Raw genomic sequence first — 285,351 nt, 5'->3', positions numbered from 1 at the left:
GCTGAGCTGGGAGGGGTCTGTGATGGGTGGGGACCCAGGGAGTCTGTGTTATAGACCCCAGCTGGGGGGTTTACATGTTTACACTCTGTGCTAGGATATCCTTTGGCCCCCAACCTTATGAGCTGGAGATGGAGGGTGGGGGGCTTCCGTGGTGCCACCTGGACGGGCCCTGAGGGCGAGGGTGTCACCTGGTGAGAGGGGAGCCGGGCGCCAGAGGAGGGACTGACACCAGACGGGTCAGCAGGGCGTCCTTTTGCACCAGCATGTGAACCAACCATGATCTGAGACGTCCACGGAACATAACGGCACCCACCACGTGGCTCTCACGTGAGCCCTTCGTGGGGAGCTAACACGTGGCTGAGGAGCGCCAGCATCCAGGCTGGGTGAGAGCCCGCGCCCCTCTGACATGCTCGTGACAACGAAACTCAACTTGGGTCCGTGCCCCTGACGGTGGATGCTCTTTATTTAACCCCGACTGATGTGTGGCTTACACCTACGTGAAAAGGTTTCCGAACTCTTTTTTCCAGAATCAGGAGATTCACGTACAAATCAGAGGGACTGGCTTTCCCAAATGCCTCTTCCCACGGGCTCCACCTGGCGGGCTGGGGAGTGGGGCGCCCCCTGCAGGCGGGGCAGGGCTGCTTCCCTCATTCCTGCCCCTCTACCCGCCCCCAGCCTGGCCCCCAGCACGGGGTCTGGGACCTGCCTGCAGCCCCCATAGCACATTCCTTCTGGTCCTTCACAAAAACTCAGCAACTTCCCTGCTCAGGAAAGGATGGAGGCAGCCTGCCACGAGCGAGGGAGCCTTATCCTGGGTCTGCAGGTGACAAATGACATATTTCTTGAAGGGACACCCAGACTGGACGTGCAGAGCCTGTCATGGTGGCAAATGGTGTCCCGACCACCTGCTCCTGAGCCGCCGGCGAATCCTCTGGGCCTGGCCATCATGCTCTGAGGGTCAGGCCAGGTGGTCCCCGGGCTGTGGAGCCCATGGTGGTTGCCATGGGAACAGCGCCGGGCTGGGCCGGGGAAGGCCGGCTCTGCCCATCACAGGTTCCATCTCCTTTCTCCTTTTCCAGTTCTCGTTCATGGGATGGTTGCAGAGCACCGGGAACGTGCCAGGCCCTGCCCGAGATGTGAGAAGGAGACTAAGACTCAGGCCCCTGCCTTAAGGAACCCCTGGTTCAAGGAGGCGACAGGAACAGACCCCACGTGACCTCACATCCCCGCTGGCTTTGCAGTTCAAGGTCAGAGAGAGGCCCAGTCCAATGCTGAGAGCTGAGAAAAGCCTTTCAGCTGAGGCGACATCAGAAAAGTTTCATGGGGACCGTGGCTTTCAAGCTGGGCCTTGAAAGTTTCCAATAGGGTGAGGGGATCAGAGAGGGCGTTCGGGGGTGGGGGGAGGGCGGGCAGGAGTCAGAGGCTGGAGGTGGGGGAGCACAGGGAGGGAGGGGGCCTGGGGCTGCAGGGGCATCTTCGAAGTGGCTGCTCTGCAGGACGTTAACGTGGCTGCTAGTTCCTCTATGGTCAAATGAAAATGGGAGGACTGGGTTAATTTCCAAGAAAGCGTAGAGAATACGGACTTTTCCAAGTTTGTTTGTTCGCAGGCCCTCCCTCTGCCCCCTCCCTTTTCATTTGCAGCTGAGGGAGCACCCGTTGCGCTGGGGTGGGGGGTGGGGTGGCAGAGGAGGTGATGGGCGAAAGCCTGGATGGGGAGCAAAGCCAGGTCGTGCAGGGCCTCAGATGCCAGGGGCAGCTGTTCTCTGCAGGTGACAGGAACAGGAAAGGTTTCCAGGCAGAAGGTGACATGATCAGCTTTGCTAACATTTGAGAAAGATCGGGGGCTGCTCGAGGAAGAGGAAGACGGCTTCGGCCCTGGACCAGTAAGAGGACGGGAGAGCGATGAGGCAGGGGGCAGGGAGAGAGCCGGAGGGGAGGCGCATCTGATGGCCTCTCGGTGGGGCCGCCGGGCACTGCCGGTGTGCAGGAAAAGTTATTCCCATGATGCCCGGGCGAGCAGCCTCCTAAGAACCTCGGGGGTCAGGCTCCACGAGCTGGGCTCAAACCCCAGCTTTGCTCTGGACTCCCCATGTGGCCTCAGTCAGGTTACCTGACCTCTCTAGATCTCAGCCTCCTTGTCTGAAAACGGGGCTCATAAATAATATTCACCCGGGGCGGTAAGGATTGAGTGAGTGCTCAATAAATATTAGCTATTATTAATTTTAATATGAAGGAGGTTTTATACTATTTGTACAAAAGTCCAATTTGGGTTTATATTCCTGAACTCTGAAATGCTGTTTTATTCTTCCAGGTACGTACAGTAACCCCGCTGGGCTAGGACAGTATCGGCAGGAAGAGGCGGTGGGGGCTGTCCGTGCCTCCCGGCTGCTGTGACAGAACAGCGCAGAATGGGGGCTTACAGACCGCGGTTCACGTCTCACGGCTCCGGAAGCTGGGAGGCCTGAGCCTGGGGCGCTGGCGAGTTCCGGCGTCTGGGGCGGCTCTTTTCCTGGTTTGCATCGAAGCTTCTAGCTTTAACCACACGTGGGGAGGGGCCCAGGGAGCTCTCGTGGGCCTTATTTAGATGGGCGCTAATCCCATTCACAGGAGCCCTGCCTCCTCCTGAAGGGCCCCCCCTCCTCACACCGTCACAGCGCTGTTAGGATTCAACACAGGAATTTTGGGGAACACGAACATTCAGCCCGTAGCAGGGGCCTCTGTTAACCTGCGGATAATAGTGATTTGTAATTAATGACTCATTCCCGTGTCTCCAGCACTTTGAGCAGTTTCTCCAGTCACATCGTCCCTCAGCGCCATTGGAACCTGGAGCCTGATGCTCACTTGCTGACCGAGGTTTCCACTGAGCAGCAGGACCGAGGACCAGGTCTGGCTGGGAGTCATCACAGCCAGGAATTGAAGACAGGAGACGGGCTGAGGAGAGGCCCGACCACCGAGAGCATCGTTCAGAGAAAGGGGCGGGCTGAGGTCAGGGGACCCCCACAGCCTCTCCCTGGCAGCTGGGGGCAGAGGCAGAGCTCACGGCTCTACTCCCTGGGTGAGGAAAGCCCGAGGGACCTGGAGTCACCCACCAGCCAGCCTCCAGCCATCTGTCTCCTGGGGAACAGGAGCCTGCGGCAGCAGCTGCCTTGGCTCGTTGTCCACCAGATCCATTCTAGCTCCCTCGCGAGCTGTAGAATTGAAGGTGGGCGCCTAGCGGCTCAGCCAGACTATACTTCCCGGCCTTCTTTGCGGTTAAGTCACGTTCTCGCCAGCGGGATGGCAGCAGAAGTGAAGTGTGGTCCATCTGACACCGAGCCTTTCAGACCACGCCTCACCTCCTCCTTGACCTCTTTTCCCTCCCCGCTGTCTACACCCAGCACAGGGCTGAAACCCAGCTTCGTCCAGGAAGGTGTTTACAACGCCCCAGGACTGGTGGAGAAACATGACAGAGGGGATCGGTCTGAGTCTCCAAGCGACCGAGTGAGGAGATCCATGCACCCAAAGCGACTACAAAACAGACACGGAAATTTCTTTGTCCTTTATGGTACGGGATGTTGGGGGGAGATGGATGGCAGAGAGTCTCTTTGTTACAGCAGCTTAGCTTCCCCCAGCTACCACAAAGACCCGCCAATAGATACGACAGAAGAGAATAAGATGCCAGGAGGTCGCTTTTGAATCCAGGACCACTGGTTTCCCTTCTAGAAACAGTTAACATCTCCTGTTGTCAGTTCACATTCAGTACTTTTCACCGAACCTCCACCATACGTCCCGCATGAGAGAAGGGCTAGGGATACAAAGAAATGGAAAACAACAGAAATCTTCAGACTCCGTGACCCATCGCAGTGGGCCCTCCGTGAGGGCCTTGTCCCGTCTCACCTGTCACCTGCGTTCCAGCTTCACTGGGTCCACACCCTTTGCCCAAATGGGACATGAACTTTAACGTCTCTGCCTTTGCCTGTGCTGTGCCCTCTGCCTGGTGTCCCCGTCCCTCCTTCCCCAGGGGAAGGGCCCCTCATCCTTCTGGATGTCCTCCTGGGTATCGTTAGCTTGTCTTGGTGGGGTCATATTACCAGGAAGGTGCACATCCCTCTGGTTTCTATTTGGGCTCTTCAGTGGGTCCCGTTCCACTTTGAATGTCCAATACTGGACACAAGGCCGGCAAGGAGCAAGCGCTCAGAAGCTTCCATCCATTCGACAGGCACTGATGAGGCCCCCAAGGATGGGAGCCAGCGCAGAGAATAAGACACACCGTTGTCCTCAGGTGGCTTCTGTTCTAGTGGGGAAAACAGACACTAAACAAATGTTCACTCTAGCAAATATAAATTACACAAAGTGATGAACAATGTAAGAAAATGAGCCAGGCCTGGTGCCAGAGCACCTTGGATGGATGACTGCTTCCCGATGGGAGGTCAGGGCAGGCCTCCCTGAGGGAGTGCCGTAAGCTGGGACTTCAAGGGAGTGGACGTTAGGGAGGTGAAGGGGGGTTGTCTGGGGTGGGGATGGTGCTTGAGGAAGAAGGCCCCGTGTGTGCAAATGCCCAGAGACAGGGAAGATCTCGGAGTGTGCTTATAGGATAATGAGCGAGGAGAATGGCAGGAGATGGGGCCCGGCTGTGTGAGGATTTGGGGTTGTATCTCCTGGGCACCCGGCAGCTATGGAAGGGCTTTGTGTAGAGGAGTGACCTATGTGGTTTCCATCAGCAAGAGAGGAGTCTACTGCAACGGTCCAAGCCCAACCCGGTGGAGCCTCGGACTCAGGAGGTGGCAGTGAGGGAGGAGACAGGTGGGCAGGGATGTGTTAGAAGTCAGACTGAGGTACGGGATGCGGGAGCTCAGGGAGATGGAGTCAGAGTGGACTCCTGAAGGTTTCTGGGAGAGGGGAAGGAAGGGTACAAGAGAAGAACGAGGAAGGAGGAGGGCCGTGTCTTCAAGAAACGTACCCAGAAATCAGTCAGAGCCGTAACAGATGGTGTGTAAGGCAAATTGAATGACCGGGCAGAGCTTGCGAGGGAAGGACACCATTTGCCCGTTGAAACCAGTGCTGTCAACAGCAGAGTGAGGGAGAAGAGAATTTGTTAAAGACTCACGCCTACCGAGAACGGAGGCAGCCCACGTGTGCGTCCCTAGGGGACTGGTTCAATAAATTAGGGGCCTCTCTTAACAGACTCCCGCGCAGCCATGGAAAAGAACAAAGAAACTCGATGTGGCTGGCTAAGGAACTGTCTCTGAGACAGACCGTGAAAAGGTGAGGTGCGGACAGTGCTATTGTACGCGACCATTTGTGTTAAAGTGGGAGAAACCTATGGATATAAATATATAAATATAGAACATACATTTTTTTCCTGAATATAAATAAACTCTCTCAGAAGCTACAAGAGACTGAGAACATCGGTTGTCCCAGGGAGGAGAGCCAGAGTTAAGGAAGATGTTTCCCTCTGTCCTGTGCCTCTTGGACTTGCAACCATGAGAATGAATTAACTATTACACAATTAATCATTATCATTGAAGAAAGAATATATTCCGGCTTAAAGATTAACCAGCTGTCTCACGCAATGTGTAGATCTGACGAGCTACTGTCCGGGGGACTTCCGTCCACTCTGATGAGCTCCCCCCGACAACCCCCTCCCCCTCCTGCCCTCTATCTCCCCCACCCCACCCCCCATGCTGGGGACGTAGCTGTGAGCTGGGGACCTCTGGCTCTGTGCCATCCTGCGCTATAAACCCAGGTGCAAAGTAGGACCCTGGTACCCGCTGCAGGCTTCTACAGTTCCAACTGTTGCTGTTAACATTGATTTTTTTTTTCTTGAAATCACCTAATATACAGAAAATGTACGGTCAGTTCCACAGCAGCAAATAGCCGAAATCAACTCACTCCGAGGTCAGAATTCCAAGCCCAAAAGTTTCCACTGAAAACAGCTCCATGTGACCCCATGGGGGCAATCCCCCTTGTGTCCTTGAGGGCCCAGAGTGTGGGGAACTGAGGGAGGCTCCAGCCACTGCTGGAGAGGGAGGGCTGGAAGGAGCCCCCTGTGTTCTGTACGTGAGTGGCCCCTCAGGGACCAGTGCTGGCCCCTGGGCTCAACTCTGCATGGGGTGAGGCGCAAGATGGGAGAGAAGCACGCATGTGATTTGCAGGACCTGGTGCCAAATGAAAAGGGGAGGTTCCTGCTCAGAAAGCATCAGAGATTTCAAGGTGGCAACAGCAGGGCCCTGTGTGACCACACAGGCCACACCCCCACCCAGGAAGCAGGTCCTGCCACCCTGCAGGGTAGGCAGCCCAGATGAGGCTCGACGAGGCAAAGAGCAACACGTCCGGTCACAGGGCAGCTTAGTGGAGGGAGCAGTATTTGAACCCAGGTGAAGCCCGTGCTTCTCGCACCACACTGCCTTCTAACAGGATTGCCAACGTGGGGCACTCCGTCCGAGCAGGGCCCTGTCCTAAGCGTCATCCACATATTCATAGAACGCACACAACCTCCTGGTAAGTGCTGTTATTGTCTCTGTTTACAGAGAAGAACGTAAGCACAGAGAAGTTCAGTAACTTTCCCAAAGACACACAGCTACTGAGTGGCAGAACTAGGGTGCAAACCCAGGTGGTCTGACCCCCAAGGCACACTCTCCCACCCCACTCTCCTGGGAAGAGGCGGGCTCTGCAGAGAAGGTTCAGGGGCCTGAAATCAGCCCAGCCGACCAGGGTGGGCGGGTCAGCCTTGGGAGCAGAGGGGAAAAGGCCAGAAAGGGCTCGCTGTGACCTGTTTCTAGATTTGTCCGGGACACCTCGGATGTCCTGCGTCATTGCCATAGGCCGGTTGTGCAGGTCCTACACACTCCGACTGCTTGTAGGAACGTGGGCGGCCCGTCTTCAGGGATGGCCTTGGGCTGATGAGACAGCAAAGAGGAGGAAAAAATAACGGAAAATACGGAGAGAAACCTCCGCCTCGCCAGCTTTTCTCCAGTGTGGGCAGGCGGTGTCTAACACCAGGGCAGCGAGTCCCCACCCCAGGGCCTCCAGCAGTGGCATCTCCATCCACAGAGACACGAGCGCCCAGCCCCCAGCCGCCTGCACGTCCTTACCAGGGCACCGAGACTCTGACCCAGGGTGAGGAGGGGGTTGGCCCCTGGCAGGTTAGGGAAGAAACTGGCATTTTGTGCCTGTGGCTAATAGGGAAAGACAGTGCCTTAGTGGGAGGCACGGGGACTCCAGAGAAGCAGGAATCAGACTGACTTTAAACCCTGGCTCCTTCTCATCTGGGTTCCGTGGGAGCCCGGGGCTAAAGGTCCTACCACGTGGCTCGTTGAGTCCTTCCATGAACCCTAAGAGACGGAAGGTTATGATTCCCATCTTATCAGTGGGGAAGCTGAAGCTCCGAGACAGGAAGTCATCTGTCCGAGAACTCCACGATGACAATGGCCAGCCTGGACCCAAAGACAGGTCTGTCTGACCCCAGCGCCTGAGCGGGCCACTGCCAGGCTATTCTGTTCCGCGAGGTGACCTGGGGGGGGCTTCCATTTCCACATCTGGAAATGAGGCCTGAGCTGCTCCGCCCCTGGAATCTGTTCCCGCTAAAAGGCAACGCTGTGCGACCAGCTCCTCGCTCTGTGGCCAGTGCGGAGTCAGGTACTCGAGAGATGAGCGGCGTTGAAGAGCCTGTGGAACCTCCCACAGCGGGTGTGAGGCCTGTTGCACAGTTTGTATGGTTTTATTTTATCTCAGATACCCCGCGTTTGGACCTTCCAGATTCAGCACACTCATGGATGTAAATGAGATGCAAATCAAGCGGTCCCCAATAAACAGAAAACCAAACATCTCTGACTGTAGCTCTCGTCTCCTCCTTCTGGAGATCAGGGGGATGGGCTCTCTGCTCACGTCTGTCTGATTTACTGGTCACCACCGGTCCTCCCAAACAAAGGACGGCATCTCCAAGCACCCGCCATGGCAGAGGTGCTTCCAGGGGCCCGGTTCTGGGGCCCTCCCTCCGTCTCTGTGCGTCTTCCAGAGTCAGGCCCTCACAGGCCTTGATGGAACCCACTCAGAAGATAAGGTGAAATTCCCCTCTGCTCAGGACTCAGTGACCGGGATGAGCTCTAAGTGGCGGCCGGACCAGAAGCCTCCACGTGACAACAGAAATTATGACACACACAGGAATAGCTAGAGCTCTGCAGAGTACGACGAGGTACAGACGGCCGGCGTGGTGACAGCATGTGAACACCCACAAGCAACACAGCCAGCTGAACCAGGTGGGTGGACAGAAAGCCCCAGGCCAGCCCAAGGGTGATAGTGGCAGTGGACCCTGGGCATCTGGGAAGCAGTGGATACTACGGCCAAGGAGAGCACCCGCCCTCTCTCTGGCTGGCAGCCCCCCGACCCCGTGCAGGAGCTACAGGCCCGGAGAGGCTGGTATCTCAAAAGAAGCTGCAGACCTTGATTTCTGATGTGACATTCTTGATTTCCGGTTCAATTTGCTGTCATACCATTGAGCTCAACCAAAGCTTGGGGTCTTCTGGCTCACAGACCTCCTGGTTCTAAACCTCTAAGGTAGGTGCTTCTTAACCTTTCCTGGGATCATCAGACGCTTTGAAAACATGATACGTGCAAGTGCAAAGAAAAGCCAGGGTGTGAGAAGATATTTGCAACTCATTTAACTGCAAACAATTGATGCCTAGAATATATTACAACAAACACAACCCAAAAATCCTTTAGGGCACTATTGATAAAAAACCATACAACTCAACAGAAAAATGGCTAATGGGCTTGAACTGTACTTTACAGAAAGGAAACCCGAATGGCTAATAAACAAATAAAAAGTGCTCAGTCTTGCTAATCATCAAAGAAATGCAAATTGAGTAACATTACCAAGCCACACACTCCCCAGATTGGCAAAAATGAAACGTCTGACAATATCGACATGGGGGACACGTGGAGGAACGGGAACTCCCATCCGCTGCTGACGGGAATGTCAACTGGTGGCAACACTCTGGAAAACGGTTGGGCACTGTCTGGGAAAGCTGAATGTGCATGCCCGCCATGACCCAGCAGCCCCCCTCGCAGTTGTTTTCCTTAGAGAAACTCTGGTGCGTGTACAAGAGAACGTGCCCAGAACACTGTTCATACAAGTCAAATCCTGGAACCATCCCGAATGTCCAGAACCCACTGAGCTACAGTTACGTGGGGCAAGACTGCAGAGCAGACCTCAGGCTCACGCTCGACGGGGGTGGATCCCAACGACGGTGTGGTGTGGCGTGCGAGAAACAAGTCGGAATATTTACAGTATAAATCCATTAAAAGTTCACCAACAGGCACCACTAAGCCCGGTGCTGTTGAGCAATACGTTCATAGGTGGGAAAACGATAAAGAAAGCAAGGGAATGATAACTTTAAAAAAAATGAGGATAGTAGTTACCTCTCGGGGAAGGAGGGAGACACAATCAGGGAGGGCCCCCCGGGGGCGTCTAAGATATTGACAGTGTCCTATTTCTCAGTTGGGGGGATTGGTACACGAGCATCCATTTCATTAGTCTTTACGTTAATCACGTAGATTTTAGGTACTTTACGTATTTATTCATAATAGAATAAATAAATCTTTTTTCTTTCTGCCATTTAAAAAAAAATCTGACGAAACCTATGGATCCCACTTCCAGAACAATTCAAAAGCATCCAAACGCTCCATTTAAAGGCAGACGGCTCACAGACCCCTCAGAGATCCTCCACGGGAGGAGCTCACGTACGTTGCTATGGTCGATCCACACATCCGTCGTCCCCAGGGCGGGGTGGCCGTGTTTATTTCACTGGTGCAGTGGTGCAGTCAGGGAGCAATGTGGATTAGAATGTTCCAGCACTTCAGAACCAACCCAGCCCCCCCAAAGAGGACTCTGCTCATTGGCTCCCTCCCCTCCCTTCCTGGAGTGTTTCCGCCTCATTGCCCCTCCAGGGCCACAGCTCTGACCGGCACCCCTAATTGCTGGGCCCTCTGCTCTCCCCCAAATCTCGGTCCCTTGGCGAAGAGGAAAGTAAGAAAACACCAGAAGGTAGTTAATTGCTTGTGTTACAAATAGTACCCTTGCTTTTTAAACCTTAAGAAGATAATGATCTGTTTTTGGTGTATTAAAGCTTAGTTGTTTAACTGGGGGAATAAAAATCAATGTCAAAACAGGGGAGCCCAGAAGCAGAGTAAACATTCTCGAGAAGCAACGTTGCGAGGTGGACTCAGAAGCTTCACCATGTGGCTTGGGGAAGCCACTTCTTCCCTCGGCCGTGGTTGCCCATCTGTTCAGGAGGAGTTGGGCTTCTGGAAGATGTCTAAGTAATCTCCAGGGCTGCCATCCCAGGGTTCTCACCGCCAGCTTCATCCACTCCATTCTGGAAGCCACGAGACGAGAGCAGTCTGCCTCAACAGAGCCCAGTGCCTGGTGCGTGGCAGGGGCCCAACTAAGAAAGTTATTGACTGCCTCTCTTCTTGTTCCTGTTCCTCCAGGACCTTCCACAGACTGAGCCCTTGGCTGGCCCTCAATGTTGCTTTCCTCATCCGTAAAATGGGGAGAACCACGTAGGGCCAGTGTGAGAATTAGACGAAATATGTAAATGCCCCTTGCCCAGTGCCCAGCACACACTAGGTCCCATCCAGTTGGTTCCCATTGTGCCTTCTCCATCGGTCACCTGAAATAGTGCCGGGGTTCCGGCTGGGTTCCCCCTCCCCCAGCACACACAGAGCAGCTGCTCCAACGCCAGGACTGACCACCATCCCCCCGGATGGCGCAGAGTGTCAGGCAGGCTGGCACGGATGCTGGCCAATCACTCCGGGTGGCCAGGAACTCCGGGTGCCAATGAAATGCTAAGCCCTCCACCCCGGGGAGCCCTGACAGCCTGTTTGTTAGACAGCGTCCCCAGGGGCCCTGGGGCCCCGACACTCAAGGAGATCCCTCCACACCTCCCTCCCGCGGGCCAAAGCCGCAAAGCTTGAGTCCAAACGGAGGGCGCTTCTGCCTGGGGAGTGGTTAGGGAAGGTCAAAAGTGGGAGACTAGGAGAGAAGGACAGAGAGAGAAGGGAGGAGGAAAGAGGAGGAAGAAGAGAAAGGGGGAAAAAGAGGTTGAGAGAAGGAGGCCAGAAAAGAGGTAGTCGAGAAATTGGGGAGTAGAAAGAGCCAGAGATGGTTTCAGGGCCTGGTGGTGGGAGCCTCGGATAAATATGACTTTGTATCAGCAGCTTGCCTTATCGTCTGCATCTAATTTGGCCTGGGTCAAGGAGGCTCGGTCAAGAGGGCTACCCACTGCTTCTCTTGCCTCGAGGGAGACACACGCTTAACCTCCTGGGGCACAGACTGCCGGAGACCAGGGGACCAGGGCTCGGCGTCAGAACCCGGAAGGGAGGCTGCTGCATGCCTAGACTGACGGTCACGGCTCCTACCGGGTGGCCCTCCCTGCACAGGCCTCGGGTGGTAACAGGACCGCTGTCACCTGGGGCACTGTACTGCGCCCTGAGGTTTCCCCACGTCCCACCCAGATCTCTAAAATCCTCTCCTGTATTCAACTCTCCTCAAGGTACCCAACTTGCGGGAGCCATCTCTTTCCTGCCAGGACCACCTGAAACAAACACATCGTTTGTAACCCTCAAGCGAGCCCTGCCTCTGGGTTATCCCATTTCCACATAAGGGAACTGGAGCCCAGAAGCTCAGAGAGGGGAAGCAAGCAACTTGGCTGAGGGTGCACAGCTGGTGACGAAGGAGCTGGGATCAGAACCCACATCAGCTGGACTCCCAAACCTGGCGTTTTTATGTTGCTCACAGAGAGAGAGAGAGAGAGAGAGATGTTCCACAGCAGGGATGGAGGTCAGGGAGCTCAGAAGTTAACACTGCCACCGCCTGCCTGGGATCTCCCTTAGCTGGAGTCTCAGAGGCGGCCCGGAAACCTTCCTCCCTTGCCCGGAAAGCCGTGTCGACCCTTTCCACCGACGTGTCCGCATGACATCATCCCTCCATCCTTGGTCCCCCTGCCAGCACCCTGGGTCAGACCTCTCTAACTCCCTCCCGCCTGGGCCATTGCCTGGCTGGGCCTCCTGCCTCCATCAGCCCACCACTGTGGGAGGGATCTTTCTAGAACACCCCCTCGCATCGACACTTCTCCTTCCTAGCATCTGTCTCTGCGTCGTCACTGCCTACAGGATAAAGTCCATCCTCTTTGGCATCAAAACCCTCTGCAGCCCGGCCTCCGCTGACCTGCCCCACTGGCCTCGTCACCGCTCCTGCCTGGCAGCCACCAGAACATCCGCAGCTGGACACGGGCCCGCTCCGCCCCCTTCCTGGGTCTTTGATGGACTTTCTTGTCCATCTGGAGCACCCCTCTGAGTCCTCTGTTCTGGGTAAGCTCCTATTTATCTTTCAAGATCAAGCGGATGCCGGATCGGGGAGGGTCCTTGGCTCTCCCTCCATCACCACTTCTCCTGCCCCCTCCCCCCCTCCCAGAGACCCTCTCTCCACTGTTGCCCCCACACTGTTAGCTCCTGCCTTTGGTGAAGCGTTTTTTCTGCTGCCTCAAATCCCGCGGGCAATGAACCGAGGCAATAAATCAAAGATAAACCATGACTGTCTTTACCCGGCATCTTACCTGCCCTGTGCTGCTCTCTCTTGCTGTCCCCTGGACTCTTGAGGGCAGGAGTGTCTCCTCACCCTCCACGTCCCCAGGCCCGAGGTCGGCAGTGCTCAATACATCTTGCCAATCCAGCCACTAGGATGAACGGTCCCCCGCCTGCAGGAATGAGAAGCCTTTGGATCTGGGCTGCTGTGCGGCCTGAGGCAAGCCCCTGAACCTCTCTGTGCTCATTTCCTCTCCCTTATGCCTGAGTTTTAAGATCTGCCACTTGCTCGTAAACATTTGACTGTCCCTTTCCTCCCCGTCCTCAGAGCCCAAACCTTCTCCCAAGTCTCGAGCACTTTATATTTTATGTTTATTTACAGCTTTCTTTTCAGTTTTCCCCTTTGAGTTTCCCGCAGTCTTTCTGTTGTTGATTTATTTGCGCTCAGAGGAGAGCTGGCTGGATCACAGAGGCGCCGCTGGAAGAGCCTGGGAGCCCCGTGCGTGCCCATGTGAGTTCTCTCATCCGTAAAGGATTCTGCCTCCTAGCAAGCGTGATGGGTCATGGGAACACACAGGCCGGTGGCGGCAGCCCGGACAAGGACTCCGAACCCCCTGGAAGCCCAGCTGGGGGGATCCTGGACCGCCCTCCCCCTCTTCAGAGAATCATCAGGCAGGATTTGGGGCAACCCACATCCCTCTCTCGTGATTCACTTTTCCCTGGGGGGCCTCCCCCATGTCCCCTGGCCTCCCCATAAACGCACAGCCTCTCCCAGAGGCAGGAGTCATCCAGACGCACTGTGTGAAATATCGGGCTGGTGGAGGATACCCCCCGGCAGACCTGGCCTCCCCCGTTGCCTCATTATAGCAAGCTTTCCCACACACGGCCTCCCATTCGGACACCCTGGGAAGCTGGGAAGCCATCTGCTTATAGTAACGTGACTTATGACTTATGGTTATGATTATGATTCCTTTTTTTTTTTTGCAAAACATCTGCTTTAACGGGGAAAATGCTATCCGGAGGAGTGGTGGGCTCTAAAAATGCAACAGCAGGAAAAACTGCCGCTAATGGTCACTACATGGAACAGAGCCTCAGAGATCAGCAGGGCTGTCACGGAGGCCGCTCAGGAAGTGGCCTGTGACGTCCCTGCCAGGGCCTCAAAGAGACCCAGGCTCAGCCCCTGCTGGGGGAGGCAGCCCTGGGAGACCGGCCTCCTAGCAGAGGGCAGTCCCCTCCCCCAAGCCCTCCGTCACCTCTCAGCCCGCTCTGGTCCACGCTGTCAGTGGTGGGAGGGGGCAGGGACCCTAGACTCTGGGGCCAACAGCCCCTTGTCCGGCTGCTGGCTGAAGGAGGATGCCAGCGCTTTCAAACCTCCCTCTTTCCTCCAATTACAAGATTAACAACCCAACACAGACGTTTTCACCCACTTTAACTCCTTCCAGCAGCCTGGGATAACCAGAGCCCTGCCTGGGGAGCCCCTGGGCCGCCTGAGTTCAGGGACTTGCTGTGTGACCCCGGGAAAGTCCGTTCCCCTCGAGGTTTCCTTCTCTGTGAAATGAGGGCTTAGGGCTTCTAGGTCAGCAGGGCCAGCGGTATCATGCCTGTTTTCTCTTCACTGGAATGTAAGTTCCAAGAGAGCAGGACTCTGTTACCCACTGTGTGCCCAAGACCTAAGAAAGTCCCTGTCACCAGGAAGTCACCCCAAAGATCTTTGATGTATGAATTCTGCAGAGTAGCAGACGGATGCCCTGAAGGTTCAGGGGCAGAGGTTTGAGAAGGAGCTCAGAGCCACTCTGAGCCCCCAGCTCAGGAGAATGCTTTCCCACGGCTCCCGGCTCCCGCCCATCCCCCCTCACCCCCCACCCCTCCTCCACCCCCACCCCCCTCCCCCGTAAGTAAGCCCCTTCTTTCTCAAAGGAGAGGCACGTTCCTGGGGCTGATGCTCCTCTGGCCAGGTCAGCCAGCGGGGTTAAGAGTCCCCAAGACTCTTTCCTCCACATCCTCTCAGGAGAAGCAGGCCTGGCCCGTGGGTCTGGGGCTCCTGCCCCTGGAGCTGCTGCCCCGCTCCTGAGGGGCTCAGTCCTGCCTTTGGGAGTCGATTCTCTAAGCCCACCTCTGGAGGGGCCTCGTGAAGCTCTGGCGGCTGCCGGAAGCGGAAATGCAAATGGGCAGTTTCTAAAAACCAAGCCTTTGGCCTGTGATGGGCTGCTGGTCAGGATGGGGAGACAGGCTAAGCAGGTCTCTGGCCAGAGGAGGTTATGAGGTGAGGGGCCTTGACTGGACAGTCAGCGTCCTGCTGCCCCACCTGTGCCACCCGAGGGGGCGCAGTGACGTGACGGGGCTAAGGGAGAGAACAGGGGACCCAATAGCATTCTCCAGACCCAGCTGGCCTTCTCCTCCTCACTCCCCACCAACCTCCCTGCTCCCGGGCTTCCAGCATCACTGGGCAGAGAGGCTCAGGCACTCCCTCCAGTCCAGGCCTCTCTCCTGAGCTCTGGGATTAGATACTGTCCCTTCTGGTCCTCCCTGCAATGTGTCAGGAATCAAACTCAACATCTCTACCAAGACCTGGTCCTCCATGGGCTCAAGACCGAGCTTCAGGGGTCCCCAGAGGCTCCTCCCTCACCCTCATGCCCTGCCTGCAATCCGCTTGAAGCCCCATGGATTCTGTCTCTTAACCACCCTGAATCTGCCCCCTCCTCTCCATCACACGCCATCTCCCGTCTCCTGGCTCCATCACCCTCTCCTGGCTCCATGATCCCTTCCCTGGCTCCATCACCCTCTCCTGGCTCCATCCCCCCTTCCCTGGCTCCATCACCCCTTCCCTGGCTCCATCACCCTCTCCTGGCTCAATCACCCCTTCCCTGGCCCCATCACCCCTTCCCTGGCTCCATCACCCTTTCCCTGGCTCCATCACCCCTTCCCTGGCTCCATCACCCTCTCCTGGCTCCATCACCCCTTCCCTGGCTCCATCATCCCTTCCCTGGCTCCCTCACTCTCTCCCGGCAGGAAGGTGGGCTTGTTCTTCGGAGCTGTGGGGGGACTGGGCTGGAGAGGGAGGGAGGGAAGTCGAGGGTGCGGGAGGAACCCTTAAAGGCCCGCCCTGATAGCCACCCAGGTGGGCCCACCTCAGACAGCACGTGGGAGGGGACGAAGGGTTGGAATCTACGGAGCACGCGCAGGACACGGGAGCTCAGAGAGGGTGCAAACTCGCGGAGGTCGGCCGGTGGTTGCGAGAGGCTGCCTTCAGAAGCAGGTTTCCCTGATTCTCACTGCCTCGGTCCTATTCGAAGTGGCTCCTTAACCTGTGCCTCAGTTTCTTCAACTTCACAAACAAGGAGGATGATGATGATGACGATGACGATAATGCCACCGTCCCAAGGCTGCTATGGGGCTCAGATGAGATGACGTCTGTCTAAACAAGGTCAAGAGCACAAAAGCTAGCTGGCCAGTGAGGGGCCTGGGTCCTAACCCCCCGTCAGAGGGACTGGAAGTGCTCATCTAACCCTGCTTCCTCCTGCTCCATCATCACGTCGCTGTCCGCATCTTTGATGCAAAGCATACTAGGGGTGGAAAATGGCAGAGTCCTGGGAACTGAGGCTCCTGCCTCCAGGCCCCTGGGGTCCAGGGACAGCTGGGAGAGAAAGACTGGCAGTGGCAGAGTAGCAGCGACCCCAACCTCAGCGCGGGGCAGGGCCGGGCACAGGCCCTCCTTGGGTCTGCAGTTGGACACACGCCCGTGGCTAAGCCTCCAGACCACCCGGCCCAGCCCAGGTCAGGACGTTCTGTACCTTCCTCTGTGAGGCCTGGGGGCCTGTCTGCAGTTTTTATAAACCACAGAATGAGAGAGGGAACTGCTTTATCCTTCATTCCGAGAAAGGATCTGGTCTTTGTAAGAATCACCTTTTCACGACTGTCTAAACTTCTGCTGGTGGAAACCCCGTAATTGAATATGCTGCAAGGAGGAAAATGCTGTGATAGGACAATGAGGGCTGGAGCAGACGGCAAAATGGAACACTCGTCTGGCTCCACCTATTTCAGTCAACCCGCCGGTGGAGGGGAATTGGCCAACAGAAAGCTGGTTCGTGGGGCGGTTCCTTCCCGGTGTTTTGTAATGTTGTTGCTGCACGGTGTTTTCATTTTTAAATTGTGTTTCAGAACTTCCTGAAGCCATAACAGCCTTCCCGCCTCCTTTGCAAACTCTGAAAGCAACATTTTTTTTTTTTTTTGGAGGAAGATTAGCCCTGAGCTAACTACCGCCAATCCTCCTCTTTTTTTGCTAAGGAAGACTGGCCCTGAGCTAACATCCATGCCCATCTTCCTCCACTTTATATGTGGGATGCCTACCACAGCATGGCGTGCCAAGTGGTGCCATGTCCACACCCGGGATCTGAACCTGCTAACCCTGGGCTGCCGAAGCGGAACGTGTGAACTTAACCGCTGCACCACCGGGTCGGCCCCCCAAAACTAACTTTTTGAGAAGAAGAGGCAAAAAGCGGGCAGAGCTGGGTTTTGGGGTGAATAAATACACAAATTGGCGAGAACTCCTCCGCCTCCCTTTCGCCCCAGGTGAGCTGAGAGGAGGTCAGGGGGCTGCTGGCACATCCCTCACCAGGTTCTGTGGGTGTCACAGTGCCCGGCCGGAGGGCAGGGACCTCTGGGGGTCAGCCTTGTTACTGCTGGCTCACCGACGTAGGGGGACAGCTGGTGAGAAGGGAGGACCCTGCCTAAGTGCTTTTCATTTAAAAATCCTGATTTTGTTCAATACTAAAGGAACCCCCCACCATAATTCCCAAACTATTCTAATAGCTCGGGGAGAGGAAGAGACACCTCTCCTCGGGGAATAAAATCATATTCCCGCAGGGGTACCTTCAGGATTCCTCATGGGGAGGTGCAGCCCCTACCCTGGGACCCCACCACTTGGGCCAGCCATTCTGAGGCTGAGGCTTGCCCCGGGGGAGAGGCTGAGGGGGCCAGGACAGGAGGCAAGTCTCTTCTGTGATCAGACAACCTGGCAAATCCTAGCTCCCACCACTCTGGGGACCTCCCTGAGCCTCAGTGTCTTCTTCTGTAAAATGGGGCTGCTAGTCCCTGACCTGGCTGCCTCGCGGAATCCTTGCTAAGCCATCAGATACGAGCACGGATGTGAGAGTGCTTTGGTGGTGGTTACAATTTGTGTGTTGTTAGGACTTGTTCCTCTGCAGCTGGCAGACTCTGCTCGCCCAAATCGCAGTGTTTGTGGCATCTGTGCCAGCCAAGGGCACGTGGCCACCGATTCCAGCTTGTCTCCCTCCAGCCGGGAGGTGTTCTGGCAAAGCTGCAGGCATCTGGGCTGAGGGAGAGAAACAGAGGCTTTGTGCAGAAAGATTGAACATTAACCACCCCAAATAAACAACAACAAGAAATGCCATTTCCAGTACTTCTGTGCCATGCACTTTAGATCCAATATTTTTTCTAATCCTCGCTGCAACCCTGTGGCAGAGAAACTATGATTTTGCAGATGGGGACATTGGGGCACAGAGTGGTTAAGCAACCAATTGCAGGTCACACAGCAGGGATGGGAACCCAGGACTGTCTGACTCTGGCAGTCACACCCTCCACCACCAGGCAAATTGCCTTTCTGTTTGGGCAGTGGCCCTGGTGGCCTGCAGGAATAGAGGACACCAGGCTTTTCAAGGGGGGTACAAAGATGGAAGAGACAGTGATTACATATGCAACCACTGTATCAGTTAGCTATTGCTGTGTAACCATCCCCAACATCAGTGGCTTGTTGAAACAGCAGCCATTTGTTACTGTTCACAGTCTGCAGTTTGGCTGGTCCATCCTTCTGCTCTCTGTGGTGAGGTGCAGGCTGGGAGATGGCTCTGCTGCTCTTGGCGGTGGGCTGGTCTGGGACCCTTCTCCACAGGCCTCTCTGATCCTTCCAGCGAGCTGGCCGGGACACATTCTCGTGACAAAGGCAGAGGAGCAAGAGGGACGTGGAAATGCACAGATGCTTTTTCAAGCTCTACTCGCATCAAGTTGGCTGCTGTTTCATAGGCCAAAGCGAGTCACAGGGCCAAGCAGAGTCAGTGTGGGAGGTCACGACCCAAGGGCAAGGATACAGGGAGGCAAGAAAAACTGGGGCCATTGTCACTATCAGCCCATCATGGCCCCACTGGATAGCCTGTGTCTGCTGACTCTGTGAGACCCTCCCCAGGAGCTGGCCTAGCTTTCCGGATGGTATCCTTACAAGCAGGGGAAATCTTTCTGCTTCATAAAGAGCCAGCTTCTTCGTTCATCCTCAGGACAACCCTGAGAGGCTGGGACCACGAGCCTCTGCTCCAGCGGAGAGACAGAAGCTGGCAGATGTGAACAGCTAGTCACAAAGCCGGGAGGTGGCCAAGGCTGGTCACGCATTCATTCCACAAACATTTAATCAGTGCTCACTCGGTGCCAAGCACGGTGAACGGTGCTGGGGCCACAGGGCTGACTGACACCCCCTCCTGGTACCTGAGAGTTCAGAGCCTGTCGTCTGCTTCTGGAGCCACAGCCCGTTTGCATTGGACCTTCCTGCAGGCAGCTCTGAACGCTTTGCAGAGCCTTTCCCGTGTGCTCTGCCATTTCATTCCCATCACGGCCGTGGGAGGTGGACAGAATGGGGGCGTTTCTTCCCTTTTACAAATGGTGACCCTGAGCCCCAGAGAGGCCAAGCGACTCGCTTGCCTGGGGTCAGCCAGCAAGTGCCCAGCAGGGTCTGAACTGAAATCTGGCTCTTCCGAAACCCACATGGGCCCTTTCCAGAACACCAGCCTCCTGCTTGGTCTAATTCTACAGATTCTTTTTCTTTTAAGACCTTCAGAGAAGTCCCGCCCACTCCCCCACACCCACGCCTGGGCTTTCTGGGCCCACAGCCGGCCCTCACTGCAGGAGTCTGCCCACCTCTCCCCACCCCACCCCCCACCGCCCACTCTTGCTGCCCAGGCCAGGAGCCCTGCCAGAGACTGCCACCGAGGGGGTTAAAATTCCCAAAGTCTCTTATAAATATTTCATGAAAAATATCTGCCTAGATAACCCCAGACTGTTGATGTCGACATTATTGCACCTGCACATTTTAATTGGTCCAAGAGAGCCTGCCCAGAACTGGCGCCTGGAAATTGGCACAGACCTGACTTGGTTGCAAAGCGGAGAATTTGCCACTTTAACTCCCACGTGGCCGAGGGATGGAGAAGGGGGAGTGAGAGTCAGATGGGGAGGGAGGGAGAGTGGCACCCCCACCCAACGTGCGCCCCGACTAGTCCCAGCTTATTATTCTGTGTCTCTGGGTGCCGGTGGCGGGTGCCCACCGGCTGAGCACCTGGGAGGCAGGAGAGTCGGCCCGGAGGCCGGGCATCCTCATCTTTTCTGTGCCATGATCCCTGCGAACCTTGGGTGAAGACGTGGACCGTTTTGTAGAACTATGTTTTTAAATGCATAAAATATGCATGAATACAAAATAAGCCAATTATATTTTTTAAAAGTTATCAAAACACTTTAAATTGGGCTCTAGCAATGTATACGTCTCCTTATTAATGCATTAAATTACAAGATCTAATGTCAGGTCTAACGACCCCTGTCACCGTGAAGTGGTGATGAGCACAAATGATATTTCAGGATACCCGCCGCAAATGTAGTGTGACAGGAAATATCTGTGGTTTTGATTGGTGACAAAGTCACCAGTGTTGCTGATAAAACTGGTGCATTGCTTGCGTTCCCACTTGAAGGAAATGCTAGATTTCAGTTCGAGGTGAGTTCTTTCCCGCTCGAGTTCACAGCCCGCGTGCAGCATCCTGGCCTCACAGCCTGGTTGCTCCCATATCTACTAGCTGGGTGGCCTCGGCCTCCCCTGGCCTCAGTTTCTTCATCTGCAAAATGGGGTATGGAAGCAGGCAGGGCTGGCTTCAAAGACTGCTGCGCCACTTGGGTGTGCCCTTCCAAGGGACCTGACCTCACTCGGCCTCAGTTTGCTGGCTGGAGAATGGGGCTCCTGACAGAGCCTTCCTCCTGGGCTCTGGGGCTTGGACGAAGGGGTGCGGGCAGAGCGCCCAGCGGGGTGCCAGGCAGAGGAGCTCAAGGTGGGGTAACCTGCGACAGCGCCAAGGACCAACCTGGTGCTCTGGCCTCCAGCCCAGGCTGCCCCGTGTGACAGACAGATGCGAAGCCGCGTCTCCCCAACCAGACCTGAAATGCTTCATTTGCTCAGTCTTCTGTCCCATGTGCATCTCCTGCCTGTCCCGTGTGCACCTCCTGTCTGTCCCGTGTGCACCTCCTGTCTGTCCCGTGTGCGTCTCCTGTCTGTCCCGTGTGCATCTCCTGTCTGTCCCGTGTGCATCTCCTGCCTGTCCCGTGTGCATCTCCTGTCTGTCCCGTGTGCGTCTCCTGTCTGTCCCGTGTGCATCTCCTGCCTGTCCCGTGTGCATCTCCTGCCTGTCCCGTGTGCATCTTCTGTCCTGCCTCAGTGGCTTCCTGCCGTCGCCTGGACTGAGCGGGCTCTGGAACTCTGGAACACATCATCTCCACGTGGGGGTGCTCCAGGACACTTTCAAGTCAGCGCCCCCCAAGCAGCTGTGACAGGAAAGCCAGACACAGGCCCGTGTGCCGACTGACAGGGCTCTGCCTTGGTGGAAGCGCCACCTTAGGACTGTGAAGAAGTCTCCAACCCTCACAGCGTGTGCAGTGGCATCGCCTCCTTCCCACTGGCCCTGTCGGCTGAGGGGCCTCACGTGCTGGCATCGGGGCTGCCCTGCCTCTCTGCTAGCGATAGTAGGGGAAATGGGGAGCCCTCCGTTTCCCAGGAGACCCCTCTCCCTCTGGCCCCCGCTGTGGGCCCTGGGGGAGCCACCATCTCATTTCGAGGCAGGTAAGGCCCCTTAGTGCCACAACGAGCGGAGAGATGGTGGCTCAGGGGAGCCGAGGCCACGGCGGCTGACAGGCAGGAGGGAACATCCTCGGGTGCACGTCCTGCAGGCCCGGGCTGGGGACGTGGGGGCCAGGAGGGCATGGATGGCGATGCCCTCCCGCCTGGGGGAGCACCCGGCCCGGCCCCAGGCCTCCGGAAGGAGGGAAAGGAGGAAGCAGTAGGCCACACGCCTGCTCTGTGCCAGGCACTGTGCCTTGCTCTGTGGACACACCTCACACCGCGTCACAGTGACTCTCTGGGGGGGGGCTGCTCTTTGAGCCCCACTTTACAAACAGGAAACTGAGGCTCAGAGAGGTTAAGTGATTTGCTTAAGGTCACAGAGCTAGGAAGTAGCGGTGCCAGAATTCTAACCCAGGCCTGCCTGACGCTTGAATGAACCATAGCATTCCCACTCCTGACCAGACCTGACCCTCGGAAGCCTGTCTGCCAGTTATTGAGATATATCTTTGTGCCGGGCACCATGCTGGGCTCCACAGGCATCACACCTCCTTAGAGCCCCACGGATGCTCTGCTTTACAGAAGCCGAGGGTGAGGCTCAGAGAGGTTATGTCACCAGCCCGACGTCACACAGCTGGTAAGGAGTGGGAATTTAACCTGATTTGTCCATGTGCAAAAACAGTGATCTGAGATCAAGTCAATTCAACAAATACAAATTGAGTACCTACCCTGTGCCCTGCCTTGACCTGGTGGGGCTGCAGCAGTAAACAAACCAAGACCCTCCCCCCCACTAGCATTATGGAGCTTACCTTCTAGTTGGGGGAACAGATGAGAACAATAGACAAAAGGTGAGTCACCTGGTGTACTGGAGGAGGTGAGCGCCAGGGGGAAAGCCGAGCAGACTAAGGGAGGGTGGGCGAGCCCAGAGGGGGCTGCAGGGGCCGGGGGTTAAACAGGGCGCAGAGGGGAGGCCCCAGGGACGTTCTGGCAAAGACTCGAACTGAGGAAGCAGCCAGGCGAGTGCGGTACCGGGCACATCATAGGTGTTTAGTCACCTGATTCTGGGACCCAGCTGGTGGGAGGTAATTGATTGCACGCTGTCCCTAGACAGTGACAGTTACCGCGTATGAGCACCAGGACCCACCGTGCTCCGCGTGGCAACTTGTGGACCTTACGCACGTTGCAGACTCCTTCACAGGGTGTGCGGACACACATTCCGTGCTCAGTCGCTGTTGGTGGCCTTCAAGCTGACGGGCCTGCTGGCGCGGAGGGCAGGCCTGGGGCGGTGTCTGGCCCCGAGGTGGCTCTGGGCATTAGCGCCTCTCCCTGGTGGCTCAGTTCCCTTCTCTCAGGGCCTCCTGGCTTTTCTGTGAGGGAGGGAACTGCCAGCCACAGCGATGCGTGCTGGGCAGGCCAGACAGCATGGGGCTTGTGGCTTTGTGGCTTGAGCTTCTGGCTCTGAAAGGAAAACCTGGGAACCCAGGACCCAGGTCCCTGCAGCCACTGGGGCACTTCAGCACAGCCTGGCTACCTGTCACCCGGACAGCGGCTGAGATGGGATTTGGGTTCACACCCAGTGAGTCTTGGGTGGGAGGCGGGGGACACTGGCTGGGACGTTATCTGCAGACTCGGCTGGCAGGGAAAATCCTGACCGGGCTGCAGGAGTCAACTGTGCTCCCTATAATTAGATACATATTTATTTTAAAAGGTTATAATTTCCTACTGGTTTGCTGCTTGATAAATATAGAGTTTATTATTTCTTCTTCTTAATAGCAGCTCAGGAAAAACAAATCTGGGTGTGGACGCGGATTGGGACATCGTGATGATCCAGGCAGCAGAATTTCTCCAGACACCACCCAACCGGAGAGCAAGATGGGATGCAGCCCAAGTGAGTTGGGGCTGCTCAAGAGGTGGGGGGCGGGCAGAAGGGGAGAGAGCGGACTTTCCGAGCACCCCTTATAACTAGAGGGACATCACTGTGGCCCTCTGGTTCCCTCCTCTGGGCTGTCACTCGTTCACCCCGTTCTGCCTGGAATGCCTTTCCTTCTCCATAGCTGCAGGTCTAAACCCTACTTATCGATGTGCAGCTGAAAGACCACCTCCTCCAGGAAGTCCCCTGGATTGCCCTGCTTGACAAGAGCTCTCTTGCGTCTGAGTTCCCACGGCCCGTCCTCGCCTCTTTTGAGCCACTTGCCACGGTGCACTCTGGTTACTTGGTGTTGTGTGTTGACTCGCGTCCCCCTCTTGAAAAGATGTGTTGAAATCCTAAGACCTGGTTCCTGTGAATGTGACCTTATTTGGGGTCTTCACGGATGTGACTAGGTCAGAGGAGGTCACAGTCAGTTACCGTGGGTCCCGAACCCATAGGCCCAGTGTCTTTACAGAGACACAGAGATAGACACACAGGGTGAACGCCGTGTGACAAGAGAGGCCGAGACTGGAGTGATGCAGCTGGAAGCCGAGGGATGCTCAGGATGGAGGCCACCCCCAGAGGCCAGGAGGAGGCAGGGAAGGCTCCACCCAGCATCTCGGAGGAGGCCGGCTGACCCGGGATCTCAGCCTTCTGGCCTCCAGACGGCGCGAGGACAGACTTCCGTGGTTTTAACCCACTCGGCTCGTGGTACCTTCTTCTAGCCGTCCTACGACATCCATCCATCGGGGTTCAGCCTCCCTTCCTCCTGGAGAAGGTTCCCCACTCCACACCACGTCTGGCTCAGTATCGATGCTCAGGAAATACTTCCTGAGGCGTGAACAGCTGCATGAGGACTATCCACATCTGGCTGGTTTTCGGTCCCCAAATTGCACAGCAGGGACCGAGGCACCGTCCCACCTCACGTCCCTGTGGCCTCCAGTCTGGATCCCCGCGGCAGACCCCGCCCTGGTCTCCTCACCTCCCCTCTGGTCTTCCGGCCGCTTCCTCCAGCTCTGCTGAACTCTTGAGCCTTTCTGCGCTGGTTGGGCTTGCCAGCCTCTGGGCCTTTGCCCGTGCTGTGCCCTTGACCTGAGCCCTCGGCCCCCTTGTCCTTCACGCCTGGACTCCAGCGGCTCCAGCGGGCTGCCTGGACACCGCCCAGCCTCTTCCCGGAGCTCTGGTTCCTCCCCTGCTCGTGCTCTCCTGGCACCTCTGCGTATTCTGTCCCCGGGACAGAGCCTGTCAACCTGGATTACAGTCATTTGTGTCCCCTCTGTCCGCCCTGTGGCCTCTCAGTATCTTGGGCTGAAAGGCCCTTTATTTCTCATCTCGTGTCGCGGTGCCTCCAGCAGGGGAGGCGCCTGGATGCCTGTGACACAAGCGAGGGGATGAATCGGACTGAGCGCGAGGAGCAGCGAGTGGTCCGCCCTACCTTAGGGGGCGGGCAGTGGTTTTCGCATCTGCTGGCTCCCTTCCAGGACGCGGGGGCCCGAAGAACGAGGAGGCTGGAGGGACACTGACGAGCAGAGCCTGAGGGGGCTGTCCAGTGGCTTCCTGGTCTGCCCTTTGCAGGTCTGAGCCGAAGGACCCAAGAGAGGAGGAAGGAAGAAGCTTGTCCAGGTCACACAGTACGTGGGGGCGCCTCCCCCCGCAGCCCCAAGATCTGGCTAGTGTCCCCGGTCCGTTTGCTCAATGAGGCTCTGGAGCCTGGGAGGCCAGAACTGGGGGTGTGGTGGGGAAAGGAGGCGGGAGAGGAGACCGCGCCCCCGGGGAGAAGATGACAACCTCCACTTCCAGCACAGCCCTGTGCGCCAGGCCCTGGCCCGCTGCTCTGACCCACCACCCCGAATGCCCAGCACAGCCCCGGGGGGCAGGTGCCGTTGACAGATGAAGGAGCTGAGGTCCAGCAGCCCCAGGTCCCACAGCCGGTAGAGCTGCCATTTGACCCCAAGCCCTCCCAGCCCAAAGGCTGTGAGCTTTCTACTACATCAGGATGCCTCTTTCATGAAACGCAGCAGCATCTGGGTCCGGTCTTGGCCTCAGCGGTGGCCAGTCCAAAAGGGCAGCAAACCTGATGTTTTCTCAGGTACCCAGAGAACATCTTGTAGTTTGTGTTTTTCAACGTGGACGGGAAACCTCTGGGTCCCCAGGCCCTTGAAGAAGTTCCTTTTCCCAGTGGAGCAGTTACGGCAAGAGGAAGGAGCACAGAGACCAGGCAGGGGGCTCAGACGCAGAGGATTCCATCCACCTTGTGATGGCGCTAACACAAGAGGCCAAAGGCCACATTAATAGAGGTGGAGTGTCGAGGAGGAGAGAGGTGATTACTCTGTCAGGTGTTGCAGGGGTCAAACAACAGTCTGAGCAGAGTCCACTCCTGGGACCTCACATGGAGAGAGATGTGGCCTGGTGAGGGGGCTGGGAAGTTTTAGCCCAGAGAAGACACAGCAGGAAACGAGGACTGTCATCAATACCTCAAGAGCTATCCAGTGGATGAGCAATTAGACAGACTCCTTCTGGTTCTAAGAGCTGGGCAAGGACCAGCAGCTGGAGGGCACAGGAAGACAGATTTCACAACTCTCCTCTCAACGCACCAGGGGGCCCTCGGGGAGTAAGGCCTCCGTCCCAGAAGTCATTCAACTGAGATGATAAAAAGGTGAGTCAGCATGAAATGCCGAGTTGCACCAGGTGCCTCACCTCTTGGAGATAACGAGAATATCTGGCCTCAGGAGATGCTCACAGCTCCACTCTCATTCTGAAATTTTCTGTGGCAATACGTGAATTACTGGCTAAAATCTTAGATGCCCAAATCTTTGGAATCAGGAATTTCCCTTGGTCGTGGGGTCTGGGAATCTGCATTTTAAGGTGAGTCTGATAAGCAACCAGGTTTGAAAAGCACCGTCTATGAGGCCATGGGGAGAGCAGCAGCCATCTCCCAGCCCCTATTACAGAAGATGCTCAGCCCCGCCCCCAGCCCCAGGCCAGGGCCCAGAGGCCTGGACCGGCCGAGGCAGGCCATACGCCTGGTGGCTGGTTCCTGTCCATCATAATCCTCTGGGGAAGCAGGAAGTGAGTCTCGATATTTTCTGGCCTGGAATAGTGGCTAGGGAGACGCACCCCTGAGGCCTGGGATATTTCTCTGGTGTGTTTGCCACTAACAGGTTGTGAGAGTTCATTTTATGTGTCAGTTTGGTGGGGACAGTGCCCAGATATGAGGTCACACATCATTCTGGATGCTTCTGTGAAGATGTTTTCAGAGGAGATGAACATTTAAATCAGTGGACTCTGAGTAAAGCAGATGGCTCTTCATCATGTGGGTGGGCCTCGTCCAATCAGTTGAAGGCCTGAATAGAACAAAAGGCTGACCTCCTCTGCACAAGAGAGAATTCTGCAGCAGACTGGCCTTTGGACTTGGGCCGCAACGCTGGGTCTCTCCCGGGTCTTCAGCCTGCTGGCTCACCTTGTAGATTTTGGACTTACCAGCTTCCGTAATTGTGTGAGCCAATTCCTTTAAATAAACACACACACACACACACACATCCCATTGGTTCTATTTCTCTGGAGAACCATGACTGACACACAGGGAGTGCAACCAAGGAGATCAATAGAGAAATCACGCGAAGCCAAGCTCTCTGGGCACCAGGAACGGCCAGGCGTAAAGGAGACACAGAGAATGTGGAAGCTCTTTCTGCCGAGGCCGTTTCTGACGTCGGCTTCCGTGACGCAGAGCGCTGGCAGGAGGGGAGAGGTACGTGAAGTCCCTCGGAACATTCTCGGGGAAGCGCAGAACGAAGTGGAGCCAGAAACCCAGTAACTGGGGGCCAGTGGGTGGGCGGTGACAGCTGAGAACGGCACACGCCTTAACCCGTCTGAACGCAGGAGGGTGTGCAGAGAGTGGGGTGGAGGGAGGCAGCCCCCAGAGAATCGGAAAAACTAAAGAGAGACAGAGACCCACTGAGGCCAGCTCCCAATTCACCAGGAGAACCCAGGGGAGGGACGTTCACCGAGAATGTTCCCAAGCCTCTGAGATCCCAGACTCCGGACCAGAGACACCTAGGGGTCACCAGGCCAGCCCTCTGCCTCCAGACCGGACAGCCGGCAGCCCAGCACAGAGATCCCTGTACTGGGAGTGTTTGCAAAGAATGTTGGGGGGAGGGAAAGAGAGTGGGGGAGGGGCGCCTGATGACACAATGATCCGACCTCAGTGGCTTCTGAGCACCTACTGGGTGCCAGCACCGAGCTAAGAGCAATCCACACATCACCGCATTGACTACGGACAGTAGTAACGCCCACTTTACAGACGGGGAGCCTAGGGCACTGGTGATGTGACAGACAGAGGGAAAGTGGCAGGGCTGAAACTCACACCCACATCAGCCTGACCCCAAAGCCCCTGTTCTTAGCCCCCGAGGAAGGAGGAGGAAAAGGCGTGCAGGGGAGGGGAAGAGCGTCATCCTGCCATTTACGAACAAGGAAGCAGGCCCAGGAGGGACGAAGCACTTCCGCCGGGTCTGGCAGCTGGCAGCGTGGACTCGGCATGGAGGTGGACGGTGGTGAGACGGGGTGCAGGTTGAAGGCTGCAGAGCTGGCCCGGAGCAAACATGGAAGGATAGCAGAGGAAGGGCCCCAGGCCTCCTGGGCCAGCGACCCCAGTGAGGGTGTCCCCAGGCCCCGGAGAAGGGCGCTTGCCAAGTCTGTCTCCTGACAACCCTGCTATTCCACCTCCACGTCCCCCTTCTCTTGGATTTCTCCGTCAAGTACAGACTCCTCAGGGAGGCACGGCCTGTGGGGTCCAGCTCCAGCACCTTCACCAGGCAGGCATCTACCTGGTGACGTTTTTCAAATGTCTCTGGCAGCTGGGGGTGACGGATAAATCAGCGGAACCTCAGGCCCCCCCTTGGCCGGTGGCGGTGGCAGGTCCCAGGGAGACCCACAGAGAGGGCAGCCTGGGGAGCGGGGATCAGGACGAGGAGCTGCGAGCTGTGCCTGGAGGTGTCCCCCAGGCTCCTCGGCTCGGCGTTTCCCAAACCAAATGCCACTTTCCTCCCCAGACCACGTCCTCTGCCTCGGCCGACGGCGCTGCAGGTGTGGGAATGATCCCTGGCTCGCCTTCTCCCGTCCTGTCAACAGCCGTGTCCTGCCAATTCTGCCTCCTAGACAGATCTCGAACCTCTCCTTCTTGTCTCCCTACTGCTACCCCCTGGTCCAGGCCAACGTCCCTCCCCTGGGCTGATGCTGCCGCCGCCACGCCTCTCCTCTCACCTCCCAACCATCTGTGTTTCACTCAGCAGCCCAAGTCGTCTTTTTAAAACACAGACCCGCCCAGCTCCCTCGCCTCCTAAACAATGTCCGCTGGCTCTCCCTTGCCTGCAGGAGGGAGCCCAGACTGCTAGGCAGGATGGGAGGCCTCTGCCAACTGACTCTAGCCGCTGGCTCCACCCCACCTCCCGCCACTGTCCCCGAGGACACCCGCCGCTCCAGCCAGCTGAGCTCCTCGGGGCTCCCTGCCTGCGAACGGCTCTCCCACAGCTGCCTGGGTCCGCACGGGCTGTTCAGCCCTCCAAGCTGCTCCCTCTTCCCATCCCCTTGTCCTCTGTGCAACTCATCCGTGAAGGTGTGAGCCAGGCATGCCCTCCTCTGGGACGTCCTCTTGGATGCCCCCCCGGCCCTGCAGGCAGGTGCCCAGCCGCTAGGCATTCCAGTAGGTCTGCACATTCCTGCACACTTGGATTTTTTTTCTTGTTGAGGAAGATTAGTCCTGAGCTAACATCTGTGGCCAATCCTCCTCTTTTTTGCTGAGGAAGACTGGCCCTGAGCTCACATCAATGCCCATCTTCCTCTACTTTATATGTGGGACGCTTATCACAGCATGGAGTGCCAAGAGGGGCCATGTCCGCACCCGGGATCTGAACCGGCGAACCCCAGGCTGCCGAAGCAAATGTGTGAACTTAACGGCTTCGCCCCCGGGCCAGCCCCTACCCTCTGTTTTAACGACATGTTCACTGTCCGTCTCTGCTGGACTGTGCATGTGGCTCTTTGAGCAGGAGCATGGATTGTATCTTTCTCATGGTCAGTGACCAGCTCTGGGCCTGCCACGTGCTTGGAGCTCCCTGAGTAAGTTCTGGAACAGAGGCAGATGCATAAGCAGCCTCGTGCCGGTAGAAGGTGGTAGAGATGAGATTACAGTGAGAGGTACGAGGGCGAGAGCAGGGACTGGTTCTGAGTTTCTGGAAGTGGTGGCATCGGAGGGGCCAAAAGCACGGGTAGAGCTTCAACAAGCGGAGATGGGGACAGGAGGCACCTCGGGATGCTGCCAACCACGCGTGTGAACACACTGTAGACCCCAGGCCTGCAGGCTCCGGGGCAAGCCTGAGCCCCACCCTTGGCATCCAGCCCACCGGGGGCTCTGGCCTTCCCCTTCCATCCACGATCGTAGGGGATCCGGATCCCCAGGACAGTCTGCCATTCCTTTCAGCCACTAGAAGAAGAAATCAGTGTGGACGTTTAAACAGCTTGGCGCGCTTCTCTGCTATTCTGACTCGGCTCTGTTTGCGGTGCAGCTTGATCCCACTCCAACAGGCACCGCCTCCGTTCCCTCATTTCTTTCTCCGTGGGCCCAAGGGCTGCAAGCGGCCGGCAGGGAGCAGAGCCCCGGGGCGTCGGGGCGTCCTGCAGCTTCCTGAGACCCTATGTTCCTGGGGGCTCTGTGGAGACACGTTCTGTGCTAAGAAGAATATTTGGATGTGTTGACAAGGAACTTGAACGAGAAACTCACCAGAAACTCACAAACTGGAAGGCCTATTTCCTCCCTAATTGGTCAGTGGCTCGCAGGAAGCTGGCCCGTGGCTGGGGAGTTAGCCCACAGGTGTGCAAGAGAAGCCAGGCCATCGTGCTCCATGGCCGGCTGGCCCTGGGAGTTCAGCTGAGCGCAGGGGCCCACCTGGTGCCCAGGGGCACGGGATCAAGAGATTTGCCTTGCTGGCAATTGTCATGCTTTTCATTAAGGAATGAAAATAAAAAACAAAACGGAGAAGAAAAATGGTTCAAGGTGGAATGGTCAGGTTGGGTGGACTTCCGGTGTCTGAGAAACCACAGCACGTGGTTTCTGGAACCCACTCTTGGGGGCAGGAAGGGGGTGGGTGAGGGAGGCAGGGAGAGGGGGCTGGGAGGGCATTTCCAGAGATCCATGTGCTAAGCACTGGGTTCCCCTAAACTGAGACGCCACAGGGCAGAGCGGTGGAGAGTAAGACGCCAGAGCCAGTTGACCTGGGTTCAAAATCTGGCCCTGTCCTCTCCAATTTTGTGTCCTTGGGCTCTGCTTAACCACTCTGTGTCCATTTCCTCAGCAGTAAAACACAAGTTGTTATGAAGATTAAATAAGCAAATACATCTAAAAAGTTTAGAACCCAACCTGGCGCACAGTATGTGTCCATTAAGTGTTGGCTATTCTTCTTATGATATGACCTTATTTTTTTTTTCCTGAGGAAGATTAGCCCTGAGCTAACATCTGCTGCCAATCCTCCTCTTTTTTGCTGAGGAAGACTGGCCCTGAGCTAACATCCATGCCCATCTTCCTCCACTTTATATGTGGGACGTCTACCACAGTGTGGCTTACCAAGTGGCGCCATGTCCGCACCCGGGATCCGAACTGGTGAACTCCGGGCCACCGAAGTGGAATGTGTACACTTAACCACTGCACCCCTGAGCTGGCTCCGATATGACCTTATTTAATCTTCACAACAACCTATGAGGTGCATACTTCTATTCTCCTTGGTTCAGATGAGGAAACAGGCTCAGAGAGAGTAATTCCCTGCCCAGATCACACAGGCCAGGCATGGGATCCACTCCAAGCTGGACCATCTCCTTATACCCTGATGCCTGGGTAGGATGCTGCTCCGCCACTGACCCTGACTGATGACGAGGCTGGTCCTGGCTCCCGAGCTCTCAGACCTATAATGGAGACCCATTCATCCCCCAAACATGACCCCCCATGATGGGGTTCGTGGAGCAGAGTGGGCCTGCCTCAGTGAGCCCCTCACTCTGTCGTCTTCTAGTGTAGGAATCATGGGCCAGAACAGATCAAGACAGCAACCCGTGATCCTTCCTCCTCAGGGCCTCCGCAGCGCCTTCTCACCTGGGATGACAAAGCAGGGGGCTGGGAGGCAGCAAACATGGGCTCCAGCCCCAGCTCTGCCAATGGCCCACAGGGTGACCTTGGGCAAGTCACTTTCCCCATCTCTGAAATGAAGGCGTTGGGTTCAACCATCCTGAACTCTCCGAGGCTGTAACTTTACAGTTCTGAGGAGCAGAGCACCAAATCTCACAGATGAAGATGAGAAAACGAGCGTTTCAGCCAGCTGACCACAAGAAGGGCTAACTCAGCCGTTAAGTGCCCCTTGGGAGCAAATCCATTTAGCACATGCCATAAATTCAGCTGGCTCTGGGAAAAGTTGAGCGAGCAGGGGGAGGACCACCGTTTGCATGGCGCACCCCAGGCTTGATGCTCCTGTGCATGAGAACTTGCTTCATCTTTACAGCAGCCCGGTGACATAGTGACTTCGTGATGCCATTTCACAAAGGAGGCAGCTGAGACTCAGAGAAGTCGGGTCAAACCAGGACACACGACCTTTGAACCCAAGTATTTCTGACTCCAAACCTATGCTCGTTACAAGATTCCAAGCAAACGAAAAATTCCAAGCTAACAAAGGACTTCTTTTTTTTTTTTTTTATTCTTTTCAAGGGATCTTGCCTTTCAGGCTGCTCTTCCACACTCTCCCCTCCACCTGCAAAGCAGGAACCGAGATCTGGTTCGTATTTTCCAGCCCCAAACCATGGCTGTTCTGGAACAAAACGAAGGGGCTGGAAAGCTCGATCCGGGATCTGCAGCACACGGCTGTCTGGTGTCCTCTGCAGTCAGCCATGCTGGAGCCTGCCTGGGGCTCAGTGCTCACCTCCCTGGTGGCACAGAACCACTGCCCATGTGTTTCACATCTTCCACCGCCCTCGTGTCCGGTCTGGGTTCCTTCTCTGCGGGCAGTCTCCCAGATACCCAGCCCCAACCACGTCCGTGTGTGTCTGGCCTGGTCCTTCCTGCCCCTCCTCAGGAAGCAGGGCCCCCACCATCTTCCGGGCAGAGTAGGGGTTCTGGAGCCGTGCATGTCTACACCCACAGCTCGGCTCTGACCTTTAGGAATCGTGTGATCCTGGCAAGTTGCCTCGTCTCTCTGAGCATCGGCTTTTGCATTTGAAAAGTGGGGATAAATTTCCTCTAAGAGTTATATGCAGGTTAACGAGCCCGGTGCTATAGATCCAGGTTTGTGGGAGCACCAGAGAGGCTGCTGGGAGGGGCTGGAGGGTATGGCTGGTGAGGGGTGGGGTCTGGGGGCCCCCACCGTCCTCCCGCAGCAGCTGCCCCGGTGCCTGGTTTACGCGCGGGCTCGGCCTGGGCCTGTGATTTTGGCTGGAGGGATCTGCTCCTGACAGTGCCAGCCTCGCTGCTCTAGCTCCTGTGGGAGGGCTGGGCAGCCAGCGGGCACTTTAAACAAATGTGAGCCCTTTCCCCTTTTCCCTTTCTTGTCCCCTATCATCCTCTCCCCCCCGGATTCTTTATCAGATGGCTTGGCTCCAAACCAGACCCAAATGAATGGAGGGAAGGCAGCAGGATGCAGTGTTTGCAAAATACCAGGTAAATTTCCTGGGTGTGCAGGCCACTGTGGGGGGCGTGGGGGTCAAGGAGGTTGTGACCCAAATGCCCCATGTCACATAATGTCACTGACTTAACAGCAGCCCTCCTGCCTTCAATGAGCACCAGAACACACCCCCACAGACCCCTGCTCCACCCACGGGCCATTCACAACAGGCTTTCCTCCTCCTCTTCCTCCTCCTCTCCTGAAGGGAGGACCCAAAGGAAAACAGGGAGCTTTGAGGATGTTTGAAGGGGCCCAGGAGGTGAAGAGGCCCGGGTGGGCTGGCTGGCTGCTTCGTGCAAATGAGCAGGGCCTGCCGGCCTGGGAGGCCCCAAGAGGTGATGGAACCTGCCAGCCAGGCTGCCAGTTTCCACAGAGATTCTGGAAACACAGCCCTGTGCCAGCAGCGGCTCGGCACCTGGAGCCACAGCGCCGCCTTCAGGCCCCCCTCCACCTTGCATCCTCCCTGCAGAACTCCACTGGGGAGGCACGAAATAAGCTGGGGGCTCCGACCAGATCCACTCCAGCCCGGGCATGGTGGGTGGCTGCTGTGCTGCGATGGGTGAGCTTGGAGGTGGGAGAAAGGTCATTGCTAAGTGTGTTGCAGCCAGGGGGACAGGGCTGTGCTCCAGGCAGAAACCGGCAGAGCTGGAAGCCATTCTCCACCTTAGAGATGGGAAACTGAGGCTCAGAGACCGGCCCACAGTTACACAGCGAGTTGCAGGCAGAGCTAGGACCTGAACCCAGCCTCCTGAAGGATGCTGAGCACCTCGACTTGGGAGGCTGTTCACCTGCTAATCCCACAATAGCTTTACAGTGTCAGAGACGGCCACCAGGAGCCTGCAACACACACTAGAGAGCACTTCCTTTTGTCTCAGAAATGCCAGGTGATGGCGCTGAATTTCGAGGTTGCAGCTGCAGATGAGCATCAGAACGTGGGCTCCATGGGGCCTGAGCACAGGTCTCTGCTCTCAGTGGATGTGAAAGGATTTTGTTCACAGGACTCACCTACCTGCCTACACACCATCACACCCAGCCACTCCATCTGGCAAACTCCTACTCACTCTTCATGACCCACTCACACATTGCCATCTTGGAGGCCGTCTCTGACCCTTTCTCCGTGCCAGGGGGGTCCATCATTTCTGCCTTGTGCCACACTGTACTCACCTGAGACACTGCTCATTGGATGGATCCCCTATATTAGGATGATTTGTGTGTCTATTTGTCTAGTCGGGGACTTCTGGCTAGGAACCAGACATTCTTCTTCTCTGTGTCTCCAAAGCCCAGCCAGAGCCAGGCACAGAGCAGGTAGGTACTCAGAAAACGGTGGATGATGGATGGATGAAGGGACGGATGAACGATGGGTTGATGGATGGACGAGTCGATGGATGCATGGATGAATGATGGATTGATGGATGCATGGGTGGATGGATGGAAGATGGCTAGATGGATGGATGAGTAGATGGATGGATGGATGGGCAGATGGATGATAGATGGATGGGTGGATGATAGATGGATGGATGGGTGGATGGATGGATGGGTGGATGGGTGGATGCATAGATGGGTGGGTGGGTGGATGCATGGATGGGTGGATGGATGGATGGGTGGATGCATGGATGGACGGATGGATGGATGGATGGATTGGAAATGAGGTAAGTCTAGGGGATGGGGTATCACTCTTTACATCCTAGAACAGCGATGGCATCTGTTCTAAGGAGACATACATCTCAGAGCATCTGTTTCCAAGCCAGAGTCAAAAAGCAAAACTGTAGGTATGTATGTGAAGAGCAGTGGCGTGGTGGCATCACAGATCAGCCCCTCCTTCCGACTACCTCTTTCTCCTGGTTTCCCATGGAACCTGCTGGAACATAGGCAGTGGTTCTCAAGGTGTAGCTCCCAGGATGCCTGTACCAGAATCACCTGGAGAGATCATTAAAATGTGCGCTTCCGGGCCCTGCCCTCAGAGCTCCTGACTCAGTGAGTCTGGGGCAGGGCCTGGGAATCTGAATTTTTAATTAGCCCGCTGCCCTAAGTGATTTTGATGCGTAGGTGGGCTTGGTAACCCCTCCCTAAAGAGGAGCAGCATACAGGGACGTGCCAGGAATTGCCTTTGCTGACTGGCCCATTCAGAGAGGGTGAAGAATTGACCCCAAGTCCCACCCATATTAAATGGCAGAAAGCGCCAGTAGAATTCTCAAACGTGCAGACGCCCAGAAGGAAGGGCCAGCCTCTAGCTCACTCCGTGCCACCCCCACCCCGCCCCAGCCTGAGGAGGCTGCATGGTCCCCGAAAAGATGGCTTCCGGCCCCATGGGCTGCAGGGAGCTGGGCGCCGTGTGCTCGCTCCCCTCGCGAAGCCCGCAGCGGCAGGGCTTCCTCTGTTTGCCAATGCAGAGAAGCCAGCAGCTGTTTTCAGTGTCTGTTTCTGCTGAAACCCAGCTCTCGCCCCCCATCACAGGCTCTGCCAGCAAAGCTTCCTGGACCTGGAACACAGGCCCCGGTTGTGTTCAGGCTGGAAAGCGCTCAAGGACGAGGACAGAACCAGAAGATCATTCTGGACGCGGGAATGCCACACATCCTGGCAACCACGAGTGGGCGTGCAGCCCTCCCAGGCCAGCTGGTGAGCTCCTGGCAGGACGAGAGACGGCCCATTAGAAGGCAAAAGAAAACACACAGGGTCACCCGAGCCCCTGCCTGTCCCTGTGGTCCAGCAGCACCGGAGCTCCAGCCACACAGGACCTTTCCTTGAGCACCTACTGTGTGCCAGGCCCTATGTCTTGCCTCACCGTTTCGGTTCATCCTCACAATAACCCCAGGAGACAGGCAATATCACTATGCCTGGTTCACATCTAAGGAGGCCAAGATCCAGAAAGACGCAGCGACTTGCGCAAACCCGGAGCTGACTTGCACAAATGCAGAGCGGAACTGGAACCCAGGTGTCTCTGCTTTTTCCAGCCTCCCTGGCTGCCAGCGTGCTGTTCCCCACGCGTGTCCCCGGCTGTCTGGCCTCCTCGCCTTTGTCCACACTGCTCCCCCAACCCAGAATGCTCTGGCCCTGACGGCCACTGAGCAGCATCCTTCTGGTTCTTCAGACCCAAGTCATGGCCTCTTCTTCCCTGAAGCCCTCCTGGATCCCACCTCCCACCAGAACAGAGAGGCTGATTGCTACGTTCCCAGGGCACTTGGCTTCCACTGGTAATCAGCCTCATTTTCATCTGCCTTATAGTTGCTGATTTCCAGGACAATCTCTTAAATCTCAGTCTCCAGCCCCACTGCTACCACCCAGCCCCCCACACCACAACCCTGCCCTCAGGGCCTCACTCAGAGTCTTTTCCCACAGCAGGGCTTCCCGCTGTCCCTTTGGTGAACGGCGCTGGTCCGGGACCCAAGTGTAGACGGAGTAGAGGGCAGTGTAGTCTACTGGTCTCATGAAGGAGCCCTGGCTTCTAAGCTGGAAAAGCTGGGTTTGAGACTCAGTTCTAAACTAATTCACTGTGTGACCTGGGCTAAGGCCTCTCCTGAGGGAGACTAAGGCAGGCTCGGCTGGAGCAGGGCATTCTGCCGCGAGTAAGAAGAGACGAATCTGGGCGGGTCAGCTGAGGGGCCTTGAATGCCACGACAGGAATGTGGAGCCGCTCTGACACGCAGTGGGGAGTGGCTGCTGATCCCTCGAGGGAAGGGACAGGAAAGTGGGGTTGGGGGCTGCTCCTCTGGCACCCATGTGGAGGATGATGGAAAGAGAACTGGCCCTGAGAGACCACTCAGAGGCCTGCTCGCTGTGGGAAGCCTGGCTGTCTCGAGATGAGGGTCTGGGCCGGCGCGTGTGGCAGCAGGATTGAGCAGGGAGAGCTTCTGGAGACATCTTAAAAGAAGAATCTTCCAGAACTCAGTGATGCTGGCAAGTGGCCAGGAGGGGACATAGGCACAAAGCTGGCCCAGTGGTTTGATCCTGGGTGGGGAGGCCTGGAGAGTGACGGACAGATGAATGCAGAGAACCGGGCTGAGCATCCGTGAGCTGGTACCCAGGGGAGACGGATGGTGGCGAGAGACAGGGAAAAGAAGACCTGGCTTCCGGTCTCCATCATGGCCCCTTACCTTGAGCAGGTCACTCGTCCTCTCTGAGGCTGTTTTGTCATCTGTGAAATGGGGAGAGGCATCGTGCCTACGTGGAGGCATCCTGATATGGATGGTGTGAGGCTTCCGTGCACTAATGGGTACCGTGCGTGTGCAAAGCCTCACAAACACTTACTGTTATAATGGCTATGAGTTCACAATCAATTTTTATTCCACAACGTAATAACCACAGCCACCATCTATGGATCGCACGCCACGCGCCAGACACTGTCCGAGGTGATTTGTTTACACCCGTGATCTGATTTCTTCCTCACAAGAATTCTACAAGACCCCCTGCATTCTGTGGACAGGAACACTGATGACCAGAGAAGTTAGGCAACTTCCCTAAGACCTCACAGCTGATAAGTGGCACTCACCTCCAACATGCGTTTCAGAAGCACCTCGTGGGTACCAGACACTGGCTGGAACACGAAGGGGTGTAAAACCTGGCCGGGCCCTTCAACAGCCCTCATTGCAGCTCCCAGCCTACAGAGGAGCTGTTTGTTCTGGAATTCCATTCTCTCGGCTGTGAATGCTGATAGACAGGGAACAAATATCTCTTGGCTCGACTCTCTGAGAGCTGGTCCTGGGAAGGGATGTCAAGCCCCGAGACCATTGTCCGGGATCAGCCGCTGCCCCGGCCCACCGCCTTTCATCCATCTTCGCTGGGTGCTATTATTCAGCTCTGAGCCCTCCCCGGGAGCTGCGAGGCAGTTAATTACAGAAGCATAATCCCCTTCTTCAAAAGAAGCTGATCTTCCAGGGTTGTGAGAAGATAAGATTTATGCCTCTTTCAATTCCTTTATTCTCTCATCAACATAGATTCATATTTCAGTTCCCCGCATCGGAAACAAAAAGGGGAGCCGCTCAGCCCACGGCTGCGGGAGAGAGATAAATTAGGCTGCACAAAGAGCCAGTCCTGTAAACTCCATCTCTTTCCCTTCCTTTCATGTTTGTGATTATAAACCGAGTCAAGGGCAGTTGAAATACATCCCTCTGCCTGCCGGTCTGCCTTGTCCTGCTCAAAGAGAAGAGACAGATGTGGCGAGAGCAATCCTTGTGGTACCGCGGAAAGAGGGACACAGGCCCCCCGCGGTCCGACGTCAGCCCGGCGAGCAGATCAGATGGAAAGGCCTTTGTCTCCTGCCATTCTCAGGTCACAAAATTGTTTCAAGAGGCCACGAGAGAAGCTGGACACCAGGCCACTGAGCATCCTTTCATTTTCTTGATGGCAACATGTGTGATGCTATTTTCTCAAAAGAAAGGGCCTTTCTATTTGGCGGCTGATGTGGCCTGACTGTGCCAGGGCCCCCAGCCGGGTTCAGAAGGGTGTGGACAGAGGTCACCAGCAGATCAGACCACAGAACAAGACCACTTTTAGCGGTCCTGCGGAGCAGATTCTGGGCTCTTTGGAGAGAAAAGGCCCCCTCACTGGGGAGAGCGGTCCCCACCGAAATGACACGATCCTTCTAGAGAGGAATTGGTGGGTTATTTCGAGGATTGTTGTTGCTGTTCAGCTGCTTTTGTCACTTTTTTGGGCTTCTGTTGGCATAGGAGGAATGAGGGGACTACACAAATGAACCGATTTGCCTGAGGAAAGAAGGCAAGTTGGCAGAATGGGGAATGACAAAGTTCTGATTGTAACACTCAATGGGACACTTACCACAAAGTGTCAGGCCTGTGCGAGGCACCACCTCATGTCATCCTCATAACAACTAGGAAGCAGCAGCATCACGCTTGACACGGAAGGAAATTGAGGCTTCGAGGAGGTAAGATGCTTGCTGGGGGTGACACAGTTTGTGGCAATTCCCGAGCTCCCGTGCTGCACGGCCACCCAATGCCACCTCCCCTTGGTACCCCTCTCATGCATCCTGACTCCCCTCGGAGGCTTTTCTGCAACTTCTGATTGGGGGAAGAGAAAGAGAAGAAACTGAATCCACGAGCCAAGCTGGCCTCTGTAATAAAATGTCATCCCCCAAGATGTAAGACAACGGTCTTTGATAGACTTTGAGATTCAATTATACCTTTATATTTCCAGCAGACTTGTCATCTCTAAATCATTCTTTCACTGTAAACACGCCCTAACTCACAAACAGAATATGAAACAAATCAGGCTGGAAAGCCGCGTAGCTTCTGGCCTTCACTCTTCAAAGCACATGCCTCGCTCCCAAGGGGAGAAGGTTAAGAAAGCTCTGGGCACGGTCTCCAGTTCAAGGCCCAGGGCCTGTCTCACGGATGGTGAGGAAGTGTCCTCTGACGGGGAGGCCGAATCAGACTTTTCCATTCCGGAGTTTTACGGGCTTTTCTCTCCACCCCTGGCCACCCTCTCTCAAACCCTCAGAGGAAGGGTAGCAACTCCTGACTCTGGATCATTTCGATTATTTTTTCCAGAAGCCCTTCCAAGCGTGCTATCAGAGGTGAATGCCAGCACAGTAAATTTTTCTAACAGCCGCCAGGAGGACGACACGCCCAGCCCAGCCCAGCCCCACTCTTCTGGGAAGCTGGGCCCGCCTATGGAGATTGCACCAACCTTGCCAAGAGTGAGAACCCAACCCTGCATAGGGCCTAACTAAACTAGGTCTTCAACCTCACCCCTCATTCCAGTCCTCTCCAGGACTCTGTCTTTCTTATTTTAGCTTTCCTCCTTTCTTTAAGTTACAAAAGTAATCCATGCTCATTGCAATATGTTATTCACCAGTGTGGTAGGAAGCTACGGTTTCCTCCTTCTTCTCTAACCCGATTCCACATTCCTGAGTGAGCCGCAGTTGCCAACAGTCTGACACGTGTCCTTCCACATATTTCTTTTGGTTCATGTAGATAGGAAAGATTCCCCTACCCCTAATTTTTGCCCTGTTTACAAATACGGGATCAAACTATACATGTTTCTCTACGAGTCACTGCTTAGAATGAACAAGTAGCGTGGACATCTGTTCAGGTCGATACGGAGATGCTGGACTCATTCTGCTTAATAATGTTGCAGGCATGAGATTACGTAGCATGACTGACCACACCTTTCCAAACCATCCTCTATCCCTTGACTCTTCTGGACCTTGTGTCTCCCGAATATCATGATGTTATATCACGCCTGACTCCGCATACCTATGAAAGCCATGGTTTCCCTCCATTCATAAACTGTCTATCTTTGGCAAGGTCCTTTCCAGGCTGGCCCAGCCTTGGGAAGAGAACTCCTTACTCATAGGCTGTTCCCAAGAGTGGTCCCTGCCGAGGTGGTCCTGGCCTTACAGGCAGGACTCAGACAGACTTGCAAAAGCAGGTTTCACCGCCATAAAATGTGGACTTCCTCTTGGCAATGAAAAAACCATGAAGCATAACTAAACCCTTACGACGTCATAAACAGGCATGTAAAAACCCTGTGCATAATTCTAGGCATAAACCCAACACCTGCCAGAAAGACTTAAGAAACAATCCGTGAGAACATGAAAAGACGTTGTTTACCAAAGAAAGATTTTTATAATGTGGCTGCTGCATTTTCTTAGGGAGGGAAGAGGCCCGAAGTGGAGGCAGGCTGCACAAGATTTCTGTGCTCGTTTAAACCGCACGCATTTAAAACACTCAGGATCTGAACCGTTTTGAAACTGGAAGTAAATTCTTGGAGGCAATCTGTTTTTCTAGAGCTCTTTTATGGAAGTCACATTCGAACAGTTTTAGGAATCAGAATGAAATCTCACCAAATGCATTAAGAGTTCGCATCCTTTAGAACCAGTTATTCCATTTCTGGAACTCAGTCCGAAAGAAATTATCAGCAATGCCAGCAAAGAGACACGTAAAAAGATGTTTATCCCAGCTCTACTTATAATTTCGAAAAACAGAAAACAAGCTAAGTGGTCTACAACAGGGAAATGTCATAGTCCCCAACTACTAAAAAATGTTCACAAAATGTTGAACGTTAAGAATAAACGCTTATGCGATGATGTTAAGTAAAAAAAAGAGAGAGAAAATTATATGTGAAAACTATGTGAAAGTATACAGAGAAAACACTAGAAGGAAACAGACCAACATGTTAACAGTGGTTTCTCTGGGGTGTAGAAGCAGTGTTATTTTCTTCCGCATCTCTTTTACTTTTCTGGAATTAATAGATTTTTCTACAAGGAGCCTGTATTATTTTTATAGTGGAGTAAGTGAAATCACCTTAAACTACACACGAAAGCTGGAACTGAGTCCACTTAGGCTATTTCTAGGATCATGGGATGGTGTGTCTGAGGCGGGATGGGTGTGGATAAGGCCAGAAATTTTCTCTTTGGTGGGGCGTGATGGAGAAAACCCCCTCACTCTTTGGCATCTTGAAGAGTGTGGGCCATATAACATGGCACCTTCTGCAGAACAACGAGCACACAAAGAAAGCTTAACAGCACCAAACAGATGACGCTGTCAATTCACTCAACAGTGAGTGAGCACGTACGTCGCACCAGGCACTGGGGGAGTGAGCACCCTTGCATTCTAGTTTACCGAACACAAGACTACACCTTGTCCCCATCATCATATACGACTTACATCACGTTGACACCTTGATTTTCCCTCTCTTGGTCTCAGAAAGGTGAACAAAAAGGAAAATGATCGAGCTGAGATCTGCCATGGATGTCAGGCAAGAACATATTGGAAGCAGCCTCAGGACCTTTGCCTGACTCTGCTAAGACTGTGTGTTCCGCCTTAGAGCCAGCTCTGGGGAAAGATGCCGCCAGGCAGTTATCAAACTTAGGTTTGCAATTTCTGCTGTCTGAGAGTTCTTGACTGATGGGCACTCTCGGCACAAATGTTTATTGAATACCTACTATGTGTCGGTGCTGTTCTAGAAGCTGGGGGTAATGCACTTGACCAAACAAGGTCCTTGCACTGACGGCACTTGCATTCTAGCACAGGAAGAGGCAACAGATAACATGTAAGCTAATAGGAGCCCCAGGTCACGATCACTTCCATGGAAAAGATCAATAAAACACACTAAGGGAATGGATGACAAAAGGCTCTTTTCCTAGACAGAGAATTAAGAAAAGTCCTCCCTGAGGAGGTGATACTGAGCAGAGACCTGGTTGAGTGACACGAATATCTAGAGTAGTGTTCTACGTTGAAAGAACAGGTGCAAAGGTCCTGAGGCAGGAGTGTGGCAAGAAAACCAATGTGCCTGGAGCACTGTGAGCAAGGAGGACAGTGGACAGAGACCGAAGTCAAGGATGTAGCCGGGAACCAGATCAGGCAGGGCCTGTGAGGACACGGTAAGGGCTTCAGATTCTATTCTAAGGGTAATAAGAGGCCACTGGCTGGTTTTGAGATGGAGAGTAAAGCGATCTGATTTAGGTTTAAAAAGATGACTCTGACTACCATGTAGGGGTAAGAAGGTGAACAAGAATTCCGGCTAGAAAGCTGCTGCAGAAATCCACTACAGATAATGGTGGAGACGGCCAGAAGTAGGAGATTCAAGACAGATTCTGAAGATGGACTTCACGCGGTGTGGGGATAGACAGAACGTGAGGCAAGAGCCAAAAAAACAAAGGTGTCAAGGAAAATTTCAAGAGAAACTGAGAAGATGGTGGTGCTATTTAATGATATGGGGAACCTGAGGGGGTGTGGCTGTTTTGTGTTGTTTTAAGGGCATGTAACAGACACTACTGGTGCCCAGCCCACCCCGCCTCAGGCCTCTCCACATTAACACCCACGGGTTGACTTAACCGCCAGCATCTGCATCTCTGCCTGAGAGCTTTCTCCCAGCTCACCTCCTGGGAGCAGCCCCATCACTGATGCTCAGAAGCTGGTGTATAAATACCCCAGCTCCCTCCCCCGGGTGGGATGAAATGCTGGATAATTCTGACATGTGACCTCCACCACTGTTCCCCAGGGTTCACCCGCGGGAGCAAGCTCCAGCCTCCATGGTAGTGGCTGGCTTGGTAATATCCTTTTCCCGCTTCTCACTCATTCTCCCCAATTCCCTTCTAACTCCCAAATAAATTACCTGCACTTGAATCCTTGACGCTGGGTCTGGTCTGGGGGAGTCCAAATTAACACAGGAAAACAAGAACATCTCCCTGCTCCTTATAGCCCACTGTCCCTCACAGCCACAGCTATTCTCACCGTGTCGTCCTTCTCGTTGCCTCTGCCGGGACAACACTAGCAGAGTCAAGATGATCGGTCATACAGGGTAGGGACAAAGCGGAGGAATTCTAATAAGCCAGATTGCCGATGGGTTTCCCCATCCTCCTCCCGGGCCTCTTAATGACCAGTTTGCCTTTTCTTTTCCAACCACTGAGTGCAGCTACCCCATCAAAACCAAGAAGGAATAGAAAGAGCAAAGATCAGAGAGCATCCAGGGAGATGTCAGAAGGGAGGAGGCAGGGGAATGACGGACCTTTCCTGTCCCCGCCTTCACTGGACAGGTCAGCAAATGCCCTGCGACACGAAGGCCACAGACTATCGGCAGCAGCACCAAATGCCATTTATTAAGCATTGAACTCACATCGAAAGCCAGGGGCAGGGTGACCTGACCTGCCGTGTGCCCTATCTCTCAGGGCAGGAAGCCCGCTTGTGTCTGCGGGAGCATTTTCTGTGTCACAAATGATTCAGAATCCTCACTTTCCACTTTCCTTCTGTTGACATGGATTGACTGCGAGGGAGAGACGGCTGAAAAAAAAAAACTGCACAAAGACCCTTTGGTTTGAGCAGAAAAAGCTTGCCACAAATGACCTGCTGTCGGCGTCTATCAGGCACGGTGTAAACACGATCGTCCTTTCTACAGACAAGAAGACAAGGGGCACACGGTCCCGTCGGCGGCCAGGATGCTGGAGTCTGTACGCTGTCATCTGGAGCGTCCTGGAGGGCAGCTTCAGGCTCTGGAATCAGGCAGGTCTGGGATCCAGCTCCAGCTTAGAGAGTCAAGCCTCTTCCCCGGCCTCCTGTGCGGCAGCACGGGCTCGTCTCCAACACGTGTCTACGCTTCTGTATCCTCAGCGCTTATCGCAGTGCTTGGCGCGGAGTAGGAGAGCAGGCTTGGGGCCATGGAAACAGCACATGCTTCTGAGTTGGACAGGCCTGGGTTCAAGTCCCAGCCCTGCCACTCGCCTCTGAGCAACTTCCTTCCTCGAGCTTCAGGACCCTTATCTGTAAAATGGGTAAGACGACCCATTTTAAAGTGTCGTATAACTGAGATAACAGATGTGGAGCCTGGTCCGGTGCCTGGCAAACTGCGGACACTTGAAACGTGTTCTCCTTTTTGAATAAGCATTTGCTGAATGAACTCGCGGATAAAAAGCACTCCGTCCCATTCACAACGCGTGTGCCCTCCCCGACACGTAACAGAAACGTGCCATATCGGCACATTTTCCTCTCTGGGTCTCATGATGCGGCAGCAGTTCTCTCATCGCAGCAGAGGTTTCTCCAGCTCTGACTTCGTGCAGCATTATCACAAGCTCTGATCTGTTCTTGGAACGGGCACCGAACAAAACCCACAGCTGGCCCCACCTCCATCCCAACACACACACAGGAGGAACACTGGTTACAAATAACGCCGAGGGCGTCTCACAGCATCTCCCCCGGAACGTGTATTAATTACAAATGGAATTCTCCACTTTCCAGTGAAAAGCTTGACAGACACCACCTTAACCAAGTGATCCAGGTTATCATTTGCAGTAAGAATACATATCAGCACTGCGTGCCCCCACACATGGTGCACGAGCACATCGCTTCTGGGGTTTTCTTGCAGAAACCTCAAAACCCCAGTCTAACCATGAGAATATATCAGACAAATCCAAATCGAGGGACCGTCTACAAAATAACTGACCAGCATCTTCAAAAGTGTCAAAGCTGCAGGGGGCGGCCTGGTGGCGCAGTGGTTAAGTTCGTGCACTCCGTCCGCTTCAGCAGCCCGGGGTTCGCAGGTTCAGATCCTGGGCGTGGACCTAGGTACAGCATATCAAGCCACACTGCGGCAGGCGTCCCACATGTAAAGTAGGGGAAGACGGGTACGGATGTTAGCTCAGGGCCAGTCTTCCTCAGAAAAAAGAGGAGGATTGGTGGCAGATGTTCACTCAGGGCTAATCTTCCTCAAAAAAAAAAAAAAGTGTCAAGGCTGTGAAAGGCAAGGAAATAATGATGGGCTGTCCCAGACTGGAGGAGACTAAGGAGACACGGAAACTAAATGCAATGTGGGGCCCTGGATCAGATCCAAACAAAGTTCACAGTTCAGTTTAAAAAAAAAACGTCAAGGGCAGCCTCACAGGGGAAAAGGATTGACAAAAGTCCAAGCAAAGGGCACAGGGAAGAGAGAGGGCTAAACCTGGGAACCTGACTGACCAGTGGGGGACGAGAAAGATTTATGAACGGACTGAAGTCTAAGCTCCTTTTTTTACCTTTTTTTTTAACCTGAGTACCAAAAGCAGAGTCACTCTCTCATCTGTAACCCTCCAGTCCAACCCAGAGTAAGAGAATAAATCGGAGCAGCGTTTCACAGCAGCATAACTTGCTCCTACATTTTCATCCATTTTCAATATAAATATTAGATGACATAAAACGGTCAAGTGCTTTTTGGACAAAATATGTCAATTAGGTGGAATTGCCAAATTGGGACATAGCCTTAGGCTCATCTAAAAAACATGGTCCTGGCCCCTCAGGGAGGAGGGGACCCCACATGCAGTGGGGGTGGGGGGCCGGCCTGGTGCCGCAGTGGTTAAGTTCGCGCGTTCTGTTTCAGCAGCCCGGGGTTTGTGAATTCGGATCCCAGGCGTGGACCTACACACTGCTCATCAAGCCATGCTGTGGCGGCGTCCCACGTACAAAATAGAGGAAGACTGGCACAGATGTTAGCTCAGGGCCAATCTTCCTCAAGCAGAACAAAGAGGAAGACTGGCAGTGGATGTTAGCTCAGGGCCAAAAAACAAAGTTTGAGTTTTAAAATTACACAGCTGTCCAAGTAAGGTTTTCACTTTCTATTTGAGGAAAACTGGGGCCGTGGAGGGAAAGTTGCTGAGGCTCAGCCACGGGGGGTTTAACAGAATGACGGCAGGATGCTGTGCTGCCTTCCCCCAGCTGGTAGCATCCACTGTAGCCTTACTGTCCTGGCCGAGAATGACACCAGCTCACGCGTACCGTGGCCCCACCTAGACCTCTGAATCAGAGCCTTTTGACACGGAAGCTTCAGCATCTCTCCAGGAAGTGTTCTGTAAGACTCAGGTAGAGAGCAAACACTCGGAGACACCGTTCTTCCGGCTGGACTGTGCGTGAGTGCCTGTGTGCGGGCGCAGGCCTGTGTTAGCTTCAGGGTTTCCAGACGTATCTGTAGAGTTGTACGGGATCATTTCCATTTTCCTTCACTGTCCCCTTGCCCCTGAACCCAAATGTTTCTCTTGCCTCTCTCCATTCCGTGTCCTTGCCCACGTCTCGTGTTTTAAGGTCCACTCTATGTGGTATTCGGTCCCCTGATCTTCCCCAGCCTTCCTGTTTCATCTTGAGATGAGGTGGTAACAGCCTTGGTGCCGACAGGATCCATTCGTTCACGGAATCATCCACTCATGCATTGGGACCATGTGGGGCCCTGGGGTCACGTAGCACACAAGGCAAGAGCTTCACTTTCATTGAGTTTACATATTAGCAGGGGGAGATGGTCAATAACCAAAGAAAGAAAGATACAAGAAAACAGCCATAATGAGGAGTGTTGTGATGAAACTGAACAAGGGTGGCGTGATAGGGCGTAATAAGGGGTGACTTTAGCCTGGGTGGTCAGCCAAGGAGGGACCCATTTGAGGAGGTGACATTTAAGCTTAGACCTAAACATGGGAGATCCAGCTCTGCCAACATTTGAGGGAAGAAAGCTTCCAGGCCAAGGGAAGAATCAGTGCAAGGGCCCTGAGGCAGGTCCAAACCTGGCAGATGGAAGACAGACAGACAGACAGTGTGGTGCCTCATAGTGAGTGGAGGGGAAGAGAGTGGTCCCAGAGGAATCCAGATCATGTAAGGTCTTGAAGGGTTCAGCAATTAGTGTAGAAAGACAATGAGTGGTTCTAGATAGAGTAAAAGAATCTAACTTACGTTTTAACCAATATTTTGGCTGTTGTGTGGAGAACGGACTGGAGTGGGGAGGGTGGAAACGGGTCACGAGATTACAAGTGGGGGGCCCAGACTAAGAGGGTGCTGCAGTTCACAGGTGAAGGATGACAGAGGCTGGGCTGGGGCAGTAGAGGTGAGAACAGGAGCTGGATTTGGGGAGAAAAGCTAATAGAACTTGTTGAAGGACAAGCTGCGGGGAATGAGAGAAAGAGGGACCAACATTGCTCCTGGGGTTTTGCCTTGAGCACACAGGCGAATGGTGGCGCCACTGGAAATAAGAACCCTAGGAGAGGAAGAGGTTGGGGCAGGAAATGGAGTTTTATTTTAGACATGTTAAGTTTGAGATATTAGTTAATGAAGTGACAGAAGCCCCCGTCTCATACTTTATATGTATCATCACACAAAGGACTATGAGATCCCAGACGTTGACTTCCTTTTCAATTCCTTGTTAGCCAGGAACAAAGAATAAAACATTCAGTCTTTCATAAAACACTTTTATGCTCAGAGGTTTGGTGGCGCAGCCACGTCTTTCCTGGGAGGCATAAGTAACCCATCAGTCACCGTGTCACACCGAGCAATTGTTCAGGGGGCAGACTAATTAAAAATGTAATCCATGATTTTCATCTTAATCTCTTTTTCCCATTATCTTTGATCAATGCTCACAAATACGATTTAGGAGAACTTTTCATTTAGATAAACGACTGAGTGGGGTACCTAATTAGTCTGTTTGTTATGAACCAATTGATAACTAAAATTATATGCTAATGATTAAAATCACATGCTAGGGGCTGGCCCCGTGGCTGAGTGGTTAAGTTCGCGCACTCCGCTGCAGGCGGCCCAGTGTTTCGTTAGTTCGAATCCTGGGCGTGGACATGGCACTGCTCATCAGACCACGCTGAGGCAGCGTCCCACATGCCACAACTAGAAAAACCCACAATGAAGAATACACAACTATGTACCGGGGGGCTTTGGGGAGAAAAAGGAAAAAATAAAATCTTTAAAAAAAAAAATCACACGCTAATTTTTAAAGCATTTTTATTAGCACAAAAGCTATGTTCCTGTTATCGAACGAAATGCCCTTTCTATGCGACACAAAACAGTTGTTCAAACCTGCTTCTCTCGACTTTCAGAAGTCAAGCTGCAGGGTGCTGTGTAGGTGACAGGGCGGCTGAGAAACGCCTGGTCACGCTCGCTCCACACTGTAACACAAGCCACAGTGAACGCTGTGCCAACAGGAAGATTCCATGAACTTCCCAGCTACCTGGGGGGCTTCTGCTGCACCCCCACAAAAAACAAAACAAAACAAAAAACAGACAAACAAGAAAAGGATCAGGCCAGAAACCACATAAAACAACTAAGCAAAACAATGTGGGGACATGAGGACTGGTTTGAGGAAGGGCGAGCTCTGCAGCCTGTTCCAGTGCCAAGGTGGCCACTGACGGTTATGGCTCTGGTCACCGGGCAAGCCAGGGGATATTCATTTGATGACCATCTTTCCTATCATCTCTGGCAAATTTTCCACTGCTTTCAAGTCCCACAGCGCCTCTTAGGATGCCAAAATCCTCAAGTTGCTTCAGGTACAAGAGATCGTCATGTTTGACCACCCGTCGACGACTCTGGTCTCCTGTAGCCTTTGCTGCCCCTTTATCAGTGCTTCCTCCACTTGAGTTTTCACTGCCATTTCAATAGAAGGGTGAGAAGCGTGAAGAATGGTGCCTGCCATCCATGAAAACCAATCAAGACTTCTTCCCACGCCGGACGTGGTCTCAGAAACAGGAGGGCAGGTTCCCAGACAGCAGGTGGGGGGATGGGGGGCCCAGTCAATGAATGAACACACCTTACACGAGAACAAAAGGGTCTCAGACCGCCTAGGCCCTCCGCACACACACACTTTCCGGCGGGGAAGTCCTGGCTGCGGAGCATCCCTGTGTCCGCCCACACGCTGCACGCGCCCCTTCCAACAGCCCAGTGACAACCGGGGGGGAGGGCAGACTCGACCTGCCTCCCGGCCACCTTCCCCCCGCGTCCCTCCCCGGGACACCCCTGCACCTGGAGCCGCCCACCCCCGGCCCCCTCTCACCGCCAAGCCGCCGGCGGCAGAGCCTCGGAGCCGCTCGCTCCGCGCCCCCCGGAGCAGAGGCGAGACTCGCGGAGAGCAAAGCAGCAGAGGAGGCAGGACGCTTAGCTTCCAAAGCGCTCCACGGCAACCGGAGAGGAAGTGACGTGTCCCCGAACCGGAAGCGGAAGTCGGGAGAGGGCGCAGGTCGCCGCCATGTTGTGTGTGGCGGATGGGGACGGTGGCCCAGAGCCTCCCATCCCTGAAGAGAAGGTCAAAGCGCGCTCTCGCTCTCGTTTTCTGGTTCTCAAGTTCCGACGAGTGTGGACTGACCTCGCTCGTCCCCAGGCTCGGTCTGTGCGCCAGAACCCAGGGACAGCGCTGCCCTGGCGCTCTTCCTCCTGACCTCAGACCTCCTAGGGGTGGACACCGGAGGAGTGACCGCGCTGCACCCGCGAGGGTGTGAAGCGGAGCACGCCGATTGCCCAGGCCCAGCTGGTCTGGGGGAGGCTTGGATGCTGGGTCGGCCTTGGGCCGGGGCTGCGGCATGAGCAGAGGAGGGGGTGTAGAGAGAGCTGGGGGGTGGGCTGGGGGACCGGGCGTGTGCAGGGGGCAGGGTCGGGGCCTGCCCGGCGTCTGGGCGGAGAGCCGGGTGAACGGGGATCCGCGGCGGGAAGGGATCCAGGAGCAGCCGCAGATCCGCGGGACCCGTGGGGTTTTGGACCCGTGGAGCCTGTGAGGGTCTCCCGTGGGGAAGCTTGGCGGGGGACGGGCCTGTTCAGATTGGAGGGGAGAGCCTGAGCCCAAGCTCGTGCGTGGGGATGGGGAGGGAGCAGAAGCCCGGGAGAGCTGGCCTGGAGGAGAGAATGCCATGCGGGAAAGAGGCCCAGGGTGGCTCCAGAGCTCCTCTCCTTCAAGGAGAGGACGAGGAGGGGCAGGTGGGCTTAGGGGAAAAGCCAGGAGAATATGGACTTCAGGAGGCCAGGGAGGAGAGCTCCTAGAAGGGTGTCAACCTGGTCAGTCTTGCGGAGAAACTAGAGAGGTGAAGGCTGAGCGGCGCCGTGACTAAGGAAGCGTTGCCATCAGCTGGAGCAGGTTCCCTGGGATGGAGGGCAGAGACCAGCTGGGGGTGAGCTGAGGAGTAGGTGAGGGCGATAGTGAGAAGACGGAGACAAACGAGCATAAACAGGCCTTCCAAGTAGGTGCCTATGAGGAAATGAGAAGATTATTGAAAGAAGGATGTTAGTGTGTTTTAATTATTATTTTTTAAAGATTAGAGAGACATAAGCTTGTTTAAATATTGATGAGGAGGAGCCAGGGCTTTTCAGTGTTCATCAGCGCATGGCCAAATTGGCCCATGCCCTGGCATAGTTTATGAGGACAGTTCTTAAGGAGGCAGGACGGGAGGAGATGGGGTACAGAGAGCACAGGTGGAGGGGCTGCCCTCAGCTAGTAACCCTGGGAAAGGAAGATGGGAGGGGGGCAGGCACAGGTCGATTTGTCAGATCTGTGCTGCTGAGCAGGTTGTGCATTTCACAAATCCAAAGGGTACTATTGATTGCAGTGTCATCCTAATTTTGAATAGTAACCATGACTGTTTCCTGGCAGATGGTAATAAGGAGCCTTGAGGGAAAGGCCTTCTTTTTAATTCACACAAAGTGGCCCTAGCAGACGTGGGTAGCAGAAGTTTGGTGCTGAAAGTTGAGGTACTTTCTGTCTCATGGTGTGTATTCTGCCTGGGAAAAGGAGGTGAATTTATTGAAAGAGGGGAACGGAGTCTCTGAGGCTTGTGCACAGTGGAGAAGGTGTGCATGGTTGTTGCAGTGGGGAAAAGGCAGAGAAGAACAGGCAGATTGTAGTCATGGAGATCCCAGATAAGTGAGGTCTGTATGGGCAATTGATGAAATTATCACTGTTCACATTATCTCATTTTCTTGCATTTCTAGCAAACAGAGGTAGCTTTTCGCCCATGGTGTAATGTTTTGGCAGGCAGTGTGGGATGGTCTAAACCTTGCTGATCTTCTCGTTTCTTACTGCAAACTTGTTTTCAGTTTTTTCTGATGGAGGCTGGGATGCTGCCCCGATTTCACATGGAAATGATTTTTGCGAAACTGGAGCCAGAGCCCAGCATTTAAAAAATGCATCAGGGCTTCTGCTTCAAGGAAAATGGAGCAGATGTACTTTCCCCTCTTTTTCCCACAAAGTACCACTAGAAACCCTAGACATTATACATAAAACAAATATGAGAAGACTCTGGAAGGTGAAGACACAATGACCAGAACCTTGGGGCCCAAGGAGCAGCATGGTGACAAGCTACCTGGGTTTTCTTTTTGCCTCTGGTATCCCAGATTTGGAGCTGAAGAAGCCTATGACCCCAAAATGTTAAGGGATACAGACTAAAAAAAGAAGAAACCCTGAGAAAAGCCTGCTCTGTAGCTAAAGGACCAGGAAAGGGACAGCCTGGGGAGGTGGAAAATGTTTTGACAACAGCTGCTCTACTCCATTGAAACACCACAAATCAAACAAACAAAAAACAATGCCACAGTCATGCATGCTGCTGACGTGTATCTAAATCATGTAAAGGAAATATACAAGACAATTATAATTGAGAGAGGGTAAAAGGGATGTAAAAGATGGGAAGATTTCCCCACTTAAACTGATAAAATGATGACACCAGTAGAATGTGATATGTGTATATAAAATGTAATACCTAGAGCAACCATTAAGACTATACAGAGACACTCAGGACTATACGTAAACACTATAGGTAAATCAAAATGGAATTATAAAAAAATATTCAAGTAACTCACTGAAAGGCAACAGAAATGAAAAACAGAGAACAAACAGAAAGCAACAAATAAAATGGCAGACTTAAGCCCTAACATGTCAATAATTACATTAAATGTAAATGGTCTAACTACACCGACTAAAACACATAGATTGGCAGAGTGGATTAAAAAACACGACCTAACTATATGCTGTCTGTAAGAAACTCACTTCAAATATAACAGTCTGGGCCAATTAAAAGTAAAATGATGGATAAAAGATATATCGTGCAAACAGTTAAAAGGAAGCAGGAGTGGTTATATTAACATCAGATAAAGTACATTTCAGAAGAAAGAAAATTACCAGAGATAGAGAAGGATACAGCAAAAAGGTCAAACTACCATTGTAATCTTAAATGTGTGTGCACCAAAACAGAGCTGCAAAATCCGTGGAGAAAAACTGAAACTGAAAAGAGAAATAGACAAATCCACAATTGTAGACGTCAACATACACCTCTAAACAATCAATAGGACAGCTAGACAATCAGCAAGGATATAGAACAACTCAACCACACCTTCAACTAACAATCTAGTTAGCATTTATAGAACACTCAACAGCAGCAGGATGTACTTTTTTTCAAATGCCCATGGGACAGGTACCAAAATAGACCATATCCTTGCCTATAAAACAAACTTCAACACATTTTAAAAAATTAAAATCATACAGAGTATGTTTTCTGGCCACAAAGGAATCAAACTAGAGATCAGTAGCAGAAAGATGACAGCAAAATCCCCAAACACTTGGAAACTAAGCAACACACTTCTAAATAATCCATGAGTCAAAGAGGAAGTCTCAAGGGGGGAAGAAAAGAATACATTGAACTGGAACTGGATGGAAATGAAAGTAAACATCAAAATTTGTGGGACACAGCTAAGCAGTATTGAGGGAAATTTATAGCACTAACTGTATACATTAAAAAGAGGAAAACTAGGGGGCTGGCCCCATGGCCGAGTGGTTAAGTTCGCATGCTCTGCTTTGGTGGCCAAGGGTTTCACCAGTTTGGATCCTGGGCACGGACGTGGCACCACTCATCAGGCCATGCTGAGGCGTCATCCCACATGCCACAGCTAGAAGGACCCACAACTAAAAATACACAACTATGTACCTGGAGGCTTTGGGAGAAAAAGGAAAAATAAAATCTTAAAAAAAAAAAAAAGAGGAAAACTCTCCAGTCAATGATCTAAGCTCTCACCCCAAGAACCTAGAAAAAGAAGAGCAAAACCAGCCCATCGCAGGTAAAAAGAAGGAAATGAGGAGGAGCAAAAATTGATGAAGTACAAAACAGAAAAACAATAGAGAAAACAAACTTTAAAAAGCTGATTCTTTGAAAAGGTTTTTTGTTTGTTTGTTTTTAATGAACAACCCTCTAGCAAGATTGACAAAAGGCAGAGAGAGACAAAGAGAGAGAAGTTACAAATTCCCAACAGCAGAAATGAAAGAGGATATTATGACAGCTTCTGCAGACATAGAAGAGGTAATAGGGAAATACTACAAACACGACTACACACATAAATTTGACAACTTAAATGAAATGACCAGATTCCACAAGAAACACAAACTACCACAGCTCACACAATATGAAATAGATCATTTGAATGCCCTGTAACTATTAAGGAAATTGAATTTGTAATTTTAAATCTCGCAACAAGGAAATCTCCAGGCCCAAATGGTTCCACTGGAGAAGTCTAACCAAAACACAAACTTTTCCAGAAAATAGAAGAGGAGGGAACGCTTCCCAATTCATTTTGTGACTCTGCTATTGCTCTAATACCAAACCCAGACAAATAAAATACAAAAAGAACACCACAGACCAACCACGCTCATGGATATACAGGCAAAAATTCTTCAAGAAATAGTAGCAACTGGAGTTCAGCAATATGCGAGAAGAGTTGTATCCCACGACCAAGTGGGGCTTATTCCAGGGGTGCAAGCCTGGTTCAATATCGGAAAATCAATGGAATCTAACATATCGACAGGCTAAAGAAGAAAAGTCACACCAATCAATGTGGAAAAAACACTTGACAAAACTCAATAGCCATTCATGATAAAAACTCTCAGGAAAATAGGAATAGAGTGAATCTTCTTCCACTTGACAAACGCCATCTACAAAATCCTACAGCTAACATTGTACTTAATGGTGAAAGACTGAATGCTGTCCCCTCAGGTCAGAACAAGGCAAGGATGGCCACTCTCATCAATTCAGCATAGTGCTGGAAGTTCTAGCCAGTGGAACGGGGCACAAAGAGGAAGCAAAAGGTACACAGATCAGAAAGGAGGAAATACAGCTGTCACTAGTTGCAGATGACATGATTGTCTACATAGAAAATCCCAAGGAATCTACAAAGAAAAGCCCTCTTAGAATTGATAAGTGATTTCTGCAAGGTCAAAGGATACAAGGTAAACATACAAAAATCAATTGCAACTATATAGCAGCAATGAACACTTGGACGTTGAAATTAAAAATGTGATACTACTTGTAATCACTCAAAAAATATGACATACTTAGGTGTAAATCTAACAAAACCTGGAGGATTTTTACACTGGAAACTACGAAATCCTGAAAGAAATCAAAGAAAATCCAAATAAATGGCAAGGCATATCACACTCTCGGGTTGGAAGATTCGACCTGATACTAAAGAATCAGTTCTTCCCTAAATTGATAGACAGCTGTAACACAATTTCTATCAAAATGCCAGAAAGATTGTTTTGTAGATATGGACAAGGTTATTCTAAAAATTATATGAAGAAACAAACTAGAATAGCTGAAACAATTTTGAAAAAACATCAGTTTACTTGATTTGAAGACCATACTATCAAAACTGTGTGATACTGGCAGAGGGATAGACACCGAGATACCCAGAAATTAGCTCACACAAATATGCTTGACTGATTTTTCAGAGGTACAAAAGCATGTCAGTGGGAGCATAGCCTTTTCAACAAGTAATGCTGGAATAATTGGTCATCCATATGCAAAAAACCCCACAAAGAAAACCCAGGAAAAACACAAACAAAAACAAAACAAGACCAAAAAACCCTCAATTTAAGTCTCACACAAACATGAACTCAAAATGGATCATCAACTTAAATGTAAAACATAAAACTATAAAACTTTTAGGAAAAGATAGGAGAAAATCTTCAGGATCTAGGGTTTGGGAAAGAGTTCTTAGACTTGATACCAAAAGCCTGATCTATAAAAGGAAAAGTCCATAAATTGAACTTTGTCAAACTTAACTTTTTCTCTGCAAAAGACCCTGCAAAGAGGATGGAAACACAAGCTACAGACTGGGAGAAAATATTTGCAAAACCACATATCTGATAACTAGTATCTGGAATATATAAAGAAATCTCAAAATGGAACAGTAAAAAGAAAAAAATCCAACTAGAAAATAGGCAAAAGCAATGAGGAGACATTTCACCAGAGAGGATATACAGATGGCATGAGAAAAAAAATATTCAACGTCATTAACCATTAGGAAGGTGGAAATGAAAACTACAATGGTATAATCCTACACGTCTAGCAGAATGGTTAAAATAAAAAAGTGACAACTCCAAGTGTTGACGAGGATGCAGAGAAGCTGGGTCACTCGTCATGGCTGGTGGAATGTGAGATGGCACAGCAACTCCGGAAAACAGTTTAGCAGTTTCTTTAAAACCTAAACATGCAGCTCTCATAGGACCCAGTAACCACTCTCGGGTGTATGTCCCAGATCATTGAAAACTCATGTTCACACAAAAACCCGTCATGACTGTTTATAGTGTCTCTATTAGAAATAGCCCAAAACAGCCCAGACATCCTTCGACATATAGTTAAGCAAAGTGGGAATGGGTGGGGGATACATTCAAAGACCCCCAGTTGATGCCTGGAACTGTGGATAGAACCCTATATATACTATATTTTTTCCTACACATACATACCTATGATAAAGTTTAATTTATAAATTTGGCACAGAAAAAGACTAACAATAACTAATAATAAAGCTGGCTTTGGGGTCCTTATGAGGTAAAATAAGGGTTCCTTGAACACAAGCACTGCGGTACGGCCACAGTCGATCTGAGAACAGAGACGGCTGCTGAGTGACGAACAGGTGGGTGGTGTCCACAGCTGAGGACATGCTGAGGAAGGGGTCACTCACGTCCGGGTGGAGTGGAGCAGGGTGGATGAGATTTCATCACGCTACTCAGAATGGTATGTAATTTATAACTTACAAATTGCTTTCTCTTGGAATTTTCCATTTACTATTTTTGGACCTTGGTTGACTGCGAGTAACAAACTGCCGAAAGCAAAACCATGGATAAGGGGAGACCACTGTACATCCACACTGGGGAATACTAGTTATCCATAAAAAAGACCAAACTAGTGATACATGCCACAACCTGGAGGAACTCCAGAGAATTATGCCAAGTGGAAAAGCCAATCCCAAAAGGTTACATTCTGTGTGATTCCACTTGTCTAACATCTTCAAAATGACAAAAGTTAAAGAAATGGAGAACAGATCAGTGGTTGCTTGGGGTTAAGGAGGGTAAGGGTGGAATGGAAGTGGGTGTGTGGCTTTAAAGGGCAGCATAAGGGATCCTTGTGTTGACGGAAATGTTCTGTATCCTAACTGCATTGATGTCAGCATCCTGGTTGTGATATTGTACTATAATTTTGCAAGGTGTTATCACTGGGGGAAATTGAACACAGAGTACAGTGGATATCTTTGCATTATTTCTTAAAACTGTGTGAGAATCTATAAAAATTATCCCAAAATAAAAATAAAGAGTTTAATTTTTAAAAGTGCATCATTGCCTTGCACACAGCGTGGCCTGGCGGTGTTGGGAACCACAGCTGGTATAGAATATGGGATTAATTTTGGCCTTAAGGTGGGGTGAAGGCACCGGCTCCGAGTCAGGCTCCCTGGGTTAAAATCCTGATTGTCATGCTCACCAGAGTGAGCCTGAGCGTCCTCATCTCTAAAATGGGGATTTTAATAACTCTTTAGTAATACCTCTAGGCTGATCGTGGGGAATGAATTAGTTAATACATTTAAAGTACTTAAAAGAGGGCCCGACTATAAGTGCTGGCTATTTTTATTATTTTACCATTGATCTCTTAGGAAGCTGGGACTGAGCACACGTAAATAGATCTCTATTCTCAGAACAAGGGTGAATGAAGTTCAACCTTGGCCTTGTTGAGCATCTTATAGAGCTACAGTGATTAAGGCAGTGTGGTATTTGCATAGATATACACAAATAGATGAATGGAAAGAAGAGTGAATCCAGAAATAGACCCACACATATTTAGTGAATTCACAAAGATTACAAAGCAATTGAAAGGGAGAAGGTGTGATGTTTAACAAAAGGTGTTGGAACAATTGGACAACCATATGCACAAAAGAAAAAGAAAGAAAGAGAGAAAAACATTGACCCTTACCTCAACTATATGCAAAACTTCATTCAAAAAGAATCATAGGCCAAAATATAAGGGCTAAGATTGTAAAACTTCTAGAAGGAAACGCAGGAGAAAGTTTTAGTGGCTTTGGGCTTGGTTATTATTTCTTAAATGCAACGCAAAAAGTATGAACGATCTTTAAAAGCCAATAAATTGTAGTTCATTAAAATCATTTGCTCTTCAGAAAACACTATTAACGAAATGAAAAATCAAGCCACAGATTGGGAGACAATAATTGCAGAAGAAGGGACTGATAAGTAACTTCTTTCTAAAACATATAAAGAACTCTTACAACTCAATAATATTATTAAGACAAGTAACCCAATAAAAAAAGGGGGGGCAAAATATTTGAACAGACACTTCACTAAAGAAGATATATGAATGGCAAATAAATGCTTGCCAAGATGCTCAATATTTTTATTTGTTAGGGAAATGCAAATTAAAACCACAACGAGATATGACCACATACCCCCCAGCATGGCTAAAATTAAAATGACTGACCATACCAAGTGTTAGAAAAGATGTGGAACAATTAGAACTCTCACCCATTGCTGGTGGGGTTGTAAAATGGTACATTCCCAAAGATACAAAATGGAAAACATTTTGGCAGTGTCTTGAAAAGTTGAACACACACCTATCATTTAACCCAGCCATTCCATTCCTAGGTGTTTACTCAAGAAAAATGAAAGCGTGTGTCCACACAAAGACTTGTATGCAAATGTTGACAGCAGCTTTGTTTCAGTGGCTGAAAACTGGAAACGACCCAAATGACAGTCAACAGGCGAATGGATAAACCAATGATAGCACATCCATGCAAGGGAATACTACTCAGTCATAAAAAGGAATGGACTGTTGATTCACCCACCCACATGGATGGATCTCGAAATAGCTATGCTGAGTGAAAGAACCCAAAGAAAAAAAAAAAGGGCACACCACATGATTCTACTTATATAAAATTCTGGAAACCTCAAACTAATCAATCATGACAGAAATCAGATCAGTGATCACACTGAATGGGGATGGGGAAAGGCAGGATGGAGAGATTACAAAGGGGCATGAGGGAAGTTTGGGGAGGATGTGCTCATTATCTTGAATGTGGTGATGGTTACATGAGCATATATATATATATATATATATGTATATATATATATATATATACGTCAAAACTTCTCAAATTGTGCATTTTTAACTGTTCAGTTTATTAAATGTCACTTAAATAAACCCACCCCTGAGCTTCATCAAATCTTAACCTTTGCCACATGTATTTGTTGTAGATTTTGCCCCTCAGCTGTACGCCTCCCAAATCTATTCTCCATTTCCCAGATGTAAGAACTAGGAAATTGAATTTAGTGCTTATCATTCTTATGCATGATTTTCTATTTTCCTACGTAAGTCTTTATCTATAAACATTATATAATATTGTTTTGCACCAGTTAACATTTTCCATAAATGGAATACCTATCATTCTATAACTTGCTCTGTTCAACATTAGATTTATGAATAAATATTTAACTTTAACAAAATGTTAAGGCCAACATCATCGTGACCATTTTACAGATGGAGAAACTGAGTTTCCCTGTGATCTGGCAAGTTGCCTAAGGTGAGTGATGAAGCCAGGATTGAACAGGGTCTGACGCGCGTCAAAGCCAGAGTTTCAGAAAATGACCACAGATCCCCTAAGGGCGGGCGCTTCCCTCGGGGCTCCCTGGCTTGTGCTTCCTGGTGTGGCTGGGAGCGGTGCCCTTCGGGGCTCTTTGTCCTTCTGGACCTCTCTGGGTTCCCGGGCCTTAAGATGGGGTGCCTCTTCTTGTCCTAATAGAAGTCCTTAACCTCTGTCATGCAGGGACCCCTCGGCAGCCTGATGAAGCCTGTGGCCACCTCAGGATAATACCTTTAAATGCTTACAATACATACAATTACAGTTACATAGAAATACTACTTTCAAAATATATATATTTTTAATTGTGATGGAGTAATACGCATGCTTCTTAACTCCTTAAGTTTGTTCTAGCAGTGGATTTACTAACCAAGTTCCAAGTCCAGATGAGCGTCGACTTTATTGCAGCATATGTGCAACAACTATAAAATGATATGAAAATATCTGTGATTTCTATTCACGACAATAGGGACCGATAATATTGCTATGATTTGTTGCCTACTTTCCAAACTAAAGTGCTCAATTTCGAAGTTAGTGAACATAAATACATATCTTTTTCCCCATCCAAGTTCACAGACCCCTTGAATTCCCTCCGTGAACGTGTTAGGGTCTGTGGCCCCCAGGATCAAAGTCCGTGAGAGCAGAATCGTGGAAGCAGCTGGGAGGCAGGCAGACAGAAAGCTGCTCCCAGGGCCCCGAGTTTCGTGTTAACGACAATCGACAATCGTCTCTCCATTTCCCTGATCAAGAGCCGTGGCGGGGCCTCCTGCCCTGCTCAGCACGCCTGGAACTTCAAAACCAGCTGCCTCGCAAGAAGCACGCTTCCCTCTTAGGTTTAGGGCACAGCGTGCTATCAAAGGCCTGAGCCAAGCTTTGCAAATTTCCCAGTTTTCAGTGATCTGGTCTAATTCTGTGGGCCATTTGTTACAGACATATTTTTTCCAAAGAAAATTATTTTATGATTTCATGAGAAAGCAACCAACCCCCCCCCACCCCAGCAGATTCCTGCCTGCTTTTCCAGAGCCCGTAGCAGGGCCCCCCTTGCCCCGCCGCCGGCCTCGAAGCAAGCCCAGCAGTTTGCGAGGAGCCCACGGGGTCCGCTTTGAAAAGATCAGGCGCCGCCTTCTGTCATTTGTGAGTCTCCCCACGTCTGCGGTCCTGCTCTGGGTCCCCCGAAGCTCAATTAACTGCTGACGATCCCTCCCCGCATGGCAGGGCCCTGGGCTCCCTCTCTCTGCCTCATTATTTTATACATTTTGAAATGCTGGCTTTTTAAGTTCAAGATCAATTTTATGCTTTTTTGGAGAGGAAGAGCGGAGCACGCTTGCTCTTGGTAGGAAAATTAGAGAACACAGGTAAGGGAAAAAAACCCTCAGCGTGGTTGTACCAATTTCTACTCCACTTACGGTATATGAGAATTCCAGCTCCACACCTTAAGCATTCGGTACTTTTTGTCACTTTCATTTCAGCCATTATCTTTAAATTAGCGTTTTATGTGTTTATCGGTCATTTGGACACCCCATTTTTTAAATGCTTATTCAAATCTTTCAAACATTTTTCTATTAAGTTGTATTTCTCTTTCTTATTGATTTGCAGGAATTTGCTGTAATATCTTGGATAAATAACCATATAATAATATTCTTTATGAATATTCCTCGATAATATTCTTCAATATGAAGTGCAAATATCTTTTCCAAATCTGTGGTTTGCCTTTTCGCTCTCTTAACAGCATCTTTTAATGAGCAAAAGGTCTTAATTGAAATAAAGTCCAATTTACTTTTTTCCTCTGTGGTTGACGCCATTGTTAAGATTTTTCTGGAAAGAATTTGGGCAGCCTTGCTGAAATTAAGATGCATCAATGCAGTGTCTGTCCTGCGTAGCCCGTCCTGTGCAGGCCTGTGTACACAGGAGAGGCCTGTGTGTTGCAGGAAAGCACAATGGTTAGAGTAGCATTGCCCATTAATAACAGAATGCAGGCCACGTGTAATTTACACTTTTTCGTAGCCACATTTAAGAAAACCTTGTTTTTTTGTTTTTTTTTTTTTAAAGATTTTATTTTTTCCTTTTTCTCCCCAAAGCCCCCCGGTACATAGTTGTGTATTCTTCGTTGTGGGTCCTTCTAGTTGTGGCATGTGGGACGCTGCCTCAGCGTGGTCTGATGAGCAGTGCCATGTCCGCGCCCAGGATTCGAACTAACGAAACACTGGGCCGCCTGCAGCCGAGCGCGCGAACTTAACCACTCGGCCACGGGGCCAGCCCCAGAAAACCTTGTTTTAAAAGCAAGTGAAATTAACTTTTTTTGATGGCATACCTTACTTAATCCAGTATTCTGGAACCTGGGTCTTTTCAATATTTAAAAATCTTCCCTGCTTTAGTTTTTCAGTGTAAATTTTAGTCACACTGGGCACATTACACGTGCTACCATAATGGACAACTCAGGTTTAGGGGTTGATGTGATCTCTGGAGGCCAATGACCCAGGTCCCAATAAGGCTGTGTCACTTAATGACAATAGCTGACGTTGGTGGGCCCTCGCTCCATACCAGGCTCTGTCCTAAGACGATACTGAGTGCTTAAGACACACCAAGTACTGCATCTGCATTATCTCATTTGATCCTCCCCAAACCTCAGGAGGGAGGTAATAGTCTTACCACTCGTGCTGGTTAATTTTACGTGTGAATCTGGCTAGCCTATAAGGCCCAGGTGCTTGGTGTAGATGCTGCTGTGAAGGTATTTTTAGATGTGATTAACATTTAAATCAATAGAGTAAAGCAGATTACCTTCCATAATGTGGGTGGTCTTCATCTAATCAGGTGATGGCCTTCAGAGAAAAGACTGAAGTCCCCCAAAAAGGAGGGCATCCTGCCTCCAGACGGCCTTTTGGCTCAAGGCTGAAACATGGGCTCCTGCTGGAATTTCCAGGCTGCCAGCCAGTCCTGCAACTTTTGCATTTTCTAGTCCCCACAATCACATGAATCAATTCCTTAAAGTGAAATCTCTCCCCCCGACCTCTATCCACACATATAAGATATAAACATAGGATATATCTTATTGGTTCTGTTTCTTTGGAGAACCCTAATAAGCCACCCACCCTAATTACCCTCAGTGGGGAAACTGAGGCAGCCTTGCTCCACAGTCAATACTCTTAACCCCTCTGCCACTTTCAGCCATTTGGAAAACTGCTTACCATCTCCAGTTTTCCATTTTTCCATTGGCAAACAAAGATGAGTAATACTACCCGCCCAGTAGGGTTGTTGTGCAGACTGTTCAAGATAATACACCACAACTGGCACGTGGCAAGTGCTCAATAAAAATTGTTTTTCTTTTTCTTTCTTTTTTTTTTTTTGCTGAGGAAGATTCACCCTGAGCTAACATCTGCTGCCAACCTTCTCTTTTTGTATGTGAGCCACTGGCACAGCATGGCCACTGACAGACGAGCGGTGTAGGTCCACACCCAGGAACCAAACCCGGGCCACTGAAGCAGAGTGTGCCAAGCGTAACCACTAGGCCACTGGGGCTGACCCTAAAAGTTGTTATTTACTGATGCCTTCCATCTTAAAGCTCTGAGCAGAGCTTACTACTGGTTGCACTGTAGACATCACAGAATTAAAAGGAAGGACAAAGTTGAGAAAAGTATATTTATTAGACATATTGATGATCTTTTTTACAGGCACTTTGAGAATAAATTTTTGCCATGCTCATGTCAATGAAAATCACCATTTTTCAGGGAGTCCCTAGGTGTGCCCAGCACCTGAATTCCACCATCTATCGAAATCCTCACATTAACCCTACGGGCAGGCGTCGTGGTCGTTCCCAGTTTACAGATAAGAAACTGAGGCTCCCAGCGATGGGGAAACTCACCCAGCTTCTGAGTGACAATCTCTCAGGGCAATAATTTCCACGCCCTTCATATCATCAGCCATCGGGTTCTTTGTTTTCTTTAATAATCCTTTACAAAGCAGCGTGTCAGTGAATTAAAATTAACATCAGGTCCTTGTGGGGAAATTGAAAACTTGCTTATTCCTTTCTCCCTCATTTGTATCTGCCGCCGGGTGCACACGTTTGTAATTCAGCTTTGAGGCTGTCACATAATCTTATAATGTTTTTTTCTTTGCAATTTTGTGCAGGTAATCCGAAAGAGGATTTTTCATATTATTGTATATGATCAAAATTGAATGTAGCTTGTAAAAAATTGAATTGTTAATAAACTGTGAGAGCCTTGTGTTCTTTGAAAAATACTTGTTGTTAAATGAAAAGAGACTTCAGAATGTCAAAACATTTCATTTTGTTTGTTTTCCCCCCTTTATTCTTGTATTCTTCCCATACATTTCCAATTGCTGTAATCCGCAGATTAATTTTAATGTATTTCTTTGAGTTATGTTAATAAATGTCAGGTTTTAGAGAAAGATTATTTTTGCATGTTTTAATACATTTTTCTCCTTCATCCTCCTTTCTTTGATGTCAGGGCTGGGTAAATCCACTTTAAGATGACTTTCATTTATGAAGCTTAACACAGAAACCATCGTAAGGCTGAACCAAACGTCCTTCTGTTTTTCAATGATTATTTTTTTCTGTCAAAAGGAACCAAGCCCTCTACTCTGAGGCTTTGTAAAAAATGAACCTAAAAAATAGAAATCAAAGCTTAGAGGGCGAGCTCATCTAAAGTGCCCCTTTATCTTTGCACGTACCCTTCTGTGAAGTGCTTGCCGTGGGCGAGGGGCATCAGAGGTGGAAGGGAGTGTGTTTTCTCGAGCGCTAATTCTGCTGTGCTTTTTCTGAGGTTGGACATTGCAATAGTTCTTTCCTGTGTGGTCTTCAGCCTCTGAGCCCTGGTACTTTTATGCAAATGATTTTTGCCCAACTTAGTTACATTGGGCTGTTTTAAATAATTTAGACTCTGATTTATAATAGAATAGATACCTTCATAACGGGACCGTTAGTACCCATATTTCAATGAAAGTGCCGTGTAACGACCTATGTATTATTAAATGGCACACTCCCCGAGATACTGCCCCTCTTCCTTTTCACAATCTCTTACCTTTCTCTCATTTTTAGGAGCAAGTCTTTGCTCGGTCTCTGAGCTCCCAGAAAGTACAGCAGACCTGAAGATGGAGGACTCGGGGTTTATTATGCTCCAATTACAATCTGTGCACATTCATTAAGCTCCTGCTATGTGCAAGGCTTTGTTCTGGACCCTTTGCATAAAGATCAGCAGGGTCCCCTTAAATATCCATCTCCAGGGTATAATTTACTACTACTTCTCTGAGGTTAGTTAAGCAATGTACATCAAAGGCTTAAAAATGAGTGTATCGTTTGATCAGTTAACTCCATCTTTAGAAATGGAACTTAGGCAAGTAAATGAGGATGTGGGTAAATATGCAGCCCAAATGATGTCCATCCCTGTAGTTTAGAAAGTGAGAATTGGGAAGCAGCTTAAATGTCCGATAGCAAGGGACTGACCAATTAAATTACCTGTACGCCCATGCAGTGGGATATATTATACAGCCATTAAAAATGAGATTGTAGGGGCCGGCCCCATGGCCAAGTGGTTAAGTTCTCGAGCTCTGCTTCGGCAGCCCAGGGTTTCACTGGTTCGAATCCTGGGCGCAGATTATGGCACTGCTCATCAGGCCACGCTGAGGCGGCGTCCCTCATGCCACAACTAGAAGGACCCACAACTAAAATATACAACTAGGTACTGGGGGTCTTTAGGGAGAAAAAGCAGAAAAAAGAAAAAGATTGGCAACAGATGTTAGCTCAGGTGCCAATCTAAAAAAAAAGAATGAGATTGTAGATTATTGACATGGAAGGACATTAATTATGTTTTTCCACACGAGGAAAGGAAAGGTTATAGTGGGTATGTAGTGTGGGGTTCCATCGATGTCCATGGAAATATGAATATATTGCGCCCACAGGGAGAGGCCGGACGGCTGTGGAGCAAGTCTAAGAAGCGACTATCACTGCGGGGGAGAATAGCGGGTGCATTTTTATTTTCTTCTCTTTGTTATCTGCACTTTCTAACTTTTCTCCAGAAAAGAGGTGTTGCTTTTGAAATCAGAAAATTCTATAGAAGTTATTTTTAAATGGAAAATAAATTCAAGTCCATCCATGGGCCGTTATGGGGCAGCAGGCTGCATGGGAGGATGGACTCAGGCCGACACTGTGTTCCCGGAGCAAAGCTGCCTGGGCTTTGCTGTGACCCTCTGGCCTCTGTCCTCTGGCCCTTCCTGCCCTGCCTGTGGCTTTATCTCCTGGCTTCAGAGAGCCGTACCCTCCTCCTTGCTCAGTGCACGTGACGGCACAGCCGGCTCGACACCGGCTCAGACAAATCTGAGTTTGGTTTTCCTCCTGCAACAGGAAGTCTAGCACCTCGGTGTCTGACTCTGGCCTCCTGGACCTGGTCTTAGGGAACTTCCACTAGGCAGGATGTAAGATGAAAGGCCCCCTGGACCTTAGGGACTCCGAGCCCACAAGGGACACAGCCAACGTCCCATATCAGGTCTTGGCTCTCTGTCACCTGCAGGGCAACACGACTGTGGGCCCGGCCACGTGACTTTCTTCAGTCAGCGGACAAGACATGACACTAATTAGTAGACACAACATGATCACGCCCTTGAACTGTGCCCCTGTGATTGCCACGAGGAGAATGCCCCAGGTAGCCACCGGCCCTTCACTTGGGTGACACACGCAGAGTAGGCCACTCACACCAAGCAGCCACTGGCCCAAGGAAGATGAAAGACATATGGAGGGAGCAGATCGGAACCCAACCTGCCACCTGGACAAACTGGAGCCTGGAGCCAGGAGTCCAGTGCAGCCCAGCCAAGTGGCAGCTGACCTATAGACCATTAGTATGAGAATAAAGGATCTGGGTTGTAAGCCACTGAGTTTGGGGATGGTTGTTATGCAGCATTGTTGTAGAAATAGCTGACTTATACAGTCTCTTTTCTTCCTTTCTCTTTTCCTTCCAAAAATATTTGAGCAGTGGCTATCTGCTAGGACCCGTGCTAGAGGATGGAAATACTGTAACAGTGCTCAGATCATCTGGTTTCACTAGCACCTGCATAATAGATTGTATCACTGTCATCTGTGTTCTACAGATGAAGAAATACTGCACAGAGAAGTTAAGTTACCAGCATGAGGCCACAGAGCCAGTGAGCGGCAGGAAACCTGGCTCTGGAATCCCTGGTCACACCCATTCTACTCCCGGCCTCTCGTGGTCACTCTGAGTCAGCAACACCCTTGGGGAAGGACTCCCAGCCTGTATGCTGGCTGTGATGGTGGAAGGAGAAATATCCATAAAGATGGCTGTCAGGGAGCAGCTCCCTCCATTCCCCTCCATCTGTCCCCAAGTTCTCAGAGGAGATTGGTCTTTATCAACATGATTATATAGGCACAGGGGTTGGCAAAATGCCTCCTATCCACCTGCCATCTGTTTTTGTATGGTCCGCAAGCTAAAAATGGTTTTTACAATTTTTTTTGGTGTGGAAGATTGGCCCTGAGCTAACATTGGTGCCCACCTTCCTCTATTTTGTATATGGGACACAGCCACAGCATGGCTTGATGAGCAGTGCTAGGTCTGTGTCCAGAATCTGAACCTGCAAACCCTGGGCTGCCGAAGCAGAGCATGAGAACGTAACCACTGGGCCGGCCCTGCTTTTTACATTTTTAAACGGTTGGAAAACAATCAAAGGAAGCATAATTTTTTGACACATGAAAATCATATGAAATCCACATTTTTCTTTTCTTGTTTTTGTTTTGACTGGTTTTAAGTTTATAGAAAAATTGAGCAGAAAGTACAGAGTTTCTGTGTACCCCTTTCCTTCCACCACTCTCAAGTTTCTCCCGTCATTATTATCCCTTCTTAGTCGGGTACAGTTGCTGCCGTGGGTGAGCCAGTCCTGGCACTTTACTGTTAGCTAAAGTCTGCAGTTCTCACGAGTGCTCACTCTTGGTGTTGCACGACCGATGGGTTTGGACAAATGTCTAACGACAGGGACCCACGATTGCAGCATCACACCGAGTAGTTTCACTGCCCGAAAAATCAGAGCCTCCACTCACACATCCCTCTCTCTTCCCCCTAAAGTCCTGGCATCCATGGACCTTTTTCCTGTCTCCATAGTTTTGTCTTTTCTAGAATATCATGTAGATGGAATTATGCGGTAGGTTGAATTTTCAGATTGCCTTCTTTCACTGAGTAATCTGCATCTAAGCTTCCTCCATGTATTTTCATGGCTTGATAGCTTATCTCTTCATATTGCTGAATATCACTCCATTGTCTGGAGGGACCACAGCTTGTCTATCCTTTCACCTATGGAGGGACATGTGGGTTGTTTCCACTTTTTGGCAATTATGAAAAGGCTGCGATAAACATTTGTGTGGGCATAAATTTTCAACTCCTTTGGGTAAATACCAAGGGGTGCATTTGCTGGATCCTATGGTAAAAGTATGTTTAGTTTTGTTAGAAACTGCCAAACTCTCTTTCCAAAGTGGCTGTACCATTTTGCATCCCCACCAGCAACGACTGAGAGTTCCTGTTGCTCCCCGTCCTCACCAGCGTTTGGTGATGTCAGTCTTTTGGGTTTTAGACACCATGGTCAGTTGACAGTGGTATCTCACTGTTGTTTTAATTTCCACTTCCATGATGACGTGTGGTGCTGAGCATCTTTTCCTGTGCTCCTCTGCCATCTGCACATCCTCTTTAATGGAGCATCTGTCTAGATCTTCTGCTGATTTTTAAATAGGATTGTTTGTTCTCTTACTGTTGAGTTTTAAGAGTTCTTTGAATATTTTAGATACCAGTTCCTTCATCAGACATATTTTGCAAATATTTTCTCCCCATCTGTGGCTTATCTTTTTGTTCTCTTAACAGTGAAACACAAATTTTCACGTCCATAAATAAAATTTTATTGGAAAACTTACATGCTGATTCATTTACACGTTGTCTATGTCTAATTTCACACTGCGTCAGCTCAGTTGCGACAGAGCCCGGCAGCCCGAAACCCTAAAATATTTTATTTAGATCAGAAACGTTTGTCGACCCCTGATTTAGGGTATCAGCTCCATTCCCTCCTCGCGAGTCTGTCATTCCCAGAAAGGCAACTCTCACGGCAACGATTACTGGAGTCCCTGACGTGAAATGCGTCAAATTCCGCCCAACTGACCACGTTCCTTTTATTTGTTTTTTTGTACATTTACTCTTTCATAGCTTGGTTTTGACTCCAGAAGCCCTCGCTGGAGGCCCTGTGAGGGGAGAGCGTGTGTCAGGCAGGCTGAGCTGTCCCGCCTCGGGGTGGTGCACATCCGTTCTCCATCTCCCCGGTGGGCGCAGCCCAGCGCCTCTCGCTGTCTGTGTCCTGCCGTGTAACCACATCTTCCGGGCACACAGAGTCGATCTCCCCCTGGAGGCGAATCCTTATTCCTACAGGGACATCAACCCTGGGGGCAGGAATGCCTGTCCGCCCCTCCCTCCCAAAGGAGTTCCCACTGTCCCCACCTCCCAACCTGCCCCGGGGGCTCACTTTTGTGTATGGGGTTCATTTCCCTCCTGGATTTGGAGGGTCGCCCCCTGCAGCTTCCTGTCACTCCATTCTCTCCTCCCGACAGCAGGAGTTAATTCCAGCACGGTGGTGTCACATCGCTGAAGCCCGCTCCCTGTCATTTCCATTTTTCAGTTTCCACGCAGCTGCCAGTCTGATTTCTCCCCCTCCATATCTCTTGCCTTTTGATTTTTTCATGCCTTAAACATTTGGTCTTATTTTTTTTTCCTTTTCCAATAAGTGAAAAGAATGTAAATCTAGAAAAATGTAGGCAGACGTATGCTCTTTTTCTTACTAAGTTTTCCCTCTTTAGCTATAATAGTGTGACAACAAGTGAAGAGAAACAGACAGACTTACATATTCTGTCTGGCCTCCCCTCTCCTGCCAGTTACTTTTGACGGCTTGGCATCGGATGGAAATCAGTTTCTTCCCAACTTGCATCTCCTGCCTCCCGCAGAGCAGGGAGCTAGGAGGGCCCCAGCCTGCCTGGTTCCTGGGTGTTAATAAAAATAATAGTTGATATGATTATAATTTGTTGAGCACTTACTCAGGGCCGGCACTTTGCTCAGGGCCTTTCCATTTAGATGCATTAAGAGGAAGACAAGCTTCGCGGCTCTCTGCCCCGCTCGGCCTTTCCTTACCAGAGCTGAAATGGGTGCTTGATCAGCCTAGACTTTGAAATCAGGTGGCGTGAGTTCAGATCCTGGCTCTACTACCCACCAGCTGGTGACCTTGGGAGAGTCACCTCACCTTTCTGAACCTCAGTTTCCCCATCCATAGATGAGGATTCATAATAACACATCTCATGGGGCGGCTCTAAGGATCGCATCCCTTGACGTGGGTGGAGCTATATGCTGTGCCAGCACGTGGTGAGCATGCCGTGAGGCAGGTATTCATTAGCAGGTGGCTGCAGTGGGCCAGCCTGTGCCCATCTGGCCGGTGGTGAGTGCTCTCCATCCCTTTGGTCCTTGCCCAGCCTGCTGGGCACGGCAGCATCCTAGTGAGAGAAGAGAGATCCACTAACTAAAGCCAACACACACGTGCACACACACACACACGCATGCACACGCGCATGCACACACACACACAGAGCTCTTGTACAAGAAGTGCATTTGGGTTAATTCCTAAGTGTTGCCTTTTCTGTAAAACTGGTCCAGTTGTCCCAGGGGCTAACCAGAGGTTGAAGCCAAATATGTGGACGTCGTCTTTGGTCCCCTCTTTTCTGCATGTCCCCCCCTCAGCAGCCCAACAGCAACTCTTTCAGTCCTTTCCTTTACTCCTTCCCTTAGAATGTATCCAGAATCCGTCCACATCTCGCCATCTTCATCCTCTGAGTCCAGCCCACTCCCATCACTCACTCAGCTTCTTACAGATGCCTCCTCCCTGCTCCCATGCTCTCTCCTCCTCTTATAATTAGCAATTAGAATGATCTTCTTAAAATGCAAATCACTTCTCTACTTAAAAACTGCAAGCTTTAAGAGAACAATGCACAGCTTCCAAGCGGCCTAAAAGGGTCTCAGAGGACCTATTCTGATCTTCTTCCCCCACTGTTTTCAGCATTTGATATATGGCCTTCTTTCTTATCCTTGACCATGACCAAGCTCATTCCTGCCTCAGGGCCTTTGCACCTGTTGTCTGTCCTTCCATTTGGGGACCTCAACTTGACCCCTCTCTTCTGGAGGGATTCCTCTTGGCATTTAGGTCCCAGTGAAGTACCCACCAGGCCTTCCTGGACATCCTACTCAGTGTAGCACCACCACCTCCCCACTCTGTCTTGTAGTCTCTTTTTGCCTTCTGCAAGGCATTGTCACCGCCAAAAACAAATAAGCAATTGACTTATGCTTGTGTTCACTGCTCATCTCCCCACTGGAATGCAAGCCATCTGTCTGTCCACGGCTGCTTTCCCGTGCCCGCAGAGCGCCTGTCCCCGGTGAATGTTGCAGAGAAATTCAGTGAAGAAATTCTTGAATACATTTTGAAAAAGCCAGGCCTTTTCATGTGAGGAGCAAACCTTTTAAAGCTACACAAAGTTAAGCGTCTGGAGGACTCAGCATGGATTCTGTAGTATAAAGCACGGAGTGGGAAAGGACGTTCAATGGCAAAAGGGCAACGGTCCTGCTCAAAAGGAGGCAGGAGCTCAAACTGAGGAGGTGTGTGGAGGAGGATCGGAGGGTGCCGGGGACTGTGACAGGCCAGGGTGGGGGAAGGCTGGAGACTCCAGAGCAGAGGAGACCTGCGCCCCCTGCCCAGACGGAGCCTCAGCGGGCACTGTGCCCGGTGAAGTCCCCCAATGACAGAGATGCCTCCCTCCCCAGACCCTGGCCCTAGAGTGGCAGGGATGAGGGTCTGAGGTCTGAGAGGGTTCCAGGACCCCAAGGAGGGACACAAACAGGCAGCTGGCTGAGGAAGCTGGAGAGGCCTGGCGACAGGGGGGAGGGGATGTGGAGTGATATTTGGGGACCTGACAAAGGGAGCAGAGTGGCAGCCGGTGTCAGCGCAGTGAACGCAGAAGAATGGCACGTCAGGGATCAGCACACAGGCCAGGCCGACTCCACCAGCCCTGGATGCCCCGTGGGATGGGACGGGATGAGGAGGGGAAACGGGCGCCCCCAGGCCACTGATGCCAGGAGGGCACGTCCGAGGGGAAAGGGGAAGAAGCCTTCACTGACTGGGCTTGAGCCCAGCTGACCTTGACGGTTTGCCTCCGAATGGCAAGGTCAAGTTTCCATCCTCCGGGAGAGGGGCTTTGAGAGTTCAGTTCCGCGGGTGAGAAGCCGACGGCCTCTTAAACTCATGCTTGCTGAACCAGGGCAGAGGTGTCATTCTCTCGGTAGAATATTCAGATAATACAGACCATTCGCTGATGTCCGGAGAGGCTTTGCCACATGCCTGGCGCTGGTCTAACGTTTTGCACGTGGTTCAGGGAAGGGTCGTTAGTCTCAGGCAACAGAATCCACATGAGCAAGTTGGCGCCGAAGACAGTTATAAACTTTACGTATTAGGTCCCTCATGGGCTCTCTGACACAACCAAAGGATGAAGCCCGAATGCTGCCCAGCCCCAGACAGTCCTGGACAAGCCTTGGCTCCAGAGAGCCCTAAAAATGCCCCCATTCACCGCAAGACCAGCAGACGCCCTCTGCGGCTGCCACCTGCCAGACACCACCCTGGTGTTTGCAGCTGAACGTGCAAAATTCCTCCGCGTTTTCCCAGAAGGCTCAAGGCCTCTGCCTTGGCGCTTTCCAGAAAGTCCGGTCTCCCAGCCTGCAGCTGCCTTCTTGCTTTGCTCGCTTCCACATCTGAGTCCTGAGGCAGTGCCACTGATCAGGCAAACCAGGTCACGTGCCTGTACCCTGGCGGCAAAGCAGTCTGACAAATCGGGTTCCCAGCTTTGATGGTACCGGAAGGCAGCCTGGAAGGGGATGGAATAGGTGCTGAGTCGGCCACGCAGACGCTAAAATTTCCGTTTTCCAAAGGAAGAAATCAAGGTGCAGAGGACTTGCATCTTTTGATTCTCTTTGGTTCTTGATGGTCAGGGATGAGCCCCGTGCCTCCTGTTGGCGGAACTTGGACCCCGTCCCTCTTTTCCCTTAGCACATGAAAGACCTCAGGTACGGACGTTCGGACGGCATGCTCCGTCAAGAAACCCACCCCAAATCCAAGACGAGGTCATAGTTCAAGGACAGTCCTCCTTCCCAGGAGCACTGGGGCCTGCCGTCTCTCTTCTGCGTTTTCTCTCTAAGCCCCTGTCTGCCTTCTGGATGGAGGGGGCGCCTTAGGACTTAGCTCCTCTCTTGGGGCCTCTGACCCCGTTTTTTATTTGCTGCGTGAGTTCTTTCAGCTTTCTTCCCATTTCTGCGATGTCTTCCTTTGCGTCTGTATGTGCAATTCCTGATCTTTGTAACAACAAGGAGCCTTTGGTTTCAGCTTGAAGTCCTCAGGAAATGGCTTCTCGATTCACCTGTGAAATGTTCCCATTTGACGCTTGAAGCCACGCTTCCTCATCCACCAGCTCTAGAGAGCTGTAGCATCTTGCAGGATGCCTTTCCACAGACACACTTCAGGAGGTTGGCCCTTCTTGCAGAGGCCGCGCTGGCTTCAGGCTAACCATCCTGGGGAACTCGCCATCTGTTTTGACTCAGCCACAAGCAGGCTCGCCTGTGACCGCGCCCTGGGAAATGTTCCCATCTCCGGTCTACAACTCAACCTTCTCATACATGGGGGTGGAGGTGGGGCCTAAATTAAGGATTGGTGTCAAGAAACAACATTAATAGCAATGTCTTCAACCAAGCAAAATGCAAAGAAGGGAAGATTGAAAAATCTTAAATGAAGAAAATCACTCACAAATACATCCTGAGCCCAGAGTGTGGATTCAAGTCAACAGAGAGTATTCAAATGTAAGTTCTAAAATGGGTCGTGCAGCTGGAAACTAGCGATGCCCAGATCCCCTCCTCTCAGGAGAGGTGGGTCCTTAGCAGCCTCCTTGGGCTAAGGCAGTTTTATCCCTTCTGAGTGATTGGTCCAGAGTTTGTCATGTGACCTAGTTCTGGCCAATGGGATGGGGGAGCCTCCTGTAGGGCCTCTGGCAAATATCTTCTTCCCGGATAAAGGAGCCATGGCAGGAGAAAGCCTTTCTCCCTGCTCCTTACTTCCTGTCTTGAATGTAGATTGTGACTCACGGAACTGAGGCTGCCATCTTGTGACCAGGAGGAAAGACCAAGAGAACTGCAGGGACCCAGACCCAGAACCCTGTCATCTTGAGCTGTGAGTCCTGCGAGATAATGAAATATCTTTATTGGTTAAGTCAGGCGTTGGCAAACTTTTTCTGTCCATGGCCAGATAGTAAATGTTTCCAGCTTTCCAAGTCAACCGCTCGACCCTGCCATTGTAGTGTGAAAGCAGCTACAGACACGCAAATGATGGTGTGTGGCAGGGTTCCGATAGAAATTGATTTATAGACACCGAAATGTGAATTTTGTATAATTTTCACGTCACAAAATATTATTTCTTTTGATTTGTTTCAACTGTTCAGACTGTAAAAATTATTTTTAGCTCACCGGCTGCACAAAAGCAGGCGGCAAGCCGAGTTTGGCCCGTGGGCTGTACTTTGCTGGCCCCTGGGTGAAGTCACTGCCAATGGGTTTTCAGTTACTGGAAGCCAAGTGCCTTCTAGATGATTCTGCCATCCAACCTTCCCTTTCACAGATGACAAAGCTGAGGTCCAGAAGACGACACACATCCTCTGTGAGTCAGGGCTAATAAATCTGGATCCCAAAGCTCTTGATCACAGTCCAGGATTTTCCCAGGATACAGCACGGCTTCCTACACCTTCACACGCCATTTATGCTGCTTTCTCCTGGGCTGTGGCTCGTTGCCTTATGTATGTGATTGCATTTCACTCACACCAAATACGTCGAGGGCCAAGAGGGCGCTCACCTTCGCTGAGGACCTACCCCATGCCAGGCACTTTGGGTCATTTAATCCCACAAGTGTGAGGCAGATATTGTTATACCCACGTCACAGAGGAGGAAACAGAGGTTCCGAGAGGGCTGCCCGGTGCCCAGGTTCAGAGCCCCTCCCGCCGCATCGCACCTGCTCCCACGCTCCAGGGCCCAGCGCCGGGGGCACCCTAATGAAGAAGACGTGGACCATTTTCTTCGGCCGCTGAATATGTCCAAGGAGACCCTGGCGGAGCACGCAGACAGTTCTTTTCCTTTCCGAAGTTTTATTCTGCTAAAGACAGCCGCTTTCTCCCGGTTCTCGGTGGAGCTGGGACGAGACCAGGGGAAACGATGAGGGGACATTCACCATCTTGGCCGCTAGAGGGCAGCAAGAGGCCGCGTCCGAGAAGCCGCTCCAGGCCTTCGCTCCCCGGTTCCTTGAGTCCAGTCACAAGTTCATGGGAAACGGGGGGAGAAGATGCTTCAGCCTTTTGCTCCCAAATCCTCATTTTTATGATGGAAAAAATGGGATCCCACAGGGGTCAGGTTGCTGCCCTGGGATCAGACGTCGGTTATCATGAAGTCAGCAAGTCTTAATTGACTGTTCCTTAGGCGGCACGTTGCTCCACCCGCGCGCTCAGGCCGCCGCGGTCCAGCAGTGGGCGGGGCTGGCCGTCCAGCGGAGCATGTGGACGAGAAGTCATCGAATCAACCAAATTATCAGAGATTGTGGGGACGGGCCTGGCGGGGAGGGTCGGGAGCCAGAGCTGCGCGGAGGAGGCATTTCCATCTGAAGATGAAAAGCAGCCGGGCTTTCAAGGAGCTGGGGGACGGGAATTCCAGGGACAGGGGCTGCGACAGGGCGAGGGCCTGACGTGCTGGGAACTGGGAGTACAGCAGGGTGGCCGTGTGACCGGGTGGAGCTGGGGAAGGAAGGAGAGGGGACAATTCAGTGATGTGATGATGACGTGGACTGAACATTGCCTGGGACGAAGCACGGTGTGGGGTGCCTTCTCTCACTGCATCGCCACCACCATCTATGGCCTGCACGCTATGATTATCCCCATTTTACAGCCTCCGAGGGGTTAAGCCACTTGGCCAAGGCCGCACAGCCTGGAAGGGGCCTGGCTGGGATTTGAACCGGGGTCTGCCTGACCCCAGCACCCACGCTCATCCTCACCGTCCCAAACAAAGGCAGAGGAAGACTGGAACTGAGGTCCTGTCTCCCGGCCGGGACTCTCCCCGTGACCTTCTCTTCCCCTTGCCTTTTAGGAAAGCATCCTTTCTCCTCAGCTCCTGGGCGTGGGGCAGGGGGGAAGGCAGAAGTCAAATGATAGAAAGAAAAAATTTTTCTAGAAAGAGTTTATCAAAGGGCAGGAGGAACATCCCCCAGACACACATCAGTGTTGTCCCCTTTCACAAACAGTGCTCACCAGAGCTCAGCTCTCTGACCACAAAGACAGACTCCTGGGAGCCAGAGAAAGGATGCTTCCAGCTCCAGAACACGCCTCCAGCCTAGAGGAGTGAGACAGCTGGTTTTGAAACTGGGCCAATGTCCCAGGGCTCCCGGGACGTGTATAAATTGTGCCACTACGTGACACACCCCAGAGCAGATCCACCTTGCGGAGGGAGTTCCCTTCTGACTCTTGGTGAACGAGGAAGGACCTGAACCACAGGCCTGTCTTTGACGGCTCAGGCCCGCGCGGTGTCGGCTGGGGGCGGGCTTCAAGAGGAGGGAAGCTGCTGGGCAGACCTGGGCCTCCTGCCCCAGCCCTGGCTCCCAGCCTCCTGCCCGCCCCAGGCCCTGGCAACACCAGCCCGGGGGCCGGTTCACCTCTTCGGCCTCATCTCCAGCTGTCTAAACTCTTCCAACCTTCAAGGCCCAGCCGCGTCGGCCCAAAGCTGCCGCCAACAGCTTCTCCGGAGCTCACGATGTCTTTTTGCCCTGCGCTCGTTCTCTCCTATAATCTCTTAGCGTCTGTTCCGCAGGACAAAGACACAGCAGTTGGAGTTAGGAAATCCAGGCCCGAGTCCCTGGTCCCACACTGGCAGGCCCTGTGACCTCGGGCATGTCACCACACATCCCCCAGGTACTCTCAGCCAGGCCCGGGCCAGCTCAGGGGAGCGATGGTGAACAGTCCCTACGCTCGAGAGCTCCCATTCCAATGTTTGCATCTGGAAAACAGGCACCGTAGCAGCCACCCCTCCAGCCGGCTGAGAGCAGGGAGCAAGAACAAGGCGTGAGGGGCCGCTTGTGCGCTCGAACGCGCCGGCCGAGTTCTGTTCCCTAATAATTCCTCCACGGACGCCTCGTCTTCCCCGTCTGCACACGGGGGTATGAAGGCAGATTTATCTCAGCCCTTTCTAGCAGCCAGCAGAGCGCGAGGCAGCGCAGGCAGCAGCCAGGAGCTTGGTCTCCCGGCCATTCTGTCTGATTTGCATCTTGGTGCTGTCTTTTTCCACCTTTGGGACCCTGGACAAGTTATTCAGCTCTGTGCCTCAGTTTCCTCATCTACAAAATGGGAGACGACAGCGCCTATCTCCCTTTCATGTCCTAGGGCTGCTCTAACACGTTAAGTATGCTCTCGCGGTTCTGGAGCCCAGGAGTCCCAGCTCGAGGTCTCGGCAGGCGGGCCGTGCTCCCTCCGAAGGCTGGAGAGGAGAATCCTTCCCTGTCTTTCCAGCTCCTGGTGGTTCCAGGCACTCCTTGGCTTGGGCCGCATGGCTCCCATCTCTGCCCTGTCTTCACGGGGCTTCTCCTCCGTCTGTCTCTCCTCCGTGTGTCTTCTCTAAGGACTCCTGGCTTTGGCTGGAGGGCCCATCCGGATAACCCAGGATGGTCTTGAGATCCTTAATTCCACCCGCAAAGGTCCTTTTCCCAAACATGGTCATATTCACAGGCTCTGGAGATTAGCACGCGGACGTCTTTTGGGGTCACCAGTCACCCCACGACAGTCGACTCAAGAGGACGCGTTCCAGGCTCAGTGCACAGCTGGGATCGTTGTGAGCACTCGGCTGATAGGAGCTACTGCCATTCTGCATCCAGAGGCTGTGTGTGAGGTTCAGCTGTGGAGACGCCCCCGACCAGCCTCACTGGGTCACAGGGAACAGAACCCGAAGAGTAGAATGATCGGGCACCCTTTCTCCCCAGTCTCCAGGGCTGGCAGCCCGACTTGCCAGGCTGCATTTTCCAACTTGACCAAACTCGCTTTAGCCTTGAGACTCCGCCATTCTCTCTGTTCGAAACCAGCTTTTTGCAGAAACCACCAATTATTGCAAAGTCTGCATTTTGCTTCACTACAATTAGGGGACCCCTGGCCGGGGGCTGAGGAGAACAAGTCATGAAACAGCCCCATGCAGGAGGGGAGAAACGGCCAGCAAAGGCGGTCTCGATGGGGCATCATCTTGTTTAGTCTCAGGTGGAAGCCAGTTTGGCCTCATCAGGTGATGCCAGGGGCACATCTGGTCAAAGGAAGAGTAGAAAAAAAAAAAAAAAAGGAATAGGCTGGGCCTGAGTTGGGCGGGAGGCCTGTGGAGGGGAGTCTGGGGCTCTGACTCTGCCAGGGTGCGGTGGAAAAAGAAAGGACAGCTACACTGGTCCCAACCCTGATGGGCCATGTGACCGCCAGAGCCTCAGTGCTCTCAGCTGTCAAACGGGATCATGGCAGGAAGCACCCCACAGGGACTGAGTGCCGGGTGGAGACACAGGCCGTGCTAAGTGGCGCCCTGTTATTGTTATTCCAGGACCAGACGAAGACCAGTGCGGGACAGAGGTGCTTCTGAGGTGGCTGGCTCGGTTCCAGGCCAGTGGAAGGACCCAAGCTCAGAGCCAGACCTGCTGTGACCTGGGGTGGAGGTGAAGCAGAAGGGGTGCCCTCAGAGAATGCAGAAGGCACAGGGGCCCTGTGCCGGCAGAGAGGGTGAGTCTTTGAGCCCATAAAGCCCCTTCTGGCCCAGAACGAATTTGAAGACTGGATGTAACAACAGAAAAGTAATATTTCATGACTGTTGTGTGATCATAGTTTCACCCCTAGAGACCCCACAGCAATAGCTAGTGGTTCCAGAAACTTCCAGGTCATTGCTGGAAGTGCTGTTCAGGTAGTGACGTCCCTATGGTGTCATTGTCCTGGTGGAGCTGGGGTTCACCCTGTGATGAAGCACATTGACCCTGAACTCCCCAGCTCTGCACAAAACTGCACGGCAGAGAGCAAGGTCCACACCCGCCTCCTCACGCCAGCTTCTGGACCCCCGTCCTCCGAGACCAACCTCGGCAGATCCGGGCCTAGAGGAAGCTGTTTGCTCATCTGACTGAAGGGAGAATCTTGAGTTAAGAAGAAGTATAATTTTAGCAAGTCCTTCTTTTGTTCCAGGGTTCAGAGTGACTGGGGGAGTTCTCTTTTCTGGAAAACTGCCCACTGGCCCTGGTGTAATTATTTTCTTTGAAAGTCGAGAATCACAGACCACCCTCATAATCACCCCTTAGCTCTCTGCACCTGCAGAACATCCAGCACAAAGAGAATATCGTGAACCAACCAGGGAGAAAAGAAGACCATTACACAATAAAGACCATTAGGCAACCTGTCCACAACCTAATGGAAGTCAGAAGACAGTAGAACCGTGTCTTAAAATGGCTGGGAGAACCCATCAATCCAGGGTTCTACAATCGTTCAAGCAAAAAGCAAAGAGAACACTTGCTACTAACAGACTCCCCAAACAAAAGAATGCAGATACTTTCACTTCCTCCTTTCCATTTTGGATGCCTTTTATTTCTTTTTCTTGACGAATTGCTCTGGCTAGGATTTCCAGTACAATATTGAATAGCAGTGGTGAGAGCGAGCATCCTTTTCTTGTACCTGATCTTAAGGGGAAAACTTGCAGTCTTTCACTGTGGAATATGATGTTGGCTGTGAGTTTTTCATAAATGCCCTTCATCGGGTTGAGGAATTCCATTCCTAGTTGTTGAGTGTTTTTATTACAAAAGATGTGTTGGATTTTATCAAATCCTTTTCGGCATTAATTCACGTGGTTTTCCCCTTCATTCTATTAATGTGCTGTATGTATTACATTGACTGGTTTTCATATGTTGAACCATCCTTGAATTGCTGGGATAAATCGCATGTAGTCATGGTGTACATTCCTTTAACATGCTATTGGATTTGGTTTGCTGTTTTGTTGAGGATTTTTGCATCTCTATTCATAAAGGCCGTTGATTGGTAGTTTCTTTTCTCGTATGTTTTTGTCTGCCTTTGATATCAGGATAATGTTGACCTCATGCAATGAGTTAAAAAGGCTCCCTCCTTTTCTACTTTTTGGGAAGACTTGTACACTGAAAATGAAACAAACACTGCTGACAGATATTAAAGGAGATTGAAATAAATGGAAAGACATCTTGTGTTCATGGATGGGAAGACTTGATATCGTTAAGATGGTAATAATCCCAAGTGATCCACAGATTCAATGCAATCCCTGTGGAAATCCCACTTGCTCTCTTGGCAGAACTGGAAAAGCTCATCCTAAGATTCATATGGAATTGTGAGGGCCCCCAAACAGTCAAACAATTTTGACGGAGAACAAAGTTGGAGGACTCATACTTCTTGGTTGCAAAACTTACTACAAAGCTACATTAATAAATGCAGTGTGGGACTGACAGAAGGATCAACATAGAGATGTAATGGAATAGAACAGAGGCTCTATAAATAAACTAATGCACATATGGTGAATTTATTTTCCATGAGGGTGCTAAGACTATTCAATGAGGGAAAGAATGGTTGTTTCAACAAATGATGCTGTAACAACTGGACAACTGGATATCCCCATGCAAAAGTGAGGTTGGACTCCTGCCTCACACCATATACACAAATGAACTCAAAACGATCAAACCTAACTATAAGAGCTAAAACGATAAAACTCTTGGAAGAAAACAAAGGAGTAAATTTTCACAGCCTTTTACTTTGCAATAGTTTCTTAGATACGACACCAAAAGCATAAGTAACAAAAGGAAAAATAAATTGAACTTTATCGGAATTAAGAACTTTTTGTGCATCAAAGAACACTATCAAGACAGTGAAAAGACAACCTCCAGAATGGGAGAAATATTTAAAAATCATATATCGGAGAGGATTTAACAACCAGAGTATAAGAATCCTTACAACTCAACCAAAAAAGACAACCTAATTAAGAAATGGGCAAAGGCCTTGAACATACGTTTCTCCAAACAAGATCTACATAGGGCCAACAAGCACATGGAAAGATGCACGTCATTGGTTATTCAGGAAATGTAAGTCAAAACCACAATAAGATATCACTTTATACCCACTAGGATGGCTAAAATCAACAAAACAGAAAACAGTAAGTACTGGGGAGGATGTGGCAAAATGGGAACCCTCATATGTCGCTGGTTGGGTTATTAAATGGCACAGCCACTGTGGAAGGTAGGTTAGCAGCCCCTCACTAAGTGAAACACAGGCTTGCCATATGACTCAGCAGTCTCCCCCCAGGTGTGTACCCCACAAGAATTAACAGGTGTGCAAACAAAACCTGTACACAAATTTCACAGCGGCACTATTCACAATAGCAAAAAGCTGGAGACAACCCAAACATGCATCAACTGATGAATGAATGCAATTATGGGATTATTCGGACAATGGAAAATCACTCAACCATAAGAAGGAATGGAGTGCTGACACAGGCTACACCATGGATGAACCCTGAAGACATCACGCTAAGTGAGAGACGCCACACACTAACAGTCATGTATTTTATAATTCCCTTTATATGAAGTATGCAGACTAGGCAAATCCATGGAGATGGAAAGCAGATTATTGGAGTCAGGTGCTGGGTTGGGGGGAGGGGAGGAATAAGGAGTGACTGCTTACTGGGTGTAGAGTTTCCTTTTAGGGAAAAGCAAATGTTCTGGAACTAGGCAGTTGTGATGGCCGCACACGCTGTGAATGTACTAATGCCACTGAACTCTACACTCTAAAATGGTTAAAAGGGGAAAAATTTGTTATATTTATGTAACCACCCCCAAAAATGTTTCCAATAATTGAATTGAGCACTTAAAAGAGCTTTCTTTTAATGTATCCATCCGTGTTGACATAACTGGTTCATATCTTTCAGTGGAATTACGTGCCTTTGAAATAAAAGCAAAATGGTTTCGAAACCATGTCCAAGTTGAGTAAATTCACTACCTCTTGTGTCAACTCCATAGAATTAACACTGAATTCCAAGAACTATTGCATACTCTAAATTTACCAACACCAATAGAGTACGCTTCAGATTTTTCTTGTGCAACCTTCCACACCCCTCCAGCTGTACGGTCTCAGAGAGGTCGGACTGGGTGAGTCAGTCTTGGGGTTGGTCTACTGGATTCTCTCACTCTGTCAAGCCTGTGAGTGTCTTTATATTAGTTTTCTCTTTTGTCTTTCTTGCAATGACGGTACTATGAAAAAATGAAGTATTTTAAAAATAAGACAAAGGAAGGAACCCAGGATGGTGGGAGGTGTTCATGCTCCGTCCGTGACCTTGGCCATTTTTTTAGAAGCCAAAGCAGGTCCTCTTAAGAGCTGAAGCTGCATCCTGAACTTCTCTAAGCCCAAGTTTCTGGGATGTTGTAAACTTATATCCCAAATAGGGCACAAATGGAAGACACCGTTCTCGTATGAGAAGAAAATAACTGTGTATGAGAAAATGCGTCCTTCGCACTGAGAAACAGAGACGACTCTGTGCGATAGCAGGAGACTAGCAGATTTCCTCTAAGTGAATTAACACTGTTTTCTTGGAACCCTTCCACCTGGGAGAGGACGGAGAGCTTTCTGGCTGAGGAGAGGGAACACCCCTCGGAAGACCGAGGCCAGGCTGCATTGGGAAAGGTTGGGAGTTGGAGGGCTACGAGTTTGCTGAACTCCTGTGATCGCAGAGGGTGAACCCCGCAGACTTTCCAGCCGCGTCTCCACCCAGTACCATTGCAGGTACTGAATTTCAGTCAAGATGAGAGCTTGTACCTCCTTCTGGGCTCTAGAGAAAGACCACTCCACTGGCCCGGATCTGGGGGGCAGGAGAGGGTGGTCGGAGTGGGCGAGAGGACTGAAGGTGGCCCTGGGCTGGCGCGGGCCTGAAGTAGGGCTGTAATCGGCACAGGGTTCCAGACAAGGGCGGGGGCTGGGCCTCGGGCTGAGGCAGAGGCTGGGGCCGAAGACCCTTTAGCCTGAAATCGCATGATGAAGAATCAGGGAAGATTCTGGTGGGGAACCGCTCCCAGAAACCATGACAGTAGCCACCAGGGACCCGCTGTGCAGAGAGCGGAGGCCCCAGGAGAGCGGGTCCGTTCTGTTGCCAATGGTCCCATGAGGTCATGGGATTAGGGAGCAGCTGAGGACACTGCAGCTTCTCTGGTTTGCCCTCGGTGTTCCAGAAGCATTAAAAGGACTCACTGTTGTCCAGCTCGTCTGCGAGTGACTCTGAGGTAGTCCCAGAATTCAGTCTGTAGTCTGGCCTCAGTGTTTTGGGAAAATGGTCCTGCCCTTTTTCCTTTCTTCCCCCACATCTGAAAATCCACTCTCTTTGCGACTCGTGTCTCCTGGACATCAGGTCTCAGCTGCCTGGTTCCAGAGGCTCCCCAAAGAGAGGCCTCTCAGGGACAGAGAGAAAGAAGCGTGCGGGAAGGTACAAGGAATGTGTCCTTGGCAGATGCCCGCCACCAGGAGAAGGCCAACATGGGCACATGTTTTAAAATGTGCCAGAGATCAGACACATGGACACGAAAAGGACTGTTATTAAGGAAGGAGTTTTATCCTCACAGATCCCGAGAAACAGGAGGCCCGGCACACCGCGTGGGGCCCCATGGGAAAGAACCAGCATTGGTCAGGAGCCAGAGGAGCGAGAGGAAAGCGTGGGCGAGAGCCTTGGTTGCTTTCATGGGAAAGGATGGGTGAGGCTGGGTAATCAGGCCAAGCAGGTTTAAGATTGACTAGTTTGAATATTTCCAGCTGGCTCCAGGATATAGGGGCCGTCCCCCGTTGTCTGGTACCCGGCCCTCAGGGAGTCGGGACGGGGGAATATCGGCTCCTCCCGTGAGAGCTCCATAAAGGAGGTTGGCAGGCGTGGGCTCTGGATTGGGGGGTCTGCCTATGAAGGTCGCCCTCCCAGGCAAGAGATTTGCTGTCTCTAAGAATTGGGTAGCCCTCGGAGGGGCAGTCTTTCCCTTCAACGAGGCCCCAGGTGCCAGAGCATCAAGAATCCAGAAAATAAGAAACTATAATTAATAACGGCAGACGTGAGAGGTCCCTGCTGGGATTGTGGGACGGAGGGGCCAGCCTGGGGGGCTGTTTGGGGCTGGGCTCCCGGGGACAGTGTGCGGAAGGGTGGAGTCGGGTCTGCCTGAGTGGGACAAAGTGGGGTCTCGTGGTGGGGAGCAGAGAGGGTTGGGGGTGGGCGATGACAGGGAAATGAATCAGGCAGATTCAGCCTGCGCAACCCCAGCTGTTTCCAGGCAAGCTCTGCACAGTGGAGCCCGGGTGGGACCAGATGAAGGCAGGAACAAAGGCGGCTTATGGGAGGCCCAGAATGTCCCTTTCACATTGGACCCTGGGAGCCCCAGGAATTAGCACAAACAGTGAAATGGTCCACGATGGTAACAGTAAGGCTCGCGTGTGCAGCGCCGTGTCATTTACAAAATGCTGGCACAGGCAGCACCCCCGGGAGCCTCACAACTTCCGGTGAGGGATGCAGACCGGATGCCGTCTCTCATGGGGTGTCCCGGAGTGGTCCTCCAGCATCCACCTCTGCGGCTCACAGCGCCACCCAGTGGTCAGACCCGTGGCCCGGCTCCATGGCTCCCTCGGGCCCCTGGCTGGGCAGAGCCCGGAATCTAAGGTGCTCTTCCCGTGAGCCCCTCCTCTGGGGCGTTGCTAGGACGTCTGATCAGAGGCGTTCGGAGGCCCAGCACTGGCCCCAGATCAGCCCCAACGCCAAGGGAAGGCTGTGCCCTGGGACACCTGAGATGCAAAGATGACTGATGCACACGGTTCACTGACGACCATCCGACTGTTCCGAGTAAGGGTCCCAGACTCTCTCGGGAGCCCGATCCACGGCTACTGACTCACCCCATCTGAGTTTCTACCCTGTGTCTCTCTGCCAGCCTCAGTCTGTGAGCCATGGATGGAAGCCCCGGTCCCTCCTCCAACCCCCGCCCCACCCTGCCTGTTCCCAGCAGGATGCTGGTTAGTCTTTCCTGAGAGTTCTGGCCCCAGGCAGCTCTCTACCCCCAGTAACCGCCTTAGAAAGGCAGGGAGAGAAGCATCACGCAGTCTTCCTGGGACTGGGCCTTGCCTTTCCTTACCTGATCTGTGTTTCCAGTTTTCTTCCACATTAATAGAAATGGATTCCTCTTTAGGAAATGGAGAAACCAGAAGGAAGAGCCTGGCCCCACAGGAAGCAGAAGACAGACCTGATCCTCCAAGAAGCCAGGCTTGAGCTCCGCCAGGGGCCACTCACCCCATTCAGGAGAAGAGAGAGATTCGCCCATCAAGCGGGTGCAGCTGGCCGCTGAGACGCGGCGCCTAGGAGCTGAGTTCCGGGCCCGCATCGCATCGCATCGCAGAGCCGTGGCGCCGTCACAGAAGGTTCTGAAGCGTGGGGGGGAGGACACAGAGAGGATGTGAACCCTCTGCCCGAGCCCCACCATCCAGCCTCGCAGATCCCCCACCTTTCCTCAGCTTGGTATCTCCCTCCATTCTTCTCTGGACTGCCCTATTTTGCAAAGTCATCAGAATATTCTCATTTATTTCACATATAACCGAGATATTAACTATGTCCACCTTTCAACCCGCCGGGCCTCAGACAGGATGGTCTGTTTAATTGAGAGAGCCCCAGATTCAGGGCCAGGATTCCAGAACTGGCCTCCAGTCAACACGGAACCTGGAGCAGCAGTCTTTCCTTGCTCTGAGGCTCAGATCTTTCCTCTATGAATGAGAAGTTTGGACTGGATTGGGGTCTCCCAAACTGGGTCCCGTGGAACACTATATCCCAAGAAGATGGTGAAATTTGGGCCCATGGCGGAGGGGGTGGATTTCAGGGTCAAATACGGAAATTCTGACTGTGGCCCCCTCTTTGCAGTTCGAATGCACATTAGGGTGCCAAGACCCCTACAAAGATCCGCAGCTAAGAAATCTCTTCAATTTTCTTCAATTCGTCATTTCCAAACGTTATTGATCACAGAACATTCTCATCCCTTTTTTTTGGAAAATCAATTAAGATCTTCAGGAATATAATCTTTGATAAATTAGTTGGGGAAATTATGAATGAGGTGATTGCTAAATTCGCTTTAAGCTATCAATGTGTCATATTTTTGGAAAATAGGAGTCCTAAATTAGGAGACACTATCTAAGTTAAAAATGAAATCATTGGGGCTGGCCCCGTGGCAGAGTGGTTAAGTGTGCGCGCTCTGCTGCGGCAGCCCAAGGTTCGGATCCTGGGCGCGGTCATGGCACTGCTCGTCAGGCCACGTTGAGGCAGCGTCCCACATGCCACAACTAGAAGGACCCACAACTAAGATATACAACTATGTACGGGGGTGGGGTTTGGGGAGATAAAGTAGAACAAAAAAAAAAAGATTGGCAACAGTTATTAGCTCAGGTGCCAATCTTTAAAAAAAAAATGAACTCATCAGGGCCAGCCCGATGGTGCAGCAGTTAAGTGTGAACGTTCTGCTTGGGTGGCTGGGGGTTTGCAGGTTCAGATCCCAGGTGCGGACATGGCACCACTTATCAAGTCATGCTGTGGTAGGTGTCCCACATATAAAGTAGAGGAAGATGGGCACGGATGTTAGCTCAGGGCCAGTCTGGAGGATTGGTGGCAGATGTTAGCTCAGGGCTAATCTTCCTCAAAAACAAAGACAGAAAGAAAAAATAAAAAAAGTGAACTCCTAAGACAAGGGGGCCAGTTGGTCGAGCACAGTAAACATTGGTGCAGCCCACAGCAGACTCCTCCAGCAGGTGGAATAAGAAATCCCGCCCAGATGGGGGCACACAGACCAGCTGCCTCATCCCAGCCCTTCCCCTGGGATCCTGGCCCACAGCCGTGTCCTCTTCTCAGGCAGGAAGGTAAACGAGAGAGAAAGAGCTGCCTTTGTTCCTGCCCAGGGCCCAGAAGGTCCCCTCCTTTCATCTTCATGAGAACATTGTCATAAAAGGCCTCTCCTTTATTTCAAAGCTGATGTTACAGTGCTGACCGCAGCGGGTGTGTTCCTAATTGCGTTTCTGTTTCCCCTTGAGAGGATTGTTTCACACTGACGTGTGAAATAGACTCAGTTCTTCCCTTTTCCCCCTCAGCATCCTGTGTTGCTGATTTCGTTGGTTCCTTCGTTCTCCAAGGAGATGTTATACCTGCCAGGGGCTGGACCTGAGGACTCAGCGGGAACCACAGAGGCCACCCTCACTGCTCTGTGTGTGCTCATGGCTCCTCAAATACACTGTAATTCACTGGGGCAAAGCCTGGGTCTGCCTCTCTGATGTCTGATGGGCCCACAACAGTGACATATGAAGACGGATGCTTGCACACACTGGGGACCCCCCACATAGCTGCTGGGTGGGTGAGAGAAAGAACGAACGATCGACCGCACCCAGCAGGCAGGTGGTCAGGCTTTGAGATGAAGCTGTGCCCCAAGAGGGGGCAAAGCGGATCTTTCGTTCCATAGAAAGTGGGTTTTTCACTGCTCCGCATTTACAAACACAGGCATTCAAACAAGAAAACGTGGGCCTGAGAATGGATCCAAATCTTTGGGAATGAATTCTCAGAGGCCCACATCACCTTGTGAGCATGTTCCGAAGAACATCAGGACTGAAACCTCTGCCCACTCTCACTGGTGATCTCAGGCCCGTAACTTCTTTTCTCCGACCTTCTCTTTCTCAGCCTAGAATGGGGATTTCATTAATTCTTTCACAGAGATCGTCGTGAGAATTAAATGAAATGATGTGCAGAGGAGTCAGCATGTTACATGTACAGAAGCATATTGATTCTGCAATTTCAACTATGTATGTGTGGCAAAACAAATTTTAAAGGAAGGCATGGAAAGGAAAGTGCTTCCCTGGGGCCGGCCTGGTGGCGTAGTGGTTAAGTTCCCACGCTCCACTTTAGCGGCCCAGGGTTCACAGGTTCAGATCCTGGGCAAGGACCTAGCACCTCTCGTCAAGCCACGCTGTGGCAGCATCCCACATAAAACAGAGAAAGGTTGGCACAGATGTTAGCTCAGGGCCAATCTTCCTCACAAAAAAGAAGAGAAAAGAAAAGAAAAATTGCTTCCTAAATTAATGTAAATATAAGGCAAAAATATAATAATAGAATTCTTCTTTGGGGCAGGAAAAATAATTTAAAATTCAGATAGAAGAATAAATATTCAAGACCTGCCACGAAAAAGTTTGAAAAGTAATAGCGGAGGAAATTGCCTTAGGAAATATTAGGTCTGAACTTGGATCTAAAGGTAAAAAGAAGTATGGTTTTGGCACCGAAATACACAAATATGTCATTAGCCAAGAACAGAGAGTCAAAAAAGAGACTCAAGCCTACGTGAGAGCGTAAAGTCGGATAAAGGCCACATTTCGGTTCAGTGGGTTGACTGGTTTATTTACTAAGAGGGGCCAGCGTAATTAACTCTGCGCCTGGGCTGAATTAAGTAAAGTCCTTTCTGTACACTGTCTACAATAATAAATTCCAGATGGATTAAAAACTTCACAACAACTAAAACTTTGAAAAATTAAAAAAAAATGTAGGTGCTGGGAAATGTCTTATCAGGTAAGGTTTGAGGCCCGGAAGCCGTGAAGAAAAGGGTGGACAGATTTAATTTCCTAAGTGTTCGATTTTTCTCTATAAATAATGATACCACAAATAAAGTCGAAAGACAAAGACGATGAGGACACAGAGACTGCCAGGACGTGTTTATAACACATATACCAGATAAAAGGGTAATTTGTAGAGGTTTCCTACAAATTGTAGGAAAATAAATAGCTCAATTAAGAAACAGAGGAAGAAGAGACTTCCATTTTCAGATGTTTTAGAATAAGTATTCAGAGGAACCCTTCTCAGTACACAAAGATTTAAAAATGCTTGAGAGTATAAGTAAAATATATATATGTTTTTGGAGGAAGGCTGGCCCTGAGCTAACATCCGTGCCCATCTTCCTCTACTTTATATGTGGGACGCCTGCCACAGCATGGCTTAATAAGCAGTGTGTAGGTCCACGCCCAGGATCCGAACCAGTGAACCCTGGGCTGCTGAAGCAGAGCACACGAACTTAACTGCTACACCACTGGGCTGGCCCCTACAAGTGAAACATTTTTAAAAGCATGACTGAGCTGGCAGTGAAGTCAGAGAAACAATGAGAGGGCAAGAACTACAAGAAAATGCTAGCCAGACGGTAAGCATGTGCTGGAGTCAGTGTTTGCTCAAGGGATCATCAAAAAATGAAAGAGAGAACTGCCATATGATCCAGCAATCCTACTTCTGGGAAAACATCCAAAGGAACAGAAACCAGGATCTCAAAGAGATATCTACACTCCGTGTTCATTGCAGCCTTATTCACAACAGCCAAGACCTGGAAACACCTGAATGTCTACAGATGGATGAAGAGATAAAGAAAATATGGTATATACGTACAATGGAGTATTATTCAGCCATAAAAAAGAGGGAAGTCCTGCCATTTACAACAACCTGGATGAACCTGGAGCACGCTATTCTACGTGAAATAAGCAAGACTCAGAAGGACGATGACTACGTGATACCACATAGACGAGGAATCGAAAATAGTGAAACTCACAGAAACAGGGTAGAATGGTGGTTGCCAGTGGCTGGTGGGCGGGAGAAACGCATGTATTACCCAAAGGGTACTATGTTTCAGTTACACAAGATGAATGGTCCTGGAGAACTCCCACACAGCTTAGTGCCTCCAGCTAGCAATATTGTACACTGAAAAATTTGCTGAGAGGGTGGATCTCATCAGAAAGAAAAAAATAATATTAAATGAAGAGGGTGGGAGGAAACTTTCGGAGGTGGTGGGTGTGTTTGCGCATTGATTGTGGTGACGGTTTCACAGATGTCTACTTATCGCCGAGCTCATCAAGTTTTAGACGTTAAATACATACGGCTTTTCGTGAGTCAGTTATACCTCAATAAAGCAGTTTTAGAAAATAAAATTTAAATCATTTTTGAATGGAAGATGACGCAATATGCATATTTGAGCCAGCTAAAAACTCATGTGACTAGGCATCAAAGATTGCATGTCAGAAAAAATATACTTTATGACAAGAAGCATTATCAGAGAAAAGGACGTCGCCTAAGGATGATACGAGGAAGGTAGTGCAGTCCTAAGTCTGCATGTCCCCAGTATCAGAACTTTAAAATGTAGAAAGCACAAACTGATAGAGCTTAAAAAATAAAAGATGGGCGGGCCTGGTGGTGCAGTGGTTGAGTTCATGCACTCCACTTCTGTGGCCCCGGGGTTCGCTGGTTCAGGCCCTGGGGGCAGCCATATGCACCGCTTATCAAGCCATGCTGTGGCAGTCATCCCACGTATAAAGTAGAGGAAGATGGGCACAGATGTTAGCTCAGGGCCAGTCTTCCTCAGCAAAAAAGAGGAGGATTGATGGCAGATATTAGCTCAGGGCTAATCTTCCTCAAGCAGAATAAAATAAAGGTACAAATCCAAATTCATAGCAGGAGACTTTAATGTAACCTGCTTGGTTGCTGACAGAAAGTAAGGAAAAAAATCAAGACTATAGAAGATCTAAAAAAACCACAACAAACTTGACCCAATTAATATATAGAGAACACTGCAACTGATGATGGCTGAATCCACACGTTTTTCAAGTGCATGTGGAATATTTACCATATGCTGGTCCCTTAAAAAAAGCCTCTATTCATTGCAGCATTCTTCACAATTGCCAAGGTTGGAAACAACACAAGTGCCCTTCAATGGATGAATGGATAAAGAAGATGTGGTATATAAATACAAGGGAATACTACTCAGCCATGAAGAAGATGAAATCTTGCCATTTGCAGCAACGTGGATGGACCTGGAGGGTATTAGGCTAAGGCAAATAAGTCAGATGGAAAAAGGCAAATACCGTATGATTTCACTCTTATGTGGAAGATAAACAAACAAACAGATACAGAGAACAGATTAGTGGTTACCAGAGGGGAAGGGGGTGGGGGGACGGCGAAAGGGGTGAAGGAGCACGTGTTTGCGGTGATGGATGGAAACTAGACTTTTGGTGTTGAACACGATGTGTCTATACAGAAGATGGAATAGAATGATGTCACTTGAAATTTATGCAATGTTATAAACCCATGTTATCTCAATAAAATAAATAAATAAAAATAAAATTTTTTAAAAGCTTCAAAAATGTGGAAAGCTTGGAATTATTGAGTACATTCTCTGATAATTGTAGAGTTAAGCTACTCATCAAGAACAAAAAGATAACTAGAAGATTGCCAGTTGCCTGGCAATTAAAGAATACACTTTTTAAAATCCATAGGTCAAAAAAGAAATTACGACGGAAATTAGAAAACACTTTGAAATGAATGGTGTGATGGTTAGTTTTATGTGTCAACTTCCCTGGGCCATGGTGCCCAGATATTTGGTCAAACATGGTTCTGGATGTTTCTGTGAGGACTTTTTTGGGACGAAATTTCCATTTGAATTAGTGGATTTTGAGTAAAGCAAGTTTCTCTCCATAATGTGGGTTCATTGCAGCATTATAATGAGACCTCATTGTGTGGGTCTTACCCAATCAGTTGAAGGCTTTGACAGAACAAAAACTGACCTCCCCCCAGCAAGAGGGAATTCTGCCCGCAAACAGCCTTAGGACTCGAACCACAACATCCTCTCTTCCCTGGGTCTCCGTAATCACTGAGCCAATTCCTTACAATAAATCCTATATATATATACACACACACACGCATATACACATACATGCATGCATACACACACATCCCATTAATTCTGTTTCTCTGGAGAAGCCTGGCTAACACAAATGGCAATAAAGATAAGGCATGTAAAGTGTGTGAGGGAGAGCCAGAGAAATGCTTACAGGAAAATGGATAGCCTTCAATACGTATATTAGAAATGAGAGTGACATCAGTGATCTAAGCTCCTGCCTCAAGAAGACAGACAAGAACACCTCATTAAACCAACGGAAGTAGGAAGGAAATAAAGAGAAAACCAGAAATCAATGCAATAGAAAGTACACGTACAATCGAGATGAATCGATCAAGCCCAAAGCTGGTTCTTTGAAAAGATTTATAAAATGTATAAACATCTAGTAAAACTGATCAAGAACAAAGAGAGAAAACACGAATGACTGATGGAAGACACGCAAAGGAAGATGTCATTACAGATTTCACAGACCTTAAAGATACATAAGAAGACATTATAAACAATTTTACTTGAATCAATTTTTAAGATTTTGATGAAATGGATATTTCTATTGAAAAAAAAATAAACTTGCCAAAGGACTGAAGGAACAAGCAGAAAATTTGAATTGTCCTATATCTGTTAAGTAAATGGAATCTGTTCATTAAAATATTCCCAGAAAGATAAATACGGGCCCAAATGGCTTCCTGGGAGACTTCTTTCATACATTTAGGAAGAAATAACACCAATCTTACATAATTTCTTCCAGAGAATAGAAAAAGAAGGGACATTTCCCACCTCATTTTATGAGACCAGCAAAACTCGGATACCAAAACCTGGAATGGATGTTATGGAAAAAAAGAAGAAAAAAATCCCCAATTAATCCCTTTTTATAAACATACATACAAAAATCTTAAAATGTTAAACAATAAACTACAGCAACATATAAAAAGGACAACACGTCATAGATAAGAGAGGTTGATTCCAGGTATGCAAGGTTGCTTTGACATATAAAAGTTGATCACTATAATCCGCCACATCGATGGATCAAAGGAAAAAAATCATATGTCCACCTGGTAGGTGCATTAAAAATCATTTGATAAAAGTTAATAACCGTTCATAATAAAAAATAAAACTCTTAGCAAACGAGGATTGGAAAGGAACTTCCTTGATGCGATAAAGCGTAGGTACAGAAAACCTACAGACAAGGTTATGCTTAACGGTTAATTATTGAAAGCTGTCCCCTCGGAGGTCGGGTTTAAGACCAGGATGTCTGCTGGAACAGTCACTTTTATTCAACATTATGCTAATGATATAAGGCAAGGAAACAAAATAAATGAGACAAATAACGGAAAGGAAGAAATCAAGCTGTCATTATGTGTGAAGGATACGATTGCATATGGAGCTAATTCTAAAGAATCTCTAGATAAACTATTCGAATTAATAAGTAAGTTTAGCAAGATCACTGGATTCAAAGCCAATAGGAAAACTCAATTATAGTCCTATGTACCCACAGCTACACAAAGAAGACAAAAATTTTAAAGTGAAAACTTTTACAGGAGCGCCCCAGAGCATCGAATACCTAGGAATAAATATAATAAGAGAGGTGCAAGGCCTTCTCATTGAAATCCATAAAACACTGTTGAAATGAAAAAAAAATCTAAATATTGCAAAGATGTCAATTTTTCCCAACTTGATCCACAGACATGTGAGAAGATGCTGAACTCCATGAGTTCTCAGGGAACGCACGAGAAAAGCACAATGAGGGACGATAGCTCACTTATCAGAACGACCGACATTAAAAAGAGACAATACCCACTGGAACGACCAGAACATTTATACTTTGCTCGGGGGAGAATAAATTGGTAGAACTACTTTGGAAAACTGGCAATTGCTACTGAAGCTGCACGTGGACCTATCCAAAGACCCACAGTTCCCTTCCAGTGTCACCAAGGGCGTATATGTACATGTCACCAAGGGTCATGTACAAGGATATCATTAGCAGCTCTATGAATAAAAGCAAAATACAAAACTGCCCCAGGGCCCACCATTAAAATGGGAAAGTTGTGGAGGATTCATTACGGAATATCACACAGCAATAAGAATCAGTGAACCCTTGCTATGCGCAATGGCATGGAGGATGCTCACGGCAAGACGCTCGGTGAAAGAAGCCAAATGAAGAACCGGGCAAAACTGTTCTAGATTTGGGGAGACTGAAGAGAGGTAACAGCCAAATGCAGTGGATGAAATTGGATTGAATTCCAGACTTTTTAAAGAGCGGTATAATATGTTTTGAGGATAATTAGAGAAGTTTGAATATGCACAGTGTGTTGGATGAAGTTATCGAATTAACATCGATGGTCTCAGGTGTGGAATAGTGCTGAGGCTGTACAGGAAAATGACCTATTCTTGGCAGATGCGTGCTGAAGTGTTTAGGGGTGAACACCATGATGTTCGCAGCTAACTATGGAGTGTTTTGGTCAAAAGGAAGAGAGAGAGAGAGAGAGAGAGTATGTGTGTGTGTGTTTATATACAGAGAGATGGAACTGGTGTGGCAAAATGTTAACATGGTGACACGATGGCACGTGGCTCCTCACTGGGTTATTCTTTTAACTCTTCTAGGAGCTTGAATTTTTTCTAAAGAAAATAAAAGAAAAAATGAATGTAATGCCTACCAATTACAGAAAATGTGTAGTATAAAACATAAAGAGAGAAAAAAGGAATAGAAAACCCAAATCGGCTTTTTATGGTTATAACCTGAAAAGAAATTACATCAGTGGAGAAGAGTAACTATTTTCTCTGTCTTTATTCAATATTGACTTGGAGATCCTAGTTACGCAGTAATAAAAGAAAAAGAAATGAAATAGAGATTGAACAGGAAGAAACAAAATTATCTACGGAGAAAACCCCAGAGAATCTACAGACAAGTTATTAGAACAAAGGGAGTTTGGCCATGATTGCTGGATGTAAGATCAATAAGAAAAAAATAAAATGAATTTCTAAATCCTAGCACCATAGAGCTAGAAAAAGTAATTTTAAAAAGATTCCATTTATAATAGCAACATAAATAAGTAAGCAAAAAATAAATTTTGCAAAAGATTTCCAAGTTGCTTTATGTAGCAACAGCAAGACTTTATTAAAAAACATTTAAGAAGTCTGCAATAATGGAGAGAGAAGTCACGTTCATTGATGGCAAGATTCAAGATCATAAATATGTCAATTTCCTCCAAGTTAATTTCTCAATTCAATTCAATTCCAATCAAAATCTCCAAAACCTTTTTCATCGTACTCAACAAATGGATTCTAAAAATATATATATGGAAGAGTGAGAACAGCCAAGGCAATTTTGAAGTTAGTGGCGTTTGTCCTAGCAAGTATTCAGACTTACTATGATGTCAATTTAATTAAGACAGTGTGGTGTGGTGCAAGGATAGAAGTATGGATCAATGGGACAGAACAGTGAAGCCAGAAGCATATATGGAAGCTTTACATTCCCACATGAATATGGAAACTTTATGCTCGCCAGAGGCAACATTGCAAATCAATACGAAAGTCAATCACTTGATATCTTAACGGAAAAAATAAAATTAGATCTCCAGCTTCAACCAAACACATAAATAGATCTCAGGTGGATTAATGACTTAAATGGGAAAAAATAGAGTTTAAATCTTCTGGAATAAAAAAGAGGAGAATATCTTTATTACTTCAGAGCCGGAAAGATTTTCTTAAACAAAACGCAAAACATACGAGCCATGAAAGAAAAAAAATTTATGTAAACGACTATTTTAACATTAAAAATGTTTGTGTACCAAAAGTCACCATAGACTTTACTGGTTACTAATTGAGAAAGGAGGTGATTACTAACTGAGAAAGGAGGTGATTACTAATTGAGAAAGGAGGTGATCACTAACTGAGACAGGAGGTGATCACTAACTGAGAAAGGAGGTGATTACTAATTGAGAAAGGAGGTGATTACTAACTGAGAAAGGAGGTGATTACTAACTGAGAAAGGAGGTGATTACTAACTGAGAAAGGAGGTGATCACTAATTGAGAAAGGAGGTGATCACTAACTGAGAAAGGAGGGCTGCCGTATGGATGGCAGACACAGAGTCAGGATCAGCGATATATAAGTAACTCCTATGAAGCAGTAAGGAAAATGCGAATTAAACCTCACTGTGAGTTTCCGTTTTACTCCCATTATTGATAAAAATGAAGAGTGAGACAACACCAAGTGGTGGCAAAGATGAAGAGCAAAGGAAATTCATTCACTGCTGGTGGGGGCCACCTCGCACCGCGCTTCTCAGTAACTCAAGTAACTTGCGGACATCTTACGACACTGCCGTCCTCTCTTGGGCACATTCTAGAGAAACCCTTGTGCAGAAGGAAGACACACGTGAATGCTCAATTCCACGTTATTTGTTATAGCAAAAATTGGAAACAACTTCTCTGCTCATCACAGGAGAACAAATAACTACTTATGATATATTCGAGCAAGCACAACTTACACACCAACGAAAATAAATGAACCAAAGCTGTGTGTACAACATGGATGAATCTCACAGACATAAAACTGGGGAATAGACTGAGTTAATAAAAAGTGCATACAATATAATCATATTCATATAGAATTTAAAAATATGAAAAACACTGCAAATGGTTTATGGATACTCACATATTTAGCAAAGATACAAAAACACGCATGGCAGTGATAATCATCAAATTCCAGACTTTCTAGATTATCTCTAGAGAGAAGGAATGCGAGAGCAGACAGCTTTAAGCGCTTTCTGTGATGGTTTCGCTCTTATCCTGGGGGAAGGAACACAGACGCTCATTATGTCATCCTCAGTGTGATTTTTCGCCATGTCAAAATTTTTCCTGATAAAAAATACGAGGAAGATAAAAAAGACACAAAACCTGATAGAAAATGAGCAAAGCTACTTGTAAATGCCAGAGAGTCGGCCCACCATGAAGGGCGTGGAAAGGATGCTGCTGGGGGCTGGTGCCCCCTGAGGCAGGGTGGGGCCCTGGAAAGGAGAATGAAGCACACACTTTCCATCTGGTTTAGGGGTCTGATGCCCACGACGGTGGTTGGCGAGAGCCCTGGGAATGTGGGAAACTCGTCCTACATCGCAAAGCTCAGACATCGGCCAGAAGTCCTGGAAGGTTTGAGGTCCTTTCCTGGCCCGTTCCAGCTACAGGGAACCTCACCAGTCGTTTTATTCATAATTATGACAAATATTTATTGGCTACTCACTCTGTGCCCAAGAAAGTGGAGAAACAATAGCAAGTGAAATGGACACAGATCCTACCATCAGGATGGAAGGCTGGAAGGGAAAGTGGCCTTAATCTAATGATCGCAGAAATAAAAATGTGTTTCCAAATTGCGGTAAGTTCTATGAAGGAAAGTCACGGGGCACCATGAGAAGAACGCGAAGTCACCCAGATCTAGTTTGGGGGTCAGGAAAGTTTGCCGAGGGAGGGACATTAGAGCTGAGATGTGACAGTTGAGGAGGCGTTAACCCAGCAGAGAGCAGGGTGAATGACCCCAGGCAGAGGGCTCCAGGCAGGAGAGAGCACCCTGGAGATGCTGGGGGAAGGTGGGGGGCCTGCAACACCCCACAAAAGGGGCAGAGGTGAGAGGAAGCTGGGGTGGAGAGAGAGCAAGACGGTGCCAGACCTCCTAGGACGCGTAGAGATCTTGAGCCCAAAAGCAATGAAAAGACATTAAACCATTGACGTAATCAGATTTGCATCTTTTAAGTTCACGCTGTTGACAACACCAAGGGCTGCCCAGGATGCCGAGCTCCTGGAGTCCTCCTCCAGGGATGGCAGGAGTGCAAAACGGGACAGCCACTCTGGAAAACAGCATGGCGGTTTCATATAAAGTTAAACATAGACTTCCCATACGACCCAAGAGAAATGAAAGCTCGTGTTTACACAAAAACCTGTACAGGAGTGTTTTATCCACAATCATGAAGAACTGAAAACAACCCAAATGTCCTTCAACCGGGGAATGGATAGTGAATCTGTGGTGCGTTGTACAAGAAATAAAACAAAGGAACAATCCTGCTGTCTGCGACAACACGGATAGTCACAGAGGCCTTTTGCTAAATGAAAGAAGCCAGAGGCAAAGGGTCTCATTCTGTAGGAGTCCATCCATGTGACATCCTGGAAAAGGCAAAACTACGGGTCAGGAAATAGACCGGTGGTTGCCAGGGGCTGGGGATGGGGGAAAGGGTTGAGTATGAATCAGCATGGGACGGGGGGTGGGGGGCATTTGACGGAGATGGTCTCTGTCTTCTTTTTTTTTTAAAGATTTTATTTTTTTCCTTTTTCTCCCCAAAGCCCCCCCCCCGGTACATAGTTGTATATTCTTCGTTGTGGGTCCTTCTAGTTGTGGCATGTGGGACGCTGCCTCAGCGTGGTTTGATGAGCAGTGCGATGTCCCCGCCCAGGATTTGAACCAATGACACACTGGACCGCCTTCAGCGGAGCGCGCGAGCTTAACCACTCGGCCACAGGGCCAGCCCGGGGATGATCTCTGTCTTGATCGTGATAATGGCTACACGATTTTATGCATTTATCAAAACTTATAGAATTATACGCTAAAAAGGATGAATTTTACTGTAAGCAAAGTGCGCCTCTGGCTGCCCTCGGGAAGTGATGGGAGAGACTTCTGGTCGACATGGTGGCCGGAACTCCCGCTGGAGCTCCCTCCCGCTCCAGACACAGAATGCTGGATTCCCACCTCCGGGGGCTGCAGAGTTGAACTCGAGTCCAGAAAGGGAAAGCGTCAGGTGCTGGCGTGAAAGGAGGTCCCGGAAGTTGGGAGGTTAGCAGGAGCTGAGGCTGCGGGGCTCACCGGGCATCTACAGCCCCCAGCCGTCCTCACTGCCGGCGCCAGCCCTGCAGAAGCTACCGGTATTATTTAAGCCCACCTGAGAGGCAGAGGTTTAAGTGGTCCTAGCGTCACTCTGGGACCTACTGCTTGGGGAAAGCGTGTATGCAAAGAAAGCCTGTCCCGAGCAGCTCGCCATCCTGTTGGGACAGGCCGTATGGACTCCTTGGTGAGGGGCCACGAGGTACCCTCCACGTGCGTCACATCCAGGTAGCAGGAACAACCACCCATCAGTTCCCAAGACTCACAAACGCAGCTTACCGGTTTGGGTGTGTGACATGCTCTTTTTCACAAGGACAGGAGATGTCCTGGGATGACCACCTGCCTGTCTGTAGATGTAAGCTTTCCATCTAGCCCGCCTCAGCCGGGTAAAAAGTCCATCCATAGCCAGCATGAGGATGGCGAGCCAGAGAAAGAGAATGACAGAGAATGAATTCATTTATTTGCTACTGTTGGCTCTAGAGCATACGTGAGGCCCCTCGGGTACCCCTAGGAGGGCCCCTTGGGTGGCCTCAGAGTGAAACCAAAAGGCTGGGGGCTCTCTTGAGCAGGGCTTTTGCACCAAGCGGAGCAGGCTTTGCGCTTCAGCACCGCTCCCAGACACCATCCCTGCGCTCCACGATGGGGGCGGTGACCCCAGAGCCGTGCAGGGAGGTGATCCTGCGTTTCACGGAGCAGATGATGGAGTCAGGGCTCGTGGTTCCTTTGGACTGGGTGTGACCTGGGGCAGGACAGACTAACCACTGAGGACCACTGCAGTCTCATTGCTGTGAAAACTCCGAGGCTTTTACGGTAGAGGGCAATCGATCTACCCCCAGGCCCCGTCCTGCCCTCACTGCCGTTGCCCGTAAGGTCTCTAGAATGACAGGGCGGATGCAGGGAGCAGGGCAGTGCACCCATCAGCAGAGCATGACGTAGTCAGGAGGGCAGGACTGCACTCCACCCAGGACCCCTAGATGCTGAGAGCTGAAAGGGGCTCACAGCGCGTCTAGGCCAACCTCCCCCCGCAGAAGTCCCCTGGCAGCATCCTCCAGAGGCGCTTGGAGGACTCGCCTAGTGCTTTGGGCCCCTCTTGTCTCACAAGGACTTGCAGCCTTTCCTTTGTGTTCACCTCTGTCACCGCTCCACGTGTCTCTCACGAAGAGACCAATCACCACGCTCGGCCTCCCTCAGGCCCCTGTGATTGGTCCAAGGGGCGGGCACACCACCCAAACTGGCCAATCAGGCACCTTGCCTAGGATTTCGTACATGGATGTCGGAAAAGAGAACTTTCTTTCGTGGTAAATCACTGGCTTCAGGACGGGCCTCCAGAGCTGCCGGAGGATTTTGAAGGAATGGGAAGTCGAGATGAAATAGGGAGAGACCAAGAGAAAGGATCTTGGTTCTGCCTGAATCCTCCTGTCCAACAGACCCTCAGGGTAATTCTGCTCCAGCCGTTCCTTGAATCCGGGGGGTGAGTAACAGTTTTCCTGTTTTGCTGAAACTACGTTCAGATGGGTTTCTTTCCCTTGTCTGTTAAAATGACAGGGAACTCACTGCTCACAAAGCAGAACACTGTCCTGTGGGATGGTGCGCAGGTTGTGGGAAATTTCCTCCTCAGGCTGGAATGAGCCAGAATCAGCCTCCCCCATGACTTCCTCCCAATCCCAAATGGGACAAGTATCCTCCTGCACTTGGGAAGGGCCTGCAGACGTCAGACTGCCACGCTGGTGGACAGTGACCTTGCAGGTCCCTCTGGCTTGTCTGGACCCTCCGCCACCTCTTCTTGCATTATAGCCCAGTTCTCAGGGCTCCCCATAGACTGGGCTTCCACTGCCTGCCTGTCATTTCTGTTCCAATACGGCCTGGCACCACGTGTGCAAAAAGACACTGTTGGGAGGTCTCTGTTGGTGTGCTCACACCAGCAGTCCCCTTTAAGAGGCGCCGCCGGAGAATTGCACATCTGCCGCCCCATTCCCCACTGCGACCACGTCTGGTTATCACCAAGATTGGTATTCCCAGCCACCATGTTTTTGAGCGCTAACCATGCTCCAAGCCACATGCTAAGAGCTTGTCATACATTATCTCCCTTGATCCTGACATCAATCTTGAGAAGTAAACACTATTCATCCATTCTACAGTTGAGGAAACTGAGGCTCAGAGAAAAGCCTCTGGCTGGGACTCCCAGTGTTAGTAAAACTTGGAGCTCGGCTTGACCCCAGTCCGCCTGACTCCCAGCCCGAGCTCCAACAGCTCCGCTGGACTGTGAGCGGCCGTGGGTGGGAGCCGCCTGCACCCAGTTCCTGGGCCAGTTTCTCCGGGCCAGGAGACGGGGCAAATACTTACCTTGGCCAGATGATGGCGCTCACAGCTCTGAGCTCTTGAAAAGAAAGATGCTTCATAACCTAACATTAGCTCAAACGTGAACAAATAAAGACCAGCCTCGTTGGTCACAGTTTATTCCTAGAGAAGACTCTAGAGGGAAACTCTCCAACTTCCTCCTTGACGGGCAGGGAATCTGAGGCCCTAAAGAGAGAGTGGCTTGCCCAAGGTCATGCGGAGACTCCCGGCTCCATGTCCAGTGTGCCCTCCACTGCACACCTGCTTTATCGCTACTGTAGCCCCAGAGAAGTATATTCCAGGAAATGAACAGTATTCAAGTCAGCTGTCTGTCTGAGAAACCCAGCGGGTTCTCTCTGGCTCAGGCTCCTTCTTGCTTCTACTCTGTCTATGTGTTTCTCCATCTCTTTCTTCCTCAAGAGGCACTGAGCACCCAGCCCAGGCCAGGCACCGTGTTAGGGGTCTGGAGGTACAGGGATGAATAAGACATGCTTGATGCCCTTAGGGTGCCCTCTGCCCAGCAGAGGAAGACGGGGAAGCCACAATGAGCACCTACGCCAGTCCCCTTGTTTGAGGTGGGGGGCCAGCTTCCCCTCTGTTGGGAAAGCTCAAAATACAATAGAGTCCCGTGGAGGCCATGGAAGCTGCAGGGGGGAGGGGAATGTGTGCAGGGACCCAGGGCCTGCCACAGGGGGCTTCCCGGACCTTCCATCCTAAAGGGGATTCCCAGAGTGAGGCCGAGGGGCGCAGCCTGAGCAAGGCCAAGTCAACGCGTGAGGCTTTACCGGGATTGTGGCTCCTACTATCCTTTGCCTGAGATGGGCCCACCTGAGCCTTGTAGGGTGAGGCGAGGGGCTTGATACTCCACTTTCAAGGCCAGATCCCCTGGGCCCTGGAGACCCCTGGCTCCAGCACTGAGCCCCGGCCTGTCCCAGGGGGCAAGGCTGCCACTCCAGCTGGTCAGTGGAGAAGCCTGTCAAGGCCACAATGGGGGAGCTGGTGAGAGGAGCCAGCAGGGGAGAATGGAGGGAGGCAAATGCTGTCCAGAAGGCCTTTGCTTTGTGCTCGTTAACCAGCCTCACAGGCACTGGGAGTGGGGCTGCGGCCCATGGGGTGTTTACAGGCTGCAGTAAACTGCTATTTTATGGCTGGGGGTGCAGGCAGGAAATTGAGGCTTTATGGCTCAATAAACATCAATAACAAACTCAGTTAGAAACTCCGCTTCCATTGGCCCAAAGCGCTAAACAAACACGCAGTGAGAAAGTCGTCCGTCCCACCCCTCTCCTGGAGAGTTGGCCCAAATGCTCTGACCTCAGCCGTCTTCCCCACAGTGGGGGAGGGAATCAGTTTAATTTGGTCTAGTTAGTTTTTGCTTTCCAAAGGAACAAGATGCAGCAATTCTGTTGCCTAGAAAAAAATTTTTTTAAAAACCTATCCGACCAAGGCTTTGAATGAAAGGATGAATCATTATGACATCAATTGCTTACATTTTATGGCATTTTACAGATTTTAAAGGGTGATGGCACTCAGTCTCTCACTGGCCCTCATCCCAGTCCTCCCGGGAGGCAGGAATCATCAGCCTCCTTATGAGATGAGGAAACTGAGCGTCACAGGGAGGGACTTGCTGAAGGTCATTAGGTAATTGGTTAGTTATGTTACTTGGGACTCTTTCTGTTACAAGTAACAGACATTTTTTTCTAACTGGATAAGACAAAGAAAGAAAATGAGTGGCTCGTGCAACCAAACATTGGGCTCGCTTCAGGCATAGCTGAATCCAGGAACTGGCTCCTCTGTGGGCTTGTGGCTCAGGCAGACCCCCTCTATATAACGGCCTCTGGCAAGTACAGATTTGCATTATTCTTACATTCTTACATTCTTTTCCCCTGTGGTTCCAACAGAAGTCCCAGAACTGAGTCTCTTTGGACCAAGTGCCAATCTGGAACCAACCATGGTGGCCAGGAGGGTGGAACAGGCTGACTGCCAGGCTGGTGCTGTGGCCACTCACAAAGCTGGTGAGCTCTGTGACCTGGCATTCGGAGTCTCCCAGTGGAAAGACGAGCTCCTTGCCCCAAGACCACCGAGACCAGGTTCACCAGTCAATAAGTTATGTAGATGGCTCTCCATCCACTTCTTATCGCTTCGTCCTAAAAAATGAGTGAGCCCCCAGGGAAAAAAGAGAAAAATTTGCAACACGGAAGAGAAAGCACAAGATAAATAAATGGTAGAACTGACACTGAAGGAAATGAAGGTAATTCGGGTAACAGGCAGGAGTTTTCAAAACTTCTGAAGAAGCTTCGAGAAGATGTTGCAACCAAGAAAACCGAGAATCACTGTGAAGGTAGAACAAAGAGTGTTTGAAAAGTAAAAGAGGATTGCCAGAATTAAAGATTCGGTGAAAAGGTTGCAATTCAAAGTCAGGGGAATCTCCCAGAAGGTGGAACAAAAGAGACAAAGAGATGGGAAATACGAGAAAAGTAAGATATGAAAGGTTGATCCAGGAGGTGCAACATCTGACCAACAGCAGTTCCAGAAACAGAACTGGAGAAGGAAGGGTCAAAGGACACGAGCATTTAGGCTGAAAGGGCCCACAGCACACCTGCCACAACGAGCGGAAAGAGACCCACACACACCGCAGTGAAACTTCCAAACACCGAGTATTCAGAGTAGATGTTGGAAACTTCCAGAAAAACAGAGAAGGTTTCTATCAAAAGAATGAAAGGCTGGCATCAGACACACTGGACAGTAGGGAAAAAATGGAGCACCTTTAAAATTGTGAGAGAATGTAATTTTCAATCTAGAATTCCATGTCCAAGTGGCCAATAGAGTTTAATAGAGTCTGAAGGTCAGAAAATGACATTCTCTGATTTGCCTGGACTCAGACTGTTTTTCCCACACACACATTTTTCTGAGAAAGTTGCTTGAGGATGTGCTCCAGCAAATAGTCCTCTTTCTTGGACTAAACAAAGGAAGAGAACAATGTGGTGCACAACCCAAGAGAATGATTGAGAGAAGCTCCGGGATTCCAGCTGTCAGGGTTGGTAGGGAGAGCAAGTAGTGCAGCTGGAAAGAAAGAGATGGAAGATTCCAAGAGGAAGATAGCTGGAAAAATAGAGATTTGAAAGATTTTATACATTCGGAGGATCCGGCACCACATAAAGGAAATTACAAGCAGTCCGTGCACAGTGGAGGTAAGACAATGAGCCATGCAGGAACGCAAGGAATATAAACCCCGGAGAGGTGTCAGCTAAAAGGGAAGAGAATGAGCTCAGAGTCAGACTGTCTGACCTTGAACTCCAGCTCCGAGACTCACCAGCTGAGAGACCTTACATGACACCTCTGTGCCTCTGTTTGCTCATCCATATAATGGGGATGATAATAATACATCATAGGACTATTTAAAAAAATTACATGAACTAATACACATAAAGTAATTAGCGCAGTGTCTGTCACATAGAAAAAAACCTCGGTAAATTTTTGCCATTATCATTGTGGACTTTCCTGGAAGAATCTACTTATGAATACATCCAAGCAATCAAAAGAAATGAAAACAAAAAACACAGAACTGGAGAAACTATGGTGATCCTGGTGTCCATTTAATTGGTTAAGGTCGTCTTAATGACCTTAACACATTCAAAATATAAAAGTGTTCAGACAGAATAGAGGTTTGTTCCTGGATCACGTAAATTCCAGAATAGTTGCTTCCTGGCTGGTGGGCAGCTCTCCTCTGATTGGTGATTCCGGGCTCCTGGTGTCTGCCACCTGTGGCCCCTCAGAGGTCAGTACGGACGTCCAGATGTGCTGGGTTCTCACGCCTCCAGACAAAGGGACAGGAAGGAGCATGGAGCCACTCGCCGTGGCTTTCACGGGCTAGGCCGGCAAGTGGTACCCAGCCTTCTGTCCATCAACCAGAGCTCAGGAGCATCCGATGGCAAAGGACGGTGGGGAGTGCAGTCCACCGCGTGCGGGAAGAAAGGATGAGGATTTGCTGAACAACTTCTGTCACAAAAGCCCTTCTCGTGTTGGAACAGAATGTCAATGCTATAAACTTGAACAAAGTAAAAATAATAATATTCAGAAGTGGTGAGGGAAGGTGGGAGCATTAGCAAGGGTCCTAAATTCCTCCTCTTTCTTGCTGGACATTAATCTATCCTGCTTCGAATTGCAAAATGGAGTTAGGGACTCTAATCCCCTAATTTTGCCACACTCTGTTTTCTAACCTTAAAACAATCTTTCAAATTAATATCTTACGGAGAAGAGCAATTATCTGCAATTCAGAAATTCATTTAGTATAACCTCAATTTCTTTTTCTTCTGTTAAATTCAAGTGAAATTAAATTTAGCACTTAAAAATTATTTAAATGTGTACGTATCTTGACCCCAAGCTTACTTCCCACGTCCCAGAGCCTGAAGGCACCAACTCAGACCTGCACCGCTGGAAAAGCTCGAGTGAGACCCCGTTACCAGCACGGAAATCCCTCAGCCATCGCCTGGCTGGACGGTGCTCTGGGCCCCACTTCCAAGGCCTCTCCATCAGCCGCGATGACCGGACTTGTGAGAAGGCTCACGAAGGTGTGGTGTCCAAGGACAGCACCCCTCGTCTCTGCCTTGCGCCCTCACAGTGTTCTGGGTGTCACTGCTCCCGGAGAAGGAGCAGAGAATGAGAGCAGGAGACGTGGGGTCTGGGAGGACCCAGGCCTCTGCCTGCCTGGATCCACGAAAGGGATCCTGGGCCGGAGTGAGGAGGTTGCGGGAATTTGCTGATGTGGATTCTCTTCTTCTCAAACTTGCAGAAGTGCTGGGAGGCAGCACCTCCAGGGGCCGGAAGTGACGAAAGAAAACGGAACCAGGGGAACTGCTGGAATCAGCAGACTCTGGGGGTGGGGGGTGGTTGCTGTACGTGCGTTGCAAAGCAACCCTAGCGCCACCTCGGGCCCCGGACCATGACGATTCGAACTGCTGATGACACAGCAGCCTGGCTGATGTCTCCCGGGGGCAGGCTGTCCAGAGGGCTCCCATGGACCCTGCTTCTGGGAGACACTGAGGGGAATCTCAGCTCTTGATGGCTGCTGCGTGAGAGTTTCCTGGTGGCTTTCCTGGAACGAGATGCTCGGTGAGGACTGCACGAACCTTCGATCCACCATCCAGCCCGCAGAGACACCCTGCCTCACGTGACTCACCCTAGCCCATCCCCTACCCCCAAACCAGGCTCAGGACCCTTTCTCCCAGGTTTGATGATGACTCAGGGAGAGGAACAGGTTCGAAGCCAAAGCGTAACTCACCCGGCTCCACAGACATCTCTCCCACCCCGAGAACCTCGATTGTCACTCATTCACGTCAACCATCCCTTCGGCAAGTACTCACCGAGGACCAAGTGCTCTGCCAGGGTCTGGGGACGCAGCAGTGAACAGAGGCAGCCGCCCCTCCCTCACGGGCCTTATATTCTGACCAGGACAGGGTTTCTCTACCTTGCCACTATCGACATGGGGGTGGGTAGTTTTTCTTGGCGAGTGAGGACTGCGCTGTGCCTTGTAGGGTGTTGAGCAGCATCTCTACCCTTTACCAATTAGACGCCAGGAGCAAATTCCCCTCTCCCAGTGGTGACCACCAGAAACATCTCCAGCATTGCCAAGTGTCCCCTGTAGGGCAAATTGGTCCCAGTTGAGAACCACGGGACTTAGGAGACACAGACACAGAGACATGACCCCCCACAAACACACGCCTCTACAATACATTTAGCATGAGGCTCCCCATAGAGAGGGTCTCAGACAAGCTCTAGGTCCCCGTACTTGCCATCAGGACTCCAGCTACCCAGAGCTAACGTTATTTTGTTGCCAGGCACTATACATAGATTACCTAACCTATTCCTTACAACATGACAATCCCAATAGTGACCATCCTCACCCATGTTACAGATGAGGAAACTGAGGCTTAAAAGAAGTTAAGTAACCAGCCACAGCCGTTAGGTGGAGTAGCCGAGATTTGAACGCAGGCAGCCTGACTCCAGACCTGACCCTCGTAACAATCACGCACTCTGTAAACAGCAGCGTGTTGGCCTGACCTGCAGCCCTAGGATGCTCAGAAGCTGCAAGGAGGGTCTGGCCCTGTGGCCGAGTGGTTGAGTTTGCAAGCTCCACTTTAGCAGCCCGAGGTTTGGTAGTTTGGATCCTGGGAACCGACCTACACACCTCTCATCAAACCAGGTTGGGGTGGGGTCCCATGTACAAAATAGAGGAAGATTGGCACAGATGTTAGCTCAGCAACAATCTTCCTCAAGCAAAATGGGGAAGATCAGCAACAGGTGTTAGCTCAGGGCCAATCTTCCTCACCAAAAAAAAAAAAAAAAAAAGAAAAGAAAAAACCTATGGTGGACAAGAATGCAAAATGACATCATTTTTTATGATAAAATTATAAAGACTTCCAAGAAAATGTGTGTTTACTGTTACCATTTCAGGGCCTTACTAGGTATGGTGGGAAAACTGGAGAAACTCTGATTAATAATAATAATGACAACAATAATTATAACAACTAGTATTGATGAGACCCTTCACATGCAGGGGCTGCCCTTTACTTTGTTAACTCATTTAATCCTTACAAAAGCCCATTAAATATGTGCAGGGTTTGTAAAATACCAATTATACCTCAATAAAGCTGAAAAAAAAAGAAAAGAAATGAGGATTAAGAAATTGTGCAGTGCCCAACAGGTGCACATTTCTCATTACTGAGTAATTGTAGTTAGTTAACTATAAAGTAAAATATGATTTTTCTTTTAAAAAAAAGGCCCTATGGGGTTGATTGAGGCAATCTGGGGCCCGGAGAGGGGAAATGACTTTGCCAGAGGTCCCGCAGTGAGGCTGACCGGCAGAGACCCGGCTGGTTCAGGTTCCCGCTGCATAGCTCTCAGCCTCTGAGTTCAGCGGGAGGAGTTCCCAGGGAGCAGGTGATGGATGGATGGAGGCACACCGAGATGCCCAGCGTTGAGCCTAGGGCGGTAGCAGCTGCCGGCACTGGAGGGAGGGCAAAGCTTTTGGGATGGGGTGTGAGGTGGGTCACTGACCCCCCAGGTCAGTGGAGGGAGTCTCGTCCTTGATTCACTCCTGAATCCAGGTGACTTTCTTTGGGGGCAGGTAGGAAAAGGCTGGAGAGAGATGCAGACAGCTAGAGGATGGTGCGCAAAGAGCAGAGGGACGTAGAAAGTTGGTGGGATGTACGGAGACAACAAAAAACCCCAGGCCCTGCTCTGCCCTCAAGGCACGGCCAAGTTACCGGGTTTCTCAAACTGTGGCCCATGGACCACCCACAGCGGCACCACCGAGGAGCTTGTTGGAAAATGTGTATTTCCCATGTTAATTTAAATCAGAAAAACTCTTCATTTAGTTGTTAAAGTGAGAAATCTAACAGAGTCATGGGCGCTTTTTTCCCAGATTATATATGTGGGAGAAGAAGAAAGGTCAGCAGTCTTATCCTGACTCAACAGAGCATCTTACAAGTATTTATGCTCTGTACAAATACAGCGATGTCCGTTACAACATCACCCCTGGAGAAATGGCCGGTCCAATTGGAAGTTTCTGCTTGAAGGTTCTTTTCGCAGGACACGGCGACCATCTCACGTCTCAGGAGTTTGACCAGATCCTTTTGTTCACTTTACACTTCTGTGGGTAGATTTATGTCAACAGGAAACAGAATACGCTGGCAATAGGGTCACAGCTATTGACATGCTCTGGTTATCTATTGCTGTGAAACGAACCACCCCACAACTTAGTGGCTTAAAAGGATACTTTATACTCTTTCTCCCGCCTCTGTGGCTGACTGGGCTCAGGGGGCAGATCTTACTTAGAGTCTCTCAGATGGTTACATTCAGATGGCAGCCGTGGCTGGTGTCACCTGAAGGCTTGTCCGGGCTGGACACCCCACGAGGCTCACTCATGCAGCCACTGGTGTGGGCTGTCGGCTGGGAGCTGAGCCGGGCTGTCAACCGGAGTTTCCATGCATAGCTTCTCCAGGCGCTTTGGTCTGCCCAGAACCTGGGTGCTGGGTTCCTAGAGGGAGCAGCACACGTTCCGAGAGGCCCTGGCAGAAGCTGAGAGGTTTCCCATGACTTCGTCTTGGAAGTCTCAGCACGTCATTTCTATTGTCAAGCAAATCACCAAGCCAGCCTACATCAAAAGTGAGGAGGTGAGGCTCCCCCTCTCAAAGCGGGGGGCTGCGTGCACTTACAGGGAGGGGAGGCATTGGTGGTCATCTCTGGAGATTATCCACCACATGCCACCAGCCTCCACGTTACACGGAAACCAAGACCGATATGCTCACGACCTCAATTTGACATCGTATGAAATCAGATTATTCGCAAAAGAAAGACCTTGCTCCCGCTGTAGCTATAAAAAAGAGGGGACATCACCTTCATTCATTTCTGAGATACTTTTGTTAATTATGAACGTTCACATTTTGAGGGCGAGACCTGGAATGTAATTAACCAGTGTTGTAAGTAATCAATAAACGACTCTCAGTTCTTGACAGAAATGGAGCAGAGGGTGAAAGAGACTTTACTTACAAGCAGAGACATAAGGCACAGATCTCATTAATCTTTAATGCCAGGCCACCAGGGACCCCGAACCAGCCTCGCCAGAGGTGGGGCCCAGAAATTGGCATTTTGTAGTTTTTATTCATGGCACTAATTCTTCTCTTCCTATTCGGAATCACTTCCAAGCCTGTCGATACCAGATTGGCGCTGGCTTTGCCTCCAGAGCTCCTCAAATTCACCAACTTGATTCGCCCCCAAGATTTCTTCTTCAACTGATTTTGCCTCCTTCAAAACATCTCCCCAATTCCTCCTGCTCCTCCTAGAAGCCCCCCCTGATTTGAGTGTGGAGAAAGGAGATTCTGTCTCATGAGGACCTCTCCAGCCCTTCACTAACCAGCCAAGAAATAACCATGAAAGGTTTGGGGTGGCGGAGACCCTGGAGGGAGCCTTGGGCTTGGAGTCAGAGGGTCTGGGAGCCAGCTCAGCCTGGCGGCAATGTTGGTCGGTGTGAGCTGGGCAAAGCTGTGCTCCTCTCTGGACCTCGGGGTCCCCACCTGTGAAATGAGGGTGTCGACCACCATCCGGGGCTCCACAGGGAGAGACTTTGAAGCTCCTCAGAGGTTCACGGTGTGTAAGGTGGGCAGAGGGGGCCTTGGCGATGGGGGGGGCTCCAGCGCATTCTTCTCCCCACTCCCTCTGCCCCGAGCATCTTGGCTTTTGTTCCCAAGTCCAATTTCCACATAAAGCTGGGGGTGGGAAGATGTGTTTCAATGACAACAACAACAAACGTTTCTCCTGGACCCTACGACCCCTGGTTTTCTCTTCAAGCCTTACATTTCAAAACAATGGTACTAGTCCCCAAAGTCCAGCACTAACACCTTGCCAGGCATGGGAGTGAGCCCCTCATGCCCATTATATCACTTAATTCTGTCCAATGATGGATGTCAAAACGGAGCCTCCCCAAGATAAAGTGCTTTACCAGAGGCCACCCAGCCCATTCACCAGGGGAACCCGGGGTCACCCCGGGGTCGGCTCGTGCCTCAGCGCTCCGACTTGGTCACTGCAAGGATCTCCTTTCCACCCCTCCTGACCACATAGACCAGGGTGTCGAGGGGCTCCGGCCACGGTCCTCCCACTCTCCCCAGCCCTGGAGCCGTTTCAACAGTGCCAGGGTTCTCCAGGGCCTCCCTTGGGTGGGAATGGAGGGTGACAGTGACGGGGGAACTTACAAAGGGGCTGTGCACCGGGGTGCAGCAAACCTCAGGTCGGGTTGAGGCCCCCAGGGCAGGGCTGGGGGACAGGAACAAGGCGCCTGTCTGTCCACTCCACATAATTATTATGGTGCCACTCTGTGCCAGGCACTGTTCTAGAACTGGAGACACATCAGTGGGTGACAGGGACCCAGATCCCTGCCTTCCTAGGGCCGGATCCCAAAAGGGAGACTCAGGCCATCAACGAGCAAACCAGATAGGCAACGAAAAGTATATGGACTATTAAATAGTGTTGAAAATAAGGTAGGAAAGGAGAACAGGGCGCGAGGAGCTGAAGGGCGGAGGGCTGGTCATTTTCCGTAAGGTGGGCAGAGGCGGCCTCGCAGGAAGGGGATGCAGGGAGAAAGACGGGGAGGGTAGGGTCCACTTCCCAGTGCGTCCTCTAGGTGGCAGCATCCTCCCATCCACTGGGCAGGCAGGGGGTCCTCCCCCAGCAGGAGAGGAAGATCCCCAGGGAAGTTGGCTTAAGGGGCACCACGGGAACCAGGCTGTTTTGGTCCATCTATAAATACTGACTACAAATGGAGAATCCTAGAAAACAATGCTCGAGGAAGCCTTGAGGTGTGAGCATTGTTCTGTTTCTTTATCTACGTGCTGGCTAGATAGGTGTGTCCACCTTGTAAAAATCCACTAAGTTATAATCTGGGCACTTATTGCCCATAGGTTGCACTTCAATAAAAAGTTAAAAATGACACACACACCCCTTAAGCATTTTCTTTTCACCTAAATCATAGTTTTCATTATTTTGCCCACCTCTTGCTGACAAGAGCTCTGTGCCGTCTTTCCTAGAGTTTATGAAATACATTATTACAGACGAAGTGCTTGGAGCCGTGCCTGACGTGAAGGACGCTCTTCACAAACGTCCACACCACCTCCTTCTGTCCACACCACCGTGCGCCACCTGCGTTCTCAGTCTCTCTTCACGCGGAGGAAGAACTCAGAGACGCTTGCGAGCAATCTGATGGCAGAATCCGAGAATTGTGTGACTTCTCCCAACTTTTCACAGATAACTCGCTCATATCTATTTTAACGGACCCTCTCAAAGCAACTGGCCTTTATGAGTCTTTCCAAAATATACTCGTTAGTTTTCACAGAACCAGCTCTCCTTCACACTTCTACTCATTGACATGTTCATTAATTAAAGTGGGTAATTCAATAATGAGGTCAACTGGCATAAAAAGATTCGGAGACAAACACAACTAACCCTAACAAAACTAACTACTACTCATAACTAACCCTAACCCCAAGTGAGCACACAGCTCAACCGGAAGGGGAGAAGGGCGGAGGGCATGGAGAGAGGGGCCCGCTGGCCACGAGGCTTCATTGGGCTGCGGGCACCAGGCAGTAAGCTCTCCAGAAGGAGTGGAGAGCTCGGGCCAGGCTGGAAAGTTGACTCAGTGGAGGTTGGGTCGGAGAGGTCCTACGTCCCCCTCTTAAGTGTCAGGGTGTGCAAGACTGATCCTTACACGGTTGTTAATGGGCTGGCATTTCCAGCAGGCACTGCCGGAAGTGCAGGGTAGGGTGTCTTTGGGAACCTGGAATAATAATAAAGCCGCTTATTGTTGGACTTCTGCGTCCCGGGCCCTAGCTCGGTGCCTTGCGCACCCTCACAGTACCCCTGTGCGGGCCGGAATATCGTTAGCATTTGAAGCTGTTCATTTCTTAGCTCTCCATGGGTAACAAACACTCCAGAGCTTGGGGGCTTAAGATGACCCATGATTTTAATTTAGTTCATAACTCTGTGGTTGGCAATTTGGGGGTCTCTGCTCAGCGGCTCTTCCAGTTTTAGCTGGAGGCTTGATCGTGTCTGGGGCGAGCTGCCAGTCGTGCTCAGCTCAGCTGCTGGAAATTGGCTAGCTGTAGGCTGGGGTGATGGAGACGGGGCCCTCTTGATCACTCGTCCTCCAGCAGGCTAGCCTGGGCTTCTTCACGTGGTGGCTGGGCACGAGTCCACGGGAGAGAGCGGAAGCATCGGGTGTCTTCCTCAGCATCACATCCCCCAAAGTCTACCAGCCAGATCAAGTCGCAAGACCAGCCCAGACTGAGGAGGGAAGCAACAGACCCCCAGCTCTTTGCAGAGTCATATTGCAAAGGGGGTGAAGGCAGGAAGGGGGATCATTGCAGCCATCTTTGCAAACAACATACACACCCTTTGTACAAAGGAAGAAACTAAAGCTCAGGCAGGTTAATCTCTCCAGGGTCACCCAGCAAATAAGCACCAAAGCTAGGATGACACATACCTGGGGGGCTTGGATACCCACCCCTCTCCCCGGGCTGAGCTGCTTTATTAAGAAATTAAAGGGTCTGGAGCAAATGGGATCATTTTAATTCTTCGTTAGCATAAGCTGAGCATCCTCTGTTAGCTACACAGCACGGTGCTGTGGGTCATCCTCACATCTCCACGAAGTAGAGGTGATCGTCTGCATTTGACAGATGGGGAAATTGAGGCTCCGAAAAATTAAGGTCGCTTGCCAATAGATCACCCAGCCTCACACACATAAAGGCAAGGGATTTGAACCTATTTCTTAACTGATTTCAAGTCCAATATCCAGTTGTGCCAAAGACTCCTTATCTGGGGTCCATGAACTTCTAGAAGGCGTCACACGGTCCTTGAACAATTTAGCGTTACGTACAAAATTCCTTATATATTGCATTCCAGCGTTTTTCTGAAAAAGGAAATAGCTTTTGTTAGATTCTCAGAGGGGTCTATGCCCCCCACAAAGTTAGGCACCAGGTCCCTCCACAAGTGCTGATCTTGCCCCCACCAGGCAGGTGAACCCTCTAGACAAACGCCCATCACCTTCGTATGTTCCGGAAACCCAGAGAGAAAGGAGCCTTTAGACTGGCTCTGAGAGAAACTGGATGGAATGGAGGCGCTCTGCCTGTGAGAATCAGAACGTGTTCCTTCATCTCATCTCGGCTGAGATGGAATCAGGCGTTTGAAAGAACACTGGTTTGTTGAAAAGGACCCACCAGGGCAGGTGGCGATCATAAAGGATGCTGCCATTTGCTCAACTCCAAAATATTATTCTATCTTTCACACACTTGGATTTCTGATTCGGGGGCCCCCAGACCCAACCCCATTCTCCTTTCTGCCATAAGACGTGGCCCCAGAATTGCTCAGAGTCCCGGGAGTGGGCCTCACTCCTGGGCCTCGACTGAGCCCCTTACCCTTGTGCCCCCCCATCAGTGTCTCCACTCTCCGGGGTCTGCATCTCCCTGTGGCGCCCAGATCGCACCCCCTCATCCCAGGCAGGTTCCTCCTGCACAGCCCCCCTTTGGCAGGGCCCAGGCCTTAGGGAACCTCCAGTTCGCAGAGGTCCAGCTTGGAGAACCACAAAGTCATGAAACGAGAGAGTTAACAGCACAGACCAAAAAGAGGGCGCCAGCAGAGAGAGAAGGTGACCTGCCCATCACACCTGCCCTCTGCTCGTGCCATCAACAATTTCAGCCTGCCATACGACGACATGTGTCTTCAAGGAAGCTTGGCATCCCTCTCTCAGATGCCTGCAGTAACATCTTCCCTCGTCCGCCAGGGTCCACTTTGTCCCTCTCCGATCTGTTCTCAATACAGCAGCCAAAAGGGTCTTTTCAAAACACAGATCTGATCACATCGTGCTCCCCGGGCGAAACACAGCCAGGGGCCCTCCATTTCGGCCTGCAGGCCCTGTCGTTGGCCCTGCCTCTCCCTTCGGGCTCATCTTACACGGAGCTTCTCCCAGCCGTGTGCTGGAGCCGGCTCCTACCAGCTCAGAGAGCCAATAGGTAAATATTCAGGATTTGTTGGCACCTGGAAACCAACCTTGGTGGGAGTATTTATACCAGAGAAGTCAACGAATGCCAGAAATCAACCTTTTTTCCTCTGGGGAGCTGGTTGACCAGCTCTCTGCTGTCCCATGCCCACGGTCTGGCTCCATCACAGGGCCCTTCCGTACTGTTTCTCGGCCTAGAACATTCTTCCTTGTCTGTTGAGTTAACTTTACTCTTTCAGACCTCAATTCAACTGCAGCTTCATCTGGGAAGGCTTCCTCAGGACCTCAGAATAAGTCAACTCCCAACCTGGCACGGCTCCTCCCCAGCTCGTGTCACAGTTGTAATTTCACATGCCTTTGTGTGATGAACGATGGCTGCCCATCTGCCCCACGGGAGTGTGAACTCCACAACGAGAAGGACCAAGCCTGGTTCTGCTCACTGTCTTTGTTCCATCACCCAGCATAGTGCCTGGCACGTGGCAGAAACTCAGACAGTGTGATGAATTAATGACACAGTTAGAAAAATACGCACAAGACAAGAAGTCCTAAGCTTTGGCTTCGGTGGCGGGCTTCTTCTGCTCATGTGAGTCCACCATCGCGTCTGTATTTCCAAGTCTCCTTCATTGTTGGATTTGTCTTGTTACCAAATTCTGGCCAAGGCACTGGGGTGACAGTTACGTACTCTGTCTCCAGCCATAGCCTCTGAAATGTCACAAGTGGTCTTCATTCAATGCTCTCTCTCTTCCCCATCTGCGTGGCTGGCAACCAAGGACTGGCAAGACAGAAAAAGGCCTGATTTCTGAGTCACCAACTGGACACGAGTCCCCTGATCCTCCTTGAACTGTGGGAGGAGCAAGATCCACTTTTATTGAGTTAATCTCTGAGATTTTGAGGTGATTTGTTACTGCAGCAGAACCTAACATGCCCTGAGTTAAAACACCTTCCCAGCTCTCTCATGCACCCTTCCTCCCCTCTACTTTTGGCAAACCACCATCTCTCTGTGCCTCAGTTTCCCTATTGGTCAAATGAAAGGATTTCACAAGGTAATCTCCGAAATCCTTCCAATGTTAAAATTGGGTTGTTCTGCTTATATATTTGTTTCTCTCCAGCACTACGTGCAGACACTAAATATTGGCTCAACAAGAGAATCTGCCATATTTGAAATTCTTTCTGCCAGATAAAAGCATTTTAAAACCTGAGAAATTCGGAGTGGTTACTCAGAATATTTAAACAACACCCAACATCGAACGAGTAAAATATCCATCAAAACATGATGACGACGTTTCATCAAGAGGCTGGGGACGCTTCAGAGATCTACCCCGCAGCCTTCCAGAAGCTCCCCGAAGCACCCTGCTTTGTCCGCCCACAGCCGTCCGGCAGCCCCAGCATTTCCAGGTTTTTGCAGGCATCATCCTCAGACTGTCTCAACTAGTCCACTTGGCTGATTGTCACCCGCCTTTCTCCATAGAGATGATCTCGTTTTCCAAAGGAACTCAGTAATGCCTTTTCTTAGAGAGTTGTCGTTCAAGGCTACTGCCTGGATAACAGTAACCAAAAAAGCAAAAAGGCAAAAGTCGCATCTTTGATGAGACGTAGCCAGGGTGACCCAGAGTGCTGATGACCCAACGGGGTTTCAGATCTCCTGAGGTCCCTCCCAGCTCTGCCATGGGTACACTGTGTGTGACAGAGGCAAGAGGCAAGCTGTTCTCGGGCTGGGGTCCCTCTTCCTGTTAAGAAGGAAGGTCCCTGCAGCTGCTGCCATCCCAGTAACCATGGTAACAACGGGCCACATGACAGATGTCTGATCCCCATCAGACAATGCCCGACATTAAGCGTTCTTTGTCCTTCCCCTCACCCCCACCCCAGACCCCATTAGGTGACATCGAGGGTCTCCCTAGGGAGCAGCTCAGGCATGGGGATCTGGACTGACAGCACTAATTAAACCTCTTATTTCCCCAGGACATTTTGCATTGCCAGGCCCGGGAGCCAAGAAATCCTCCCAGGCAAGCTCTTATGAGCGAGAACGCTGACTCTCCCAACAGGGACTAAGCGGCTTTGTCTCCACAGTTGGCAGCAATGGGGCTCAGCAGGAAAATGTGCCTGGCATACAGCAGGCACAAAATAAATATTTGTGGAAGAGTCGCTTTAATCAAATGGAGCTCATATAGCAAATGGGATTCTTTCCAAGCCACTGGAAGCCCTGCGGGAGATGATCACGTGAGCCATTCACCCTTCAACGGTTACTGAGTGCCTGCTGTATGCACTCATGGGTGATGGTGTGCAGGCTGTAAGGATGTCAGCTTGCTGAATGGATCCCAAGTCCCTTGGAGTGGCGGGGGCTCAAAGGCGTGCTGGGAGGCGTGTAAAGGGGAGCCTGAAGGAATTGGCAAGAACCACATCACAAAGGGTTTTGCATCCAAGTGAAAGCTCTTGGGTTTATCCCTGGAGAAACTTGGAAGACTTTCATGCATGTGAGCGACAGAGTCAGCTCTGCATTTCAGAAATATCCTTTTTGATGCCCCCGAGGGAAAGGATTAGAAACTTGCTTTGACCAAAAAAAACCCTGATGTGTCAGAACTTCTGAAGCCAGGCCTTAAGAGAACTAGTAACTTCTTCTTCCTTCCTCTTGGAATCTAGCCGCCATGCTGTGGGAAGCTCCAGCCACGTGGAGGAGAACCAAAGGACACCAGCTGACCGCCCAGTGGTGCACCCAGGGAAAGCCAAAACCAACTGCTCGCCATGTGGTGCGCCATCTTGGACATTCCAGCCCAGCTGACTGCAGTTCCAGAAGACAGCACACTGAGCAGGAAAACTGTCCTAGCCCAGTCAACCCACAAAATCATGAGAAATCACAAAATAATTGTTCTAAGCCCCTACATCATGGGTGGTTTGTTAGGCGGGGCTGGATACTGGAAACAGTAGGAGGTACCAGCTGGTGGTCACGCCTGCAGCTCAGAAGAAAGGTCTGGCTGGAACATCACAGACTTGGGAGTCACCAGCTTCACGGGAATTTGAAAGCTCTGTTGTGGATGAAATCGCCTACACCTCTTCTGACATGTGCCCAGCTCGCCCAGAGCACAGCCAAACCACAGCAAATGCCTGCTCGATTCCATTAAACGCTCACATAATGAAAAACACTGATAACTACTGTTTTCTGATCTAAGACAGTCCTCATGCCTGGAATTCTAATTTCCCCTCCCTCTAAGCATCCTTCTTTAACTTTCCGCATCTCTCAATCCAGTGGTAACTCCTGGCTGCTGCATTCCATACTCTATATCCTAAGACACTCCTTTCTCTGAGTGGGACGTGTGGACTTGGAATCTGCAAACCTGAGTTCCGGTTCAGAATGACTGGATTTTTCTAGCTGCCCCACATCCCCTCTGAGACTCAACCTCCTCAGCTGGAAATGGGAATACCCACAGATCATGAACGACTGGGTCCACACTAAAGGATAGGTAGATGTAAACAGAATCCTTGCGAGCATCTTCCCCAGGACACGGTCCCGCAGACACATCATCAATTGCCTCCACCCCTACCCCCCTCCCGGTAATGAACACCATCGGAGATGGGAAATCTCCAGCTTTGTGTGTCTGAAAAACGCCTGGAGGACCCAATTTGACAGTCTCCTAGCCAAAGAGGGTGAACAAAGGGTCAGAAGTCTGGGGTCTGGGAAGAGGACCCCCTATGCAGACGGAGCCCGCAGGCTCGGGTCGAGTCCTGGTTTGCCCGCTAACGCACAGCGTGACCTCGGCGAGCTCCTGCCCTTCTTGGGTCTGAGTGTCCTCGTGTGCAAAGCGGGAAGGATGGCCTAAGATCACCCTAAGGCTCCTTCCACCCGAGCGGCTGCGGCTCCCGATGGGGTGGGGTCACGTGCTGGCGGGGAGGGGATGCTGGTTGACGCGGTACCGAGCGCGGGCGCACAGCCGGCTCCGGCCGCCTCCTCCTCTGACGTCCTCCAGCCGCCCTCCCTCCTGCCCTCCCCGCCCTCCGGCGGCGGGAGAGCTGCTGGCACGCTCGGACCCGGAGCTGCCGGGGGGCCGGCCCGGGAGGCGCGAGCCCCGCGCGGGGAGAGGGCACCATGGTGCTGTCGGTGCCCGTGATCGCGCTGGGCGCCACGCTGGGCACGGCCACCAGCATCCTCGCGCTCTGCGGGGTCACCTGCCTGTGCCGGCACATGCACCCCAAGAAGGGGCTGCTGCAGCGGGACCCGGACCCCGACCCGGAGAAGGCGAGGGGCGGCGTGCTGCGACCCGCCCAACAGGTGAGCGGGGGCGGCGCCTCGGGCCCGGGGCGAGGTGGGGGTCTCGCGGGCTGGGCGGCCGGGGAGCTGGTGGGAGGCAGCGGTCCTTTCTCCTTTACGCGACAGAGCGTGGCGGGAGGGGGGATGGGGGATGTGCTCGAGGACCCGCTGAGGGGCCCGGAAGGCCTTGGAGGGTGGGGGAGGGTTCGGGGAGGATAATTAGGGAGAGGGAGGCTGGGGGGCGGGGGCGGGACAGGAGAGGAACGGGGACAGCGGGGACAGCGAGCGCTAAAGGGGAGGGTATGGGAGGGAATGGGAAAGGAGCCTTGGACAGGAATAGGGGCTGGGAGTGCGGGGGGGGGGGGCCTGGGGAGGAGTCGGGGGGCTGAGGGTGCAGTGCGGGGGGCTCGGGGGGAGTCGGGGGACTCGGGGTGCAGTGCGGGGGATTGTGGGTGTCAGGGTACTGGCGGTACAGTGCGGGGGGCTGGGGGGGAGTCGGGGGACTCGGGGTGCAGTGCGGGGGATTGGGGGTGTCAGGGTACTGGAGGTACAGTTCGGGGGGCTGGGGGAGAGTCGGGGACTGGTGCTGCAGTGCGGGGGCTGGGGAAGAGTCGGGGACTGAGGGTGCAGTGCAGGGAGCTGGGGGGAGTCGAGGACTGGGGGTGCCGTACGGGGGGCTGGGGAGTAGTCGGGGACTGAGGGTGCAGTGCGGGGGGGACTGGGGGGGAGTCAGGGGGCTGGGGGGGAGTCGGGGACTGAGGGTGCAGTGCGGGGGACTGGGGGGGAGTCAGGGGGCTGGGGGGAAGTCGGGGACTGAGGGTGCAGTGCAGGGAGCTGGGGGGGAGTCCCAGGAGTGGGCGTGCAGTGCGGTGGGGGGGGCTTGGGAGAGTCCCGGGACTCGGGGTGCAGTGCGGGGGGCTGGGAGGAGTAAGAGGGAGGCTGAGGGCAATGTGACAGGAGGGTGGGGGGGGATGTGGGGGTGCTGTGCGGATGTGGGGGAGGGGACTGTGAGAGGAATCCTGCAGGAGGAGAAGCTTGCAGAATTGGGGCAAGGAGGAAGGGGACTGTGAGAGCCAAGGGACGAGGGGGACTGTGGCTGGTGTGGAGAAAGCACTGACACAGCTGAGAAGGGGGAGCCCACCGAAACCCAGAGGGCAGGCGCATGCTGTGCCCGTAGGTGGGGGGGCGGAGAGCAGGTGCATTCGGAGGGGTCTGAAGGACTCTCCCGGGTCCCAGCAGCCAGAGGGGCTTGCCGTGGCCTCCCCCACGATGTCTCTAAAGATGTGCCTGGCGGCTGGAAGGCTTTTATTCCCTTACTTGCTTATCCCCAGAGCGGCTCAGAGCAGGAAATGGGTGGTGTCCCCATTGTGCGGCGCAGCAGACGGGTCTGGGGACGAGACTGAGAAGGACTTCCCTCCAGGGGCTGTGAACTCCAGGATGAGCCCAGGTGGGACGTGCACAGTGTCCTCTGGAGCATGCGGAGGACTCGAGTCTTGCTGGAGTGGTTTGAGGAAGGCTGGCCCCGGGGGAGGCCCTCTCTGTTCCTTACGGAGCTCAGGGTTCCGGGGAGTGAGGAGCTAAAATCCTGTGATTCCATCTTCCTTCTTCCAGCCACTTACTCAAAAGCTCTGAGACCCAGTAGCAGGCGGCTGGGGTCGGTCACTGTAGAGTGACAGTGGGAGGAAATGGCTGCTGTCCTTGAGGCACTTGCAATCCAAGAAAAGTGACATTGACCCTGGCGGGAGTAGGCACCAGCTTGGCAGCGGGAGGTGGGACACCCAGAACCGTCTGAAATGGGCGTGGCTTAGGTGAGCCCTTCTCCAGAGGTTGTGGCCTGCCGCCTCTCAACCTGCGCCTCTTAAGGGCCCACCATCCTTCTGCCTTTGGCAGTGGTGCCTCTTGAGGGGCTGTCCCCTGCCCTTCCCAGAGAGAACCCCTGGGGAAGGAGTCGGTGTAAATGACCTCCAGGATCCCTTCCAACTCTCTTCTTATTGACGACCGCTTGCCCACACAATGGCCAAGAATCTGCTCAAGGCAAACTTGTCGGTGCTTCTCCCTGGCTTAAAATCATCCACAACTTCTCATTTGGCACGAGTCATAGCAAACCGCTACGTGGCATGTAGCCTGTTCCAGGCTCCGTTCTAAGCACTTTACACTCAATGCATTTAGCAACTGGATGAAGGACTTAAGTGATGATCCCAACTAAAAGATGAAAAAGCTGCGACTCAGAGAGGGTGAGTGACTTGCCCAAGGCCGCACAGCTAGGCAAGTCGTAGAGCTGGATTCTAGCCAAGCTGGCTTGATTCTAGAGTCCGTGCTGTTAGCTACTCCACTCCGCTCCCTCACCTCCTCATCTGGCAGGTGTCCACCTCTCCAGCCACTCTCATGCCAGCTCTCCCCTTCCTCGGCAGTCTTGTCTTCCTGGACTTAACATCCTTCTTAAGGATGCCAGCCTTCCTGTTTTCCTCTGGCTTTCCGCATAGATGGCTACGTCTCATCCTTCAGGTCTCTTTCCATTTAAATTTCTCTTTCTTGGAAAGCATTTTGTCTGCCGCTGTGTGTAATAAAGACCTCCTCCCCGTTACCTTCTCCTATATCGTTTCTTCCACATTCTGTTATACACTTGTGCCAACTGGATGTGACCCGTCTTATCTGCTTACTTGTCTAAGATTTATCCCCAGTGCCCACTCGGAGCCTGGAACCTAGTCGGCGCCCATAAGAAATTGTCAACACAAAGGCATTCGGCCACGTGGGATGGTTGTCTCCAGCCGTGGCTGCATGCATCCTGCCCTTGCAACCCAGGGCCAGCTCGGTAGGGGCGCCGTAAGCAGTTTTGAGACGTGAGACCCACCCATCCAGATTCCCTTACTTGGTTCCCTCGGTGACAAGGATATGTGCTCCTGGGGCGGAGTCTGCAGGCAGGAACCAGGGGAAGCTGGGGTCTCACAGCGTTGGCTCTGTGGCCGTGTGCTCAGACTGTTCCAGCCTCTGACCCAGAGAAAGGAAACAGAGAAAAGACAACGCAACTGACATTTCAAAACGTAAAGGAGGTGGGGTCGGGAGGTGGCGGGTGACAGCAGGGTGAGGGACATGGCGCCTGATGACGAGGAGATGAAGAGTCGGGAAGGCCCTTTGAAGATGTTCCTTGAAGAGCAGGCACAGGGTGGGGAACAGGCTTCCAGATTCCCTGAGCCACTAAGAACTACCGGGATGTCCGTAGGACACAGCGGCCGCCCGGGTCTCCGTGAGTCACTGGTTGTGGTTGCTGGAAAAATTGCTCAGATTTGCAGGCCACACCTGGGAATCTGATTTCTGGACCCAAATGGTTGCATGAGGTTGAAGTTTGTAGTGGTTTTGAAAAGAACTTCAAAATTTTCCCTGGCATTCTTAACCTAACGTCTACAGACCACCCCACCTCCCCCCAACAAAGGGTCTATAGATAAAATTTAAGGGGTTCATGGTCTTGGAGAGGAAAAAAATTAGATCTTTATTTTCACTGACTTCTAACTGACACTTTGCCTTTCCTGTAAGTGGGAACATAAACAACACACCACAGGAGTGTTAATATCTGGGACTTTGTCATGGGTCGTTTCAGAGCACACTACAGCCGTGGCAGCGACTTCACAATGTCGTTTATGCTCATCTCTAATTCTAAATCAGGGTCCTTATTCAAGCTCCTGCACGATCCTCTTATTTAATGAATGAATGAAGACACACACAGATAGCCGTTTCACAAACTGATTTTATCAGCTGCCCCTCTGTAAGCCTGTGTCTTTCATCTCCCACGTTTTCAAACATTCGAAGGAAGCCTCAGACAGCGAAAGGAATCCGTGGAACAGAAAGGTCCAGAATCTCTGCTGAGCGGGAGGTGGCAGAGGGTGGAAGCCCGTCAGTCATCGCCTGGCATGCTTCAAGTCAACCTTCTTCTTTGCTTTCCCGAAACACACACTGTGGACCCTTTTTCCTGCCTTCTTACAATCTCTCACCCTCATCCCAGGATGAAGGGATCCAGTGTCACCACGCCACCCGCTCATGGTCCGGCAGGGACACAGGGCCGTCCCTCGCTGTTGTCAGCCCGGCTTTCAAAGCTGGGTTATTATGCAGTGACCTGGCAGCTGGAGCAAGGAGACAGAGCAGAGAGGCAGAGCGGGGTGTGTGTGTGTGTGTGTATGTGTGATCATCTCCCTTCACGGCTGCTTCTGAATCTATTAGTGCGAGGCAGCTGGTCCCGTTGGTTCCCTCCCCCTGAATTTCCTTTCCACGCTTATCTGCGCTCACCCCATTTCAGGATCTTTTCAGAGGAAGCCCTCTTTTTGGTTAACCTAAGTAACTATAGATGAGAGGGAGAACCACCCTTTCCCACTGCTCTAGACCCCTGACAGCTGCCACTTAGCAGGCGTTGGGGTCCTGTCTTCAGAAAGCTTAAGTTTCAGTGTTCGACTTTTCTCTCCGCATGGTGCTTACCTTGTTGTGCCCTTAAATGAATCTTCTCAAATGTGTCTCAGAGGCCCCCAGGGTGGTCAAAAGCTTTAGCCAAGTTGCCTGGCCCCTCAGCTGTGGTCCTCACACCTATTCATGTCCCCAGCCTCCCAGTGCCACTTACCACCGGGCTCTAAAACCCTACCTCCTTCCAGCAGAGTTGAGAAGCCCCAGGTGGCTTTCCTGGAATGCTGGCACGGTCCATTCAGGATGCTGTGACAAGATACCACAGACGGGGTAGCCTGGAAATGACAGAAATTGATTTCTCGTGGTCCTGGAGGCTGGGAAGTCCAGGGTCCAGGCTCCGGCAGGTTCAGTGTCTGGTGAGAGCCTGCTTCCCGGACTTTCCGCTGCAACCTCACATGGGGGAAAAAGCCAGAGAGCTCCCCAGGCCCTTTGGTAAGGGCACTAATCTCATTTATGAAGGCCTCACCCTCAGGAGCTGACGACCTCCCAGGGGCCCACCTCCTGACAGCGTCAGCATCACCCTGGGGTTAGGTTTCAATAAATAAATTTGGAGGGAACACAAACATTCAGACTGAAGCAAACACTAATAGGTTGATTGCAGGTTTTTATGAAATAATATAAAGAATTTTACGCAGTAATATACGTGTAGAGGAGTCTTCCCCACCCCCAAGATCGAGGAGAGCTTCGTCATTTTTCTCGTGTCCCTGACAACATCTAGGCTGACAGTGGGCACGTGATAACCCTTTGCTGTGTATTTTGAGTCGAATCGTCATGTTGCAACACACACTGAATAAGAGAGGGAAGACACAACGGAGCACACGGTCTTCAGGTTCCATTTCCACCAGATTTGAAACCAAGCCGAGTTTATTTGAAGTGTGTCACTGGGGACAGGTGATGACCGGGGTGGGGCCGAGCTTCTGGGCCCTTGTTTAGAAGCTCTGCCTCTTGACAAGGGTGTTGGTGACACAGGTGCATTCCCTTTATGAAAGAAAATCCATCTGGCTCTACGTCATGATTTGTGTACTTTTCTGTATGTGGTTATACCTGAGTCAAGCTTTTATTAAAATCTGGCATATTGTGGCATAACGTTTGTGAACATTAATTTAGGACCAAGCCAGTGTTTTAATGGCCAGGAAGACTCTGGGGCCACCATCAAGAGACGTGGTCCTTTTTGTGGTCCTTTGTGCACTACCTCCTGGCCTGGTCTGCCCTCTGCTGTTACTCCCGTGGCTCCCTCTTCCTTGGGACGGGGGTCTCGAGACCGTCCGTGTGGCCTTGTGGACACTCCCATCTGTTCTCCCCCCCCTTAGACCTCTAGAGCAACATCTTCTCAGATCTCTTGTCTGAACTCCTGCTTGTAGGAGTGAGGGCGGATCAGAGCCCAGATACTACATTTCATTAGCTAATAGGTTCATTCATCAAAGGTTAATGAGCACTGAAAAGACAGGCGTAGGCTCTTCCTGGTAAGTGGGGAGGCAGACAATGAAGCCAACAATGGCCATGCAGTGTGTTACGGTGCTGCCATGACGGGGGAGGGACGTGGGCCATGGGGAGCCCTTAGCAGGGGTGCCCACCTTCAGCCCAAAGTAGAACTTTCTCCAGTTCCGGCTGGCTGCTCTGCTGAGGTCTGCCCTGTACCTCAGTGATCACGGGAGGCCCCACGAATGGCTAACCTTGCTCCTGGAACTGACTCGATGCTGGGCTGCTGTAAGGTCTGGCCTCCACAGATTGTCACCCTTTAAGAGGATTCATTTCTCAGCTGGTCTCCTGGCTGGTAAACTCTCCTGTTCGTATAAACAAACAAACAAACAAAAGTAGATCCATTTCCATAGAGTAATAAATAAAAGTGATGGTCTAGCTAACGTTTATTGGTCTCTTTATATGTGCCAGGCTGTTCCAAGCACATTAACCGTGTTATTTATATCCTCTCAGTAGCCCTATGCGACATGCCTAATTGTTATTTCCATTTTACCGATGGGAAAAGTAAAACACAGAACGCTTGACTAACTTACTCAGTGGCAGAGCTGAGAATCAAGTTTAGCAAGCCTGGCTCAAGAGCCCACGCTTCTGACCGCTAGGCTGCAGATTAGCAGAAAAAACTCGCCAAAATTTTCTCGGAGCCGCTGTTTCCCCAGATGTGGCATAAATGCATCTACACACGTGCAGGTCAGCTTCGGAAACGTTTCTCAAAGCTTTGAATTGCTTCCCCACCTCTTACATCCACCACGCTTCAGGCGCTGGGGGCAGCCCAGGACCCTCTGGAGAGATTTACATGGTAAATATGTTTGGGCTGGTTGCTTAGCAACATGGAAGATAGTATGAATTTTTCATCAAGAAATTAGCATAGATTATTTTAGGGAGATGAGCCCACACCCGCTGGAAAGCACTCAGCTCTTTGAAACGCAGCGTGGACCTACGTCTGTGTCCATCAGTGTCTTTCCAGTGGCAGGTTCCGGACCCGGCACTCCTCCTTCCCTTCCTAGTCTCACCTCGGGTACAGGTGCCTGGCTCTTCTCTTCACGAGACTGATGGTTCCTTCGTGCCTTTTGTTAACTCCAACAGAAAGCATTGCTGCATCCTTGGACATTTTCACATTTTCAGACGCAGGGCCAGGTTGCCATCAAGCAGCTGGGATACAAGAAAGGGAGTGGAGAGGCCGTAGGAGCATGGTGGAAGTAGCACCGGAAAGGGAAATCTGAGGGGCTTAACGCAAAGGGTGGAGGAAGGGGAGAGACCAGCAGACTGGGGAAACAGCTGACCCAGAAGACAAAGAGGAGACAAGAGAAACAGCGACTGAGCATCCCAGAGACAGACAGGGGAGAAATCAGAATAAACACAGACACTCCCTGTACCGTCCACGCTGCTGGACCCACAGCCTCGCAGTAACCAGTTCATCTCCCACCTCTACCTGAGCGTCGCTGCATTCACCACCCCCCGAGCCTGTTTCTCGCTCACAAACACTGTGAAACCCTGCATTGAGGACGGAGGAGAAAGGCTTCATGGGGACGGGTTTCAAGAACTGAAGGATTCTATATACACTGTCAGAATCAATGCGCATGTGCATCCCAAGGCCCTCCCACAACCATTTGGTAAGAAATAACGGGCTGGTAGATTTCTAAAGGAAAACAGGAGATATCCTCCTGCCTCCCACTTCTCTCCCTCCCTCCCTTCCATCCTTGCTTATATTCAATGAGGACATACTGTGTGCCAGGGTCTGCGGTTGGGGTGGGGATACAGTGGTGACTGCCACCTCCTCAACAACACAAGGACCCCTTCTCAGCCCTTATGAAACTTACAGTGTAATGGGGGAGAGCAGAGTGAATAGAAGAAGAGCACAAATAGATGAAAATGTGTGATAGTGGTAAATGAACTGAAGAGAAAGTTCTGGTGCTAAGAGAGTGTAAGGTGGGACTGACCCCATCAGGGGGGCTGGGCAGGCTTTCCTGGAGAGAGTGACGGCCAAACTGAGAGCCGCAGTGGGAGGGAAGTCAGTTGATCAGGGCAATGGGGAGGTGTGTGCAGGGCTCCTGAGAGGAATGAGGCTGTGCAAAGGTCTGGTGGCAGAAGGAAGCCCAATACTTCGGAGGGCAGAGAAAGGCCAGCGTGCCTGAAGTGCAGAGTGTAAGGGGGAGCCCAGTGTACGATGGTCTGGGGAGATGAACAGGAGCCTGGGCCAGCAGAGCATTGCACACTGTGGACAGGGTCATTCCTTCATTCATTCATTCATGTATACAACATTTATTAATATCTATGTGAGGGGCACTGTTGTAGGTACTAATAATATGACGGTTAGTTATTTTCAAAGCTTTTTGTTGTTGAAGTGAAATTCACATAAAATTAACTATTTTAAAATGTACAAATCAGTGGCATTTAGTGCATTCACAGTGTTGTGCAACCATCACCACCAACTTTTTTTTAAATTATTCTTTCTTCTTCTTTTTTTTAAAGTATGCTTTTTGTTTGGTGAGGAAGATTGGCCCTGAGCTAACATCTGTTGCCAATTTTCCTTTTTTTCTTTTCTCCCCAAAGCCCCAGTACATATTTGTGTATCCTAGTTGTAAATCCTTTTAGTCCCTCCATGTGGGACGCCACCACAGCATGGCTTGATGAGCGGTGCTGGGTCTGTGCCCAGGATCCAAACTGGCGAACCCCGGGCTGCCGAAGCAGAGTGCATGAGCTTAACTGCTCAACCACCAGCCCCCTAATGTGGACATTTCCTATGTTATAATTATAAAATATGTGACCTTTTTTGTCTGATTTCTTTCACTTAGCATAAGGTTTTCAAGGTTCATCCATGTCGTAGCATGTATTAGTAATTTATTTCTTTTTCAGCCTGAATAATGTTCCATTGTCTTCTACGCCTTATTTTGTTTACCCATTCATCAGTTGAAGGTCACGTGAATGAGTCTAACTTTTGGTTACTGCGGATAGTGCTGCTGTACGTTCTCTACGAGTATTTCAGGCCCTGTTTTTAGTTCTTTCAAGTATCTACCTAAGAGTGGAATTGCTGTGTCGTATGGTAATTCTATGTTTAACTTTTTGAGGAAGTGCCAACTGCTTTCCACAGCGGCTGCGCCATTTGACATCCCCACCAGCACCGGGCGAGGGTTCCAGTTTCTTGACATCTTTGCCCGCAGTTGTTATTTTCCTCTTGTTTGGTTCTGTTGTAGTCGTCCTTGTGGGTGTGAAGTGGGATCTCATTGTGGTATTTTCTAAGCTTTTAATTAAAAAAAAAAATCCAAACTCTCGTTTCTAAACTATCCCTCAGTATCCAGCAAGTTTTTAACAAACTCCTCCTCTCTGTGCTGAATGCCCCTTACAAGGGATGCACGTGGGCACGCGCGTGAAAACTCTCCTTGCTCACAGGTCTCACAACGGGCAGAGTGTGTGGCAGCCCCAGTGCCCTGACCTCCCAGCAAATCCGCGCCTGCTGCTCCGTATTTTAAACGTGTTGCACGTCATCACTGTCACCCTCCCCGCCCTTTCCCCCCAAGCTTAGCCCCTCATGGGTCCCAATCTTCTTCACCCAGGTCCCTGGGGGCCCTACAAACCTGGGTCCCATTGAAGTGGTATTTATTCTCTTTCAATATCATTTCCTTGTCATTGACATTATCGGACCAGCGTGATGCCAGCAGGAGCCTTGATCCCCCACGATGTCAGTTTGCTGTGCAGACATGTGCGCTCCTTCCCCCGGGAGGAGTTTCCTCGGTTCTAATTAAGTGAAGGGTATTTGAATTGATTCATATTATAGAAAACTCCTGGGGGGTTTTTACATGGTGTTTAAGCGTGTTACAGTGATACACAGTGACATTTGGGGAAGTTGGTTGGGGTTTTTGGGCGAACTTGGAATGCATTTTACTCTTTTCCATTTAAAATAATGGGATACAGGTGACCGGCGTCTGACATTCGCTAGCCAGCAGGTTTCCATGAACAAATTAGAGTCACAAACAAGGAGGAGGGGTTGCATATGTAAATATATGTATATGCACGTGCGTATGCATATATAAATATGAATAAGAAAAAAGGGGAGGAGCCTCCTACGGGAATTCTGTGAAACTGAGTCTTGGTCCACCCGGCATAGACCCTTCGGTATTTTGACATACTTCATTGGCTCTTCCCACCCTTCATTACTCACAGACATGCCTTCCCTTCCTAGAAAAACTGAGCAGGGCTTGGCAGATAGCAAGAGAAGTGACAAGTGTTGAATGACTGCCTGAGTCAGTGAATGGATGGGTAGATGAATGGGGAGGAGGGGTTCACGGGGCTGCCGCCTCTGCTTGCACCAAAATAACAACTCCCAGCACTGGAATGCAGAGGAAGATGCTGAGCTGCCTGAAGCGTCTCTGTGCTTGCCTTTAGTGACGCAGCCGGGAACCAGGACAAGCCCGGAGGACACGGCAGCCCCACTTTCTATTGATTTCCCCTCCTTTGAGTCTCCGATCGCTTGGCTAACGTTGGAGACAGTTTAAAAAATCTTCAGCTGCAAGACCAATGAGATAACACCCCCGGAGTCCACATTTGACTCAGAAAAGCATTATAACCCACACAGTTTGGGACTTGCTGCTAAGAATGGCATGATGCGGGCGACGTAGGTTATTGAGGCCGGAGAGTGCAGACTTTGCTTTTCAACTAGAATTAAGAATAAGGTTTTGGAGAGGACGGCATTTGAAGATGAAGGTGAGGTGGGGGAAGAGAAATTTGGTGGACAAATAGAAGTTGATAGAAATGGCTGGAAGCGAAGAATCCCTTCACTCAGCTCCAAGGGCATCGGAGCTTCTGATCCCCTCCTCCCTTCTCACGGGGCACGCCACCAGGTGTCTTCAATTGCGTTTCTTTTCCAGCACGATTGCTTCACATAGAAGAAAGGGCAAGGCTATCAGAGAGAAATCAAGCAAGTGGAGGGATGGTATGGCAAGTGTCAAAATTGCATAGGAAAACATCAACAGGATCTGGAGGGCTTTGGGGCACATTTCCTGCAAATGTGTCATCTAATGAGCCCAGATCTTACTACGCAATTAGAATGGATTCTTTAAGCAGCAACATGACAGTCGCCTTTGCTGTCAGCCTCATTAGAAAACACGCAGATGCGACAAGGGCTGGAGAGCAATGAGCATGAGCTGAGGGCACCTGCACGTAACCACTGCATCGTAGTCTTGCGTTTGAGTTTGGAGACCCGCTAGAATTAGTTCTAGCTAATAGGAATCTAGTTTTTTGAGACCGCTTAAAAGAAGAAATTGCCTCTTAGAACGCTAATGTTCATTTTATGATCAAGATACTGAGATACAATGGGATGCAGACTGGACTTAGACCGCGAACCTGAATTTGAATACAGACGCCACCATTTTCCAGCTTAATAACCTTGACCACTCTGAATCCCACTTTTCTGTTATGAAACAGAGATGATCATAAGGTTGGTGAGAATTAACACTTATGAAAGCACCCAGCAGACTCAGCACCCGGCCACTATGCAAAGCAGAGTCTAGACGTCTCTGAATTATTTCTTTATTTCTCCTGGACCAAAGCAATGATGTGTCTGATGTTCACTGTGTAGGAAAGAGAGAGGGCCCATTAAAAGCATTCTGGAAGTGGAAGATGAAAGGCTCCCGTTAGGATGGGAAGGGGAGCACGAACGTTCCACTTCAAGGATATTAATTCATTCAGTGAACATTTCTTGACCACCTACTAGGTACAAGGCACCGGGGACAGCACAGGGACCAGGCGGACACCATCTCTGACTCCTCCCAGTCTAGGGGTAGAGACGTTCATCACAGTCAAACAAATGAATATAAATGGACACCATGTAGGTGTGCAAGAGACGGAAGGATCCTCCTGCAAAAATGATAACTGATTCGTGCTCTGATCTTCAACACTTTTGGAAACTCCTCTCAGTAAAAGAATTTTGAGCATGTACCCCTTATCCATGTACATTTAATTCTTTGTAAAGCGTACATGTGCTTATGTGTTATAGATATAACTCCACTAATATATCGTGTACCTAATAAAACACGCCCAAGAATGGACCTTTTAAAACAATAAGATAAAAGTAAATTATACAATGAAATTCTGTTGGTTTTGTCCCATTCCCCAATTAGACTGTCTTGCATACCCCCGGGGCATACAGTTAGTGGTACTTACTAGGTAAAGGTGGGGATGAGAGTTCGAAGTCTCCTAGGCATAGGGCATGTGCAAAAGCCCTGGGGAAAGAAGAAATATCACTTAGGAGGGACTGAAAGAAGGTCAAAGTGGGCAGAGCACAGAGAGCACGGAGGAAGTGATGAGAACTGAGGGGGGTGGGTCAGGCCAGGGCACACGGGGCCGCCCAGGGCCTCCTGGGCTGCCTTAAGAATTTGGGTTTTATCCCAAGAGCAGTGGAAGCGACTGCCAGGTCTTCAGTGAGATGGAACAGGGGTGGATTTGTGTTGTGGAAAGACCGTTTTGGGTTGGGTAAGAATGGGAGTGAGGAAACCAGAAGGAAGACAGGGAGAAAGACTATGATGGCTCGGGCCGGGGTAGTGGTGGTGGTTTGGAACAGTGTTTAGGGAATAAATTGACTGGCTCTGCCTGTGGGTTGGGTGTAGGCTTCAGGAAGAAGCAGGAGTTGGGGGTGATGCCTGAGTCTTTTCTTACCCAGCTGGAGGGTGGTAGCATTTAGTGAAACAGGGGGCCATGAGGAGGTCTTGGGTTTTAAGCCATGAGTTCACTTTTGTGCAGCGAGAGTGTGAAGAGTCCTTGAAAGATCCCCATGAAGATGTCAACTGTGCTGGTCGGTCAGAGGTCTGGAGCTCACGGATGGCTGTGGTACATATGGGGGAGCTGGAGATGTACACTGGAGAGGCATCCGTAGGAAAGCGTGACCATGGCCATGAGCATGGCTGAGACGGCCCAGGACGAGAGCAGAGGAGACGGGGGAGGACCTGGGAGCAAGTCCTGATGGACGCCAGCGTTTAACGAGACAAAGAGGAGTGGCCAGAGAGGAAGGAGGAAAACCTGGAGGATGGAAGGTCAAAACAATAATAACAATAATGAGAGAAAAAGCTTTTTAAGAGGAAGAGGATCATCAACTGGGAAGCCCAATGCTAGATCAGACTGAAGGAATCCACAGGAATTAGACGGTGAAGGTCATCGGTGACCTTGGAGACCAGTAGTGACTTCACTGGGCTGACGGGGCCTTTGGGATGGGATGTGGAGGGGGTGGCAAATGAGGAAATGAAGGCAGCACCAAGTATAGGCAATTCTGTCGAGATGTGTGGCTGCAGACGGGTCAAGAGGGTTAGGGCAGTGGCTGAGCTGGGAACAAGCAGTCGAAGAATGTTGAGCACATTTAAAAGCTGATGGCAAAGAGCTGGTTGAAAGAAAAACATGAACATTCAAGAGAGGAAAGAATGTTCATAGCCAAGACGTGGAAGCAGCCCAAGTGCCCATCAACGGATGAATGGAAAAAGAAGATGTGGTATATATATATATATATATATATATATATACACACACACAATGGAATACTACTCAGCCATAAAAAAGACAAAATCGTGCCATTTGCAACAACATAGATGGACCTTGAGGATATTACGTTAAGCAAAACAAGCCAGACAGAGAAAGACAAACACTGTATGATTTCACTCACGTGTGGAAGATAAACACATAGATACAGAGAACAGATTAGTGGTTACCAGAGGGGAAGGGGGTGGGGGGTGAGCAAAAGGGGTAAAGGGGTATGTACATCTGGTGATGGATAAAAACTAGAGTGTTGGGGGTGAGCACGATGCAGTCTACACAGAAACTGAAATATAATAATGTACACCTGAAATTACACAATGTTATAATCCAATATGACCTCAATAAAATAATTAAATTTTTTAAAAAGATCAGAAACTAGCTGGTGGAAGGCTGCTACAAATGCTGTGGGGTGGGCTGCGTGGCTGGGATGGAAAAACTGGTCCTGGAGGGCGGGAGCGAGGATGCACGGCCCCCCTGCCGTGTAACAGGACAACAGGACGGGGATGGGCCACCCCATCCACACGGATAAATGAGAGCAGGTTTATACGTCTGTCAGCAGGAAGCTAAGGGCCTCCGTCCTCTTGGCTTCCTTTTTGTCTGTGGAGGAAGTCTGAGAAGATGGAGAAATTCCAGAACGTGGGCTTGAGGGGGGAGTCAGGGAAACAGCAGGATTGCTGGGCAGGACTGAGAGCCTGTCCGAGGTTGGCGACCACGCATTTGTCAGGGAACCATCCTGCCTGTGGAGCGGCTCACCATTCCGCGTTGGTTTCCTTAGCCCCGCGCACCTTTGTAAATATCTGTTTATGAAACTCTCCTCAGTGGCTTTGTCTGAATGTGCCGTCTGCTCCTGCCAAAACCCTTATTGATAGGGTACTCTATCAACATGAGCTATTATTACCAACCCTAATAATGAAGAATAATAAAGAGAGGGCTGGCCCCGTGGCCTAGTGGTTAAGTCCGTGCGCTCCGCTGCAGGCGGCCCAGTGTTTCGTTGGTTCGAATCCTGGGCACGGACATGGCACTGCTCATCAAACCACGCTGAGGCAGCGTCCCACATGCTACAGCTAGAAGGACCCACAACGAAGAATATACAACTATGTACTGGGGGGCTTTGGAGAGAAAAAGGAAAAAATAAAATCTTTAAAAAAAAAAAAAGAATAATAAAGAGAGTCTGTGCATCAGAGGGAGTGTGTACAGATTGGCACAGGTCAGGGCCAACGACGGTAAAGCCTTCTGTTTGCACAAGGCTTGCTTGTTTAGAAGCCGCTTTCATTTTCCCATGTGACCCAGCCTCTGGCGTGGTGCTCTGCGCATCTCCAAGCTTTAGGTACTTGCCAAGCAGACACACCTGCTGTGGGACGGTTCAATCGTTATTCTCATTTCAGAAAGCTTGAAGTGAGCTGAGGGAAAATACTTGACATTTATGGTAACTTGGAGCCAAATACTGTGACATTACTGACCGTCTGTGGTCCAGTTGTATTTTTGTGACAGCGTTTGGTAGGCCGTTGGAATGTTGGCCCATGCGATGCAGAAAGGAAATCCAATAAGTTTGCATCCTGTTTAAAAGAAGGACCAGCTCCTTCCCTGGGTGACACCCCCCGCGTTGAGTCTGCCCAAATGGCAGCTGGGAGGAGAGCTCGAGGGGAGCCCTTAGTGGCCGTCCCTTGAAATCTCCTTGCTGACTATCGTGAAGATCACACAGACAAATCGACCTGTCGCCCAAACGTTGCTGTGGTGTGGACATCCCACGGCTCTCAGGGATTACGCTTTTTTGGAAAGGAGACGTGAGAGGCGATAGTGGAAGTATTTTTCCTTGATACGTTTCTCTGGATTCCTCCGTCTCCTGCGCGTCGCTCCGCCCTGGGCGCTGTGGAATCTTCCTCGGACAAGCCTCGGGCGTGGCTGCTTTCGTTTTCCCATCTTTCGGGGGACGTCCTGGCCTGGTCCCTCACTTCCGCTCCCCTGGGTTACTCCCGCCATGTCTCCGGTGGTCTTCCAGCCTCGAGTTTCCTCCACTTCAGTCCCCCTGCACGCCCCTGCTGGTTTGATTTACTGAAAATACTGTTTGAGCCTGTCATTCTCCTATTCACAAACTATCAAGTCTCTGTACTGCTCATAAAATAGAATTCAAAATCTTTTGCAGGGCGGTCGAGGCCCGTCACGGCATGGCCTCACCATTCCTTTGCAGATCCATTTCTCCAACTGCAACCTGCCTCTTCAGCTGGTTTGCCATACTCCCCGTGGCCCGAGTGTGCTCCCCTCTGCACGCTGCTGCCATTCGCGCCGTTCCAGATGCCTCCACCTCTCCTATCCGTAGTTATCCTTGAAGGTTGGGCTGAAGCCCCTCCTCCAGGAAGCCTTCTCTGATCTCACTGACAATGAGGAGCTCCTCCTAAAGTTTTCTGTAGCAGAAGTCCAGACCCCTGGCCTTTTAAGATTACCTTCTCTATTTACTTCTCTTTTTATAAGAATGCATCAGGAAGAACCAATAGCTTTCATCTTGCGTATCAATTCTTGTGCTTTCATTGATTAGTCATGTCTGCCACGGGCACAGGGTACGAGAGTTGCGGCATGAGCGATTCCTACTTCCCTTTAATGGAATAGCTCACCTCCACCACCGGATGGTAAACCTTCTGAGGTCAGGGACGTCTTCCACGCTGTGTGGGGTGGGTATCCACATAGTCAGCAGGCAACAAGTGTGCGCCGGTTTCTGTTTGGGTAGAAATCTGAGGGTTGCTTAATTGGAGGGTTTTGGCTTAAAACCAAAATATAAGGAGAATCTGGTAGAACAGTCACTGTCTTGTTTTGAAGCTGCTCTTTACAACTTGGCTGTTTTTTGAGCCGCCAGTTTGGAAATTGATGCGCTTTCCAAGTGTCTGCGCATCCGTGGATGGATGTCTTCGATCAGTGGTTCTCTGTGCTTTTCTCCACGCCGCACGCCCTTTGGTGATGGTTTTCACACGCTGGAAGGATTCTGCAAGATTCACCTCCTTTCTCTCCCACTGTCGGAATGCAAATGTGGGAAAGGGGTATTGTTGTAAGAATAACCTTGAACGTACTCTTGTCAATTTTTTTAAATGGGTAAAAAAAAGTATCAAATTTCAGCCCGTTAGTATCATTTGTAATATATTGGCATAATAACAAGGTTGAAAATTGTTGCCTTCATCAGTGGTTTCATCAGTTATTGAAACATCATAGAATCAAAAAATGTTATAGCTCTTCTGAGGTCAAGGAAGCTGGCATATAATCAGATTTTTCAGCCTTTAACACCAAAAAGACATTTTTACATTAAAAACACAGCCCCCACAAATGAGAAACTGAGGGAAAAAGATGTCTAAAGTGTTCAAATGGACACTGTTGGTTAAGACCAGAGACTGATATTAAACATGTGTGCTCCATCTTATAGAAGTTACTGATGACACAGGGCTGAGATCTCCCCCTGAACGTGGACTCAGTTTAACGGAGAGACTTTCAAAGCCCTAATAAACCAATAGAGAGGGAGGGGCCAAGTGGAAATCTTGGAAGTTAAAGGCTGGCTGAGAGATTCTGCTCTGAGTCAAACCCGTTGCCAACAGCCCCGTAATTGCGGCTGGAGATGGGAGGATAAGGATGGGGGGGGGGTTGGAAAGGCTGTGTTTGAGCCACAGATGACCGGCCAGAGGGGTTTCTGTGACCTTTAAAAATATTCCAGCTTTGAAACAATGCTTATGAAGAGTGTTGATACGATTACAACATAGCCTTGACGTTGTTGTGGCTCAAGTCATCAGTGAAACACATTTTTGCCACAAAGGATGTTAAGTCCAGATTCAGAACTGAGATAGAAACAAAGTTGATGCCCAAACATCCAGGCAGTTCATTAAAACAACCAGACAATGGGGTGGGGAGGGTAATGGGGTCTTCAGTCTAACGATGTAGCACCTGCCAGCCAATCAAAAACGATGATTTGGATGTTTCCTTTTTTACCTGTTTATGGTTGGTATCCAGAGTCAAAGCCCCAGAGAACCACGTGGTGCAGTGTCCTGGTCAGCAGCACTGGCTGTGGGGTGGACTTGGGTTCCAAGCCCAGACTGTCATCCATTAGCTGTGGGACCTCGGGCAAGTTTCAAACTCTCTGAGTCTCTGTGTCCTCCTCTGCAAAGGAGAGAAAAGAATTATATTATTTTTATTCATTGTTATTAAGGTACAGAACAGAGAAAATATTAGGCACTCATCTATGGGGTTGTAAGAAGATTAAACACGATAAAGTCTGTAGCACTTCCCAGAGCTTCTGGGCCACAGGAAGTGGTCACGAGACGGCGGCCATCTTGCCCTTTCAGACTGTGTGACGTGACTGATGGAGTCAGCGCAGGGACCAGCTACGAGAAGTAAGTCTTTAGGATCTTGCCATTTTGTGGTTTCCAGTCCTGTGGAGGTCTTTATTTTCTTATTCTGTTCTTAAATTCTGTTTCCTCCGGAAATGTAGGGATTACGGCAACGCTCATTGTCCCTCCCCTTCTCATGGGGCTTTAAGCTGTGCTTGTACCCACTCTTCTCTGGATGCACCGAAGACTTCTATGCGGCTGCCTTGGCCCAGCATGCCCATTCCCCTTCTCCAGCCGCCAGACTGCTGTCTGGGCTTCGGGGGGCACCCAACCAAAAGTCAGAGCTTCAGAATCTTCTTGGAAATCTCCTCCCTCCACACACATCCCACGCCGCCCCCTTCACAGGCGAAGTTTCATTTGCTCCGACATTCTCTGTCTCACGTTTTGCTGGTCTCCATCTTAGCGGTTGTTATTTCTACCCGTCCCCCCACCGCCCATTCCTCCCCGCACTACAGACTGTGTGTGACAGCAGGGACCGGTGTCTGCCGCGACCTCCCTCGTGTAACCCCTTCTCACTGTTGAATGAAGATTGATGGGATGGATGGGTGGATGGCTGGGTACCAGGGTGGCAGTGGGACCTCCCTCCCCCACCCCCAGAACGCTTCTCCTGAGGTCTACCCAAGACCTTAGAAAGACAAGACACCACGTCGCGTTGGGTCTTGTCCAGGCAGGAAGTGTGTGGCCGAGCCATAAAGCCTGCAGGGTCCACAGTCACGGGCCTGGGTTCGAATCCCAGCTCTGCGTCCAGTTAACCTCGTGACCTCAGACCTAAGTCCTCTGTGCCTCCGTGTCCTCCTCTGTAGGCAGTACCGCCTCCCTCGTGGAAGGTGTAAGGTTTAACGGGAACCCTAGGAGTAAGATGCTTATACCCGTATCTGACATAGGATTAATGCTAGATATGGTTTTCCCCTCAAATTTTAGCTCAGGAAGCCTTTCCGGACCCTGAGATTCTTAGTGGACACAACCTGCCCTCCGACTCATCCCCATTACCATCTGCCCTGTCTTGATGGGACTTCTTCCTACCCGAAATTGCCTTTTGCTTCTGCTGGTTTCTTGCCCTCTCCACCGCTGGCAATGCCCAGTCCACGAGGAAAACAGGGCAGTTTGTTCCTGCAGCTGACCAGCATCTGGAGGCTTAAGAAATGTTGAGCGAATGATTGAATGAATGACTACCAGCAGAGAAGGGGTTTGCCCTGGGGAGAGCCGTTACTCCCAGTCGCGTCTCATTCTTGCCAGGTTGGGAGAGGCACATTGATCTGATTGACAGGAGGGCTAACCCCCCAGCAAATGTCCTAGTCTGTTGCGTTTGGTACCAGCTAGGGGGCAGGGAGTGGGCTGGGTGGACCACGTACTAGCCTTTGTAGATTTTAAAATAACCCCAGAGGAGAAAGACACCAGCACGAGGCAAGTCCCAAGGGGAGGGGATTTGAGAAGGGACTGAGGGCACAGACTTGTAATAAACCAAAGAGAAGGTGTCGGAAAGGATAACAAAAGATGCGCGATGGCTGGGTCGCCATGGAAACACCACATGGCGCCTGGACCGGAAGACGAGCTGCTTCTTCAAAGTGAATTTCAACTCTGCAGCTTGAAATCCTCCATCCCTCTGTGACCTGATCCGTGGATTTGCCCATAAGCAGCTGAGAAGTAGAGGTCCTGGCACCAGCAGCCCCCAGGAGCTGGAGGTCTGCCAGACAAACAAACGTCTGTGGGAGCGATAGGACTTGACCGAGATGGGAAGCTTGCGCCGGTGAGCCGCTCACCGCGAGAGGACCTTTCTACATCTACCCCACCTGGCGTTCCGGGGCTCCCCCAAACCAGGGTGTTCCCACATGCTCTGCAGGGACCTCGCACGTCAGGGTCACCCTAGGGAGCTTCATAGAATTGCAGAATTTCCAGCCTCCCCCCAAGACCCCTGGGTCAGACGGCAGGGGTGGGGTCTGGGGAATCTGAATTTTCCGTTTCCCCTGGTGAAATTTATGCACACGGGAGTGTGGCAACCAGCTCTTACAGCCCTGCTCCTCTGACTACAGGCGGCCAGGGACGGAGTAAAGGGCGGTGGGCGAGGCAGGGGCCGGAGCATCAGTCTCAGCAGCACAGAAACACGGGTGAGGGGTGAACTGTGAGTAGAAACGTGAGGAGGTGGGTGAAGGGGCTGCAGGCTCTCTGAAGTGAGTCAGCCTGGGTTTGAATTGAGCCCCTATGGCTCTGGAGCTGGCCATGCGGCCTCATCTGTAAAATGAGATGGATTATAAGAGCGCCTCCTGACAGGGCCATGGTGAGGGTTCAGTGGGCTCATATCTGAACAGAGCAGGGCGTGGGCGGGCAGGGCCACAAGGTGGAAGAGGCTGGGTCTCCAGGTTTGGAGAGGAACAGGAAGACCCTTTCGGACTTCGAGAATTCAACTTTTATGGTGTTCAGCCACTGAGGATTGGGGGCTGTTTGTTACGGAGCAGCTGGCCTTCCCTGACTAACACCAGGCTGTTAACAAGTGGCTTGCGACCCGGGAGGTTCAGCTGCTTGTGAGTCTGTGCAAGGATGTTCTGTGGAAGGAATGGGCAAAGGGGATCCAGCCTTCGGCTTGGTTAAAAGCTTCTATGGCTGCTCCCCAAATTCTCTCCAGGAGCCTTATCTATATGGTTGGAAGGGAAACTTGGAAAGAGGGCGGCTCCCCCCAACAGACTCAGCCTCCAGGAGTCGATCTTTCCCCAGAGGCAAAACGACTCTCTCAGTTAACTTCCAGCAGATCTGGCGGACTTGATGCCTGCTGTCCACACATCAGAGAGAGAGGGTTTTGCTTCTCCGCTAGGAGAGTGTGTGTGTGTGTGTGTGAGTGTGAGCGTGTGTGTGCACATGTGTGTGTTGTGAGACTGTGTGCTCGTGTGTGTGTGTGCTTGAGGAGGGGTGGTGGGAGTGTGGTACCAGCCAGCGTCCTGGGAAATATCCCAAGTCACAAAATAAACAAGGAAGCTTTTCCTTCCTGGTGGTAATGTAAAACAGTTTAACAGTAAAACAAACAACACTTTGACATCAAACACAAAACGTCACATGAATTTTAAAGATAGAACTGGAGATTTCAAGAAAGAGTCCCCGTTGCTCCAGAAGATGGCCCATCCCCTGGGGAAGGGGTTATCCTCCTCCTCCTCCAGAGCCGCCCCTTGGAAGGAAAGTTTGAGAAACATCGATCCAGAGACCAGCGGATCCTAAATACAGCTCCATAGACGGGCTTGGGGCTGGCTGTGTGTAGGACTCACTTTGGACACTTGCTGGGCGTTCAGATTCTCACGCCCACCCCAGAAAGCCTAATTCAGCAGGGTGGATAAAGGGTGTGTGTGTGTGTGTGTGTGTGTGTGTGTGTGTGTGTATGTATCTCTCTATCTTGCTAAATTGTTTTTCTTTTCTTCTTTTATTTTTTTTTGGTGAGGAAGATTGTCACTGAACCAACATCTGTGCCAATCTTCTCTATTTTGTGTGTGAGACGCCACCACAGCATGGCTTGATGAGCGGTGCATGGGTTCACACCCAGGATCCGAACCTGCAAACCCTGGGCAGAATACACTAACTTAACCACTACTCTACTGGGCCGGCCCCTCTCGCTAAATTTTTTAGAGGTACAGTTCACATACAGTGAAATGCACACATTCTAAGTTTATAGTTTGATCAATTTTGACAAATATTTATCCCCAAGGCTGTCACCCATGTCTCTAACGTGCCTCTTACCACTCAGTTCTCCCCAGCAACCACTGTTCTGATTTCTGTCACCATCGAGTAGTCTCATCTGTTCTAGAACTTGACATCAATCTGTGTTTCTCAACCTCGGCACGCCTGACATTTTGAGTCAGATAATTCTTTGCTGTGGGGAGCTGTCCTGTGCGTGGTGGGACAGTTGGCCGAATTCCTGGCCTCCCCTCGTAACAGCTTCTACCCACCAGCTGTGACAGCCAGAATCGTCTGCAGACATTGCAGATGTCCCCTGAGCTGAGAACCACGGATATAAATGAAATCACGCAGTACATCTTGTTATGTCTCATGCCTTCTTTCACTCGGTATGTTTTTGTGATTTTTCCCTGCTGTTGAGTGTCCCATAATTTGTTCCTTCTTATTTTCGAGGGGGATTCATTGTAAGAATATGCCACAATTTATCCATTCTCCTGTTGGTGCACACCGGGGCTGCTTTCCTTCTTTTGTTTGTATGAGTAGAGTTACTATCAATATTCACGTACGTCTTTTTGTGACCATATATTTTCATTTTCCTTGGATAAATACCTCAGAGTGGAATTGCCAGGTCATAGGGTGGATGTAAGTTGAACATTTAAGAAGCTACCGGTTGTCTGACATGGGTTACCATTTTCCCTTCCACCAGCAAATGTGAGCCTTCCTGTTGTTTCACACCCTTGCCAACACTTGGCATTGCCCTTCTTTTTCATTTTAGCCATCCTAATAGATACACCATGGGATCTATATTTTTTACACCATCTTGGATAAGTCTCATGAACAGATGTATTAGTTATCTATTGCCGCATAGCAAATTATCCCAAAACAAGTGGCTTAAAGTAGCACTTACCGTGTCACAGTTTCTGAGGGTCAGGGTCGTGGTCATGGCGCCGCTGGTCCTCTGGCTCAGGGTCTCTCACAGGCTGCCGGGTTGTCCTCATCTGAAGGCTCGATCGGGGAAGGATCCGAGTTCACTCCCGCGGCTGTTGCAGGATTCAGTTCCCCCCGGGCGCCCTCAGGTCCTCCCCGAGTGGGCCTCTCCCTGGAGCAGCTCTCTGCGTTGCAGCCTGTTCAACAGAGGGGCGGGCGACATGGAATCTGATTCTTCTGTCACCTAATCTCAGAAGTGACCTCCCATCCCGTTTGCCGTTTCTGTTCATCAGATGCAAGTCACGAGGGCCGGCCCACGCTCAAGGGACAGGGGTCACACAGGTGAGCAGACAGGGGATGAGGGGCCCCGGGAGCCATTGTAGAAGCATCTGCCACAGCAGCTCTGGTGTGAGAGGAAGGTTGGTCTAGACCAGAGCTTCTCAAACCCTCTGTGGGGAAAGGACCTATTTGTTTTGTTTTCACATCTACTTATTTAATCACAAATGAGTAAAAGAGCGTTCATGTGCTGGCCACAATGCACAAACCCCACTTTGCATAGCACTGGTCTACGCCCCAAGTCAAAAAAGTCTTTCCCACACTTATTGAGGGTTTGCTGTGCCAGCCTCTGAGCTAAGAGCTCTCTACCTGTTGGCTCATCTGCTCCTCCATCCAACCCCAGGAGATAGGTGCTATTGTTAGCATGCTCATTTACAGATGAAGAAACAGAGAGGTTAATTAATCAGACCCAAGATCACACAGCAAGTAATTGGCAGAACCTGGACTCCAACCAGGCTGTCTTGTTTTAGAGCTTGGACACTGACCACCAGGCTGTATGTCAAACTCTTATACACACGTTGGCATGCGTGAGTACCAGTGTTAGGGCCCGGAGGGGCAGAAGCTGGCAGGCCCCTCTCCCCTGGCCCAGCTCCCGTCTGAGGGGGCCTTCCCTGTGCTCAGCTGCAGACCCCAGGCGCAGTGGCCTGTGTGTGTCATCGTCCAAATATTCTATGTCCAGCTCTCCTCTCTGCTCTCTCTTCTTTAAAGTTCGAGTATGAGGGGCAGAGCTGTCTGTCCTCTTCTGCAGCCGAGTCTGCTTGCCCACCCGTAACTTCCTGGGTACTGTGATGCTTTAAGATGGATGCCCCAGCATGAAAACTCAAATTAATAGGCAGTCTTTCCGTGAAAAAATTAATCATGTCGCAAAAGGGGTCGTCTAGGTCTCTGGTAAGCTGAGCATTCGTTTACAGATCATTAACTACGTGATTAATTTCTCTTTTTTCCAACATAAACCCCATAAGGAAAGGCCAGCATCTGTCTTGTTCACGTCTGTGTTCCTAACATGTAGCCTAGGACCCGCCTGTAGTCGGCTCAATAAATATTTGTTCATTAAATGAAGGTTCAGGTCCCTCCCCAACCCCCTGCCCCAAGCCATCTGTCTTAGCCCAGATGTTGGGGAAGCTGAGCCCTCCCGAGGCCTCCAGCCGCTCTGCATCAGGAAGTGCATCAGGGATGCAGGAGGGGGTGGGGGAGGGAGGGCACGTCACCGAGCCCGGCTGGTGTCAAGACCGACTGCTGCATCTCGAGATGTCATCTTCTAAAAGGCCAGGGAAGACACTGTTGGGAGGAGTAGTGAGGAAGAAGGGAGAAGAATTCAGTGTCTGACCTCCAGCTCACCGTGGTCCAGTTGGGACTCTTGGCACATCTGGGCTGCCCTTGGGTAGACACAGAGCATCCCTGGGGGTCTCACACCTGAGGGGCCGCTGAGAAGCCCCAGGGCAGGTGGCAGGAGGGGCGGGCATGGGATTGAAGCGAGGCACTGTGGAGCTGTGCCCACGTGAAGCTGCTCGGCGTCTGAGGAAGTGGTCTGAACCCCGGAGACGGGTGAGGCAGGACGAGCCCGGGAGACGTGTCAGAGGGGCTGATGCGCCATCTGAGAGCTTCTCCTGTCTCTGCACCTGCGATGCCAGGAACCACTGGGCATTCTGGAAACTTCCCTGATTCATCCTGCACCTGTATTTCTGGGCCCTCTCCCCTGGATTCAAGGGACGTTTGGAGAGAGAATCCCTGTTTCCAAGCTCGCCCCTCCCACATGGCTGTAAGGCTTGTGCGCAGGTCCTTCTAGAGGGACTGCTCCCCGGGGCGCTGCTTCCTCCCAGGCATTCTTGCGCTCCACCTGTAATCCTTGCCCGGGCCCCTCCCTCAAGTCCCGAGCCTCTTTTCTGCCTTTTGGGCGCTGAAGTTGAAGCTATTTAAGTGGAAACGGATGCAATTGAAAGATGTGGCGGAACCAGGATTTTGAAATGTAATAAATAAGATTGTACAAGAGAACGAGATAGGTTTCTATCTCACTGCTGCCTTCACTGCTTGGAGAGGCTCATGTAGCAGTGATCAGACGGCTCTCCGCCTGGTCAACGGCTAGAAGTCACTCTCCACTAAAGGCAGCCATTGCCGCACAGGATGGTGCCAAGACAGGCAGGAATAAACAGCGAGTGTGGATGCTTTGGGTGGACTCAGAGAGGTCGGGGAGGGGGTTGGTGTTACCCTAGGCAGAATTTCTCTACACAGGGTCGTGATCTCCTGGGATGCTCATTAAAGATGTAGTGCATCCATATAGGATGCTCTTGGCTGCAAGTCACAAAGACCCCAATTCAAACCATCGTGAACAATAACAGTACTGTTCGTTAAAGGGCAGAGGTAAGACAAATTTCAGGTTTGCTTGACTCGGTGGCTTAATGACACTGTCACCAGAGACGCAGCTTCCTTCTGTCTCTCCACCTGGCTGGCCATCACATCGGCTTTGTCCTACAGCTGACTGTCCTTGCAGTCACCAGCCGGGGCCACATGCTTCCTGCCCAGCGAGGGAGACGATCTCTTCTGCTACTATGGGATGCAAGTCCTTCTGTTCTGTCTGGGTTGGCTTCCCCAGGACAGGTGCCAACTCCTGGGCCAGAAACAGTCCCCAAGATAATGCCAAGAACTGACGGGATCAGGCCAAAGGGAAGCGGAGGCTGGAGTGGGACCCAGAAAACCAGGTGACCTGGAGGCAAGGCAGAGGGGAGGGGGCATGGATACTGATGGACGAGCAAGACAAGTCCAGCCTCCTGCTCTGGGGGTGCATTTTAAGCCCTGGTCACAGGCTCCTGAGCTCATCAGGGGCCCACAAACTGAGACCCATGGACCCGGGAGGAACAGGGACCCAGGCTCTGCGGAGACTAAGGCAACACAGGGTGAGCCTCACTCAGAACTGAGCCAGATGACAAGTTCTGCAGGAAACATGCCAAATTGGCCAGATTGGATCAAATTGGGAATTCATCAACGGCTCTTTTGTAAAATGATTGAACTGGGATGAAACCAAATACAAATACAAAAGTGTTCCCCAAACCAGCCAAACGGCCTTCTTTCTGCCCCAACAAGTGGCAGGATGGGACGACACCAAGAAGCGGGCGCGTGGTCCGGCGGCCCGCGGGAAGCTGAGCGCTTTTGTGCTGGAGAACAGGAGGGAGTGGCTGTGGATCGAAGCCCGGGAGGCTCTGATCTCCACTTAGCATCCAGCATCCAAGGCAACAGGGACGTTTTTGAGAAGCAGCTGCAGGACAGTGGGAATGACACAAATGTGAAGCCAAAATCTCTGGAGGCTTGATTATACAGCACTTGTCAATCATCTGACCTTGAACTTCCTCGAGCCTCCGTGTCCTCCCGGTGAAATGAATAATAAATGGAACTCAGGCTTGGATGACATGTTAGAAGTGGACACGTCTTTGTGGAGGATCAAAGGACGTGGGGACGTCAGTCACTGCTCTGTGTGTCTCCTCCCGGGGCCCTGGGCCACAGCCATTCCCCACCCTTCCCTCTGCTTTCCGATCCCCGTTCCTTCAAGGTCCAGCTCTCCGCCGGCTCCTCCGTGGCCTCCCGGACCCTTCCGCTTCCTGCTCCTGTATCATCTGCTCCCCCATCGGTTCTTTCCAAGACTGCCAGCTGCCCACTTTGGCGCTGCCATCCAGGACTGCCCAACACCCCTGTCACTCGCTCTCCTGTTTTCGATTCTCTCCCCGACTCACCTGTACCTGCAAATAAAGAACTGTGTCCCCACCTCTTTGTAGCTCAGAGTGGGAATGGAACAAACCTTGAAATCCATCCCCTGCCCCTTGGTGACAACTCAGAGGTGAAGTCACCTGCCAAAGTTACTGGCTCTGGCGTAGGCTCCGTGCTAGAAGCCAGGCCTCTCGGCCGAAGCTCAGTGACACTCTCAACGAGCTGGAGGTGCCAAGGGGACCTGATTTTGCAAATCACTCCAGTCTCTTCCCAGGCGACTAGTCGCTCTGTGTGTCAATGACAAACGTTTCTGCTGGGGGGATGCTGTGCCTGGCACAGGCTCAAAGGCAGCAAAAGGGTTGGGATCCACGGATGCTGTGGGCCCGGGAGCCAGACTGACGTCGGTTTAATCCTCTGCCACTCTCACTGTGTGCCCCCGGGCGGCTTCACCCCGTCTCTGTCAGCAATGCTCTGGAGCCCGTGGGCACCGGGCACGCCCTGCACACATCAGGAGAGCCGTGTCCTTGCTGGGGTGGCATCCTCGCCTGCTGGGCGGTGTTTCCGAGAGAGGAGTGGAGTGTTCTAGCCCATCGAGGCCCCTTAGGGAGTTCTGGGGAATATGGGAGCAGTGCAGGGGCAGCAGCCACAGGCGGCCTGCAGGAGAGGCTGGCTCCAGCCTCTCGCCCCGCTGGGCCCTGCTGCGCCTCCTCATGCGTGCTGCATCTGTTGTCCAGTCGATGAGGAGAATTAGGAGTGCCCCTGTCACCAAGGTCCAGCCTCCCTCGGGAATGGTTGGGCACAGAGTGTCAGCAGGGCAGACGTGCAGGATTTATCCCTCTGTACTGAAATGCTGAGGGTGCAAGTACTGTCGACATGAGCTTTGAAACAGTGTAAACTTTTAAACACACTTCCCAACTCCCGGGCGGAACAGCCTTGACCCCTAGCCAGCCCTCCAGTGGCCACAGGGAGCGGAGGGCAGGACAACGAGCGTGGAGGGCAGGAGGCTTCTGGGGGGACCCTGCCGAGGGTCAGTACCTGCCTTAAGCTGGGGGTCTTTGTGGGCGCCCACTCAGGGGGCCAGCATTTCAAGCTCTAGACCTTCTCGTCAATCCCCGATTTCCTGGGGACTGGGCAGGCCGCTGGTGTTTCTGCTTGTCACACGACTTTGAATTCCTCGAGTAGGAGATATTTCAGCCTAACAGAGGCAAAGATAGAAGATCCAGCTCCCGTGGGACAAAGCCTTGTGTCCTTAAGCCTTGACAAACAGGTGGGTCTTTAAGTAAAGAAAAAGATGCCCTTTCCTCCAGGCGAACTAAGCCCTACCCCAGGGCACACAGCTGGGCAAAAGGTGCACATACTGCATTTCACAGCACTGTCAACCAGGCACCTTGGTGCAGTGCACAAACCAGACAACTGAACATGGCAGCCCTAGCCACAGGTACATATTGCATGCTCCCCATGAGTAGACACCAGGGACACAGGAGGACAAGACATAACCCCTGTGCCTATGGAGCTCACACACTGGTGGGAGAGACTGGGTACAAACAGGCCAACCTCTGATGAAAATAATATAGGGTGAGCTCAATGCTGTAAAGCAAAGAGCAGGTTGTGGGGGTAGGGAGGGACAGGCTCGGGCAAGGGACTTAATCAGAGAGGTGGAGTTGGGTGGGTGGTTTAAGGGGTGGGCTCGGGGGCCAGAAGCCAGATCCGGAAAGACTTCAGCCTGTTTGAGAAGCAGGGGCTCGGCAGCTGGAGGGGAGCAGACGGAGAGGGGCTGGGGACAATGCCAGAGAGGCGAGCAGGGCCAGGCAAGCCCTGAGAGGTCACCGCAAGGAGTTTGGGTTTTGTTCTAAGTGTGGTGGGACCACTGGCGTTTCCGAGCCATTGGTTGCAGAAGGAGAAGGAGAGAAGGAGTAAGAGATTGAGACAAGGAGGGGAGAAAACAAAGAGACAAGTGGCACAGATGAGAGCGGAGGGGGAGAGCGGCGGGGGAGGGCCAGGTAACACCCGCGGGGACGGCAGACGCACGGACAGCGGGGGGATGGACGGACCGGGAGATGGACGAACAGAGCCGGCATCTGGCGGGCTCAGGATGCTGTGGATTCTGGTGGGCTCGGAGACAATCTGTTGCTTTCCCAGGTGCTGCTCCTCAGAGCAGCAAGGAGCCACACCCTCCCTCTGCCTCCTGGGAAAGCGCAGGTCGTCGCTTCTCCCTGCAGGTGGACAACAGGCGGGACGTCCTCTTGTGGGCTAATCACAGTGATTTGTGTTTGCAGTTCAACGTCCAAAAATCCGCGGAGCCCGTGCAGCCCCGAGCGCTCCTCAAGTTCCCAGACATCTACGGCCCCCGGCCGGCCGTGACGGCCCCAGAGGTCATCAACTACACGGACTACACGCTGAGGCCCACGGAGGAGCCGGCGCCCGCCAGCCCCCAGGCCCCGAGGGACAGCCGCCTCAAGAGACAGGTCACCGAGGAGCTGTTCATCCTTCCTCAGAATGGTAGGGGTCCTCAGCCACTCGCTGTCCCCTGGGCGACTCTCCTGGGGGCCAGGGCTGGGAGGAGTGTTGAGAGCATCTCTATAGATGCTGGGCGTGGCCAGCCCCGGCATCCGCGGCATTTAACACCGGGCAAGCAGATGGACCCAGGGCCTCGGAGTCACAGTCCTTTATTCCTGCTGCCGTGGGGCCACGTCGCATCCCCTCGAGGCCTCCAGCTTCCCACTGGGAACTGGAGAGTCCCTTTCAAGCCGTGTGTGCAACTGTGGAGAGGGGATAAACAGCCGGGATTAAACCACGGGCTTCAGAGTCCTAGGATTAATTCTCTGACCTTTTATATGCTCACTGTGTGGCCTTGGTGATGTTGCTAACTTCTCTGGGTCTCAGTTTCTTCATCTATCAAACGGGATCGTACTATTACCTGCCTGGTAGGGTTGTTGTAAAGTGTAAATAAAATAATGCATATAAAGTGCTCAACTTAGGGCTTCATGCAAAGGACGTAATCGAGACATATTATTATTACTCTTTCTTTTCTCATCAGCATCAGCATCAAGAATGGCACCCCTTCAGGGCTGCAGGGCTGTGCTGGACACGGGGACGGATTTGTGAAGCAGAGACACAGTCCCTAACCCAAGGAGAATGGAGGGTTGTCTTAGGGAGGCAAAAAATACAGCCAGGAGAATGGCTTGCTGTGTGGCTCGGGGTTTTGTTTTGGTTGGAGAGGGAGACGGTGGGAACAGAGGCAGCGCAGCCAGTTGTGACATTGACCTCCCTCGGCCTGACACATCTAGCCTGGATACAGCTGTACCTGATGCCAGCAACTGAGTGGGTGACCCCCAACTCAGCCCAGAACACAGTGATCAGCCTGGGGTTGCTTCAAGAACAGATTTACGTAGTGCCTGTGGCATGAACGAATCCTGGTGGGCTTTTTGCCTCCAGGTTTGCAGCCCACGTTTAGATAGATGTAAAATAGACTCATGGAGGACTCAAGAGCTTAAACTTGGAGGGCGGGGGGCAAGGTGCACGAGGGCCCCTGGGGGTGGTCATCATAATCGTAATCCCAGAAGGGCTCCCCTTCCTTGGGAAACCCAGTTTTCTCAAAGATGAAGCCAGAGTGGACACTCTCCACCAAGGAGGGCAGGAGAGCACATCAGAGTCCGGGACTTTGAAGAATTCAGAACACGTTCGTTCGTTTTCTCCATTTCATGGTTCCTCATTCCTTTCCTCCCCCTAGAAGGCAACGACTGAGTCCTGAGTCCACAGCAATCCATCAAGAGCTGATTAGTTCAGCAACATTGACCAGAGGCGAGGGAGCGGGGGGAGGAGGACGCCAGGTGGAACAGACACCGCCCCCACGATGTGCCCCCCACCCCAGCGTTGATGCTCAGTGGCTCCTTGCTGGCTTGAAGTGCTGTTTCTTGACGCTGAGTCCCCTCTTGCGTTTCCAGCTGGTGCTGCCTTTGGTTTGATCTCCCCTTGGTCTTGATTCTGAAGGCTCAGGTGGTCTCTGCTCTGAGAGCTCTCGAGGCTGCCACCAAGCTCCTTCTGACACCGATCTTGCTGCGGTTGTCCCCGTGGTGTCCTTGGAAGTCACAAGCATTCTGCTTCTCTTTATGACCATTGCTCACATCCTGGTCCATCTCTTCTTCTCTCACACCCTCCAGGGAGCGTTTCCACTACTTGCAGGGACCCAATAATGAACCGTTTTGGAAATTAAATGCTCCTTTATATTTCTGCCCTTGAAATTCATTCTGAAAATCGAAAATCTTTTAAATTTCCATATGCTTAAAGTGGAGGCTGCAGTAGCCGCTGGATCCTTTAATTCTTGTAAAACATCTGCTAAAGGGAATCTCCCAGATGTTTGGCTCCTCTTCAAGTGAGGGGCAGAGTGAGCAATATTTGTGGTTTTGGGAACTTCTGAATTAAAGATAAGGTCATCCCTCATCCAGCAAGTATTTATTGAACATTCGCTAACGTCAAATCCACTCTTCCTGACCTTGTCCCCCAGCGTCTGCTCCTGCCTCGTTCTGCGACATTCGTCTCCAGCCATGAGCTCCTGGGGAGCAGGACCTGGGCGCTGTGGGAGAGGTGGAGCTGCAGACGGGCTGGGGCTGGTTTCGCGGAAGCAGGGTGACCAGAACGAGTGACACAGGCTGTGACAGTTCCCCTTACTGAAAGCTCGCCTTGGGCTTTTTTCCCCGCTTTACGTGAGTTTAATGCTCACAGTAACTCTAGGAAGAAGGACCATCTGTCATTCCCATTGTAAAGATGAGAAAACTGAGGTTCGAAGAAGTCAAGGATCTTCTCCAAGGTCACGTGACTGTTGTGCAACAGCTGGTGTCTGACACCGAGCCCGTGTCTTGCCGACTGGGTGGGCTGCCGCGGCCTCTGGAAATGTAATGCCCGGGACACCGGCATGGCTCTGGTGCAGCCACCACGAGTTCACCCCCTCCCCCCCGCACCAGGAAGCTCCGGTTTAGATTTGTGCCACAGGTGGCAGAGACGGGAAAGGTGTGATGCGGGGACAGGACCGCGGCGCGGGTGGCAGTGACGGCTTGCCCCTCTTTGCAGGTGTGGTGGAGGATGTCTGTGTCATGGAGACCTGGAACCCTGAGAAGGCTGCCAGCTGGAACCAAGCGCCCAAACTCCAGTACCGCCTGGATTACGACCGGCAGAAGGCGGAGCTGTTTGTCACTCGCCTGGAAGGTAGGCGTTTAGCTGACTTTCTCGGACTTCCGTGTGTCCGTCTCCGCCGGAGGGGCTGTGCGGGCGGGACGGGGGCACCTGTGGCTGGCGGGAGCGCGGCTGCTGGGTTCGCACTCTGTCACAAACAGACCCGGAAATGCGGGATGCCTAGAACAGGGGTTTTTCTCTCTCTAAGTGACAGTCCAAAGGGGAGATCCCGGGTTGGTGGACGTCCTTCCTCTGGATGGTGATTCAGGGACCATGCTCCGTGGCTCCATAACCCCCTCAGGCCCCCTTGTCATTTACTGGGGATACTCGGAGAGGGCACAACCGGGCCTTAAAAGCCACAACCCGCACACGCATGCATCACTCCTGCTCACAGCCCATTGGCTGGAGCCCAGTCACATGGCCACGGACTGCAAAGCAGCCTGGGAAATGTGGCCTAATGGGTACCAACAGGAAAAGGAAGTGGGTTTTTGGTGAATTGCTAGCCATCTCTGCCCCAGGTGCCTTCCCGTTGGACAGGGCTTCATGCCAGACACAGAGGGTGTTCTGAATGGTCAGCAAAGCATCTGGATTCCTAGAGCCAGGTGGTCTTTCCCATGGGGGTCAGGGTGTCCCTGGTCTACCTACTCTGACAATTCACTTTACCAACAGCAAACAAAGCTACGAGTTTGCAAAGAAATAGAGCTAACCATGGGCAACTCTGGCTCCTAAAAGCTGGAAGCCGTGGGCAGGATAAATCTGACTTCCATACTTAATTTAATTTTTTTGAGGAAGTGTTTTTATTTTTTCTTTCCTTTGTGGTGAGGAAGACTGGCCCTGAGCTAACATCCGTGTCCATCTTCCTCTACTCTATATGTGGGATGCTGCCACAGCATGGCTTGATGAGCAGTGTGTAGGTCCGTGCCTGGGATCCAAACCCGTAAAACGCAGGCCGCCAAAGCAGAGCATGTGAACTTAACCACTATGCCACTGGGCCAGCCCCACCTTTTTACTTTCTTTCAAGATTTTTTAGTGTGTTCGTCTACTTTATTACTTGTGGTCTTCACAATCGTCCCATTGCACAGATGGGAAATTGAGGCCTAACAACATCAGGTGACCTGTCCAAGATCACTCTGACTATTGGTGCCAGAGCCAGGGCTGAGCCCAGGGCCCCTGAAGCTCCGTGCGGAGCTCTTCCTATCAGGACTCAAGGCCCAGCTCCTCCTCTTCCCTTCCTGGGAGGCGCCGGCTGCCCCTTCTAACTGATAGCTGAGGCACCAGTCGATAAGCACGATAAGCACCCGGGTGCAAATTTCCATCCTGTGAAGCATTAAAGACACCAGAGTTCAGAATACAAAACACCATTCCTGAGGTAGCCCAAGGGGTTCACGCCACAAGTGGTTGGGTGGTAAATACGTAAAGTACAGAACAATTACCTTTTCAGTAGCAACACTAGTGAAAGTCAGGGGGCAGTTGGCGGGCCCTGGCCCCCTGGGGACATCTCAGGGTCAGGAGGTCGGGAGGGCTCCAGGAAGCGAGTCTTGTCCCTGTTCTCTGGGAAGACCAGCGTGTGTGACGTTGGTCCCCTTGGAGGATCTGTGGTTTCTCAGTGTCTTGCTGAAAGGTGAGTCCACAAAGCCAGGCGGTCAGTCTGGGGTCTTCCAGACCCCGAGGCCATGACCTTTCAGCCGCATTCGGCAGCTCAGAGCAGGGCCACGCCCATCCCTCCGCTGATGCTTCAGAAGCCGCCTGTCTGTGCTGCTCTCTCCTTGCCTGCAGCCGTGACCAGCGACCACGACGGGGGCTGTGACTGCTACATCCAGGGCAGCGTGGCCAACAGGACGGGCTCTGTGGAGGCCCAGACGGCCCTGAAGAAGCGGCAGCTGCACACCACGTGGGAGGAGGGCCTGGTGCTGCCCCTGGCCGAGGAGGAGCTCCCCGCCGCGACCCTGACGCTGACCCTGAGGACCTGCGACCGCTTCTCCCGCCACAGCGTGGCCGGGGAGCTCCGTCTGGGCCTGGATGGGGCGTCCGTGCCCCTGGGGGCTGCCCAGTGGGGCGAGCTGAAGACCGCACTGAAGGTAGGGTGTCCTCTCCCAGGACAGATGAAACCTGCGGGTGGGGGTGGAGCCTGGGAGGGCAGGACTGGGCCAGCGCTCGGGGCACACACTGCCGAGACCCTCACAGCCCGGGTCAGGGTGTGAAAGTCAAGCTGGAGGCTTGAGAAGGGCGGAGGACTGGAGTAGACCCACAGCCCAGGATTCGGGACTCCTGGTGGCTTTGCTTCTCACCTGCCATGAAAGACACACACACCCAACCCCACTGCCACCACGGAAAACATCCTGTTCGGAGTGTATTGGCTCTGATGGCGACAGCAGTATCCCCATCTAAATTCATTTATGCTCCTTGTGCGCCTACTATGTGCCAGGCACTGCTGGGGAGATGAACACTGGGTACAGCCCCCTCTGTTCATAGAACAAACCGACTGGAGGGACAAATCGGGACAGACAAATGATGAGGGCAGTGGTGATGGTGATTGTGATGAGGATGATGATATCTGACCTGTGCTGAATCCTAAGACGGCCAAGAGAGGCCTACCCAAAGTGTTCTGATGGAAAGTTCTAGAAGGCCTGGTGCACAGTGGTGTTTGGGCTGGACTTTGAAGAAGGGACTGGGGCTCAGGGCAGCCCCAGAGACCCGTGTCCTATGTGGTCACCAGCCCGGGATGGTTCTCCCCACCCCGCTGCTGCTGGGGAGCCATCAGTGGGAAAGAAGCGTTTACTGGGATGCCACACTGTGTGGAGAGGGGTTCCCTGGAAAGCTGACCGTTGTCCCCACAGGCCAGGGAGTGAGGGGTCGGGGAAGGTCAGGGCTGCAGGACCACGTGTGGTCACTCAGGCCCGTGGGTCCAGACCTCATCCAGGGGCCTGCTGTGATGGTGCCTGGAGAGAACTTTCTGGATGACCCATCTCTCAACCAGCTGGTCAGCGCCTTATCTGGAGACTGCACAGCCCACGAAATCTAAAATAGTTACGATCTGGCCCCTCACAGAGAAGTTTGCCTCCGCCTGAGCTAGGGTAATAAAAATACCAAGAAGAGGACAGATTCTTGAGCGGTTTCCAGGCTTCAGTGGCTGCGCTTAGAGCTTTACCCAAGTTCTGTCCCCAACGGACCAGGCAAGAGCGACGCCGTGACAACCCCATTTCCAGACAAGGCAACTGAGGCTGAGGGTAGTTCAGTATCCCTCCCAGGGTCGCCCAGCTGGGACACGGCAAGCTCGACCTCGGGGCTGGGATGGTCCGGATGTGAGTCCCGTGTTGTCCTCCCGCCACCGTGCCACCACGTGTGAGGCCTAATGAGCAGGCGCCTTCCTGTGGACGCTGCAGGAGGGGCAGGGGCCGCCTCACGCCCACCTGCTCCCCTTCTTCCTACGATCTCGTCCTTGCCTTCTTTTTGTCTCTTTCTCAGGCTCAGAAAATTGATGAAAATTGACAGCCACTCTCAGCGGGAACCTGGCTGTTGCCAGGCGCCCTCTCTAATTAGGGCGTGCTTTGGGACGGCTGTGGAATCGCAGCGGGGGGCCCTGGGAAGAGGCGCCGAGACGGGTTTACTCGGCTGGCAGAGCAGCTTTCTGTGGAGACGGAGGGGCTCCTCCAGGCCTTTGGAGGGTGTGGTACCACCTCCCAAAGGGCTGAAATCCAGCCCATCCTGGCAGACGTCTCGGAGACCTACCCCCTTCCATCCCTCCCCTAGAAGGACAAAAATCATTCATTCATTCCACAGATTCCTTGCTGGCTTTCCACCACACGCCAGGCACCGTGCTGGGAGCCAGGACACAGCATTGATTCAGACAAAGCCTGGCGCTCAGGGCTCATCCCCACCATCCTCCTCGTAGTGGTCACTGTTCCGCAGATACGGTCTCACACCCGCCTGGACCACATCACCATGAACGTGAACAATCTCAGAGCGCAGCACGGAGTCAGGAGTAGGAGGTGGCGCTCTCAGTGTCTGAGGCAGGAGAGAGTCGCAAGGCCAGGCTAGGGAGCCCCTCGCCCCAGCTGGAGGGGGCAGGTCATTTGCACAAGGCGGGTGGAGCCCTCAGTCGCCGCAGCCCAGGAGACTTGCTTCTCTCGGTCGGAACGGGTTAACAGAGGTGTCAGCAGTGGCCCAGTTCTCCTGGAGGACACTCAGCCCAAAGTGGCGTGTGCGTCACCGGGAACCACAGAGCGACCCAGACCGGGGGCAGCTTGAATGATTCATTGAGAGCCCAGGAGAAAGATGGGGGGGGGGGGGCGGGAAAAACCAGGGAGAGGATGGAGAAAGAAAGAGGGTTATTTTTGTCGGCAGGTGCTTAAGTTAAGGGCAGATGCTGTTCAAATTCTCTGGCTTTGGTGCAGCTGGCTGGGCTCGTCCCCGGCTCTTGGGAGCCAACACCAAGGGAACGAGCCCTTCACGGGCTCATGGGTCCAGGCTCCTCTCACCCGGTCTGGGGGAAGCAGAGGGCTCAAGCCCGGTCACCTTGTGGCCACAGCCCAGGCCCACCGTCGACCCCCAATAAGTGCCCTTGAATCAGGAGGCTGGTGCCCCTCCCAGCTCCACTGCCCCTCTCTGAGCTCCTAGGCAAGTCTCGGGGCCTCATTTCTCTACCGTGAAGTGAGAGGTCTGTCCACCGAGGGCGCCGGAGAGCCACGGGTTTAGATCTTCGGCTTTGCTGTTGGACCAGACCTCGGTCCAAGGCTCGGTTTTGCTACGTACTGTCTACATGACCTCAGGAGGCAGTGACATGCCCTCTCTGAGCATCAGGGTCTTATGCTTCAAAAGGCAACAATCAGCGTCCCTCCCACTCTTGTGGTTAAGATGAAAGGGACGTCTCACCCTTCTTTCTCACAGCTATTTATTGTGGGTCAACTCTGTGCTGGGTGCTGGGTGCTGGGGACGCCCCTCCGGAGCTTACAGCCTAGTGGGATAGATACATGATTGCATCCAGCACTAAGTAGGTGTTGAATTAACGTTAGCTGCTATTAGTCACGCCATGGCCAACGTTGCTGGCAGTTCCCAAATCATTTTATCATATGGCTAGTGGAGTTGTTGGGGTCACGCTGACATTTTTCCTGGATGAAAGGTGTGTGGCCTGGGCAGAGGGCCAGCCAGCTCCTCCATCCAGCCCGGCTCCCATTCACCCAGAAACAATGTTCCCACTTAATAACCTCGAGAAGTACTGGTTGACCTTCTTGGATAACGAACGGTCACGATCAAAGCAAACAGTTTCATGGTGCATGGAATGTGCCAGGCACTATTCGAAACCATGAAATATTAACTCATTTAATTTCCACCACAACCCTGTTGGGTGGAGATATTATTATTCCCATTTTCCAGATGAAGAAATGGAGGTTTGGGAAAGTTAAGTGACTCACCCAAGGTCACACAGCTGGCAAGTGGCAGGATTGGCGCTGAGACCCGCACAGGCTGGTTCTGGAGTCTTAGCTCTGTCCTTGGACTGTGACAGCCACGGGCCTCCTGTGGGGACTCTTTTGGTCATTTTTGACACTCAGTGGATTTGTCGGAATTCCTAACAAAGCCTTGTAGAAATGTCGGTGGAGACGCCCTGTAAAGCTGTAGACAGGGGGTGGGCGTTCTGGGTGCTTCACAGGGGCGTCAGCACCTCCTGCAAAGCACAGAGACTGCCAGCCGTTTCTGGGGCCCGGCCCTCCCTTGTCTGACTGGCCTTTCGTTGACGCAGTTGGTCATTCTGTTGACCAAGCCAGGCCCCGCTGAGCATTCGTACAGTGCATTATTGACTCTCTCAGCCCTGCAGGGGCTGGAAGGAATTATCTTTTAAACAGAGTAATGAATCACAGCCCCCCACTGCCCCAGGAACCTGACAGGTCAAGGCAGTGGTTCTCAAACGGCATTCTCCAGAATCCCAGAGATCTACAGAGATGCCTCAGGAGCCTGGGGGTGGTGAGGAAGGGTGAGGGGGATTCTGGCCCTCTGCCCCCGCCGCATCCTGAGTGGCATCTCCTCGATCTGTTTTATACGTTGGGTGTGAATCCAAGATACGTGGATAATCACAAGAGTCTGTTTGCAAATGAAACAGACTCGTATTGAAACATACACCGCATGTAATTCCTCTGCGCCGCCCTCCCTTCCGCAGGGGTGGAGAACCCGGCGTTGGTGGGTACATGGTTTCCAGGATGCTGTTGGATACGGTCCCGTGTGACCCCAGCCTCGGCATTCGTTAACGTGGCAGATGCCATCTCTAAGCGAGGCACCCATTCCGTGTCCCGTCTTCTGTTCCAGGAGCCGTCTGCAGGAACGGGAGAGGTACTCCTGTCCATCAGCTACCTCCCGGCCGCCAACCGCCTCCTGGTCGTGCTGATTAAGGCCAAGAACCTCCACTCCAACCAGGCCAAGGAGCTCCTGGGGAAGGGTGAGTGGGGTGTGAGAGGGGACAGCCAGGGCGCCTCCCGCCTCCAGGGATGTTCTCAGGGGGAGGTGGCACCTGGGAGGGGTGGGGACCAGTGAGCAGGGAGGCAGAGCTCGAGTCCATCTGTGCCCTCGGCCTCAGGTGTGTCCTCCACCCCGAACTCACAAACTGATTCTGAAGGACACGCTCGATTCTTTAAACTCACGTCCTGGGTCAATGCCATCCATGCAGGCCCATGTGGGAGCCGCCTGGGGGTCCCCACCTTGCAGATCCACCAGAAGAAGCATCAGCCGTCCCCAAGCACACTCCAGCCTCTTGTGTCTTCCAGCCTTTGCCACCCTGCCATCCTCACACCAGCTGAACGTGGGTGATGGCAGAAGGTGTGTGGGTGCCAGGCTGGGCGGCCTGGAGTTTAGGGCATCTGTGCCCTATATCCCCAAAGAAGCATCTCTTCAACATTCTGGAAGCCTCAGTTTTTCCTTCTGGATACCCCAGCTCAGGCCTCAAGTCTTGGGGACCAGACAGGCGCTCTTGTCAGGGCAGGACAGCAGCGGTGGTTAGCCATATGATAGTGGCCCAGGAGCCAAGTGCTCCTGGCAGGATATAAATAAATAGACATTTATAGCAGCATACATGTAAAGAATTGCCAGTGTGATCAGAATCTTTGAGCACAAGATCTTGGGTGAATGAAATCAGAAGAGCTGGTCTCGCTCACAGACTCCTGAGCCAAAGGTCAGAGTTCGCTGTTTTTTCTTCATCCCCTCCAGGCAATTCTTTGCTTCCTGCTCTTTTTTTTTTATAGCTCCTTTCAGGACAATTACAGCTCAACACTCTGTCTCTTAAATATCTCCACTAAAATAACAAACTAACCACCTAGGGGTGATAATTATAGCAATAAATACAGAGTAACAATTATTCTCACGTTAGCTTCGGGAACCTTGACTAATGAAAACGGAAGCCGGTCCCGAGCCTTGTGATGTTCCACGAAAGGTCGCCTGGTGCCCTGTGGGCGGATTTCCTGGGGGGGCAGCTCTGTTGGTGGGGTTCCCGTGGGGGCCAAGGCAGTCTGCCCTCACCCTCCATGTGAGCTCGGGCTCCTCAAGTCAAACTTCCAAAAGAACAGAGGAGAAGAACTCAACCAACCAGCAGGAGACCTGCTGTCCTAAGACAAAAATGCGTGAGTGGAGAACCGAGGGGATGAAGAGACGGGACAGCTTAGTTTTTCTGGTCTGAGTTTGAAATCAAGCTGCAGGACGTTTGAGCCGTTGTCCTGGGCCTGGTGTGATGTGGGACATGAAGCACTGAGAGGCTCATGCAAGGATGTTTCCGTGACTACTCTGGCATGACCCCATCAAGGGCCACCCAGTGTCTAGCCTTGTATATTACCTATCATCTGTTTTCCACACTTGGGTGTAAGTTCATCTCCTTGTCTAGATCAGTTTCTGCCGTATGGTGGGCATGCAATAATTTTTGAATGAATACATGGCTCATGGGGAGGGGGAGAGGGAGGGGGAGGGAGCCTCGATGAGGATCTTGAGCCGGAGTTCGTGTCTCTCCATCCCCGAGAGGAACCATCCTCCCCGGGCCCCACCACACCCCAGCAGCTCACTCCTGGCCCTTCTCTCCGTCTCTCTCTCTCCTCTCTGTCCTTCCCCAGACGTCTCTGTCAAGGTGACCTTAAAGCATCAGGCTCAGAAGCTGAAGAAGAAGCAGACGAAACGAGCCAAGCACAAGATCAACCCCGTGTGGAACGAGATGATCATGTTCGAGCTCCCAGATGACCTGCTGCGGGCCTCCAGCGTGGAGCTGGAGGTGCTGGGCCAGAGCGCGGAGGGCCAGAGCTGCACCCTTGGGCACTGCAGCCTCGGCCTGCACGCCTCGGGCTCCGAGCGCAGCCACTGGGAGGAGATGCTCAAAAACCCCCGCCGGCAGATCGCCATGTGGCACCAGCTGCACCTGTAGCAGGCCTCCCGGGTCACCTCCCTGCTTGGGTGCCGCCCCGCCCCTCCAGCCCCAGCCGTCCTCTGCGACCTCCTCTTTCTGCCCCATCCTCATGCCGACACCCAGAAGACAGACGCGTTTGCAAAGGCCAGGACCCTATTCCTCTTTCTTCACACTCTCGTTTCCAGAACACGAGCCGGGCAGGGCAGTGTGCGGAAACGAGACATCCAGGTCACACTGAGGCACACAGCTTGCTCATCTGTGTTACTGAAGAGACACTTACCAAATACACATGATTCTGTGTTCAGAATTGCAGGTGGGGTCAGCTCAGATGTGAAGACAGCTTAATTCGGGGAATAATGGGTGCCAAGAATGTGGCTTTTTAAAAGTAAGCATTTCACAAATGATGAAGGAAATAAAAGTATCCTGGGACGAAATCTTAGCCAGCATTAAATCACGCTTCCAACTCAAGGCAGTCACCCTGCCGTTCTCAAACCTTAGTGTGTGCACGATCACCAGCAAATTCCCAGGCCCCCCTGTAGACGTCGCAGATTGGTATTCCCAGCCGAGACCCGGGAGCCGGCCTTCTTAGCAAGCCCTGAGTCGTTTTGATGCAGCGGTTGGGGCACTGTTCGTGGAGAAACCCCCTCCACAATATTCCAGACAGGTTTTCACAGCCCTTGTGGGGGCCCCAACACCCTGGGCAGCTGTTCCAACGCCGGACACCTCAACTGTGGGTGTGAAATTTGGGAGCTGTTGTTTTCCATTTCATTATTTTAATTCTTGATATTTTCGTCTGTGCTTTTCAGATCCTGCTCTTGGACTGAATTTTGTGCTTTTTGTTGAATAACTTTCTTGTTTTGTCTCAGAGTCAGTTTCTATTATATCCGGGAAGACCTTCCCTGACAAGGTACTTGTGGGGATCGTGTGTTGGGTATGTGGCACCGGTTGTCACATCCGCCAGCAACGCCAAGTGACCCTCCGAGACAGACCTGTCCCTTCGCAGCATTCCAGCCACTTCATGAGGAACTGAGCTGGGGCCACATATTAAGTTAGTTTATTACATCTGGCCACGTGCGGGCAGAGAAGGAAGACAATTTTAGCCAGGAAATGAAGTTTTTTGCCAATGGGCCTCCTTCCCTCAGTGTTCAGGATCTATCACTTAATCAGCAAATAACCAGCAGCTAGGTTTCAAATAGTTACCTAATTATTCCAAAGAGCTGTGCTGAGTGAATATGATATTTTCCCGTGAACCGGGATTCCTGGGTTCTGTTGTTGGCTGTGTGTACCACAGGACGAGTGTCATGGCGGCTCTATCTGTGTGAACGATGTACAGATGAAACAGTGCTCAAAAGCTGTAGGCGCTCCCTCGCTGAAGACACTCTGAGGCCATCAGCAGGTCATCTTTATACTTCACGTAGGCAGCTGACAACGTCTGGAAAGTGCCAGAACCATCCCAGGCATTTCCAGAAACGTGGATTCTGCATTCGGACTCCTTTGCCCTGACGCCCAGACTCTGCCAACGTCACCGCAGCCCCTGATCTAAAGGAGAATTCCTAGACGAGATGGATACAGACGGTCCTTCGTTCCTTCCACTGGTCAAGTCCTTCTCAGCCTTTCCCTGAGAATCTGACGTTTGTCATCATTTCCCTTTTCTGTACAGAAGTAGAAAAGCATTAGACCACTGCTCTGAAGAAACAGGAAAAATTTCTCACCCCTCTTTAATGGGAAAGCCTTTGAGATCATTGGAGATCTTCACCATTGATGTTGACTATCTCCTGCCGAGTTTTTTTTTTTTACAAAAAGCGTTTCTTCCTGATTTCCTCTATCATGTTTTTGAGACCACCCTCACCTTTCTGATCTCCTTTTTTGGTTGGCATGGCTCAAATAGAGCAAAACATTCTGGATCTAAGTTGACCAGGATTCTCTTCTCCGTAGCATCTGCTCCTCCATTCTAGAAAAGTCTGATTCTGGACTTAAAAGCGGGACACATGGGTTCTACTTTCTTATAAATCTATGCATCGGCCTTACGGTCACACCAAAGGACGTTTGAGGCTGGCTGGCCAGGGCCTCTGATCCCAGAATGACCACTTCCACCCACGGTCATCCATCACGGGGCGTTCATTTCTGCATTTCCAAGGTTTAGTTTTCCAGAATCCAAGGCAAAGGTTGCCCCTGAGAGGGGTCAGATGCCACCACAGAACGTCTTAGGTATCAGCCGTCACCTCACTTAGCGGGCAGGCCAGAAACGAGCTGGCTTTTGCAGAGGCTTGTGTCTGTTGTGTTCACACAGTGTGTTCCAACCGCCTAGAATAAAGCTGGATCCTGGTCCTCAATAAATATCTATTGAATGAATTAATGAAGGAAGGATGGATGGGGAGTGGGCAGAAAAAGACGTGGCACATGGTGAAGACACCAGACATCTCAACATTTGCCCTAGAAATTCATGACACTGAACATTACTGTTCACCTAATGACCATTCCCAGCCCTCCACGTCAATGCAATTAACGACAGAAGAGAAGATAATCACTGTGCTTTTCCACCAACACTCCGTCTTGGTGAATTTTAAGTTATCTGGAGATTTCAGACTGCCACATTTTAAAACTTCAGTGATCTTCGCATCAGCTTACCTTGTACCAGATACGTTTGCAATTTACTATCGAATTCGAGTCATTGTGTCTGTGTGACGCATCTGATCATTTTTGAAAGGAACACCTGGTAATTTTCCAGGGAGCATTTTCTAAGAAGGGCGTGAAGCAGAGGTGAACCTAAAGGGAGAGACCATCTCAGACTGGGCTGCTGCCCACAGGTGACCGGGTTCTTTCACAGACACAGCGATGGGGATAGAGAATTGGGGGCCACCCTCATTACTCTGTGACTCCACTTCTGGCAACAAATCAATATTTTTGGTTGAATGCCTGTTGATCAAGACCTTGCCCGTGTCTGTCCATTTCAAGTGGAGATGTGACTCAGTGGGTTGAGTGACAAATTACCCCAAACAACGCCATGTAGAGAGAGCAAGGTGGGACAAATCCTTTGGGATTTATGGGAGTGCTGGGCGGCAGGTGGCTGCAGCTGGGGCCAAATCGAGGGGAGGGCCATTCAAAGGGAGACCTGGTCCTTGTGATTAGTTTCTGCTGCCCGTGTTCCCTGTTGTCAATGCTAAGTGTCTGTCTGTTTTACCATCATGAACCGAAGCACAAAAAAGACGCATGAGACATTGTTGTCCTATGTCTGGTGTCACACTTTGGAGCAAAACCCTTTCAGTGGTAAATAAATACTTTCAAACTGGGTCGTCTGCCTGGTGTTTTCTTTTTTCCTTAATATTTTAGACCTATAAAATGCAGAACAAATAATTGGGTTGACACTCGTGAACCACTGCCAAGTTTTATGAAACTTGGCAAATACAGTCGAAGTCCCCCAGCCACCACCATCAGGAGACCACCATCCTGAATTTGGGGTTTCTCACCCCAAGCATTCTATCCTTTTATCCTTTACTACATGTATGTGAAAAATCTGAGCCCTATGGAGTATTTCTGTGTGTTTTAAACTTTATTTAAATTGCATCACACTCTTTTTGCTCCACATTAAAATTTGAGCTTTATTCATGCAGATCTACATAGTTCATTTATTTTTAACGGCTGTATAGTATTCCATTGTATGGATATACCACAATCCCATTCTCCTAATGTACATTTAGATGTTTTCTTTTTGTTTGTTTGCTGTTAGAGGAAATGCTGCTATGAACATTCAAATATGCACGTCTGCTTGTGCACATGGGCAAGTTTCTCAAAGATATCTACCTAGGAGTGAGTAGAATTGTGAGATCATATGGTGCTGTGTGTGTGTCCCCGTGTGTGTGTGTGCATGCATGCCTTGATGGCCTCGCTTGAGCACTGAGTCAAAGGGGCTTCATACAAGCACTGGGGGTGCAAGCACCGGGCAAGGCATCTCGGGACCTTGACATCATTCTTGAGAAGAAAAGTTAGGTGGAAACTAGAGATTCCTCTTCAGCCTAAAAATACTCCCGTCACTGGCAGAGTCAGTGCAGCAGCCAGTGGTCCCCTCTGCTCCAGATGGTGGGCAAGGGACAAGGGGACTCCTGGGATCCTGGCACCGTAGGTCCTCTTGGTACCTACTGCAGCCCTGGCCTCTGGAGGAAGTAGGAAATCAGCCAGGGTACATGAAATTAAAATCAAAGATTCTTAGAAAGGATAAATGATCCACAAAGAAAGCTATGAAGTGGCTTCACTTTCTAAGTCTGTGCATATAATTCTTTATTTAAATTTTTTTTTTGGTGAGGAAGAGTAGCCCTGAGCTAACATCTGTTGCCAATCTTCCTCTTTTTGCTTGAGGAAGATTGGCCCTGAGCTAACACCTGTTGCCAATCTTCCTCTTTTTGCTTGAGGAAGGTTGGCCCTGAGCTAACATCTGTGCCAGTCTTCCTCTATTTTGTATGTGGGACACCACCACAGCATAGCTTGATGAGCGGTATGTAGGTCCACGCCCAGGATCCCAACCTGCGAACCCTGGGCCACCAAAGCAGAGTGCGTGAACTTAACTACTACACCACCTGGCTGGCCCCAATTCCTTCATTTATATTATATATATACATATTATATTTTAATGACAACCAGGATTTTTATTTTCATAATAAAATAGGAGAAGCGGGTCTTATCCCACGTAGCCAAATGTCCTGTAGACTGTGTTTTACTGATAACCATGGATGTGGCGCACCGGAGCCCAAAACTAATCCGTGAGAGCCTGGACTCACATAACAGAAATGAAAGAGGGAAGACGAGTGCACTAATCGCTTTATCCAGACCTTTCCACTGAGCTGCCTTACACACACTCGGCGCCTGTGTAGAAAGTTGACTCCGGTCCAGAGCCCTGCATTTAGGAGCTGGGACCCTGAAACCCAGGGGGCTTGTCACTGGCCACCTCACGGCCCTGGGCAAGACACTTGCCTCCGGGCCTCAGATTCCACACCTGTAAAGTGAATTTGGACCAAATCATCACAAAGGCCCCTTCTAGCTTTAACATTTGTCATGCTGTGACCTAGACTGGCAACAATGTACTTTTCACACTGTCCTTGGCCTTCATTCATGTGCGTAAAAGAGACTAAACCCACAGACTTGTGCCTGCCCTCACTGCCCCATGCCTGGCGGTGCCCCCTGGCATCTTGACAGTCCCCTCCTGGCAGCCACCCCTCCTCCAGACAATATGCACCGTCACCTGAGGCTCTGAGTCAGCCTTTCCTCATTTGCTTAATTGCTAATGGAGCCGGTGGTAATTTTCCACCCCAGAGCTGCCCTTTTTTTAGAAGCAGTTGGAAGCACTACCATTTCAGGAGCCTGGAACCCTAGCATCTGTTCTGTCTCCCTCCCAGGGCGGACACCTGGCAAGGAGAGAGCCCTGGGATGTGGCTGCGCATGGATGTAGAGGGTGGGGCATTTTCTTGGTGACAGTGTTGGAAAGCTGCCCTGTGCTCTCCTCCTTCGCCCCCTGCAGGTGAGCCAGCACAGATGGTCCCTGGCAGGGACCTCAGCAGTTTTCCCAAGCCAGCGATGGAGGCAGGCGCCCGCCTGGGGCAAGGGGGGAGGAAGCCAGTCTTGGGGCTGGAAGCCAGACATCGCCATGGAAACGGGTCTAGTGGTGGCCACTGTGTGATCAGAGCTCCGTGGTGGCTCGTCTTCAGCCGGGTGTGGTCTCCTCTCAAAGTGGCCCAGGCTGGAGTACGGCTGCCCATCCGAATTTCCCAATGCTCCTTCTAGGTGTTTCTGGGCAGTCTGTTTGCAAATGGGTGATGGCAGAAATCCTGTTTCAGAAACCCAGGGATTCAAACCAGGGAGAAGCAAGGAGAAACCTGTTTTTCCAGCCCAAACAAACAAGCAAAACCTCTACGCAGTCCCTTTTCCCTTGCGAGCCAGGTGAGACAAGTGTCGAAGCAGAAGGTGCCCTGAGCATCTCTCTCTGGGCTGAGACAGAAAAGGGGATCCCCATGCAGGCAGAGGCGTCCATGCTGGCTGTTGGTGTAGGTGTTGGTGGCTCTGAATTAAAAGTCACACATATCCCCTCACCCAGGAGAGCCCCAGGAATTCTGGGTGAAAGAAGGGGCCCCCAACCCTTCCTAGCATCTGCCGTGTCCTGATCTAAGGCGCAACAGTAACAATAATGATGACAAGTAGTCAGCATGTGACAAACTAGTGCTCTGTGCTAAGCTCTGAAGACAGACCCGGATAAGCGACTTGTCCAAGATCTCACAGCTTGTAAGAGGCAGAGGGGGGATTTGAATGAGGTACAGCTCTAGCCCCGAAGCCCGGGCTCTGACGTACAACCAGTGGCCAGCACCTGCACAAACAGATGCATAGGCAATAACCTCAAAATGCTACCTGGAACCACGGAACAGCCAGGCTGGAACGAGCTGGATCATCTCTCTTGCCTGGGGGACTTAGGCGTGCCTGACTGCCCTGGGTGGATGTTATCCAAGGGATGGAGCCAGCCTGCGTGGAGGGGAGCCCAAGGAAGCACCTTGGGCGACCGCCAGCTTTGTATACAGAAGTGGCTGGGTCAAGGCCAGATGTAGCCAGGGGTCAGGTGCAGGGTCATCCTGATCAAATGAAGAACTCGAGACGGAGACAGGAGAAGTGCGAGAACCCAGGACTCCCGCTGCGAACAAGACAGCATTGCTGGGCTTGCAATTTTACCATTAAAGTCATTCATTCCTTCACCCCTTCAGTCAACACTGATTAAGTGCCTACTATGTGATAGGAACTGCACACAGTGGGATTAAAAAGTCTCCACTTGTGCGCGTTACATTCTAGAAGGGGGAGACCAGACACAGAACGATCACACGCATACACACGCACGTACACACATTCACATAGGATACTTACACAGTTGCACACAGAGCTAAGTGCTGTGAAGTTCCGGGGTGAGCTCAGCTCGTCCTTTGAACCTTGGAGACGGAAGCTGGGGAGCAGCTGGGGAGAAAAGGTGGGGAAGGGAGTGGACTGGACCTACCCCCCTTACCACAGCCTCCAAGCCCAGCCTTGGGGAGACCAAACTCACGGCCAAGTGCAGATGGAGGATCTTTCGTTTCCTTGCTTCCCAGCGAAGCACTCCTCAGCACGTCCCGGACAGGGCTGCAAATGTGGGTGAAATCCGGATGGCCACAGGGGCAGTGGCTGACCCTGGTCCACCTGGGCTGGTTAGACATGGACAGCTACACCCTTCGCTCCTTCCTCCCCGACTCCCCTTCCTCTGGGGAAAGCAGAGAACCAGAACATTCCATGGGTACTTGGAGTGGCTTTCACAACACGAAACCTCTGAGTGACCAGCTGAGGCGGCCTCTGGGGTGAGAGGGACACAGGCTGGGAGGGAGACGGCGCACTAAGAAGGCGGAGGTGAGGAAAAGAGAAGCAGGGAGGCCTGAAAGGAAGCTGGACTGGAGGGTGCTGGGAGCAGGAGGGCTTAGCTTCTGGGGAGGAAGAATTAAAAACACTTCCCCAGGTCTTTAGTGAATCGATGCCCGTCTTCTTTCTGAAACAATTTGGGCAAATTATCACTTATCACCCACCCCCATAACAGCCACATCAGCCCCCTTAGCAAACTACGGGGGAAAGACCCCTCCCCAGGGACGGGGCCAGCAAGTGGAGAACCAAGCACGGCAGTTGGTGGGAAAACCAGCACAACTACTTGTCCAGCACAGCTCTGTGCGCTTCCTCAGAGATGCCTGTGGGACAAATGCGCGTGGGGCCAGATCGGTTTATTTTGAACGGTTTCCGTTACACCTCCTTTTGGCCTGATGGGTGGGCGGGGCATCGAGGTTACCTGCTGGAAGTGGACTTGACTGAATGGGGACAAAGTGAGAGCAGCAGGAAGGGACGTGGAAGACCTCTTCTAGTTTCTTCCAACCTGGCAGGCTCCTAACTTGACGCCGGAGCCCTTGCGAGGGCACCCATCCTGAGTGGCCCTGAGCACAGGCCTGGGGTAGAGGCAAGGAGGCAGAGATTCGACCTTGGTGAGTAAATTTAAATGCTTTTATTAACAATCTTCTTACATTACAAGGATAATATGACAAAAGGAAAGTTTCTGCGTACATATTATGATAAACCAACATAGCTCTATCTGTATCCAGTGTCCCAGGTCCCACACAGGTACTATAAAGCGTAGTCTGCAAAGTAATAACATCAAGAGGTTGTTTTTTAAGAAAGAAAGTATTAACATATTAATATGCATGTGATAATAGACTCCTAAGTATTTCCCCCCACCCCCACTTTATTTTTCCTTTGTGATTGAAATGAGACGGTTCAGCAGCGTGGGGGTGGAGAGAAGGAGAGAGACAGGGGCTAAAAAACCCAGTCAGACTGCTGGCTCTTCCGGAGAGACAAAACTGAAGACTGAGGGGTGCCCGAGGGCAGCCCGGCCCTTGTCCTTTTGTGAGCAGTGTTGTAACCGGCTGTCCTCTGGACGGAGGGCCAGGTGTCCTTGATGCCCCATGGCGAGCTCTCTCTCTGAGGTACAGTGCATTGTGGGATTGCTACCCGGGGATGCCCATCCCCTGGCCACCCGCCGGGCCTGGTCTCCTTTGAGCCGGGCACTGGAGGGTGTCTGGAGACCCGGCGGGCAGCTAGCTGTGGCTCAAGGAGACCCAGGCCGGTGTGGAGGAGAGGCGGTGGGCATTGGCAGAACAGACCCGCCCCGGACTGTGGGTGTCGGGTGGGTCTGCTGGGGACTGAGGTCCGTTGGTAGGATGTGGGGGAGAGTAGGACAGGAGGTCAGAGGAGGCTCAGGGATGGGAGCTCAGTGCCTCTGGAGAGCCGGAAGGCAGAGGCTGGCCTGGAGGGCCGAGGGTGCGGCTACCCCGGCGTCTCCCATCGTCTGCAGCTCCCTGAGCCCCTCCTCGCCTGCCTACCTCCAGGGGAAAGAAACTGCGGAGAAACCTGGACGTGAAACGGGCTTCTGACTCTGTCAGGGCTGCACACGCCCTCCGTCGTGCTGCCAGCTGCACCAGCGCCCCCTCGGGCCCCAGACATCCCTGCCCGGCTTGCGGAGGGAGCAGGGACAGGCGGAGGAAGGCGCCCCCCACCCCCACAGCGGAAGTGGACAAGCTTGGGCGTCGGGCTCGGCCTCCGCCTCGAGTCACAGAATCAGAACAGTGTACATGAACTAAACCTGCCTGTTAGGGTGGCGGTGGGGTGAAGTGCAGGAGAGGGAAGCGCGTTGTCCTGAGTACAGCCAGCAGCAGCAGCTGTGCAAAGCGGGCCGGGCCGAAGCCCTGCTTCTGAACTGGAGTTGCCACTGAATTTGAGTGTGAGGATTTGTCTCTCCCCGCCTTCCCCGTTAGCTGATGCCCCGCGCCCGCTTCGCTTCTGCGCCCTGGCCGCCCGGGGCGGCGCGGTCAGCGAGGCCAGGACGGCTGCACTTCAGAGGTTCGCCTCCAGGGGGCGGCGGACGCACCGAGAGTGGGGACCGCGCGCGGTCCAGCTCGCACCTTTCCTATTGCCACCAATGCTGCTCATTCCCGGCGGGGGAGGGTATTTGGAGAAATTGTGCAGTGGTCTCTCCACCAGGGGGTCAGAGACCGTGTCCCACTGCCGAGCAGCAGTGACCGCTAAGCGTTGGCTTGTGGGGGGGATGTGGGGGGCACTTCAGCTGGAGCTCAGGGGGTGTCTCCTTCCAACCTCAGACCAGGCCTGCGGCAGAGGAGAGAAAGTGCGCGGAGAGGGCCGGGACGCACGTCCTCTCCTCTCCATCGCTCCGGGGCGGGCGGCCCCCATCCCAGCAAGCCCCGCCTGCTCAGCTCCCGTCCCCGCCCCGCACAGGCTCTGCCTCCTCCCTCTTCGCACGACACAGCGACAGGCTTTCCCGTTACTGTCCCAGCTCTCTATAGACTCTGTTTTTATATCTATTTAAAACATAGAAATGTATAAATATATAGGATATTATTTATAGATATATAGACGTGATTTCTCTCTTACTCTGTGTGTATACGTACTGTCTATGTCCATATATACAATATAGATGCTGTAGCGTCTCTATTATACACTGCACATACCCCTGCTTCCACGCAGTCTCCTAGGAGTCGGGATTGCATAGGTATTTCCAGGGCGATACCACTCAAAGGGATGGGAAGGGGGGAGCCAGATGGAAGAGGAGGGTCGTACCATTTTCCTCCCCAAAGGGCACTTTTTCTCCTTCTGGCTAACACACGAAGATCGCCTCAAAGGCCCCTGAAAACATCACAGCTCCATCCACCCAGCTAACGCACCCTGTCAACAGAGACCAAGAGAGGGCCTCCCTGCAGGCCGGAGAAGGGCCCTGCACATCTCTTGACACAGTCTCCCCGCCTCAAGATGCAGGAGGAAACCGGACCAGAGCCGTGACCCAGCACTGCCTCCCCAGAAGGCTGGCGTCCGGAATCGGGCTCTCCCAAGCACACCTGCCCTGCAAACACGCCTTTCTTGACCACTGGGCCTGGCCTCCCCTCCGGCTTCGGCTGTCCCAGGCTGGCCTGGCTGGCCGGCTGCTCTAAGGGGCGGGGTCCAGTGTGACAGGCGCCTCCTGCCCAAACTGGGCGTGGGGACCTAAAAAAAGCACCAATTCTACTTGGAAATCAACCCGGACCGTAAGCCCGAACCAGCTCTAGACACGAAATTCCCATTCCTCGACGGGGTGGGAGGAAAAATGAAAGAGGAAGAGTCTAGAAGAGCAGTTGGCGTTCAGCCCCAGCCCACGTCCTGGACCCCGGGAGGCTCCAGGTGAACAGCCGGAAGGATGCCGGCCGCACAGCCCAGGGAGGGCCACGTCCAGAGCCCATTCCAGGCTCTCCGCGATCATGCTTAGCCTTCAACATGCTTTGCCTGTTTTCTCCTTCTTGGTGTCACTTCCAAACAAATGGAAAAGATTTCAGCATTACCTTAAACAATCACAAGGTCCTTCCTCCCAATGAGAGGGTGGATCCCAGCAAGTCAAGAAGAGGGAACCCAGCAAGACAACTCAACACGAAACCTGTAGTGGGGGCTGGGGCTGCTGCCCACCCGCCCTGGACTCGGGGCCCAGCACCCCCTGGCCACGCAGGGAGCCCGGAGCTCCAGATCACTCTCACGCTCAGGCGACAGTGAGGAGCTGCCCAGCATGACAGGATGTCACAGGCGTCATCAAAAAGAGAAAGCTGGGGTCCAGAAGCCCGGACTCTCGCATTCAACCAGGCCGGCAAACCTTGGGGATTCTGACGCCGCAAGTGTTACAGATGAGGCTGGGCTGTCCTCAGGTGGTGCACACACTGGATGGCAATGGGGCTCTTTTTCCTCCATCGAGGAGAAGCAGACCATTGGGATGCCAAGGGCTCCTGGCTGCCAAGCTCTGCAGTGTGTCTGCTTGGCACAACTGGCCACAAATCTGATGTCACTTCCCACCCCTCCAGGAACGGAAGAAAGTCACTCGTCAGCCAGCCCGATCAGGACAAGTCTCAACCCCAGAGATGCAAACACGTCATCCTAAGCCAACGGTTGCCCCTCCGAAGCCAGGGGCTGGGTCTCCTCTGAAGCAACCACATTCAGGATGCAAGGAGCGCCCGGCCACGGCTTTTTATACCCATCAAAGGAAGCTTAGGCCAGCCCGGCCTGTGGTTCCCTGGGCTGGACCCCGAGGGTCTCATCACCCAAGGGTCCTTCTCAAGGTGGCAGAAGAGTGGAAACACCTCTGACAGAAGTCACGGGCCATCACAGGCACAATCACAGCCGAGAGGCACAGAGCCCCCGGGAGCATCAGGGTAGAGAAAAGACCCTGATTAAATTGCAGTGGTGTGTCACCCCAGTTGTTCCCTGCTTACGCCCTGTCCCAAGGCAAAAAGGCTCTCGGTGTGTCTGACACGACCCAGGCCTGGCTGAAGCCAGCAGAAGCCGTGAGCGCCCAGCGTTTGGAGATGCTGTGCCCAACTTCAAGACCCTTCTCACCTAGGTGTGGAGCCTGTTGGCAGGGGACCACCCACAGCCACGTGCTGCTAGCAGCCACTCATGCTTCCAGCCCAGAGGCAGGTCACTACCTCCTAGCTCTCTCAGGAGATACAGGGACACACTCGCATTGGCTCAAAGCATTTTTTGTCCCCTCTGCATCAAAATTTGAGCTAATTTTGGCCACGGCCTCTTGCGAGCAAACAGTTGCAGCCCTGACGAAGCGCTCAGGCATCAACGATTCTCTCTTCCTGGTTTCCAAATGACTGGTCTAGGGGATGACCCCCGATGGAGTGGTGGGAGGAGCAGAGGGAGGAAGGAGGAGTAAGGCAACTGTTGGCGAGAACATAGAATCCCAACCCACTATTTCTGGCCCCGACCTTACCAGCCCTCTCCGCCCACAGCCCGTCCCAGCCTGTGCGATGTTCCCAGAAAGCTCCCACAGACACAGTAGCTGGTGTGTGCGGTGGAGAGGAAGCCGGGGATGGACAGGCGGACGCCTGCGCTTTGCGACAGCATCCCACTTGACCACAGTTCCTGTTCCAAAAGTGGCGAGCCAGCGGGGAGCAGAGACACCAGCTTCAAGTGGGGAAGCGGAACAAGGCTGGGAATTTCAACACGTCACAAAGCGCTCTGGGTCTTTCCTCGCTAGTTCCTGCAAACTTTCTCCTTGTTCAGAGGCGGGTGGGGAAGTATGTGCGACTTGGGGGGGGGGGGGGCGAATGTCACCAGGCAGGGGTGCATTGATTTGTTGAAGAAGGCAGCATATGAGGCCTGGCAGTGGGACAGTCAGAGAAAACCAGTTTTTGTGTTTTTTGTTTTTTTTAACATGCTACATCACTGTTGGAAACAAACAAAAAAATTTCAAAAATAATATATAATATATATAATATATTTATATAATGAAAAGCTATTGACTAGCAGCAATGATTCTAAAGTTATCTTAGCACCAAGACCATGGGGGTGGGGGAGGGGATTTGTGGGGGGTGAAGGGACTGGCAGGACAGGAAGGGTGAGTGACATGTTCAGTGTTGATGACATTTCCACTATGGTTCTCAACGGTGGCATGAGGCCTCAGAGACAAGATAAACCAAGAAGGAAGGAAGCCACCACAGTTTTAGAATGTCTGAGCCAAGCAGGTTGGGGACACTGGGGCCTCGCCTGTGGCCAGATCACGTCATCCTTTGCCCACCCTCTGCCAGCCGAGAGGGGTGGCTCCCAGCATAACTGACCACGGACAGCGCACGTCTTCCTCCCTCCCCCCAGATGACCTGCATCCACGATACAGGATCTCTGCGTGTCAAATACGCATCAATCAGACGTGGAAATATGAACAGAAGTTCTTAACAGCTCACGCACATTTGTTTTTTAAAACTCCCTTGCGAGGTATACTGGTCGTTAAATGAATGAAAGAGTATTCATCAGACTCCTCCAGCTTAAACCACTACTTGCCCCAGGGAATAGGCAAGTGGCTATTTCTAAAGCTTATATTGTGGTTGTGTGTGTATGTGTGTGTGTGTGTGTGTGTGTAGGCTGATGCCTTGAGAGTCCTGTCTTACATCTCATTTCTGCCTGTTCTTTAGGACATCTCTACCCTGTTCAAAAAAGGAAGTGTTCACAGGCATGGACGCACGACTCAGTGTCCCCCTGCCTTCCCGCCAGGCTGTGCTTTTTATCAGCCTGTTGCAAAAGAAGGACTCTCGTTGGAGTTACGTGTAACCCAGGACACAACTTGCATTGACTTCTCCTGCCACTGAACTATAGCAGGCATTTCTTGATTATTAAAGGAAAACAAAAACACCCCCAACACATTACATGATTATAAAGACAGAGTATAAATAATTCATGTAAATTGAATATAGACTTTCTGTTTTTCTTGTTTTTAGCCAAAAACTGCCTCCCTATGGGGGTCTAAACTTCTTGGCTCTTCATTCCCACCCCACCCCCCCAGCCCTGGATCTGAATGGAATTATATTATTTCATCCCACAGCATGTGAAAACAGGAATGCAGAAAGCTAACCCCCTCCCCTCCCCGGGATTTCAAGCTCGGTTGTAAGGCAATTTTGCCTTCAGTATAACAAGTAATACCTTTAGTATCCGGGGGCTGGAAGGAAGGAATCAATAACCCGGGGACGGGAGAGGTGACCGGGGAAGGGAGAGGTGGGGCGGGGGGGTCACAGTTTGACTGACACCTTGTTTCTGAGACAGTGAAGGAACGCTTGTCAGGAAATGAATAGAAATCTCTCAAGCTGAAGTCAGGTGGGAGAGGAAGTGAGTCAAGCCCCCAATCCATGCACACGACCCCATCCAAAACCACAGCTCTGACTCAGCTGGACCAGCGTGGCCACGAGGAGCCCGAAAAACCCCCATCAGAAAACCAAACAAGAAAAGAAAAGGGAAGAACATAAACCTCAAGCCCCGGAGGAAAATATAAACAAAAATTAGCTACCTAAAGGGCGACGACAGAGACCCGTCATTTTAGCTTATGCTGTTGGTTGACTGTCAGGTGGGGACACGTGTGACCCAGCACATGCTTCTGTGAGTGGAAATGAGTTGCCACATACGTTGCAGCTGCCAAATTTTGTAGACAAGAGTCAGTTTCCGACATTATTCCTTTCTGAAAGCTCCCAGTAGCTTCTGGTGGACATGTCACCGTGGTTTTTAAAAATTTTCAGTGTGGGTTTATATATATATATATATATATATATAATATAATATATATTTATATAATATATCAAAGCTTATGAGTATAGATTAAAAAAATATTCAACAGCTTAGTGAACTCTGTGATGCCAGTGCCCTAAATATCCGGGTAAAACTCGGACCCGTGGTCCACGGTCTGCGTTACCGGCTTCTGTTCCAGCGCAGACATCCTGCTGAGGACCTCGGCCGACAGTGTGTAGCTGTTGCCGGACTTCTCCTCGAACCAGCTGTCCAGGGCTCGCTTGGCATCAAAGTTGGCAATGGGCGGGCCGTTGACCGCGATGGTCAGCAGGTCGCTGAGCTGCTCCAGGGTGAGGCGGGAGCGGTGGTTTTTGCGAACCCGCTGCAGCGCATTCCGGCCCTTCTCGCAGCACGCAGTGGACGTGGGGAGCACTTTGAGGACCTGCATGATCTTGTTCAAGAGCGGAAACCTCTGTTTGTACTTGCAAATGTGGCCGATCAGGTCTTTGAAGCCATTTTTGGTATAGTAATCAGCCTTGAGTTCTCGCCACTCCATCAAGAGACTCCCGCGGGGGTCCAGCCCCTCCCGGCAGACATCCCGGGAGAAGGCTGGGATGGCCTCCAGGTGATCGAATATCTGGACCATATCCTCCTTGCCGTAGCTCAGGAGCTCCTCGCTGTTCCTTGGCCAGGAGGCCAGGTCGAACACCTGGCAGGCCTTCACAAAGATACGGCTGCGGGAATCGAACCTCTGAGCCAGGATCACCTGCGTCTTCTGGCAGATCTTCTCCCTGATGGACTGGAACTTGGCTTCGGCCACCCTGAGGTTCTTCATCGCGATCCCATTGAAGCTTTCGCGGAAGTTCTCCTCGAACTCCTGCAGGTACTCCCCCGGGGAGTCGGCCAGCCGGCTGATCTCCTGGATGGCCTCCTCGATCTTGTCGTCCACCTGCGACACCAGGAGGTACTCGCCCTGGAAGACGTAGGCCAGGCGCGAGAGCACGGCGGTCACGTCCAGGAGGAAGTAGATGAGCTTGATGGACTGGTAATCCATGAGGAATTGCAGCAGGGCCAGCGCGATGGCCGAGGCGTCCGCCCGCTGCGTCTGGCTGCTGACGTCCTTGAGGTGGGCCACCACCTCCAGGTAGTCCTTGATGAGGGCGTTGAGGACGTTCTGCTCCCCGATGATCCACCTCACGGCCCGGATGTCCCCCAGGAACTCCGTCTCCTCGCAGAGGGTGGAGGCGGTGGACCGCAGCTCGCACATGAGGCGCGGCGAGTAGCGGTAGAAACTCAGCAGCTGCTTCAGGTTGTTCTCCAGCTCCTCTAGGCAGGGGAGCTCCTTCCCGCTGATGGCGTCCAGGATTTCCAGGTGAGGCCGGTGCACCATGAAGGGCAGGCAGAGCAGCCAGGGCAGCGTCTTGCGGATAGTCATGAACATGCTGGCGCGCAGGCTGGCCGTGACGTTGGCCCCGTCTATGCCCAGGCCAACGGTCGGCTTCTCATCCTGCAACCGGATGCCCAAGGCAGAAAAGGCCCGGTCCAGGGCCTGGAGATAGCTCTCTGTGCTGGAGAAGCCCAGTTCCTGAAGGGACAGGAACTCCGTGGCTGGGGGCCCGTCGCTGCTGGTGTACTGGACGTAGACGGCCACCGTGTCGGCCAGCAGGTCATCGCTCTGCCCATCCAGGATGATGCTGAGGCAAGGTGACTGGCGGATGCGCTCCACCAGGTCTTCCCGCAGGGCGCGGGCGATGTGATGGATGAGGATTTGGCAGTCTCCCTCGTTCATGTACTGGTCCACCACCTTCAGCTCACACTTCCTCAGCAGCTCCGCCAGCGGCCGGAAGTCCAGGTAGGGCCGGCCCTCGAGGGCCAGGTGGTAGGCGGTGTTGAAGAGCAGGGTCATGTTGCGACACATTTCCTCCGTCTTCTCGGGGTGCATGCGCAGCTTGTACAGCTGCAGGCACTTCTTGTGCAGGTTGCTCTGGCTGTGCAGTTTGATGGTGTGGATCTTGAACTGCTTGGAGCCGATGATGAAGGCCGACGTGCGTGAGGACTGCACCGTGTACTGGCGGCAGACGTGACACCACATCTCGTTGAGGGTCGGGGAGTACCGCAGGAACCAGAACTTCTTCAGCCACTCCTGCTTAAAGCGCCGGATTCGCCGCCCGCTGGCCGACGACATCTTGGAGGGCTCGTCGGTCGCAGTCATCATATCGTTGGAGACGGATTCATCTGCCGAATCGACCTCCTGGTCATCGTCCTCCATGATGGCGGGGCCGGAGACCATGCTCTCTGAGGCTGGAAGACAAATGGGAAAGAAATATTTATTCCTGATGGAAAAAAACACAGACTTTTTTAAAAAAAAAAAACAAAAACAAAAAACAGGAAATACTGCCCCAAAGGTAGGTGCCACGCTATGTGAAACAGAAGCCAGTTCCTATGACAGACTGAATCCCAGCCTGGAATTTATTTATAAGCACTCAACAACAGCGTGTGGCTTTTCCTCTGTGGATTGTCCGTGGTGGGGACCATGCTCCAGGGGTCCTGCCCTCGCCCTCCGCTAGCAGGCGCTCGAGGAGCTGCCAGGTCCCATGTCCACTGAACAGCCCACGGGGAGAGCAGATCCGATGGGGCAACAAGGCACACCCAACACGGAAAGTCACAGAGCGAGGATGTGGGACTCGTTTGTCCCACCACGAATGTCGTCAGGGGAGGTGGGCTCCCCTGGAACGGATGCAGCTCCGACACGGCCCAGGTTATTTCAAATGAGAATGTGGTCTAGCTAAGATGTGCGCCTTGAATATCTAAAACACCTCATTCTGAGCTCAGGGATGTGGCTAAAACAGCAAGTGCTATGCAAATACTCTAACTCAGGGGCTGGTGGGCCCTGAAAAACCTTCCTCATTGTCGAGCCACCCCGAAAGATCCACGTAGCCACAGCAAAGGGCAAAGGGATGCAGCTAAGTGCCCTGGTCCCCATCCCGAAACTCCAGCCCGGGGAGCTAAGACCATGTGTGGGGAGAGAAGAATGAGGCTGTTTTCCTGGACTGAGTTGGGGGAGCTCTCCCCGACCCGACACCCTGCTGGGGACTGGAGAAGAGAAAGATTGGGGTTGGAAGGTGGGCTTTGGGGGAAGACACCATCAGGACCACCAGAAAAGGCAACGGGTCAAGAACACAGCACACAGCTCTCCAGCAGCGGAACTTCCTTTATTGAGGAGGATACAGGAACAGACGGGAGCGCCCCCCCACCCCCGCCCGGAGCTGCCAACCCCCGGCAGAGGCACCTGAGGACGCGAGCCGCGGCCGGGGCCCACCTCCGCCTGCCACGCCTCAGGTCTCCCCGCGGATGGCTCCCCGCGAGGGCGCTCGGCCACCCTCCACTCTGCCCACCGACAGCAATAGCTCATCCACACCAACTTACCTGCCGGGTCTGAGAACTCGGGGACCTCCAGTACCTGTGCTGGCAGTATGGGGGCCTCCGGAAGCTTCCCAGACTTCAGCATGTCTAGTTCCGCCTGGAGTTCTCGCACCTTCTTCTTCAGGCGGATACAATTAGGGCAGAAGGAGGTGGTGGGGAGCTCGTGAGGGTCGGACGCGAGGGAGGCCTCGGCGGGGCTGTGGGCCTTGAACGACGAGCGCTCCTCCTCCTCGTCCTCCAGCGCGCCCGGCTCCTTGGAAGCCCCTTGGGAGAGCTCCCAGTCCCCCTCCCCCTGGGTCCGGCTGGCATTCTGCACGCCGTGCGACATGGTCATTGCACACCGGCTGTAGGCGTCGTCCTGGTACTTGGGCACTTTTCTGATGACCAGCGAGGTGCTCAGGGCCAGCTGGTGGGCTTCTACTTTAGCAGATTCCAACGAGGCCTCCAGCACATCCTTGAAAATGAGGTCAATTTTCTTCTTCTTGGCCTGGGGGTGCACGTCCCCCTCGTCGAAGCCACGCTTGTAGGGACTTTTGCCCTGTCTCAACACGGGGAGCGGGAGGGGACCCCTCAGGTCTTCTGGGTTATCCAGAGCCTGCTCAGACTTCTCCCTCGGCAACCTCTTCTCTCCTAGGAAGGAAAACCAGGTGTGAGGAAGAGGGGAAAAGCCCCGAAGTGGAGAAACCCACAGAAAACGCGGTACGGCTGCTGTGGGGAGGTCGTCTGACACATCCCTCTGGGTCTGGCTTTGGGGGGGCAGGTGTGATGACAAGTGAGAGGCGGATCCCTCAGTGGATCATGGGGTCTAGAGTCATAGGCCCCAAAAAAGTGGAAAGAACTCTTTTTAAAGAGGCCATTTCAGTGGAACTTTCTGGACACAAGCCCTACGTTTCTAAGTTGAGAGAATGCTACAGGGCGGGTCGTTGGAAGTCTTTTGAAGGGACTTGCCATCCAATCCTCTGAGAAGATGACATCCCACTGGATCAAACTGATCCAACCAGAGCTAAGGGGTGCATTTCCCCACCCGCCAGCCTTCCGCTCCAGTCCCAGCAATGACAAGGTGGCTGCTTCGACTTGGTAAAAGGTACACACAAAACGCGAGTTCCAGGCCTTCAGCTCCAGCGAGTCCAAACTACGGCAACTGTCCTTTCTGGTTCTCCCCGTACTCAGAAGGCCAGGACTATGTGACAAAGCATGACGGGAGCCTCTGTGTTGTCACTGAGGACCGAGGCTGGGGGACCTACCGTTGCTATGGGGCGTCAAGATCACAGCCTCAGAAAAGACACCACATGACCACATTGACCCAAAGCCTTCTCAGAATAGAGCTGGCTTCCCTCACCTGACAATGCAAAGGATGTTCTCTTTTCTATTTCTTTCTATCTCATGAATGACTTCAAAGACTTTGGTGAGCTCCCCAAATAAATTGTTCCAGCCTGATTCTTTACAATGGCCAAGACAGTTTCATAAATTGCTACAGAAGTGCCGATGCTACCCTTCTAAGGGGGCAGGTGCTAAGGGGGACCCTCGGAAGGTCGTGGCAGCAGCCTGTGGAGCTTGGAAATCTCTGAGGCTTCCCAGCTCAGAGGCGGGGCCCTGGGAGATGCAACTCTGAGCAATGACTTGACCTGAATATATGTCATCCTCAGGCTTCCGATAGCTGCAGTTGCTAAAGGCCTCTGAGAGAAGGCCCAGGGACCTCCACGGGCAACGCAGATGTCCCATGCTGTGACCAAGCCTCGGCTTCCCATGGCTGGCATGGGGTGCCGTGCCCTGGCCTGTGTGTGACTCCAGGTTTCCCACAGGTGACAGCACAAATGGGAGTAACCTCTTCCAAATGCCCCTTTTTTTCTGTGCTCACATGAATGCTTCAGGAACCGCCTTATTTCCAAGGCTCCTGAGAGTCAGGCGGCTCCCAGCATTTCTCTAACAGCTGAGGGACAGAAAGGGTGGGGCTGAAGAGAGCTCCCACAGAATGCTACATGTTTGTGTTACAGACCAGAGAGGACACTTGCCCCTTCAGCATCTCTAAACATCGAGGGCCACCTTCTCACTTTCTTGGGGACCAACCGAGCAGCAACAGCTGAGGATGTTGGAAGTTCAAGGCCACAAAGTGCCAGGGATTCCCCAGGCCTCTCTGCTCTAAGACAAGGTTGCTCAAATTTCCTAGGATGAGCGGGAGACCTCTTGGGATGCAAAGGCTTCCAGAAAAATCTATGGACCAAAAAAGACCTTTCAGCATTATGAAATTGACTCCAAAGCCTCCATAAACCAGAAGGGGAAACATCACACAGTAAATCCACGACGCAAAGTCGATCATGTAACATAAATTCTTTGAATACAGCATCAGATGCAGCCTGTTCTTAAAACATAACCATGAAGGAGTAATTTATACTCTCTTCAGGAAGCACCTCTGGGCTCCAACTCATGCCCCTACTTAATAAGGACTCATAACTCATGCTCTGCCTTTATGAAGGCCCCAGCCTCCAACTACGAAGAAACCTCCTTCCACGTAAGACCTGAAGTGACTGCGTACGGGGGCTCCCCCTTCCAGAGCAGGCGGCACCCCCATCTAGGACACCACTAACCTCATCCAGAGTCCGCCAAAGCTACAGGCTACAGAGACACACGTCTAGAGGCCACGGAGCTCACGACTGCTCCCAAGGGCTTTAGGACCAAGGCCACCCACTGCTCTGGCCCTGCCCCGCGGTGACTTTCAGCTTCCTTCCTGCTTCCTACTGCCCAGCCTAGCCAGGAACAGATACGCCTTCCTCCTGTATCTTCACACGTCTCCGTGTATCTCGTTTCAAGTCCCTCTGCCATGCCTCCTTTGAACCACTCCTAAAGGCTCGCTGCCTTCTCTGAGCATTCCCCTTAGGTCTCAAGGCTCTCGGAAGATAATGCAGCTTGAGGTGCTTTGGAGAAGGCACCGGGGAAAAAAAGGACATTACAAATCCAGAAGAATTCAAGATTACGGCCAAGGGATGGAACCTGTGTCCTCAGCTATGACTTCTCCTGATTTTCTTTTCTTCTCGTGGCATGATGCTTTTGGAGACCTCTTGGCTGTCTTCATTCATTTCTTCTTTTATCCATTCACCAAAGATTTATTCAGCACCTGCTCTGTATCAGACACTTTTACTTGAGGCATCTCCAGAGGCCAAATGGAAACCATTGCAATGTCATCACGGAAGCATGCCTTCCCAGGTGAAATCAGCATGTGCCCAACCCCCAGATCCGAAGAAGACAAGAGATGAGTACGTCTGTTGGGTCTCCTCTCAAGGCCCATGCAATCTCCGGATACCTTTTACCAAGTCAGGCAGCAGCTGTGCACCCAGTGTCCACAACCTGCTTTGCTCTGTTTTGTTTTTAAAGATAGCTTGATTTCAATAGGTCCCTCCCACCCTCTCTTCATCGCCTCCACTCATAGTCCAAGTCAAGCTTTGTTTCCAGTGAGGAGTTGGTCAAGAGCACGATATGGCGGGGCTGGGGCACAGCCTTGGTTCTGGGACCAGACGGACTCTGGGGCTCTGGATGTTGGTTTTGATGCAGGAAGGTCCCACTGAAAGAAAGACCTGGACTCACCAGTTTGCCCTGGCTGCACTGAGGATGGCATAAAGAGGCAAAGGGCTAGGGGTTGGAGAGGATTTGAAACCGCTTTCAAATGTCTCAGTTAAATGGAGCCTGGATGGACACCCAGCCACCAGGCCACTAGCAAAACCTCAGGTCACCTCGCCACCTCCCTCCAACCTGCTCGTTCTAGTACATCGATCTTTCACAACACGCCATTAGGACTGCCAGTAATGGAGCAGGAGGAGGAAGAACGTAGTTCGTCTGGGTGTCCGTATAACACCGTAGGTTAGAGCGTAGACCCTGGCCTCACACAGATGGGGGTTAGAGAGCCAGCTTGGCCCTCGCAGCCCCGTGCCCCTGGATCATTCATCTGATGCTCAGTTTTGACATTTGTAAGATGGGGATAACGAGCCACGTGGGATCACAGTATTGAAAGCTTACAACTGAGGGCTGACAGTGATCGAGGCAGACATTGTTCTAAATGTGTTACGTCCGTCGCCCCGTCTAATTCTCAGAGTGCACTTAGGGGTGGGCACTGCCATTGTGGTGGTTACATGAGACACTGTGGAAAACCCGCTTGGCACGAATTAAGTGCCTAGTAAGTGTCACCTCTGATTGCTATTATTATCGAGGCACTGACAGTTTCTCATCTTCCCATCAATTTGAGTTGGGGCATCGGGATCCATTTTGACTAAATTTACACGCGTGGCTTCACGGCCTCGTCTCCCTCCCTGAGACTCTGAACTGTCTGTAACGGGGTTTCTGAGACCGTTTCTGAGGGAGGAGAACAAAGCGGGGTGGCCACGGCCCGGCCCAGAGCTGTTGTTCAGACCTGGAGCATCGTTCCCCGAGCCCCTCTGGGTCCCCCCGCCTTGCTGGTGCGCCGTATTCCCCGTCGGCTTCCTAAGGCAGCTCCTAGAGGAGCATCTGGAGTGTGGACACTCACCTCGGGCCAGATTGCGGTGGATGGTCTCCTGGGACATGCTGTGCAGCCGCTTCATGTAGTCCTCACTGTACCAGACCCGCAGCCGCTCCCCGGGCCGGATGTCCCTGCAGGCCCGGAAGTAGATGCGCTCGCTGTGCTGGAAGGCCAGCAGGTTCTGCTCCCTCTCCTCCCGGGAGATGACCACGTACCTGGGGGCGAGGGGGAGAGGTGAGAACGCGCTGGCCACGCCCGGGGGGAGGGCCTGCCTGCCACGCCGGGCAGGGGCGGGTGGTCAGGAGTCCCAGCGCACGGACGTGTGCAGAAGTCGACAGGGCAGCTGCTCTGTCGAGGAAAGGAACGGTAGCGAGAGCCAGGCCCTCGTCTCAATGTCACTGTTTAGTGTGACCTCGAGTAAATCTCTGAACCTCCAGAATCTTTGTTTTCTGAGACTGGAAATGACCCCTGTCCTGCCTACCTCCCAGGCAAATAGAAAATTCAACGCCAGATATAAAGGCTATTGGAAAACTGAAGCATCATCTTGTATAGTCTTCCCTAACTTTGAACCATAGGAGTCCCCAGACCCCGGCAGGCCTCTGATAGTGCCAAGGCGGGTATTTGAACTGTGAGAAGGGTGCCCAAGAGATCAATTAATAGATGCTAAAGATCAAAGTCTTTAAAATACGGGGTCCAACAGGGACAGAGAAGGAAGGTAAATAAGAGGCCATGAAAAGTTGGCAGCCACTGGTTAATCTAAGTCATTTTAAGGTAAGGAAACCGAGGCTCAGAGAGGCTAAGTGACTTGCCCAAGGTCACACAGCTAATAAATAGGAGGCGAGATTTGAGGTCTGAGCGTTTCCCACTAGAACTCATGGCTCCTATGTTGGCACAGAAAGTACCACGACAGCGAGGCCCAGATAACCTCCAAGTTCCATCAAACCCTCAGAATCAGCCATTCTCCCTGAAATGACATCTACACCATCCAACCTGCCACCTCGCTCACCTCCAGAAGGGGAGATGACCCTTCCTCTGCAGAGGAGTGGGAGTGCGCAGATCAAAAGGGCAAGAGGAAATTATTCGGAGTTTCAGGTTCTGTGCTACACGAGTGTCTAGGAAATTTGCAGTCAAAAATAAACTTCTCCTTGTGCTGTGATTTGTCGTAAAAGTCAGGGGAGAAGTCAGTCTCTCCCACTGACATAGCCCAAAGCATCGTATTGGGAGCCGTCAGAGGAAGCAATAACTCAGAGAAAAGATCCAAATGGTAACAGACAACGAAAAGTCTTCAGCATCACTAATACGAAAAGAATTCCAAAGTGGCACGTTATCTCATTGGCACAGATTTTTGTTAGTGATAATAGCTGTATTGGTAAAGGGGGGGAGAAAAAGGTCTCCCATACCAATGGTGGAGAATAAACTGCCAGAACGCTTTGAAAAGCAAATCGGCACAAACACTTGAACAAGTCTTTGCACACCCATGTTCACAGCAGCATGATCCATGACAGCCCAAAGGTGGAAGCGACCCAAGCGTCCATGGATGGATGGATGGACAAGCACACAGTGGTCTAGCCACACAACGGAATATTACTGAGCCTTAAAAAGGAAGGGAATTCTGACACCTGCTACAGCATGGATGAAGCGTGAAGACACACACTAAGTGAGATAAGCCAGTCACAAAACAAGAAGAACTGTACGATTCCACGCACACGAGGTCCTTGTGTGAAGAGTCAAGTTCATAGAGACAGAAAGTAGCATGGCATGGCCAGGGGCCGGGGGGCGGAGGGAAGGGAGGGTTAGTGTGGGACGGGTACAAAGTTTCCACTGGGGAAGATGAAAGGAGCTCTGGAGAAGGATGGCGGTGATGGTTTCGCAACAATGTGCGTGTACTTAATGCCACTGAAGTGTGCACTTAAAAATGGTTAAAATGGTAAATCTTGTTGTGTGTATTTTGCCACAATTTTTTAAAAGCTAAAAAAAAAAAAAGAAGATGTGAACCAAGCGAACAAAATCTGCTTCCCCCCCACGCTGCCTGTAACATTGTTTATAACAGCACAAAAGCAAAAACACCTAAACGTCTAACGCTGGAGGCACGATTTCACAAGCCGTGGCATATTCGTACCATGGAATGTTACTCATCTGTGGAAAAGTGTTTGCGGAGACTGTTCCATGACACGGAAAATGGTCCTGAGATGAGCAGAGTGAGACCAATAGAACTGAACGCTATTTATACCGTAGTTCTGATCACGCTTTAAAAACAACCCTCGGCAAACTACTTGCAGGAAATACCCCAATGTTTTAACAGCAAGTGTCCCTGTTGGTGGGTCTACTTCTTTGTAATTTTCTGCATTTTCCAAGTTTCCCTAAATAAGCGATTATTATTGATATCTCCACTCCCACCCCCTAATCCACACATTGCCAGTTCCTGTACGGGGTGGCCGTCATGGCGGCCAGCAGCGTGGCGCATCTACATTCAAGGTGCCTGGTAGAATGCCTCTTGCCTCCATCCTGCTCCCTTCTGGACAGTCTCCTGTGCACTCTGTTCTACTCGGCCCTGGAGGAAGCGGTGACCTTACGAGGGGGACCACTCAAGTCCAGGGAACAATGCATTGTGGCACCAGGATGTAGCAGAGACCCCGGCAGGCATAAGAACCGGGAGGATGGGAACGCACACACTAGCTTTGGCTGCGTCCCCCTGTTGTGGGGAGCGAGCCACAAGCTCCACCCTGTGGAGGCGGGACTTGTAAGATCTACAGCGCTCAGAGCCCAGAACTTACTTTTGTCCAGGATCTTAGCCCCAACGCACCTATGTACGTGTCAGCACCCAACGTGAGTGCTGGTCTCCCTGAGCTTGAAGACTATCTGATCTGCGTGACGCCCAGCCAGGATGTTATTAACGAAAAACTCGGAGGAAAGGAGAGGAGGACCCCTAGCCCAGAGAACTCTCTCCAAATTAACATTTCCCACTCTCAGCTCTCCGGTTGTGGGAGCCTGCCCTTTCTCTGTATCTGAGATTTCTTCTGAACGTGAGGAACATTTTCCAGTCCCCAGTGTAGCACGAGTCTGGGGTTTGACACCCAAAGTGAATAAAGCTCGTGGTTAGCACAGGATAGAACTGAGCTACATGCAAACTTTCCTACTTCCTCATACGGAAGGCAAACCATTCATTCATCTTTTTTCTCACAAGAACCGCTCGGATCACAGAATACGAGGGAAGGCTACCGTCCGCTCTTCCTTCGGCTTCTAAAGAGCCGTCGAGCTCTAGGCTGGAATGAGTTTCTCTGGCGCTCGACTTTGAGAGCAAAAGAGATGAGGAAGATTTATGCAAAAGAACAACGTCTAGAGTACGTCAGAGGTTTAGAAAGATTCAAGTCAGTTTCCCTTTCCACCCCCTGGTGTTTTCCTACCCAGCTAGCATCAACATTTAGGCAGAGAACCCCAAATCTTTGGATGGATCACAAAGTATCTTCAAAGACCGATCAAAATTTGTTCAGCATCTGGTTGCATTCGGTTGTTTGGAAACTTGGCATTTGAAACATGATATATATGGCAAGTCTCAGTGACTCAGAACAACCCAGTTCCCTGAGAAGATGTTTACGCTATAGCATTTTTGAGGTGAAACGATGTGGAGCCAGCTAAGTCCTGGCACCAAGTGCCTCGAATCAGGTCTGCCCCTTTGAAATACTTAGCAGCACCACCCAAAGGCTGGACCCGTTCCCAGAATCCTCCTGTCCCCACAGGGCAAGCCCTTTATGAAGGACCATGCCTGCCCCATCGCACGGCTGCCGGTGAGCGAGAGCCCTCCCTGGAACAGATGGCCGCCAGCGAGTGGCATCTTCTATTTGTTGAGTTTCGGTCACTACCTCCTTAGAGAGAAGACACAGAGTATATCAGAGGGGCTAGAAAATGCTAGCTCTCATTTGATAGCATTTCAAGTCAGACCCACGGAGTTGGGGACCTTGGAAGCACTCAAGGGGGCGGGAGTAGACGTGGGGGCATGTTCTGAACTGAACCTTCCACGATGATAATGGATGGACGCAGCTGACTTTGGGTCCTGGATAGATAAGCGCTAAGACCATGCTTCTCAAGCCTCACCCACTGCATCTTATCAAGTGCACCATATTTTCTAGCTGTGCCAGTAAATGGCTATCAGTTCCAAGTCAAGAGAGAAAGTAACTCACGGGGCATCTATGTTGTCGGAGGAAACAGACAAAGGCCAGACTCAGATTCCCCTGCTCGGTGGGGATGGCTCCGATGGAAAGGAGGCTGTCCTGGAGGCAGAAATGGGAAAAGACTGGCCAAGAAGAGGCAGTTCTGTGTTTTCACATGCATTTAGGTCTCCAGGATGGGAGGGTCTTTGGATCAGGCACCCACCCACCAGGCGGTCACCCGGCCTCCAGCAGAACAACACCCAGCCAGTCCTTGGCACGGCTGGAGGCCCCAGACCCCTAGGAGGGACTTCCCTATCAAGCTGAAACTGGCTGCCCCTTCATTTCCATCCACTGGCCCCAGGTTCACCTTCCCGCGTTGACATGCTTTCCCCATCACCCGCGCGGAAGCCAAGAAAAACAAACTCAAGTCTTTTCGATTCAAAGTCGGTAAGTCCCTTCATCTCTCTATCTCCTTTGCTTCCAGTTTGAACGCCCCCACCCACCCCGCATCCCCAGGACCAAAGGGAGAGGCCAGCCAGTCCCTGCTTAGCACTTGACCTTGGTGGGGAAGACCTGGGGCCCCGTTTCCCAGCATCTTTGCATCTCCTGGAAATCGGGTAATCTTGATTTCCATGGCCATGTTTTTTGGCCAAGAATGGCAGAAGATGACCTGGATTCCAAGAGGTCAAAGGCAGGCTAGAACCTTCCAGAAACGCAAGGGGGTTTGGGGACATCCTGCCTGGGAGAGCGTCTCCCTGTCGCGGTGAACAAGCCAGGGCAATGCAGAGGGTGGACGGACCGCCGTGCTGAGGAGACGCCCCGCTGGAGCCAGAGGAAGCTGCTTCCTTGACTTTGGGAAGCCTCAGATCTCGATGGGCAGGGCCTTGCCTGTGACAGACAGACACCAGGGTCCATGGGGAGCTGTCCAAGAAAAGTTCACACCTCGGGGAGGGGTCCCTAAGATCCACTGGCAGATGGACGGCCCCTGCCCCTTCTGGTGTCTCCTGCCAGAGACAGTGATGTTCTTTCCAGGACCCCTAACTCCTTTCAGGGAACAAAAGCTATAATCCACTTAGCAGCATCTCACTTTTGATGTGTCGAGAATTTCACTGCAGCTAAACGGGTAGGAGGGTGCTTCGACTCCCTCAGCCCCTCAGTTGCTTTCCTCTCCTCTAAGGGCTGGCACGGTGTTGAATACAGGGCACCAGAGCGCTTCTGGGATCTGAAAAACGCCAGCCCCGGAGCCTGTCTCTATAGCATGGCTTTCCTCCATCATAACCCCTGCTCTAGGGGCCTCGAGGTTTGCACAGGAAGCGAAGAAAGAGAATACACTCCAAAGAAAGATCCTGGAGACTGGGTGTGTTCCAAGTGAGAGATCAATTTCTTTTTATTGCCATCTTAACAAAAATACTTGGGAAGGCAATCTTTGATTCCAGCATCGGAGGGCAGGGCAATGTCAGGCAAGGATCAAGCCTTTGGGCTATCCGACAGGGGCATGTTCAGTTTGGGGTAGCTGGGACCCCTAAAGAACCACAGAATGGGGAGATGGAGCCAAGGACACAGGGACATTGCAAGTGCCCTCCATTCTCCCTGCATGGGACAAAGCTTGGTCTAGGCTTAGAAGCAGCCCTCCAGGAGCCACCCCAGCAGGCACAGGGTATTGGGGTCCTCCCAGCTCCCACTAAGGCTCAGGGTGGCAGGCGTGGGAGGGTGGAGGGCCAGGGTATGACAGTTTCTCCTACGGTCAGCCTCAGGCCAGGGAGCAACGAGGGCATGGAGCTGAGCTGCGCCCATGTCAGAGCCAAGCTGGCATCTGCACCCCCACCTCCCCCCCTCCCTCTGGGAATCAGCCTCTCTCCCCACACTCCAGAACGAAACAGGAAGCTAGAGATGTGTGTAGCTAATGCATATGCAGCCCAAGCAAGCAGGGGCAAGGCATGCTGAACTTGGAACAGATAGGAGCCCTCCTGGGCTCTGGGTTCTTCTAGAAGCCAGAGGAGGGGTTGCCTTGTGGACCCCAAGACTTGGGCCCTTTGTCTCCCCCAGCCACTGGCCATCAGCCTTAGTGCCGGGGCCGGGTGGACAGACTCACCTCCTAATGCAGCTGTTGCCTCCCCTGGCACCAGGATTGTGGTGAGGCGGGGCAGGCAAGAAGCAACACCCCTCCCCACTCCAGATCTGGCCCCTGATGGGGAGCTGGAGACATCCCCAGACCTGGCTTCCAGTCCTGGCCCCCCAACTAACTGCGGTGTCATTTGTCATCTGTGGAATGCAGATGATGATGGTTATAATGATGATGATAATACCGGACGTGGCTGCCTCTCCAGCTGTCCCGAAAACCCACTGAGGTCACACATCTGCAAATGCAGGCACGAGTGCACAGGGCCCTCTGAGAACACCAGGTCGTCTTCTCTTTCCTCCGACGTCATCCCATTCTTCTCCCCATGCCACAGAAGGCAAGCACAGCAGCTGAGCGCACGCACATGGCAAGCGGAAGGCGGAGGCTGGGGCGCCACCCGCCGGGGCTCCGAGCCCTGGGGGAGGGACGGACAGACCCCTCCTGGGAGGGCTGAGCCCCACGTGCCCATCCTCAGGCCTCACCCCCTTCAGAAGCTGCAGAATCGGGGCCTGGGAGGCTGGCGCAGCAGCCCTGAGGTTGGCAAGCAGGATTCCATCCAGATGCTCCCCCTTCCCCGTAAGCCTGGTACCACGGGGTGCAGATCAGAGGCGGCGAGCCCTCCAGGCCGAGCAAGCCTCAAGCGGGTGGCCTCTCCTGAATCTAGAACATCTGCCAAAAATGAGGGAGTGGGGCTGAATACATGCTGTTAGAGCACAGGGCAGCCAGCCTGCGCTTGGCGAGATGACAGCCCCCAGCACCCCCAAGTGTCCTGGACACGAGAGACTAGCCCCCGTCTCTTGGCCAGACACCCCTTCTCCATCCCTCTTCCTCCTCAGGGAGACTGGCGGGGTCAGAAATTGTGCTTTCTCTTCCGAGACCTGGTAGTCCGTGCGGGGGCTGGTGCCGGGGGAGGCTGTGAGGTCTCTGCCGGTGGCTCTTCGGTCTGAGGGGTGGAGCCCGTGGGGGCGGCCCCAGCCGGCCCCTGAGGAGAGGCCTGGACCCCATCCCGGATCTCTGTCAGCGTCTGGCACAGCTGACCGACGCGGCTGGTCAGCTCGGCCATGGCCTGGCTGAGGACGTGCATGCTGCTGGCCATGTCCCGGTGCACGGTCACCAGCTCCTGGCAGAACTGACGGAGCGCCTCCGTCTGCTGGGCGTGGGCCTGGAGGAGCTGCCAGTCAAGGCCCGTGCTGGCCGCGCTGGGGTGTGGCCGAGGGGTCCTGCAGGCGGCCTGGGCCTGGGGCGAGGGCCGGGCCGGGGCCTCTGGCTTGGCGCCCATGGGCTCGGACTGGTCTGAGGAGGAGGAGGAGCGGAGCAGGCTGGGCCTGGCCAGACAGGCCTCTTCCTCTGGTGACCGCGGCCGGGGCCCCCGCAGAGGCTGCCGGGAGGGCCCGGGTGCCTCCTCGTCTTCGTCATCTTGGGGGATAGAAACAAAGAAGGGCAATTACAACAGGGAGGAAGCGGGCAGCCCACGGCTTGGATCCACCCCCAGAATCACCTTAGCATCCCCCTCCGCTGCCACCCCTCAGCCCGGTTCAGCACATGCCCGCTCCCCACCCCACCGGGGAGAAACACCTGCTCCCCAAACCCCAAGATACGGGCACCAGGCGTCCCTGGGGAGAAGGATGAGCCTGAGCAGGGCACAGGTCGGGGGACTTGGAGACCCCAGCCCCAGTGACGGCATATCTCAGTGACAGCGTGCCAACCCATCGCTCTCTTCCTCTCTCTGCGACTCAGTTTCTGCAAAACCAACAGCTGCTCTAGCTACCTCCCCAGCCACCTGCGCCCCGAGCAGGGCTGTTAGGAGACTACGCGGGAGAGGAAGATGAAGGCATTCTGCCAAGCTGGGAGAGCGACACCTGCCAACAGGTGCTCTGATGCTCTGGGCCGCTCTGAGTTCCAGCCTCCAGGAGGCCATTCCTGAGTGGCCGGGGGCCCCCTTGCGGCCCTGCTGGAATCTGCAACTTCAAGTCGCGGCAGGGGGATGCCTACAGGCGGGAGGCGGGAAAGGATGGCGCCAGGACAGACAAGGCCTGCCAGTGCAGAGCAGGCAAGCCGCCTCTGCAACCAGCCCTGACGTCCCCTCAGTCCCCCAAGGCGGGCAGCCCAGGCAGACACGTCGCTCCCACCCAGGAGCGCCTGGCGGCACGCAGGGACCATCAGACAGACTGCTCCTTGCAGCCAGACCCAGGGAGGGGCCCAGCCCCTCACACGTGGGCCTCGGCTTTGCCATGATCAAGGCTATGAGCTCCTTGCCATGGCAGGAATAAAAAACACACAGGCTGCCCCTACGGACAGGCACACCCTCCCTGCCTGTACCCGAGGGGCTGAATTCCAACCCCCCCCCCGCCCCCACCCAAGGGGAGGTGATGGGGAAGACAGACGGATTGTTCGTGCCCCTAGCCGCATGCCTCCTGCAAGAGTCCTGGGGCCTCATTTGGGCCGGCTCAGTAAGAGAGTCTGGTGCCTGGGGACCCCTCTTGGTGGGACAGCGGCCACCCCCAGGATCCCGACACCCCTCTGGCGTGGCAGGGTTGGAAGGAGCAGGGCGGGCTGAGGTGAAGCTGTTCCCCTCTTCCAGGGCCTCATTCCACTGAGCCCCGGGCCAAGTTCTGGAACAGCTGGTCCACCGCCGGCGGAGGGAGGGCTGGCCGAGCCCGCGGCGGAGGGGTCCCGGGCCCCCTGCCCAGCCTGGGTCACACTTGGTAACCTCGTTACTTCGCTCCCAGGGAGACAGAGAGTGAGCAGGGCAGGGTTTAGAGAACGGACTTCACTGGGGGCAGGGTCCCCTGCTCTTCCTCTTAATTGGGAAGAATCATCACAGGGAGCTGGCAGACCAGGGTTCAAGTTCTGATTCTAAATTGGGCTCTTGGGGTCATTTCTGTCTCTGGAGCTTCACTGCGTGGTCTGGAAAACGAGGAAGTCAGGGATGGTCTTCACGTCTGTCCCCTCCCAGTCCTGAAAACCTGACTCTGAATGGCCACCAGTCAGGAGCCCCAGCCAGAAGGGAAATGAGCAGGATGGCCAGGCACAGGGCCTGGGATGGGAAGGCCGGGTCTCTGAACCCCCGTCCCCAGGCTGGCCAGTGGCCGGCACCCCTGGACCCTCTTGCCTTGCTCTGTCTCTCTGAGGCCCCCAAGTTGGGACTGTGGCCTGAGGGTGGGGGCGTGTGTGTGCAGAAGCAGAGCTGAAGGGGGTGCACCCCCAGCCCCGAAGGGCCTCAATTGCTCCCCCTTCTGGTGAGCCCCGACTCCAACTACAGCCCCTCAGGATGCCCACCCCAGCGGGCTGGGCCAGGAGGTTCCACACCCAAGTCTGTCCTGAGACACGGCAAGCAGAGGGGAAAGAAACAGACAGATGCTGAGGGAGGAGGGGGTGGAGGGGGACCTGGGACGGGGAGGGGACCCGGTGAGCACAGAGAGAGGGATCTGGGAGCCGTAGGGCCCGAGCAGGAAGAGGCAGAGTAAGGAGAGAGGTGAAGAGTAAGGGAGAAGGCAGCGTGGCACAGAAAGCAGAAAGTCACACAGAAATACAGACATCGGGAACAGACGGAGGAAGAGGACAGAGCTTTCCAGGGCCCGGGCCTGAAGACTTGGCTGCCTTCCTCCAGCACCCCCTCCCCCTGGCCTCTGCTCTGCGCTTCCCTGGCTGCTCTCTGTTCCTGGAACGTGCCAAGCGCCTTCCTGATGTGGGGCCTCGTACATGCTGTTCTCCTGCGAGGCTCTGCTCTCCCCTCCCCTCCCCTCTGCTGCGCCCCACGCCGCCCGGCCGCCTTAACTCTTGCTCGACCTCCCGGCTCAGTTCCACGGTCCCTCCCGGGAGCCTCCCCCAGGCCCGAGAAGAGCCACCTCCACCCCCTCCCCACCCCCCGCCCTCCGAATGGCTGCACACAATTCACAGGGCCAAAGGCAGAATGAAAATGCATGAATATTCTGAGTCTCCGCAAGGCAAGAGCAGAGCCCGGAACCCAGCAGAGCCCGCGTGACACAGGGCCCCGAGGGAGGGCACCGGTCGCACGCCCACGAGGTCAGCCCTGCTCTGAGGACTTCCTGTGTCCATCCTTCATTCCTTCCCTCCAAATTCCCTCGTGCAATCGTTTAATTAAAGTTGGAAGTCCCCAAGAGCAGGGCCAGCATAGGTTTTACATACGACTCCGTCTTCCCAGCTCCTGGCACAGTGCTCAGGAAATATGCTAAATAAATGAACGGAAAGGGGTGGAGGAGACAGAGGAGGGAGAAGGAGGGAGGACTGGACCAGACAGAGAGGGACGGAAGAGAGGAGAAGGCAGGTGCATGGGAAATCGCCAGGGAGCCGGCGGGGGCTCGGGGCAGGGAACAGGGCGGTACTCACTGCTGGTCGAGGGGCTGTCCGTGCCGTCCAGCTCCACCCTGGGGAAGCTGCGCCGGGAACGGGCCGTGAGCAGCGCAGACTCGATGGCCCTCTCGTGGGCGGTGAGCACGACGGTGGGGGCCCGGCCCCCGGCCCCGGGGCCCGACAGCGACTGCTGCATGAAGGCCAGCTTGTCCTTGGTCCTCCGTTTCATGTCATCCCATCTGTGCTTAATGTCCTTGACGGAGCGGGGGACCTGGCTGACGGAGGTGATTTTCCGAGCTATGCCTTCCCAAATCTTGTCCCTGTCGGCATGGGACAGCCGCATGGTCTCCCTCCCAAACAGAACCGCTTCGTGACGGGTCACCTCCGTGACCAGAATGTCCAGCTCCTCCTTCGAGAACTTGGGCTTCCTCTTGCGCTCGGCCAGGGGCGCCACATTCCTTGGGTTGAATATCCCACAAAGCACAATTGGGTAAATGACCGTCAACGCGGGTGGTCCTCCTCCTTCCTACTTGCCGGCCACCAGTTGGGGAGCCGGGAGGGACCAGGGCGCCCTCGTCCGCTCACCACCACCACACCCTCCTCCTACCGAGAGGTCCCTTCCAGCACCCCTCAGAGGGCGGGAAGCGGCACGGTGCACGTGGGTGGGAGCGCTGGCCCGAGTCACACGCCTTCGGATTCGGGCCCTGCCTGACCTCTGAGCGGCTGGGCGAGCAGGGCAGCTCACTCAACCTCTCCCACTGCCTGGACCGGGAATAACGACCACACCAACCTGGTCGGGGGGGCAGGGGGAGCATAGTGATGTCAAGGAGCTTTAAAGCCCTAAACAGGAACAAAGGATCCTTATTAGGGTTAGGATCCCACGCGGCCTCTATAAATGGCTCGGAGGAAGGACATTTAAACAGGGAGACTATTTACACTGGGCCTCTGTGGTGTGTGGCCTCTGGTGATGCCCATCACAGTGTATTCACAGAAAGCTTATTTGGTCCCGCGGCTCTCTTCTCCTTCCTGGTCCCCCAGTCCCCGCCCAGTCCCCACATCTGGGCATGTGCAGGCTCCCCTCTAACTGGAGCGCTGGCTGGCGGCAGCTCCTGTTGAGGTGGGCATCTGCGGATTTGGGGCAGCTCATGGGTGCAATGTGACGAGCCCACGAGCTCCCTCCTGGAGACGAGTTCCCCTGGGCTGGAGGCCAGGAGTGACCTCGGCTTCCATCTGCACAGAACAGCCAGGGGCCCCGGGCAAGGGGACAGCGTGGCCCTTCCCACATGTGACCTGGCTTTGGAAGTCACTTTCTCCACAGCGTGGCTCTGTCCACCCTTTGTCTAATGCCAAAATGTCCCGAAGATCCATGCAAGAGAGAAACCGGGTAGGGAGGGGAACCTGGAGCCCAACTCGTGCCTCTGGCTGCCGCGGAAACCACAATGAGGCCAGGGGCACAAAGATCCTTCAGCCCTCACCTCCCACCCCACCCACCAGGATACCACGGCCCAGGAAGCGGGAGAGGAAGGCTGGGGCTCTGTTCCCCGGGCAGACAGCGTAGGGCCCCATCCTTGCACTCACAGGCCTGGGACTAGAAGCTGCGTCTCCTGTGCGAATCCCGCGTCCCCCTCTGTAAAAAGAGGGTGGTAACTACTGCCACCTCCCAGGGCTGCTGCCAGGGGCTCATGGGGGATTCTCCGTTTGGCCACCGTTGGCGTTTGGGGCTGGAAAAATTCTGTTAGTGGGGTAGGGGCGTCCTGGGCAATGGAGGATGCTGATCAGCACCCTTGGCTTCTGTCTGCTAGAAACCAGCAGCATTCACCCGCAGAGTTGCGACTCCAAGAACGTCCCGGGGCACGGCCAAATGCCCCCAGCCAGCAGAACGGCCCCTGGTTTCCGCCCACTGATTGCATGAACACGGAACATCCAGCACAGGGATGTCATAAAGTCAACACTCATTATGTGGGTACCAGCTCTCTTCCCACCCACCACTTGTTCTTTGAAGAAACTGACTATCATTCGGTCACCCTCAAGACCCTAAGCTGGGACAGTCCGAGCGAAGGTGTCTGCAAATAAGAAGGAGCTATGGAAAGTGTACCTTAAGAGACAAGGAGGTTCCCAGCATGAACTGGCTTCCCCCCAACAACACCAGAGGGCATCTCCATGGCAACACACCACACACCCAACCCCAACCCACTCAACCATCTCCTTGAGTCTTTAGTGAGATGAGGGCCCACCGGCTGTGACTACCCTGGCGCCATCTTGGATCAGAACAGGGCTGGGAGCAGGAGCAGGTCAGATCCCACGCCAGCGACGTCGTGGCCCCACAACCCACCCCACACAAGGCCCGGGAAGCCACACTCCTCCCGGTCCCTTGTGCACAAGCAGAAGGAAGGCTAGCCCGGAAGTCCAGAGGCGGGTTCACATCCTGCCTCTGCCACGGACCGCATGACGGCGAGTCAGACCTTGCTCTGCTCTGGGCCTCAGTTTGACCACTGTGACCTGAAGAGCGGTACAGAGCAGGGGTTCTCAGAATCACCGTGGAGAGCTTTACGAAATACCAACGCCCCGGGCTCAGCCCGGCCCAGGGAAGTCAGAAACTCTGGGGTGCCAGAGGACCACTCAGTCAGTCCAGAGGAGGGATGTCTTTCTTTGGGGTTGCAGAAAGCCTCGTCCCCAAGCTGAGATCAGAGACGGGTGGAAGAGCGACACAGAATCGGCTGTACCGGCCAAAGCTTGAGGAGCCTTGAAAGCAACGGGAGGAAGCCCTGATGCCAGCCGACACTCAGACACACTCTCCTCCGCTTGCGAGAGCCAGACGGGGGCCATCGGGACCGCGAGCACAGGCCCGGGCTCTGGGCCATGCAGCCCACCCAACGGCCTGGGGACGCCTGGTCCTCGTTTCTGTGTCTCTGCTCACAGCGCCCTCAAACGTACTCCTGGCCCCTTGAAGGCCCAGCTCAAAGGCCCCCTCCTCGTTCTGCTGGGCCTTGCAGCACCTCAGCTGTGCCCTCATTCAACAACTGTGTTAGAAAAGGCATCTTCCTCAGTGGGAGCTGTGAGACCCGGGAGGGCCAGGCCGCTGACCCACCGAGGGCACCCGTTACAGGGTCTGCCCTGTAAATGGGTGGTGGGGTGTACGTGCTGATCCCCACCCAGCGGTCAGGGAGAAGAGGAAGGCTGTTGGGAGTGTCGATCGCCGTCCTGAGCCACTGTCAGGGCACGGCTGATGGGATGACGTGAAAGGGACCTGAGGCGCCCTGGGTGCCTCTGCTTTTGCACCTGTTCAGTGGCAGTGAGAAGAGCTGCCCCAGCAAATGAAAGCATGAATCCTAAGGTGCTCTGGAGAGTGTAGACTGAGGCCCGCCCCTCAGCGGATCTCAGCTGGGAACACAGGTGGGCAGGGAGGCCGTGCGGAAGGGGACAGGACACCTGGTCATGGATGCCCCACCTCCAGCCAATTTCTCCTCCTGTGCTTGGAATAGTCTCAGAGTTTACAGGCAGCAAGCTCCCTCCGAAAAGCCCCTCCCCGCCCTCCTTCAAGCACAATCTCTCCTGCCTCCGCCCCCTCCAGCCCCATGAATCAGGGAGCTGCATAGATGCCGACGGGTGGCCCGATTCACAGCGTGGTTGTGCCCCTGGGTCCAGCCACCCAGGGCTCCTTTCTCTCCCAACCCAGACTCAACCCTCCCTCCAATGCTCCAGGGTCCCAGACAGAGGCCACCAAGCAGGCCACAAGGTAAGTCCAACCTCCCCACAGCCCAGAGACCCCTCCAGGCAGGGTCCTGGCACAGCACACAGGCCAGAGGCCAGAACTAAGAGCAGAGCCCCACGCTCAGCCCATGGTTCCAGGCTCAGCTCAGCTGCTTCCAGGCAGCCCTGGGCCAGGCTCCCGCTCCCTCTGGCTGGCCATGAAGCATCCTGCTAGTGCAGACTTCTGTCCCAAACACCGGACCACGGCAAAACCACTCTTGAAAGCACTTATGCCTGGGCAGCAAGCACCCATCGAAAACCGAGCTAGAGAATGTGCCGGAAGCCTCCTTCTCCATGGGGGCCATTTAGACCACTGTTGGTGGCTGCCCTGGGACGCGCTGTGCCCCACCCCAGTAGGAGTCTGCCCTGTGAGAGGTGTCCCAGTCCTGGGTGGAGGGACAGCCCTCCTCGGCGGGGATGCTGTCAGGAGCCAGGGGCCTGGGGACTTCAGACACTGGCAAGTATGCAGTCTCTAGGGGTCCCTGGAGCCCACTGACCTGGCCTCAGGCCTCCTCGAGCTCCCTGATAGAAGGCCGGGGGAGCAAGAGGGACCCCAGAGCTAGACACGTCCCAAACCCTGCAATAGGCAGTCCCGGGCCTTTGGGCCTCCACCACTGGAGACCCCACGGGCCCAGCACGCTCCCTCGGCCTCCTTTCCAGAGTTCGGGCAGGGCTCCCGGGAAATCTGCAGAGAGCAGGACTCACCTCATCCAATTGGCTTTAGTCTCGTCGGACCCGTCTATGGACTTGTAGCGGTTGTTCTTGTCCACAATCTGGAAGACAGAGAGACAGTCTAGAAAGGGCCATCTGAGAGGGGGCTCGTGTCCTCGGGCTCCTCCCCAAACCAGGGCCCCGGGCCTGGCCCCATCTGCGACCGCACAGAACCTGCCCTATGCCCCCCAGCCACGATGCCCCCACCGCAGCGGGACTGAAACCTGGGCCCGGCCAGGAATCACACCTCCCGGCTCTGTCTGGAGGGAACAGCAGCACGCGGCTGAGGAGCAGCATGTCCTCCAGCCTCCCGTGGTGGCGTCCGCCCGCCTCTCTCACTGTCTCTGTGGAGACCGGCCGGCACGTGTGATGGAGAGGCCTCTCCGTCTCCCCAGTCTCTGAACGTTCCAGAGCCGCGGGGTTTGGGCTGGTCCTTCTGTCTTCTGTAACACTGTCTTTATTTCATCACCTCTCTTGAATCAGAATTCAGCTGGGTGTGGGCTTCCAAGCAGATGAAGCTTTATTTTCTTCGAGCGCTTTGAAGATTTCCAAAAAGGTTGCATAGGGGCTTAAGCAACCTCGTGCTACTCTAACGTTGTTCATTTGTGGATAATAATCTCCCTACAGTAAATTTGCAGACTTGCCCTTGATTCCTGATTTTTCTGCAGTTTCTCTATGTGGTTTTGAGGTGGAGATTTCCTTTTGAAAAATTCTCCTCATGACTTGATGAGCACTTCCATTTCTTTTTCAATTCTGGAAAATTCTCAGCTTTTATGCTAGTGAGTATGGCTTCTCAGGCATCTTCTCCAGCTTCTTCTTGTAGAATTTCTATTAAACATATATGAGAACAGCCCACTCTATTCCCCACGTCCTGTAACTATCCTTCCCTATTTTTCTCTTTATCTTTTTGGGCAATGCTCTGGGAAAATTCCTCAAAACTCTCTTCCAATTCACTAATTCTCTCTTTGACTGTGTCCAGTCCAGAATTTATCCATCCATTGAAGTTCTTCCTTTCTTTTTTTCCGTCCTTTTTTAACAAGTACTTTTAATGCAATGAATCTTTTTCATTCCCAGAATTTTTAATTCGTTCTTTTTCACATCCATCTTTTTTTTTTTTTCAATCATCCTCCCTGTTTTTGTTTCATGACATGGTCCTTCTTTTTCCTTTTCTAACAGTTTTATTGAAGTATAACTGACATATAATGTACCATTTGATAAATTCTGACAAATGGGTACACTCATCCTCACAATCAAGATAACAAACGATTCCATCACCCCCAAGAGCTTCTTCGTGTCCCCGTTATCTCTGCTTCCTTCCTCTCTCTGTGCCTCCTGTCCCCATCCACAGGCAACCAGTGAGCTACTTTCTGTCACTATAAATTACTTTTCATTTTCTATAATTTTATATAAATGGAATCAAATGGAAGCTGTGTCTGGTTTCTTTCACTTAGCACAATCATTGTGAGATTTGTCCATATCGCTGTGGGCATCAGAGTTCACTGCTTTGTATCAGTGAGTAGTATTTCATTGTTTGGGTGTACCACGATTTGGTTTTCTATCTATTTATTGATGGACATCTGATTGTGTCTAGTTTTTGGCTACAAATACAGCCGCAGAGAAAATTCCCTTACAAGTCTTTGTATAGACACACACACTTTAATTTCCCTTGGCAAATACCTAGTAGTCAAATGGCTGGGTCACAGCATGTGACCAAAGTATAGGCTTGATTCTCAAGAAACAGCTCAACTGTTTGTCAAAGCAGTTGCACCATTTCACACGCCCACCAGCAGTGTCTGGACCCACCAGTTGGTCCACATCCTTGCCAATACTTGGTATGCACAGTCTTTTATTTTCGCCATCCCAGCAGGTATGAAGCAGTGTCTCATTGTGGTTTTAATTTGCATTGCTCTGATTACTAATGATACTGAGCATCTTTTTTATGCACTTATTTGTCAGCTGCATATCTTCTTTGGTGAAGCGTCTGTTCAAATTTTTTGCCCAGTTTTTTAAGTTGGGTTTTTGCCTTATTGTTGGGTTTTGAGAGTTTTTAAAAAATATAAATTGGAGGGGCCAGCCCTGTGGCCTCGTGGTTAAGTTCAGCACGCTCTGCTCCAGTGGCCTGGGTTCTGTTCCCAGGCACAGACCTACTCCACTCATCAGCGGCTGTGCTGTGGTGGGGACCCGCAAACAAAATAGAGGAAGATTGGTGCAGATGTTAGCTCAGGGCCAATCTTCTTCAGAATAACATATATATATAAAGTGATACAAGTCCCTTATCAGACATATCATTTGCAAATATTTTCTCCTAGTCTGTAAGTTATTTATTCCTTCTCTTAATGGTGTCTTTCTAAGAGCAAAGGTTTTAAATTCACACAAACAAACAAAACTCACTGTCTTGCTTTTTTTTAACAGATGTTATCCTTCCTTTATTTCTGTGAGGATCCTAAGGCTGAGACTGCTAATTAGCCCTCATTATCTATTATCCCCTTCATCCACAGAAACAGAACCCCCGATTATAACTGGGCACCTGGCTACCTGTAGTAACAGAATACATGTCTTGGCTTCTCCTCTAGCTAAGTTCTGGCCAATAGGATGTAGGTGGAAGTGTCATGTGTCAGCTTCCTGAAAACTTCTTCAAAAGACAGCAGATACATACCCTTCCACCATCCTGCTGCCTGGAATGCAGATGTGATGGCTGGAGCACTAGCTATCAACTTGGATTATGAGGATAATCCAAGCATTGAGACAGTGAAGTGACAAGCTGGATCAAGCTTGGTTTCCTGGGGACTTTGTGGAGCAGAGGCAACTCATCAGGCCTAGAATGTGCTCATAAAAGAAAACTAAACTCCTGTGTTGCTTGAGCTACTGTTATTTCGAATCTCCATTACTCACAGTCAAAACTACTCCTGATACAGACCCTAAACAGTTATTTTAAATTCATTTTCAGAATACACTACAATTTTTATTCTAATTAGAGTGAATTCATTTGTCATCGATTTTTGGAAGCTGTCTTTGTAACCTTAATTTTCTTCATTAGTCTCGGAGATTTCGTGTGGGGCTTATCTTGAGTGGGCGTCTCTCTGTCTGTCTGTCTCTCTTTTTCTCTCCTGCTTTTCCTCACTTCAAGCAGTCCACGTGGCTTCGCTCTCCACCTCACGTGGGACACTTTGACTTCGTATTGCCCTCAGCAGCTGCCACTGACCGTCACCTCTGCCTGCTCTAGACGGAGCCGTGGGCCTTCGCTTTCAGCTCTGTGATCACCTCCTCTTTCTTTCCTTCTTCTCCTCCCCTCCCCTCCCTTCTCTTCTCTTCCCTTCTCTCCTTCCTCTCTGCTTCCTTCTCTCCCTCTCCCCTTCCTTCTCTCCCTCTCCTTTCCTTTCCTCTCCACACACACCTTCTTGGCCGGTACTCTGTGGAGAGTCACATCCACTCCCACACTCCGGATTTATTTATCCCTCCCAAACTTTCACCTCCAGCCCCAGACGTCAATACCTAACTGCCCCCCTGACTCCCGCGCCACCCCCCGACGTCTCAGGAGCAGCTCAAACCTACCTCAGGCCCCGCCCCCGAGCCCGTTCCTCCATTTATCCCATCACAGTATTTGATACACCATCCACTCAGGTTAAAAAAAAAAGTCATTCTTTACCCAAAACCAGTGAATTGTGCACTAGAAACGAGTGAAGTGTACGGCGTGTGAGCTATAGCTCCACAAAGCTGTTGAAAAGGCGGAAAGCCATCCTCCATTCTTCGCCCTCTCAGCGCCCATTTCCAATCCCTGGGATGGTCCTCCAGTGAGGTTTGAACCTGTCTCTCCCCCGCTTCCTGCTCTCTTCGCGGCACAAGAGATGCTAACTAGCCTCCCTGAGGCCATTCCCAACTCTCCTCATTCTCCCCGTGCAGCCAGAGGACGCCTTCATCAGCATAAGTCAGATCTCATCTCGTCACTCTACCGCTGAAGAGTGGACCCACCGCACTTATGAGAACATTCGCACTCGTGCGCAGGCCCTCAAGGCCGTAGGACCTGGTCCCCGCCTGGTCCCCGCATGACCTGGTGCCTCCCTGCTTCTCGGGGGCCTCGGTCTCCCCCTTCACTTTTCTGCAGCCACGATGATCTGAGACGGCCCTTCACCCTGGGCGGGTCTGCTGCCTACAACCTCTTTTCCTCACTCTCAAAAAAACAATAATCAGGAAATATTTCAAGCATTCAGAAATTATAAAGAATAATACAGCTGACAACCCCACACCTATCAACTGGAGCCAACAAAAATTCCCACCAGCCATATTTGTCCCAGACCTCTCTCTCCTCCGGCTCCAAGAAAATGCCCAGATGTAGTTGAAGACCGGCCTGCCCCTCCCGGGTACCCACCATCCCGAGGCGGTAGGGGGCCTTCTCGCTTTTACTGTAAAGGACGGCTGGATAAACAGCGCGCACATGTCAAGTTTCAGAAATGGTACCCAAGCGAACACAGGGTTTTGCACTTTTTTCCCATTCAGTTTTATATGGCTGGTCCCTTCTCATCTCTTGGGTCTCGTTTCCATCACCTCCTCAGAGGAAGCCTTTCCTGACCTGAACCTAAAGTGGCTTCTCCCCCGCCATCACCCTGACCTCCACACGCCTGCCCCCCGTCAGGATTACCCTATGACGTCATCCCGTTACATCTTTTAGAGACCTAATTAAGGGCTGCATTTTGGTTGTTGATGGTGCTTATCTATTTGTTGATTTGGTAAGTGACTATTTCCCTCATTAGACCTTAAGCTAATGAGGGCAAAGCACAGGGCTAGCCCATTCACGATGGTGGCCTGGCCCCGGTTCCTTTTTTTTCAAAAGATTGGTACCTGAGCTAACATCTGTTGCCAATCTTCTCTTTTTTTTCCTTCTTCTTCTTCTCCCCAAAGCCCCCCACTACATAGTCGTATATTCTAGTTGCGAGGGCCTCTGGTTGTGGCATGTGGGACGCCACCTCAGCGTGGCCTGATGAGCAGTGCCATGTCCGTGCCCAGGATCCAAACCGGTGAAACCCTGGGCCCTTGAAGCAGAGCACATGAGCTTAACCACTCGGCCACGGGGCCGGCCCCTGGCCCCGGTCCCTGACACAGCACATGGCACTGGGTAGAATATTGGTGGTTGAATGAATGAATGATTAAAGGAAGAACGTCTTAAGTAAAAAGGGAGCTAACAAAAAAAATTTATACAGTGTTACTATTTAGTAAAAAGGAAATGAGTGGTGTGTTGGAGCTCGCTCATACTGGCCCAGGAGAGCTGAGTGTTAAATTTTCCGGAATTTCATGAACCAGTTAAACACAGCCGTTATTAAAAGTTAAACTATATAAACTTACAATTCCATAAGTTATATTTTTTCAAAAGGTAATGGATATTCAAAGCTTACTGCTCCCGGATCATCTTACTGCACTTTACTGTTATCTACGTTCTTGAGGATGCTGGCATCTTGTGTGTCTGTACAGCAGAAACATAATGGTTGTTCCTGCCCATCACGCCCACCTCCTCGCTCCGTGACGTCATGCCGGCAGCTTGAAATCAGCCCCGGGGGTCGGGGGCGTCTACTCCCTGGAAATCGGCACACGCGGCGCACTACCGTGCGCATCTTTATACGTGTGTGGAGTCTGAGAGCTTCGTTCACTCTCAGCTCTGGTTCCCTCTAGAGGCGAGGGAAGAGGGAAGGCAATGAAGCTCCTCCTTCATTCGTCTACTTAGGAGACTAGGCTGCCTTTGCTGTTCAAACCTCTCAGACAGACAAAAAGAGAAAACACGCAGCCCGGGCCCCCCGACCCCAACAGCATCCCCAGAGATGCCCCATTTTCAGCCGCCCCTGGAACCCCATGTACTTTATCATAGAGCTCATCCCCTGACACGAGCATCTTCTGATTGCTCCTCTCCCTCCTGGGGGAAGAGAGCAGCATCAATAGCCCCCGGGGCCAGTAGCAGGAGCAGCAGGGACGCGGGGAGTGGGTAGGAAGAGCGACGACGGAGCCAGAGGAGTCGGCTAGCATTAGCATCTCAGCTGCATCACTTACAAATGAGTGGCCTTGGACAGGTGGCTTTACTGGCTATGCCTCAGTTTCCTCATCTGTGAAATGGGGTAAAAACCAACCTTGAGCACTGCCATGCTGACCGATGAGGAGGGCACTCGTCAACGGTCACTATCGGCACTGTGATCATGCTTGTGAATGTTAATGAAGGGGCCAAATGTTAGTTATGACTCATCTGGGCGGTGGGACGTCTGCGGGTCAACGCTGACTGGTTGTAATGATTCAACTGGGCAGAGAGGCCTGGAAGGAAGCCGGGGGGACAGGGAGCCGCCTAAGACCTCTGCCACTGGGTCCAGATCCGGAGGTCAGCTGAAGGAGGTTTCCTGGCTTATCTTTCCTGCCAATCAGGATTTTCTTAAATCAAACATTCATTCAACAAATGTCACCGGGGGAGTGGCTTTCATTCATTCAACAAATATCACCGGGAGAGCGGCTACAGGGACAGGCTCTGGGGATAAACTGGTGACCTGGGTAGACAATGTCTTTGCTCTCACAAATCTCACAGTCCAGGGGAGACAGAAGAGAGGCCACCGGGACAGCCTGTGGTCAGGAACGTGGTGGGGAATTCTGTGCTATGCGGGACTCAGAGCTGGAGTCTGTACCTGAAAGTCAGTCATGGACCTTCTTGGGGGATGCGGAATCTAAGCTGAGGTCTTAGAGAAGAGGAGGGCAAGGGGAGGCCAGGTGGAGGGAGCAGGACAGGCGGGACCACACAGGGCATGCAGACCACGCCGACGTCACGGATGAGCCCAGACAACCCTAAGCAGAGAGCGGGGTACGGCCTCCAGTCCTGGGAGTGAGACGGTCCAGGAGCTGTCAGATGCTCGGAATCAAGACCACAGAAAGCTGGTCTCCCTTGCCCCATCTCTTGAGGTCAAGTCCTTGGCCCCCCTGAACCTGGCACTTCTGGGACCAGCCCTGGCTCTGAACCCTGTGACCTGAAAAGGACTCTGATAACCTGGACCTAACCAGAGAAGGGCGACCAGCATGGCAAGGAGCTCCCTTAGCCTGGGGAAGCAGAGGCCGGAGAACGCAAGGCCGTCATCAGACACAGGAAGTACTGCCACACGGGGTCGCAGGAGCAGGACCAGCGTGCACTCAGAGGGCCACAGCCCGGAACTCAGCACCAGGAAAATGCGTGCAGAAGAGCCCTACAGCAGGACGCGTGGCCCCGTGCGGTGGTGAGCTGCTTGTTACCGGGAGTATTTAAGCAGGAGCTGGACGCCGCGCTGTCAGGGAGGCTGAAGAAAGGATTCCCCGCTGAGCGGCAGCATGTCCTAAATGACGCTGAACGTCTGTCTAAAACTAAGATACATGATTCTATGCTGCCAGATCCTTAGGAAATAATATAAAAGCATGAGTTTTGGCCCCCAGGGTGGAGCACGGTCCATGTGGATCAGAAGGCTGTTTCCGACCGTGGTAATAATTAATAAAGGTGTCAACCATAAAGCATCAACAGCTGCCATTCGTGGAGCGAGTTCCCTGTGCCGAGGACCCCGATACACGGTCCCAGAAACTCTCACAACTCTACGAAGTACCGACTATTGTCATGCCCATTTTATAGATGGGGAAACTGAGGCTCAGGCTGTTAGGTTACCTGCCCGAGGCCACAGAGGAAACGCGTGGGGAAGCCAGAGTTCGCACTCAGGTCTTGCTGGCGCGGACCCTGCTCCTAAGCACTCGGCAGTGACGGGTGGACGCCCAGGCTCCCCCTAATGACCTCGTCAGAGCTGACCAGGAGCGTCCTGGAGCCTCTCCAAGCCTCCAGCTTTGCTCCTGCTCTGAGCGAAGTTGCTCTGAGGATCAGCGTGTTAACAGGGTGGAACGTTCCGCTTTGCGGCAGGTCGGCCGTGGTGATGGAGGATTCACTGGGGGGCTCCTCCAGACAGGTCGTAACCCCAGGCTGCAGAAGCCGCGTTTTCAAAAATCTAACCTGCCGGTAACTTTGCAGGAACCCGGCGAGTCCATAAAGCATTTCAGCCCTGCGCCTCCCCTCAGGGCAAAGCGGTCCCAAAAAGGATCTGTGATGCTGTTCCCAGTTGAGGAGGCGCTTTCACACGTCTCAGATGCTCCGCCCGGAACCTCTGTTCTCCAGCCACTTGCCACTCCAGCAAATGGAACCGGCAAAGAGAGAGACAGAGCCTGGCTGAACTTGAACTTGAACTCTGGCCTCTGTTACGCCCAGAAACATAGAGTGAAGAACCCTTAAGCTGGCAGGGAACCTCTGAGATTATTCAGGCCGGGGGTTCCCAGCCTGGTGTCCATGGACGGACGTCAGTCAGTAAGGGGACGCGGGGTCCCTTAAAATATGCACAGCAATTTGTGAATTTTGCTCTATAAGTATAACTTCTTAGGTGGCTCAAAAATGCCCCCAAACCATGATCTAACCCATCCCCAGCATCCTCCTCCATGTAACTGATAATGCAACTAGTTCTTCATTATATTGGTCTAAAATTATCTTCTATCAAATTTCAGAAAAGCCCTGGAGACCTGGTAAATGGGGCTTGGACAGCTCTTTCCTTCTGAAGACCGCCTGCTCCGCCTGTTAAAGGTGCTCGGCTCTGGGACCGGACTGAGGACCAGCCACCCTCCACTGCCTCCGAACACACTTGGCCTCACTCTTCCGAGTGATGAACCGGGCTGCTGGCGAAGCCGGTGGAAGGGGCCCTGCAGCAAGAACCTGAGGAGCAGCCATCAGCACACTGGCCTGAATCCTTCGTTATGGCTGAGATGAAAGATCTTGGGGCAAGAGAGAGAGAGAGCCAAGAGAATCTGCCCACCTGGGAGGCAGCAAAAAGGCAAATTCAAATGGACCTGTGGCTGGAGAGAAATTAGAAAGAAACAAATCTTCAGTGTCATGCTGCAGATCTGAAGGGTCTTCCAGGTGAACATGGCAGAGGGAAGCAGCTGGCAGGGCTGATGCGAAAAAGCCCTCCACGGAGTTGTTCAGTAGACAACCTGCACATCCATCATGGGCAGCTCTTCCCCCTCAAGCAGTGAAATGAACAAGAGATAGTCAGGGAAAATGCAGAGAAAAAACCCAACGCTCCACAGTGAGATGCCACGAGGATGGCTAGAATCAGAAAGTCAGACAACGAGTGTGGGCGAGTATGTGAGAAATCAGAAAGCTCACGTACTGTTGGTGGGAATGTAAAATGGTCTAGCTGGTCCGGCAAACAGTTGGGTAGTTCCTCAAATGATGAAACACAGTTACCTTGAGACCCAGCAACTCCACTCCTAGGTAGATACCCCAGAGAAGGGAAAACAGACGTCCACACAGAAACTTGTACCCAAATGTTTATAGCAGCATCATTCGCGACAGCCAAAGAGTGGAAACAACCCAAGTATCTATCAGCAGATGAATCCATCAACAAAATGTGGTACATCCTACAGTGGAATATTATTCCGCCATAAAAGGAACAATGCGACAATGGACACACGCCATGACAAGGATGCGCCTTGAAACCACGAAGCTATGTGGAAGAAGCCAGTCCCAGAAGACCGCACACCACGTGATCTCGTTCCGATCAAGATTCAGAAGAGGAAACTGCAGAGATACAAAGTTGACTAGTAGTTGCCTGGGGGGATGGGGAGAGGAGGGGGGAAGGGGTGGGGTGACAGCTCAAGGACACAGTTTCTTCCCGAGGTGATGAAAATGATCTAAAATCGTCTGTGGTGATGGTGGCGCGTATCTGTGAGTCTACTAAAGAGCATTGAATTCTACACTTTAAACGGGTGAATTGTATGCTATGTGACCTACATGTCAATCAAGCTGTTAAAAAAATAAAATCTGCCAAATAGTCATCAACAGCAATGAGACACGGCAAAGGAGACAAGCTTATAGCTCATGCTGGAAAGTGTTCCCGGAAGAAGCAAGGTCTCCGTGTGAGCCGGGAAGACCAAGCGGATGCCACGCGGACGGCGAGATACTCACACAGGGGGCTTAGAGATTAGGAGCCCGGATTCCGGGTTGAAGTCCAGGCCCCATGATTAGCTGTGCAGCCTTGGACGAGTAACCTGCCTCTTTAAGCCTCAGTTTCCCCGTCTGTAAAAAGGGGACAACACCTGTCCCACAGTGTGGTTGTGAGGACACAAAGGGTCAAGACACACAAAGCCTTTAGTGCCCAATAAATGGCAGCTATTGTCGAGGCTATTATTATTACTGTTATTGTTGCCCACCAACCCTCACCAGCATTTGCTGAGAACCCACTGTGGCTTACGGGATGCTGAACTGGGCACCGGGGGTGTCGATCAGACAAGATCTCTCCTGGAGGAATCTTCAAACCCCAGGAACTCCAAATCTCTGACTATTAAAACCAAGAAGTTTATTAGAAATTAGCGTTTCTCAAACCAGGCTCGGTGGGTATTTTCTCAAGATCCGAAAGTTCTCTCTCAGAATTTTTAATTCAATGTTTTCATTGAAAAACTCAATACACGGGCATCATCATGAGATTTCGGGCCCCACGAGAGGACTGAGTTGGCACCCGTGGTGGACGCCAGTCCTCGCCGTCCCCGTCATCCTGGGCCGGTGCGCTCGGCACTGGGCACTGTGTCATGGTGGCTGAACCTCCTCCCTCCTTGACCTGGGGTTCAGCCACGTGACTTGTTTGGCCCAATGGGATGTTAACACCCAGGATGCAACACAGGCTTGAAATGTGCTTGGGAGGGTGGGCTTGCCTCTGAGGCCTCTGCCTTCGCCATGAGAAGAGTTCCCCAAGGGCCCCTGCTCCTTCAGTCTGGGCCCAGAACGCACGCACATGGAGCAGACCTGGCTCACAAGGGGGAGCCCAGCTCACCCCACAGCTTGAAACAAAGCAAGCCAGCCAAGTCAAGTTACGTCAGCCGAACTGCAGTCCACCAGCAGATACATGAGCAAGAATAAGTGATTGTTGCTCTACACCAGGGGTCAGCAAACTCAGGGCTGCAGGCTAAATCCAATTTACCACCTGCTTTGGTACGGCCCACCAGCTAAAAATGATTTGTATTTTTTTTTTGAGGAAAATTAGCTCTCAGCTAACATCCCCTGCCAATCCTCCTCCTTTTTTTTTTTTTTTTTTTTTGCTGAGGAAGATTGGCCCTGAGCTAACATCTGTGCCCATCTTCCTCTATTTTATATGTGGGATGACGGCCACAGCATGGCTTGATGAGCAATACATAGGTCCACACTCAGGATCAAAACCAGTGAACCCTGGGCTGCCGAAGCAGAGAGCATGAACTTAACTGCTGTGCCACCAAGCCGGCCTCCTGTACATTTTTCAGTAGTTCAAAACAAATCAAACGAAGAAGATTTCATCATGTGAAAATGACACAGAATTCGAATGTCAGTGTGCATAAAACAACTTTTACTAGAACACTCTAGGGCTGCTCTGGCACGTCAGAGGCAGAATTGAGTAGCTGTGACACTGTATGGTCCACGAAGTCAGATATTTCCTACCTGGCTCTTTACCCAAGAAGTCTGTCCACCCCTGTTCCAGGTGACTGAATGTGGAGGCAGCTTGCTACACAGAAACAGCTAATGATACAACACCAGTTGTTACTATTTGCCATGAGCCAATGAAAAAGAACAGATGCAAACTTAATCCATGATGATGCATTCTGGCAAAAAAAAGACTGAGAAACATCATGGCATTTGCACTAACCAAAGATTTCCCAGTGTTTCAAATAGAGACAAACAAATAAAGATCGCATGACACAAAAGCACAGGTGTGCCACCGCCAAAGATCTGTGTCTTAGAAGTCACTACCACGTTCCCCAAATACAGCAGCTTAGTTTCAGGAAAGCATCATCTAACACAGCACATTCATTTCATTATTTGAATTATGTTGGATTCTGTAGTTCTGCTCAATATTTTATATTTGTAAGTCTGTCTTGGTTTTTTGGTTGTTTAAAAGCCATAAGAAATGTTGTGTCTATCGAGCTTTATAGCTTTTTAATTTACAGCAGAATAAAATAATGTAAGATTGGGACTCCGGGAACATTAAAAGTGATGACCTGGCCCACAGGAATATGAAAAGGTCTCAACATCACTTATCATCAGGGCAAGGCAAATCAAGCCCACAGGAAGTTATCCCATTACACCTGTTAGGAGGGCTACTATCAAAAAGATGAGAGAGACGTGCTGGCCGGGGTGTGCAGAAAGGAGAACTTTGAGTACTGCTTTGGGGACGTAAACTATGGAAAACAGCATGGAGGGTCCTCAAAAAATTAAAGAGAGAACCATCGTATGATCCAGCTGTTCCACTTCTGGGTGTTTATCAGCAGGAAACAAAGACCCTTAACTTGAAAAGATAGCCACACCCCCACACTCACTGCAGCGTTATTCACAACAGCCAAGACCCGGAAACAACCTACGGGTCCATTGATAGATGAATGGATGAAGAAAATGTGGTGTATACACACAAAGGAATATTATTCAGCCATAAAAATGAAGGAAATCCTGCCATTTGCAACAGCCTGGATGGACCTCGAGGGCATTATGCTGAGTCAAATAAGTCAAAGATAAATACTATATGATCGCACTTATATGTGGAACCCGAAAAAAAAAGAACCAACTCATAAATACGGAGAACAGACCGGCGGTTGCCAGAGGTGGGGGATAGGAAGTGGGAAAATGGGTGAAAGTGGCCAAAATAAAATAAATAAGCCCTGGGTATGTAATATACAGCATGGTGACTATAGCTATATATAAAAAAAAGTCACCTGAGTATGATACAGTGAGAAACGCGGCTGCAGCTGAGGCCACAAGGACGGCTGAAGGTCAAGTTAGGACCTGGTTCACATAGAAAATACTGGACCAGTTCAGAATAGCTCTTCACGCTCTACTTTTGCTCCAATATAATAGATTTTCAGAATTACAGACTCAGTTGCAGCCAAAACTGGTTCCCCAGCATATTATATTTTTAGGAGGAAATCTTTGTTTTGGTTTATGACTCAATAACCAAACTACCAGCATTTATAGAACAGGGATACAAGCCAAGGCCATTTAATGCTTCTGATGCTAAGAGGAATCTTAGGGTTGAGGTACATATTTTCATTCCTGGAAAAGCTAATATGGAATCAACAGTGTTTTAAGATCCGTAACAGTTTAGAACACAAGAAAAGCGACCTTTTCAAAGCATCTCTGCCCCTTTTCCTTCTAAGCATACTTGGTGCTTCTGCTATACCAGCCCCCTCCCCCCCAACACTACACATGTGCCCCTGGGCCTTTGTACATGCTGTGCTCACTGCCTGCGATTCACGTTCCCTCAGTTCCTGACTCTGCAGACCACTCACTTCAATTCATCTCTCAAAAGCCAGACCAGGCCTAGGAGCCAGGACCCCTGGCAGCAACGCGCACACCCAGTGCCTGCAGGTCTTCACTTCTAAACACCGTTCCCACTAAAACACATCTGACCTCCTAGGAGAGATGGCTGGAACGTCTTTTTGCACCAGAAAGCAAGAAAGTGCTAAAATAAGGACAAAAAGCCGGTCTGAACGGGCTCCCGCTGGCCAAATCTAGGGCAATTTAAACATCAAAACGAAACAAATAATGACATGAATGGACGGGAACACATCGAAGAAAAAAGAATTCAGAGTCCACACTGATACTAAAAGCCACTTTTAAATGGGGGATTTGGTGGGGGAGAAATTCGAGCACTTCTTTTTACAGAAGAATGTCAAATAATAAATGTAGAAGGAATGGTTAAAAATCATTCTGGTTAATAATCGACATGGGCAAGAATCATCCATAATTGCTAAAACCATTTGGAAACAGACCAGGGAAACTGCCAGCACGTGCCGCCTGCTACGGTCACTGAGAAAGACACGAGATCGCGGCACCAAAAATCTATAATCTGAATCTATCGTGAGGAAGCAACCAGACAAACCTAAGCTGCAGAACATTCTGGAAACAACTGGCCTGAACTCTTCCAAAGTGTTGATCTCATGAAAGAGAAAAAATAATGCAGGGGAACGTTCTAGAATAAAGGAGACGAGACAGGACAACTAAATGCAATGAGTGATGCTCGAGTGAGTCTTGAACTGGGGACAATCTCTAAAGGACATTACTCGGGGCAACTGGGAAAATGTGGATATGGATTTAGTTGAGACAATATTGCATCCACGGTTAAGTTTCCTGAGTGTCATCACCATATTGTGGTTAACAGGACCGGGGTCGGCGAACTCCGGCCTGGACGCCAAATGCAGCCCCCCAACCTGTTTCTATACAGCCTGTGGGCTAGGGATGGATTTTGCATTTTTTTAATGATTGAAAAATTTTTTTTTTCATATTTCCTTTATACGATTTTCAAATTTACAGGAAATTCAAATTTCATTTGAAATTATACGAAATGCACATTTCAGTGTTTATAAATAAAGTTTTATTGGAACATGGCCACGCTCCTTGGTTCACGCGATGTCCATTCCATGGCTGCTCTCGCCCTGCGATGGCAGAGTCGAGCAGGTGTGATAGAGACTGTAGGCCCATCAGGCCTGATGTCTGTAACCAAGTCTCAAGCGGTTCAAAAAAAAGCACAAAGGAATGCGTAAAAAAAAAAAAGACTGTGTGTGCACCACGTGCCTGTAGGAATACATATAGAGAGATACATAAGGCAATTGTTATAAAATGTTAGCAATAGGTGAGTTTAGAGGCAGGATGTGCGGGTGTTCATCATACCATTGTTACAACTCTTCTTCAGTTTGAAAGTCCCAAACTAAAGAGTTAATAGAAATTAACAACCAAACCAGCACGAAAGCACTTGCTGGCGCGCGCAGGCGCACACACGGCCAATCTGTTTCAAATATGCCTTCTTTTCTTCCTGGACAAGCCCATTATTCTTCCCTTCTCGGAGCCACCCAAAGCTTGGTAAGATCGCCCACTCCCGCTGACATCTCATGGCTTTGCGCTGTCTGCTCACACTTCCATCTCTCCCGGTTACTCAGCGTTTCTCAGACTCTGTTCCGGAGGGCGTGCCACCAACTTCTGCTTGTCCAAGTTCACGTTTTAAAATAAATCCCCATTTTACGATGGGAGCCGAAATGGAAAACAGGGAAATACCATTTCACGTCTGTTTCCCCCAGAATAGTAGGAGGCTGGCAGGCGGGGCGGTTGCCCGACAGCAGGGGAGCAATGCCATCCCACAGCATCCTTTATGGGGAGCCTGGGAAATCTGTCCAGGATCAGTACCCAGAAGGGCTGACCTCCTCAGGAGCTACCTGGAACGGTTCACGTTACGCACAGAATGTGCTGGTAGCTGACCAGACTCGCCTCTGCCCAATGACTGCCAGATTTGGACCCCCTGTAGCTAAAAGTGCATACACAGATCATTATGGTATGCATTTGTAGCCTCATTCCTGGCTCCATGTAGGGTCTCCACCATTATTTTTCTTTCTTCTCTCTCTCCCAGTTTTAATACGCTATCATATTATATTTTACGTATCCTGCTTGGCAGCCCTAAATCCCTTCTGGAACGAGACCGGGTGTAGGTGAGAAACTTAAACAGAAACCCTGGGCTGGCCTCCTCTTTCTCCCGCCTCTTCACCAAACCACACGGCTGCATGACACTCCGCAGGCGCGTCTTGCCTGCAGCATCGTCTCCAGCCCGCAGCGTCTGAGGGCAGCCTGGGCAACCCTGGCACCGATCTACAGAGTTTATAACTTCCAAGGAGGTGAGAAAGCAGAGGAAGGGGTATTTCTTTTCTGAACAGCCAGAAGTAAGTGCAAAACTCTGCCAAGGGGGAGATGAAGCTGAGACACAGAGTGGAAACGGCCATTTGGTGCATCTAAAGTCAGGCCCGGTCGCTGCATCACACTGAAGGCAGTGGGACCAGCTTTCCTCCGGGTTGAGGGGAGATGGAAGGGGGACTTGGGCAGGGCAGGAAGGATGAGTGGAACAGAGGCAACCGGGGCCGGGAGGTAGGAACAGACTCGACAAGGAAGGGAGGCAGAGAGGACTAGGAGGCAGGATGAGAGGGTGGGTGCTGGAGTCAGACTGCGCCAGCTCAGCTCCTCCGCAGCTGCTTAGCTTTGTGCAGAATGACTCACCCTGTCCAGGCCTCAGTTCTCCCAGCTGTGCAATGGGTAGAATAATATCTACTCCACACGGGCATCATTAGGATCAAATGAGATCCTGCTATAAAGTGCCGAGCACAGACCCAGACACACAGTAAGTGCTCAATAAACACTCATGGCTTTCTTATCACTAACATCACCATCATTTCTGCCGGAGTCGAGTGCACACACTGAGCAATTGTGGGAGGAAATGGATTTCGTTGGATGGGGGCCAGGGCTTTTGAAGGCGGACAGAGGTCAAGAAAGGACAACATCAAATATGGCTTTGGGACAGGATTTGACAAGTGAATGTGGTTTACTTAGGATGTGGGACTTCCGGATCCTGGTCCAAAATCAGCGCTGTGGTTCAGCCCACTTGCCCCCTCTCCCATCCTCCGGCCAACCCACTGCCTGGGCGGCCAGAGCGGCTCCTGAGCCCCGCTCGTCCCCAGTGGAGGCCCAAACACACACCCGCAGCACACACACCCCCACACTCACACGGGAGCCGCTTTCTTGAGCCATTTTGTGCATCTGTTCTCTCCCAGCCTTCAACGTCTCTCTCGCTTCTCTGGATCACAAAGGTGGAAGCCCCATGGTCCCGTGACCTCCAGCCATGTCCTGCCTGCACCCAGCCACACGCCACAGCTCAGAGGCCCTGGGAAGGAGAAATGGCACCCCACCCCGAGCCACGGGCCACGCCCACTCGACTGGTGGAGCTGGTCTATGGCCAGGCTGCAAACTCTGGGGCTTCCTATTCTGCCTTTTCTCTGGACCACAGACCCACACCAGGCTGCAAACCTGGGAAAGCCGCCCGCCTCAGAGACCCCACGCTTGCGTGGTTGGGTGGTCCCAAGGTCTAGGCTCTCATGTGGGGAGGAGCGATCCTAACAGCCTTTCCCTGGGCACGGCCCCAGATTTTCTCCCCTGAGACTTTCCCACAGGTTGAGAAGCCGTCACCTCCTCTGTGGAACTTCTACCCATCCCTCAAAATCCTACTCCAACGTGCCCAGTTAAAATCAATTCCCGTTCTGCCTGTCCTAAAGCTTCTGCAGCACTGGCCTCCAGGTCACTGGGTTGGGAACAAGCCTGCTCCCCATCCATTTGCCTTGGCCCCTGCCGCTGTCACTGGACCACAGGCTCCATTAAGAATGGGGGGTGAACCTCATGCATTCTGTTGCCCCAGAGCTCCCCGCTCAGGGCCTAGTGCTTGGGGGTCGCTCTGTCTCTGTGAGGTTGGGCTGAGTTTGAACACATAACCACCGCTCCCCCCTTAGCCACGTCTCCCATGACGGACTCCCCAAAGCCCCCTGGCATCGTGGAAGGGAGCTCTGCGCGAAGCCACCCACGGTCTACTGTGTACCAGCTGTGGGACCCAGGCTGCTGATTCAACCTCTTCAGTCTTGTGTTTCCTCATCTGACCCCGAGGAACAGCAACCTCCATCTGCAGGACCGTGGAGAGGAAGAATGTGGTATGCACCTGGCATATAATAATTGCTCCATGAGCAGCCAGACTTTTCAAACAAGCCAGCCACCCTTGCTGGCTCCCTCTCCTCACCTCCTACTCATGCCTCCATCCACAGCCATGTGGCTTCTGCCCGTGAAACTGGCCCCGTCAAGGACACCAAGAACCAGGTGCTGCCCGAGCCAAGCAGATTCTCTGTCCTCCAGCTTCTCAGCCTCTGTGGCACCGACCCCACGGCCCATCCCTCGCCAGGGCTTCACCTGCATATTTTCATCCGCGCCATCCTCCCCATCTCCAGGCATCTCCCCGCGGCTGCAGATCCACACACGTCAACGAGCGGCTGTCTGGACCTCGCCCTCTGCGTATCTCAGGCGCACGTCCATGTCTGCTCACCCCAACCTGAACTGGCCGTCTCCGTTCTCCTGGGTCTCAGGCCACCTCTCTCCAGCTCTCCGCACATTTTCTCAGATGTCCCCCCAAACACGGAAGCCTGCTGCCCTAGCTCCCTACGGCTGCCGGAACAAACTTACCACAAACACAGCCGCTTAAAGCAACACGTTTATTGTCTTACAGTTCTGGAGCGAAAGTCCTAAAATCAAGGCGTCAGCTGGGCTGGGTTCTTTCTGGAAGCTCTATGGAATGATCCGTTTCCTGGCCTTTTCCAGCTTCTAGAGGCTGCCCGCACTCCTTGGCTCCCGGCTCCTTCCTCTACCTTCAAGGCCAGCGGAAGAGCATCTTCCAGTCTTTTCTCTCTGACTCTCTTGCCTCGCTCTTATAAAGATGCTCGTCCTTACATCGGGCCCACCCCGATAAACCAATTTCTTCATCTCAAAATCCTCCATTTGACCACATCTGCGAAGTCCCTTTTGCCCTGTCACATGACCTATTCACAGCTCTCGGGGCCCAGGGTGGGGGTATCTGTGGGAGTCATTATTTGGTCTACTGTACTCAGCTCCCTCCATCCACTCCAAACCTCTAGGATAACCCTCCAGGGACAGAAAAAATGTTGACCCACCTCCTTTCCACGGCCAACGTCTCTGTCTGAACCTTCTCAGGCAACGTGGAATCTTATCTGTCCTGCCTCATCTCTACTCTATATTCAACAGTTTCTTTGGCGGGAGTCCTCCTTTTTAGGACGTTAACGTGTCTTTTACTAACAGACTCCCTTGACCCCATGTCTACCCCTAGCCATCACCTTCCTACTCCTCTCTCTCTTCCACTTCTCATCTCTAATGGATCTTCTGAGAAGTGACTATCCTGCTCACCTCCATTCTAATAAGCTTTCCGTCTCATCATCTTCTGCAGGGTTTTTTCACCACGGTCCTGTTGACAATCGAGGCCAGACCATTCTTTGCTGTAAGAGGCTGCTCTGTGCATCGTAAAAGGTTTAGCAGCACCCCTGGCCTCTGCCTCCTGGATGCCAGCAGCATACTCCCCATCCTCAGCTGTGACAACCAAAACTGTCTCCAGACACGGCCGATGTCCCGGGGGCGGGGGGGGGGGACGGGGAGCAAGTCGCCCCAGGTCGAGACCCAGTGTCTTATGGGAACCTTTCTCGCCAAAGTCACCAAGGACTTCCTGGCACTAGATCCAGTGGACGACATGAACCCTTGTTCCCTCGGCTTCTCAGCAGAATTTGACACTCTTGGTCACTCCGGCCTTCCAACCTCGCAGGCGAGCCCCCCTTCCGGGCCACTGACTGTTGAGTTTGCTGAAGCCTCAGCCCCAGACGGTCTCCACCTCTCGCCCAGCCCGTCCTCCCTGGGGGCCGCCCTCCACAGCGCCGGCCCACGGACCACCTGCGCACAGGGTGACATCTCCGAACCTGCTTTCTGAGCTCCAAATCCATGGATCTAACTGCCTACTTGACATCACCACTTGGATGTCTTGACGCCACTCCAAGCTCGACAAGTCCAAAACCCAAATCAGGATCTTCTATCACCCCCGTCCCCTTCCCGCAGCCCCCATTTCTCAGAGAAAAGCACATTCCCGGCCGGTTGGGAGGCAAAGACTGCAGGCATGTTCTTGGCATTTCCCTCTCCCTTGCTTAGGCCAATTAGCCTATTTCCAAATCAAACCTCTTTCATCTCTGAAATGGTTCACAATCCAGTTGGCTTGTCTTCACGTCTCGGCCTAGAGAACAACCCCAGCTCCCTAACTGGGGCGTGGGGAGTGGCCATCCCTTCTTGACCAAGGCCCCCTCCCCCCGCAGTTCTCCAGCCTGCAGTCAAAGTTAGCCTTTTACAACATAAATGAAAGCTTCTCATTGTTCTTAAAATAAAGAACACAAGTCCCAATTTGGCCCACTGGGCCCTATATAGCCAAGCCGCCGTCTCCTCCAGGCCTCTGTTTGCTGCATTCCAGGCACACACTGACCTTCCTCCAGTTGCTCAAACACACTGTGCTCTCTCCTGCCACAGGGCCTTTGCACACGCTGTCCCATCCATCTGGATGCCCCTCATCAATCTTCACCCGGTGGGCATTCTCTTTCTTCAATAACAGCTCAACCATTAGGAAGCCTTCCCCGACCTCTGGCCACACCACTCCCCCTGCTTGTTCACCTTGCTCCTGGCCTCGCCATCTCTCCATCGCCTTTCAGTCATAATATCATTTATTTATCTTATTCTTTGATTCATTCCATCTCCCCCACAGTAAACTCTAGGAGGGCAGGACTGACATCTGATCTGGCCCACCCTCGTATCCCCAGGGCCACCCCAGGGCCTGGCACAAGGGGACCCTGAAGAAGTGTTTACTTAATGAAGAGCAATGATTTTCCTACCCCCTCAGCCTGCCTTTCAATATTGTCCCACGTTCCCCCATCTCTGTTCAAACTGGATCCTTGAGAGTCGTCTTTGCTCTTCCTTCTTCTTCATATCTTTGAAACCCCTCTTTCTCTCTCCACAGCCCATCCACGAATGCATCCTGGAGATTCTCTCTCCTACGTCTCTCCCAGATATGCCCCCTCTAGCACCTGAGTTTAAGCCATCACGTGTTCTTACCTGAACCCCCATCCCAGCTCCCGCCTGGAATCCGGATTCTCTGCTGTGCAACCTCTGCTCAGAAGCTCAGAGGCGTCCCCTGGCCGGCGGACGGGGGACGCATGGACCCTGGCTTATGAAACGCAGTGCGATCCGGCCCCACCTCCCCCTCCTGCCAATTCCTCGTCACTCTGCCGCTCCGGCCCATCGCTGTTGCCCCACGAAGCTTCTCAGGGTTCCTCTCTCAGCTGTTCTGTCTGCACAGAGCATCTTCCCACCCTGTCCCACGACCGCTACTCACTCATCAGTTCTCAGGCTAAAGGAAATCTTGCCCAAACCCCTCACGGGGGCCAAGAACAATGACGATCGCTGATGGTCACTGTGTGCTTACGAAGGCCAAGTGCGATGCTAAGAACTTTACAGTACGGACTCATCTAATCTTCACCAAGCAGCTGTGCCTATCCTGTTACGGAACAGCCACAGAGACGTTAAATGACTCGTCCAAGGTCACATTAGATAGTAAAGAGCAAAGCTGACTGACATAACCAACTTGGGCTATGGGCCCCAAATTCCGGAGCACTACGCACGCTGCCTTCTCTGGCTGTTCCCAGAGCATCCTCTACGCCCCCTTCAGTAGCAGTTATCACACGTGTATGACTTGTTCAACGCCTGGTTCCCACCAGGCCGCCCGCACCCTCAGAGCAAGGACCGCGTCTGTCTGGTGGAAGTCTTTCCCTCCGGCAGGCACCAAGCTCAGTCACCTGGTGTTACCACTGTGTGAGCTGAATGTCACGCTCTGCACCCCCCGGTCCCCAGCTCCAAGTCCCGGGCTCCAGAGGGGGGCTGGGGGAAACCCTTGGTCCATGCCACTGCCTGGCCCGCCAGACACTCACGCAAGGATGCATGGGAAAATCGCCCTGACTTCTGCCTGGCTGGCTGCAGGGGCTCCCTGAGCCCCACCACTGATTCTGCCGACCGCCGCCTGGTGGGCTCTTCAGCATGGCCCTCAGCCACCAAGGGTCGCAGCCCCTCGGCGGGGCCAGGGGCTAGAGCAGGACCCATCCTTCACGTGCCCGGGAATGATGGCAGAAAAGCTCTTTGTCCCGGCTGGGCCAGCGCACGGCTCCCCCTGCTGGTTTCCATGCACGTTCCTCGGCACCCTCTCCCACGGAACAGCCCAGGGAACACTCACCAGCCACGAGAAGAAGCCAGTCGATTTGTCCTGGGTGGAGATCTGCCCCTCGTAGGGGCCGAAGATGTGGCCTTTGGGGATGACCTCATTGATGCATCGCACATCATTCTCCCCACTGGCTTCCTTGACCACCTCCATGCCCTGCGGGATGGTGAGGGCGGCCCGGTCTGGGATGCCCACGGGCACCGGCGTGTCGGACACAAACACTGGGGGACCGTGGTTCGGGCACTCATCCACAAAGTACTCCTGGCAGGACTCACAGACTGGGGGGACGGAAAGAGGAAAGAGAGCCTCAGAGGTGGCGAGGGGGCAGGACCTGCATGGAGGAGGCTGAGGGGCTGACGGAAGCCCACCCTGAGGACAGAGTGGGGCAGGGCAAACACCCTGCACGGGACTCTGGAGTCCCAGACCTGGATCCACCTTATCCAGCCGCGGGCCCCTGAATCCTCAGCGGCAATCGCCCATTCCCCTCCCTGGGGGCTCAAAGGCCACGTCTGCCACTGCTAAGCACACCAGCGCTCCCTTTGTCTCAAGTTTGAAAAAGCAGAAGAAAGAGCACAGCTTTGGGCTCAGAAGGGTCTGGGTTTGAATTGCGACCGCGCATCTGTGGGCCGCGGGACCCGAGGCGGCGTCCTTCACCCTCCCGCAGCCTCAGCGTCCTCACCTGGGAAATGGGACCAGTAATAGGCACCTCAGTGGCTAACGGTAAGGATTAACTGAGGCCTGGACCTGGGCAAGGAGCTGTGTGACCGGCAGCACCCATCATCCGTCTTATCGCAGAGTCCCTAAGCAGAGGCGGGGAGGGGGTGGGGAGCGGGGAGGACCCAGGCGGAGCCCCAAGCTCCACTTACACCAGAAGTCCACTTGCTGGAAGCTTTTGGGCATGATGAGGTCACGCTTCCCCTTCAGTTTCTTGGGCTCCACTTCCATGGCTGAGGGGTCTGGTCTCCTGGAGCTGCCAGGACACGGGCCCGTAGAGAAAGCAAAGAAGCCATCAGAGAGAGCCCGGTGGGCAGAGAAGCCGAAGACGTGGCCAGGAGGCCGCGGGGACGTGGGGCAGGTGGAGCGGTAGCAGTCCTGAGGCCGGAGCCCCGGCCTTCCGGGGCCACTCTGCTTGAGTTTTTCAAGAGCCTGTGCTCGCCTCTGGTCTCAGGAGCTGCTCAGGGCAGGGCAAGGGAGGTGGGCAGAGCGGGAATGCTCCCCAGGGTCGCCAGCCAACCCAGCCCAGGGAGTCCCCCCTTCTCCCTCTCCTGTCCCCACACAGGGGCCTCACCAGGGCTGGCCATACTCCTGGTCACGGAGTGGCGAGCACACCTCCGTCTTCACCACTGTCACCATGTCCCCCACGGCCGCCTTGGTCTGCGCCAGGCACTCCTTCATGTTCTCAGTCATTCTGTCCTGGGGACGCGAAGGCGGGACCAGCACAGGAAGAGGATCAAAGAGACAGGGGAAGAGGGGTGAGTGGCGGAGAGGGCAAGCAGGGGTCCCGCGGAGTCTGCTTACCCTCCCTGCCATCCCCAGAGGAAGCTCTTGAGAACACAGACAACAAAAACAGCTGTAGCCTGGCCAAGAGGAAATGCCATTTCTATCCCGGGCTGGTCCTGGGGACGACTGGAGCCACCAGCCCCGTAGGGTCAGGGGTCCGGGGCAGCTCAGGCCAGGAGGCAGGGCTGGGTGGCACAGCCTGGACTCCAGGAGCAAAGCGCAAACGGGATGGGGAACCCACAGGAGCCACAGCCCAAAACTCTGCAATGGGGAGCAGGGCCCCGATCGAGTCAAGCCCAGCTGGGGCCAAGGGGGGCGGGCGGATGAAATGGAGCCCTCAGCGCCCGGCTGCGCAGCCCCTCACCAGGAGGCTGCCAGGGAATGCAGCCAGGCCCGCTTTGCCAGCTCAGAGCAGGTACAGGCGGGGCCTGGGGGTCCTGGTGTGGGCCGGCGCGCCAGCCCTGACTCCCAGCCCCACCCCGCTCTCTAGGGGAGTCCTCCCCGCCCGCCGCTTACCGCCCTCCTCCACCACCGCGCAGGGCTTCAGCCCCTCCCTCGGCACCCCTGGGTCCTCATGCCAAGCCCGGGGACACTCTTCGGGCCAGGGCAGCGCCCAGCTCGGGCTGGGATCGCGCTCGGCCCCTGGACTGGGCGAGCAGCATGTGTGACTCACTACCCAGGGCCCCGCTGGCCACACCCCTGCTCCTCGGCTAATCAGCCCCCTGCTCCCCACCGGGGCCCCAAAGCCGGCGGCGGCTGGGAGGGGTGTGGGGAAACAGGACGGCCTGCCCCCTCCTCCGAGCCGGCGGGGACGGGGGCGCGCGGAGGGGGGCGCGGGCTGCCCGGGCCGGCCGAGCCGCTCCGCCCCAGCCCCCGGGCGCCCCCGGCCCCCGGAGCCCACGGGTCGTCCCGGCCGGGGTCCGGCGGCGAAAGTGTGAGCTCGTGCGATCGGGCCAGGGCGGCGCACCGGCCGCGCGCAGGGGCGGCGCTGGGGGCCGGGGAGGGCGCGGGCTCGCTCTCTCCCTCTCACCAACCTTCCCGGCGGGGAGCTCCCTGCCCTGCCCTGCCCGCCCGGCCCGCCCCCCTGCCCAGCGCCCGCCCCCCGCCCGCCAGGCCCGGCATTCCTTGCGGGGGCATGTGGCTTCTTGCCGGCCCCGGGGGCACGCAGTTGGCTGGCGGCCGGGAGGGGGGCGCGCGGGGAGCGGGAGGGAGCGAGCGGCCGGGAGGGGGCCCCGCCGGGGAGGCATTCCAGCCCCTCCCGCGGGGCTCGGCCCTCACGCGGGCCGGGGGGCGCCGGGCGGGCGTCTGGGGTGGGCGATAGCGCCGGGAGGCGGGGGTCGGAGCAGGTCTGCGAAATGCGCGAGCGGCCCCCGCGCGCCCTCCCGGCCTCTGCAGCCCGCTCGGCACGGCTGCAGCGCGGCCTGCGGCGCGAGCGGAGCGGCACCCGAGCCTCCGGCTGCGCCCCGCGCGCGCCCCCTGCCCCATCGGCGCGGCCCGGGCTGCGGAGCCGGCGGCGGCAGCTCGCCTGCGCCCTGGCCACGGGGTGCGAGCAGGGGCTCCGCGCGCGGTGCCTGGCCGACCTCATGGCCAATGGGATGGCCCCCAGCCACCCGTGAGGGCGCAGGGCTTGGGGGTCACCTAGGCAGGAACCTAGGGCTGGCAGATGTCAAGTGACTTGCTCAAGGTCACGCGGTCCATTCCTGGGGAGGTGTGCACTGGAGCCTGGGCCCCCTCTGAGTCAGCTGGAAACGGGAGAACCCCCAACTTCAAGCGTTGTGTTTCTGGCTGGTTTACCTCCTTGTCACACCCTCAGCGCAGTCCTTTTCCAGAAGGATCACCGCCACAGTCACGCTGGGGGGAGTTCAGGCCTCAGCCCACATGTCCAGCTGCCAGATGGGGGCCAGACCCAGTGGATCTGCTGTACCTTTGTCCTGAGAAGCGCTTCTCACTTGGATGGGCGACATCACACACAACACATCCCGAGGCAGTTAGGTCTAGTGGTTAGGGGCCTGGGCCCTGGAGTCGCACTGACTGCAGTCAAGTCCCACTAGTTAGCCATGTGACCCTGAGCAGGTGTTCAGGACTGAAAGTTTGTGTCCCCCGTCCCCCACCCCCACCCCCCCCAATTCATATGCTGATGCCCTGACCCCCAGTGTGCCTGTATTTGGAGAAGGGCCTGTGAGAGGTGTTAAAGGTTAAGTGAGGTCATAAGGGTGGGGCCCTCAGCCAATAGGGCTGGTGCCCTTTTAAGAAGGCGAAGAGACAGAACCAGCCAGCACCTTGATCTTGGACCTCCCAGCCTCCAGAGCTGAGAGAAATCACTGTCTGTGCTTGAAGCCCCCGTCTGTGGCCTTTTGTGGTGGCAGCCTGAGCTCGCTGACTAAGACAGCAGGTTATATAACTTCTCTGTGCTCCCGTTTCTCCATCCGGAAAATGCGGCAAATGTTAGATCCTATCGCAGACTTTGCTATATGAAAGCGACAGCGATGACTTTGGAGGGGCTGCACATCCCCCCAAGGAAGCTGATAGGACGGGGCTGTGAGGGACCTCATTAAGGAGTGGCTTTGCATTCTCTCAGTTAGACTGCATTTATTTTTTAAAAGTCAATCATTGGCAGGCTCTGGCACTGTATTAGAAACAGCCTGGGACCATTTTGCACCGGGCTCCCTGCTCTGGCCCCTCTGCCCTCCGCCAGCCCTGCCTGTCTGCCACGCTCCACCCTGACTTGGGGCTCTGCACTTGCTGTGCCCTCTGCCAGCAGCACACCTGGAAAACTCCTACCCATCCCTCGGCGCCCCCTATGCGCCACTCCAAAATGCTCCCTCCAGCCCCCTGTCTCTTTCCTCATGGCACTTGTCACTCTTGAAACAGTCTGTTGTTAGCTTAACTGTTTGATTAATATCTGTTTCCCATAATAGATTATAACTCCCAAAGGCCAGGGGGCTGGTGCTTTTGCTCAATATTAAATTGCTGGCACTTGAAACAGTGCCTGGCACCAGGGCAGAATGTTAGAAAGACAAGCAAGGCGCCAGGCACGAAGCTTAAGGAGGCACCCACTCTCAGGGTCGTGCATGCGCAGAAGTGGCACCTGGGAGTGAGCGCCTCCTTAAATTTTGCACCCGCGGTGCCTTCCCTGCCTTTCCCTGGCCTCAGTCTTGCCTAGCACCTAGTATATGCTCAATAAATATTTGCCAAATGAATTTGTGACCAAATGACACAGGTCTGAATTCTCTGGCCCCTCTGATATGTCCTGCTGGCACGTTGAGAATCTGCACTCTAAGAGAAACCTCAGAAGGGGAGAACGGGTGGCGGGGCTGAGCGCTCCTGGGGGCCCGGTGATCTCTGCCAAGCAAGGCGAGTGGCCAGGTGGGTGAGGCTGGCACAAGGGCAGAGGGGGGGCCGTGGGGAGCAGGGTAGAATCAGACTCTTGAGGTGGCATCCGATAGTAAGGTGAATACGGTGTAACATACAAGCTGTGTGACCACGGGCACGTCGAACAACCTCTCTAGGCCTCCATGTCTTCCTGGGTAACAAAGAAATCATCGTAATTGCCAGGTTAACCCCACAAGGAATAAATGAGATAAAGGCTGTGGCAAGGCCCTTCGAAGAGCCACGTTCTGTGGGTTTACGAGGGATATTAATGTTAAACTGACTGCCCGGAGGCAAGGGGGTGAGCAAGAAGAGGGGAGAGGGGAGAGAGGATGGAGGGAACAACGACTAAAAAGTGGGGACGGGAAGGAGGGCAAAGCAGGCAATAGAAACAGAATAAAGGATGGAAGGGAAGAGGGAGAGAAGAGAGGAAAGGGCACAGAAAAAAGCAGATGAGAAGGAAAAGGGAGACAGAGAGAGGGAGAGATGGAGGGAAAAAGGAACCCAGACATTTTTCTAAGTTCTTAAATGGTCCCAGGAAAACCATCCCCTTCTGGGAAAAGCATTCACTTGCATCCCGGAGCAGAGGTGTCTCCAGGCCACTTCCTTTCACATCTTATTTTTTCAGTTACATTCCACCTTCATCGCATAAAAGAATGGAGATGATTTATAACAGACGCGTACTCAACAGGGCAGTTGAACAACCAGAGACCAGATGGAGAAAGAGTGACGCCAATTATACCATGCATCTGTTGCAAGATGGCTAGTGGTTTAGCTTTTCATTCAGTTCCGAGCCTCCTGGCAGCCAAAGCAAAAAGGGAAACATGATGGGTTACAGAATTCCCATTATTTGACAGCTGTTTATTGACTGTCTGCACAATTAAGTCCTCTCCATTCCTGGAGGAGTCCAGCTGCCTGGAGAACCAGGACAAGCCTCACTTACACGGCTGATGTGCTTACAACTCCTTTCTGTATCTGCAGTGAAGGCTGCAGGGGCAAAGAGGGAGAAGATAGGATGGGGCAGGACCAAATGAACTTCCGTTTGGGAAGAAAGAGAGAACACGGGCCTATGTCCTTCCTGCGGTCCATCTCGGCGGGCACTGAAAGGCCTCAGCCAGGGGAAGCTCCAGCCACCGCCTCTGCAGACTGCTCGGGCCCTGCTTGCCCAGTGAGGGACATGGGGGAGGGGTGGGCAGCAGGCCTCCTGGAGGGCTACAAGCTGCTGGCAATGCTCCCTCTCAGCTGGCTCCTCCGAGTCTGCACATGCAGAGATTAGGCATGTTGCGAACCCAGCAATGAGATGCAAACCCAAGAGGAGGGGCAGCATGCAGCTCAGGAGCCTGCAGCTCTGTTTTCACCCTTGGCAGCGTGCCAGGGGCCTGGAATGCCCAGCAGCCACCGTGGCCAGGGGACTGCCAGTCTGTGCCCACTCGGTTTCCCGAGAGGCTGGCACCGTGAGAGTGTGGCAGGTCTGCTCCGGGACCACCGCAGCATCCTCTGCCGTCCCCTCTGATAACAAAGGCACAGGGGATGAGGGGGCAGACCCAAGTCACACGGTGACCTGGGCTGGGTATCCTCAGCCCTGGCTCTCAGTCCTGGCAGGGCCACAAACTTTTTAGATGACCCTGAGCAGGTGCTTGCTTTGCTCGGAGCCTCAGTTTCCCCTTCCTGAAAAAGAAAAGATCCAACATGGTTCTTAACAGTAAACCATGAGGGTAATGAGGAGAGCGCTTGGAATTATGACGGGAAGCTGCTGAATTTACATGCCCAGCACCACTGCTCAGAGAGAGAATGAACTGCACGCCTTGAGATTGATGAACTTATGTAGATACTTTAGTGATGAACGAAAGATACATTTATAAAAAGTGTCCTGAATTCATAGAAGCCCTATGTCACCGTGTGTTTTGTTAATCGGCTGATACCAGCACAGCCACTTACAAGCTATGTAACCTTGGGAAAATTAACAGACCACTCCCACCTCAGTTTCCCCATCCGTCCAATGGGCGTCATATCAGAACCCGCCTCACAGGGCTGTTTTGCATGGCATAAGTCCTGGCATATAACAAGCACTCTATAAATATTAGTTATTATCATTCATTGTATTTATTATTTTAAAAGTCCAGCAGACGTCAGGCGGGCATGTTGGTGAGAACTTTTTGACATTTAAAAGAGGGCCTCACAAGGGGGCTGGCCCCGTGGCCGAGTGGTTAAGTTCGCACGCTCCGCTGCAGGCAGCCCAGTGTTTCGTTGGTTCGAATCCTGGGCGCGGACATGGCACTGCTCATCAAACCAGGCTGAGGCAGCGTCCCACATGCCACAACTAGAAGGACCCACAACGAAGAATACACAACTATGTACTGCGGGGCTTTGGGGAGAAAAAGGAAAAATAAAACCTTAAAAAAAAAAAAAAAAAAAGAGGGCCTCACAAGCAGCGAACATCCTTAATAGAAAAACACTTTTAATAACTCCAGACTATAAAGATGCTCATCCGAATAGAAAAAGTGGAAAATAACCCAAAAAAGCAGTTTGCAAAAGAAGAAAGACTAATGGCCAACCTGCTTTATGGAAATCTGCAAAACTTTAATATTCAAATAGATATAAATTAAACAGATAAATATCATTTTTGCTCTATTAAATTGGCGAAGATTAAAAATTTTGACACTAATCAGAGCTGGCAAGAGTGGAGGGGAAAACCCTCCTACGCTACTGGTTGGAATATAAATTGGTGTAACCTTTCTGGAGGGCAATTTGGCAACACGTATCAAAAGGCTTGAAATGAACAAAACGTTGGGAGGAGCAATCCCCAGTCTAGGGATTTATCTTAAAGACATCATTAAGTTGTATGCAAAGATTTACCCACAAGGCTGTGCTCTGCAATGCTATTTAGTGGCAAAAACTAGGGAAGGACTTAAACTTCGATGACAAGAGAGAAGTTAATAGAGAGCATACAATGAAACATTAGACAGCAATCAACAAGGCTTTAGAACACTTTTTGACATGGAAACACATGCTCAACATATTGTTAAAGAAAAGTGAAAGTTATTGGTAAATGAAGAAAGCCAATTTGAAAAGGCTACATGCTATATGATTCCAACTCTATGACATCCTGGAAAAGGCAAAACTGCGGAGACAATAAAAAGATCAGTGGGTGCCAGGGGTTAAAGAAAGGGAGGGGCGAACAGGCAGACTCAGAGGACGTTCAGGGCAGTGAAATGACTCTGTGTGATGCTGGAATGGTGACACACGTCATCACACATTTGTCCAAACCCATAGAATGTGCGACACCAAGACTGAGCCCTCATGCAAACTATGGACTTTGCGTGATAATGACTGGGTTCATCGATCGTAACAAATGTACCGCTGTGGTGTGGATGTCCACAGTGGGGAAGATTGGGAGGGGATAAATGGGAACTCTCCGTACTTTCCGCTCGATTTTGCTGTGAACCTAAAACTGCTCTAAAAGATAAAGTCTAGTTGTTACAAACGAAAGTTGTGAAAAGATGGATACAAAACGATTCCACTAAAAAAAATATATGTATATGTATAGCTATACGGATTTGAGCACACAGTAGGAGAGGATACATTTTGAGATATCAGTAGTGGTTAGTTGGGGGGTTATGTTAAAGAGAGTTTCTGCTTTCTTCTTTTTGCTTATGAGAAAAAAACGTCAGGCCAGTTTGGTGGCACAGTGGTTAAGTTTGCGCACATTCCACTTCAGCGGCCCAGGGTTTGCAGGTTCGGATCCTGAGCGCAGACCTACACACTGGTATCAAGCCATGCTGTGGTGGCATCCCTCATAAAATAGAGGAAGACTGGCACAGATGTCAGCTCAGTGACAATTTTCCTCAAGCAAAAAGAGGAAGATTGGCAACAGATGTTAGCTCAGGGCCAATCTTCCTCACCAAAAAAAAAAAAAGTCACTTAAAAATTCTTTAAAGGAACTCTTCATACTCATTTGGTTTAGAAATTGCTAGAGAAGATAATATCTAAGATCCTTCCATCTTTACCCACTTGTCATTAGACGCTAAGATCCAGCCAATTAGTTCGGAGGAAGGAGGACTCCAAATTAAAGACTGAAGACCAGGCGTAGAAGTGGCACATTATGCACGTTTGAAGAATGAATGAATCAATCAATTGACCAATTGATCAATTAGGGCCCCAATCTTTCCACCACGAAGCATCTCTGTTTTTAATTTTTTTTTCTGACTCCCATTCTGGAAGATTTTGTCTACTGAACATACTGCACACATTGTATAATAATTCATTCATTTTCCCAGTTTTCCCTACCCACAGAGGTTATGTGGTGACGAGAGTTAACACGTAGATTAGTTGTTATCATCTGAAGCAAAAGCAAAGAAATCTGGCACTCGTTCACTTGCCCTGCTGACTATAGAGAACAGTATGACATTCACGACACTTCTTTATATCTAAGAAATGGCTCGGTGGGTAGGAAACTATGCAGCAATGGGACTCAGCGACAGCTACATGCTATAGTATGGATGAGTCACAATGCTGAGAAAAGGAACGAGACCCTTAAGAGTACATATTGTATCATTCAATTCACATATAGTTAGAAATATAGGGCCAGCCCTGGTGTTCTAGTGGTTAAGTTTGGCGCGCTCCGCTTTGGCACCCCAGGTTGGGTTCCCAGGCATGGACCTACACTGTTTGTCTGTCAGTGGCCATGCTGTGCCGGTGGCTCACATATGAAAAGAGGAAGATTGGCAACAGATGTTAGCTCCAGGCAAATCTTCCTCAGCAAAAAAAAAAATAAATAAATAAAAGGGCAAAACTACAATGTTAGAGGCGTTAGTGGTTATCCTTGGGAATAAGTAGAAAGGAGCAGGAAATGGAGTTCTGGGGTGCCGGTCATGCTTCATTTCTCGATCCGAGTGCTGGCCCCATGGGCGTGTTAAGTTTGGACAAGTACACTGAGTGGTGCTTTTATAACACGTGCATTTTTCTATATGTACTGATCTGTTAATAAAAACAAAGAAAAAATCCTACAGGGGCCCTAGGGGCAAGGAAGTCCCCTGTGGGGCCCTCCGACCCCATCCAGCCCCTGATCTTGCAGCTGGGGAAAGTGGGGTCCAGCCAGTTGAGGCTCCTGCCCCGGTCACGGCCGATCGGGTTTCAGACTTTCACGTGCACAGCGGTTTCCACTGAGCATCAGCCGCACAGCTGGCCGGGGCGAGGAGCACATTCTCCCAAGGTGCTTCCTCCCGCAGAACCTTTGAAAGCGAACGCGCTGACTCCACCATCGAGAGACGTCGATAAGACGCTGGAGGCAAGCGAGTAAAGGCTCGAAAGTCGAGTGAGCATCCTTTTGACGTGCAGCTTCTCACAGTGGACACTGCTGGTCGCTTGGCTGGATCCTGTTCCCCTTTCCTCCCCACGAACAGAACTGGCCTTTGCTCGGGTGCCAACCTCCCTCCTAGGACCCCTCCCCCGGCCCCCCGAGATTCAGGGAAAGCGGGGCCACCCTCGGGAGAAAGCACGCAGCCACTGTTGCAAATGGCGGCCGTGTCCTGAAGAGGAAGAGGCTAGGAGAGCGGAGCAGAAGGAAGGTGTGGTACAGCGACAAATATATTTGGTCTTTGTCCCCGGTTCCTGGCACGGAGCTCCTTAAACCCTTGGAATTTCCCAAGAAATAGGAGTGCCTTTCGCTATTCACAGGAGCCCCTTCCATCACACCTGGGTTTACGCTAAGGAGCTGGCTGAGGATGGGCCCCACATAGGTCAGGATGGGGCTGCTCGCCAGACAGACTGCGGGATTAGGAGCTCGGAAGTTTCATCCTCACCCTCTGATCTCCGGGGAGCGGAGGGGCCTGGAGCTGAGCTCTAGAAGAATTCTTAGCTTCCCAGCTGGTGGACACATCGAGGTGCCAGGAGGGTGGCGCACGAGGAGACAGCTGAGGGCCCTGACCCCTCTCTCCACACCTTGTCCAGGGGCCTCTTCATAGGCTGTTCCTGGGGGTCCCGATGGTGTATCCTTGATGCTAAACCAATCACAGCAAGGAAAGCATCTTCCTGAGTTCCATGAGTCATTCTAGCAGATTCTAGAACCCGAGGAGGGGCTGGCGGGAATTCCTGATTTGTTTGGGTCGGAAGTACGGGTGGCCCAGGACTTGCGACTGGCGTCTGAAGTGGGGACGGTGCTGTGGAACCAAGTCCTTCCTGTTACTCTTCTTTTGACTCCAGCCGGCCCAGGACGGGGTTTCTGCTACGTGCGGCCATGGTCATCCTCCCTGGTGCCACCCACCGCGGGTCCACTCCGTGGGTCCAGAACTCTGGTGGTGCCTCCATAAACCGTCCACCTCGATGGCACCTTGGCCTACAAAGGGACAAATCGGGTAGGCCGGCAGCATCTCCCCGAGGCCACCCCTCTCCCCTAAGCGGGAGACCTGACCGGAAGCTAGCACCTGAGCACACCCCCTCCCACGCTGCTGGGGGGCCCGCACGCTGGTGCGCATGTGCAGAGCCGTTGTGCCCTGGGAACCTTCCAAAAATGCAGGTGCCCTTCAATCCTGCCACTTCACTTCCAGGAATTCCTCCACGACACGTGTGTGAGCGTATGCAATTGCAGCAGTCTGCAACGGCCAGACTGGAAACAACCCGCGTGTCCATCCGGAGGCGTGGCCACACCACAGGTGGCTGTTTCAGAGAAGGAGGTGAGGGAAGAAAGCCCCCACCTCCTCCTCGGCCAGCGCCCTGGAGCCACCTCTCCCTCCGGCGTGGAGGGCTGCGGGGGTGGCCGAGGGGGCTGTGGGGGCAGCCTGGCCCGCGCTCCCTGCTCGCGCTCTGTCCTGCTGCCCAGTCTGCGCCTCGCAGGCAGGGGGACCCGTCACAACCTAAGTCAGAGCAAACGGAGCCCCATCTCACGCGGAGCAAAGAGCAAAGCTCTCCAGGGGCGCAGCAGCCCACGCCTGCCCCCTTTGCTCCGAGCCCTCATCTCCCATTGCCCCCTCACTCCCAACGACCCACAGCGGCTGCCGCGCTCAGCCTGCAACATGGCACGCTCTGTCTCGAGCCTTTGCACTGGCTGTTCCTCTGCCTGGAATGCTGTTCCCCCAGACACCCGCAGGGCCTTCCCCCAAGGTCACGTTCTCTGGCCTCCTCTATAAAATTGCAACACCCTTCCGCTTTCTCCCCCACCTTCCTCGCTTTATTTTCCCTCCTGGGCACCACTCACCATCAAATTGAGGTAGCACTCATTTGTGTCCTTGGCTGGCTGTCTCCCCAGCTAGAACATAAACTCCAGAAGACAGAGCGGTTTATCTGTTTGGTCCGTGGCTGTACCCTCTGCCGCCAGAACCATGCCTGGCACACGGTCAGCACACAATCCACATTTGCTAAATGGATTATGTGATTAGTGGCGAAAACAAAATCGAGGTAAAGAACAGTATCTGTAACTTGAGAGGCGGCAGAAAATGTGGCTGAGAGCATGGATACCGGGGCAGGGCTGCCTACATTCAACTTCCAACTGTATCACTTAGCGCTGTGTGATGTCGGGGGAGTTCCCTAACTTCTCTGTGCCTGGGGATATTAACAGCACCTACCTGGTAAGGCTGCTATGAGGATTAAATGAGTTAATATTTGTAATATACCTAGAATGGCGTCCGACACAAAAGCGAGTAAGCTATGTAAACATGCCACATTTTAATGAAATAAAGAGGACACACACACTTGTCTGTGCTCATGTATGCACAGAACAGCTCCGGGCTGTGACAGCTGCTGCTCCCAGGATTGACGGCTGGGGGAGGAGAGGGGCTTCCTTCTCATGGAATTTTATGCCAGATGCATGCTTTTCTGATTTTACAAATATATTGGTAAAGCCCAGGAGTTCTGAATCGTTTTGGCTGGGCGCTGGCTCCATGGAAGTTTTATACTCCTCTATCTAGCTTTTCTGCATAATAAAAAGTAAAAAAAAATACGTCTTCAAATTACTAGATGAAAACATAAGACCCCCCCCCACACACACCCCCCCCCCCCCCCCCGCTGCCCTGACACCTCCCCGCCCCCAGGATGCCAGGGAGTGGAGCAGGAGGCCAGGAGACAGCAGGGGTGGGGAAGGGCTCCCCCCAAGCACCTGCTGTCCCCGTGGCAGGGGCCCCTGAGGTCCAAATAAATTCCCCAAGGCCAACCTGGCTCCAGGATTCCAGGCACCAAGCTGAGCAGAGCCAAATAAGGCCTGGGGAGCAGGGGTGTGCACCCGTGGGGGGCAGGGGCGGGCTGCCAGCCGTGTGGGCTCTCTGGGCACAGGGTACCGGGGCACAGGGAGGCCACTGTTGCAGACGACCAAGGGGGCGGGTGGGAAGGTGGTGAGTGCAACAGGCCTGGATGAGTAGATTCTTCTCAGGAAAGCTGCCATCCTGCACTGACCGCTCACGGGAGCCTGGGGGCCCCCACACAGCCTCCGGTTGCCTCGGCTCCTGATGCTGATGCAGAAGGTGGGAATTTGAACCGTCTGCCCCCACGTCACGCCCGTGGCTCTGCAGGGGTAGGGCTGGGTGAAGTGTGCTCGCCCCTCTTACTGCCTCTTCCAGGCAGTCAGAGCTGAAAGGGTGTGCCCAGAACGCCTGGTCCAAGGCCCTGCTTTCTAGCTGAGGAAACAGGCCCAGAGGGGCAGTCCCTTGCTCAAGGCCTCCCAGAGGAAGGCGGTGGGAGATGCGAACCCCGCCAGCAGTCTGTGCTCGGCAGCCCCTCCCCCAGTGCCTGGTCTGCTGCCCCGCTCCAGGATGCTCAGCACATTCTCACCCCCACACACCTCCTGACCCACAGAGCTGGAGCCTCTGTGGAGGGAGGTAGGACCTGGGGAAACACCACGTGGTGTTTTAGCTACAAGGAAAGGGGTCTCGCCGTCTACACCACGAGTCCAGAGGGGAAGGACTGTGGAGGGAGGGCCGCAGCATGGGCCTGGGGCCAGCTCAGCAGCCCCAGCCCCTGGCCTGCCCTCTGTGGTCCGCTTCTCCTCCCTGCCTCGCTGTTCCATCCTGCCCCTGCCACTCCCACTGGCTGTTTACTCGCCCAGAATCTCGGGATTCAGAGAAATCTCAAAAGTCACCCACATCCTTGCTTCTCGAGGCATGGGCCATGCACCGGCAGGGTCAGCATCCCACGGTGAACTCCACCCTACACCTCCCAAATCAGTCTCCCTAAGAAAAGGAGAGCCCAGGTGATTTGCATGCATGGGAGAGTTTGAGAAGCACGTGGCTAAATGGCAGGATGCTTGAAGCCCCAGTAAATATCACCACCAAGCGTGCCTGGGTGCCTCCAACAGGGGTCTCACGACCAGGCAGCCTGGCCACCACTCCGTCTTTGGACAAGGAAGGTGCCTGCGCATGTGAGCACGTGTGTGTGTGTGTGTGTCGCTGTGCCTGCATGTCTGTGTGTATCCACGGTGGCCATTTATGAAGAATTCATTAAGCATTTTGCCGCATACTCAAGGAAAGGCTCTGCACGTGGGCTCATGCTAAGACCTGGATCTGAAGGGATCCAAGAGAACCTGGCTTTCCCGGGCAGCCCCTGGGTACCGGGCCTCGTGCCAGCCGGTCCACTTTTGTTATTACTCACTTAATCCTCCCCACAGCCCTGCGGGGCGGACTGTGTCCCCTTTTCACACGTGATGACATCAAGGATCTACCTGCAGCTCAACCTCAAAAGACTAACAGGCACAAATTCTCGGGACGCAGGCGATAAGGAAGTCAACATGAACGGGATGACTTCGGACAGCTGTGCGCACAGGGCGGCGGGGGCCCGTTATTGCAACACCCGGCTGTCGAGCTGGCCAAACAAATGGGGCTTTCAGGGCTTCTGCGGCCAAGCTGACAGGTCCCCACTGAGGAGGCACCACAGGACCGTGTCGCTCCACCCGGGAGGCAAGCTGGCCAGGACGGAAGCCCCCCGTCCCGGTCCTCCAGGAGGGAGGCAGGAGCGGCACAGATGTGGCCGATGCCAGGCCGTGTGCCAGGTGCTACATGCACGTGGAGGACATCCATTCATCCTGAGACGCGTCTGCATGCTGCGGAGCACCAGGCACTGTCACAGGTCCCCGCCCTCGCGAGGCCTGCAGCCGGGGCAGAACGTCTGTCAGTTTTCCCGCTGGCATCCATTCCTCCTTCTGGCACCAAGCTCCCTGGTGTCCCTGGGGAGCCCCTTCTCCAGATGCTCCACGCTGGGACAGGAGTGTGACCAAGGACCAACCAAGCAGGGTGCACGTCTGGCCTTCAGAGTGGACGGTGCAGGAAAGGAAAAGAGCCCAGGCAATCGTGAGCGGCAGTTTGGGGCTCTTGAGGAATCCGCTGGGAATAGAGGCTGCGGAAGAATAGAAGGTGAGTATGGAGCTGCTGGTGGCCAGCCACTGTGCCACCATGGATGACAGCCTGCCTCTGAACGGAGCCAGCACAGAAGAAAGCTGAGGAAGATGGACAGACTGGTCCTGATGACACAGTGTGAGCCCCTGGATCCAACTGTGCCTGAAGCTGTAGATGCTCCTGGACTTCTCACTTTGCTGAGCCCATAATTCCATTTTTGTCTAATCCTGCTTGACTTGAGTTTCTGTCTGGTTGTATTTAGTCCTTTCAACAACCTGGTGAGTCCAGTTTTGCTTGATTTGTTTTTCAGATAGAAAATGGAGGCTCAGAGAGGTTAAGTGCTTTGAACAAGGCTGCACAGCCGCTGTCTGGAGTATATCCAAGTCAAAGCCCATGCCATTCCAAGGTGGCAGTCTAGTGTGGGGGGTGACAAACTGCAATCAGGGGTGGGGTCAGGTCTTCCACAGCAGGGAGCGAAGGGCCCTACCGGGAGAGGTGGCCCCTGAGGGACAATGAGAACGAGACCTTGCTCCACCCAGACAGGCCTGTGGCAGAGGCCACAGAAGAAAGGACCCACAGTTACAAACTGGCGGCTGGGTTACTTCTTTTCGATTTTTATTTTTGCTTTCCTTGCCAACTTTGAAGAAACAGAAGATTTCGTGTAAAAACGTGGATTTTTGGCTTCTCTGGAAAATCAGAAGCACTAGCAACACCAGGCGGGCGGACCCATGTGGCAACAACCTGCCTGAGCTGGGTGGTGGTGGCCCCGCTGGAAGGGGCGAGCGCTTACTCTGCGGATCTCCGGCCGGCCCGTGTCACCGAGGGACCTCCCCCCTGGGCTGGCATCTGAGTTTGCGGCCTGCAAGGCCGAGATCACAGTGCTGTGTGGACGTGGTCCTGCGAGAACCCAGCCTCCGATGAGAGGGGCACTGGGTTGGGGCCTCGCCAGCCTCCCAGGCTCTGCCCGGTCTGGCTGCTCCCGAGTGTCCAGGGCCCAGACGGGTCCGCCACACACACTCGGTGAACAGAAGAAAGGAGAGGGTACGTGCGAGCTGGAAGCTTCCGGGACGACCTCGCAGCGACCCCGTACACCCTCTCCGCGGGGAAGCCCAGCGTGTGGCTGCGCAGGGAGACGGCTTGGAGGCGAACGTGGCTCCCCGCTGCCAGCGGAGCATCTGGGGAAGTGACTCCTCCTTCCACGCCCTCACTCACCCCTCCATAAAATGGGCACAATAATCGTCAAATAGGGTTTTCATGAGCAAAGCGATAAGCAGTCAGTAAACGACCATTAGCTCGACCTCTTCCCCCAATCCACCGACCTCAGATAAATTCCTGCCCCTCCCTGGGCCTCAGTTTACCTAAGGAGGAGGGGTTTGACTTCCTGCAGGACCTGCTGGCTCTGGCATTCCGTGACTACGAAAATTCAGCATTTGTGCAAACCCCCGGAGCTGGGCCACGGAGAAGCCCCCACAGGTCACAGGGGTCTCTGCTGAGCTGCTCCACCATTGAGGTGGAAACAGACCCCAAGGACCATGAGGGGAAAACCATTCGATTCCAAATTCCTTTATATTTAGCCCAAGTTCCAGCCTCAGCAGCCGCTGGGGCTCCTTCACCCCAAAACATGATTACCCAAAGGCACAGGGACCCGGCTGGAAGGAACAGGCCCCCGATGCCCTTTCTGGGGTCCCTGGGGTGTCCTGTTCTGGGAGGGGCCCCCAAGCAGGGCCCACACGGGAGCGTCGCTGCGGCTGGCGCCCGGGCACCAGGCGAGGGCCGTCTCCACAGCTCTCACACGCCCCCGGAGGGGAAATGATTCATGAAAACCAAGAGGTAAAATTAGCCCAAAGGCTGCCGAGTACTGTACGCAGCCAGCAGCCCGGAGGGAGGGGAGGCCCTGGCCGCCCCCTCTGCGCGGCCTCTCGCGGGCTGGCGGAGGCCAGCCTGGCCACCAGGAGCCTCTGGCTCTGGGCCTTCTATTTCTGGACTCAGCCTCCAGGGCTGTTGGCAAGGCTTCTAGAACTGTCTCTGACGCCCTCCCCCACCACACTCCGCAGATCCCTGCACGCCATGGGGGACCTGCTGAGTGTCAGTGGGTTGCTAGGGAGTCATACACATCAACCCATTTCATCCTCATCTCCACCTTAGGAGGAAAGTTTCACCTCCTCTGTCTTACAGGTGAGGAAACTGAGGCTCAGAGAGGTCAAGCGGGCAGCCAAGGGTCAGGGGCAAAGCCAGAATCCAAGCCCGGATGGCGTGAAGTCCCAAAGCTGTGCTCTCCCCGACGGCCGGCATCATCCGCCAAACTTCGGGTTCTCGGGGTGGGCCGAAGGGAGTGGACCCAGCGGGCACCCCCGGCAAGCCCCCTCATACACTGCTTTCCACAGTCTCAGGACCAGTCGATGCCAGAACCTGGTGCTCAGCTCCAAGTGCAGTTGTCCCAGCGGGCAGGGTGGAAGGTCTCCAATATCCTAGTATCTTAAAAAGGGGCTGAGATAATGCCAGTCTGGGTCCTGACGCACAAATCGTACCCCTAAACGAGGGACAGAACAGCAGGTGTCAGCCAGCCCCATGGTCTCCTTTCACGGGGCCATGCACCAAGGCCCAGAGAGGGGAGGGCACTTACTCAAGGAAGCACAGCAAATCTGTGGCAGAGCCTAGGATGGAATCGTGTGTCCTGAGAGACATCGTCTCCAAGAGGCTGCTGCCAGAACAACTTACAAAGAGAGGAAGTGGGAGTGGGATGGGATTCCCTACAGGGAGGGCAGCTGAGGGGGGAGCCACCCCGAGACTCCCAGGGGCCCCCCATCTGGTTCTGCCCCAGGCATCTATCTGCCCCTATTTTTGGAACCCACAGGGGAGGCAGCAGCCGAGTGGGACTGGAGTCCTGCCAGACCCGTGGGGCCTTGGGCAAGTCACCCACCTGCCTGGGCGTCAGGGAAGGATGCTCCGGAAGCTGGCGAGAACGTGTGTGTGCGAACACGAGGGCCCGGCGCCCTGGAGTCACGGGGCTCTCCCTCAGCCCCTCGGCCCCTCGGCCCCCCACTTTGCCCAGAGGAAGCCCAAGGCCAGTCACGGGGCACACCATCACCACCATGCTGAGAGAACTTGCCTCCGTCCCCAAGGGCGGGCAGCCCAGCGCCAGGGCGAAGCTCGGAGCAGCCCCGCCCACTCCCAGGATGCGGTCGAGAGCAGCTCGGTGGCACTGTCTTCCCAGAGTGACCACGGCGGCCACGGCCAGAGCCCTGGGCTAGGTGCTTTCAAGTATAGCCGCGCTGGACCCTTGCCATCGATGCGGGGGGGAGAGGTGACTGGGTCCTCACTTTACATTCAGAGACGCTGAGCCGCTGGTCCAAAGCCTGACATTCATTCACACAATATTCACTCAACAAACGAATCAGGAGGGCCTGCCGTGCCTCAGGCACTGTGCCAGGCAGAGGACAGGTGTGTCCTGCCCTCTGGTCCTAGGGGCTGGTTCCCACTAACTGGAGCCCCCCTGCCAGGGTCCAAACCCCAGCTTCACCCTTAGGACGTCGGGAAGCCGCTTAGCGTCTCTGTGCCTCAGTTTCCTCAGCTGTAAGTGGAGAATAACAATGGTATCTACTATGTGGGGTTATTCTGAGGATTAAGTGAAATATCGCGGGTCCAGATCAGAAGAGCTCCTGGCACGCAGGAAGTGTGCAGTGAATATGAACAGTTATGACCGAGCCAGGACCCGGGCCCACATCCCTTGGACACCCACGGCCACGTTCTTAACTCAAAGGTGGGCCAGGTCTGCGTCTTTGCTGTGCCCCTGCGCATGACTATGTCTGCACTCAGAGGTGGGTTCCAGGGTCCCCTCTGCCAGCCGCCAGCTCGGACCGGCCGCTGGGCCTCTCTGAGCCTTGCTCTCTCCAGTCTTAGAACGGGCCCAGTGATGCTGCCCTCCTGCTCCCTGGGAGAAGCACCCAGAGTCCCCAGGGTCGCTGTAGCCCCTGCCCACCGCACGGGACAGGCTCAGAGGGCCAGCTCTCCCCCCGCAGGGCTGATGGCTCAGCTAGGGCAGCCACACTCTGTGCCCTGCCACCTCTGGCTGCCGAGAGGGTTTGTGGCTGGTGCCGGGGAAGGGCTGGGCTCCCGGCCAGCCAAGGTTCTTCTCGCCTCTCAGGAAATAATTCCAACCCTCTGTGCTCACTGACCACACATGCCACTGACCAGAGGGCAGGAGGTCAAGCTGGACTGCCCGGTTGGGCACCTCCTGCCAGGACTATTACATTGGGTGGCCTCGTGAAAAGGAACTGAACAAGGAGCCAGACGGCCTGGGTAGATTCCCAGCCCTGCCAGCGGCTAACTGTGTGGCTTTGGGAAAGTCACTTAACCTCTCTGAGCCTCGGTTTCCATATCCATGAAATGGCGTGGGCCAGGCTGCCTATTAGGAGCTGGTTGGCTGGTGGTATAAATGTGGTTTAGAACCTGAAAGTGGGCAGGGGGGTGAGGAAAAGATCAAAAGAGCCACCTTTCCAGCACTAAATACATAATGACTTGCAGAGATTCGCCCAGGGGCTGAAAGGCAAACCGAAGACTGGACTTGCCAGTGTGGCCCAGAGAGGCCCGGGGCTCCCAGGGGAGAGGCTTGCCCCAGGCTGCTTTCTTCTCCTGCCCACCCTGCAGGCCAACTGGGATCAAATCCGCAGCCACAACGGTCCCCATTGTGGCCGGTAAATCTGCCCGAGGTGTGGGGTTACGTTACCAGGCTCCGGGCCACCACCGCCAAGCAAAGGGTCAGGCTGACCTCCTTCCCGCCCCGTGGGCCCCGCTCCAGAAGCTGCAGGGCCAAGCCGGGCAGCAATCCGATCGCCCGCTGCATTCCCAGGCAGGCAGCTTCTCTGGGAAACCAATGGACAGGGGCATGAAGGGGTTGCAAAGGCTGGAGCCATCCCAGGCTGCCCGCGGCGACGCAGGCCCTCTGCCCACAGGAGCGGGGCTGCAGCTGCCGCAGAGCGGAGACCCCAGGATGACAACTTCACCTGACATTTACCACGTGCCCGGCACAGCGTGCTGTACCTTACATGCGTTCACCTACTCGGTGCCCCCGCAGCTCTGTCACGTAGATGCTATTGTCATCTCTGTTTCACAGACGGTGCAACAGGCACAGACAGGTTAAGCGGATTTCCCCAAACACCGGGATCTGAACCAAGGCATCAAGCCCAGAGGCCACTTCCCACAACGGCTTCCCAAAGAGTGGTCACTCAAAGCTGCGTTTTGAGCAAGGGCACAAAAACCCGAGTGCGAAGAAAAAGAGGGTCTGGGGGCCACGGCCACTGTTTCCAGCTCTCTGGGGCCTGGCAGGGGAGCAGACTTTCTCTCTGGCTCTAAGGAAGAGACCCACAGGCCGGCCCCATGGCCGAGTGGTTAAGTTCACGCGCTCCACTTCGGCGGCCCAGGGTTTTGCCGGTTCGGATCCTGGGCGCAGACATGGCACCGCTCATCAGGCCATGCTGAGGTGGCATCCCTCAAGCCACAACTAGAAGGACCCACAGCTAAAAATATACAACTATGTACTGGGGGGCTTTGGGGAGAGAAAGGAAAAATAAAATTTAAAAATAAACAGAGAAGAGACCCAGGAACAGAGGGGACCCGCAGGGAGACATTTGTTTTTGTGCAAAATCTCAGTGGACGGATTTTAAATATTACACCATAATTTTTTTTTATGCCGCAGGCTCCCGTAACCCAGCAGTTGGTCCCCTGAATCGGCCCAAGGGGGCACAAGAACAAAATCAGAATTAACCTAGATGTCCACCAGCAGGGGAGCGCGGCTAAATAAACGATGATCCTCTCCAAAATCTACGGTGTATCAGTAAAGGAAAGAAAAAAGATTAATGGAAGCTCGCTGCGTAAAACCACGAAAGGATTTCCAAGATCCAATGTCAAACAGGGCAAGCAATTTGCAGAATGATGTATGACAAAACAATGTGCGCAACACACGCACGCACACTACAATGGTCCCCATTCCTATCGCTTGTGTGTGCCAATGAATAGAGAAAGATCTAGAAGGATATCTCCTAAAGCAATGGCAGTGACGATCAACTCTGCGGAGGAGGCTGGCTGTGGTTATCAAAAGGGCTTTAGCTTTTTTATAATATTTGGATTTTTTTTACAGCACAATGTATTGGTATATTCCTTACATAATTAAAACTTAGTAAAACAACATAAAAAAGACACAGTGGGCTGCCTTGGGAACCAGTGAGCTACTGGTCCCCGGAGGGATGCAAGCATCTGAGTTGGGGAGGAGGATGTGTGCATCACAGGAGAGGTGGGGCAGCTGGTCCTTCTGAACCTTGGAGCCTCATGGTGGGGGGACCGCAAAGCCCTTACTCTCCCCACAGCAGGAGTGGCTTTAGGAAGCACAGAGCGTCAGGCCCTCAAGGAGGCAGAGGCCTCGGTGTGGCCCAGTCAGAGGCCCACAGGCCAGCCACTGAGAGTCCGCCTCCTGCTGTCCAGCCCCCCCACCACCCTCCTTGGTCCTCTTAGCCCCAGCCCCTCTGTCCTGCAGCCCCCAGCCGGTGGCCAGCACACCCAGCATCGGCCTCAGACTCCCAGGGGTAGAGGCTGTGTCTCTGGGGGGGCCTCATATTCGGGGCGAGAGTTCAGGAGGGAAGGAGGAGAGACAGTGGACATGAAAAGCTCAGGCGGCTCTTGCCCAGGCCGGGGGAGTCTCCCGGCGGAGGGAGGGAGCAGGAGGAGACAGCAGAGAGTCCAAAAGGGCAGTGGAGCCTTTCTTGGCCACTGTCCTGGGCTGCGGGCCAGGTGCTCGGGGAGCGCAGGGAGCCACCGGCAGGTGCCAGGGAGGAATCTGGTTTCTACCTGAAACTGGGGGAGGGGGCCCCCGGGGGCCTGGCCAGAGAGTCCTCGCCTCACAGGCAGCCCAGGGAACGGGACAGGGGCAGGGGACAGACCACGGCGGGGAGTCAAGGAGAGGGAGAGTGAGCTTAGTCACCCAGGAAGCAGAGACAGGGGCCAGGAGCAAAGGGCCAGACTGGGAGGGGTCCACCCGGGAGGTAAAGGGCAGGGGCATGCAGAACAGGCACAGGGGGTCCCGTGAGGACAGGGGTCACCTGGGACACACAGTGACAAGCACTGGCCCTGGGAGAGGGTGGGGCAGCAGCCCCAGAGCTGCCCTACCCCCCTGGGAGATCTTCGAGCCATGGCAAGTCCTGAGTCCAGCAGGGGCCCAGCTGAAGGCAGAGAGCCAGAGAGGCCCCCGGACTCAGGCTGTGAGGCTCCAAGCATGACCAAGGCCACTGCCACAAGGAAAGCCCCTCAGTGGCCCCTGGCCCTGAAGCCCGAGCCCAGCTCCAGCCTGCAGGATCCCAGCAGCTGGACTCCCCGAAGGCTGGCAGCTAGACAGCCCGGCCTGCAGCTTGGGGCCCGGCGGGCGGGGCTGCAGGACGGAGGGCAGGCTGGGCCATCCGCACAGGGGCCCCGGGAGGGGGTGTGGGCAGGGCTGCGGGAGACGGGCTCCCAGCACCCCCTCCCAGCGGGCTGGCCCTCTCAGCGGGCTCGCAACCACAGGCAGGGCCTGCAACCCTGGGCTCCTCCCAGCAGCCCCGGACAGGGCAGGGCGGCTCCCCTCGCGACAGGAGGCTGTGCCAGAGCTGAGCAGCACGGCAGCAGCCCCCTGACACTGAGCCATCTGCTCCCCCGAGCTGGCCCAGCTTGGGACGTTTACCGTCCCTTGCAACCTGAACCGAGGGTCCGCTCCTCAGGCCACGAATGGGGCTCAGCCTTGGCCCAGCATAGGGCTGCTGCAGGACGTGACTTCAGGCCATGGTCCACCGCTCACCTCCTCAACGGACCCCACGCTGTCACACATCAGCCTCCCGGTGCCTGGCCAGCCCCCAGCCGCAGCCTCAAACCTCAGCCCTCCCCGCTCTGGCCCCCACTCAGAGCCTGGCTCTGGCCTCCCAGGGAGCAGCCGGCAGGCCTGCTTTGACAGCTCACAACACCGTAGCATCAGGAAGGGGGGACAAGAGCATTCTGCCATGGCCAGCCGACGACAGCAGGTGCTGACCCACGGACCAGGATGGCCTGGGAAGCCTGCCCCTCATGCCGGAGGCCTGCCTGCCTGTCCAGCCAGGACTGATTCCCGGGGCAGCCGACGTACGGGCTGGCCGCCTCGGAGAGGACAAGGAGAGTCCTGCTTTCCAGCAACTTAGCCCCTGGGCCCCAGAAACACCTTCCTGAAGGCTGAGGACCAAAGAACACACCACCTGGATGGCCCTTCGGTCCTTGAGAGCACGTACTCGGCCATGATCTCTCCCACCTCAGGACCCCGGCCTCCAGGACACTCTTTAAGTCACAGCTCCTCAGCCTGGCATTCAAGGCCCTCCCAGGCTGGCCCTGACGCGCCTCTCCAGGCCGTCTCTGCCACCTCTCCTCCAGACACCCGGGACCACTTGCCATTCCCTGAACCACCGGGTCCTCACGTCGCTTGCCTTTGTGCATGCTGTTCCCAGTGTCTAAAATGTCCTTCCCGCCTCGTCCACCCCGCCAACTCCTACTCGCCCTTCAAGGTCCGCTCAACGTCAATCCGGGGAAGCGGAACCCTCCTCTTCCTCCTCACCCCGTCCCTGAGCAAGTAGGCCACTCCCTACCTTCAACCACAGTTAGGATCCGGGCCAGGGCTGCTCACACTATTTGTGGCACAGACATTTTTTTTTAAGTTTTCCAATCTGTTGCCAACCGATGCTCGTGTCAATGACAATAAGAACGGCGCGGCAATGTCAAGTGCGACATGAGTTTCCCAATACCTGCTCTCCTGTCTGGACGCGGGGCGCTGCAGACGAGCCACACCCAGGACGGCCTCTCGCTGGCCCTCGCAGGGCCCTGCACCTGGCCTTCCCAGAGGACCCGCGCGCTGGCCCGTCCAATTCAGGGCTCCACGCGCATCCACTGACCAAAGGTCGGAGGGGAAGGTCCCAACCAGCCTGTGACAGGGCAGTACCTGCGCCAGGTGAGCGCGGAGACACACAGAGAGGGTGACCAGCCTGAGGCCACAGCTGGCCCACACTGTGCTTTCTCCGTACTTCCTGGCATGGCGGGGGCGGACACTTGGAGCCTGCCAGTCTCCCAGGCCACCCTCCCTCCCAGCGCAGGCTCCCGACAGCATTTCCGCCGCAGTCACGGTGAGGCAGTCCCAGGTAGCGGTTAAGAGCCCGACTCCGGACTCGGACAGACCTGGGTTCAAATCCTGGCTCGGCCTTTCAGAGCTGTGCGACCTTGGGTAAGTCACCTCACTTCTCTGGGCCTCAATTTCTCCTCTGGAAACTGAGTCTAATAACAGCGGCGTGATGGGGCAGCATCGTGCATCAGGCAGGGCCCAGACACACCTACAAGCCTAGAAAGGTTTGGCCGCTGTGGACGTTTATAAAGGGCCTGGGACTGCCCAGCCAGAAACTGCCCTGTGTCCTCTCTTTCTGCTCATCCTCCCCCAAAACCTCAGTCTTCTTTTCAGGGTAAATCCCTCCCTGGCCATGTTTGGCGATTTCCTATGAAGACAGCACCTCCCTGCCCCCTCCTACCCTAGACGAAGGGGCTTCTCCTTTCTCACCCTCCCCTCTCCCTGGGACACCCTGAACCTCGGATCTTCTTCGCCTGGTCTCCAAGTACCAGCCCCCTCTGGCTGGTCTGGCTTTCCCTCTGGAACACAGCTGTCTAAGGAGGGGCCACCCTGTTTGGGATGGGGCCTGCAACCACCCCCTCCCCCGCCCAGAGCCCACCCTCCCTGTACCTTGGACAACGCTGAGTCCACCCCGGCTGGGTCCCAGTCGGCTGGCCCCATGAGAGGCTCCCTCCCCGCTGGGGCCGAGCGTACCGTGGGCTGCTCCCCGTGCCCCTCGGCGGTCCCGGAGCCTCCCAAGCCGGCCATCTCCATCCCCTGGGCATTGGGCGGCAGGATCCCTCCCTGGCCCTCACCCCCTTCTCTTGGGGAAAGTGTGAGAGTCGAGCAGCCACTCTGGGAAAGCTGACATTGTGGGGGTGGTTCCATATTTACTTGCTCGCTGACGTCCACAGCAGCCCAGCCCGGTGCCCGAGTCAAACGCGTCTTCCTGCCTGCCGGTCCCACTCTCGCCCCCCGCCTGGCCCTGGGCCCAGGAGACGGAGCCCCCGGTCACGCCCCTCCTCACCCCAAGTCCCTTCAGCCACGTTCCCCGGGGACGCCACCTCTGTCCCCTCAGGACAGGAGAGCTCTGCGCCACCGTAGATATCCATGCGGTGGCCGGACAGCCTCTCCTGTTGGGGGACAGGGCACAGACACCGGGCCATACCGCTCTGATTCCAGGAGTGGGCGCAGAGGAAAGGCTGCTAGATTCGGGGTTAGAATTTTAGCTCGGTCGCTCCCTAAACTGTGTGACCTCCAGCAAGTCACCTCCCCTCTCTGAGCCGCTCTCAGCTATCAAATGGGGTCGTGACAGCTGGCTGCCTGCCTTCTGGGCTAATGATAAGGGACGGGGAGAAGGTGAAGTTGGGAAGAGAGTCCTGGGTGACCCCAGGGGTGGAGGGGAAAGCCCTAGAAGGCACTGGCAGGCTCCAGAGGCCCAAGGGTGCCTCATTTGGCAGACACGTCCCCACCCTCAGCGCCCATCCTGATCGGAGACTGATGCGGGGGAGCAGGACTGCCAGCAGCCTCCCGCCAGCTCCACCTGCACCTCCCTCACCCAGTGTCACTTCATCCGAGGCTCCAGGTCTGTCCAAACAGACCCATGAGGTCCCTGGGTCGGGAGAGGGTCCTGAAGCCGGCTAAGGGCACTAAGAGCTTACAAATCAAATCTTTTTTCCAAGCGCCCAGAGGACCTGCGGGAATTGTTACGTAACACAAGTAGGCGACCCCTAAGGCTTCCTTTATAAATGTCATTTCTCGAGGGGACTGGAGAAATTAGACTATGGCTGTGTGATCTGGAGCTAGTCACTTAACCTCTCTGAACCCAAGTTCCCTCATCCATACAGAGACGTGGAAGCGACCACATGGGGCTCAAGATGTGCTCCTCTTAACTGTGCCTCTGAGAATACGGAGAAAAAAGTTTTCTTCCACGGAAGGTAGTACAGGATTGAAATTACTGTCTCCATTTACAGAAAGGGAAACTGAGGCCCAGGCATGTTTGGCCTTGAACACAAGCCTGTGGGGGTGAGGGTCTGACGGTGTGGGCAGGTCATCTTTAAGGAGAAAGACCGCCATCATGCAGTCACTGTCACGTCTGACACTGCTGTCCCCATCAAGGGGCACGAGACCTGCTCGGGGGTCATGACCTTACACCGGGAGGTGGCCCCAGAGCTGGCCTGTGCCACATGCCAGTGCCCCGCTTGGGGCTTCTTCCTCAGGGGCCTCCCTGAGGCTGACTCTGTTGTCACGCCCACTTTCAGGGGAGGAACAGACCACCCCAGAGGGCAGCCTCCCGCCCAGGGCTCCCGCAGCCAAGTGGCAGGGGCAGGACGGACCCCGAGGCCACACCCTCCCCAGGGCACTGCGCTGTCCCCACCCGCCCGCTCCCTGGCCTCCCCTCAGTTCCCTCTCTTGCCAAGAGGCCAGTCCCAGACTCTTGTGGGGTCTCGCCTGCACACACTAGGAAACCTGTGCCCCCAGAACTGTGCCCCACCGTGCCCCCTCTGAGCCCCAGAGCCGAGGGCCAGACCCTCCCCCGTCCCCTTTGGAACTGCCACCACCAGGCCCTCCCCCTCCACCCCCTCCTGCCGAGATTCCTGCAACAGCCCCTAGGCAGCCTCCCACCCAGGCTGACCTCTGGGACCTGGATCTGACCTCCGTGCCAGGTTCCTCCTCTTAAAACCCTCGTGGCTCCCGTGGCCCCAGGACAGAGTGTAAACTGCTCGGCCAGCGGTCGCGACCTTCCACAGCCTGGCCGGGGCAAAGCCTCGGGGTCAGGCGGCCTGGGTTCAAATCTCAGCCGCGCTGACCAGCTGGGACACCTCGGGCAGGTCTCTCCACCTCTCTGAGCCTCTGTTTCCCGTTTCTCCTACAGAATGGGGAGATAATCGTCCTGGTCGCAGGGCGCTGCTGGGAAAGTGTCAGAGAGAAAGTGCACGTGGAGCACTTTGCACGTAGTGAGTGCTCAATTCATTTGCTCGGTCCACAAATACCCGAGGCCCTACTGTGTGCTATGCATCGTCACAGGGAACGAAACTGACAAAAATCCCAGCTCCTTGGGAACGGACATTATAATGAAGGGAGGCAGCCAAAAACAAAAGAAAGAAAGAAAACAGAGGGCATGTCATAGTACTAAGGAGAAAAGGAGGAGGGAAGCAGCGGGTGGCGGTAGGGAGGGTGTAATTTTAAAGAGGAAAAGTGCCCACGAGAAGGTGATATTTGAGCAAATCCTGATGGAGGTGAGAAAGTCTGCCATGGAGATCTAGGGAAAGGGAACAGCCAGTGCAAAGGCCCTGAGGCAGGATCAGGACTGATGTGTTGGTATTATTATTATTATTATTCTCTTTCCAGCCTCATCTCCCTCCACCTCCTCTCTCACACACACTCTCCAGCCAGATGCACCACAGAGGCCTCCAAGCCCTTGCGTGTGCCCATGCCTTTGTACAAGCCGTACCCCAGGCTGGAATTCCTCACCCTTCTTTGCTCTCCAGATCCTACTCATCCTTCAAAACCCAGCTGAGAAGCCTCCTCCGCCAGGAAGCTCTCCTTGATGTGGAGTCATGGCCATCCCCCTTACACCCTTCTGGCGTACCTGCAGCTGCTTGCCTCCCACGCTGGGGTGTGGTTTCTGTAGGGGCAAGGACAGGGTCCCCACTGCCTAGCACCGTGCCTGGCACAGGGACAGCAGTGTGCACCAGAGGCACGACAGAAGGACTGGAGGACACCCAGACCACACGTCCCCCGCAGCCCCTCTTCCAGAGCCTTAGCGGGGCCGCCTCCCCACCCCCACCGAGGGCGGCCGCACCGTGTGAACACCGGCCTTTCTAACGCAGATACAAATCTGCAATCGGAAACAGGCTTTTTAAAAATAACAGCAGAGTTCTCTTTCTTCCTCGTTGTTTTTTTTCTTTCTGCATGGCTTATTTTTCCGGTGCAGCCCCTGGGCCAGCTGTGGGGAAGCCCCTCCCGGGCCCCACTCTGAGCACACGGGGCCGGGGCCTCCCAGGACTCCCAGGCCCCAGCAGGGGTGGAGATGCCCCTGATGGTCTAACCAGCCCTGGCACCAAGGCCAGAAACGCCTCGATATTAGGCGGGTGCTGCCTCCTGGAAACTTGTTCCCGAAAACCTCAGGTGACGTTTCCAAAGGAGCCTCTCCTTGGTGGCTCTGGGGTCCTCTGCCCTCACTCTAAGAGGGCGTCCCTAAGGAGGCGGCCTCAGACCGCCGGGGTTCCAATCCTGGCCACGCCACTGCGGACCCCTCCATCTCTTATTTCACTTCCTGGGGCTCAGGCTCCCCATCTGTGAAATGGAAATAATAATATCAACCCTGTGCAGCTGTTTTCTGCATAGGGTACGTGCCGTGCTTAGTACCACGTCTGGCACACAACAAGCCCTCAGTAAGCATCAGCGGCCATCATCATCATCATCTTCATCTTCATCGACCCTGGATCTCCTGGTCTGCGGCCCCATCACTGGATCCTGTACTTTCCAGGTCAGCAGAGACCTCGAGGGGCTGTGAAACCTCACAGTCTTGCCCTCCCAGAATTTCCTCTCGTACATCCCAGGAAGGCGGCCCTTCTGGGGCAGGCACACCCGTAGGACGGGGAGCTTGGGGTCCATACTCTGCAGGCCAGTCACTTTCCCTGCCATGCTGGACCTCCCCGCCCACACCCCAGGGAAGCAGCGTTCCTGAAGGCTGCCCTTAGCACCCAGCATACGGGCAGTCTGCAGCCGACGCTCAGGGATTCATGAGAAGGTATTTACCGAGCGGCTCTTGTGCGCAAATGTACAAGCCACCCCAGGCCCCGCCCTTGCAGAGCCTGTGATCTGATGAAAGAAGGAGACTGCAATCAATAATGACACCAATAAATGCAAAATTGCTCCCGAGACCAGTGCTACCAAGGAGAGACACGTGGGGCCATGAGACCTTGTCGTGGGGGGTTGGAGCTAATCAGGGAGGGCTTCCCTGAAGAGGTGATGCTGAAGCTGAAAGAGGAAGGATGAGGAGGCCTAAGCAGGAGTGGAACGCACGACCAGAGCAGAGGGACAACAGGAGGAAACCGCCACGTTAGGTGGAACACGGCAAATGGGGCCCCATGGGGTCTGGAGGGCTTCCTGTCTTTCTCCTAACAGCAGGGGGGAGTCTCTGAAGGTTTTTCCCAAATACGTCCCCTGGCTGCCGAGGAGGAGCCCCCCCAAGTCTGCGTGTGGGTGCCTGTCTCAGCCTGGAATGCTCCTCGAGTCCCTACTCCAGTCAGGACAGGCCAGGTCGTGTGGCAGTAACAAACAGCCCTGCCACCTCAGGGTTTAGTTATCACTCACGCTGCACGTCCATCGTGGGGCTCCACTCACACAGTGACACAGGGACCCAGGCTGGCAGACGCAGCCACCATCCCGCCTGCCACCACCACCTGCCACGCACAGGAGTAGGGCACGCTGGAGGGTCTCACACCAGCAACACAGTGCTTTGGCCCAGAAGGGACACGCATGGCTGAAGTTCACACCTCAGCGGCCGGCCACAGGGCCCCGCCCAAGCACAAGGGGACCTTGATTCCATCCTACCGTGTGCCTGGACGAACTGGAAATATTTAGGGGGTGGCATGAGGACCACCAGGTGCTTTTCCACCCCTTCCCATCCTCCGCCACCCTTCACTCATTCATTAGATGGCAACCGCTTCGGCATTCCAGAAGGAGGGGCGGCACGTGCAGGACACAGCAAAGCAGGGAGCACGGAGCGCAGAGAGACCCAGGGAGGGTGGGAGATGAGGACGGGGCCAGGCCACTCAGGGCCTTTCAGGTCATGGTGACAGGTGGGTTCGTTATCCTAAAAGCACTGGGAAGACTTTTGGGTGTCATCAGCAGGAAATGGGAGGCCTGACGCCATCCTCTGTGAACAATCTGAGTGCGATGCTGAGATTGGTGCGAGGGGGCACTGCGGGTGGACAGCTAAGGGCCTCCTGCTGTTGTCCCCAGGAAAGTGGTGGCTTGATGAGGATGCTGGGGAGAAGCGGATGGCTTCAATATAGAGGCTGATCTGGACCTGGAGATGGTTTGGACTGGGGCGAGGGATCAGAGACACCGAGGCTTCTGCCTTAAGGCCCAGCAGGAGGGTGGCAGCCTTGGCCGAGGTCAGAGCCCCGGAGCAGGTTTAGGGAGGAAGGTTATGGGCCAGCCTTGGACCGCATGTTGGCCATCACTACGAGATAGCCAGAGGGCAGGCCAAGGAGGCGGCTGAAGAAACAGCTATGACACCTGACTCCTAGTTCAGTGCTCCCTACTTCCTTCCTCCTCGGCAACAACCTAGAACCAGGGAGACCCTGCTTCCCCATGAAAGTCCCGGAGAGGAGAGATTCAGAGGGCAGAGGTCTTGCTTGACACGAAGGAGAACAAAGTTACGGAGCTCATCGAGCCCAGGGGTCTAGAGGACAGCACCGTAACTCAGGTCAAAATCGTACCACAGTGTGGAGGTGGATCAAGGGCTCCTGGGACATGCGAGGGGAGCCCCTCATCTGTCACCAGGGAAGGGAACGAGACCCCGCCCAGCTGCTGCTTGGGGGCCCTGTGGGTTTGGGACTGGATGGACCTGGGTGGGGCCGATATTCACGGGAGAGAGAACAATACGTCTTAAACCATCATCAGCCCTGGGCCAGGCGTTCCATCTCTGCTATCTTATTTGATCTCACAGCTACCTTGCCAGACAGGCTTCGTTGGCGTGGTTTTGGGGACGGAGAACCAAGGTTCGGAGAGGTCAAAGGTAACCGTGCCAAGTCCAAAGTGGAAGTTCCCGGCGGGAGGGCGGGGGGCAGGACTCCGATGGAAAGGCCCCTTTTCATTAAACGAAGCAACCAGCCTGGGCTCCATGCCCACGAGAGGTTTTCAAGCACGTGCTCACACGGAATTCTGCTTGCCCACCTCTCAGAGCTGGTGGGCAAAGGCCACACTCCACTCCCCAGGCAAGGAGCCTGCAGCCGTTACTTAGAGCCCGCGGACCCCACACCTCCGCCACCTTCCTTCGCCAGGGGGACTGTGGCAAAGGCAAGCTGGCGGGCCCCAGGCATCACGCTCCACGGAAAATTCTTTTGCTCCAGCACAGACAAAAACCCCAAAGTTTATAGCGTTTCCGGGCCTCCAGAGCCGTCTCTCATGATCGCCTCCCGTCCCCGCGCACAAAGAACTGGGTGTTTCCTTCTAGCCGCTCTAAATTATAGACCACAGCCTTTCTCCACATGAAGCAAACGTCTAAGAAAGAAGAGAGGCTTAACATCCTCCTCCCCGAAGTCCCGGCCCGTCCGGGGGTCTAAGCCCCCTATGGCCCACGCCGGTTCGAGACCCAAGCAACTTTTCAATAGCCAGCGTCGCCCATCGCCCAAGACATTCGGATTCTCTTTGCACCAACTTGCCTAGGGCGTGCCGGCCTTGACCGCAGAAAGGTCACCGGCCGCTAAGTTCCTGCAGTTTCTGCCTCTGAGAGCACCTTGGGGATTGCGAGTGGGGGATGGAGAGAGTCCCCGAAGTCCGCACAGCCGCTAAGATTTAAAATAGATTCCAGAAGCGGGCTCGGGCTCGGCCGCCTGGGGCGGGAAACCGAGCCCCGCATTGGAAGACACCCCCACCGCAGCCCGGAGCCCCCGATCCCCCAGCTCGGCCCCAAGCACCGAGCCCAAAGCGCCCCCGAAAACTAGGCCAGCGGCTGCGGCCGGCCCTGCAGCCCGCGGCGCCCCGCCCCGCCCGAGTCACCGCGCTCCCATTGGTCGGCGGCCACGTCCGTCAGCGGGCGGCACCGCGGCGCCGAGAAAAGGCTACATTGTAACAAGGCGAGCGAGCAGGAGCTAGCGGGGCGGAAGGAGGCGGAGGGGCGGCCCCCGGAGCCCGCGGCGGCGGCGGCGGCGGCGGCGGCGGCGGCGGCGGCGGCTACCTGCCGAGGGTTAACCCCCCTCGGGCCCGGGGCGAGCCGGCCCCCGGCCCGCGCCCCCCGATCGCCCGCCCGGGCCCCCGATCGGCCGGCCCCGGGTCCCCGCCGCGCGCCGCCCCCGCTCGCTGGCCAGCTGCCGAGCGCTCTCCGAAGCCATTTTCAATGGCCACATTGGCTACCGGGCTGACTCACCTTCCCGGGAACGCTGCGGCAGCCGCGGGGCCCGGGCGGCGCGGGCGGCCCGGAGGGCGGCTCGGCGGAGGCGGCGCGGCCCCGGCTGGCGGCCCCGCGGCGGGAGCGGCCGCGCGGCGGGCGCGCGGGTCCCCAAAGTTTCAGCGCCAGCCTCGGCGCGGCGGCGGCGGCGGCGACTCGCTGCTGCTCTCCTCCCCTGCTTTGACCACCATCTTATTAGTACAGGAAATGACATGGAAAACGGAAGAAAGCGGCGTTTGGGGCAGACGCGGACCCCCCAATTCAGGGGCCGGAGCCGGGACTCACCAGCCGCGTCCCCACCCGGTCCCGGAGCCACCGCCCGGGGCCCCCTCGGCCCCCGCCCCGCGCCCTGCCCGGAGGGGGGCACCGGCTCCTCGCACCCGAAAGGCCGGGGCGACTTCGCTCCTCCAGCCCGCGGAGAAATCGAGAAAAAAATAAATAAATGAAAAAAGAGAAGGTTAAAAGAACTTTCGAACTGGGACACTTTTTTGTGGTGGGAATTAAAAGTTCTACAATTTCAAAAAGCCACTCCGGGCGGGGAGACGACTCCTGGGCTCCCGCGGTCCCCTGGCCGCCCACCTGGAACCCAGCAGTCGCGGGGGGGGGGGGGGGAATAAGTGCGTTTATATTTTTAACCCTTTCGGGTTCCCACGCCCGCGGCGGGCCCCCGCCAGGCCCGGTTAACCCTTTGCGCGCCCAGCAGTTTGGAGACACGAACTGAAGCGGTGACGCGTGGGCGTCTCGCTGAAAGCGGGGGGCGAGGGGCCGGGGGTCGTCGAAGACGTTCACACTTGAGGTGCGACTGCAGTCTTCAGGTTGCGAGCCGCACGTGTTCCTCAATCGAAATTTGTTCCAGGGGTTGAGATTCCCGGGCCTTGGCTGGCTTGGAAAAAATGTCGAAGGCGGGCTCGCTCGCTCGGTTCCTCAGTTTCTCCATCCGTGAAGTGGGACGCACCGTCACAGAGAGACTGAAGGAAGCGAGGGAAAGACGGGGAGGAATTTGCACGGAGGCAAAGTGTTTAGAAGTCGAAAAGGCTTCCCTCGGCGTCTAGAAAACCGACGGGCTGTGATGGGCAGAGGACGCGGTGGGCGGGATGGCGTAACCAAGACAACCGTTCCCAAAATAGCTCCTTTCTCCCTGGCGTTGTCTGCGAGGCGTGTGCGGGACGGCGAGGTCTGCCCGGCCCGGGAGGGCTGTGCTGCGCTGGCTCCAAAGCCCGGGCCACACCCCCAGGCGGAGGTGACCCGGAGGGATTCGATCCCAGGATGGCGCTCGGGTGGGGCGCTGCACAGTGAGGGGCGGCCCGCCCCCCGAACGTCCCCTGAAGCTCTGCAAGGGTTGGCACCGGCGGCCTCCGGCGGTACCACTCCAGGGAGGCCTCCTCCCGAGGGGATGGGGTTGCGCATCAGCCTCACAGCTGGCTGGGAGCCTGGCCCCGGGTCAGCGTCCCTGGTCAGGCCCCAAGACTGCTGTGTGCCGCTTGGAATCTGGGTGTTGGAGGGAGAAGCCCTGTCTGCTTCAGAGCATCATCCGTTTCTCTTGACTCTGACATCACGAATGCAGACGTTTGAAATCCCAGTCTGTTACTTGCTGTGTGATCCGGAGTAAGTGACCGCCCTTCTCTGAGCCTCGGTATCTGCGAAGTGGAGCACACTAATAACTCACATGGCCAGCTCTGTGTGAGCGGCTATGAGTGTATTTAAAGGGCCCAGCACCGGCTGCTCTCAGTAGGTGCTCAAGTAACAGTCACTAAGGCCAGAATGATGGGACATTCGATACAAGTCTAAAAGTTTCCTGAGTGTGTCCGCTCTGTGCCAGGCAGAGTAGTGGGTGCTGCTGAGTACTGAGAAGAGTTCGACAGGTCCCTTCCAGGAGGTCTGGGTCTGGCCAGGAGATGGAGGCGCTGGCTCCCAGCTCACTCGAATTAATTCAGGCGTGAACGCACAGCGGCCGCCCTAGCAGCGTCCGGAGGGCAGGAGAAGGACGCTGAGGAGGGAGCCACTTACCCCTTCTGAGCGGGAGGTCCCACCAAGGAAGTGATGTCAGAGCTGGGCCCTGAGACGGGGTTGGAACTTCCACCCGTGCTGGGATGATCCTCCGGGGAGGCGGACAGCGCCGGCAGACCTGCAGGTGTCCAAGGGCCCGGGTGAGGGTCTGGTCGAGGCGGCTGGAGTAGAGAGTGGATGCAGCAGACGGACAGGAGACGAGACCAGGAAGCCGAGTGGACAGAGAGAGTGTGGTCATAGCCTCCAAAAAGCAAAAGGGCTTTGAGAGAATGAGCTGGTAGGAGAGGCTAGGAGGGAGTTTTGCCTCGTGGGGCTGGTTTTCTATTTCGGTCTCCTGTCCATTTGGCCCCATCTGCTTCTCTGCCGGGAGCGGTTGGTCCTGGGCTGCGACCGTGGAGCGTGGGGCTGTGCCTCGGCGTTCCAGGCTCCAGGACTCACACTCGGGGAGCACAGAGACTCTGCGAGGTCCAGAGACCCAAGTCTGAGGCCCAGCCTGCAGGCCCCTGCTGTGCAACCCAGGGCACATGATGCTTCCCTTCTGGACACCGGTTTCTTCCTGCGTGACACACAAAGTTTAGACCAAGGGTCCTACATGCCTCCCTCAAGAAGCTGCCCCAGAGCCAGGTAATCAAGCAGGGGATGGGATGAATAGAGCACGTGGCACCCACTTTCTGGGCCATTACCGTGTGACTCTTAATAATCCAAGGCAGAGATCATCGTCACTATTTTTACAGGCAGAGAAAGCACGCTCAGAGAGGTTAAGAAACCACCCCGAGGCCACACAGCTAGTTAGAGGCTGGGTAGATTCAAACCCAGGTCTGCCTGCCCTCCCTTGCTCAGTGTCTTCCCATCTTGCACATTTCTAGTCTGTTGTCCTTTTCCGTAACGCAGCTTTTCAGCCTAAAGATTGGTAAAAGATTTCCCTAATTTCTCCCCCAGGCGTATCACACAAAAGGAGCTGACCAGAACTTTGAGATGTGAGGCCAGGTACTTCATGACCTCCCCCTGCAAGAAATGTGACAATCGCAGTCACCTCCAGGTCCCCACAAGGACGTCGAGATCTTCTAAGACAATAAAGCTCAGCCCTTTGGAAGGCAAAGCTGATCTGAGACCTTTTTCATCTGCTAATAATAGTGATACCCAAGCAAAACGTACATCCAATGAGCTGCAAGTTAAACGCCCCCTCCATCACTGGAGATTCACTTCCATATTTGCTATAAATAAGGACACTGTTTATTGCGTCAGTTAATGACCCCTCCTAAAGCCTCAAGGGAGAAATTTCACTCAGGATTTAGTCCCTGGAAAAAACTAAAACTGAAAACCAACCGCATTTCCCCCAAGGAACTGGCAACCGTCTCCCTTGCTAATAAGAAGAGCTCCGTAACTGATCAAGTTTCCCTTTTTGCACAGGCTGCCAGGAAGCTCGGAGCCAAATTCCACCCTCATTCCCAACCACTTTGGCAGTTGCTTTCTCCTCGTTCCTGCTGTCCCGCTTCTAATCCTACCGACTCTGCCTTGTTTGTTCTGCCTTGTATTAAAGATAGCCCCCTTTTTAATGGCAAGAAATAAATTTAAAATGAATCCACATTTGGAAGAGTTGCTGATGGGTCCTGGATTCCATGCGCCTTGTGTTAAGCCAGGCATGGTTCTCTCCTGGTCTTGTGCACTCGCCCAACAGCTGAGGGATCCCTCTCTTGGAAGGAAGGAGGGGCTGGCTTAGCACCAAGGGATTCCGCACCCAGCTGTCCACGGCACTAAATTCATGTGCCCCGGGGCAGATCTTCATTGCTGTTTTTCCACTCTGGACAAGCAGCTTGCGGCCCTCCTGCCAGCTCCCCAGGAAGCACAAACCATTGTCCCCTACCGTCCCCCCAAAGGTGTCCCCCCTTAGTCCGTCCTATCGAGGCATGACGGGGAACAGACTCCTCATTTCTACGGAAGCCACTGCCACTTACGGACTGCTTACCATGTACCCGACAAGGTGAGGGGTTGGGGTGGGGGGATAGCGGGGTGGGGGTGAAGGGGCAGCTTTAGGTCGCGAGTACAGGGAAGGCCACTCTGAGAGGTGGCATTTCAGGGGGAGTCTTGACACATAAAGGAGCCGGCGCAACCCAGAGCTGAGTAGAAGAGGTCCTCGGCAGGGGACACAGCCCTTGCAAAGGTCCTGAGGCAGGACTTGGCTAGGCTTGTCTACAAGGTAGTGGAAGGCCGGCGTGCCCAGAGCGTCGTGTGGAAGGGGCGCCCGGGGAGGAGACGAGGGGGACAGTGGACGTGCCCGTCCACGGTCTGGTTTATTTCAAGCGCAGTGGAAGCCGCTGGCGACTTTGCAGCTGGGGAGATGCAGGACCTGAAGGATGTTTCGCCTCGTCTCCTCGGCTGCCCTGTGGCTCCTGACATCCACCGATGGCCAGGTGAGGAGGCAGGCAGGCCCCTCCCACGGAGACCACCCTCCTACATAGACCATCTCATTTAATTGTCCCCACGTTAGAGCGGAGGGCGATGTGGCCTCGTCTCCTCCCGGCTGCCCAGCATCTGACGTCCCTCCAGGGACTGGGGACTTCTCCCCTGCTGAGCCCCGGGGAGGAGCAGCATGCGCCCTGTCCCCCCCTGCCCACTAGAGAGGCTGAAAACACCACAAACGCCCTCTCCCAGGGCTAAAGTCTGAACGTTTGAGTTCCCCTAGGTTCACGTGTTGAAACTGACCCACAACGGGATGGTGTTAGGAGGCGGGGCCTTGGGGAGTGGGCGGTCTTGAGGGTGGGGCCCTCGTGAGTGGGATTAGCGCACTTGTGAAAGACATCCCTCGCCCGGTCCGCTGGGTGAGGACGGAGCAAGAAGACGGCCGTCTTTGAACCAGGAAGTGGGTTCTCACCAGACACTGAATCTGCCTGCACCTTGATCTTGGACTTCCAGCCTCCAGAACGGTGAGAAGTAACTTCCTGTGGTTTACAAGCCGCCCACCAGGCTCTGGTACTTTGTGAGAGCAGCCTGAACAGATGAAGACGCCCAGCATCCCTGATGGGAAGACGGGTCCGTGATCAACGCTCAGCCAATCAGATGCGTACCCTGCCCTAGAGCTGGGAGCTGGTGACACACAGAGGGTGGACCGTGGACAGTCCTTTCTGGTGAGAGGGCAATGCTGTGCAGTCAGCTCTCAGGGGCGGGTGCCAGGGGCCGGATCCAGCTGACCCAGGGGGCTGGGGGTGCAAGCTGCAGTACCCGTTGGGCAGCGGTGGGTAGCATCCTCGCCACACTGGTTCTGCGGCGTGATGGGCTCTGTGCGTCCCACGCTGGTTCTCCATCCTTCCCGAGGGTCGTGAGCCCCCTGACCTCCTTTCACCGTGCCCCTCTGCTGCTTCCATCAGTGTACTAGCTACTTATGGCTGCGTCGCAAATGGCCCCCAAACTTGGCAGCTGAAGACGGTACACGTCTGTTATCTCGCAGTTTCTGAGTCAGGAATTCTGGGAGCTGCTTGGCCGGGTGGTTCTGTCTCAGACTCTCTGGTGAGGTTACTGTCCAGCCGTCAGCCGGGGCCGCAGCCATCTGAAGGCTGGACTGGGGCTGGAGGACCCGCTTCCAGCTCCCTCACGGGTAGGGTGACCAACCATCCCAGTTTGCCCAGGATGGAGCAGGGCCTCCAAGGACATGGGACGTTCAACTTTAGAACCACGTTGGTCCCAGGCAAACCACTGTGAGTTGGCTGCCCTTTCATGGGGCTGTTGGCAAGAGGCCCAGATCCTTGACGTGGGCGTCTCAGTAGGGCTGCTCGTGACATGGCCGCTGGTCTCCCCGGAGTCAATGACCTGAGAGAGAGAGAGCAAGAAGAAAGCCACCGACCGTCTTTTGTGACCTGATGTCAGAGTGACAGAGTGACGTACCGTCCCTCCTGCCATATTCTCTTGGTCACACAGACCCCCCCCCCCGGTACAGTGTTGGGGACCACGCAACTCTGTGAATACCAACAGGAAGAATCCTTGGGGTCATCTTGGAGGCGGGGGACCAAAATCAGCCAGAGTGATTTCTGTTGCTTGCAACAGGAAGACCTAAGAAATTGTGTAACTTGCAGCCGGTCCCACAGCTCTTCTCCAGAATTCTTAGCAGTCGATGTGGCCAGGAGAGTACGCAAAGCCCCGGCCCGCAGGTGAGTGCCGGGTGTGGAGCCGGCCTCGTGAGCCCCCAGGGCCGTAGTCAGGGCCTCGGCAGCCGGGTAAGTCGGAGACGTCGGGCACGCGGATCTGAGGGCTGGTTGTGGAACGCTGCTCCAAACTTGCGAGTCTGGGCCACTCCCTCCCTTTCGGGGACCTCAGCTGTGCAGGGGTTTGGGACTGAGGGCTTCCAGAGCCCTCTGGGTCTCAGTCTCCTCATCTGTAAGCTGGGCTGGGAATGTTGGATTCCATCATCGAGCAAAAGATGAGATGTCTTCCTCTCGCCGTTTTTCTCTTCTTGTCCACTCAGGCACAGACAGGCTCACTTCCGGTACGGGGGCGCTCCAGGATCAGACTCCTGCATGCCGTTCATTCGTAAACCCGCAGGACCCCAGACAGATGGGGGAGCAGAGGCAGGACTGTGGGGGAACCACACGGAGGCAGATTTCTGCTCCGGGGAAAGAACAGCTGCCTTAAAAGGAGCGCTCCTGGCCGCCGCCAACAAGAGGGGCTGCTACTGCAAGTGGTGAGTTTCCTGTTACCGAAGGTATGTAAGCCAGGCTGGGGGCTCTTCTGGGGGTCATTCATGCCCAGGTCAGAGGTTAGCTTTGATGAGCTCCAAAGTCCGCATCACAGGGGCATGCTCTGCATTCCAGGAAGATAGCAGCCACATTGCTAGGTTGTGGGCACTGTCACCATGAAGACAGAGCTCTGAGCCAGGAGTCCAGAGATGTGGGTTCTGGCCCTTCCTCAGCTGCTGGGGGACCGCAGTCAGGTCCTCCATCTGCTCGGAGCCCCAGCCTCACCATCTGTAAAATGAGGGACTAGTTTCCAGATGTCAGTCCTGGAGCAGCCTCTATTGGAGAGCTTTTCCCTGGTCCTCGAGAAAACGAAAACCACGAAGCGATGCGTGTCGTTTTCATGAAGCTAACTCTATTCAACTTAAAGGACGAGCTTTTATTCTGAGATTATGTGCTCCCCGTTACTTTGGTGTTTAAATGTTCTTTCTCTTGTGAACTGATGGTAATAGCATGTGTAAAAGATGGAAGTGGTTTTGGGGTTTTTTTCCCCCAGTGACCTTACTTGGCAAAATAAGAAGTTGGCAAATGTATAGTGGTTTCCTCAATTATTTTGGAACGTGTCTGAGTAATGAAATTAAGAAATACGGGAATCAGTAGATTAGATGAACCCAAATAACCTCCAACATTGTTTCCCCCTCTTTCCCTCCCTCCATTCGTCACTCGCTCAGCCGTCCATCCCCAAAACATTTATTGAAGACCCCCCCGCACCCCAGATCCTGGAGCCACTTTCCATGTGAATTTCACGGGGTCCCAGGGAAGACCAACACGAAGCCATATAAACAAGTGGATATTATTTAGGTCAGTTTATGTTTTTCTATCATAAAAGCGCTGAAGTAGACGTCCTTAGATGTACTGTGTGCTTCTCTCATTATTCCCGTGGAATAAGTTCCAGAAGTGGAATTTCAGGCTCAAAGCGTATGCCCAGCTTTACATCCTGAACCATTTTGTCAGATCGTGCTCCAGAAGGATGGTACCGATGTCATTCCCATTGACTTTGAATGAGTGTTCTTGTCGCTCTGCGCCCTTATGTGGAACTTCCCTCATTAGGTCTGCTTCATCTTCGTTAATTTGATGTACAACTGATGGATCTCTTTGTGTTTAAAATTACATGATACTATTAGCAAGAAGAGCATATTTTCCTATGTTTATTAATCTTTTGTGCTTGTTTTGTGAATTGCTTGATTGTATCCTTTGTCCGTTTTAAATTGGGGACCTGGCGTCTTTTTTATTGATTTATAAATGTAGTTTACATATTAAGGATAACAAAAGCCTTTGTTTGAAATAGATAATGCAATTTATTTTCTCAATTCAGAAGTTTTTTGTAAATTTCTTTATGATGTTATTTGCTATATGGAAATTTAAATGTTTTCTGATTTTCCTTTATGGTTTTGTGGGCATGATTAGAAACACCTTCTGCTTCAGAAAATTTTAACAGCATTCTCCTAGATTTTCTTCCAATTTACTTTTGTTTAAATCCACCTGAAATTTATTTTGGTGCAGAGAGTAAAGTAGAGATCTGACTTTATATTTTCCTTAATGGATAGCTAGTGGTTCTGATACCAATTCTAGGATAATTCATCCATTTCTCGCTGTTTTGCAGTTTTCCCATCTGTGTTGTGTGCTAAGTTTCCATTTCATACATAAGCCTCTTTCTTTCTCTGTTATGTGCTGTTGATCATGTCTCTCTTTGTACAGTTCCAAACTGTTTAAATTGGTGTAGCTTTTCAGTGCATTTTAATATTAGGCAGGACACAGCCCACACTTTCCCTTATCTTTTTATTTTGACTGCCTTGGTCTACTCCCTAGAGGCAGCAGTTTTAACTCTGGTGATATTTGCCTCCATATTCCTGAATGTTATGCTTGCATTGCTAGCTTTGGATTAATCAATTCCAGACATTAGCAGATTTTCTGACATGACAAATGCGTCTTTTAATTCATTTATGCTCTTTTCCCTGACGCCCCCTCCCCCCAGGGCCATGGGCTCAGTCTGGTCAGGTCTCCATCTGGGGTCGTGTCTCTACTCAGGGTTTTCATTACAATGGCCGTGTGACTATTGTGAACTGCGGAGCCAAAGACACACTTAAGTAAATGTCCTTTATTTACAGCTTTGTGTGTTTCCTGGAGTTTATAATGGCCTCATCTTTTTTCACTCACTTTATTTTTTTTTAACGTCTGAGATTTTATACACCCTCCCACACTGCAGAATACCTTTCACTACGATTTCAATGTCCTCAGACCTGTTAGATTATTTATCAGAACCTTTGGGTTTTTCCTAGAGACAGTGTCTCCTACAGCAGGATCAGCAAACTTTCTGAAAAGAGTCAGGTCGTGAGTGCTTAGGTTTTGTGGGCCACCTGTGGTCTCCGTCACATGTTCTTGTGTTTTTGTTTTCGTTTTTGTTACAACCCTTTGCTCAGAGTGCTGTCGCTGGAGCCAGCAGTTTGTCCATTTTTAGCGCTGAGTAGCTTTCCATTCCGTTGCTACACCACAATTTCTGCCTTTTTATTGTCCTTTCTAGGAGATTTCCATGACCTTCTCTTTCAACACTTAAACTCTTTTTTAAAAAAACTGCAGCTCTCATATTTTAAATGTCCTTCAAGAAACAAGATTTCTTGTTCTCTGTTTCTTCTGGCTTCCTTGATTTCAAACGGATGCAATGTTTTCTCTTCTCTAGGAATATCTTTTTCCTCCCATTCTCTGTTTTATCTCCTTCCTTCAAGTTCTTTCTTTCTTTTTTTCTTTTTTGAGGAAGATTGGCCATGAGCTAACATCTGCTGCCAATCCTCCTCTTTTTGCTGAGGAAGACTGGCCCTGAGCTAACATCCGTGCCCATCTTCCTCTACTTTATATGTGGGACGCCTACCACAGCATGGCGTACCAAGCAGTGCCATGTCCACACCCGGGATCCGAACTGGCGAACCCCGGGCCGCCGAGAGAAGCAGAGCGTGCAAATTTAACCGCTGCACCACCGGGCCGGCCCTCAAGTTCTTTCTTATTGTGCTCTCCTTCGAGTTGGGGTTTTCTTCAAATGTCCTGTGATCCTTGGCTGCCTTACCGTTTTTGAGAGTGAGGCCCTCATGGGCTGTGTGCCTGGGTGGGTGGGACTTGTATACGGGCTTACCGAGGCTGAAGCCGGCCAATTGCCCCGGGGGGGCATAGGGCTCCCCTTCTTTTACAGAGAATGAGCCTCCACTCTCTTACCAGGGGCTGTGTGTGGGGGGGACAGCGGGGGGAGTTGGGGTAATAAGTCTAGTCTTAGGCAGACTTCACAGTGATGCCAGATCAGAGGGACCTCTAATTTTGGACCTGCGTGGGGAGGTGGGGGTCTCTGACTTCTCCTTCGTCATCTTTTTTCAATCGAGCTCCATCCCGCCCTCCTCATGCCTGGCGGACCCAAGTTGGAAGACTCGCTTGCCCATTTCTCTGGGAGAGGAGTCCCTGGTGGTCTGGACAGGACAGGGCAGGAGCATCATAGCCCTTGACTGCCATGGGCGGGGTGGGGATGGACCATCTGGGGCTCTCACTGCTTCTTGTATAAGGTTTTGAAAAACGGTCCCTGTATTTTCAGCCACAGGCTTCCCCTCCACCTTCTGAGGGCCCCCGTTGCTTCTATTCCTAAGATTTCCTGCAGTTCTGGATGCGGAAACTGGCTTTCCCTTCCCCGTGGCCCCCGGGCACCCAGATGTGACTCCTTCTTCTCTGCTAAGCCGTCCCTTCCCTTCGCTGCCTTTCATCTGCCCCCACTGTGATCTGGGGTTTCCTGCCTCCCCCTTTCACCCAGGGGAATTTCATGTGGTGCATTCTCTTCCCCTTCTCGTTTGAGACTAATTTTCAAGAGGAGACAGAAACCTCCTGGCTTCACCTCCACTTGGTAGACACCCATTCATCTTAAAAGGAAAATTTTGTCCTCTTATCATCCACTTATTATTCCAGGTGACATTTAGAGTAAGGTCGAAAGTTTCCCCTTCTTTCTACCCCCCTCAAAAATATCCCTTTGGGACTCTAAAAAAAATAGATTTTAGTTTTTAAAAACAGTTTTAGATTTCTAGAACAATTGTGAAGCTAATGCAGAGAATTCCCAGATACCCCTCCCCCCGTCTCCCCTACTGTTGGCGTCTTACGTTAGTACGGCACGTTAGTTACAACTAATGAACCAATGTGGTTACCTCATTACTAACTTCAGTCCGTGGTTTATTCAGATTTTCTTAGTTTTTACCTAAAATCTGTTCCAGAATTCCATACAAGATGTCACATTACATTTAATCCTCCTGTCTCCTTGGGCTCGTCTTGGCTATGACAGTTTCTCAGACGTCCCTTCTTTTTGATGACCTCAGTTTTGAGGAGTCTAGGGTAGGTATTTTGAAGGCTGCCTCTCTGTTGGAGTTTATCTGATGTATTTTCATGGTTAGATGGGGGTGATGGGTTTGGGGGAGGAAGCCGTCAGGATTTTGATAAAATGCCATAAATTTATAGGATACTGTGCGGAAAGTTGGCATTTCCACAATATTGGGTCTTCCTTCAGGGATGCGGTATGTTTCTCTGTGTGTTCATGTCTTCTTTTATGATCTTCAGCAAAGTTTCATAGTTTGCTTCTTATGAACTTAACATATTTCTTGTTAGGTTTCTTTCTAGATATTTTATTGCGTTTGTTGCCATTGTGAATAGGATCTTTCTCAATTACATTTATTTTCTAAGTTGTCCTGCTGTTATATTGGAAGGCCATTGATTTTCATAAATGTGTATTCTGAGGCAGATAGCTGTCTTCCTAAATTCACACATTATTTATAACAGTTCCGAGTTGATTCTCTTGCACGTTTTTGATAGACAAGAATGTCTCATGCAAATGATTATTTTGCCTCTTCCTTTTAAATACTTATGAATCTTAGTTGATTTTCCTCTATTATTCAATTGGGTAGAAACTCCCAAACAATGGTGGTTACGAGTGGAGACAGAAGGCCAGAAGACAGAAGATCAAGAGAGCAGAGTGCTCAGAAAGAGGGGTAACCGGGGTAAATGCAAGAGGGACGTCTAGTAAGATAAGTCTTAAGGATGTCCCCAGATTTGGTGGCAGGAATCACTGGTGTCCTTAGCAAGAGAGATTTCAGTGGAATACCGGGGACGATAGCCGAGTGGAATGAGCGGAGGAGAATATAGGAGGTGAGGAATTAGGAAAAGGAAGTGTGGATTTTTTTTTTTTTTTCTGAGCTATTTGGATGAAAAGCAGAGGAGAGAGAAGGCAGCTTTTCAAAGGGTTTTGTTTTTCAAAGGATGAGAGAAAACTGGGCGTGTTTTCAGCCCATGGGAATGGAGCCGGTGGAGAAGGCGAGGTCAAAGGTGCAGCAGAGAGGTGACACTAGAAAGAGAACTTCCGCTTTAATGGGGGGGCGGGGTGGGGTGAGTGACACGCTCCTGACAGGCCTCGCTCCTCTCTCCCCGGCAGGATGGCGGAGCCAGTCGTGTCTACCCGGCTGCTGCCCAGGCTTGGCTGCCTCCGGCTGACTTCAGGGCTGGAGAAGTGGATCCATCAGTGAAGCTCCCATCGCTGGATTCGGGTCCTTCTCCTTAGTCAGCTGTGGGGTAAGTTGCTGTCTTTCCGGGTTTCCCGTAAGAGGTGGACCTCAATGTTCTCAGAAGTCCCGTCCATCCCTGCGTCACCTTGAAGTCAGACTTTGAGTAGCTCAGGGGCAGATGGAGAGAGGATCGAGGAATAGAACAGAAATAGAAACAAAGGAAATGCGTGCAGCTTCATGAACATCACCCTACCTTTTAGGAACGTATCTTTCCAATCTAGGGATGTTCTTAAGGATTTTCAAGGTCACTTTATTAATCATTGTTTTAAAGATAACATTTGGACTTTCTTTTTTAATTACAAAAATAAAATATATTCAATGAAAAAAACAAGAGCAAAACACTAAAATAAAATGACCAGAGTCTTGTCACGCAGAGGTAAGGGTTCATGCCCAAGTTCAGAGTTTGGTTTGCGCCATTTGGTGTGGACGCTGGGGGAGGGACGCTGTGAGTGAGTGACCTCTCTGCTCACTGCCACTCACTTCTTCCCCTTGGCCGGCACAGCCCTGGCTTTGTAGGTGTTCACCCTCCTTGTGGCCACAGGCTCAGGGCACGTGCCCCTCCACAGCTCAGCTCCGGGGGCTCTGGTCATGATTGGTCAAAGAAAATGACAGAGGAATCATTTCCTCTCCTCTGATGGGTTTACGCACAGACACGTGAAACAATTTTGGCCCGTGAGATGCCCTGGAGCAACTTTGAGGAAATGCCTCTCTTTCAAGAGATCCACAGGAGGTGGTGGTCCTCTCGCCCCGCCTCCGCGAAGGGGAGACTCTGGAAGCTGCTGTAACCGTCTAGCAAGCAAGGAGGGACTAGGCTGAGAATAAAAACCAACACGGAGGAAGAAACCCAGGTCCGAGATAACATCACTGAGCAATTTAATTAGCCAACCCTGGAACTGCCCCGTCTTTGGACTCCTGTAATGTGAGATAATAAACTGTTATTTGAGTTAGAACCATTCTAACTGTTGCAAATAGGATCATATTGCACGTATTTTTAAAACATGCTCTTTTCATCTAGCAATATACCATGAGCATTTTCACAAGTCAATAACTTTTTGTCTATAATAGGATTTTTAATAGCTGCATTATATTCAACGTATTGTGGGACATTTAGATGTCGTCAATTTTTTTGCCGTTGTAAATAACGGGGTGACGACATCCTTGTGCACACATCTTTGCATATCTGTCTGGCTCTTGGGATAATTTTCTAGGAATGAAATCACTGGGTAGATAGTATTTATATTATTAAGGCTTTTTCTTAAGTTTTGCTCTAAAATTTTGGGCTATTTATAATTATACCCATAAGATATGAGTATGCCCTTTCCCCTCCCATCTTCATCAACTTTCTCTATTAGCATTCTATTTTTTAACTTTTCACTGAAGTATAACATACATGCAGAAAATTGTACAAATCATGTTTATTGCTCACAAATCATACACTCCCAGATAGCCAACTCCAAATCAGGAAACAGAGCGATTCCAGCCCTAGAATGCCCCTCGTGCATCCACCCAGCCAATGCCCCGCGGAGGCAACTGCCACTCAGATTCTGTCGCCCAACTTAGTTTTGCCAATTTTTGAACTGCGTGTGAATGGAATCACACAGTGCATAGATTTTTATGTCTACTCCTTTTGATCATCATCATATCCGTGAGAGTCACCCATATTGTTAAGAATAGCAAAACTTTGCCCCTTTCATTACTGTGGAGCATTCCATTGTACGAATGTACCAGTGGACAATTTTACTGTTGATGGACACGTAAATTTTGTCCAATCCTTCGCTATTTTGAACAAAGATGCTATAAACATTTTTGTGTATTTTTTGATAGACGTGTGTATACTGGTATCTCTTGGGCAGTTAGCTAGGATTCAAACTGCTCAGTGATGGGGTGGGTGTATGTTTAACTTTATACAAAATTTTCCAACAGTTATCCAAAGTAGTCATATCAATTTACACTCCCCAAAACAGGAGGAGAGAGTTCCACGTGCTCCGCATAACTGACAACACTTAGTATTTTCAATCTTCTTATTTTTGCTCATTTTAGAGGGTGTGTATTAAGACTCTTTGTGCTTCTAGTTGGCTTTTTCCTGGTGAATAATGGTGTTGAGCACCTTTCCATGTGCTTACTGGCCATTTGAACGTCCCCTTTTGTGAAACGCTTACGTTTTTTGCCCAATGTTTAAATGAGTTCTTTGTCTTTATGGATTCTTTTAGGTGTTTGTGTTCAGAATATCTTCTCCCAGTATACGGCTTGCCTTTTTACCCTCCTGACGTCTTTTAATAAATAGAAGTTCTTAATTTTAATGAAGTCTACTTTATGATTTGTGGTTTTGGTATCCCGTTTAAGATTTTGTGGGCTATCTCAAGTTCATAAAGTTACTCTATGTTTTTATCTAAAAGCTTTATTGTTTTGTCTTTCACATTTAGATCTATATCTCTTTCAAATTAATTTTGCGTATGGTGTGAGGTAGGGATCAATGTTCACTGACTGCCAATTGACGTGAGAACATTAGAACGTTTATTTGGAAAGGACCCTTCACCACCTGGATTGCAGTGGCCCGTTGTCAGAAATCAGGTGACTGTGTGAGTGTGGGCCTGTTGCTGGGCTCCAGCCTACTTCCTTCTTCTCTCTGTTTATCCAGCACCAAAACTATACAGTCTTGTCGATCTTTGTAGCTTTGTGTTTTAAATATTAACATCTGGTGGTGTGAGGCCCCCAGCTTTGTTCTTCCTCAAGGTCATCTTGGCTCTTCTGGTTTCTCTGTGTTTCCATGTATATTTTAGAATCAGCTTTTTAACTTCCTGTGGGGGTTTTGACTGAGATGGCACCGAGTCTATAAATCAGCCAGGAGAGAGATTGATATTCGGAGAGAGACACTGTTGAGTCTTCCGATCAATGAATATGGAACGTCTAGCCATTTCTGTAAGTCTTATTTAATTTCTCTCAACAACATGTTATAGTTTTCAGTGTGGATAACTTACCATTTTTCATTGTCTTTTTTGAGTTCATTATAGTTTACATCACTGTGAAATTTCAGTTGTACGTTATTATTTGTCGTCACCAGGTAAGTGCTCCCCTTCACCCGTTGTGCCCACCCCCGTCGTCTTCCTCTGGTAACCACTGAACTGTTCTGTTTGTCCGTGTGTTAGTTTGTGTTTCACGTATGAGTGAAATTATCCAGTGTTCGTCTTTTTCTGTCTGGCTTATTTCTCTTAACATAATACCCTCAAGGTCCATCCACGTTGTGGCAGATGGGACGATTTTGTCTTTTTTCTGGCTGAGTAGTATTCCATTGTATATATATATATAGATATATATAGATATATATATACCACATCATCTTTATCTAATCATCAGTCAGTGGGCACTTGGGTTGCTTCCATGTCTTGGCTACTGTGAGTAATGCTGCTTGAACATAGGGGTGCATGAGGCTCTTTGAATTGTTGATTTCAAGTTATTTGGATCAATACCCAGTAGTGGGATAGCTGGGTCATATGGTATTTCTATTTTTAATTTTTTGAGAAATCTGCATACTCTTCCATAGTGGCTGCAACAGTTTGCATTCCCACCAGCAGTGTGTGAGGGTTCCTTTTTCTCCACAACCTCTCCAACATTTGTTATTCATTGTTTTGGTGATGATAGCCATTCTAATGGCTGTAAGGTGGTATCTTAGCATAGTTTTGATTTGCATTTCCCTGATGATTAGTGATGTTGAGCATCTTTTCATGTGCCTGTTGGTCATCTGTAAATCTTCGTTGGAGAAATGTCTGTTCATATCCCCTGCCCAATTTTTGATTGGGTTGTTTGTTTTCTTGTTGTTGAGTTGTGTGAGTTCTTTATATATTATGGAGATTAACCCTTTGTCGGATATATGATTTGCAAATATTTTCTCCCAGTGGGTAGGTTGTCTTTTTGTTTTGATCCTGGTTTCCTTTGCCTTGTAGAAGCTCTTTAGCCTGATTAAGTCCCAGTTGTTTATTTTTTCTTTTGTTTCCCTTGTCCAAGAAGACACGGTATTCGAAAATAACCTTTTAAGACCGATGTCAAAGAGTGTACTATCTATATTTTCTTCTAGAGGTTTTATGGTTTCAGGTCTTACCTTCAAGTCTTTGATCCACTTTGAATTTATTTTTGTGTATTGAGAAAGATAATGGTCTACTTTAATTCTTTTGCATGTGGCTGTCCAGTCTTCCCAGCACCATTTACTGAAGGGACTTTCCTTTCTCCATTGTATGTTCTTAGTTCCTGTGTCAAAGATTAGCTGTCTTTAGAGGTGTGGGTTTATTTCTGGGCTTTCAATTCTATTCCATTGATTTGTGCATCTGTTTTTGTAACAGCACCATGTTGTTGTGATCACTGTGGCTGTGTAGGACATTTTGAAGTCAGGGATTGTGACACCTCCAGCTTTGTTCTTTTTTCTCAGGATTGCTTTAGCTATTCATGGTCTTCTGTTGCCCCATATGAATTTTAGGGTTCTTTGTTCTATTTCCGTGAATAATGTCATTGGGATTCTGGCTGAGATTGCATTGAATCTGTAGATTGCTTTAGGTAGTATGGACATTTTAACTATGTTTATTCTTCTGATCCATGTGCATGGAATATCTTTCCATTTCTGTTTGTCATCATTGATTTCTTTCAGTAATGTCTCCTAAGTTTTATTGTGTAGGTCTTTCAACTCCTTGGTTAAATTTATTCCTAGATATTTTATTCTTTTTGCCGTGATTGTGAATGAGATTGTATTCTTGAGTTCTCTTTCTGTTGGTTCATTACTAGAGTATAGAAATGCCACTGATTTTCGTTAGTTGATTTTGTACCCTGCAACTTTGCTGTAGTTGTTGATTATTTCTAATAGTTTCTTTAGGGTTTTCTATATATAAAATCATGTTGTCTGCAAAAGGGAGAGTTTCACTTCTTCGTTTCCTATTTAGATTCCTTTTATTTCATTTTCTTCACTAATTGCTCTGGCCAAAACCTCCAGTGCTATGTTGAATAAGAGTGGTGAGAGTGGACACCCTTGTCTTTTTCATGTTCTCAGAGGAATGGCATTCAGTTTTTCCCCATTGCGTATGATGTTGGCTGTGGGTTTGTCATATATGGCCTTAATTATGTTGAGGTACTTTCCTTCTATACCCATTTTATGAGAGTTTTTATCATAAATGCATGTTGGATCTTGTCAAATGCTTTCTCTGAACCTACTGAGATAATCATGTGGTTTTTATTCTTCATTTTGTTAATGTGGTGTATCACGTTCATTGATTTGTGGATGTTGATCCATCCCTTTGTCCCTGGTATAATTCCCACTTGATTATGATGTTTGATCTTTTTAATGGATTGTTGTATTCGGGTTGCCAATATTTTGTTCAGGATCTTTGCATCTATGTCCATCAGTGGTTTTGGACTGTAGTTTGTCTTCTTTGTGTTGTCCTTGTCAGGCTTTGGGAACAGGGTGATGTTGGCCTTGTAGAATGTGTTGGGAAGTATTCCATCTTCCCTAATTTTTTGGAATAGTTTGAGAAGGATAGGCATTAAATATTCTTTGAATGTTTGGTAGAATTCTCCAGAGAAACCACCTGGTTCTGAACTTTTATTTTTGGGGAGGGGTTTGATTAGTGTTTCAATCTCTTGTGATTGGTCTATTCAGATTCTTTAATTTCTTCTTGATTCAGCTTTGGGAGTTTGTAAGAGTCTAAGAATTTATCCATTTCTTCTAGATTGTCCAGTTTGTTGGCATATAGCTTTTCATAGTATTCTCTTATAATCCTTTGTATTTTTGTGGGACCTGTTGTAATTTCTCCTCTTTTGTTTCTAATTTTATTTATTTGAGATTTCTCTCTTTTTTCTTTGTGAGTCTGGCTAAGGGTTTGTCAATTTTGCTTCTCTTCTCAAAGAACCAGCTCTTTGTTTCATTGATCCTTTCTACTGTATTTTTTGTTTCAATTGCATTTATTTTTGCTCTGGTTTTTATTATTTCCTTTCTTCTGCTGACTTTTGGCTTTGTTTGTTCTTCTTTTTCTAATTCTGTTAGGTGTAGTTTGAGATTGCTTATTTTCGATTTTTCGTGTTTGTTAAGGTGAGCCCATATTGTGATGAATTTCCCTCTTAACATGGCTTTTGCTGCATCGCATATGGGTTGGTATGGTATGTTTTCATTTTCATTTGTCTCCAGATATTTTTTGATTTTTCCTTTAATTTCTTCAGTGATCCATTGGTTCTTCAGTAGCATGTTGTTTAGTCTCCACATCTTTGTCGTCCCTTTCTCAGTCTTTTTCTTGTAGTTGATTTCTCATTTCATAGCATTACATTTGGAAAAGACACCTGTCATTATTTCAGTCTTCTTAAATTTCTTGAGGCTTGCCTTGTTTCCCAACATATGGTCTGTCCTTGAGAATGTTCCATGCGTGCTTGAGAAGAATGTGTATTCTGCTGTTTTGGGATGGAATGTTCTATATATATATATCTATTAAGTCCATCTGGTCTAGTTTTTCCTTTTAATTTCACTGTTTCCTTGTTGACGTTTTGTCTGGATGATCTACCCATTGATGTATGTGGAGTGTTAAGGTCCCCTACTATTATTGTGTTGTTGTTAATGTCTCTTTTTAGGTTTGTTAATAATTGCTTTATATACTTTGGTGCTCCTGTGTTGGGTGCATAGATATTTATAAGTGTTGTGTTTTCTTGGTGGAGTGTCCCTTTGATCATTATACACTGCCCCTCTTTGTCTCTCTTTATCTGTTTTATCTTGAAGTCTACTTCATCTGATATAAGTATGGCAACACCTGCTTTCTTTTGTTTGCCATTAGCTTGGAGTATCATCTTCCGTCCCTTCACTCTGAGCCTGTGTTTGTCGTTGGAGCTGAGATGTGTTTCCTGGAGGCAGCATATTGTTGGTCTTATTTTTCACTCCATCCTACCGCTCTGTGTCTTATTATTGAATTCAGTCCATTTACGTTTAGAGTGATTACTGAAATATTGGGGCTCAATGCTGCCGTTTTATCACTCGTTCTCTGTTTCTTCTGCATTTCCTTTGTTTCTCATCCCATGTATTTTGAACCAGCAATTCAGGTAGTTTTCTCTGCTGGTTTTCTTAGTTTTCTCTTTACTTATGATTTGTGTCTCTGTACTACTTATGTGTTTAGTGGTTACCATGAGGTTTGTGTGAAAAAATCTCATAGATGAGATAGTACATTTGTGATAACCTCTTATTTCCTTAGACTCAGCCAATTCCATGCCTCTCCTCTTCCCCTCCTAAGCTGTTTTTGTCACATCTTATCGTATCTTGTGTTGTGAGTTTGTGGTTAAAAATGACAAGATTATTTTTGTTTTTAGTGTTTTCCTTCCCTTTATCTTTAAAGTTATACTTCAGTGTTTGCTAACCTGTTCTGATGAATAGCTACAATTTGTTAAATTTTGTCTGCCTATTTATCTACTTACTCAGGCTTTATAACCCCTTTCTTCTTTATTTTTCAGGTATGAGTGCCTTCTTGAGGATTTCTTGCAAGGGGGCATCTTGTGGTGATGAACTGCCTTAGCTTTTGTTTATCTGGGAAAGTTTTTATTTCTCCATCATATCTGAAGGATATTTTCACTGGATAGAGTATTCTTGGCTGAAAGCTTTTGTGTTTCCAAGATTTGAATATATCATTCCACTCTCTCCTAGCCTGTAAGTTTTCTGCAGAGAAATCCACTGAAAGCTCGATAGAGGTTCCTTTGTAGCTTATTTTCTTCTGCCTTCCTGCCCTCCCTATTTTTTCTTTGTCATTGACTCTTGCCAGTTTCACTACTACACGCCTTGCAGTAGCTCTTTTTACACTGACATAGTTAGGAGATCTGTTGGCGTCTTTCACATGGATTTCCAGCTTCTTCCCCAGGTTTGGGAAGTTCTCTGCTATTATTTCTTTGAACAAGCTGTCAGCTCCATTCTCCTTCTCTTCTCCCTCTTGAATACCTATAATCCTTATGTTGCATTTCCTAATTGAGTCAGATATTTCTTGGAGAATTTCTTCATTTCTTTTTAGTCTTAATCCTCCCTCCTCCTCCATCTGGAGCATTTTATATTTCTGTCCTCAATACTGCTGGTTTGTTCCTCTGTATTATCAGCTCTATTCTTCAGGGAATCTGTATTCTTCTGTATCTCATCCATTGTGTTTTTCATCTCCAATATTTCTGATTGGTTCTTCTTTATAATTTCAATCTCTTTTGTGAAGTAGGTCCTGAATTCATTGAACTGTCTATCTGCATTTTCTTGTACTTGTTGATTTTTTTATCATAGCTGTTTTGAATTCTCTATCATTTAGATTATAGATTTCTGTGCCTTCAGGATTGATTTCTGGGTACTTGCCATTTTCTTTCTGGTCTGGAGATTTAATATATTTTTTCAAACTGCTAGGTGGCGTGGATTTGTGCTTCCACATTGTGGCAGTATTTGATCGCCACTTCCACTTGTTGCCTCTTGGTGGGGGCCAAGAGCTGCGTATTCTGAGCCCTCTGTGATCCATGGGACGGCTCTCAGGTGCTGGGCTGGGACGCTGGGTGGGGCGGAGGGACACGTTCTTTCTCCTGCATGATCTCAGGGGCTTCTTGCTCTACCTTTGCTGTCTGCTCTCCTTGGATGTTGGCTTGATTAAGACAACTGCACGATAGCTAATTGCCTCTGTGAGGGGCTTTCCCCAGGGCTGTGAGGAACCTTGGAGATTGATGGCATCCCCGCGGAGGGCTGCCACCCCTCCCCCTTTTCCTCCTGGAGCCATGTGCAATCCCTGGGTCACTGCTCTTTGGGGAGGAAGAGAAATTTTCTCTAACCTCATTCCGCCTGCTCAGAGGGGGCTCCAGCACCTCCACCTTCAGATGCACGGCTGTGTGGGTCTCTCGGATGTCTTCTGTGTTGTGGGTGTGTCCTCTGTTGGAGGTGAATGTCCTTTTCGTTGTATCATGGAGCGAGAGTTTGTGGAGAGAGCTCACTCTGCCATGAGGCTGGCATCACTCCTCTGGGTGAGTTTTAATCCAGGCCCTTCCATTACGTTTATTCTCAGGCATTCGACTTTTAAAATCCACTTGTAAATGGTGGTTTTAAGTTCTATTTCCAATTTGGTTTAATATTATATAGAAATACAATTGATTTATGAAAACCCACCTTGTTTGAATAACTTTTCCAAATTTGCTTGTTAATTCTATTAGTTTGTTCGTAGATCCTTTTGAAGTTTTGACATACGCCATCTCATGCCTTATGTGAATAGATGGTAGTTTTACTTTTTGCTTTCTGATATTATACCTGTTAATTATTTTCTTGCCTTATTTCACTGGCTAGGCTCTTCAGTACAATGCTGAATAGTGATAGTAGCCTTCCCTATTCCTAATCTCAGGGGGAAAGCATTGACTATTTCACCATTAAAAGATGTTAGCCAAGGGTTTTGGTAGGTACTATTTATTAGATTAAGGAAGTTCCTTTCTATTTTTAGTTTTCTGGTAGTTTATTATGAACAATTGTTAAATTTTGTCAAATAATATTTCTGCATCTATTGAGATGATTATATCATTTTTCTCCATTATTCTGTTAAGTGGTAAATTGCATGAGGAGAATATTAAAGTAAACTTGCATTCTTAGAATAAAATACCACTTACTCATGCTATAGTACCCTTTTTTATGTGTCACCAGATTTGATTTGCTACTATTTTACGTACAATTTTTACATTTAGATTTATGAGAGACATTGGCCTGTAATTTTCCTTTCCTCTCTTGTAATATGTAATTATAAAAATGCCAGATTTGTTATCAAAGTTATGTTGGCCTTATAAAACAAGTTTGGAAGTGTTTTCTCTTTCTCTATTTCCTAAAAGAATTTGTATAAGATTATTTCTTCCTTAGATGTTTGGAAGAATTCACCAGTGAACATATCTGGCTCTGGGGGTTTCTTTGCAGGAAGATTTTACATTACAGATTCAAAATTTTTAAGATGAATATCAGACTACAGTATTTTTTACTTCTTGTATGGTAAGTTATGTTTTCAAAGAATTTGTTCATCTAATCTAAAACTGTCAAATTTACTGGCACAAAATTGTTCTTAATCTCACCATGTCTTTTTAATGTCTCAGGTATTTGTAATAATTATTCTTTTCTTAGCTGATAAAATCTGTGTTTTCTCTCTCTCTTTTTTTGTTCTGTCTTTCTAAGGGGTTAGACATTTTATTCATTTCTTTAAAGGCCTCACTTTTTTTATTGAGGTCACAGTAGTTTATAACGTTGTGAAATTTCAGTTGTGCATTATTTTTTGTCAATCACCATATAAATGTGCCCCTTCACCCCTTGTGCCCACCCTGAAGCCTTTTCCCCTGGTACCCACTAAACTATCCTCTTTATGTGTGTGTTAGTTTATCTTCCACATATGAGTGAAATCATATGGTGTTTGTCTTTCTCTGTCTGGCTTATTTTGTTCAACGTAATATCCTCCAGGTCATCCATGTTGTTGCAAAGGGGATGATTTTGTCTTTTTATATGATTGAGTCGTATTCCATTGTATATATATATACACACACCATATATTCTTTATCCATTAATCAGTTGATGGGCACTTGGGTTGCTTCCACATCTTGGTTATTGTGAATAATGCTGCAGTGAACATTGGGGTGCATGAGTCTCTTTGAATTGTTGATGTCAAGTTCTTTGGATAAATACCCAGAAGTGGGCTAGCTGGGTCGTATGGTATTTCTATTTTTAATCATTTGATAAATCTTCATACTCTCTTCCATAATGGCTGCACCAGTTTGCATTCCCACCAGCAGTGTATGAGGGTTTCCTTTTCTCCACATCCTCTCCAACATTTGATATTTTTTGTCTTGGTGATCATAGCCATTTTAACTGGTGTAAGGTCATGTCATAGTGTAGTTTTGATTTGTATTTCCCTGATGATTAGTGATGTTGAACATCTTTGCATGTGCCTATTGGCCATCTGTATATCTTCTTTGGAAGAATGTCTGTTCATATCCTCTGCCCATTTTTTTGATCAGCTTATTTGTTTTCTTGTTGAGTTGTGTGACTTCTTTACATATTATGGAGATTAACCCCTTGTCAAATATATGATTTATGAGTACTTTCTCTCAGTTGGTGGGTTGTCTTTCTATCTTGTTCCTGGTTTCCTTTGCCTTGTAGAAGCTCTTTAGTCTGACGAAGACCCACTTGTTTATTTTTCCTTTTGTTTCCCTTGTCTGAGTAGACATGGTATTAGAAAAGATCCTTCTAAAAAAGATTGGCAAGAGTTGTTAGCTCAGGTGCCAATTAAAAAAAAAAACCAGTCTTTTGACTGGTGTCAAAGAGTGTACTGCCTATATTTTCTTTTAGGGGTTTTATGGTTTCAGGTCTTACCTTCAAGTTTTTAATCCATTATGAGTTCATTTCTGTGTATGGCAAGAGATAATGGCCTACTTTTGCATATGGCTGTCCAGTTTTCCCAACACCATTTATTGAAGGGACTTTCCTTTCTCCATTGTATGTTCTTAGCTCCTGTGTTGAAGATTAGCTGTCCATAGATGTGTGGTTTTATTTCTGGGTCTTCAATCCTTATCCATTGATCTATGTGTCTGTTTTTGTACCAGTACCATGCTGTTGTGATTACTGTAGCTTTGTAGTACATTTTGAAGTCAGGGATTGTGATGCCTCCAGCTTTGTTCTTTTCTCTTAGGATTACCTTAACTATTTGGGATCTCTTGTTGACCCACATGAATTTTAGAATTCTTTGTTCTATTTCCATGAAGAATGTCATTGGGATTCTGACTGAGATTGCTTTGAATCTGTAGAATGTTTTGGGTACTATGGACATTTTAGCTATATTTATTCTTCCAGTCCATGTGCATGGAATATTGTTATGTCATCTTTGATTTCTTTCAGTAATGTCTTTTGTTTTAATTGGTGCCTGAGCTAACAACTCTTGCCAATCTTATTTTTTTCTGCTTTATCTCCCCAAATCCCCCAGGTACATAGTTGTATATCTTAGTTGCAGGTCCTTCTAGTTGTGGCATGTGGGACACTGCCTCGATGTGGGCCTGATGAGCGGTGCCATGTCCACATCCAGGATCCGAACTGGCAAAACCGGCAGAACCCTGGGCCACCATAGTGGAGCACGCTAACTTAACCACTTGGCCATGGGGCCAGCCCCTGTAATGTCTTATAGTTTTCATTGTAAAGGTCTTTCACCTCTTTGGTTAAATTTATTCCTAGATATTTTATTCTTTTTCTGTGATTGTAAATGGGATTGTATTCTTGAGTTCTCTTCTGTTTGCTATTAGGGTATAGAAAGGAAACTGATTTTCATAAGTTGATTTTGTACCCTGCAACTTTGCTGTAGTTGTTGATTATTTCTAATAGTTTTCCAATGGATTCTTTAGGGTTTTCTATGTATAAAATCATGTCATCTGCAAACAACATGAGTTTCGCTTCTTCATTTCCTATCTGGACTCCTTTTATTTCTTTCTTTTTTTTTATTGCCTGATTGCTCTGGCCAAAACCTCCAGTGCTATGTCGAATAAGAGTGGTGACACTGGGCACCCTAGTCTTATTCCTGTTCTCAGAGGGATGACTTTCAATTTTTCACCATTGAGTATGATGTTGGCTGTGGGTTTGTCATATATGGTCTTTATTATGTTGAGGTACTTTCTGTCTATACTCATTTTATTGAGAGTTTTTATCATAAATGCATGTTGGATCTTGTCAAATGCTTTCTCTGCACCTATTGAGGTGATCCTGTGATTTTTATTCCTCATTTTGTTATTGTGGTATATCACATTGATTGATATGTGGATGCTGACCCATCCCTGTGTCCCTGGTATAATTCCCACTTGATCATGGTGTATGAACTTTTTAATGGATTTCTGTATTCGATTTGCCAATATTTTGTTCAGGATTTTTGCATCTACATTCATCAGTGTATTGGGCTGTAATTTTCCTTGTTTCTGTTGTCCCTGTCAGGCTTTGGTATCTGAGTGATGTTGGCCTCATAGAGTGTGTTGGGAAGTGTTCTGCCTTCCACAATTTTTTGGAGTAGTTTGTGAAGGATAGGCATTAAATCTTTGAATGTTTGGAGAATGAAGAATTCTCCAGGGAAGCCATCTACTCCTGGGCTCTGATTTTTTGGGGGGTTTTGATTAATGTTTCACTGTCTTTCCTTGTGATTGGTCCATTCAGATTCTCTATTTCTTCTTGGTTCAGTATTGGGAGGCTGTATGAGTCAAAGAATTTATCCATTTATTCTAGATTATCCAATTTGTTGGCATATACTTTTTCATAGTTTTCTCTTATAATCCGTTGTATCTCTGTGGTATCTGTTGTAATTTCTTATGTTTCATCTCTAATTTTACTTATTTGAGCCTTCTCTCTTTTATCTTAGTCTGTCTGGCTAAGAGTTTGTCAATTTTGTTTATCTTCTCAAAGTACCATCTCTTTGTTTCATTGATCCTTTCTATTATTGTTTTTTTTTTCTTTTTTGGCTTCAATTTCATTTATTTCTGCTTTGATTTTTATCATTTCCTTCCTTTTACTGACTTTGGGCTTTGTTTTTTCTTCTTTTTCTAATTCTGTTAGGTATAGTTTAAGATTGCTTATTTGAGGTTTTTCTTGTTTGTTAAGATGTGCCTGTATTGCTATGAATTTCCCTCTTATGACCACTTTTGCTGTATCCCATATGAGTTGGTGTTATGTATTTTCATTCTCATTTGTCTCCAGATATTTTTTGATTTCTCCTTTAATGTCTTCAATGATCGATTGGTTGTTCAGTAGCATGTTGTTTAGTCTCCAGATGTTTGTCACTTTCCCAGCTTTTTTCTTGTAGTTGATTTCTAGTTATGGTCATAAAAGCTACTTGATATTATTTCAATCTTCTTAAGTTTATTGAGGCTTTCCTTTTTTCCCAGCATATGGTTTATCCTTGAGAATGTCCCATGTGCACTTGAAAAGAATGTGTCTTCTGTTGTTTTTGGATGGAGTGTTCTATATATATCTGTTAAGTCCATCTGGTCCAGTTTTTCATTTAAATGGGCTATTTCCTTGTCGACTTTCTGTCTGAATGAACCATCCATTGATGTATGTGGTGTATTAAAGTCCCCTACTATTATTGTGCTGTTGTTAATGTCTCAGTTTAGGTTTGTTAGTAGTTGCTTTATGTACTTTGGTGCTCCTGTGTGAGGCTCATAGATATTTATAAGTGTTATGTCTTCTTGGTAGAGTGTCCCTTTTATCATTGTATACTGCCCCTCTTTGTCTCTCATTGTCATTCTAAACTTGAAATCTGCTTTTTCTGATATGAGTGTGGCAACATCTGCTTTAGTTTTGTTTGCCATGAGTTTGGCGTATTGTCTTCTGTCCCTTCACTCTGAGCCTGTGTTTGTCTTTAGAGCTGAGATGTGTTTCCGGAGGCAGCATATTATTGGGTCTTGTTTTTTAACCAATCCTGTTAAGCCCTACTTTTATCTTTGTTTATTTTCTCCATTGTGTATTTTTCCCCTCTATATTTGATTTCTGCTTTCACCTTTATTATTTCTTTCCTTTTACCTCCTCTGCTTTAATTTGCTGTTGTTTTTCTAGCTTACTGAGATGGAAGCTTAGAATCGTTGATTTTTCGTATGCCTTTTCTCTAATGATTGCATTTAAGGCTGTAAATATTTCTGTAACCAACACTTTTGCATGCATCTCAAAAGCTTTCATTAGCCTTTAGTTTAAAATATTTCCTAATTGCTATTGTGATTTCTCCTCTGACCTATGAACTATTTAACAGCATAATGCTCAGTTTCCAAACATTTGGGGATTTTCTGGTTACCTTTCTGTATGGATTTCTAAATTAATTCCACTCCAGTTAGAGAGCATATTCTATATAATTTCAGTTCTTCAAAAAGTTTTGTTAATTGCTTTATGGCCCATAATGTAGTCTATTTTGGTAAGTGTTCCAGAAGCACTTAAAAAGAATATTCATTCTGCTGTAAATGAACATGATGGTCTATATATGTTAACTAGGTTAAGTTGGTTAATCTTCTTGCTTAAATATTCAATATTTGACTGGTTTTCTTTGTTTGTTTGCTTTTTCAGTCCTTTACCAAATGTCTGTTAAAATATGTAACTCCGGTTTTGGATTTTTCTATTTCTTTTTTAAAATTTTGTTATTTTTACTTTGCATATTTGAAGCTTTGAAACTGAGAGCATAGAAATTTCAGAAAGTTGCTTCTGCCTTTTTGCATTTAATAATACTTCTTGGAAAAATAAAATCTTAAAAAAAGAAAAAAGGGGGCTGGCCCTGTGGCGGAGTGGTTAAGTTCATGCACTCTGCTTCGGTGGCCCAGGGTTTCACCGGTTCGAATCCTGGGTACGGTCATGGCACCGCTCATGAGGCCATGCTGAGGTGGCATCCCACACGCCACAACTAGAAGGAGCCACAACTAAAAATACACAACCATGTACTGGGGGGCTTTGGGGAGAAAAAGGAAAAATAAAATCTTAAATAAATAAATAAATAAATAAATAAATAATACTTCTTGTCTTTAAATCTACTTTGTCTGATAAATTATTATCACAAATATAACCACACCAGCTTTTTATTAATAATTTCATGTAACATCTCTTTTCATTCTCTTACTTTCAACCTGTGTCCTCATATGTCACACGTGCCTCTCAAAAACAACTAATAATTGGGTATTATACTTTTAGTGCAATTTGATGACTTTTATTTTTTAATTAGACTGTTTATCCATTTATAATTAATGCAACTGCTGATATAGTTGAGTTTAATACTCCCATCCTGCAATTCGATTTTTATTTGGACCATCTATTCTTTGTTCCTTAATTCTTTCATTTTTGCCTTTCTTGATTTATCAACTATTTTTATATCATACCTTTACATCTGGAGCACTGTGAGAACCTGCAATGCAAGACGCTTGCAACAGTTTGTCTAAGGGTTATCCCCTCTTGTCCTTTGTGTGATTATTGTCATACATTTGTACTCATATATATTATGAACTGAAGATCCATTATCATTATTGCTGGTGTAAGTGATTGATATCGTTCTATATTTACCTATGTATTTATCCTTTTTGGTACCATTCATTCCTTCTTTCAGCTCTGTCCTTCCCTCTGGGGTAATTTTCTTTCACCCTAAAGGTCTTCCTTTTGATTTCTTGTCATCCTGGTTTGCTGGTGATGATTCTTTGTTTTTGTTTGTGTGAAAACATGTTTATTTCACCTTTAATTTTATAGGACATTTTTGGTGGATATAGAATTCCAAATTGATAATTAGCACCTTAAATATGTTATTCCATTGTCTTCTAGCTTCTATAGATTCCAGTGAAAGTCACTTGTCAGCCTTAACCATCACTTCTTTTAAGGTGATGGTTGCTTTTTTTCTGGCTGCTTTTATGGTTTCCCTTTGTCACTGACTTTCAGCAGTTTGCTTGTGAGCCTCCATGTGGATTTCTTTGTATTTATCCTGCTTTGGCTTTGCTGCTTTATATACCTGAATCTGTAGTGTTTGGAAGATTCTCAAGCATTATTTCTTCCAATGTTGCTCATGCCCCATTCCCGTCTCCTCTCTTCCTGGCACTCCCATTGCATGCATCTTAGAACTTTAGAATATGCCTCATATGCTTTTATGCTCTGTTCAGTTTTTCCCCCTTATTTTTTCTCTGTGTGCTTCATTTTGGATATTTTCCATTCAATCCATTTGCATTTAACATAATTATTGATATAGTTGAATGTAGGTCTATAAATTTTGCTATATATTTCCCATTTGTCTTTTGCTCCTGTTTCTACTTTCCTATCTTGCTTTGAATGATTTAAACATTAAAAAAATAATCTTTTATTTTCTCCATTGACCTTTTAGCTAAACCTCTTTGCATTATCTTGTAGTATGTGCTCTAAGGATTCCAATATGCATCCTTAGTTTATCAGATATTGTATCCTTCATATCAAAGGTAAGAACTTTGTAACAATCTCCTTATTTCTTTGTGTTACTTTTACCATCTATATTATAACTATTTACCTCGTTAACTCCAGAATACAGTGTTACAATCTTTGCTTCAATTATATGTCTTCTAAATAAATCAAAAGAATAGATATGTTTTTTCTTCAATAATGACTCACCTGTTTACCATTTGAGGAGTTCATTCCTGCCTGTCAGTGTGGGTTTCCCTTAGGTGTAATTTCCCTTCAGCCCGAAGAGCTTCTTTTAGTATTTCTTATAGGGCAGGTCTGCTGGAAATGAGTTCTCTCAGTTTCCATTTATTTGAAATGTCTATTTCCCACGTTGGAGGATAGTTTTTTCTAGATCTGCAGTTCTGGATTCGTTTTTTTTCACTCTTTAGCACCTTAAAATAGTTCTATAAAATATTTTGTTCAGAATATATCATTGTTATCTGAAGGCATGTTTAATTCAGTGAAAGCCATTTCGCCATTACTGGACATGTAAGCAAGTCACACTGGTTTAACAGCTGTATTTGTGTAATGAATTTTAAGAATTGCCACACAGATTCCCTTCCCTTTCAATATTTTATTGACTAGTGATGATTCATTCCTCCTTAGGCTTATTTTGTTGTGCTTCAGAAAAAAGCCCTGAGAGATATTGAGTGGAATTTCATTACATTCGTAGCTTTATATGGGCAGTTATGGGTATCTTAATAACACTGTATTTTCTTCCTATAATGGCGTGTGTCTCTATTGGTTTGGGTTATATTTTATGTTGCTCACTAACATTTTGTAGTTTTCTTGCTCCAGATCCTGTTTACCTCTTGTAAAATTTATTACAAAGTGTTTGGTAATTTTAAAATATTTTTATAAGAATTTGAGCATAGTCTTTTTTCTTCTTCTTTTTTTTTCAAGGACTAAAAATCAAATTAACCACATTTGCCCACTCCTGGGCTCATGGCTGTATTGGTTGGGATCCAGTCATGAAAACAGAAACCACATAGTTTACTACAGAGAGAGAAACACGGAGAGAATTGGTTAATCGGGGGCCAGAGGACCAAAAGGGTGGACGCTGTGGAAACGCACATAGTAACTTTAGGAAACATCTACCCCACTCAGGGCCAGGGGGACAGGGGAAGAGAGCTTCTGGAGGAGGCGTCCACAGGGCTGGAATTCAGACCTCTTTGGAGGGGATGCTGCCCGGCCAGTCCTGGCATCTCCAGAGCTCAAAGGAGGGGCTCTGCACCTCTTCACTGTGAGAGGAGAGGATGCTGGGGAGAGGATGCTGAGGAGAGGATGCTGGTTGGCTGCTGACAGCACCTCAGGAGCTCAGAGGAGATTCTCATATGGTTGGGACTCTGACCTCTAAGGAAGGGGCACTGCCCAGCTGGTGCTAGCCCTCCAAGGAGATGCGATGGGGCTGGGTCCAGGACGGCTGAAAGAAGCTGGGAACAGGAATCGACATCCAATGGAACCAACTGTCCCTGTCAAGGTCAAGAGCCATCCAGGAGTGGACGTAAGCAGGAAGGGTCATGTCCCTCCCTCTCTGCTCATGCCTTCTGCTCTCTTGCTAGTCAGCCTCAGATGGCAGAGAGCCAGCTGGCAAATGGGAAATGAAATTTTCAGATTGAGCCCCGCATCACAGAGAAGAGTGGGCGTGCAAGTGTCTCAACAGAGGAGACACAAAGTCCTAACGCTCATTGTTTCCAGCTCTGGGATCACAGTCACGGTGTTCACCTGTGGGTGATACTAATTACTTCCCAAGGTGAATCAGTCTCATGTGACCGTTCGGTGACCTGAAGACTAAATTGTCAAATTAACCAGCATCCACAACCCTTTAACAAAATAAGAAGGGGAAAGGAGGAGATAGAGAAAAAGAAATTAGTAATACATACACACAAAATAAGCTAGAAGAAAATATACACGTTGGCAATAGTCCTTGCCTCCGTCACTCAGCACCAGCCCAGAGCTGATTTTTATCATTCCCTTCTTCTACAAGCAAGGCCATGTTCCATTTTCCCTCAGCCAAAGCCTTGGTTGGTGGAGATGACCCAAATCTTCACTTCCCAGCAGGCTGATTTTTCCATGGTCCTGCCTTTTTTGCTGGCTGTAGCTTTACGTTCACTTCCGTTATTGGACACGACAGAATTAAGAGGTGCCCCCAAAAAGTCCTCTGGGTTTTAGACATAGTCCATCCATGGCAGAGCAGCATCCATCCACCGCACAGTAGAGTGACCTCCTTGCGCCCATTGGTTCAATGGCAGGAGGAACCCAGAGTTTCCAGACTCATCAGCTAACCGAATGGACCCATTGTTAGTCCCACAGTGGAAGCGTTTCTCCCTTGGGCACGAATGCTTCCAAACCAGCGGGGTGCAAAGTTGTGGGGACAAGAAGCAAACCTTCAGCAAGTGGCTATGAGGTAGGATAGTGAGAGAAGGGATGCCCGTTCTGGCCCTGTCATTGTGGGGGGCGGAGGACACGCCTATGTCGGTTGCTGAACGAAAGTATACTCTGCATCCTGTAAGACAGAACGTCCGCTCTCCAGGGGGCTGTCTCCCAAGTAGCATTTGACTGAGTCTTCCGAAGCCCATTCCACTTTCCAGTTAGGCCACCGGCTTCCAGATGACGGGGCAGGTGGTAGGACTGGCGACTTCCATGGGCTCAAGCCCACTGTCGCTCTTTTGCTATGAAATGAGTATCTTGGTGAGAAGCAACGTCGGGTGGAAAATCATGATGGCAAATAAGGCATTCCATCCGTCCAGAGACCGCAGAAATATCGTAGGTAAGAAGGCAAGGGCGTATCCAGAATGTTGGCTTAATCAGAAATAATGAGATAATGACGGTGGCAGAGAGAGGGGAGAGAAGCCTGTGTGTGTTTGGGGTGGGGGCGGGGGATGGGATAAATTATAAGGAAGATAAATCTTCATCTTCCATCACAAGAAGTCAAAGATGATGTCTAAAACGAAGAAATCCAGAGCTAGCACTTCAGCAGGTTATTTAGAAAAACAGAGATGAAACAGCAGGGGGAACGCCCACAGCGGTCACTGTGGCCGCATGCGGGGAGCAGATGAGAAGATGCTGGAGGGGAGACCTCTGGGTTGGTTATAAGTCCTAGAGACCCATTGCACATTTCTTACAAAGTGATGTATTACTCAGATTAAAATTAAAGTTATGTAAATAAGATAAAAACCTTCCTTTGAGTCTGGAGAGTTTTCTAGATTCCTGCTGCCTCAGAAGGAGAAACAGTTTCTGTGCTGATCCGAAAAAGGCGCCTCTTCCCTGGGGCTCTTGACTGCCCTCTGCTGGAAACGGAAGTCAGACCTCTGCCCGCTGGGTGGGGAGGGTGCGTCCCGCGTGGAGGACCCTGGGTCTGAAGCCGCCGCCACCCGTCTGGGGCGCTCTGATGGCCCCTGTCTTCAAGCTGTCCGGTGGGGTCATTGCGCTGGAGCAGCCAGAGCAGCGTGGCCTGTCCTCCATCCGGGCGCTGTCGCCCACAGGTCACGGGAGAGCCCCTTGGCAGTACCCGCCCCCCAGATGCTCAGTGTCCCGCGGAGCATCTCTTTCAGGAGCTTTCTCCAGCTGGCCTCGGCTATGATGTGTCTAGAAACTCCTCAAGAGCCATGGCGTGCACTTGACTCTTCCTTACCCAATGCGCCCGCTCCCCCACCGTTGTCTATTTTCTGGGTGATTTCAGTCAGGGATGGAGTGAGATGTGGGGACGTCCGTTTTCTCCGGAGCCTGCGCTTTCCCAACTCCAAGACTCCGCTCATCTTCCCCGCGGGAGAAGTTGCCCGCTAGAAAGGGGGTGGGAAATTCTTCACGCCAAACTCAGCCTTGACCAGATCGTGAGCACTGCCCCCGAGGGGTGTTCGCACCTCAGCAGCTGTGGAGATCCAACAAGGGGCTCCCTGGGTCTCTGAAAGTTCCCATCTCTGGAACCCGGGCATGTGGGTGGCCACTTTCCACACCTGCCCTGACAGCCGTCTTATGGGCACAGCCGCCCACCCGACGACCCCACGCTGCCTCCAGCTGAGAGAGGAGTGGTGACTTTGGGGAGGCCTGGTCCCTGGAGCGGGAGGTGACATCTTTGGACAAGGACAGGGCTTGGAGAGAGTCATACAATCGGAGACTCAGAAAGGGAAGCCACTTTGTGACCCACCCCTCCCTGTCTAGTGCCTTAATCCCTCTACCCTTTCCCTACCAGAGGGTCATCAGCTATGCTTACATGCCCCCACTGACAGGGAGCTCACTACCTGCTGAAGCAGGTACTGCTGTCTCTGGAAGGATCTGACTCAGAAAATACCTCTTTCTCCCATCCTTCATCTGCCTCATCCCGTCTCCCACGTCTCGGTCTTGGTTCTGGCGTATGCTCCCTCCTCCCCGTGGTGCCTCCAAGTATTTGAGGGGAAGAAGCAGGTCCCCCCGAGCGGTCTCCTCTCTAGGGAGGGTTGATGAATCAGGACTCTTGGCTGCAAGGAGAAAGCACAGCTCTTACCAGCGTAGGGAAAACCAGAGGGATTCACGGGCGCCACTCTTGGGATGGCCAAGGTGCTGCTGTAGTTTCAGAGGGACCGAAATTGGAGGTGGCTCCAGGAGGGTGTCTGTGCACAGGTCAGAGGTGAAAGGTCAGAAACCCAGTCTCCCTGAGGGGATGTCCAGCTGTGAGTACCCAGGTCCGTGCCTGTGAGCCCAGTGTCTACGAGGCCACAGTGGAGCCTGTCATCTTCCTGGAGAGTCGACTTTCTTCCGTGGAAGTAGTTCAAAGCAGTATTTTTAGATTTAAACAAAAACAGAAACATCACGGAGAAGAATGTAGATTCTGTATGTAATTTTGAGACAAAAGCCAAGACCTTGAAGAAATGTCACACTTGTGTCCGCCGCTCTGGGCGGGTCGCCTGGCTGCCAGGTAAGCTTGCTCCTTCTCGCATCAGTAGGTGTTTCAGGGCGTGGTTGAGAAAGTGCTGGAGGAGAGGCCCTGGGACCCACAGCCTGCGGCCGCCGGGCCTGGGTCTCCACATCGCTGCAGGGCGGGCCTGTGAGGAGGTGGGTCCGAGGACTCCGAAGGCAGCTGCCCCCGGCCCTGGCTGTGCACGGCCCCGCCCTCCGCTCAGCGTCAGCCCATCCTCACACCCACCTCCCCAGGTGTGCAGACCCACCAGGAGGACGTGACGGCCTCTAGAGCCTGGCCCCGAGGGCAGGAGCCAGAGCCCAGGCGGAGCGTGGGATCCGAGGCCCCAGCAGGACGCGCCACCTGGGAGGTGTAGGGGCAGGTGCCACTCCGCCTCACACTCTGCAGTGTGTGGCAGGCTGGTCCCTGAAGGGCTGAACCCAGAAGCTCCCGGGACCCACCAGTCGGAACAGACTGCAGCCTAGTGCCTGAGCAGGGTCCTGGGGGCCCTACAGGACCAGGTGCACCCCTCAAGGTGCTGGATCGGGGGTTCCAGGGCGGAGGCCAGGCAGCGGGGGCAGTGGGGCGCATCCTGGGGCAACGGGGGCGGCAGATCTTTACAATTGCCATGGACACGTCTTGATGTCTCAACAACTGGGACGGCTGTCCTGGCTGAAAACTGGCCTCGTATGTGACTCTGATCAAGCGAGATTAAGACCCACGTCCACCCACTTTTATTGAGTATCTATGATGCGCCAGGAACCGTGCTAGGAGCCTTCACGTGAATTATCCAGCCTGACGTTCACAGGAGCTCACAAATCTGCTAATGAGTATGGAGATTATAGAGGACTCAGGAGGAAACAGGAGAGGGAGGAGCCAGTTGACAAACTGGACAGGGAGAACCCCGTGCCCCCTCCCCCCGTCCCCCTCAGCTCGGGGCTGGGTATTTTCTTCCAGGCAGATGGTAGGAGAGCCCGCTGTTCGCTCCCGGCTTCCCCTCTGCCCGTCTCTGTTCTAGCTCGTCAGCTTCCAAGTTTAGTTTTGGGTAGAATGTCTCCGCATGGCTGTCCGAACAAAACCACGTGTGTACACTGGGTCAACTAGGGAGCTTTCAAGTTCTACCAGTTTAGAACCTCCCCTAAGATAGGTCGTGGCTCCATGAACTATAATTATCTCCATTTTGCAGGTGAAAAAGGGGCGCTTGGAGATGTCATCTGCCCAAGGTCACACAGATCGTGGAGGCTGGCGTCAGGCCATGGAGTCTGACCTCATGACCTCGTGCCCAGCTGCCTCGGTGGTGCCTGGACTCTGAGCTCCATCATCCGCCCAGAGGTTCATCTGTGTCCTGAGTGACCCGGGCCTGGCCACCCCGGTGCAGACGTGATGGAGCGCCACAATCCTAATCTGGCACTTACATGTCACATGCTCGGCTGAGGCTCCTGGGCCCTCCAATCCCGGGTGGGAGCCCACGTGGGACCACCTGCAGCCAGCCGGCGCTTACCTAGTTGGCCAGCCCAGGGATGGCGAGCCAGCCACACTCAGTGACCCG

At 51.7% G+C, this 285,351-nt stretch overlaps 2 protein-coding genes and 3 long non-coding RNA genes across 10 annotated transcripts; 2 read left to right on the top strand and 3 right to left on the bottom strand.

Moving 5' to 3' along the window:
* Positions 1-2,204: 2,204 nt before the first annotated feature.
* Positions 2,205-12,734, bottom strand: LOC139074327 (uncharacterized). Of its 2 annotated transcripts, XR_011523836.1 has the most exons (3): positions 12,597-12,734; positions 4,071-4,273; positions 2,205-3,784 (listed from the first exon to the last, which is right to left on the bottom strand). It is a non-coding gene; the product is annotated as an uncharacterized lncRNA (long non-coding RNA). The 2 variants fall into 2 exon arrangements; XR_011523835.1 differs by having other exon boundaries at positions 2,205-4,273.
* Positions 12,735-48,205: 35,471 nt separating this feature from the next.
* On the bottom strand, positions 48,206-49,418 carry LOC139074326 (uncharacterized). The gene is made up of 2 exons (XR_011523834.1): positions 49,268-49,418; positions 48,206-49,024 (listed from the first exon to the last, which is right to left on the bottom strand). It is a non-coding gene; the product is annotated as an uncharacterized lncRNA (long non-coding RNA).
* Positions 49,419-84,040: 34,622 nt separating this feature from the next.
* On the top strand, positions 84,041-86,618 carry LOC139074325 (uncharacterized). Its single transcript, XR_011523833.1, has 3 exons — positions 84,041-84,182; positions 84,523-84,751; positions 86,459-86,618. It is a non-coding gene; the product is annotated as an uncharacterized lncRNA (long non-coding RNA).
* A 29,212-nt stretch (positions 86,619-115,830) lies between these two features.
* On the top strand, positions 115,831-161,272 carry SYT13 (synaptotagmin 13). The gene is made up of 6 exons (XM_070563832.1): positions 115,831-118,051; positions 146,721-146,943; positions 149,512-149,646; positions 151,390-151,691; positions 155,911-156,040; positions 157,695-161,272. Exons 1-6 carry the CDS (start codon positions 117,869-117,871, stop codon positions 157,997-157,999), a joined length of 1,278 nt encoding a protein of 425 aa, XP_070419933.1. The 5' UTR covers positions 115,831-117,868; the 3' UTR covers positions 158,000-161,272.
* Positions 161,273-166,007: 4,735 nt separating this feature from the next.
* Positions 166,008-249,884, bottom strand: PRDM11 (PR/SET domain 11). Of its 5 annotated transcripts, none has more exons than XM_070564887.1 (8): positions 249,666-249,884; positions 218,532-218,656; positions 218,110-218,213; positions 217,259-217,521; positions 195,546-195,613; positions 180,537-180,724; positions 176,027-176,653; positions 166,008-174,901 (listed from the first exon to the last, which is right to left on the bottom strand). In XM_070564887.1, the coding sequence occupies exons 2-8, from the start codon at positions 218,648-218,650 to the stop codon at positions 172,737-172,739; spliced, it is 3,534 nt and encodes a 1,177-aa protein (XP_070420988.1). In that variant the 5' UTR covers positions 218,651-218,656; positions 249,666-249,884; the 3' UTR covers positions 166,008-172,736. The 5 variants fall into 5 exon arrangements, with proteins under 5 accessions (XP_070420988.1, XP_070420986.1, XP_070420987.1 ...); XM_070564885.1 differs by lacking the exon at positions 249,666-249,884 and adding an exon at positions 242,192-242,495; XM_070564886.1 differs by lacking the exon at positions 249,666-249,884 and adding an exon at positions 219,260-219,614.
* Positions 249,885-285,351: the final 35,467 nt, after the last annotated feature.

The sequence above is a fragment of the Equus przewalskii genome, chromosome 11 (assembly GCF_037783145.1).
Source record: "Equus przewalskii isolate Varuska chromosome 11, EquPr2, whole genome shotgun sequence".
NCBI lineage: Eukaryota > Metazoa > Chordata > Mammalia > Perissodactyla > Equidae > Equus > Equus przewalskii.
This window is presented reverse-complemented; position numbering and strand designations above follow the sequence as displayed.

Excerpts from the sequence above, each read along its gene's own strand:
- SYT13 (XM_070563832.1), top strand. The coding sequence starts at position 117,869 with ATGGTGCTGTCGGTGCCCGTGATCGCGCTGGGCGCCACGCTGGGCACG. Across the intron at positions 118,052-146,720 it reads TGCTGCGACCCGCCCAACAG|TTCAACGTCCAAAAATCCGC; the intron begins GTGAGCGGGGGC and ends TTGTGTTTGCAG. Across the intron at positions 149,647-151,389 it reads GTTTGTCACTCGCCTGGAAG|CCGTGACCAGCGACCACGAC; the intron begins GTAGGCGTTTAG and ends CCTTGCCTGCAG.
- PRDM11 (XM_070564885.1), bottom strand. The coding sequence starts at position 242,449 with ATGGAACCACCCCCACAATGTCAGCTTTCCCAGAGTGGCTGCTCGACT. Across the intron at positions 218,657-242,191 it reads TGGACTCAGCGTTGTCCAAG|GACAGAATGACTGAGAACAT; the intron begins GTACAGGGAGGG and ends TCGCGTCCCCAG. Across the intron at positions 176,654-180,536 it reads CCACCGCAATCTGGCCCGAG|GAGAGAAGAGGTTGCCGAGG; the intron begins GTGAGTGTCCAC and ends TTTCCTTCCTAG.